The sequence below is a fragment of the Pelobates fuscus genome, chromosome 2, assembly GCF_036172605.1.
Source record: "Pelobates fuscus isolate aPelFus1 chromosome 2, aPelFus1.pri, whole genome shotgun sequence".
NCBI classification, from domain to species: Eukaryota; Metazoa; Chordata; class Amphibia; order Anura; family Pelobatidae; genus Pelobates; species Pelobates fuscus.
The window spans coordinates 67,508,493-67,796,850 of record NC_086318.1 but is presented as its reverse complement, the minus strand read 5'-3'; the positions used below and the strand labels follow the sequence as shown (position 1 = coordinate 67,796,850).

Genomic DNA, 288,358 nt, shown 5'->3' with positions numbered 1-288,358 from the left:
TCAGAATTCAGACTCTTTTAGGTGATATGCCAGGAGTGGAGCTGGGGAGCAAGAATTGCACTGTGTCTGTCTCCCCACCACCTGTCCCAATATATCAGAGGAACTGAAATAATGTATACTGCTGCAAATAGCAACTTTGCATTGTTAATTTTTCTTGACGATGACCAATACATTTACGTACTAAAAACACTTTGCTGTTTTTCCATGGATAATGAGATGTTTTCCTGCTCAAGCAGTGTGTATAGTAACTACATCCCCATACATGTAATAGTACTTTCATTTTGAGAACCTATAGAAACCAACATCTATTTCTGTCTTTGTGCAGTGAATAACTGAATTGAGCTAGTTTTAGATGTGAAACCTTAACTTTCCACTACAGAAAGTAGGGTTAATGGTTTGTGGTTTCCACTACCTGTCATGTACTTTTTATGTACTTGTCCACTGCTACAAACACTCATCGACCACCTACATCTATAACGAGGGGCATTATAAAGAGGAGGGACGGTTAGACACTTCAGTCATTGTTTCCAGATACCTTCCTTCAAGAAATTGTTACCTCTCTAACTCAAACCCTATAAAACCAGCTAGAAGCATCTTCCGGTCTTTTATTCTGCTCTCGAACAAGCTCAATGATGCATCATTCACTAATAGCAATGCTTTCATGCCTTGGAATTATTTTATTGGTCACTGCTTGTGAAGGTGAGTTTATATATTCATGACTGCGATTTGGGTTTAGGGTTCGGGGCTACTCACACTCAAGATGCGGTGTTGCCTCTTTTTTTAATATTTCGATAATGACAATCAAGTGAATATGTAATACATTGAATATTAATTAAGCTTAATTTAGTTAATGAAGACTCCTGGTCTGTAATTTGACCTCGATTAACTCACAGGGTTATTATCAGAATTTCAAAGTGAATTCAAAGTTGTAGGACAAAATAGACAAAAAAGAACACAATCAATCTATTTTAAATTCAGTTTGATTTCCTATCTAATAACCAAAATCTGTAGATTATATAAAGCTATTAAAGTTTTTAGATTTTTTTGGAAATATGTAATGCCATATAAAAAATGTTAGACAACTCAATAAATTTGAAATGGTAGAAAACTTTGTATATGTATAAACAAAATTCATAATGACTATTACACCTTGGTCTGCCTGTTAGAGGATTGCACAATAAAAATTTCAAGGTAAATATGTTTCATTAGGCAATTTTTAAATCTGGAAACATTGAATAAAAGGGCTTGAAAGGGACACTCTAGCCTCTAGAGGAAGTTGTTATGGTGCCAGGAGCCCCCCGGGCGCACTCTTACCATAAGGGGTTAAATTCTTTGTGAACGGTTTAACTCCAAAGTTTTCCTCCACCACCAAACTGCAGATCAGCCAGGCGGTATCTGGCTTCTGAATCTCAGGTACAGAAAGCATGGAGTGCCGCTGGGCAGGCAAACTTTGGGGTTATACTGTTCGAGAATGATTTACCCCCTTAAGGTAAGAGTGCGCTCAGGGTCCTCCTGGCACAATAACACATTGATTTAGATTAAGTTGTTCTGGTGATCAGAGTGTTCCTTTAATAAAATAGGGTAGGACAGAATAGCTCAACTGGGGCACAAAGAACCACTTAGAACCTCTTGTAGGGATAGGCTTATTAAACTCTAAAAAGGTCCTAAATGTTATTATTAGAACCGTGTACAGAAACAGAAAGAGAAACTTGCAAAAGGAAGGAACTTACAAAACTCAGGAAAAACCCAAAGCTAAAAAAAAAAAAATCAGTGTCAGGAAGAAAAGTAACTAGTGACTTAACAAATACTGGCCTGTTCCCCTGTCTAAAATACATTTAAAGCAACACTCCAATTAATGTTTAGGCACTGTAATACCTTTAGGGGTTAAACTGTTTTCCAATGATTTACCCCTGACGTTGGTTCCCCAGAGCCTCCTGTGGTATTAAAATAACATGAATAATAAAATATAATCACTCTGGTCCGTCTTCTTGAACAATTATTTATTCAGAGACAGACACCAGGCAGCATGCAAATAAATAGCAAACAAACTAACTCACTTCATTCCTCCCTTGTACGGGTGATAGTTTGTATGGGTGATAGTTTGAGAGCGTTAAAGGAAGCACTCACCCTATCATTTCACACCCATTGAGAGAAACAATAAGTACTATCTCTTTCAAAGGGTAGCCAGGATAGGCTGACAGCGCTAGCTGGTGGGCAACCCTCCAAACCTTTATCATACTTTGGGGTAAACCGTTGGAAAGTGGTTTGATGCCTGAAAGTAAGCCGTCACCTGGACACTCCTGCGATATAGTCCACCACCTGGACGATCTTCCATTGAGACTTCATTTAAGAGAAAAAACTCAGGCTTTAATGAAGCCAATGAGGTCCACACTTATTATGTAATATATTTTTTAACAACTGCCTTCTATTCTTAGATAGAAATACAAATAAATAGGTAAATCAGCCAGCTGGTCTGTTTCATACACCGGTAGCCTCAAAAGATCATCGGCTTGGGATTCGTCCATAGTTTATAGAAAGCAAGTGTGGATTTTATCAGCAACCTATTTCATGGGTGTTTCCAATGGTGTAAAATGATTGATTTCTTAACTAGAATGTAATAAAACAGGGTTATTTATTATAGTGACAATTCAAACTAAATTCAAAGTGAATTTCAAATTTAAGGTCAAAATAAATGAACTGGAAAAATGATCCATATGGGCTACTCTGACCTTAAATTTGAAATTATCTTTGAATTCACTTTAAACTCCCACTTCAGTGTATAACCCTGTAGGTGCATGCTTTTTTAGAAAATGGATGTGGATTTACTCACCATACACGATATTAAAGGGTTACACTAGATCCCTGACCTGTGCCCCCCTACCTTTATTATTAATACAATGGTCACTAGGACACTAGGTCCTACCCCACTAAAATCAGAGTAGACCCCATGGGATGGGTCTTTTCTAGCAGGGGTTCTATTGACCCCCATACGATATAGGATATTGAATCCCTTGGATTATAGCAGCTAGCTAGCAAGTGCTGACCAACCACCATATAATTAACCGTCATGTCACCAAAGTTGTTTTTTTTAACTATTGGAACTATTTGCTCGCTGGCTGCTAGCACTGCCTGCAGGAAAATAGTTCACATTTAAAAAAAAATAATAATAATAATTTGGTTCTGATTTTAGTCATCTGGTGATATTTGGTCCGGTTGAAATCTGGACCAACTTCAGGCAGTTTATGTCTCGAATAACAAATTACAAAATCCGGGTATTGTTGAAGTCCATGAACAATGATTTTGCAGTCCAATCGGCCCCGTACAGCAGTGAATGGTTTTGCGTCATTCGGTACGAGTTCATTTGGATTTTAGTGAATAACCCTGTTAATGTTCAATAGAAATTTGCATATTTATAAATTAATCTAGCTTCACCCCCAGCTGTAAATCTGACAAAGTGTCCTATTACTTCCTGGTTTGGTTAGTTCAGTGGAGCTAAACTCGATTGTCCAAAGCACCTGCCTTGCAAAGACTTCTCATTGAGCTGCATCAGGAATTCTTTTTAGAAATACCCTAATATAAAAACGACATAATTAAATGCATGCATGTTTTCATTGGGGCTGTACCAACTAATCAGTGATTTTATTTTTTTATTTTTATTTTTAATTTGGGCAGTGAGGTAGCCTTTTAATGTAAGTGTCTTTGGACATTTGAAGTAATAACATTTTTTTTTCACAGAAGTATTCATGAAAACAAAGTACTGGTAGTTTAAAAAAAGACTATTTGTGATAATTAAAGATAAGATATTAACTTTTACTCTGTCTAATGAACATAAGTGCATTTATCTATCTATCTATCTATCTATCCATCCACATGTGTAGGTTGGAGGGATTCAATTGCAGTTAAAAACCTAAATATAGTTTGAGGTGTCATTTCATTCTCTAGTTCAATCTTCCATATGACATGATTAATTAGATGTCACAGTAAATAAAAACCAAAGTCATTTGTAAAGTTCCTGCATACTCCGCACACAAGGTGTGGTTACACGCTACTGTTTAATTTATACAGAGAGAGAGAGAGAGTTAATGTTCCATTCTTAGGTTATGTTACACCCACCTAATTTACTCAGCTAAATGAAATCTCTGCACACCAGATTCTACCCAGAAACTCTACACTTAAAATCTTTTTTTTTAATTATTATGGCATCAGCTTAAAAGCAAAAAAAGATTGCCATATTCTAATGAGTCCAAAATTCCCCAAATCAATGCACTAAATATCCTAGGAGAGAGGTTCTCCCCTAGAAGGTAATTAATGATTTAAAAAGACACTCCAAACACTATAACTAGTGCAGCCTGATGTAGTGGTTATGAATCCTGTAATGTATTGTCATGGGCAACTTACCTGAACCCTGGTGCCCTCACAGCAACAATCTTTTACAGCAGGAGAAGTCAGATTGCTCTATAGAGTAAAGAAAGACCATGGAGAACTGTGCACCATGGCTGAGAGTGTCAGCTGACTGTTTTCAGCACATGAGCATGGTCTGGTATTAGCTGGGCTTTGCTTCACAAACACATCTGGATTCTCTAGCTGGAGATGACCGGCTACGGCGCAGGTGTTAGGAGGAACCCAGGTTGATTAGTTATGGTGTTTGGAGTGTTTAGCCAAAAAACACATCTGTAGAGATCTGCTAAATATTTTACAGTTTCTTCTGTGTGACCAGACTAGGTACTGTAAGTAGAAAGAAGCATTATCAATAGTTTCCAAAACTATAGACAATTTGGAAATTAATATAAAACACATGTAAAGTGGTCTTTGCGTCTTTTAGATAGGAGCTAAAATGCTACAAATATTCAGTGGTACCTGTGTAAATTCCAGTTTGTTAAAGAGCTAGTTCCCTTCTCTCATATACTAACCTTTATAAAATCATGCTCCCCAACCCTTGCTTATTTATTTTCCCTTGTATCACTTTCAATTTACAATATTCTTTTATCTCAACAATCTTCAGCTAACCTCTTCTTTCATGATGCACCCCAGTTCCTTTCTATTCTCTTCTTGGCCCCATAATTCTATAGCAAAGTCTAAATGACCCGCTGTATCATCACTTTTCACAAATTCCTGAAAAGTACTTATTCACAAACATCTTTCTTGACCCTCCCAAGTTCAACCCTTACCTGAGTTCATCTGACCCTCTTCTCTACTAGATCTATTCCTCTATTTCTAATAATGTCCTCGTATTATTCTCTTCTCCCAGTCAATGTCCAGCTGTCTCTCTTCTCACTAGTCTCATTTAGTGCATATAATCTCAACTCATAAAATCTCCTCAGTATGTATTCTCTCCACCAATGTCCATCTGGTTGTCTTCTCCATAGTGCTTGTCAGTCCATGCCATCTAACTTCATGCTTCCTTTCAATATTCTCTTCTTTGCACCAATGTACCCATCATCATGACCAGTTCTTCATCTAGATTCCAAAATCATTCTTGTAGTATCAAATTCTAAAATGTAACCTGCTTTTTTGAAAAACCCATAATCTATGTGTTCAATAAATTCTGTTTTTCTACTGACATACATATGTATATATGGTGCTCACAAAATACGTTGTATATACATTGTATAAATTACCCGGAGGAAACCTTTTAACCAAATATTTGTGAATGACAGGTCCATTGCAATTCATTTTCAGCTATGAACTTAGAGATATGAGGTTACTCTTAGTAAAAGGAACAATTCAAATCAAGTGGAACTTGTTGAGATAAAGTGACATGCTAGTAAGCCAGTCCTCTCCAGTGTTCCACATCTAATGAATCAGAATTTCAGAATTAGGGGGTATAAATATTACAGGGTAACTTACCACCTGCCACCCCCCCCCCCCCCCTTCCTCCTTTAGCACTTGAAAGGTTAATCATATTTTATATTTTCCATATAATCATATATTAAATTTGTACATTTTGACAAAGCCACAACTTTGCTTTAATTCTTGTGTAGGCTGAAAACTTCAGCAATATGTGGTCTATGCAACTTTAGCAAAGCTATGGAGAGCCCACCTTGTCATATCTACGACGTATCTGAAGAAGGAGGGAACACGTAGTCCTCGCACACACATTTATGAAATGAATACTAAAAACCACCCAAATGTCAAAAAAACTTAAACTGTAGGTCTGGGTCTAGCCACATTTTTACTCTAAAATAGTTCTTTACATCTAGTTGTGGTTAGTGCATAGCTCCAGTGTTGCTTGTTGCACCCTGGGCTCTTATAGTGTGAAACCTGTAGGAGAAAGTGCAACATGCACACAGTGTATATACACATTTATGGTATTTTTTTTTTTACTAAAGGTCAGGATTTCACTTAACAGTAATATGAGATTCATCAAATCACATCACTTTTAACTAGAATAATAATTAATTAATTACGATCAACATTTTCCTTCTCTGGAAACTCACCATAAACATATGGCACACCGTCACCAGACACAAAGCTCTCAAGAAAGATAAAATATGTGAGGTTATTATAGAGAAGGGTGATGACCATGGACACTAACATAATACACTTACAAATCGACCTACTATTTTATTTTGCTCCAGAATGCCACTCTGCATCACACAGTTGGGATGGAGGGATCTGACCTTTCATGTTCTATCTATCTATCTATCTATCTATCTATCTATCTATCTATCTATCTATCTATCTATCTATCTATCTATCTATCTGTCTATCTATCTGTCTATCTATCTGTCTATCTATCTGTCTATCTATCTGTCTATCTATCTATCTATCTATCTATCTATATCTCTGTCTATCTATCTATCTATCTCTCTGTCTATCTATCTATCTATCTATCTATCATGATTGATGCACTGTTTGGCAAAACTGACTCGCAAAACTGACTCTTAATCTACCCTCGATTGGTTAGAATATAACAATTTTAGAGCTGCATTATTACTTGTGAAAAATGTATGCTTTGTGAATGAAAAAAGTAGGAGAAAGGATATTAAAGTTTACATTATATTTATTATTTTTATTTCAGTATCAGCATATCGTGGTCAAATTCTTGAACCCAAACAGTGTACAAAAGTAAAACCAGCACGAAGATTACCTGACAAACAGATAAAGGAATACTTCAGGCAAATCACTCCAATTAAAGCAATCTTGTAAGTACGGATATAAAATGTATAAATTTATGAATTCGGAAAAAATACCTCTGTGCTTGTGCTTAAAATATATACTACCAGACTAGAAAACGATGGAAACGTCAAGAAACTGCATGACAAATAGACGTATACCAATACACTTTTTCTTAATTCCAGAAACTTTTTGAAACTTTACAATTAAGATATGTTCACTGTTCTAAAACATTAGAGAACAGTCTAAGCACCAAAACAATTTCATCTTAAAGAACATTATGGTATTATGAATAAAAACCTGAATTTCTAATGCTATGGTGTTCCTGTCCCTAGTTCTATATAGGTTCCTACCCACTATGTACAACAATACTTAATTAAATTAACCCCTTAAGGACCAAACTTCTGGAATAAAATGGAATTATGACGTGTCAGACATGTCATGTGTCCTTAAGGGGTTAAAGTTTTAACCACACAGAGCACTGTGATTGGATGGATTTCAAGCCATTTTGGTTTGGATGATTGGATGGATTTCAAGGCTTTATAAGCCTTCCCCTGCCCTGCAGAGCTCAGTCTGCGCGGAGCCCTCCATGGGTGAACATGGAATTTTTTATTTTTATTTTTTTAATTGCGTCGGTTATTATGTTTTTTTTATTTGGCCTTTTTTGGGGCTGAAAAAAGAAGATTGTAGAAGAAAGAAAACATCGAATGGTAAGTTGTTTTTATCTAAGGTTTTTTTTTACAGGTTTTTAGTTAAAGGTCCCCCCCTCATTATTTTTAGGGTGAGGGGGGTAGGTAGGGAGATAATTTTTTTGGGGGGGGAGGGGTGACTAGGGTGCCCCCTTTGTATTTAGGGCCCCCACCCACCGCTCAGGGGTGGAGGCTGGGGGGACAATAGGTCCCCCCCTTATTGTTATTTTTAGGGCCCCCACCCACCGCTCAGGGGTGGAGGCCGGATGGGGGACAGTAGGTCCTCCCCTTATTGTTATTTTTAGGGCCCCCACCCACTGCTCAGGGGTGGGGGACGGGGGGGACAATAGGTCCCCCCTTATTGTTAATTTTAGGGCCCCCACCCACCGCTCAGAGGTGGGGGCCAGGGGGGGGACAATAGGTCCGCCCCTTATTGTTATTTTTAGGGGCCCCACCCACCGCTCAGGGGTGGGGGACGGGGGGGGGGACCAGTATTGCGAGTAGGGGCACAATTTACTAATACTAAGTAATTTTTACTTAGTATTAGTAAATTTGGCCACAAAACCAAAAAAATAGGGGGGCGGACCGAACATCGCATATGTTCGCCGTCTGTGGCGAACGCGAACACGCTATGTTCGCCAGGAACTATTCGTCAGTGAACCGTTCGGGACATCACTACTAGTCACAAACATAATTTGCAAAGATGGATGTTAATAATCATTTGATGAGATATTTCAAATTGGCACATAAGTGCTAGAAGGCACCTAGATGGCATACCGGGTGGAGACTTACAGTATGGAAAGTCAGTTACCTTAACTAATCCAGTCCAATGAAATTCTTCGACCGACACTTTTTTAACTTCTTCGCCCACAAAGTTACAGGTGGCAAAAGAAGAAAATACTGCATCTCATACATAATCTTAAAAGGTCATTCACTAAAGTAAAATTCCAAAGGCAATTTAAAAGGAATTTACAATTTAAGGCCAAAATAGCCAAACTGTAAGCATTGCTGGCTCTCGTTTTACAAAGTTTACCTTCACTTTAAATTATCTGTTTGGTGAATAAGACTGATAGTGATTAAGTGTGAGATGCTCGCATGCAATATGTGAGAGATGCTCGCATGCAATATGTGAGATGGAAATGTTTCTGCCTTTGCTCATTTCAACTTTGCGGTTGCATTTCGAAGAAGTAATTCTTATTTTGTTATTTATAAAGCCCCAACAAGTTCCGTAGCGCTGTACAATGGGTGGACTAACAGACACGTATTTGTTACCAGACAAGTTTGACGCACAGGAACAGAGGGATTGAGGGCCCTGCTCAATGAGCTTACATGCTAGAGGGAGTCGGTTAAAGTGACACAAAATGTAAGTGTAGGGATAGAAAAGTAGGTGGCTAGAATAGTATTCACTGAAGGCTTAGTGTTTTGTTTTGATGACAGTTACAGGAGAGGAATCAGGGTGCTGGGAGGGAAAGCTGTTCACAGTTTAATTGATATGCTTTCATAAAGAAGTAAGTTTTCAAAGATTTTTTAAAGGAGTGGAGAGTGGGTGAAAGTCTAATAGAGAGGGGACGGGCGTTCCATAGGAACGGTGCAGCCCTAGAGAAGTCTTTAAGGTGAGCGTCAGAGGTAGGAGTACGAACAGAGGTTAGACGGAGGTATCGGGCAGAGCATAGGGGCCTAGACGAGACATATTTGTGTACTAATTAACGGTGAAAATGCACCTAAATTAGTAAAATTGCCCTTGACATTGTTATTCAACTCAGAAAACACATACTGCGCAGCCCTGGTAAAGAATGTTTGTAAAATGACAATTTTTTTTTTCCTTATCTGAACAGGTTCACCACGTTTAAAAACATAACCATCTGTGCGGATCCCAACCAAAAATGGGTTAAAAAGGCTATTGAAACACTGGACAAGAGAGCCGAGCCACAAACTGCAAAGAAAGTGGAAACTGGAAAGAAAAAGAAGAAAAACAAGCCAAATAATTAAATAAATATTCATTATTATATTCATTATAAATATTCATTACTTTTGTAAAGATCTTAGTAATGATATGGTCTTTGGCAATTTTGAGATCCTGCAAAATCTCCCAGAAAATGTATTTTGTACCATATTCGTACAAACATTCACTAAAGGGAGAATTGAAAGTGATTTCAAAGTAAATTCCAAATTTAAGGTTAAAAATTACTGAATTGGAAAATCTTTCAGTTCAGCAACTTTTGCCTTAAATTTAAAATGTACTTTGAATACACTTTAAATTCTCACTTTAGTTAATAACCCTTAAAGAATGTATAGGCCGCTGTACACTTCATCTATCACCTGTTAAACTTTATCTACTTGCTGTAGGCTTTGCTGATGGTGTTGCTGCCCCCTAGTGCTTGATTCAGTGATAAGCAGTTGGTTTTCTACAGACCAGCATTTTAAATTTAGAATGACTTTGGACTGGCAGGGGTGGCCAAAAGGTAGATCCCCTGCTGTTGCAGAACAGTTCCAATATTGCTTTACCAGTCAAAGCAAATCATCATAGGGCTTTTACTTTTACTACACTGCTTCCTGATTCCCCTGTTCTAGACAAATTAGTATTTTTATACAAACTTTTATACAACTTTTCAGTTTCATTTAAAAACGTGTTCTTTTGTTTCAAATTGAAAATTGAACTAACTTTTTTTCAGTTCCAGATTAAAATGTGTTCTTTTGCTGCAAATAGTCATTGTAATGTGCAATACATTCAATCCAGTTACAAAGTTAAAACATTGTTAAATCACATAAATCCTGGTACTTTCAATGTATAGGATAAATAAATGTAAAACAAGTATTATGGAATACAATACAATTAAGGGGATCCAGAAACACCATAATAAACGCCAAGATCAAAGATCGAGTGTTTTCAGGATGTCTTCAGAACTCTTAAACCTTCAGTTTTATGTATTATTTATATTACTTGATTTTTTTTTTACAGTCATGGTTAGTGGTAGGATTCTTATAAGCTCAGGACATCACCAGAACAATCTTGTCTCAGTCTGCCTACGTTTAATGGGAGTTATACTCCCAGGAGGCAGCAGCTGCTATTGGGTACCAGTATATTTTGATTAATGTTTAATAGTATAGATAAAGTTATATAATCTTAATATTAACCAAATAAAAGCTATACATAGTGATAGTGTTATGATGTGAAATGAGACTATTCTTTTTGTAGCCAAATTAAAAGACTATAAATAATAGTTCATTTTAAATTGGTATTTGGCGAGGTTAGGTTTTTAATGGGCACAGAGTGTTAAGCGATTTATGTAGAATGTTAGAAGATAATTATTGTACATCTTTATAAATGTGACCTCCTATAGAGTTGAGAATGAAATATAAACACAACCTTACATAGGATAGTTCTGTTTCTATCTTCAAGTAAAATAGACGTAACTGTCCACACGCTGTGTTGCGTAATAAACTGTGATTTCATACTTCCAAAGAAATATGAAAACTTTGATTAATGCATTGTTTTAAATGTGTTTTTATTTATTAACTTTATTTCCTTATAATAAACAGACCTGGAAATTGTTATAATAAATAATTTGCTAATATAAAAATCAATATATTTTGTTATTTTTCTTTTATGCTGGAATAAATGTCAAGAAATGCATAAAAATTATTGAGCATGAACGTGTTCGACAGAAAAAGCTATTTATTCTCTCTCCATAATTCTTAAAAAAGGCTGTGATTCTTGATCATTAATAATATTTGTGGGTGGCACCTAAAGTCAATTTCTAATTTAACTGCATGGGAAATAATTAGATCTCATCTGGCCTTATCTTATCTGCCCTGACTCATAGTCCTGCCTTTATATACTGACACTGATCTGAAAGATTAGTTTAGAACAGCGGTTTCTAAACTGTGTGACGGGCATACAGGGGCGCTGTGAATGGTTTCCCTGATGCTTTGATCATATGATCATTGCACTGGGAACCGTTTCTCACCCTGCCCTGCCAACTCTGCAGGACTGGAGAGGAGATCAGGGATCTACCTCACCAGCCCACTAGCATTGTAATGCTGGCAGCCGGCAGCCGGCAGCCGGCAGCCGGCAGCCGGCAGCCGGCAGGGGAGGGAGGAAGAGAGGACCCGGGTGAGTTCTAACCTGCAGCTCCGCCGGGTTCTCCACTTGCAAGCTCGGAGCATTGCCGTGATTACCACGGCAACGCTCCAAATCTTGCGAGAGTGAACTCTAGCCTGAGCTGAAGGTTAGAGTTTATTCTCACCACTAGGACCACCAGGGCTTCCCACCGGACCCCCAGGGATTGCCTTGTACTGTGCCCCCTCCCAGGCAAAGGTAAGCTGGGAGGGGGGATATGAAAATTATAGTTTTTTTTGTTTTAATAAATACAAATATATATGTATTAATCTGTCCTCCCACCCTTCATAACTACCCCCATACATAACAAAAGAAGAGGAAGAGACTTAGAATGTAAAATGAATCACATCTAAGTTTCAGCGAGGTTACGGGGAGTAGTAGGGGCTTAACCCCGGTTAGACAAAAATTTGGGCAAAAGGAAAGAAAATGGGAAAAAGGAGAACCACCCATTAAAGATTATGACTCTTCTGACCCTGACTCCAACAATATACCGTCGAACTCACAACCCCCGACTCAAACCCCCTCTAACCCTGCCACCCCCCGTAGCATTCTAAAAAACAAAGGGGTGGATTTTTTAGAAATAAGCCAACAGGAAGATTTTCCCAACTATCAAACACGGTTCCAAACCAGAAACAGGGACAGAGGGAGAGACAGAGAGGGGAGGAGAGGGGGAAGAAGAAGACGGTATTAAGACCTGACCCTGTACCTAAAACCACCTATACTCCAAAATTGCAAGTAATTAACCTATCATCGTGTCAACTAGATAAATTTCAGCTTAATATCTTGGAAAAAGGCCTTTCATTTGTCCCCACTCCAGCTTTCGATAGATTCATATGGATTAAAGATTTACATCTATTCGTACGGAAGCTGGCACTTCACAAATTTCACGAATTAAACAAAGAGAAGAAAGCTAAATCTCTAGGTCTTTCTGGTAGGGACATTGAATGTCTAAACACTCTAGTCTCCCTCCTTGACGAGAATGATATACAACCATCATTTAAACACACTGAATTAAAACCTAAAAGTCACTTTACTCCCAACTTTTCATCTTTCAGAAATATTGATTTATTCCTTGAGGCTGTCAAGAGCGAGATTGAGGGTATACAATATAACAACCTCCACTCCTTTCCTCACGACAATCTGTCCAAAAAAGAACAGACGGCCCTTAAATCACTTAAAGATAACAATGATGTGATCATTAAACAGGCAGACAAGGGGGGCAATGTTGTAGTCATGGACACATCTAACTATGAGAAAATGGTGAAGAAGGTTCTGAATAATGAAGATACCTACAGGATCATCCCTTCTGACCCTACCAATACTTTTCTCCAGAGTTACAAAGCAATTTTGGACGATGGCCGCAGTGGAGGGTTGCTATCGGATGGGGAATATCACTTTATCCTCAACCGTCAACCAAGGATAGCAACCTTCTACTGCCTGCCGAAAATCCACAAATGTTTGGAGGATCCACCAGGCCGCCCAATAGTTTCTGGGATCAACAATCTCACCCAGAACGGCAGCCTTTATATTGACCAGATCCTCAGACCTTTTGTCGAACGTTTACCCTCATACATCAGGGATACAAAACAGGCTCTATCTTTACTTCTTAATCAAAAGATAGAACCAACTGCAAACCTTTGTAGCCTCGATGTTGAGGCACTTTATTCCTCCATCCCTCACCAAAGAGGGATCCAACATGTCAAACACTTTTTGGACAGAAGAGGCCCTGAATATCAAGCACACACTACTTTTACCCTAAAACTTCTCAACTTCATTCTATCCCATAACTACTTCTTGTTCCACAATAAGTACTACCACCAGGTGAGAGGTACGGTGATGGGCACGGCTTGTGCTCCATCTTATGCCAACCTCCACCTGGGCTGGTGGGAAGAACAGTTGAGGGCATCCGACAGTCTCTCCCCCTTTATATCCAAGATTATTTCTTGGCACAGGTATATTGACGATGTCATTATAGTGTGGCAGGGCACCAGGGAGGAATTCGACAATTTCGTGTCCCTCCTAAACATCAACGAAGATAACCTTAGATTTACTGCAGAATTTGGGGGCTCAACTTTAAATTTTCTCGACCTAACTATTTCGGTCTGTAATGACGGTTCCCTAAATACCACCTTATTCAAGAAACCATCTGCATCCAACTCCCTTTTGAAATGGGACAGTTTTCATCCTAGCCCCTTAAAGCAGGGTATTCCCACAGGACAATATCTCAGGCTGCGGCGCAATTGCACAGATATATCGGACTTCCAATTGAAAGCCAAAGCTCTGAGACAACAGTTCAAGGAGAAGGGGTACCCGAATAGGTGCCTCAAGAGGGCCTATAAAAGGGCACTGTTAACTGACAGGGAGGACTTATTGATAGAATCACCCTACCCTGACAACATTAATAAGAAAACAATCAGGATGATAGGGACTTTCGATACCGGCTGGAACGAGGTCAAACATTCCATTCAGAAGTTTTGGCCCATTCTCCTTAAAGACACCCATCTTAAGGATGTACTGAGCCCTCAAGCCTCCATAACAGCCCGGAGAGGTAAGAACCTCAGAGACATTCTTGTCCCCAGCCATTTTTCAACTAGACAAAACACAAACCCCACATGGCTGGGACGCAAGATCCCAACAGGCTCATATGCCTGTGGCAGATGTGTGGCTTGCAGATTTATCCTTAGAGATTCCAAAAGCGTAAGCGACAGTGAAGGCAAACAAACCTTCCAAATTCCCAATTTTTTCAACTGCAACTCAATGGGGGTAGTATACCTGCTCACTTGTAGTTGCAAGATGATGTATGTGGGGAAAACATTCCGGGCTCTCAAGGAACGTATTAAGGAACACGTCAGGTCCCCAAAAAACCATCTAGACACTCCAATCTCTAGACACCTCAAGGAATGCCACGATGGGTCCTCTAAAGATATACGATTCTGTGGCCTTGAACTCGTAAAACGCGAACAGAGACGAGGTGACTATGACAAGATCCTACGTCAAAGAGAGTGTAGGTGGATCTACAAATTGAACACCCTAAACCCTAAAGGCCTAAATGAGGGGTTTTCTTTCTCTCCATTTATTTGATTCATCAGGCACCAGTCAAAACTGAGGTGCTCATAGTATATATATTTTCCTTTTTTCTTTCTTGATATTATATTTTTCTAAATGTTAATCTACTGGCAACTAATATACAGTGTGTGGATTAATAGTGACTATTATATGTACACATTTCATGGTAATACTAACAATTTTTACAAGACCACCATATCGCTACTTGTCCACAGGTGACTAACCTATGTCTAATCGACTTAATAAGGTACACTTCTGGAATGAGGTGCCCCAGTGGGGACCTTTGTACACTGGTTCAACACCTACACTACTAAAATCCAGACTACTGTCGTCACAGCGGGGATGACTACCTCGACACAAAAGTAAGAGGTCCGCTGCACTAGGAGACACTTTGTATCCAGGCCATACTGCCGGTGAGTCACTCAGCTCCCTATAATGGAGCGATTACACCCCCTGCCTGACGATATAACAGACTTTATACTTCTGTCTCAATGATCCCCGTTGATTTTGACTGACTCTGTACCCATTTACTGAGTCATAGACATGATTTATGCACTATGGACACTGTGCAACACTTTGTGTTTTCACAGTTTAAACCATTGGTAATCATTCCCCTTTAGGGATATAAGGGCCCTGCACCAGTTTAGCAGTGATGCCCCCCCTTTTTTCCAAACACGCCCACCGACCCCTCCAGGATTGGCCTGGAGAGGGAGTGGGTGGCGAAATCCACTTAAACGCAAGTAAGTACGGATTGGATGATTACCAAGGAGGGGAGGGGTTAGACCCCCCTTATAAACAGGTCCGGGAACTCACACTGAGTAGCTCTTGAGAAAGGCGTCCAGTAACGCCGAAACGCGCGTCGAGCTTGCGGGCTTGCTCTTTGCTGATGCATTCACTCTGAAGTCTTGACCCACCTGGGCTCCCACTATGTCTATGCCGACTCTAGCATATTATTTTGAGGGATACCATTAGGCTGCCTCGAAGCAGCAGTTGAGTTTGCTACAAGGTAGTCAGTTAGTTCAGGGCGTATTTATAGGCAGTTCACTTTGTATCCGTTGGGATCTTCATTCTCCTATACGTCCATACTAGTAACAACTGTACTTACCTCTCCGCTACTCTCTATCTGCCGCTAGCCGCTGGTCCCACTATTCAAGCATATTATTTTGAGGGATACCATTAGGCTGCCTCGAAGCAGCAGTTGAGTTTGCTACAAGGTAGTCAGTTAGTTCAGGGCGTATTTATAGGCAGTTCACTTTGTATCCGCTGGGATCTTTATTCTCCTATACGTCCATACTAGTAACAACTGTACTCACCTCTCCGCTACTCTCTATCTGCCGCTAGCCGCTGGTCCCACTATTCAAGTTTTGAGGGATAGCAAGAGGCTGCCTTGAAGCAGCAGCTGTTGTGGATGTGAGCTGGATATTTGGTTAAGGACATTGAAACAGAGGTATTTCTCACTAAGTGTATGCTGGTAGGACTGTTCACTCCCCCATGGTGTTACTCATCACACGGAGGAATAGTTGAACAGATCCGAGACATATTAACAGCTAAACAGAACGTGAGAAAGATTTGTTCACATTTTTCTGTACATTTATGTTAAGTAAATACGTTAAGTACCAGTTCCTTATACCTTTACCGCCGCTTTCGCAGCATTTATCCGCTCTCCATTACTTTTACTGCTCTGTATTGCTAGAATCTGACTATTAGCTCTACCCGATATAGGGGAGGTGTATGCTGGTTATTCTGATCCTTTTTTCAGGTCTCTGTACTCCTACCCATCCCTGTCCCCTATAACATATATGGGTACCTACATGGGAACATTTCCAGGCTTTTAATAGATGTTTTTGCATCTTCCACCTTAAAACACTTTTGTTAGGGTGTGTTCAATATTATTTATTATCTTTATATTTTTTTCGGGTGAATTTGTTCACCAATCACTTTAACACTTCTGCTAGGGTATATCTATTATCCTTTTTAAACATTAAAATTAAAGTTCAATATGTATTTTTGTTAGGTAAACCTGTTTACCCATTACTAGAAATAAAGATTTATTACCATATTTTTGTGACCCTATACTTAAGGGAGTAGTTAGAAGTGGGAATGGACTCCACCCATCTTTAATGGGTGGTTCTCCTTTTTCCCATTTTCTTTCCTTTTGCCCAAATACCCCCATACATAGATATTGCCCCTCCATACACACACACATTGCACCCCCCATGCACACACACACACAGCACTCAGCACTTCCATACCCACACACTGTAACCCTCACACACAGTGCCCCCAACCAACACTCTGCAGTTATAAAACATGTATATATGTGTGGGCCTGTGTGTCTATATATATGTGTAAAAAAACTATAACATTTGTATCTTGTAATAACTTTTTTAGTGGACTAATATGGCTACAATCTCTCTACTTGAACACTATATATATATATATATATATATATATATATATATATATATATATATATATATATACACACATACACACATACATAGGGCTCGACAAATCCCTGGTGCCAGTTGCCCTTGCGTCTGGGATTTGTCAGCCCTTTGCTAAGACACGCAGGAAACATTGAAGCTAGTCGCCGCAGGGAGTGAACAAGCTCACTGACACACACAAGCTCACTACAGACAAGCTCACTGATACACACACATGCTCACTACAGACAAGCTTACTGATACACACACATGCTCACTACAGACAAGCTCACAGACACCACAGGCTCACTACAGACAAGCTCACTTACACACACAAGCTCACTACATACAAGCTCACTACAAACAAGCTCACTACAGACAAGCTCACTACAAACAAGCTCACTACAAACAAGCTCACTAACACACATGCTCACTACAGACAAGCTCACTTACACGCATGCTCACTACAGACAAGCTCACTAGCACACATGCTCACTACAGACAAGCTAACTGACACACATGCTCACTACAGACAAGCTTACTGGCACACATGCTCACTAAAGGCAAGCTAACTGACACACATGTTGACTACAGACAAACTAACTGACACACTCAAGCTCACTACAGATAAGCTCCCTGAAACACACACACACACACACATGCTCACTACAGACAAGTTCACTGAAACACACACAAGCTCACTACAGACAAGCTCACTGACACACACAAGCTTACTCACTAGCAGGCACATACACATACAAGATCACTCTGTCATGCTAAGTATTGGAAGCCTATCTGGCACTGGAGGTTGTGGCTGTGGCAGAACTGGGAGGCCATTTTCAGGCCTCTTTCTGCAGCAAGGTCCTCAGCTGGAGAGTGGGGGCGGAGCTCCATGTGGGGGCGGAGTTTGTGTACAGGGAGGCAAACTTTCATGCAGGGGCAGAGCTTGTGTGCGCACACAGACTGACCGCCCCACACACAGACTGGCCCCCCTACATACACACAGACTGACCCATACACACAGACTGAGCCCTACACACATACACAGACTAACCCACACACACATACACAGACTGACACATGCACACACAGACTCTTATACCTGGAATCAGGGCCACCACCAGAAATTTTGGGGCCCCTAACTCAGCACAGGGTCTGGGCCCCCGGGGGCCTGCCTCCAAGCCCGCCCACAGGGACCGCCTCCAAAGCCCACCCACAGGAATACACACACAGACACAAACACACACACTGATACAAAAGGACACAGATACATACACTCAGATACATACTAACAGACACACATACTGAAACAGACATACACGCATATTGGCATACATATTGACACACACATACTGAGACATACACACATATACAGACACACAGGCATACATAGTGACAGACAGACACATACTAACATACATACAGACACACATGCATTAGGACATACAGACATACATACATACTGACATACATACAGACACCGACATGCATAGACACATACATACAGACATACATACAGACACCAACATACATACACGCATGCATACATACAGACATACATTCAAACTGGCATACATACATATATATATACTGACAGACATACATACATGCATACAGACACTGACATCCATACACACATTCATAATGACATACAGTCATACATTCATACTGACATACATTAATACTGGCATACATACATATATACATACATACAGACATACATTCATACATACAGACATACATGCGTACTTACACATGCATACAGACACTGACATCCATACACACATACACACAGACATACATTCATAATGACATGCAGACATACATGCAGACATACATTCATACTGACATACTGACATACAGACATACTGACATACATACACTGACATCCATACACATACACACATTCATACTGACATACAGTCATACACATATACATACATACAGACATACATTCATGCATACTGACATACATGCATAGAGACATGCATACTGACATACATATATACATCATAAAAATAAGTGTCAGCACTATATATGATAACCTTATAAAAGGCAATCAATTACATGTGCAAAATCAGTAACTTATCACTGTGAATTAGTAGTAGTATGTTTTTCTCTATATATCACAATAAGTTAATTGATACACATAAAATGTTGAAAACTTGATTAAAAGTTCAAAAGTTCTGGGTAAAAGTCTTTAGGGGGTTAATCTTGTGTTGCAGCAGAATTGTAGCATCCGTGGATACACTGTAGCTCAAAGTAGCTAGTACCTTAAAAGGATACAAAAAAACTTTCCATAGTGTAAAACTGCTTTATTCATATAAAAAGTAGACATGTGCAATTCGTTTCGGTCCAAATATGAATTCGAACGAATTTCGGACAATTCGGACATTCGGGTTTTCTCATATATGTATATATTTAGGAGTCTAGCCAGCTCCTTGGTTTTGCACCCCTCCCTGTTACAGGTGCCTCATCTCAGGACCCTATTTAAGCCTTGTACTGCAGAGAACTCGAGATGGAAGGATTTCCCCAAGTGAGTAGCTCATTTAGCAGACAGAGTAGGACCTGCCAAAGATGGGGTACATTGACGTTTGTGGCAGGCTTATGCAATGTATGATCATATAATGTAACTAAACCCCCATTATTTTTTGCCTAGATTAGGTGTTTTTAATAAAACTAACAAAATTGTTCAACACTATAATAACTGTTTAGTAGACAAGTGAGTGCACTGGATTTTCATTTTTACTTCCAAATGTCCGAATAGCCGAAGTTCCGAATTGCCGAGGTCCCGAAGTTCCGAAATTACCGAATTTCCGAAGTGTCGAAGTGCCGAAGTTCCAAAGTGCCGAAGTGCCGAAGTTGCCGAAGTTCCGAAGTGTCGAAGTGCCAAAGCACAGTATTCCCTAAGAACTAATATACTTACCCAGTGAAAGAATGAAGAATGTTACACTGTATACACTTTTAAATAAAAACTATACAAACATAGCCAGGATTCAGCGCTGTGGCTGTGTAATAGTGCGACCGGGCACCTTTAAAAAAAATAAATAAAAATGCAGCCGCAACGCAACTGCTGCTGGGAGGAAGTGGTCACTTCCTCCCAGCTCACTCCGTGCGGGAGGGAAGAGAGGCACAGCCAGGCAGCGAGGAGAGAGAGCCGCACCAACTCCCATCATCCCCAGCCACCCTCCTGCAAAGAAAAGGCAAGAAACAGGAGGGTGGCTGAAAAATGAGCTCTGTGTGTGTGTATGTTAGTATGTCAGTGTGTATGTATGTCAGTATATACAGTATGTTTGTCAGTATGTATGTGTGTATGTCTGTCGGCACTCAGTATACAGAGGTCTGACGATGACAGCCGGATCTACTTGGACCACACACCAAGGTCTCCAGTCTACACGATTTACTCCACCTTATCAGCGCTGAGATTGGGCAGAAGTTTGTACTGCAGGGACCAGTGGACGGTAAACGGCTGTTATAAACTCTGACTTTGCTTAACCCCTTCAGGACGGAGTCAATAGTGCACATTCTGATCAAAACAAAACGTAAACAAAAACTGGAATTTACGCTTAATGTCTGTTCAACCGTAATTCACCGCTGTCACATTAAGTGCACCCACACTTATTATATATCATTTTCTTCAGGAGAAACAGGGCTTTAATTTACCAATAACTATTCATATATGGAACATAATTTATTATGAATAAAATTTAAAAAAATGTGAGAAAATAAGATTTGTTTTTAAATTTGTATTTCCGTCTTCCATTTTAGCTGTGAATGTCATAATACGGTTTTACTGCAAAAAAAATTGCACATATTTGTAATCAGCGATGTCTCACGAGTACAAAAGTACCCCCCATTAACAGGTTTTATGGTGTTTTGGAAAGTTACAGGGTCAAATATAGAACGTTCCATTTTCAAATTGAAATTTGCCAGATTAGTAATGTTACCTTTGAGACGGTGTGGTAGCCCAGGAATGAGAATTACCCCCATAATTGCATACCATTTGAAAAAGTAGACAAGCCAAGGTATTGAAAGTGGGGTATGTTTAGTCTTTTTTAGTAGCCACTTAGTCACAAACACTGGCCGAAGTTAGCGTTCATATTTGTTTTTATGTGAAAAAAGCAAAAAACGAATATTTGGCCAGTGTTTGTGACTAAGTGGCTACTAAGAAAGACTGGACATACCCCACTTGCAATACCTCGGGTTGTCTACTTTTGCAAATGGTATACCATCATGAGGGTAATTCTCATTCCTGAACTACCATACGCTCTCAAAGGCAACATAACTAATCTGGCAAATTTCAATGTGAAAAAAAATGAAATGCAAGCCTTATATGTGACTCTCTAACTTTCCAAAACACCATAAAACCTGTACATGGGGGGTACTGTTATTCTCGGGAGACTTCACTAAACACAAATATTAGTGTTTTAAAACAGTAAAACATATTACAACAATAATATAGTCCATAAAACTGCTGTTTGTTTGTAAAAAATGCAAAAAACGTCACTTTTACATAAAATATCATCATTGTAATACAATTTACCAGTTTGAAACACTAATATTTGAGTTCAGCAAAGTCTCCCGAGTAAAACAGTACCCCCTATGTACAGGTTTTATGGTGTCTTGGAGAGTTACAGGGTCAAATATAGTGCTTGCGAATTAAATTCTCTGCACTTTCTCCCTGTGTTGTCAGGCATGTCAATCAAGTTTTAATTAATCAAATCACATAATTATGTTAAAATATTACTTAAATATACATGTAGAATTTTAATATATATACATATATATGTATTTAAATTCTACGTGTATACTAATGTAATCTGCTATGTAATTATATGTATTTATCTGTATATATATATATTTGCGGTTATTTGTATTTTATATATAGATAGATATATATAGAATGTCATTCTAAGTTTATTTTGTTACCAATATATATATATATATATATATATATATATATATACATATATATTAATAACAAAATACAGTTCGAATGAAATTACATATGTATATATAATTTATATTTAATTTTGTTTCAATATTTTATTTATTAATTATATTATTTTTTTCTTTATTTATTATTGTAATTATATATATATATATATATATACATATAATATATGTGTATATATCTATTATATATATAATATATACATATTATATATATGTAACGTCATTCTAAGTGTATTTTAATATTAATATATATACTAATATTAATATTAAAATACCCTTTGTATGATGTTACATATATATAATGTATTGTATATATATATATATATATATAAATACTTTTAATTTAATTTTACACATGTTTAATAATTGTTTTTTTTATTCTTCCTACCAGCAGGGGGACTGTCTGATATTTCAGACAGTCCCCCTGCTGGCAGATCCACAGCCAGCTATAGGGGGCCATGTGATCGCTCTTTGAGAGCGATCACATGGCCCCCGGGGGCCTCATTTGCCATGGGGGGGCTGCCTGGGCTGTCAGGCAGCCCTCCAGAAGAGGATCTGAGTACCTCTTGGCTCCTGGGGCAGAAAGCCGTTACGGCGTTCCATGCCGCCACAACGGCTTTAAAGCCCATTTAAAGCACGACGGCATAGAACGCCGTAACGGCGTTAAGGGGTTAATGTGTTTGTGGTATCTTGGAGACGAGTACCATCACTTGCTAATGTAAGGGTTTCTATTTGGGGGAATAGGGAATCTTTTTATATGAAGAAAGCAGTTTTACACTATGGAAAGCTTTTTTGTATCCTTTTAAGGTACAAACTACTTTGAGCTACAGTGTATCCACGGATGCTACAATTTTGCTGCAACACAAGATTCACCCCCTAAAGACTTTTACCCAGCACTTTTGGACTTTTAAGCAAGTTTTCAACATTTTATGTGTATCAATTAACTTATTGTGATATATAGAGGAAAACATACTAGTACTAATTCACAGTGATAAGTTGCTGATTTTGCACATTTAATTGATTGCCTATTATAAGGTTATCATATATAGCACTGACACTTATTTTTACGAACCATATTTAGATAAAAACTTTTCAGGAACTCTATTTGTGTATAGCTGCTAGATTATAATATTATTATAGCTAGGAATTTTACGCTACTACGTTTGCGCTCTCCTGTTCCATTTTATTTATACATACAGTCAGGTCTATAAATATTGGGACATCAACAGAATTCTAATCTTTTTGGCTCTATACACCAACACAATGGGTTTGAAATGAAACAACAAGATGTGCTTTAACTGCAGACTTTCAGCTTTAATTTGAGGGTATTTACATCCAAATCAGGTGAACGGTGTAGGAATTACAACTTTGTATATGTGCCTCACACTTTTTAAGGGACCAAAAGTAATGGGACATATTAACAGTCATAAATCAAACTTTCACTTTTTAATACTTGGTTTCAAATCCAAGCATTTGGCTGAATATGAGCCCCTAATATTGCCCGAAACACTTCAGAATTCATCCTGCTGCTTTTGTCAGCAGTCACATCATCAAAAAAATACAAGAGAACCAGTTCCATTGGCAGCCATACATGCCCACGCCATGACACTACCACCACCATGCTTCACTGATGAGGTGGTATGCTTTGGATCATGAGCAGTTCCTTTTCTTCTCCATACTCTTCTCTTCCCATCACTCTGGTACAAGTTGATCTTGGTCTCATCTGTCCGTAGGATGTTGTTCCAGAACTGTGAAGGCTTTTTTAGATGTTGTTATGCAAACTCTAATCTGGCCTTCCTGTTTTTGAGGCTCACCAATGGTTTACATCTTGTGGTGACCCCTCTGTATTCACTCTGGTGAAGTCTTCTCTTGATTGTGGACTTTGACTTACATACACCTACCTCCTGGAGAGTGTTCTTGATCTGGCCAACTGTTGTCAAGGGTGTTTTCTTCACCAGGGAAATAATTCTTCGGTCATCCACCACAGTTGTTTTCCGTGGTCTTCTGGGTCTTTTGGTGTTGCTGAGCTCACCAGTGCGTTCTTTCTTTTTAAGGATCTTCCAAACAGTTGATTTGGCCACACCTAATGTTTTTGCTATCTCTCTGATGGGTTTGTTTTGTTTTTTCAGCCTAATGATGGCTTGCTTCACTGATAGTGACAGCTCTTTGGATCTCATATTGAGAGTTGACAGCAACAGATTCCAAATGCAAATAGCACACTTGAAATGAACTGTGGACCTTTTATCTGCTCCTTGAAATGGGATAATGAGGGAATAACACACACTTGGCCATGGAACAGCTGAGCAGCCAATTGTCCCATTACTTTTAGTCCCTTGAAAAGTGGGAGGCACATATACAAACTGTTGTAATTCCTACACCGTTCACCTGATTTGGATGTAAATACCCTCAAATTAAAGCTGAATATTTATGGATCTGACTGTATATACATACATACAGACATACATTCATGCATACTGACATACATACTGCCATACATACATACTGACATACATACATACACACACACACGCAGACATACATTCATAATGACATACATTGATACTGGCATACATACATACATATATACCTACATACTGACAGACATACATGCATGCATACAGACATACACACATACATACTGACATACATACTGTATATACTGACAGACATACACACTGACATACTAACATACACACACACAGAGCTAATTTTTCAGCCACCCTCCTGTTTCTTGCCTTTTCTTTGCTGGAGGGTGGCTGGGCTGATGGGAGTCGTCGGGGCTCTCCCTCCTCGCGGCCTGGCTGTGCCTCTCTTCCCTCCCGTGCGGAGTGAGCTGGGAGGAAGTTACCACTTCCTCCCAGCAGCAGTTGCGTTGCGGCTGCATTTTTTATTTTTTTTAAAGGTGCCCGGTCACGCTATTACACGGCCACAGCGCTGACCGGGCCCCTGAAAATATAGGGCCCATCGGGTGGCCCTAAGTGCGTGGGCCACTTGACAGGCCCCATCAGCGTGCGGGCCCGGTGCAACCATCAAGGTTGTCACCCCCTGATGGCGGCCCTGCCTGGAATGTCAGACACTGCCCTCTCACTTCCCTCTCCCTTTAACTAGTGGCTCCACCCCTGTGATGACTCACAGGTCAGAGAGCATGGCAGCCATCTTGAGTCAGTGAGTGTGATACAGTGCTGCACAGAAGATGTTTTACTCCTGTGTTCATGTTAGTTATAATAAGACTGATTATACAGTAAATGTTCAGCAATAAAGCAAGGGTGTATGAAACTACTGGTCTCATATGTGAAGCAGTCAGGACCATAACACAGGCTGACCCATACACACTCAGACTGAACCCCCCACACACACAGACTGAACTGAACCACACACACACAGACTGACCCCTCCCCCCCACACACACACAGACTGGCCATCCCAAACACACAGGCAGACACCCTCCCCTCCCCACACATACACAGACTGACACCCCCCCACACACACACACACAGAGACTGACCCATACACACACAGACTGACCAATACACACACATAGACTGACCCATACACACAAACAGACTGACCCATACACACACAGACTGACCCATACACACACAGACTGACCCATACACACTGGTGCTGGTGTTTGAATGTAAGTATGCATTTATGTGTAGCGTTGGTTTTCAAATGCAGAAGTGTATTAATATTGATATTTACTTTTGGTGTAAAATACAGAATTGTGTTTGTATGTAGTGTTGATGTTTCAAAGCAGGAGTGTGTTTATATGTAGTGTTGAAGTTTGAATGTAGGGGTGTATTTGTGTGTAGTGTTGGCATTTAAATGTTGAGATCTATGCACATACCCTGCAACACACACACTGTGATACCCGTATACACACACACACACACACACAGAATTATACGTAATCATATGCAGATACACAGATATACACACTGACACACATGCAGATACAGACACACAGACTGATGCAGATGCAGACACATCAATACACATACCGAAAAACAGATACACAACCTGACACACATGCAGATACACACACAGGTAGAAACACTGACACACAAGCAGTTACTCAAACACACAGTTACACATACTGACAACATACAAATACACAGATACACACAATGGCAACATACAGATACACAGACACATATACTGTCAGACATATTGACACACAGACACATATACTGACAGACATACTGACATACACAGACACATATACTGTCAGACATATTAACACAGACACACATACTGACATACACATACACTGACAGATATACTAACGCAGAAAGGCACACACACTGGCAGACGTAGTGACATACACACACAAACACATACACTGGCAGATATACTGACATACACTGGCAGACTTGCTGACACAGACAGACACACCTGATTTGGATGTAAATACCCTCAGACATAGTGACACACACACCACTGACAGACATACTGACACACACATAAAAATTCACTGACAGACATACTGACATACACACATACACTGGCAGACATACTGACACACACACTGACAGACATACTGACCCACACACGAATACACTGACAGACATCCAGACAGACACATACAGTGACAGACATACTGACCCACACACGCATACACAGACACATATACTGACAGACATACTGACCCACACAGACACATACACTGACAGACATACTGACACACAGACACATACACTGACAGACATACTAATACAGACAGACATGTACACTGGCAGACACACTGACACACACACAGAGACACTTACATAGACATACTGACACAAACTTGCACTTTTAAACCCACCCTCCAGTTTCATATCGTGGAGGCTGGCTTTCACACTGGTGGCTGATGCTGTTGCTGTTGGGAGTTGGGGTTTGGCTCTTTCGGCACAGCACCACTCCTCCCTTTCTCCCGTGCGGCTTCTCTTCTCCTTTGTGGAAGGAAGTGACTTGTTAAAGGGCCACAGGGTGACCAGGCCCTTGCTGTTTACAAATGTCCACCGGGTGGCCCTTAGTGCATAGGCCACTCTGTGGGCCTCCTTAGGGTGCAGCCGCCCAGTTGCATCAGTGGGCCCATGGGGAAGATAAATTAAAAGTGAAGGGCAGCGGGGCCCACAGGGCAGCTGCTCAGGGGCACCCCAGAAGTAACTGGGTCCGTGGCCGCTGCAACATTTGCCCCACATAAAGAGGCCCTGGTTCATTCAATAAACACCAAACTGATGTGAATTGAATAATAACCTGCAAAATCGAGACTGTAACTACTACAATTTTCCAGCAAGTTTTTGAATTCATTATAATTTGATGAATAAACCCCATTTTTAGAGACCAAATCCAAAGGTCTGTTATTATATGGATTTATGAATTAACTAAATAATAATCTATGCATAGTAACTAGACATATTTGACAAAACCAAATATATATCACGTCCAAGAGTGCATTGTTTCTAACTTTACTTTGTTAGTGTTTTAAAATATATATTTGTACCTGATCTCCATTTTCCTCTTTTCAAGTTAAAATTCCTTTTCCTATCTTTTTACATTTGCAGTTTTTACGTTACAATATTACAACAAATCCCAGCTTAAACACTTCCAAAGGCAGCCTGGAAGTGATCCCTGTATTACAATTAAAGTAAAAGCAAAATCTGATGGGAAATAAACTTGGCCGGTTCTTCTGGTCTCTAGATCATTATGCAACAGTTTCTGTCAGAGTCAGGATCTGATCCCGAATTGTAGCTGTCAAGACGCTCGGATTTGTTTAACAGTTTGGAATAGTTCCTGAATGGTATGCACTGTGAGCCGAGGTTAATCCCGAGTAATGGAGCCCACTAATACATATGAAAACACTTCAGTGTCGAGAATCTAACTGGACTGACATCTGTTGTCCAAAATGTGAAACACACTTGCCATGTTAGAGTGATGGGCTGCATTTGCAAGACATTACATATGCTATTATAGAATAAATGTCATTTAGATGGATTCCATTAGGCTGTAAGTTTATTACAAAATGGAATGAAAAGCGAACACTGGTGACGTACAGACAAAATCTCTTTGTGTTTTTTAATTTTTCTGATCTGCTCAATACTATAGTGTGTCAGTTTTTATATATCTGATAAATGACATTAATGCTTCAAGTTAAAAATAAATTTCATCATGTCGCTCGCAGAGAGTTGGGTCATCTAGCAGACACGCCACCACAACACCCACTATTCACAGACATCTTGTAACAGGAGATTGTGACTGATAACACTTAGCCAACAAATGAGAGAATAAGGACTTATTCACTATATTAAGGTTTGTTTTATTGGTAAACAACGCCAAAACATAAGAAGAAGATGATGGCGTAAAGTCTTATGTGTTCCATTCGCAAAATACACTGACAGACATGTTAAAAGGGCTCAAAGACAGGTTTGAACCAGTAGGAAATTCAATTCACTGCCCTCTTCTTTTATTGCATGAGAGGGTCTTGAGCTAGACTATGAAATTGCAAGCCCCATGTTCTCTATGTACATTCCCCTTCAAATACAAAACTGGCAATCAACAGGTCTTTGCTAATAAGAGGGCTGCACAATCGAAGTTCTATGTAATGTCTCCGAACATCGCTTGCCACGAGACCAAAATAAGTATCCATTGGGGAATAAAGATATATAAAGAATGGGGAATGTGGAATAGTGACGGGAGAGGTACCCGAGGAGAGTTTAGAAATATCCAGGTTAAAGGGGCTAACAAGGCTGAATGTGATCCATTATAAAGACAATGCATTAAAACTATGTTCTAAACAATAAATTAAAATGATATATAAAAAAAGATATCTGTAAGTCCCGACAATTATTGCATTACCAAAGAGTGTTCCGTTTAACCTCAACCTAGAACAGGAAATGAAGCATATATATATATTTACATTTATTGCAAAACCTAGGTTGGTGCAGTTACTGCAATGAGTTCACACATGAAGCCATTCAATTGCATAGTTCTCCGTAAGCCGTACTGTGTATTGGACATTACAACTGTGTCTGGTGCTGTAGTTCAACTGTTGGCTTTCTTATATAGAACAGCGGGACTGCAGCTCCCAGAAACACAAGACAATACGTCATGTACAACATTATTTTTGAATGAAAAAGGGAAACACTGCAGTTTGTAAATGGGGTGTTTAAAGTGTCACTTTAACCTTCTATAGCACTGTTTATTAAGTAATAACTAGTTTTTTTTAAGCGAGGAGCAATGGTTTCTGGGTGTTGTCAGTTTTCGGTTTTCTCGAGTGCTCCTTTAAAATGATCTATAAATGGCGAAGGGCATCATACAATGAAAATGATAAATGGAAAGATAGGCACACAAAATGGTTTACAAAACCAAGCAGAATAAATGTACTGAAGCTCTGTTTGTTGTATTACCAGTGGTTACTCAATGGCGTAAATGAACGGAAATCCTCCTCACACACAGAAAAGGAAGTCAAAGGAGTTGATGTAATTTAGTTCCAAATATAATGCTGCAATTCTAACTGCAGTTAGCACGCATGTTAAAAGTGTGCTTTCATTTTTATTTTAATTTCAGATATACTTAAAGGCACACTCCAGACCCCTAAAGCATTTGAGCTGGCTGAAAAGCGTTGTGTGAATAATGTGTCCTCTTCTTTTCATTTTACAAAAAGTGCAGAATTCAATAGGAATTTACACTTTTATCAATTAACCTGGTTACACCCCCTGGCTTTCAAGCTTACAACAGATCATGTTACTTCCTGGTTTGGTTAGCTATTGTGGACTACATCTTCTACAATGCTCTTAAAGCCACCATGATGGCAAAGCATTAGGGGAAATGTAGTATAAAGAATTTGGAGTGCTGAAGGTTGCCTACCCTGTCCTAGGCAGTATAGTAGTGGTAGTGGCTGAGGTTTAGTATTGACTAGCTCTGTTGCTGCAGCAATTTCTTTGCCCCTTACTTCCATTGAAACACTCTTATTCACCTCACCTGTTTCTGACGAATGAGAAAATGACTGCCTTTTGAGAAACAGATACCATATTGTTTACACTTGTGGGTTTGTTTAAGTGACAGATTTACAAAACTTCCAACATTTCAAATGGACAAAGAGGGACACTTTAATTTTAGGATTGTAGGTGGGGGAGTAGACAGGGGCAGGGCTGTTCTTAGACATTTTAGGTTACTTACTAATAACAATTAATGCAACTAAAATGTAACTTAGAACAAGAACAATGCATCTTATTTACACAGACTGATTTCCAAACACATTTATTGTAGTTTAAAGACACATTCCTGGGCGCATTATTGCTGTGGAGCTCTGTTATACACTCAGCTACACCAACAACATGGAGCTCCTAGAAAAGGACATTAGGATAAAAAAGAGGGACAGTCCCTTTAAATAGTGACCCTTGGCTGGTATGAATGTATATTCTATCCTATCACAAGGCCATTTCCTGTACATTACTAATGCACAGAATGCCCTCATATAATGCCCTATTTATACATGACAAAACCTTACTGGCTTTAGCAACTGCAGATTGACATTGCATATTGCTGCCTAATTTGTTGTCTATAACAATTCCCAAATCCTTCTCGTGTGTGGTTATCCCTAATTCACTACCATTTAGGGTGTAAATTGCTTGTGCATTCTTAACCCCGAAGTGCATAACTTTGCATTTCTCTACGTTAAATGTCATCTGCCATTTTAGAGCCCAGTCCCCCAATCTTTTCAAATCCCTCTGCAGCAAAGCAATATCCTGCTCACATTTTATTATTTTACAAAGTTTTGTGACATCTGCAAACACCGATACATGGCTTTCAATGCCCATTTCAAGATCATTTATAAATATGTTAAATAGAAGGGGTCCCAAAACAGAACCCTGAGGGACACCACTTACCACTTTTGTCCAGCCTGAAAATTTACCATTTATTACAACTTGTTGTACTCTATCCTTAAGCCAATGTTCTACCTAAGAACAAGAATATTCATCTAGACCAATTTCTTTTAGTTTGAAGACTAACCTATTGTGAGGAACCGTATCAAATGCCTTGGCAAAATCCAAGCAGACCACATCCACTGCAACATCCTGATCTATACTTTTACTTACTTCTTCGTAGAATGTAATTAGGTTAGTTTGACATGACCTATGTTTCATAATACCATGCTGATTATTGCTAATAACAAAGTTCTTCCCAATTAATTCCTGAATATTATCCCTTATGTTTATTGGGGGAAAGTGCATGTATGAATACACATGTGAATACTGTATATAAAGTGTGATATGTATGTCAGTAATGTAGCACAATCTTTTCTACTTATTTGGAATGTTCCCATAATGTTCCCTGTCACTCCAGAGGGCCCAGCCACAGGTGGATCCCTGTGACTGAGGGCCAGTCGGGAGGTACAGCCACTTCACTTGTAAGGGGCCCAGACTACCTGAGGGCCCCTTGAGCCTTGCCCCATTACAAGCACACACACACTCGGTCAGGGAGATCTTTTGATCTCCCTCCCTGGGTCTTTGCAGAGTTTACCCAGCAGGAAGGGGAGGAGTATTTCTGCATTCACTTCCGCACTGAGTCTCGGCTTCCCAAGTGTTTTACACACACATACACACACAGTGCATCCGTACATAAACACATACTATGCATCCCTACACACACACACACACACACTGCATCCCTACACACACACAATGCTTCCCTACAAACACACACTCACACACACACACAATGCATCCCTTACACACAGAGAAACAGACACTACTTTAAAAGATGCTGCCCGCTCCCTGGATGCAAGTAGGACACAGCGAGGGGGAGATATATTTAATAAAAAAATTTTTTAATTACATTAACATAATTTAAAAAAGATGGTCCCTTTTTAGCCCCCACAACCCCTCTCCTACCCAGCAAACATTCACACACACACAGTGCGCATCTGTAGACACACACAGACAGTGGATCCCAACACACACACACAGTACATCCCTACAAACACACACACACAATGCATCCCTACACACGCACACACACTGGCATCCCTACACACACACACACTGGCATCCCTACACACACAATGCATCCTTACACACACATATACTGCATCCCTACACACACACAATGCATCCCTACACACACAATGCGTCTCTACACACACACACACACACAGTGCATCCCTACATACACACATACGATGCATCCCTACACACACACACACACACACAGTTTCAGGCAGTCAAACACAGTTATAGGCATACACACACACACACACACACACGTACGTACAGGCAGTCATAAACAGGTTTGTAGGTCTGCCCCACTTCCTATTTAGCTTCGTATTTAGTGTCCTGTGTTCTCTGCAAGACTCGGGTGGATAATGTCAATAGTTAACTCTGCTGTCTATAGAACATACATTGTATTGTTAATTTAATATTACACTTCAGAATTCCAAAGAATGTAATAACTCCAATAAACATCATAATTAGCATTCTACTCACTGTAGTAAACACCCCATATAGGGGGAGATTTACCAGTGCTAAAACATGTGTTGTTCTGGGGCAAATAGTGAGATAAGGAACAATTGCCATGGAAAACCAATAGAATGTCTATCAATATTTACTTGCACCCAAAATAGTACCTGTTTAACTTTGATAAAAGTCCCCATGGCCTTCGTTTGACTCTGATAAAGATCATAAAGCAATTTAATCAAATGATTAAAGTGTTTTCCCATGTCCATGCACTGTTCAGTCAGGAAGGGCAATGCACCCTGTCATCCATATGTTAATGCTAAACATGGTAAGTTGGTACACGTACCCTTTCCTCATCTTCTATCATAGTACGTAATGAGTACATGACTTTCTATCAGCAATCAAGAGCCTGCGCCTTTCTACCCATAATTCAATATCTGTGTCTATCTTTTTTATTTTATTTTTATTTTTAGTGAATATTACATGAGACAAAGCATAAGACAAAGCATATACAACATAAGGAAATAGGTATTAGATTAGTACAGGCATAGGTACATTTTTTCCCATTACACGCAGGTTATCATATACATGTTACATTGGGCATTCAACCTATATATATATATATATATACACTTTAGTTTTACCCCACTCAAGTAGCACAGCGATCTATGAAATTAATTCAGTAATGGGCTAGACGGGTTATATCGTTCAGCTCCCTCTTTTTTATATTGGACAGAGGGTTTCCCTGTGTTGTATAAGTGAGTTGAATGCATGAGAGACATTATTCTGGATGCCGCTGTCCAGTGTGGAGTACGATCCTGATACCTTTACTTCTAGCCTTATAGTCCCTTATCTGGCATTTGAATTTTGGTCAAATGTCATTTCAAAAAAGTAAAATTTCAGCACCAAAAACCAGGTTCAGGAACTAATCCGACTAACCAAAAGGACACGAAAATAAGTCAATTATTGTAATGTAAAATATATTATTATATACCTATTATACTGAAGCTTTAGGATATAAATTATAACCGGATGTCATAACCTATTAATGACCATTATTTAGAACCATTACATAATATGCCATTTGCCAGAGTTGGTTTTGAAGGCAGGATTTAAGCGGGAAGAGTGTGGATACGTTATGTAAGGAGAGTCTTACCTTTTTATTTTTATTCATGTGTTACAAACTGCCATTTGTAACTGGCCCTTTAAATGACAAATTGCCCTGTTTCCCTGGGTTGTGGAGAAGCCTATTTGCCAGCCTCCTTCCGCATGACTATGGCCCTGGGAGACTGGGCCCTTTAAAAACAGTATTCAGCCATACCAGAGAGTTTGTCACTACTTCTGGCCCTTTAAATACTATGGGGAAGGATTGGTACTTTTTATATGGCACTTCAGATGCAGCAGAAGTGCCGAAGTCGTCGAAGTGGCCGCCATTCGACAAAGGAACACGTGGCGGTGGCCATTTTAATTTAGTCGAACGCGGTCAGCGGTGTATGCTAAGAAATCCATGGAACTAAAATCGGCTACCCAAATACACGAACACCGCTGACCCTTACCGTCTCCTCCATTTCGACGCTTCAGTTAAAGTCGAAGTGTGTTCGGGGCCCGTCTAACTTTTGATTTACTGGAGGGATTTGTATGATTTTTGGTTATGTCTATATGTAAAGGTTGCTGATTCCAATATGGAGATTCCAATATGGAGATTGGATGTATGGTTTTAAAGTTACAGTGTATGTGTAAAAAAACTGTATTTTTACTGTCTGTGATAATTATGTTAACCCATTGTGTAACAATTATATCACAGGCAGAGAGGAGTATTTTGTGTGTAATTGCTGTGAGTGTTTTTTGTAATGTACGTATGTTATTGGTTGTTTTGTAAAACCCTGTGGGTGGCCCTATCTAAGGGAAACCTGCATAAAAGAAGGTTTTTTTGGTGCCAATAAAACAGAATGACTTGTCCCTCTAACTTGCAGCCTTGACTCATGTTTGTAGGGGACAGCTATAATCACTACAGGGATTGCTATGCTCTTCATACTCCCTTAGCTACTAAGCTCTTGTTCCCGATCCTGCTTCACTCTACAGAAGGAAGAGGTTCACCTACTGGAACCTGGAGCCTGGTCGTAGGTCCAGGGCGCAGAGCAGACGGCGAGATACCAGCCCAGCAGCAGTGGTTCGTGGAGTCTGCAGTACTTATGGTGGCTATGCAGTAGTTATGGTGTCTACTATGCTAATGGTCCTTTGGTGAGCGCTAGGAGCATCCTTTCTACGGTCCAACTTCCAGCCAGCCTGGAGGCAACCGTAACATCATGTTTATTAATATTAAGCTTTTTAAGTTTTATAATGTTGACTAATTTTCCACCTTACAAGGAAACACCACAAATCTCTTATGACTGTAGGAGTACATCTAGGCACTTACACATTCACAGCACATAGATAAATTCTCATACACAAGCAGAACAATATAGATCCTGGCATTTACAGATTTAATACATACAAAGACTCTATATCTATGTACTTTCTCACACATTTGCCCTTTTACAGGTTCAAATATGATATGGACACAGCTGTCGGAGTGGAGTACTCATTCTCGATTTGAAAGATTCCTATGTGATAATAGTGCTTGAATAGTGTGGATCATGACAGATTACCAAGGCTCTAAGTTTTAGAAGCTGCTTTGCTGCCACCACTCTGAGTGTTGCTCTGTAGTGAGTTTTCCCACTTGTCCCATGCCACTGCCCAAAACTTTGTTTGAGAGGACATCTTTTGTGCCATGGACTGCATTTTGTTTACATTTAGTTTGTAGTAGCATAGGTTGTATTGGTGTAGGACTTGCTGCAGACGCAGCAGGGAGGTTTCTGGGCTAGTTAGTGATACCATCACGTCATCTGCGAGCAATGTTACCTTATATTCCCTGTCCCCCACAAATAAATAACTATATATAACTTATATTAATGACTTCATAACATAAAGCCTGGAGCACGTGTGTTAAGCACTCTCTAATAGAACTTGTGTCAACCAAATTGAGCAAATAACAATATAAAGATAAGTTCCTATGGTATGGATCTATCAACAAGTTTGGTCGTGTATATGTTCAGAATACTTGCTTAAGCCCTCAAGAGTCCTTCGGATGTCCCATTTTTTCGAGGTTGCAGTCCAGTCTGTGCTGAGTTTCCCCCTCATCTGGATCTCTTGCTCCATGGGCGGTGGCGGGATTCCCCAGGCTTTACATTTTTGCAGGCCGTCTTCAGGCGTAAGTATGGTTTTCATGCCGCCATCATTTGGTGATCAGAAGTTTTGTGGGAAATCCCCATCTGTACTGCAGGCCGGGTGCTCGTATGGCTTCCACGATGAAGGAGAAATCTTTTCACCAGTGTAGGGTGGCTGCTGACAGATCATTGAAGATTCTCATATTTCGTGCGGCTTCACCTTATTCCTACTGGCTCGTAGGATGTGTTCCTTCATGTGGAAATAATGCGTGAGGAGCAGGACGTCTCTCGGCGGGAGTCCAGGAAGTGCTTTGGTATGCAATTAATTCTGTCGAACAATAGCATATCCGCTGGAACCACCGGTGCATATGCATGTAGTAGGTTTCTTGCGTATGCTGGTAGGTCTGCCATGGTAACGGTCTCTGGGACTTCCTGCAGCCTAATATTATTCCTTCTCGCCCTGTCCTCTAAATCCGCCATCTTGGATTCCATGTGCTCTAATTTTGCTGCCATTTGTTCCACATTAGTTGCGAGATCATTATGAGCTGTAGCAAATTAATCACACTTAGCCTCCATGTGAGACGTTCTTTTCCCCAACTCTTGTATATTTTTACGCAGCGAATTTGCTGTATTTTGCCATGTGGAGATCAATTTATTTGATAGTGTATCAAGTGCTTCTTTTAGATCCATTTTAGTGACTTGGTCAGGTTTAGCTCTGGTTTCCAGATTGGGCATATAATTGCTGTCTTCCGATTCCTCTCCGCCATTGGTAGTTGAGGTCTGCGTAGCCAGGGTTGCAGACGGCTGTTTCTGGACCAAAAAATTAAGTTTTTCTGCCTTGGTTGTTTTTTTAGACAGCAATGAGGCTTTTTATGCTAAGATTGGAGTGGATTGTAAGCCCATGCGCCAGAGCAAAGTTTTAGACGTCCATCTTGCTCGGCGGTTAGCCACTCCCCCCAAAAATCTATATTTATATGAGGAGAATTGGATTAGACTTTTAAAAGATTTGGCATGAGGTCCCTGGAGGCAGGTCAAGGGGCTGCAGGAACTGGATCTCGGTGCTGGATGAAGGAGTAAAGCTTTTTTTCCAAACTTTTATTTAGATGTAGGAGTGCCCTGAATCTAACTAAAGAAGAAAAAACTATAGCTTTAGGAATACAGTTTTGCATCCCTAATGCTATATTGTTCCTTTACGAGCTCATTCACGAGTGCTTTTCAATGACTCAGTGTGACACAGCTATCACTCTGAGTGCCAGGATTGTGAGGGAGCTCTTAAAGTGATCTATGCAGGATAGAGGTACAGAGCACACAGCTCCCCCACCAGACCACTAGGGCTCCTGCTCACAATGCACTCTACTGGACAACAAGGGATAACATAACCCTTTTGCTAAAAGGTAAGTGTCACACCAAGGGTACATAATCCATTGTTGCACTATAGAATATTGCTATTTAATGTAACTTGTGTTGTGCATACATGAATTGGCCGCTTGGTAGAGAACAGATGTCATAAAGGGTTAATGTAAATTATATAGGAATGTGATAGATGTCAGATGGTTTACAACAGGAATTACTCTTTTGATCAATCAAGGCTCTGCAAGTTGTGAAATTTTACACTGGAGCTGCCTGTTTGTCTAGTTTTAATGTAAACTAATGACTTCGACCATATGTCCTGTAACTCTTAGATAGTGGATTTGATATGTTAATTACCAAATAAAAGGACCCTTGTGTTCCAGTGTCATACCCAAAAGAAACATGAATAGTAGTTCACAGATTAATAATTAAGACTCATTTTTATTATATTTAGAATGAGCCAATCTTCTAAACAAGCATAAACATGATTAGCATAACGTAAGTCGTTTGGAAGAAACCATAAAGTCTGCTATATTTGGTCACAAGTAAAAAATGGTAACAAATTCATAGATGCAATTATTATTTCTGTGGCAAGCACAAAAGAGGAGATAAAACCAAAAAGTTATTTTAGAAATTATGTTGGTCTGAAACACAAGGGGGTGATCATTTGAGTGAGTCACCATTTTTCCTTGCCAGAAACCCTCTGGGCAGAAGTTTTACTTTTGAAAACTAAGTGAGTAAGTAATCAGGACTTCTGTTAATTTATCCTTTTTGTTTTTATCTGTTGTTGGTGTAACTAATTTGTTGTCATCTATTTTTTGTATGCACTGTGACTATTTTTGTTCATTATAAATATTCATTTTTTAAGCTCTGCATTTGTCTGGTAAAGAATCACGTTACCTGAAGAGACCAATTAATTAGAGTTTTGCAATTGCATAGGTATTGTGCTAAATTGTATTTGGTGGGTTTTTATTTTTAAGTTACCTCAGGGACCAAGGCACCCCATTTATAAATTGTCTTGATGGTGGCAGCTTTAAAATAGTAATATATATTATTATGGTTAAGTGTGGGTGGTGTTAATGTTTTTTTTTTTTTTTTTTCATTATTTCTGGTCTAGTGCAGCTAAATAGTGAACTTTAATGCTTTCACTTCCAGAAGAAGTCACACACTCTTGGAGTAGGATGTGTTCATGACAGTAAACATGAAGGGGGCAAATGAAAATCCACACTTATCCACACAGTCTCAATTTCCTTCCCCAACACATTCAGATACAACACACATAACACTTAGCTGCACAAACTTTTCCAAACACAAAATTCAGCCACCACACAGTCACAACACTCAGCCTTCTCCACACACGCACACACACAACACTTAGCCACTACACAGACTCAACTACCCACACATCCTCCCATTCACAGAACAGAGCCAAGGGCTTTAGGAGGGGGCCCAATTTGGCATTTTGGACAGTCTCAACAAATGGTAATTATTTGCTAATTTCTAGCTTTGACATTAGCCTTATGGCATGTGATTTTAAGTGACAGATTGATCTCAGAGATCATGATATTCCCTTAGTATTAGTTTTTAACAAAACTAAGGTCACTCCCAAAACTACACCATGCAGGTAACTATTCATTAGCAAACTACTGCTAATAGCAAGTCAAAATGAAATCTTAACCCTTTGCTAGATAAAATCAGGATCAAAAAAGTGGTGCCACTGGTTGTTTAAATGTAGAGGAGAACCAGAGACACATAAAATAGACGCCACCATTAAAAATCTGCCAACAATTTCTGTGCTGTTTTTATTATGAAACAGAGCAGACAGTGGAGCTGGTGAGGAAGAACTGAATATGATTGATGAATGGAGGAGGTTGGAGCCTTTGTAAACAGAGTTATTCAGGTTATTATTTCAGATAAGTAAAAAAAACACACAGGAAACTGAGACATGCATACAGGCAGACATACAGACAGACATACTAACATACATACATACAGACATGCATGCATACAGGCAGACGTACAGACAGACATACTAACTTACATACATACAGACAGAGTACATACTAACTTACATACATACAGACATGCATACAAACAGGCAGACATACATACTAACTTACATACATACAGACAGAGTACATACTAACTTACATACATACAGACATACATACTAACTTACAGACAGGCAGACATGCATACATACAGGCAGACATACAGACAGACATACATACTAACTTACATACATACAGACAGAGTACATACTAACTTACATACATACAGACATACATACTAACTTACATACAGACAGGCAGACATGCATACATACAGGCAGACATACAGGTAGACATACTAACTTACATACAGACAGGCAGACATGCATACAGACAGGCAGACATACTAACTTATAGACATACAGACATACATACTGACAAGCAGACAGACAGACATACTGACATACATACATACATACTGACACACACATGCATCTCATTTTTTTCAGCAACCTTCCTGTTTCTTACTTTTTCGTTGCAGGAGGGTGGCTGGGGCTGATGGGAGTCGGTGTGCCTCTCCCTTTTCACGGCCTCCACGCTGTCTTTCCTTTCTCCCGCGCAGAGTGAGTTGGGAGGAAATGACCGGCCGACACTTTTTCCCAGCAGCACTTGCATTTTTTTTTTTAAAAGGGAACCGGTTGCGCTATTACACGGCCGCAACACTGACCTGGCCCTGAAGATATAGGGCCCATCGGGTGGCCCTAAATGTTTGGGCCACCCGATGGGCCCCATCAGCGTGCGGGACCAGGTGCAGCTGCACTGGCGGCTGGCCCCCCAGGCTGCCGGGCCCGTGACAACCATCACGGTTGTTAGAGAAAAGGCAGTGTTTACATTGCCTACTAGGGATACCCACAAAAGTGGTCACTCCTCAGAAGGCTACTGGAGGTGCTTCCTGGGGCAGTGCTGCACAGTAGGTAGCACTACCTTTCAGAGTCTCCACGCTCTGCATTTAATACATCTCTATGAGGAGGTGCTGATTGGCTAAATAGTGTTTGACCCTGCCCCCATACCGCCTCCTTGCTGATTTCAGCAAATCCAATGCTTTCTACATGGGGTTCGGGGGTGGGGCCAGCATCGGCGGACCTGCGGTGTGCTGGAATTAAGGTGAGTTTTAACCCCTTCTAAGGGAGCTAAGGGTGGCAAGCCACTTTAATGGTGGGTTAAGCACTATAGGGTCAAGAATACATGTTTGTGCTCCTGACCCTATTTGTCAATACAAATTGATATGTACTCATGATTTAGGTATCTGGATTAATGTGCTCATGAGGTCGACATTTGACTTGCTTTTTTCCTGACCAGCCTTACCTCTCCTCTGCCTCACATCCTTCTCTACCTTGGAAACTCTTCCTGACTTTTTCTTAAAGACAAGCTTATTTTTACGCGTTTTGTTTTATAAATGTCACATTTGATAACTTTTCATGTTATCTGTTTTACTTGTACAATGTCTTTCATGAATAAAGTTTGGGTATGCAAAAACAAGTCTTCATTTGATATTAAGAACCTACTAGGCATTTAATAAAAGAAACTAAAATGCATAGAAGCCTATAAAGGGAAAACTGGCGTTGAACAAGTGCTGAACTATTTTTAGTTAATCATTAACGGGTTCTTCAATAAAACGAGAATTTTGGGAACTCAAAGTGAATTCGACTTGAATTTCAAATGTAAAGACCAAAATAGCCAAACTGGAACAAATCTCCAAAAACAAGATATGCTTCCAGTTTGGATACTTTGGCCTTAAATTTTACATTTAGTTTGAATTCACTTTGAATTCTTAACAATTCTAACTTTAGTGGATACCCCTGTGTGATTAAGCCTTTCCTGCTTTATTCCATGTGAACTGTTTTGTTACCTATTGGAATGGAATGGAATGAATATGTATGTTATGCTTACTGGTGAGTTCCACCTATTACTGAGCTCGAAGTGTAGGAGAATTCATTCCAAATATATTTAATTGATATGCTTTAAAACCAGTTCTGTCCAGTCTTATTTAAATAACTTACGCACATAATGGCACCCTTAGCAAGCTCGAGGTTTGGTAAAAAAATATGGTTCCATTATTTTTCTTAGTCAAAACTAATGCCTAGAGCCCTAGACCAAGGATAGGCAACCTTCAGCACTCTAGATATTGTGGACAAATGGCAAAGCATCATGGGAGGTGCAGTCCAAAACATCTGGAGTGCCAAAGGTTGCCTATGCCTGGCCTAAATGTTTAGGTGATTTTTAGTTATCGTGACAGCTCTGCAGTTGTTCAGCATAAAGAACAATATATATTAAACCCAGTAGATGGCAGTAGAGAGCTGAGAAACAGCTTTGCTTCATAAGATCTTGCTTGAAAGTAATAACAAATATGTACCTTTATATTTTCTTTATCTTTCTTATATAAATTTCTTTTTTTATATATACTACTTTGACTCAGGTTAGTCCCTTTTCTCCTGTGTCATGTTATTTTTGATGATTTGTTTTCAATCCCATTTTTCATGGTTCAATATCCTTAGTTCTCTGCATATTGCAAGTCCTGGCTCACAATCTTTACACCATGTGCACCTGGGACCAAGATCTGTGAGCTACATTAAAGTGTTGTTATGACTATCGAAGCTCCCCTTGAAATGGTATTGCTGTAATTTCTCAAGCTATATAAATCTCCCTTATATAGTATCCTTCAATATATTGCTACTATCAGTGGAGGTTTTATTGCAGTATGGTATAAATATATAAATAAATCTCGAAAAAAATCAGAGGTTTTACTGAAACATTGACACATATTGTTTATTACTACTGAAAAATAAAGCAGAATAATAATTCACATCGAGACGTTTGAGTGCATGCGTTCTTGGATTCTGTATTTTGCCGAGGCAATTACAAGACTGGAATATACTTGTAGTGCGGGGTCAGTAATACGCACACACACCACATATGTAAATATATATATATATATATATATATATATCTTTTTACTATATAGTCAAAACATTGTTAAACACAGATCTGCACACAGGAGTCAATCCACAAGACTTGCTTTTCCCACAGAAATCTCACATTTGCAGTGCTGTTACTAGTGCAAGGGATTCTGGGTGGGCATATGCAAATGAGTTCAACATAGAACCACCTTTTATACAAATATACCTACAGGCAGTTATCTTTAAATATCCCCATTGTGTTTCTAAATCATCTTAGGGAAATATTCTGCCTCTGTCCTCCTGAGCTGCCCCTTCCTTTCTCTCTGCTATTCTATGACTTTTTTTGTGAGTTTTCTCTTTTGTTTTACATTATAACTGTGAAAATGAACATACTAAACTAGTAAACACAATTTAATACAAATTATAATAATTGTAATTATACAAAACAAACAGCGTGGATATGTATCTACAATGATTAACTATCGTGACTGCAACTCTGTATGAGACTATGCGATCTTCACTTTTTCTCTTTTGTACCCCTTCCCACTGTTGTTATATTTTTTTGAAAAATTCAATAAAACCATTTGAAAAAAACAATATGGTCTGTGTGGAGTGCGATAGCATTTGCTTGTGTAAGTTTATATGGGCTGAGTGTAGCTGGATTCGACCATATCTACTCTACAAGAGACTGCTTGGGTCTTGAAAACTGCATATACTGTGAGACTACAAGACTATACAATGCTGCAAGGACTGTTCAAGACAGCATAGAAATGAAACTCTACATGTTGGGGTCAAACTGGGAAAAAACTGGCACAGATATTTTTTAATCACAGTGGCCAAATAAGAATGGGCAGGGCCAGAGAGGGGGTTGTTTAGTCATCACCAATTACAAGCATGCTCCCCTCAAAGTCAGCATGTTAGTTCAATGCTCATCCATGGCAGCCCATGCACAGTGCCCTGCTGAAGAGCTCTCACATGTGAAAAATGGCCCTGTATTTGTTCTGCGCAGAACAAGCAAATTTAAGGACACGTTTGCACTGTGTTTGCTTGTGACTTGTCTCTGTTATCTCCACAAGTGTGATACCAGAGACAAAAAGGCCAGGGAAGTGTATTGTGCATGAGTTTGGAGGATGCTTGTGGGATTGTGAGTGTGTGTGTGTAGAGTGAGCTGAATGTGGTGCAGTGTTTAGGGAAAATAACGTGTGCATAGGGGATCCAGAGTTTGTTTGTCAGGAGTGCAGTGTGTGAGGGGTGCAGTGTGTGTGTCATGGGTGCAGTGCGTGTGAGAGGTGTAGTGTGTGTGCCATATGTGGCAGCGGTGAACTTAGAGTCCAATATTATTTGTATTGCATTTGTGCAATGTTTGAGTGCAGTGTGTGAGTCTTTGAGTGATGCAATGTGTGTGTGAGGGGAGCAATGTGTGGGAGGGGTGCAGTGTGTGCCATGTGTGGGAGGGGTGTGATGTTTGAGTGTAAGGGGTACAGTGTGTGGGAGGGGTGCAGTGTGTGGGAGGGGTGCAGTGTGTGTGCCATGTGTAGCAGCGGTGAACTTAGAGTCCAATATTATTTGTAAATGCAATGTGGTAAATAAGTAGTTTTACAAGAGGAGCAATTCACCAGAGCTTTTTAGGTTTACCTTTAGGGCTAAAAAGAGCTACACAGTGTCTCCAACTAAGAACATTTTAAAGGGACATTATAGTCACCAGAACAACAACAGTTTATTGTAATTGTTCTGGTGAGTAGAATAATTCCCTTCAGGATTTTTGCTGTAAGACAGTGTGTCTTTTCAGAGTAAATGCAGTCTTTATTTACATTACAGCCTAGTGATAATTCCACTGGCCACTGGGGCAGTGTTGCACAGTGTGCAGCACTGCCTTTCAGTGTTTCTTACCCTCAGCATGCAGACACTGAACTGTCCTCATAGAGATGCATTGATTCAATTCATCTCTATGAGGAGATGCTGATTGGCCAGGGCTGTGTTTGACTTGTGCTGGCTCTGACCCTGATCTACCTCCTTGGCAGTCTCAGCCAATCCTATGGGGAAGCATTGTGATTGGCTCAGACCACCACTTCTGATGATGTCAGTAGACAGAGGCAGGCCTAAGGCTAACAGGGGCAGAGCCAGGAGCTGGAGACTTGAATACAAGTAGGATTTTCACTATATTTAGGTAGGCATGAGGAGGCCAGAGGGGCTAGATGGTGGTTTTAACACTATAGGGTCAGGAATACATGTTAAAAAAAAAAAACGAGCATACCTTGGGCCAGGGAGGTATGGGAAAGTATCTGGAGCCTGCAGTCAATGAAGTTGGCTTGCCTCTCCTGATAATGTCAGGAGGAGGGCTTGTGACTGTAACGGACCGTTTTGCACACAAAAGGTTAAAAACCGTTTAGGTGATATTCCCCTTTCAGATGCACAGGCAGCTACTGCAATCCCCAATCTCCCGAACTGCAAACACACAAATTCTCCAACTCCCGAACTGGAAACACATGAATGCTGTTAAACAGCCAAACAGGAAAAACCATACGAACAGCTTACACTCCTGGCAGTCGCACTGTAACAGCAGACAATCAAATCCCCCCAAGAACGAGACAACACTTCATTTGAGGATCAAGCAGAACTGATTTACTGGGGCTACCTGCCCGGCTTTTATGCAGGTCTCCCACCTGGTGGACACTCCCCTAGGGAACCAGATGGAAGACTGGGATACAAAGGGTAAAATGACCAATCAGAAGCCTGCACATTTAAACAAATCCCACAATGCATTGCAATCCCTCCTCTCTGTCCTGAAGATAATTGGGAAGTAATCCAATTATCTCCAAGGACAGAGGCAAACTCCATTAAGCACATGTTACCAAAAAGACAGAAAAATATACAATGTTGCAAATATTACACAAAACATATACATTCAACATATCCCCAGATAGCTTAGATCTCAGCGCACATTATTACCGAATGGTGCTCAGATCATATACCCATAGTTCAATCGCCATGGAGCCAAAGTCTTTCATACAGTCTTTCAGTATACGAATGGGCTCCATGGCATAACTATCTGGGGTAACATTGTTCACATAATGAAAGTCCCGAATGAACCGGTGTTTGTTTCTTTGCAGGAGAAGGAAAGTCGTCAGCTCAGCGGTGTTCGTGCAGGTAAGTGTCCGTTTTAAGTTCCATAGATTTAGAGCTGAACACTGCTGGCCGTTCGGGAGTTTAAAATGGCCGCTGCCACGTGTTGGGCAAATGAACAAAGGCCACCCAGCATTCGTCGATTAAGCTGCGGTTAATTGATGGCACACTCCAGTTCCCAGGGGGTCGACCGGTCGCTAGTTTCTTCGGTAGATTCAATCTACCGAACGCCCAGGCAGAAAGGCACGAATAAGCCTTTCTGCAGGGAAAATAAAGGGTTTTTAGCATGGGGCCATAGTCCAGTGGCAGGAGGCGGGTGACCAGGCTCCTCCAGTAGCCAGTGGCGAGGTTGATTGCGCCACAATGACTTACACTGCTATTCTCCCAGACTCCCCAGCTGTCCTGGGAGTAGAGCAGTGGAAGTCACGCCTCATCCTCCTGAAATCATTAGGAGAGGCCGGCCGACTTCACTGGCTGCAGGCTGCAGGGAGAGACAGGTAATTAGAAAAATCTGAGTAACCAGCCAGAGACAGGGGATTCGGATTTTCGCACCTGCCTGCTCTGGACCCCATAAGACCACAGCTTGTGCCGATATATGGACGCGCCGGCCCTGATACTAACTATGCTTATCATATTTCATTTAAATGCTGTGCTGATTTTTTTTTAAACAAAAATAAATCGATAATCACGGCAATACATTGACTAAACAAGCTGACAGCAGCAAGCCAAGCTACTCAGGCAGTTATTCTACTGAACCATTTATGTCTTGATTTCAAGATCAGAAATGTAAAGATCAAGGATGGGAGAAAGGATTCTGGGCCCATCGAATAACTGAAAGGAGTACACCCAGTGTATCGATAGGCCTGAATATGCCATGGTGCTTCTAGCTACAGAGAAATCCTGCACGTAGAAGGCATCATGGATTTGAGAATCTCCATCTCAATATATGTTACAAACATGCATGCACAGATCAAAGCCTGTATCGCATTGCTGATCTCAGGCATCAAAATGGCAGTCCTAGGAGGGAGACACATGCGCACCCAATATTCAAGAGGGATAAACAATAAAGGATCTCTTGTCGTCCGACAGTCGTCACACACTCCCAAAAGTCAATTTTCATCAGTAACCTTCACCAACAATGTCCAAGGTCTATAACACTGTGAAATCAGTGACAAAACACGAAGGGAAATAAACAGGAAAAAAAAAATCAATTAAATGGGGGAGGACGGATAGAGACAGCTAGGGTACTGTTGATGCTTAGTTATAAACTCATAGATTCTCTTCACATAATATTTTATGCGAACACACACAAACACACACACACACACACACACACACACATATATATATATATATATATATACACACACACACAAATCTACAAACACACACCAGCCCCAGTCATTATTATTGCTGTTATTATTATAAGCAGGCCTGGGTTGCTAACTAGAAGTTTTCGATATGTTTAATCTTACTTTTGCACAAAAATATAGGTTACGACATCCTGTCATGCTAGAGACAGGCTGATAAGCTGATGGAGTTCAATTACGCATAAAAGGTACTTTCCTAATAATACAGAAATAGGTTTATTGGGTGACTGTCATTCAATCATCAAAGCGACCATTGACTTCACCCCCAATCAGCCCCTACTTCCTTCTTGAAAAGTACCAGTCATTCCAAATATAACTTCGTTCTTCTCAATCTACACAATTGCTTTGCGGTATTAAGACACTTGTTCCTCTTACTTTGTGTTAAAAATGTTGGCTCTTTGACACAAATGAAATTCAAGTGTAAAGTAAGTCACACACAGTAACAAAAACAAAATCCTCTATATTTGAGATGGATGTTAAAGTTACTACTAATTCAGTTAGCACATCTACCCAAACGCAGTTTATTGTATGCCGAGGCACTGCACGGATAACAAGATGCTGACTATATTGGAGGTAATCAGTTGATTTCCTTTTTGATGACAGTGATAAAGTCTGTAATTATCTGAACTGTCCTTATGAGGATTAGGATCAATCACACAGGGTGACTTTTACTGATTTAAGCCACACATTTAAAATTAAAACTGAAATTCTGGAGAAATTCCAAGGGGAACTGAAATCCTGAGCCATTTTAACTAAACTGAGAAATCCTACATATGAACAATTTTTACAGTCCATCTGTTTGTCCTAAAAGTTGCAATTTCATTGAAATATTATGATAACCCCTGAGCAAACAAACAAACAAAAACAAAACAAAAAACACAAGAATGGTGAATAGTACAATACTTAGATTACTTTACCGTGTAAGTGAGGTTATCCTCTGAACATAGAATAATGAGGGGTAGTCTTCTTTAAAGAAATCTAAATATTTTTATTATTATTTTTATTATGAAGAAGAAGTAGAACATTTATGTAGTGCCAACATTTTCGCTTTGCAATTATAAAATGGAGATATTTTACAAGAAGAAACTGGCATACAAATTAATATTTACTGAGAGCCCTGCTCAAATGAGCTTACAATCTAGGAGGAAACAAAGAAAAAAAAAGTCCACAATATACATTACACATGTTCTTGCATTTTAAGAAAAAAAATATATATAAGAAAAAAGTGATATGTATATATATTTTTTTTAATCGCTAAATAAAAAAACAATAATTTATTCTCATCCTGAAATTTGTTACCCGAGATGTCCATTTTGGCGTCACTGCCTTCGCTCAGCAAATTGTTGTAGCCTTGCTCTTGGCAGGACACATCAAGGTTTTCATCCTTTAATATATACAGGGTTAGATCGTATTTGCTTCCCTTCTTACCTTACTGTCAAGGGTCTAGATTGTCTAGAAGACAATGTAAGAGAGATATATCACCTATATAAAATCCAAGGGGCGCATACCATGTACCACATACACAATCTCAGCCATAATTAATCCAGGTCATGCCAGAGGACCTGTATTGGTACTTTTTCTTGACAGTCCTATATCCTAACTGAGCTTTGGAGATAAAGAATAAATAGAATTACAAGATTCTTTGCAATCTTTAACCCCTTAAGGACACATGACGTGTGTGACATGTGTCATGATTCCCTTTTATTCCAGAAGTTTGGTCCTTAAGGGGTTAACCAGGCCCTGTCTCATTACTGAGCTAATTAGAAAGTGTATTGACTATCACTGATAGATCTGCAGAATACCAACAGATCAATGTAGTAGAGACCTACTTTTTTTTAGCAGTGGAATAAAGCTGTCGAAAATCCCATTTACTAACTAGTATAGTTTTGCTGCAATGCCCAATTACTAAAACAGTTACAGTCGGAGCATGAAAACTGCATAGGAAGCCATAGAAATCGCAATGCAATTTACTGAAAGACCTTGAGATTTCACAGACTCAAAAAAAGCCAAGAAAATCTAAAAAAAAAAAAAAAGCCACAATACTGGTGTAAATGTTTGGCTTTGTGAGGCCTAATTAACCCTTTCAGTGCCATAGGGGAAAGCAGTGCACAGTAAATTAAAAAGTGAGTACATTTTGGGGTCAGTAAAGTCAGAGCTTGCAATTAGAAAGAGAGTGATAATCAGCTTCCTCACACAGAGAGAACACATCAGTTCTATTACAATTAATAATTACCGTATTCAGAAACTGGGCATCTTCTGGAACCAATGAGGGGCCCCAACATAAAAACACAGGGTCAATCATCAGGTGCTTCACCTTATACTCTTTATTCATATTATTTAATTTTAATATAGAGTTGATTTGCTCTGTCACATTTTTTTGCTCTTTTTACACACTTTTTATCGATGCCAATTCTTTCAATGCATTGTTAAATAAAACACTTTTTCTCAACATCAAAATGTTTACTGGAGGGGGGGGCGGGGCCGGACCGCCGAGCTGGACGGTCACAGGAATGATCAGCTCCTGCAATCTTTTAAATATTAAGCCTCTAAAACTAAGAATATCGACCTAAAAGCAGACCGACAGCAATGGTCCTTGGTGCAAAGGGGGCACTGGATCCAGGGAGAGGCTGGCTCCTTGAGCTTCAGTGCCCTGGAGGAGGAATCTTTGATGCCCCAGTTGGGGCCTACTCCGGCGGTGAGTGGGGCGGACGGCCGCTGCTCCACTATCCTGCCTAACAGTGCCTGACCTGAGGCCCAAACCTGAGTGGAACTGGCCCTGTTCCCCCCCACCTTTGGACCGGTGGGGGTGATCCCGGTCCTCACCCTGGGTCCCCGACCGCTGCAACACAACCAAGGCCCAGCAACGATACCACCCTGATCGGCGGCCTGGGCACCTTGTCCAAGATGGCGGATGTCATGTGCGCTGAAGGTAGAGGGAAGGAAAGTTTTCTCCCCGCGCACAAGACTGACAGCAAAGTTACCAGGTACCAGCTGGCCAGAAAAATCAACAGCAGCTAGCCACCTGCACGCATTATAGCGCCTTAGCAGGCCAGAAGACAGCGAAATGAAGGAGGCACAGCAAGCCACCACTCGCTCCGCAGTAAAGGCATGCAACACTCTGCAGACAAATTCCTACCTTTCAGCCGAGACAGGGAAATGGTCCCCAACGTAAAGAGCTGCACACCCCTACCGGACTGCTTGACAACTCTCTCCAGCCAGCCCTGACAGAGCCGCGACGCACACCTGACAGCCGGCTTGCAGCAGGATCATGTGAAGCACACAGAGGAAACTGGCTGAATAGAGACTCATGTGGACGTTTTGCCTAGGTGCCCCGCCGAGACAAGCCCGCACAATATGGGTAATACACAGGCGAGATCCAGCTCCCACGATAAGCCACCCTTGTTGCGCGTGCTTGAGCTTGGCCACAAGGGCCTCCAGGGTGAATATTTTATTTTATCTCCCACAGCTAAGCTACAGTTCTATCCCTAAATCTTCTACTTTTATCAGTAACCAGACATGATAGAGCTCTGTTCTTATGTACAATGGTGCAATCTGCAAAAAGTTAGGCACCTGCAGAATATTGTTAAATCCTTACTGCGAAAACCAATCTATTCATGTTATATCACTGCACCAATGTATTTTATTTTTCTATACAATTATATGACCAGCACTAGTACTGAATATCTTCAGCTTGTATAACTAAACACTGTACCTAACATGCTTCATGCCTTTAGCTTGTTTAAAAATATAAAATTGTGCATCTATCTTCGATAACCCCAAATGTTGAGCGGAACTTCAATGATCCCACGCAGGCAAACAAAGTCTTACTTAATGTACCTGTATGGCTGATGCTCTCTGTTGTACCATCCACCAGGGCTACTAATTTACCTACGATACCTACTATGTTTATGTTTTTCAGCCACATTATTTTAATCTACTCAGGTCGCCTATATCTAAAATGACTGCTTGGTCTACTCGTAATTGCTATGTTCTGTTTAACTGCTTCACTAGCTACAATATCTTAAATATAAAAATTCGTGCTAATCCCTCAAATGATGCAAAGTAATGTCTTTAACAGTTTTCAATGCTACTCAACATGTATCATTAAATGTACTGCAACCCTTGCATTCGCTGTTGTGGCGATGCAGGATCCACTGTAACTTTATGCACGAGCAAAAATAAAGAATAAAAAAAAAATTAAATAAAAAAGTTTTATTTGGCACTCTGCGATGTGGGGTGCTTCACTCAACAAAAATAAGGGAGGTGCACTCACAAACTATATGTTACAGCTAAAACGGACATGCTATGTTTGTATATCTTATATGAACCTCTTGTCCTACAACCCCCATGTATCTGTGACAGTATGCTGTCCTCATAGTATCTCCCTTGCTGGCATCTCCACCTATACCCTTTCGTTAGCCAATGAGGTACCTCAAAACTCCCTATTGTGCTTTTACTCTTTTTAGAACATACATACTTTATCTACAAATAAATGATGAATTTGGTGACTCAGTTCCACTTGCTTGATCTCCTCCCAGACCGTTCCTTCTCCGTAACTCATGTCAACAAGTGGCTGTCTAAAAATCTGACAAATGGCTTTTGTAGGCTGTTATATAAAGCTCAACATCAATCAACAACATCATGTAATATATCTCTCACTGCAAAGAACTTGGCAATAATGCTGACACTCCAGGCCTACTGATTCAGCATTATACTTCACATTATGATATTATTAATCCCCCTAATTTAAATCAATAAATATAATTTGTATACCATGAAACACGTGTCTATGAAACATGCGCAAGTCACTCAATAAACCCTCAATTTACCAGCCATCATGTGCGTCAAGTATTAGATTTTACTGATCAATGGATCCCCTTATATGTGGCACTACCATTTCTGAACATTCTATCATAACCATACATCTCACTTATTATATCTCTTTCACTTCTGTAATATCTAAACTTTTTCTCAAAATAGCCGTGAATGAGATTGAAATTACAGTCGTCCTTTTGTTCTTCTGCTTATCTACATCTGAAAGGAACCAGCCATTATCTTCATCTGGATAAAGAAGTTGTGTGCTTGCTGAGTACATTATAATGAACAGACATAGCTACCAGCATGTTGTTACAAGAAAGAACTTGCACATTTTACAATAAATGTTGTTAGTGAATTGCTTTCTGTCTGAAGGACTGAAAATGCTTTTGACTATATACTTGGCAACAATGTGCAATGCCAGTCAGCAAGTGCTTGAACCAGTAAGGAATTCTCATGTTTAAAATAGAGGAAAATACAGAACTGGAATAAGTGCAGAGGTTGCTATAAACACAAGCAGTGAGCACATTCTATTTTTGAAGAATGACTAGAAAATTAGAGTTAACTTGAACTAAAAAATGTTCTAGAGCAGTGGTTTCCAAACCAGTCATCAAGGCTTCCCTTTAGAGTCCAGGATTTAGGGGTTACCCGGTTGTGTCTAAGATGGTTTTAGAAAAATGGAAACAAAACATTTTAGACACAACTTGGTAATCCCTAAATCCTGGACTGGTAGGGGGCATGAGGACTGGTTTGGGAACCACTGTTCTAGAGGTTATATGGTACAGATACCAACAAGGCCGATAGAAATCCTTATCTGGTGACCTTTTCACGAGCAGTACTGTACAAAGAGCAAGAGGTCTATACATGGACACTGGGGAAAAAATACATTTTATTTTTAGTTGCAGAAATCGGTTTTCAAATACAGGAATTGCTGCTTATCAGGAAAATGCAAAAATACATTATCAGTCAACTCTGGGGTATTACATAGCGTTATAGAAACAATAGAAATAAAGTGCTATGTTGCCAAAGCTACACATAGATTTAAACCCATGCAGGCTTAATATATTAGCAAATGCAGTTGTTCTTAGACTTGTCAATCAATACATGGATGGAACTTAAATATAGTTCATGTGAGCGACTAGCAGAAAGAAGGGGTTTCTTCAATATGCTGATTATGGCATTGCCTGTCATTATGCAGCTTTTAGAATTATGTCATGATTGAAAATAGATCCAGGGTTATATGAGAGTGCAACACTGCTAGCAACTAACTCATAAGATTTTATTAATAAAATAATTAATCAATTATAATAAAATGCCTATCCAAGAGTTACTCTGCAATAATAATTTGATAATACCAAATTGTAATAAATATGTTACATAAATGAATATATATTACAAAGCTAGACTATTAGTCAATCGGTAGTAAAAATTAAATAAATATGAATATATATATATATATATATATATATATATATATATATATATATATATATATGTAGTGTACAATGGATTAGATTGGACAATTGCTTCAGGAAGAGATGAAAGCTCTCGAAAGCTTGTCTTTATGTTAGTCCAATAAAAAAGGTATCATTGCATTCTGCAATACTTTTTGGCATTATATATATATAAATATATTTTAAATCTGCATTATATATATATATATATATATATATATATATATATATATATATATATATATATAAATAAAAGGGTAGATAATGTTTTCTATTCCCATAATGAACGGATGGTGACATCATGATTGAACCATAATGCATGGATCACCTCTGTACAGCCTGGGGACCCTAAACCTGTGCAGAAATGGTACATACATAATATGCTCAAAGTTAGTGGGAGTAACACTCCTGACTACTACCGGACACTATTTTAATGATGACAGCTAAAATAGCTGCTGCTTTGGTTCGTAACTCCCACTAATCTCAGTTAGAGCTGGAACACGTCCCGGTGTTGTCCCTTCAATATAATCTTCCCTCTAATCCTTACATTACCCGAACACCGAACACTAAACTTTAAACCCTTAATTTTCTCCTACATTACGCTAACACACTATATTACACATTAACCACAATATTAACCCCTACATTACTCTATCATACTACACTACATATTAACCCATACGCTATACCAACATTAACCCATACAGTACATAACACTAACCATTAACCCTTAATAATAAATTAGGATATCTTCTTTTAATATTCAGAAATGTCATAATAATTAAAACAGAGGGGAATAAAAATGTAGAAGATGCTATAATAGGCATCGGATCAAAGTATTGCACTTGACAATTTGGTCTTTAAATACTGCACTCATACCACAATATAAAGTACAAGAATCACTGGTCTGTGAAAGTTTGCTGAACTGTTCTTTATTCCATACAGACAGGATACAGAAATAACGAGACTGACACCACACTTCTCTTAGGGACTTTCATGAATACAATAAATACACACATTATCAAAGTTTAGTCAACTAAGTACCAAAACGTAGCCCAGAACAGACGCTACAACAATGCAGCCATTAGTCAAATAGAAACAGTGAAAATGAAGAATATGAATTAAAGAGTGAGTGGTTGGCAATCCAAAGATAAAGCAATGTGAATATCAAATGTTGGCCAAAATAGGACAATTGCAATATTCTCGATGTGGGCTCTTATTTCATTTTGGCTAATTTTTAACTAAAATTTTAAATACGAATTTTGGAATTTTGGCAACTTTGAATTTGGAATAATTAGAACTTTACTGAGATAACCTTTCAAGTTAGAAATGAATGTCCTTTGTTAACAGTCCACTGTATCCTATTTCCTTGAAGGCACTAGTTCCTCCACATTTAATAAATAACCCACTCCTGCTGGCCACGGAAGAGGACAGATTGGTGGACAGTGATATGTTCACCCCCTGTTTTTTTTTTTAAGTTGTGCTCAATGTCCTCCCACGCCCCGTTCTAATGATTGGGAAGCAATGACTGCCCAGCCTCTAATTTCTGTTACTGTTAGTAGTCACATGCTGCTCACTGCATGTTTGAAACCTCCCTTGTAGTTATATTATGATCATACTAACCCCCATAGGCTTATTCTTTATATATATTATGTTGAGACTGACTAGCAAGCACTGACCAGCTGCCACATGGTTAACCCATTGGGAACTACCAGTGGGCAACTAGGTTTAAATATTTAAAATGTTTTGAAACTATCTGGATCCCGATATTAGCCATCTATCATTGTTTGGTTCTGTTGAAATCCAGATCATGTTCAGGGCCATTCGCAGCATTCTCTGCAAAATCTGAACATTGTTAAATACCGGCGATGGATGGTTTTGCCCCATTCGGTATGGGGCCATTTGGAGTTCAGTGTATTATGCTGCCAAAGTAGAACTTTTGGTAGGTTTTTACTTTTAAAATTAAACATTTTCTAAAGTTTAATTATGATACAATCATTCATTTGATGCAAGTTTTCAATATATGAAATTAAATTACTTGATGTCAGCGAAAGGGCACAGATCATTTGAATCTGGGAAGATTTTAAATGATGACACAAATAACAGATTCATAAGTGAAATGTAAACCGTAATTAGGATAATAAATTAAAAACAAATTAAAGCCCACAAATAAAATTAAACATACGTTACAAACACGGCTTGTATTAAAGTGCAAAAACCTTAATGTCCAAAGAGTAAAATGATTTGATCTTCCAAGTCCTGTTATAGAATAACTCATGATGTGAAAATGTGTGGTGATCTCATATAATTATTAATGTTGTATTTTTTTCAGTTCCTATCTTACTTGTAACCAGTGCACTGTGATCAACTTACATGTACACAAAACAAAATGCACTCTTTGCATCCTATCCAACCAAGAGAGGTACAGGGGATTAAGGTCCCTTTGACAAAAGTGAGATATTGTCCTTCAAACCATTCATGTTCAATGGTTATCTAGCACAACCCTCACCCTATTATAAGGTGAATCCTATATAACAAAATGTTTACATACCTTCCAACATCTTGTTTGATAGAAAATAGAAAAAATGTAAAGACTGCAACACAACTAATGTAATACAAAAACACATTCAGAAAGAAATTTACAAAAACCTTGTTATATTTGCCTGAGTATTGAATAGATCTATTTTCCGCTTAAATTGGTAAGTTTTCAATGTCAACCAATCACTGTATATCTACAGGCAAGACGCAATCATTAGACACATATCATCAGGCAACTCTTTCAGGATTGAGAATGTTGCATGCCAACAAATCAAGGTGCAGAATAGGGCTGCCAGCATGTCATATTATATAAAGGTGTTCCTATGACAAGTCACAGGAGGAAGAGAAGGAAAAAATCAAGGGACAAATGTGTCTGAAGAGCAAGGGTTACTACTCACCCTTAGTTATAGGGTATAATATACTGCTCCCCTCCCTTCCCCCCATTTTATTTCAGATTTCCCATGCCATTTTATCATCTACCAAACACCTATATTTCAGAAGCTTAAAGGGATGCTGTAGGCACTGTAACTGCTTCATCTCATTGAGGTGGTTATAGTTTTTTTTCTCTTCAGTGCTAAATCATTTTTAACGTTTTAATACTGTATTATTATTATTAATATTAACATTTATAGAGCACCAACAAATTCCACAGCAGTTTATCAGCCCTGTGCTGTCCAGGCAAATGAGGAAGCAGTGGGCGTCTATGGTTGGCTGAGAATTTCAGCCGACTGGTTTCTACTTATCACAGCACCCATTCAGGTATGACTCAGTATGGCTGGAACGAAGTGTGTAATCTCTGCCTTAGCTACACCTTTAGTGGCGGTGTGGCTATGGCAAACCAGGGTCCGTCAAAAGGGACAGTGTCAGGGAACTCCAGGAACTATTACCAATTCAATTAGATGAAATGGTAATAGTGTCCCTTTAAATTTTCACTAAAGTTGTAAATAAGCGAGATGAGCAATGTGAAACAGACAAATATTTAGGCAATTACAGAGTCTTTGTAAATCTACCCATATAAATGCTAAATGAAGTATAGTGTCCCTCTACCTCTTGCATCTATAAATGTGAGTCTACACTCTTGTATTTTCAAGTAATCTGGTAGAATACGACAGTGAGATAATGCTTCTGATGTAACTGTCCATGTGTAACCAGTAGGACATAACAATGTACCGGAAGGCCGTTACTGTTGGGTACATGGTCGTTTTAATGCCCAAACATGGGTGAGCTGGGCCAAATAATCACAGTAACATGGTTATTCAGCAAAGTGAAAATTCTAAATTAATGCAAAGTGAATTTTAAATGGAAGACCAGAATTGCTAGCTTAGAGAATATTTCCTGTTCGGCTATTATAACCTTAAATTTGAAATTCACTTGAATTCACATTGAATCCTCATATTAGTAAATAACCCTGTTAATATAATAATAATAGTTATTATTATTATTATATTATAATTATTATTAAAGTACTTTTCTAAACAGACTGCATTCTGATAACATCTGGTTGTACTGTAATTTGAAATCGCATGGTTCAATAAATGAGTTTCTCCTACACGCTGATACAGGAAGCTCTCTTGCATCACATGTATAAAATCTTTTCCGAGTTGCATTATTGCATGTTTCATTTTTCTATTCAGGATCTGGATTATCCAAAGATGGCAAGTTTGCCTAATCAAGCACCGCTTTTTTTTGGCGTTGTTCAAACGTACCTTTTTCTGTTGGTTTCTAGCATAGTGAATGCAATGTTTCTTATAAATAAAATATAAAAATACCTAAACTATGTGTACTACAATAGTTCTAACATGCACAGAGTGCCTTTTCATTTTTGTTGGTACACACTGTGCTCTGTATATGGCTGACTCTAAAGGAAATGTTTTTTTTTTTTACTTTAGCCTGAAAATGATGTGTAAAGAATTGCAGTTCATATCACTTTGTGAGACTTTGCTCTGTTTAGGCCCTGGGGAGATAGCGCAGCTAAGCGGACAAGGGCCCATGTAGGAGTGTGGGGATAGATGCGTGGGAGTGTCTTTGGAAGTGTGTATGTGTGTGGGTGGGGTTAGGGCTATGTGAGCTAGTAGGGGGGAGGTCTTACCTCAGTGCCACTTGGGATTCGGGCCAGCAAACAGCTTCCCACCCGCCCACCCCGTGTAGGATTAGTCAGTCACAGCGAGCCGGGGGTATGTCCTTACCAATTAAGTTTGAGTGGTTCTGTTTAAGGATGGAGTAAGTTCATTATGTTTGCAGGTCTCAACCTCCCCTGCTTCAAAGGTTTAACATTAGGTTTCCTGAGGTCTCGTGCCCATCGAGCGTGGATAAGGTCGGCTGATGGCGGGCATTGGAAGGATATGTTTTTATGACGAGGGGGGAGGTGAGAGTAGGTGGTGTTTAGGAACCACTGTATGTTTATTGGCAAGGACGGTTGGGTCTCTGTATAACACTGTATGTTGAGTTATATATGTATATATGTTATTTTATGATTATTTATTTCTAACAATTTTGTTACAGAAAAGAAGAGTTTAATAAATGAAGTTATGGATGTGTTATACAGTAATTTATGTATGTTATAATAAATGCTGTGGCCTGTTCATCCATACTACGTTGTCTGTCGTTATTGGGGGGTTGAATGGGGTTAGTTATGTTTATGTGGCATCGTAATTCCCCACTACGTACATACATGTTGCCAATCAACAGTTACTGAAACAGTAAAAATCTGACTACCGGTGTTTATGAGGATCCAATACTTCCTTTGGACTGAGAGAATGGAGCTTGCTAACAGACACAGTACTAGATAATAAAAAATAATAAAAAATAAATAAATAAATAAAGTCTGGTTAGTAGGGGGCCCGAGCATCTTACGTTGATGGTATATACTTATTTATATTTATATTTATGTATACTTTGACTGTGTTTATTCATATATTAGTTTGTTAATTCGGTAAATGTTCAGGAGAAATCTTGAATATTTTATCATTATTATTTTCAACGTTTTTATTTGTAACTATAATTCAGTGTGATATTACATAAGGTCAGTGAATGGTAGAACATTAAAAACTAAACTTCAAAATCCAAGGTAACAAGGTGATTTTGTTTTCGATTTTCTTTTTAGCGAATATACCTAACTTGTGCTTTATTTCCCAGAGCAACTGAATGGAATTGACAAAATGGTATTTTGCTTTGATTGGATGTATCTGTGATTTCCTTCAATCAATGCCCCATTAAATACATTTTATATATATACACATACATACTCACCTGAACTCACCGTACATTATACGATTCCTTCTGGGGCCAATTAATACAACAAGATACACTGCACTCACTCACTAAACATCAACTTCAAAGCTCACAGAATGTAAATAGATTCTTTAAAAAACAACAAACAAATAAAAAACACCTGCCTTAGGCCAAAAGTAATGGGGATTTACAGTATATGATCATACATATCATAATCCTGCCACAATGGACCTGCCACAAATGGGGTAAATTGGCATTGTGGCAGGATTATGCAAGGCAGGATTAGTGTATCTGAATCCCCATCCCCAGGTGTTTTTTTTCTTTTTTTTTTAAATATTACATTTTGTGAGCTTTGAAGTTGGTGTTTAGTTGATGAGTAATTTGGATCTTGTATGTTTTACATGTATATATATATATGGATGTTTTGAACATTATACACTTTATTTTACATAGTTTACATTTTTAGAAACAATTTACATGCTTGTGCAGCCATATAGTTCCATTTGTTATGTAACTAGATTAAATCTCATCAAAGGACTCCCACATTTTGCTTCCTCAGTAGCAACCGCATCCAGATAGTGATTAGTGTGATTCGTGGAACAACTCATAGCGTGTCCTAGAAGATTATAGTGATTTACTCCTTAAAGGGGTCACTCCACTGTCATAATAAAAATTAAAATCACTGTTTAGTAGATATACCCCAAATGAAAAAAACCATGCATGCATTTAATTCTGTATTATTTTATTAAAGGGACACTATAGTCACCTGAACAACTTTAGCTTAATGATGCAGTTTTGGTGTATAGAACATGCCCCTGCAGCCTCACTGCTCAATCCTCTGCCATTTAGGAGTTAAATCCCTTTGTTTATGAACCCTAGTCACACCTCCCTGCATGTGACTTGCACAGCCTTCCATAAACACTTCCTGTAAAGAGAGCCCTATTTAGGCTTTCTTTATTGCAAGCTCTGTTTAATTAAGATTTTCTTATCCCCTGCTATGTTAATAGCTTGCTGGACCCTGCAAGAGCCTCCTGTATGTGATTAAAGTTAAATTTAGAGATTGAGATACAATTATTTAAGGTAAATTACATCTGTTTGAAAGTGAAAACAGTTTTTTTTTCATGCAGGCTCTGTCAATCATAGCCAGGGGAGGTGTGGCTAGGGCTGCATAAACAGAAACAAAGTGATTTAACTCCTAAATGACAGTAAATTGAGCAGTGACATTGCAGGGGAATGATCTATACACTAAAACTGCTTTATTTAGCTAAAGTAATTTAGGTGACTATAGTGTTCCTTTAAGGCATATCTTAAACAGCTTGCAAAATCAGCAGATCTCTTGTCTGCTGCCTTTAACCCCTTAAGGACACATGACGTGTGTGACACGTCATGATTCCATTTTATTCCAGAAGTTTGGTCCTTAAGGGGTTAAAAGCCCTCCTTTTCTAATGCAGCTTTGCAAGACAGGTGCTCTGCGACATTGTTGCCTCTTGAGTTTAGCTCTACTGAGCTAACCGAACCAGGATGTATTAGTAGCAGTTGTCTGATTGATAACCAGGGAAGTGTGACAAGGTTAATTTATAAAAGTGCCAATTTCTTAAAAATCTGCACTGTTTCTAAAATGATAAAAAGATGACACACTCTTCACACATAAAGCACATCAGCAAGTTAAAATGCTTTTGGGGTTTGGAGTGTCCCTTTAATGATCTTCAGTGACACTGAGGACACCAACATATCGAGACCCAAAAGAATTAGACAATATTTTTATTAAAGCACATACAAAGAGTTATAGAGAAAGAAAATGAGAATTGAATCCATGCCACAGAGTAAAAGTGATTAGTATAAGTACTCTCAAAGTGTATATGAGGCAGGCAGATATTGGCTCCGTAATTGAGACTCTGTTGTTTGACATGCTTTAGCGATAGGCATAATAAGCTCTTCCTGTTATACATAATAGTCTCCTGTTATCTTGTTATCCATCAATTATTCCAGCAAGATCAATGAGTTTGATCTGTTATTACCAGAAACTCCCATCAATATTGATGCGGGTATAACTGGCACAGCCTGATACTCCAGGGAAGAGAATTGATGCAATATACAATCGCAGGATTGGGTGCGTTTTACTCATCATGTTCAATTCCAAACATGGAGGCATTTGTGTGGTCCAAAAAAACAAAACAAAGTGGCAGGAACTGGAGTACCCTCAGAGCTGATTTCAAATCACAATCAGGGCCAGACTGGCCCACCGGAATCCCGGGAAGTTTCCCGGTGGGCCGCGGCACCTGGGGGGCTGGAGATGGAGAGGGAGCCCTGCTCCCTATATTTTAATAATATCGCGGCCGCCGGCCGCATGTCGGTGCCGCCGGGTGGCCGGTCCGGTGGCACACTCTGAGGTGATTACTCACCTTGCGGCTGGCGGCCCCATCTCCTGTGCTGACAGCTATGCTGCTGTCAATATCAGCGAGTGTGCCGGGTGGCCGCCTAACCGGTCCGGCGGCACACTCACTGATAATGACAGCCGTGCAGCTGTCAGCACAGGAGGACTGAGGGAGGGGGCGGAGCTAACTACCATGCTCCCTCGCGGTTCCCATAATTCCCAGCATCTACACATCATAGAGTAGGGATTACTCTATTATGTGTAGATGCTGGGAATTATGGGAACCGCGAGGGAGCATGGTAGTTAGCTCCGCCCCCTCCCTCAGTCCTCCTGTAAAAAGGTCAGAAGGGACACAGAAGGTGAAGGGGGGGACAAATAGAGGAGAAGGGGGGGCAAATTTAGGGGAATGGGGGGACAAATAGAGGGGAAGGGGGGCAAATAGAAGGGAAGGGGGGAGGCAAATAGAGGGGAAGGGGGGGACAAATAGAGGGGTAAGGGGGGCAAATAGAGGGGAAGCGGGGCAAATAGAGGGAAAGGGGGGAGGCAAATAGAGGGGGAGGGGGGAGACAAATAGAGGGGAAGGGGGGAGAGACAAATAGAGGGGAAGGGGGGAGACAAATAGAGGGGAAGGGGGGCAAATAGAGGGGAAGGGGGAGACAAATAGAGGGAAATGGGGGCAAATAGAGGGGAAGGGGGAGAGAAATACAGAGGCTGGAGAAGGGTAAAAAGAAACACACAGGGACTGGGATGAAGTAAAAGATGCACAAGGGTTGCTGGAAGAGGAAAAAAAAGGAGACAATTGGAGACAAGATACACTAAACAAGGTAAAGGTAATAGACGTAAATTGATGTGATCCTGACAGTAATACACCCATATATGCATGAATATTGATGTGTGTATTAGTAACATATAATTATGCCTATAATATTTACACATATAGTAATATACATTTATATATGCATAATACACACATAAATGTCATATATATATATATATATATATATATATATATATATATATATGTGTGTGTGTGTGTGTGTAATGAGCACGTATTGGCCCTGTCTTGTTGCTAGTTGCATACTCATGCACAATAACATATTCAAAGTGAAGAGCGCACCCATAGAACCTCAAAATTAACCAGATCACTTCATTTTTTTTAGTTGTGCAACTGCAGACATTCAGCATTTCAGTACCGTTACTAAAATGTCCTTAATAGGCCAAAGTAGTTGTACTGAAACATTGATTACACGCAAATGTACGTCTACTTAAAATAAAGGCGCTCTTTTGATTAATTTGAAGCCCTATATGCGTTCCTTCGTTAGAGTTTTCAATTTCAAGTTATTTTTTCACCCTCTATATCAGCACACTATGCTGGCGCGACGCATTATTGGGCTGGTATAGAATTTTTTTCCAGGGCAGATTTTAGTTCCCAGTCCGGCCCTGATCACAGTATGGTTTCTCAAACTTTCAGGCTCCCAGTAGAGCCCTTGGCAGTTTCTTCTGTAGACTACTTAGTAGTATTTTCACTTTTCAGTGTTGCAATGAACTAGCCACCAAAAAACAGCAAACACTTCCTTCCTCCTAGTCAGACCTAGTGCAATAAACTTGAACTACTATTGTCCAGAGAATAGCAAATTACATGCATGGTCACAGGTACTGCCGGGTAAAATGCCCAGTAGCTACTTACATAAAACATGGGGTATACATCAGTTTTGTTGCAAGATCTGTCATTAATTAAAGAACACAAGGTTCCAGCTTTCTTGGGAAAAAAACACAAGTCAGGCCCAAGGTCGTTTGAAGGGTTCAATAACCCTCAGTACAAACATTGTCCATTAGTTTTTTACATGCTAGAGTTTATTGCCTTAGGCATTGAAAGGGCCTTTTGGAGATGATTCCATGTTCAGTAGGCTTGTATAGACATTGAGCTGGTATTGAGATCTTGGGGACATCACTAAAGTTTGTCTCCTGATGCTGATATGTGCTCAGTGCTACATCCCAGGGGCCAATGAGGAATAGGGCATGGTAAATAACTTCAGTTAAGTAGATGAATCAATACAAGTAAGCTGAACCACCTGATGCAAGTGGTGCCAAATAGGTAGTTCAGGAGACATGCTGTAAATCGAAAAATCACTATAAAGTGTATATGCAGAACAAAACACTGAAACTGGTCATTCTTTTTGTTGGAGCAGGATAAATCTATGATGTTGGAAGCAGGATAAACTCTTATTTGAATATAAAATAAATGTCACCACATCCTGTGAGTAGTGACATCACACCTATGTCATTTCATCTTGTCCCCAACATCGGATGATGAAAACACTGACGTTCTGTGACGTCCACTTGGTTTTGCTGTCCAGGGAATTCATTTTTCCAGGTAGTAAATACCCCTTATATCAACACACAACGTCGCCATGTGAGTACTATAAATATATTGCCATGTATGAATTATTAAGACTGGATTTGCGTACAGCACATTTCCCCACTCCTTGTGTATGGACCACATGGGCACCCTTTGTCAGTTATATCTGGATAATACGCTTTATGTGTTCTATCAGCTATTTTGAATTCTCCTCTACCTGTACCATACATTTCTTACAATTTGCAAGCACGTTTTTTACATTCTCTGCCCATTTCCAAACACAGAGACAGACTGGCAGTTGTGGAGTGTTGAAGAAAGACATGATGCAATACAATCACTGTATGTATGAATTAGTGTAGTTGTGTTAGTAAAGACACACAGTGTGTATGAGATCCATTCAAGGATTCTTCATGCTGGCTCTCTGCTCATCTGTAAAATACAAGCAGCCACTATACAATAGCAGCATAATACACAGGGAGGGGTTATGGGAACAGTATTCCCATCCAAGCTGTGTTGTGCAGTCTGCTCTCCCTCCTCCCTCCCTCTCTCTCTCTCTCTCTCTCTTCTCCTCTCTTGCTCTCAATAGCTCTGTAAGTTTGCTGTTTCTGCACATTGCTTCGATATGTCTTTCTGGTGGATTTGTCCTGCTCTTCTCACTTTTTGCACCATATTTAATACCCAGGCTCTGAGGACATACCCATCCAATGAAGGTAGGTGGCTCATGGGGAGATGGGTGCAACCTGAACTTAACATCTTCATTGCCATGTGTTGACATATCAGGCAATGAAGGGGTTAAAGCTAAAACCTCCTAATTCCAGGTATAAATGATTTTTTAATTGATGTATTTATTTTTGTGTGTAGTTGCTGTGTGAGGTATAACAGTTGTCTTGGTGTATATCTGGAGCATTACTAGCAACGTTCCATTTGATGTACGTGGGATTCTAACTCTGATACAGTTCTCACTCCCCATCAAGAGCCCAAGCGAACTAACAGCAGTGCTGGTGTAAATGGGTTAACTTGCCAGGAGTAGTACTCGCATTATTTGTGGTCCCACTGAGTTCTGAAAGAACATAATGCTTTTTGTGTTATGCGAGTAGGTGGCTTTTTCTAATAGATAAAACCTTAGTTTGAGAAGATAGGTCACCACTTCCCTGTGTCAGTGTAAGTAGCATGTCACAGCTGAATGCAGGGAGCTGTCAATCTAGGGCTCTTCATCTCCATTAGACAGCTGGATTGAAAACCCCTTTATATTCTGGAGAAGTCACAGGAGAGAGACAACCGATGATAGAAGAAGGGACAAATAACAGGGGGAAGTGAAATGGCTCTGAATGTCTCATCCGAATTATTAGTCAGATAATGACACTTACAACCTAGCTTGGAGGTTCTTTCATTTCACAGCTGTTATATAAACAGGGCCATGGTATTCCATGAAATATACTATTAACCCTTTAAGGACCACTGACATCCCATAATATCTAATATCGAGAGGAATTACATAATATGAATAAATCAAACAAATGACAAAAATTATATATATATATATATATATATCATCTCTCTCTCTCTCTCTCTCTCTCTCTCTCTCTCTATGTATATTACAAATCTCATTATGGGCACACATGTTGTATATGGTGGTGATTAACTATATGAACAACTTGCTCACCAAACATAGACTTTGATATAACTGGTACTCTCCTTGTAGTGGGTATAGATTAGACTTTAATACACAGGATATAGTGATATGTACAATGTATACAGTAGCCTGTCTATACTTATTAGTGATATGAAAGTTATGTGCCTAGTATTTATTGCTCTGTATATAGGCAAGCTCACCATCCCAATATACATGCATGTATATAAGCTCACCATCCCAATATACATGTTTTTTACTGGGTGCATTTATAGTGGTGATCAGTTGCAATCTATCCATATGAGTTCTGTAGAAACCAATAACTGTGTTCTAAAATTAATTAAAATAATGTATGTGTAGATCTATAACATGTACACGTCAAAGATGATCAAACAGTGTGTTATCTGTATGTGTTTAATATGTGTATATGTATATCAGTATATCTGTATCTCCATTGAGATTCCCCTTTTGAATCTACATGTGTATTTTATTATTACTGTATATGTATCACTGGCTTAAAGAAACAGATCATTCTATGGGGACGATAGGAAGGGAGTCTATTGATGTCCCCATGCCTAATTTATTATTGATAAGGACAGTTTGTGACCGGCTGGAAATTTAGTGCTGATAGATATTAGTGCTAATACTAGCGTTTAGGTCCAGTCTATCTCGGAGAATATAAAATAGTCAGTGAATGAATTAAGAGAGCACCTAATGAGCTTCTTCTATAAGACTATGTGCTTTTCAGTAGCACAGGATGTGTGGGTTATATATCCATCTGGTAGGATATGCACTTATTGTATGAGGGTACTATTTATGTTTAATGCATTTATTTCCTCTGGGTTATGTTGTTAAGATAAATTATTAAATGTCGGTCAATGTTTATTTATACAGACTTGTTTAGCCATAAATAAAGAAAAATACTATTTTCCTCAATTTTCAATAAAACATTTTTTTTAAAGGAAATATGACATGGGAATACATGTACAGACTGATTGATATAAGTAGATTGGGTTTTATAGTTGATATAGTAGTTTAGGGTATGTAAAATGAAAAAGCATATTTAGAGATATTACATTTTGATGTTCTGGCCCACAGAGCTTTCAATCTGTATTTTCTTGATAAGTGTTGCCTACTAAGTGTAGCTATGGCTTACAGTACATCCTTCTTTATCAAGTAAAAAGGAATCCAATTCTAATCAATAAGGGCTTCTTATCAGAAAGATCTAACAAACGCCAAACACCGGACACTCTATATTGCTGCATCTATAGCTTTGATTTTAAATTTAATTGACGTTAAGATGTTATCAGGATGGGACAGTTTATGTAACTCCATGAATAATAAATTTAGATATATATAAAATGCATACCAGCGTTTCAGTAAAATATTGGATGAATGTCTTCGCCTCCGCCCCCCCCCATCCACATTTGTGATTTCCCCTTAAAGATGACTCTATGCTTTATAATAATTTAAATGTCATACACAAAATGTTATTACCGCTGATTATATGAGTAAATAATATGCATCATTGCAGTGACTTTCAAAAGTCTGGCACGTGGCATTTCTTGGTGTATATCCGAGTGGTATACAAAAAATCCTACATTTTAAAGTAGTATTTCAAAGTAGGGTCAATGTTTTTCAGTGTAGTGGGATGGAGAGGGTTAATGAACTATCTCATGTTTCGAGTTATTGATTTATAATATCAACTCCACACACCAATATGTAAATGTTGAAAACGATTTCCTAACACACATTTTGAATGACTGGTACAAACAGATTTTAGATGTATACATCACTATAGATAGACGTTGAATTCCATCTGGTCACCTGTTATACACTATAAAGATCCACCAAGTTACACATTCATTTATATCTAGGAATGCAATGATGTACACACAGACCGACAGGCACACATGGGCACAAACTCAAATACACAGATACATAGAAATATAGTGATAATGTGGATGTAGAATTATACACACATTATAAAAACAGCAAGAAACAGAGATTTGAAACACACAGATACACACGCACATACATTGGTACTACTAGGAACATTGATGCTTACATACATGGATACAATTATAAAGGCATGTGTAAATAGGCCGACTAATAATGATAGACAAGTATATTAATAGGCTGATGCACATAGATAAGGGAGTTACAGATTCTCAAGTGCACATACACGCTACACTCCATGCAATCATGATATGTACATGACGCACACAAATACAATAAGGGTCATATTGACATATACATGAATACAAACATACACTGATGAACTGACATAGACACAATCAGACACACAGGATTAATTACGAAAGTGAGAATTGATGGGCAAGCTATGCTCACACTTTGTCTATTTTGGTGAAAAAAAAATAAGTTCACTGTGAATTCACTTTGAATTCCTGACAATTACACATTAGTAAATAACCCTGACAGAGTGGCATCAAAAGATATTATGCATTAATGCAATTGGAGACACATTGATACACGGAGACATGGATAGATTTGGAGGCACACTCATATTCAGTTAACGATACGCACAAACATAAACTAGTCTAAACAAAACATGCACATACTAACAAAAGTATTCACACACTGAAAGACACCCTGATACACAGAATATTAAATGGATAAAATACAGATACCCGTTCACACACAGAGTCTTTTAGAATTATTTTACATTTACTATTTCTAAAAAGTGTAGTACACTCTAAAATCAATGTGTTTACTGTACCCATTCACTTATACACACCACCATGTGATTCCAGAGTACACAGATAGCACACCTGGTTCAGACACTGACAATTTAAGAAACCAACTGATACACTATAACAAAAAAACATAAATAAATACACTGACATAAGACAAATATAGAAATAAAATGTGTTCTCACACAGAAATCAACACTGACAAAACATGTTCATAAATGTAACAATACACTGTTTCGTACCCGACTGAGGCATTTTAAACTTTGTTTCATATATGTAAAAATACATGATTACTTAGGTCTATGGCCTTTCCCCTTCCCAACAATCGCCCCACCAACAAACACACAGAGACTAATTTTGGGCTCTGGAATTGGCCTCAGCTCTTACTGACCAGAAAACTCTGAAATTAAACCGCTAAATATAGACACTCCGTGTCTTCAAAAACATAACAAGTTAACCCAAACTCATTGAAAAGTGCCCATATAAACATAGTTAGGGGATAGGGAGAACAAATTGTCCCTGGGTTAGGGTACAGCTTTTGGACATGTTGACTTTTGTAAATACAGCTGAATTGCCGAATCAATAATATTTGACCATATTGGCTAGCAGACATAGCCTTATAGTCCCGAACCCCTTTCCTAATTACCCCAGGGGTTCCTTACACACACAGCACTAATAAAACCAGGGTTGTGAAGTACTGACCGACATAAGGCACTCACACAGTGTCTTATTGACACACACATTCAGGAACTCATTGACTGAGAAAATGACACACTGATCTCACGGCTACTCTACAACGAGTATAGCAGTTAGACTTCTCCAATGACATTAAATCATCATGTATGATGACTGGAAACTAGGAGATATAAGAAGATAAGGTTTAAGCTGCTGTTATAAGGCAGCATATTCTTCACATGAACTTACATTCTACACACTGTAAACATTCTTTCAGCTTGCAAAATTCTTCTATTAAATGTACATATTTAAATTATATGTAGTACATCTTTAGATTGGCCTCTTACTCATTTTGAAATCAACAAATTAACACATTTTTACATTTGAGCAGCAGTGTGGTCAAGTATGCAGTATGGGGTGCAGTACATTTGCAGTTAGCATATATGACACAAGAAAGGCCTATGACCCAGTGCTATCTTAACAATTTGGCATTGGAGTTTAGTCATACAACTAACTAATACGTAGTTTGCTCTGCTTTAATCATAATTGAGCATTGCTATTGTTATTTTATGCTGACTGGAACCAGCTATTAAAACCAATTAAACCAATTCCCATTTTAATAACTGGTATGGTTATCCCTTGTCCAAAAGTGAAGAGCTATTAAAAGATGAATATGTTCATGGTTTACCATGTCCAATGAGTTAAAAGCAAAAATAAACTATACTTTACACTAAATGGATTGCTGAGAACCATGGGTAACTAGTAAACAATTGCAAATCTTGTGTAGCCATCTCCAGCATCTACAATTGATGATAGAACACTGATGGAAAACAGCTCCTAAACAGCATCCCAGATATCTGTATTACGATGTGTTACTTTAAGGGCAGTCTCTAGAAAAGGGAATCTGGAAACTTCTGAGGTCTTAATCACTCTAACAAGCCTGTGGCCATCTTTGTTGTCCACTGACCTCTCCAAAGTGTATGAAAGCGATACTGTGGGATGTATGTCATCGCATGGCATAGTGGAGCCTTTACACAAAGTATAAAACCTCTGACTTACCTGGGGTGTTCACCACCTTAAATCGCACTCTAGCACTGGACTGACTCCACACTGGATACCCACTCTCGGATAAACAATCTCTTTGCCTTTCAAACCCTTTTTTGACCCTTCTAGCTTTCTTTCCTATATTCTCTGTAAGATTCTTATTGCACTTCGTATAAGTTCAATTTAAACAGATTTATATTAACATTGTTAAGTATTGGATATGTTTGTTCTGAATAAAAATCTTAAATGGACACTATAGTCACCAGAACAACTACAGCTTAATGTAGTGGTTCTGGTGTCTAAAGCCTATCCCCAAAGGCATTTTAAAGTAAACACTGCCTTTTAGAATACCTAAGTTGTGTTATTACAGTTATAGTATTCCTGTCACTATAGTGTTTCTTCAGTGTACTATAATTCTAAAAAAAAAAAAATTAGTAGCCAGGCAACATATATTATTATTAATATTATTATTGTGCCATCATATTCTGGATAGCTGTACATTGTGTGCAAGTTATTGCAACAAACCAACTTACATACAGGAACTAGACATAACATGAGTTTATAATCTATTATATTTTATCCATTGCATTTTATCTTAATCTGCACTACAAGTGATTTTTTTTTAAGATTCATAAGGACCTAATTAAAATTAATTAGGCTCTTGCTATCATACCGTAATATTGGGGCTGTTTTCCTGTGTAGGTGTAATCTAATACAATACATGAATTAAGAAAACACAAAAATTCTGAAATCGGTTCCTTAGGTTCCTAAGTGAAATGAAGAAACAGACCAGAAACAAATATGGTTTTACAACAGGTATGGAAAGGGCAGCCTGGGTGGGCCATAAATATATTAACCGGAGCTCTCTGAATTGTTGAATTCTCTCTCTCTCTTTCGCTTGGCTGGGATCTGTAATGCAGTTTCGAGCATAATATAGTTTTACAGTATTGATCAATTGCTATGAAATGACTTGGAGAACATGGGGACGGGGGATGAGTGGAGGGGGTGCTGGATTCAGATGTGTGAGGTGTAGTGTATAGAGGGCTGAAATGGATTAATGAGGTCTTAAGTCTAGACTTGGATGGCTGCAAGGCATAACCGACATATAACCAAATTTATCCAAATGTAATTATTTCTTGCATTTTATCAGCATGTTTCCATATTTTAAATATTGATTTGCATTAAACATATTAAAAAACACTGAGACACAGAAACCCATCCAAGTAATAGTAGTGAGAGTCTTTGTTTGTGTATATAGGGCTGGGGGGGGGGGGGGGGTCAAATTGTGGCCTCCTTGGACATTGTTGGACTGCAACTTCCATAAATCCCTGGCTGTAGGGTAGCAAATAATGATGGGTTTGTAGGTCAGCAATAATGGTTCCAACTTATATTGTATACAGTCCAGTATGTTTAGATTATAGATCACTGGAAAACACTGCAAGGACAACAGAGACAAACTGACACAACATATTGTTTGTTTCATTCATAGGAAATGCTGTACATGCTGAATGCTCCTGTTTGCCTGTGTGAGGAGGAGTGCATTGTGTATACGCTGCAGCTACTCGTTTGCGTCACTATGATTGCATTGGTTATACACCAGTTAGAGAAGAAACGTGTTCGCTGTTTATTCTTTGCTCTGAGAACTCTGCGTTCAGCAGTGAGGCTGAGTGAACTATACATTGTTATTCTGTACATTGTTTTAATATTGTTTAATGCTGCATTGATTAAACAGACCCATAGACTTGAGGTTTATATCAAACTTGACCTTTGAGCTGAAATCAATGTCTGGAGAGACTGGGATAGTCAGATCAATCCATAGGGTAAAATTGTCTCTGGAAATGTGTCAAGGTTACTTAGCCGTGGGTCATTACCCAAAGTCGTCACACAGAACGTTCCAAACAAGGGGAAACACTGTATCGCTATGTGTACAAAAGGCTCCAGCTAGTATTGTATAACTCATATATTCTGAAACATGTGTCTTCTTCTACGGGTCAAATGCACGGATAACACACCGTATTTAATGCAAACATGGCCCACCTTTCTTTCTTCACATGGGTATAAAAAATGCATAATGTCAGTCTGTGCTGACAACTGTCTATTTTCTATATACTTATTTGAAGACTGTATTCGGTATTAGATCTTCTGGATCCTTTGTTCAGGCACTGAGGATTGTACTGTCACTGTATAGCAGGTGTTCTGCCATGTATATAATGTAAAATCATTGTAAGATTCCCATGGGCAACCCAATATCTTCATGCATCATTTTACTTTCGGTAAACGTGGTAGCTATATCAATCTTTCATCATGTTGAATATTTTTGTGTTTCATGAGATTAGGAGCAGCAGCTGGTATTTGGTAGAATGTCCTTAGTGTATCATCCACAGGATGTGAACAAGGCGTGACGCAGGTGTCCAAATGAATAGTTGTCTCCCAAAGGTATTTTAACATTGTTGGTGGTCTACAGTCACTTTCTCCCTGCTTTGAAGATATAGGGAAACAGGAACAACATGCTCAGAAATTGCCTCCATCCACGTTCCCAAGTTGTTTTTCCAGAAGAAGACAACCATAAAATTTTTATCTGATAAGATATAACTTAGTATCTGTCTAATCTTATTTAAGGGGTTAATCTGTTTCACTGAACGTGTAGCAAAAATTAACTAGATTAATAGTACAACCTATTCAGTGTGACACTATTGATCATGGACAGTAGCTGATGTCCAAGTGTATGATGTCTACTAGACTTTGGAAGGTACAATATTATTGGTTTAAAGGGTTACTCCAACCATCATAATCACTACTACCAGCTGTAGTACCTTTGCACCAGTTCCCGGTAATGGGGCAGACTGTTTTACAACTCTCTCAGCCAATGAGTTAGAATCTGTGCATTGAAATTTGCACAGAACTGATTTTAACCAGTCCAAAACTCTAGTTCCAGGCTGGCTAATGACATCCCAATGACGTTGCCACATATGGAGTTACACCTCTGGCAACAGAAGGGTTAAAATCATTATGTGCAGTGTTACAAAGTTAAACCGTGGACATACAGACTCCAGGCACCATGATCACTGCAAATCACTGCCTGGATTAACCCATTTCGCAAAGAAAATGTTTGAGTAAGCGAGTGAGAAGGACGTTAAGGGTGAAAGAACTAGGGATGGTGCGTTTAACTGACAGAAGGAGATAGACAAGTTCGTTTAACACAACTTCGGATACTACTGTCAGATTTTCTTCATAAGTAAATGCATTTTATATAGATTACAAATCTCCATGAACAACCTGGCTCTCTTTTAAATCACATTCCCTCCCCTCTTGATGCTCCCAATGCCAAGCCTCCCAAAACATCTTATATAACCTATGCACAGGCTTTGTAAATATCAGCGATAAAGAACAGACGGGAACAAATCGTATGGCAGCAATGCCCCTCTTACACCATTAACATGGTTATCCAGTAGAGACCATGAACTTTTTTAGGATGACATAACTCCCACCAATCCCTAGTTAAATTCATAACAATTCATTGTTTAGTGCATAACCCATAGTGCTTATGTTTTAAATACGCATCATAGTGTCTTAGAATTAAATATAAGTTGAAGGATTTACTTCTTTGTGCCAAGTTGCAAACATGCAAATGTTGTAATAGACAAAAAAAAATTAAAAATAGTTAATGTTTTTCGCTTATATTGGTTAATAACAAGTGTCATCTCATTATTGTCCTTCCATATATTGCATATGTTCACTGTCACAACTTGACTTTTGTATTACCCAGGGATGGACATGAAAGGTTTGTAACCATAGGAAAACAGAGTTAAGTAAATAGGAGAGTTATATAAAGAAAATGGGCGTAGAGTTATTTTGCTGTAGAATCTCAATATACATGTATAGTTACAGTGATAGTTCTAAAAGTGGAGAAGACGATTTTAACATTCCCTCCATTTCAGGGAGATTGTTCAATAAGTAGTAATGAAGACAATGCTCACTTTAAAGGAACACTATAGGAATACAAACATGTATCCCTAACACTGTAGTGCTGGTGTGGCTGTTTAGGTCCCTAGCCTCCCTGTCTGTGGAGTCTACTTACCTTTTTTTCCGCCGCCGCTGCACCATTCTAGCCGTGGCCGGCCTGGCGTATCCTGCCTTTATGGCTGAGATAAGTCTTGATGATCTGTGCCAATCCAATGCTTGCCCATAGGACAGCATTGGGAGGATATAGCGCATGCGTGGCAAAAACTGTGCTGCGCCAATTAGCATCCCCTTATAGTGATGTATTGAATGAGTACCTCCAAGCAGAGTGTGGTGACGCTAAATGAAGGTGCTGCACACTATGCAGCACTGACACAGGAAGCACCTCCACAGGCTCTCCGAGTGACTGCTACTAGAGGTGTAACAGGCCAGCAGTATAAACAATGCGTTTTCTCTGAAAATTTAGTGTTTATAGTGCTAAGACTGCAGGGACAGGCTATAGACATTATAGACATTAAGCAGTAGTGGTTCTGGTGTCCCTTTAAGTAAGTATTTGTTCTCTGCCATTGGTTAGACGCTCTCTGTTTTGCTGTTTGACATCTGTCAACATGGTAGATGCTGTGTCTGTGTTCAACTGGAAAAGCTGTCCCTTAGTGTAGGTCAATACTAGATGACAAAGCAGAATCTAATAATCAAAATGAAAGTTTAAGAATTCCCAAAACTCAACTTCTAAAGTTAGCAAAATGTTAAAGCAGACATGTCATAAATTAGGTTTTGCTTTTTTCTTTTAAATTTTGTAACAGTTTTCATTTATAATTCTTCATCATGAACCAACACTGTCCCCCGCCCCCAGTTAATATGCTACAATGTATGACTGGAGTGAAAGAATGAGGAACTGTCATTTTTATAGAAGTAATAGCTTTGCTTTAGTGTGAGATTTCAAAGACACTGCTTTGTTCTCAAAGTCCATTTGAACCCTTGACCAAATTAGGTACTTTATTAGATCTAAATCCTGCCCTCCTGGCCGAATCACCCTACTGTTTCACTGTTTCTGCATATAAAATTCCGTCATGCTGGAACCCCCCACCACTCGTGATATCACATCTGTGGTCTATGCTTGTTTTAAGATAAGAAACATTTTGGACTTAACAGAAATCCAATGATCTATTCTGCCTCCAGTTCATAGTATTAATGTAAGCCTCACTTCTTCCAGTATCTTAGCGTAGGTAGCTGTATCTGTTAGCAAATGCTGAATGTTACCTATCATTGTGAGGTGACACAGTATATGTCTTTTTACAAGATATTGAATCATTATTAACACTGACGGTTATTTCACAAGAATCCCTCCGTAATGGTTGGTACTGAAAGAGTGGCCAAGGGAGGCCTGCTGTGTATGTTCAATTTCATCATATTAGAAGTCTCCATTATGTGTTTCCATTCCATGTTTAGACTACGTCAACCTCACCCTGATACCAACTACGGAGACAAATTAGTATCCACGTGTATCGTCTAATTGCAAGGACAGAGGTTCTCTTGGGATGTGTAGACGAATTATAAAAAGCACAGTGATTGCAGTCTGCATGTTTAATGCCCACGTTGCCTTTACTGTTTTGCTGATGAACTGGCTGTATAACCCCTTGCTCCATGTGTTTGTTTATAGTATGTCCCTAAGTAATACGGTGTTGAAGAATATAACTCATTGCAAAAGTATTAGAGGCCAAAAAGGGCTACAACTTTGGGAGATATTGAGCTTTGTGAGTGGTCGTGGACTGAGGGACGTCTTTTCCCATCGGCACGCTGGTCAGTTGCCCGGGGGCCCCATGGGCATGGGGGCCCCACCACGCTGCCCAGCATGCCCAGGCCGACAGGGGAGATCCTTTGATCGCTCCCGCCGGCCCATGGAGAGCTGGCCCTGTTTTCTTCTGGTGGGCCTACTTGGGCCGGTGGGGAGATCTCCCATTTGCTCAATGCACCCCTTACACTCTGCAACACACATACCACTCATCCCTCACATACATCACCTCTCTCTCTCATACACACACACACACCATTCACCCATCACGTACAGCACCTCTCTCATACACACCACCTCTCACACACAGCACCTAACACACACACTGACCCCTTTACACACACAGAACCCTTTACACACACAGCACCCCTCACCAACAGCAGCCCTCACACACAGCACCTCTCACACACAGCACCTCTCACACACACAGCACCTCTCACACACACACAGAACCCCTCGCACACACACAGAACCCCTCACACACACATCATCTCTCACACACATGAACAGCATCCCTCACATACAGCACCTCTCACACACATCACCCTTCACACACACAGCACCCCTCACACACATAGCACCATCCATGTGTGTGTGTATTCAGCAGTCTGTCTGTGTGTGTATTCAGCAGTCTGTGTGTATTCAGCAGTCTGTCTGTGTGTGTATTCAGCAGTCTGTGTGTGTATTCAGCAGTCTATGTGTGTGTGTGTTTATGTGTGTGTATTCAGCTGACTGTGTATGTATGCTGCAGTCTGCGCGCGTGTATTCAGCAGTTGGTGTACATGTATTCAGCAGTTTGTGTGTGCATGTGTTCAGCAGTCTGTGACTGTATTCAGCAGTCTGTTAAGATGGCACTGCATGGACTGTGAGTACAATTGATGTAGTTTGTTCAATTGCCTTTTTGGCTGTAAAAGTTGAGAACTTTGATCTAGCCAAAAAGTCCCCAATATTCACTTAGGGGTGGAACTACGCAAATATTATAATGAAAGGAGAGCCAGACTGCAAAATTAGGGCCAAACACCAACAGATCCAATTATTAGTGTGCACGTAGCATAAGGAAGACAATGGCTCTGTTACTCTGGTGCCTGGAATCACTAATTTTTAAAGATCTATCTATCTATCTATCTTCCATCCATAGGGGCACTTGAAACAGTGCACCATAAGTTTTTATGTGTGGAAAAATGTATTTGCAGTAGTTTAGAAGCACTAACATTCTTTTTCTGGAGGGGAGGGTGATAAGCCAAAACATATGGGACAAATAGTGTCTCTTTAATTATGTAATAGGTTTCAGAGGTAAGAAGACATTTTGGCAGCAGCACAGGGACAGCACAACAGCAGCTACTCCTGGCCACTGCCAAAATGTAAATATATAATATTATCATTTTTTTCTGCCCCAGCAGCCCCAGTGACGGTCTGAGGGCTAATAAGCCTAGGAATTTACTCAAATATATATTTAATAGATATAAAGCCAGGGAAGCCCAGGGTTGAATAGTGCAAGGAGTCATTTCTGACACTGTGCTGCCTATCAGTAATAGGTTTAATAACTCCTACTGCACATGCCCACCATCTTCTTTAAAGTGTTCTGTCACTCTGAAACGTTGTGAAGCTTCAAACTGCAGGACTGAGGCTGTGACTCTGAGGACTGATCAGATTATTATTCAATCTGTTTTAATCTGTAGTGATTGTTGCTTCTGTTAAAAATGTCAACTATTTCTTGGCTCCATATTACCAGCTGGCTGCAGATAAATTATACTGCCAGCAGCAAAGGTAGTGAATATATCAGTATCCTGCGGCTTTAACACTGTGTACTGAGAGCTAATAGTGAGTCAGGAGTAGCTGACATGTTTAGATTCTATCTGTATCTTGATGCTTTAACCGTGTGCACACTGTGTGCTGAGACATAATGGAGCAGCTGACGTTTTATAACTGCAGCAATATTTAATAGAAAGCTAAAGTTATTATAGCAGGAGCGTTACTGAAGATGAGATCATGTAAGGGAGATCTGAGAGAGGGCTAGGAAGATAGACAGAGAGAGAGAGAGAGAGCTGAAGCATTATACAGCGACACATACTACGTGGGTATCTGTGTATTGCAGCTCTGTGTAATCCATTACAGTGATCCTGGCTGTGTGGGATAGTGTTAAGTATCTCCTTATTGTGCCCAGCTCTGTGTGTTATGTCTCTGTATTTTACTCAGCTCTACCTGTTGCATGGTTATCTCTGTAGTCTACCCAGTTCTGCCTACTGTTTAGGTATCTATGTGTTATGCCCAGATCTTTGTATTCTATCTCTATTTTTCTCAGCTCTAATTGCGGTATAGTTATCTCTGTACAATGCTCAGTTCTCTGTTTTGTGTGAGTATCTATGTACAGTACAGGGAGGAGTAATATTCTGGGGTAAGAGTCTGGTGCCCCACCATCTTAAAACTTCACCAACCACCATCTATCTATCTATCTATCTATCTATCTATCCCAGTTAGTAAATACCAATTTTAGCATATATTTGCGACAACGTAAAAAAAAAAGCATTCAGACCATAACAAAACAAGTAGATGTTTCACTCATTTTGCCAATTAACACCATAATTTTGTCACAAAATGTTGCGCAAGATTTACCTTGTTTGAGAATAAATCCGAGACACAGAGCTGTTGGTCATATGCCGCTGTATAGTGATAACAATAGTAATATAATAATATTGGATCTGTTATTGTACTCACTCATTTAGTACAGACACACATTTGGCTTCACGTTTGTCCTAAATTATTTTAAGATTAACAGTTCTATTTTATTCTTATTAAATATTACATTTTGTATTATATTTGAAAAATGTGTTTTTCTAGCAAAATAAGTCTCCAATTTTCCTCTGGATTATTCATAAATTACTATTCGTAAATAAACAGGAAATAGCCCATCTTCTGCGTAGACTGCTTTCTGTGTGATTATCTTAATAGTTTTTCCTATTTCTGTAGAATATGCCAACCTTTTTTCTTTAACTCCTGAACACTACTTTGAATTTATTCATGTTCTTGGTATAGGGTAGACGCTGTGCCGTTTAGCCTTTGTGTAAAAATCTTCTGTTAATGAAAAAGAAATGACACCAAGTCCTGGCAATTATGCTTCTGTTCTGTAGTACTAATACGTTAACATCTGAAATTAGATTACAGTATTAGCCAGACTCCCTGCTTGTTTACACAGAAGTAGTTCAATGCCGTAGTGTGCTCTGGTTCATCCTATCACAGGAACATACTGATCTGACAGTCCCATTGAATGTCTTATTTAGGATTATATATGCTTCATCGCCGTAATGTCTTGCTTTGCTTGTATGCCAGACCAAGTACTTCTCTTTTTGGTTGATGTCTTAGCATAACACGCCATATTTTTCCTTGCCAAGTGTTGGTGTAGCAAAACACTAGGAAAAATGACAGAAATCATATTACATTTCTACCTTTTTCCACTGACCCAACAGCCATCGGCGAGTGAAATTTCAGACAGACAAGTGCCTTCAAAGTTTCAAAGCAGCAGCTTATTAACAAAGTTGTACAGCTGATGTCTGTGGCTATCAAGAATGGCATTACGCAAAATAGTTGGACATCAGCAGCTTAAATAGAAATTAAGTTCTAAGAGAGAAAACAGAACCATCTGTTCTGCTCATACATATAGATGCGCAGAAACACTTTATTTAAAAAAGAAAGAAGTGTTGAATCACATGTAAATTAATAATGTATTGGTCTCCTAACTTCACAGTGATTGATGTTTAAATTAGAGGTTATGTTACAAAAGGGCTGTTGTGTGCACTGTTCCCCTGAGACCACTTAATAGAAGGAGTTTTGCGGTGGTAAGTAACTTTTCGACCTGCTTGGTATAATGGGACTTGAAATTTTGAGCCCTTGATATTTCCCTCTCTCTTATGTATGACTGTGAATATGTGTATCTGTGTGCTTATGTGTTTGTTATATGTGGTATGTTTGTCTGTGTGCTTATGTGTTTGTTATAGTGATTCTGTGAGTGTGCCTGCATTATTGCATGATTGCGTGTGTGTGTCTATGACTGCGAGGATATGTGACTGTGAGTGTTTCTGTGAATGTAAGTCTCTTTGCGACAAAGTGATGTGTCTGTATGAGTGTGTTTATCTGTGAGTGTGTTTCTGTATGACTATGAGTGTGTCACTGTTCATGTGTAGGGCAAAAGGTTGGGATGTAAATATTTGGACTTGGAGAGAGTTAATTGACAAGAACATCAGTGGCTCTAGTTTGTGGAGGAGTACTATGGGGATCTAGTTCCCATGAAATTAAGTCAATCTTTGGTTACAGACTATAGTTCATAAATAACTGCTGTGTAGAGGCTAACCATAACATGCATACAAAACATGACTGAGCCTCGAGTTGGTGGAGGAATAGACTTGTCTGTGCTACGACTAGATCGATCCCATGGAGGCCCAGCAATGACCACCCCATTGGCATGCCACCAATCCAACCTTATTATGTCATATGAGCAATATATATTTATAAAGTCCGTGCACAAATGACTCAAAGAGTATTAGAATTAGTCATGATTCCCTTCTATTCCAGAAGTTTGGTCCTTAAGGGGTTAAAAGTATTTTATTGTGAAAATTGTAAATGAAAATTATTTGCATCCATTTATCTTCCACACTCCCTCCCTACCACTCCACATGTCCATCCATCCACCCATCCATAAATGCATCTATCCATCCATCTACCCATCTGTCCATCCAATGTAATTACACAGAGATTCCCTCTTGCATTGTTGATGCGTACTGGTGGCTGGCTTTTTGAGGATGACACTGAAATGGTTACTCAATGCAGTCATATTGCTATAAGCAGCTGAGCACAGAATGACGTGAAATGGAAACATGTCATGGGACGTGGGACTTCCAGTCTGAAGGGAATAGCACGCATACTCTGTATGAAGCATAGGAACCATTTAACATGTTCAATGCTAAACTCTTTGTTGATAAGCAATAGTTCTCTGCATGCATGGTTGAGACAATTCATGAATTACCAAGCTGACCCAAGTAAATTTCATATCAATATTCAAATTATTCATCTGTTTTGGTTCTAAACTTGTCACGATGGGTGAATATTCACATTAAACCTCATGATGTACAAAGACCTAAGGTTATTCATGTAAAAAACAAAACAATTCTTTCAGATTTAATGTTTACACAAGAAATAACCACAGTTATATTTTTACAGCATTTTGTATCACTTTGAAATTAAGCACATTGCGTGTTGACTAATTTTTAGAACCCAACCTTCAGTGAGATTAAGGTTGAATTTTCCCCAAAAGCCATGCCTCTTTTCTATTAAGTGGGTACTTAATTCAACAAGTTTATAACAGGATAATAAACTAACTGTTAGTCATTGTCAGGTTGGGTTCTTTTTGGCCCAAGTTTCGCTACGCACCCAATTTTGCATGTCTACATCTCCATTCAAAATAAATTGATTCCGATTTGATCCTAATTTCATTGGGCATTGGCTATATATCTAAAGGTATGGTTAAGATGCCAAGCACTGATTTTATGATGATAGAAGATAGCTTAGTTAAGTTTAAAATAAAAATAATTTCGAAGTCTGATGGTGTAGTGAGAGAGATGGGAGCAACATGACAGATTTTAATTAGTCTACCGGTAATAAAAGTGGTTGCCTGTGTGTGGTCATCAAGTAAACAGGAAACCTCATGGTTCTTCAGCTTCTCTAACATAAGACTTTAAAACACGAAGATCTCACAGTGATAGTTTGGGGAGTGCTGCAGAATGGAATCTCGATAGTTGAGGTCTATTTTCCAGAAGCTCAGTGATGTGTTTTGAACATCGTTACTACATGGAGATGTACACAGAAGACAGATATACTTGAAGATAAAAAAAATTCAAACGTTACATTAGTAACTCAAGATAAACACAGTTTGTCGTCCAAAACATTAAATGTAAAACTGACCCTTTTACCCTATCCTCGGAAGATCTTACAGTAGCAATAGAGGTCACTCCATTTGAGCACATATTAAATGAACATACTCTCTGTCTGCCACTATACAGATCCTATCATTCTTCTCTCAATCAGATGTACATAACCTCCTCTCGGGGAATGTTCTGAGCGGTGGGAATTGAACTAAAGCTGCCACTGACGTAAAGTGGAGCTGGCTTCAGGCAGATAATTCAAAGAGTCTCTGAGGGACATGCTCAGCACAGCTCATTAACCCATTCTCCCCTTGCCTTCCTACATGGCTTATGTCCATCCACTTGCAAATAGGCTACCGCAGTTATTGTGTAAGTGGGGTGTAAGCCTGTTAGACTGCTTCAGTTGTTTAAGAGGGAGTCTAAATGACTCGAGTTATTCCATAATGCAAGGTCTTTTAAATCAAGTCACAGCATTAGAAAACTAGCAGCGATAACTACACACCCACCACATCTACACTGTGAAATGCAGGAACTTCTAGATAATTTATTAGAAAAAAAAACGCACAATGCAGCATGTGAAAGAGGAATTGGATAATATTTGGTGTGGGTGAATTAGTAAACACAAAACCTTTCAAGTCTTCCCCCAGCCTAAAGTCCTTTAAGAGATCCCTCTCTACATACCTCAAAACAGAATGCACGTATCATGGTTGATTATATATTTCCTACCTGTTCTAGGTTACATTTTGTATATATTGTGTATTAATATTGTTTTTGTATTTTATTGTACCCTATTGTATCAACGCAATGTTTTGTGGACCCAGGACATACTTGAAAACGAGAGCATTCTCAATGTATCTTTCCTGGTAAAATATTTTTTGAATAAATACATAATAAATATACACAGCACCTAGAAAACCACATTTACTTACATTTGCCCCATTTTTATAGTGTTGACTGTGCCTCCAGATTCAGGGCATTTGGGAGATATGTCTATTAAGAAGAGTGAATTATGCAAATGTGGCACAACTGTATTACACTTTCATATTGCTTTATTAAATAGTTTTAGGGGGAAAAAAATTATTTATATTTATGACTTGTCTTAGAGATGCCCCCAGCCCCCACACACCTTCTTAGACTAAGAATCTAGAGCAGTCTCTGCAGGGACTGCTAAACATTTACTTTGTCTACAACTTGTTCAGTCATTTTGGATGACTATGCATGAATTTGCAGCTTAACCCTTTAAGGACACATGACATGTGTGACATGTCATGATTCCCTTTTATTCCAGAGGTTTGCTCCTTAAGGGGTTAAAGGAATGCTATAGTGTCAGGAACACAAACATGTATTCCTGACACTATAGTGGTAAAATCATTATTTAGCCTCCATTGTCTGCCTTTAAAGAGGTGATTTTGCTTGCTCCACCTCTGTGGCTAAGAATATCGGTTTTGATGTTCTCAGCAAATCCAATGCTTTCCCACAGGGTAGCATTAGGAAGCTATTGTGCATGCACAGCAAAATTCCATGCTGCGCCAGTAAGCATCTCCTCATAGAGATGCATTGAATCAATACATCTCAATGGGGAGTGTTCAGCACCTCCATGCAGAGTGTTGAGACACTGAATGAAGGACCCATGAAGCACCTCTGAATTACTGCCATTAGAAGCAGGGCCGGCGCTACCATTAGGCAAGACAGGCACTTGCCTTGTGCTCCAGCCTCTGGGGGCGCCATTCAAGGCTGTGTGTAGGAAGAGACAATTTCTCTCACCAAAGTCTGCTGACAGTGAAGATCCACTGCCCTGCCCTGTGTCAGCCACAGACAAAAAAATTGAGACGCAAGCACCGCAGGGGCCTCACTGCTGCTTCCTGAAATCAACAGTAAATAGAAAGTAGGAGGTGGTAACTGTAAGTGCTCAGATCTGGCACTAGGAGAGGGACCCCAGTCAGCACCATTAGAATACTACTACATAACTATAATATGTGAACTATGTACCTGCTGTATGCATGTGTGCATTGAACCTATTGTTTAATGAGTGTATTCCAATGCAGCTCAATGAGAAGTCTTTGCAAGGCAGGTACATATATGTTCCCTTGCCTGTACTATGTATACGTTTTTTTTTTTAAATGCTAATCATTTTCCATATCCATGGATATCCCGGGTTTGTAGCATATGTGGTACAGTAGTCTGTGGTGGTGCAGCATCTATTACTTTAGCAATAGTCCCATTTGAGGTGTTCTTTCTTTATTTTTTGTTAATTTTTTTTTTCTTTGTAATGAATCTTGCCAACCCTGGCAGCTGCACAGCTCTAACCAATTAATTAAAATCTCTGACGAAGGCTACTAAAGGAGGTGAGGATTTGTTTGACTTGCATAGCAATACACTATTGAAGCAGGTGAGATAAACATTGCCATGATTTATGCATATTGCTCCAGCATCTCAGCTTAGGTAGACCATGACGAGATGGGACCTCATTCACCCTAACCTTTGCAAACGCTATAAGTTCATTATCATGGTGGTTGATGTGTCCCTTTTATTGTGGAAGGGGCAACAAAGTAGATTTTTGCCTAGGGTGTCAAAAATCCTTGCACCGGCCCTAATTAGAAGTGTTTCTAGGCAGCAATGTAAACGCTGACATTACTCTGGACATCGTAGTTTACATTTAAAGCCTCCAGGGACAGGCTATAGACACCAGAACCACTTAAGTAAGCTGTAGTTGTTCTAGTAACTGTAGTGTCCATTTAAGTTCTACATAACCATCTCAGCTGTACACTTTAATGAACACAATGTGGTATACTTGTTGAGAAAATGGGTTGGAGACCATTGTTGAGGATGACTGCTTTGTTTCAATTCTTTAGTCTGTGGAAAAGCCATCCACCAACCATGGGTCTCTCTCAATCTTACTCTCCCTCACTTTACTCACATTAAATAAGCCACATTCTTTATTCTATCTAATTTTCACATGCATTGACTGCACTCCATAAATAAATAAATACACTAAAACATGTTTTTGCAGGTTGGTCACACCTGAGCCCCCACATACTGAGGGACTTCGTCCTAACAGCTTTCCACATTCCAACATACAGATTGGCACTCACTGGGACTCTCACTAATCAAAATAACTCTTTCAAAAATATGTCTGCCCCGATACAATTTTTCCCTTCTAGACCCTGATGCATGACTCCTGGATGAATGTAGGACATACAAAACAATATACCAGCTATATTAATGTTTACAGTATTAACCAAAAGCCTGAATAGGTTACCAGTTGCAAGTTTGGGGGCCAACTACAATATCTACAAGATCTATCTAAGATCAGTGTCATTTATGTGAGGATGATTCATGATCAATGATGTACTTATATTGCTAAGCAGCTGTCTGAATTATCTCATCATGTTTATTATATGTTGTAATAATGCCATCTCCTGTCTTCAAACAAAAACATATTTTTAAAAATGATGGAGCTGCTAGCTCCAAATGTCCAATGGGTAATAAAAGAAAAGTAAATTGCTATCTCTTCCAACAGAACAGCCATCCCGTTGATTCCCTCATTACCGATTTATTTTTAATTCAATGATTTTATTTAAGCGTATGTTTAGCATAACAAAAAAACAACATTACAATAGTAGTTATAGCAGGTACGTATATACTTAATTTTTACAATCCTTTGCCATTCTGTCCTGTCCCAAAGCTGGCCTGAATTAGTTAGTTAATCCCGCTCAAATGACGTACTAACTCGTTAGTTTCGGTATCTGATTTCGATCGATTCAGCATTTTACTTATTAATTTATGATAATGGTAAATATAATGATTTTTTATTTTTTTATTTGATCCATGAATATTTGTTTTTCAAAATTTGTGTCTTTAAATTTGGAGCTTAGTAGATAACTCCTATGTGAGTTTTTTTTCCCCCCAGTAGTGTTATTTATTTAAATTAAATAGTGTTGAAATGGAACTAAGGTATTTTTAAAATGTTGCCACCTGACCGCGAACCACATAATGCAGCCTGAATACCTCTGTGAAATATAATGGGCATTTCTACTGCAAATTATGGTTATTACGTGGAAATGGCCAAGATTGTTTCTGAACAACAGCCACCAGCGGGGTTTAATACACTCTGTCCCTTCCCTGCCTATTAGTGCCGCTTTACATGTTCTCCGTTTGTTCAAATGGAAATTTATGTAATTCAAATAGAGAATAGAGGTAACTCAGTTAAGACGTCTTTAAAGTCTGAGCTTTTTTTTTACTTATATATTGTAAAAAATATTGATTAATTTCACTGTTGGGTTTTGGGACCTCTTTCAAGTCTCTCCCAGGGTGCGCCAAGCACTGCCATGGGTGAATGTTCATGTTGACAAGACATAGGGGTAGAAAGCAGGAAGCTGGCAAGTAGTTATTGCAACTCGCCAATTACTTCTTAAGGATTAGGGAGCTGTAGTTCAAGAATAGCTTTCTACTGCAGGATTAGTCACATGCAAGACCTATTCCATCTAAAACCATTGCCAAAAACCATGTATATGTGTTAATAGGTGTCTTTTACTTCCTTGTATTCCACCCAGCTGTCCCAGATCTGGCTTCATAGTCCTGATTTGTGAAATGTATCCCATCATCACAGGTTTTTTTTGTTTTTTTGTTTTTGGGGGTGGGGGTTGTTGTCTTTTTGGTTCACCAAAGAATGTTGTGAAAAAGAGCAACACAGCAACAAAGGCAGTGAAGGGCGATCCCATGTTATAGTGCGCTCTGAATACTTTGGGTAGTCCTGGTGGGCTGATTTGTCTACGTTTACACTACTATATATCAACAGTATTGTGCATTGAATCACTGATATGGCACTATTTTGGCTACACACCCTCTGTCTTATTTTCAAAGCGCTCAATACGACTAAATTTTATTTGCACACAACTGTGTTTTTTTTAATTTTTTATAATGTTTAAATTCCACCTGCACGGTGTAAGTTTTTTTACTGCGCAGTGTCACTGACTGGCAAAGGTTTATGGGAGATGTTGTCCACAGCATTGGTCTGCCAGGGTTATATTCACTCAAACATAAATTGCTGTGAAATGACATTCCATTGGCAAATTAGACACGCTTTAATAATAGCCAATTTTGTTATCTCTATGTCTAAATCATGCACTTTTTACAATTTACCACAATTATATAAAGATTGATAAACATCTTCGGGTCACATATTTAGCAGATCACGTTTACAATTATGAAGATGTCATATTTAATTTTTTAGCTTGTTCTCAATTGAGTGGAAGATCTGGCACTTTAATCGATCAGTATATTTTTAGCTCAGCATGAGGTAATATTTAGATTGCTGTACTACTAAAAACAAACCACAAGGTGACACTATGCAGCACAGGCGATCCTCTCAATAAACTGCAATATTATGTTTATTATTTTACTGTTTGACTGCGTGTGTGTTTGTTTGTGTGTTTAGAAGTAATGTCACAATCAGTATGACACTGTTTATATACTATATACTTCCTCAGGCAGATACATATCTGTATACGTACTAGTTTATACATTACTATCCACACATTATTATAATTTTATTATAATGTACACTATGTGTATGTATGTGTTTTAATAATATAGCACTGTGACCATAGACTATTTTAAATAATAAAATTAAAGAAAATAACATTAATAAAAGCTATATTGTTGCACTGGTAAGCATTTTGAGATATATCACTCCGGGGGAGATTGTTAATTCACATTTATTAAATGTAAACTATCTGTGTCACAATATCGTTCAAGAATGATAGCAATATCTTTTCAATGTTAGAACAAAACTATCATCCTAGCTGTATGTCAATTATTGTTTCCTTATTGATTTGTACATATTGATAAATAATGGTACTGATATTTTTATGGGTTAAATCATAGTCAGAGAATAAGCATTTATTTGGTAATTATCAGGCAAATACTCAATAATTCCCTTCTAGAAAAAATGGGAGAGATCTCAGTCATGTCTTGGTAAAAAAAAAAAACATCCTACCAGTAAAGGATGAATCAAAATCTAGGAATATTCAGCAGTTATGAGCATCTTTTTCAGAATAGGTTTTAGACTAGAGCATTGTTTAAATTATAGGTTGGGGGTACTGGGGCTAAACTGTTAATACAGTGCCTTCCACTAACATTGCCACGCATATATTAAGAAAGATTTTTATTTTTAATTTTTTTATTAACCTGTGTTGTGTTTGCAGCTGTTTGATATGCATGAGAGCAGAGTATTTAGTGTATTTTTTGAACAAAAGATCATAGGGTTAAACAATAAAGACCATTTTTCGCACCCCTCCTTGCTCATATTTAGTAAGGGTGCCAATATTAGTGAAGACCACTCTTTTTAAAGCAGAGCTGGGGAAAAATTACTTTCAAACTTTTTAGGAAAATACATTAATCTTGCCTTTCTATCACATCATTTACTGGGATAACATACTTCACAAATAAAGTAAAATCATAAAATATCATTGGCTGTAACCTTTTCAATTTAAAGGCATGTTTACATAGTGTTTAGAGGAATCAGTACATTGGAAACTTCTCTGTGGTGTTTAGAGGAATGTGATCATTGGAAACTCTCTGCAACACTGTTTTTTTTCCGAGACAGAATAGCATGGGACTATCTGCGATAAATATATTCTAATTCCCTGTCCCGATGTTCTATAGAGACAGCCACTGGAGGATCTAATTCTAGTGTTTGCGTTTAAATATCTGTAATTATAAGACATATTACATGTGGGAAATATGACGCATTTATGTTACAACTGTACAGAGGAATTTGAGTATTTTAAAACTCCCTGAGATGCTGTTTGTTTGGAATCAGAATAGAATGGAATTGTTATCTGCTATATATATCAAAACTCTAATTCCCTGTCCTAATGTTGTATAGAGGAAGCCACTAGAGGAATTGTTGCTGGTGTTTTCCGAACCAGTCACGTGCGGTTGCAAGCTTTGCCGTGATTCACACTTTGTTGAACAAATGATTTGTTCCACAATTAGCCTCTAGCTGGGGAGCTTATTAATCCAAAAGACCTCCTGGGATCTGAGGCTTAAGGTCAAGGAGAAAGTGTACATTACCATCGCTGGTGGGTACGAAATGCTACAGCTGAGTACTAGAAATGTACATATGCGGAGAGAAAGAGTCAATAGTAGTCTGTTATTTAAGCAAACACAAACTGTGCCAGGCAGTAATCTGTTAATACTTGTAACCTTTAGCTAGGCTGACAGAGGATGGGCTCCAGGACCCCATCATGTGATGCATTTATGGTAGCAGCTGGCTTTCTAAAAGGAATTGGATGAATAAAGGAAATGTAGTCTGTGTGGCTTGTTCACTAAGCAGTCTATTGTAGTGAAATGGAAAAAATAAATGTAACAGTTAATGGATATATTGGGAAAATCAAGTACAGCTCTTTTTGTCAGATTAGCTATTTTGTATTAATATTAAAATGTGGCCTTGTCACCACAATTCACTGTTTAGTAATGAGCCCCATGGTTGGCTTTATAGAATCAGTTTGCTTTTTACATTATGAACTCTAGCCTAGCTGCACAGGCAATACTTTTCATAACAGTTATCAGAAGGACAATCCAGGGCTAAAAGGTTACTCCAAGCACTGTAACAACCTATATTCAACAAGAGTATGGTGGAAGAAGGCCCTCTGCCCTTATAATTATAACTGTAATAATTTGCAAACGTTACTGCTGCTATAAGTCTGCCTCTCAGCCCTCTGACATCATGGGTGAGTTATACTTCCTTCATTCACTGTACAAATACTTGTACGGAGTGCACATGTTGCATAGGTGAGAGTGATGAAAGACCTTACCTCCCCTCTCCAGTTCTTTAAGTTAAAATATGATTGTGTTCACCTTCAGTTGATGTCCCAGGGAATTATGTGACATTGTCCTATTCAAAGTTTTCTTAATAGGCTAATAGCAACGGTGGATAAACCCAGATATTACCCCAAATTGATAATGCTGTTACACTAAAACCAATTTGGACAACAGGAGAAAACTGGAGGGTTGGTGCAAAGGACTGGCGTATTTGCACAGTAAATTCACAATTTTGGATGTTTTATTTTAAAGCTGTGCAAACAAAATATGGGTGTGCAAGATTAAGTGATCAGCTATCCCTACAATGCCCATCATTATTACCTGTACAGCACGACTGAGCACCCACAGAGATCTGGGCATGCCTAAATAAACCAAATTCTGCTTTCCGTAGATCTAGTTAATCTCAACTCGATTACTCATCCTGAAACCTCCACACCATACATACAATACCCTATTATGGCAGCACAGTAAGCCTCGGATACTGCAGTGTCCCAGGAAATACACCAGTGAGCTAGTCCTAGCTTGGAGAGAATTTAGATTGTGAGCCCCCAACCCAAACACAAACCCACACAGCGTTGTGCTAGCAAACACACTATGCAGATTTTGCCTGCTGCTTCACTCTTCACTCAAACAGACATCCTGACACAACTCCAGTTACTTTCAATCAGCAGGGGAACAGTGCTGTGAGGAATTTGACCACCTTGCCAGCCCCTGCCGGCTTACCATGTTAGAGAGAGTAACCACTCTGGACTAGTCCAGAGTGATATGTGCTAAGTGAAATAAGTTGCCCGAATTTCAATTTACTGAAGTTTGGACATAAAGTAAATACAGAATTGACATTCAGTCACCTGACTTTTTTCATTTAAATTGGAATCAGATAATTGGCTGTCACAACTGCATCCCCTCACCTGCCATACATACATGGGTTAAGGATTAGTGCAGACTAGTAAGGAGGTCAACCCTAGGTGTTTTTTTTATGCTATACTGTCTACACCCACCCCATCCGGACCAAGGAAGGGAAGAGAGAGTGTTATATACTGCCAATCATGGTTTGAGTAAGTGGGGACCATGTTAACTAGAATCACTCCTGGTTCTTGGTTATTTATAATGTTTTATTACTGCCAACCATGGTGTGAGTGAGTAAGAGGGGGACCATTTTAATGTATTTATAATGTTTTATTACGGACCAGCATGTCGGATTGAAGTTAGTAAAAAGTATAGTAACGGTTTGGGAATCTATTCCCGAGCTATATTGGATGGACTCTTTTAGATAGGTTAAGATGGCCACTAAGTCGGAAATCCTTTGAACCAATTCAGAAGTGGGTTGGCAGATTTAGGAGAACATTGCGAACATTTTTGTGAACTACCTCCAAAACGGTACCTACAAGCTGGTCTAAAAAGCACAAAAGTTAATTATCCCTGTATTACAAGCTTCTATAATGTATTACATTACGGTAGTAACATCACTGCAGATTTGTGATTTCTGTGGGAAAAGCAAGTCTTATGACTTGACTGGTGTGCAGATTTTTGTTTAACATTGTATTAACTCTAATATATATATATATATATATATATATATATTCTGACCCATTTAAGAGGACAAAAAGTAGGTACATTAAACGTGTACAATCAACTACAGTGCCATAGTATTCCGAGTGGACATCCTCCTACATCAGCATAGTGATGTGCATTAAAAATCTCAATATGTTTTATGATGTTTTAACTCAATGTTGAGTCCCGGATGCATTGCTCACTTGTGTGCCAACTATGGTTAAGTAAATTTTAAGTACATTTTCCTGTTAACTGTTAGAAGTCCGGTATTGGTTTGTACAAGTAAATACCTTAAATAAGAATGGAGTATTTTCCCTACAGATTGTTTAGATCTCTACCTATCCATGATATATACAATCAGCACATATATGCATATGAAAGTGTATGAATATTGTATTTATTAAATTAAATTTACCCATAATTAGCAAAAATAATGTGAAGCTGAGAATTACTACACAATTAGGTCAGCTGCACATTTTGCTTATTTGGAAATGCTAACAGGCGTCTTTGTTTTAGTGGCCCGGCAAATGACATGCTTTTGTTTTTCAGTATTGGCTTATGACGCTCTGCATCCCTGTGTTCTAACATCATGTTCAGGTGAGAGACATGTGTGGTAATCATCTGTGTAACTAACATCACACCCATTAACCCAGTCTCAGCGGCTTAAGTATGTGTGCGCTGGTAATCGTCATGTTTTGTCACGTACATCACCTTGTAGAACTGTCCACGTCTGTTCATCTGTTTACCAGATTTTAGCCACTAATATGGAAGTACTATAATATGCTGTGTACTTGTATTAAGTAATAATTATATTACATACCATGAAGCATTAATAAATATTTCAATGATGACACATATTCTGCTAGGGAATATAAAGTCGAACATGTCATTTTCTATGTGTAATAGTGAAGTTGATGTAAGTCATATGTGCGTGTTGAAACGTTAAGAATATTTAAAGGCTGCCTTATGTGATACAAAAAAGGAAACAAAAGCAGGATGAGCCTCCACATATTTCGCACAGACTCAACGAAGATCCATCAGGACTCTCTTTCACAGTAATAGAAACTCTACTTAGACACTAAAGTGGGAAAAAACACCTTTCAGAGACAAATGGGCTTTCTATTTGAAAACCCTATCTCCAGCAGGCTTCAATATTGAATTCGACCTGAACAATTCCTTATAACCTTAACGTCACACAGTCACAGTGTTTAACCATAATTTCAGCTAACTATTTCCCATCTCATGACTCTAATACATAGTGCCTAGCTGTCCTATTTTCTCCCTAGGTGATATTACATCTACTTTGTTCTTCCCAATATAGCAAGGATGAGAATACAGTTAAAACTGCATTATTAAAGTTGTGACTATAGTTTATACAGCATATGTAGAAATGTAAGCCTAAATGATCTTTACTCATTATATATATATATATATATATATATATATATATATATATATATATATATAAAAAAAAATATATATATATATATATATATTTGTGGTCGGTAAAATAAAGGCCGTGAAATACCTTGAGGTTGGAGCAAGTCGGTGTGGATGTGCCGAAACCGACGTAAGGGTAGGCCTGTAATAAAGAGGGCCCCCTGGTAGGATTGATTCAGTAAAAAAGGGGTGAGGTGGGTGGGGTGAACTGATCGCCACGGAAACGGTAAACAGGGGGGAATAGTGTTTTATAGGAACGCTAACTCTTACCACAAATATTGGCCTTTGGCTTTTAAACTTGTGGCTGTGAAATACCTTGAGGTTGGAACAAGTCGGTGTGGATGTGCCGAAACCGATGTTAAGGTAGGCCTGTAATAAAGAGGGCAAAAAGGAATGCAGAGACACACTTTATTGCTTTACACTTATGACACAAGATTCTTAAATGCTTTCCTTCATTCTTTCTCTGGTTCTGGTATGTATCTATTGTATACAGTGGATTCCCAACGTCCTAATCTTTTAATGATGTGAACGGGTGTATTGATACTGGATGCAGCTGAAGCTGCCCCAATTCTAAGTGTGCAGAGTAAGAGGTTGGCCCCCAACCTAATCTAGTGCACAGAGTTCTTATATAGAACATGAACTTAGAGGTAGTGAGAAGACCGCCTAGCAGTGTGAATAGTGGTGAGTTTAACGATGTGTCACTAACGTGGTGTAAATAAGTGTCCAAAACTTTAACCGGGCATGGGTGATTCTCGGTAGGGTAGAAGGCGCACTTCCAGTGGATGGCCGTACTGCTTAGTTTTAGACTGACTTAGTGATAAGATATAGTGATCATGCACCTTTTTAAATCCTTTTTAGTGAGACACAAATGTTTGTCTGATTGCGTTACTATTGTGAACTCCTTAGTTCTCAAAAACCCATAGAATGCAATATACCGTATTTTTCGCTCCATAAGACGCACTTTTTTTCCCCTCAAAAGTGAGGGGAAATGTCTGTGCGTCTTATGGAGCGAATATGAAATTTTACTTACCTGTCTTGTAGCGTTTCTCGGCAGCACAGGGCGCACCGCGGTACTGGAACTTGAATTTCATGTTCCGGTTTCCGGCGGGACTGAAAGGAAGTGCGCACTCAGCTCAGTGTGCGCACTTCCTTTCAGTCCCGCCGGAAACCGGAACATGAAATTCAAGTTCCAGTACCGCGGTGCGCCCTGTGCTGCCGAGAAACGCTACAAGACAGGTAAGTAATTATGGGACAAGGGGAGGGGGACAGTATGGGAGAGAAGAGAAGACTATGGGGAGGGGAGGGGGGATGAAGACTATGGGGAGGGGAGGGGAGGGGAGGGGGGATGAAGACTATGGGGAGGGGAGGGATGAAGACTATGGGGAGGGGAGGGTGGATGAAGACTATGGGGAGGAGAGGGGAGGGGGGATGAAGACTATGGGGAGGGGAGGGGAGGGGGGATGAAGACTATGGGGAGGGGAGGGGAGGGATGAAGACTATGGGGAGGGGAGGGTGGATGAAGACTATGGGGAGGAGAGGGGAGGGGGGATGAAGACTATGGGGAGGGGAGGGGAGGGGGGATGAAGACTATGGGGAGGGGAGGGGAGGGGGGATGAAGACTATGTGGAGGGTGGGGAGGGGGGATGAAGACTATGGGGAGGGGAGGGGAGGGGGGATGAAGACTATGGGGAGGGGAGGGGAGGGGGGATGAAGACTATGGGGAGGGGGGATGAAGACTATGGGGAGGGGGGATGAAGACTATGGGGAGGGGGGATGAAGACTATGGGGAGGGGAGGGGAGGGGAGGGGAGGGGGGGATGAAGACTTTGGGGAGGGGAGGGGGGATGAAGACTATGGGGAGGGAAGGAGAGGGGGGATGAAGACTATGGGGAGGTGAGGGGAGGGGGGATGAAGACTATGGGGAGGGGAGGGGAGGGGGGATGAAGACTATGGGGAGGGGAGGGGAGGGGGATGAAGACTATGGGGAGGGGAGGGGGGATGTAGACTATGGGGAGGGGAGGGGGGATGAAGACTATGGGGAGGGGGTGGGAGAAGACTATGGGGAGGGGGTGGGAGAAGACTATGGGAGGGGGGACACTATGGGACAGGAGAGAAAAAAAATATTCTGAACAAACTGTCCCATAGTAAGAAACACGATGGGACAGTTTGTTCAGAATATATTGTTTTCTGGGTTTCTTCCTCTAAAAACTAGGTGCGTCTTATGGTGAGGTGCGTCTTATGGAGCGAAAAATACGGTAAATAGCGGTTTTCAGGACCATATTAGCGTGTGGGTCGAAAGATTGTGTATCCAGCGTATCTGATAAGGCCCAGAATTTCTTACCATCTATTGGAAGACGTTTCTGGGTAGTGTGGTGGTCTGTTTTATTGATGCCTTTCAGTATGTTCTTGATAGGGAAAGAAGATAGAAAAGGAGCATGGTTTGGCGATGTGGTCATAATGTGATGTTGAACTAGTGTTCAATAGAGTTTGATTGTGTTGTAGCAAAGACTACCATGGTTCGGATTGAACAATTGTGAATGTTAAACTCTAAAGTGAACCGCTTGAAAATGACCATAGTTCTATCACAGGTTTTCCTTGTGTTTATTAATAAGGCTGCTTGTGCCAGTTCCCTGCCGTGAGCAAATATTAGTTGAATTCCGGGGTTTGAGTTGGGTACTTGTTGCTAGTCAGGTGAAGATTGAAGAATTCCTGAAATTTGCAACGTGATAAGGCATCAGCGGCTGTATTACTGTAGCCTGGTATATGTTCGCAAGTGAGAAAAAACTGATGTGTTGCTGCCAACCAGGTTAGCCTGCGCACTAACCTCATAATGGTCAATGAAAATGACCCTTATAAATAATTTCACAGGCTTCCATGTTGTCAGAATAACATCTAACTGCAGTGACTGACCATGATTTTCCCCATGTGAATGCTGCCGCTACTATCAGGTAGATTTCAAATAAGGCGGACGTTTCTCGAAAATAGGGCAATTTGAACGATTCTTTAGGCCAGCAATCTCTCAACCATTGGTTTTTGTAAATTGCCGCGGACCCGGTGTGTTTATTTTTGTTTATTTGTGTAATTATTGCCTCGTCATGGTGACACTGTAATTTGCAGACATTTTGTGGGTGTGTTTATGGGAGTGTCCTGGGCGTGTTTGCTGTGTCTCTGTAATGTATAAAAGTGGGCCATTGAGCCCTGATTAAACAGATTCGTTTTACCCTTCATCAAGTCTAGGCTGATGTTTGGGAACTTGGGCTATAATCATTATTTCCCTTGGGACTTGGGAACTTCTTAACGGATATACTCAGCTGGAGTATAGGGGATCCGTTATATATATAAGAATAAGAGCAACAAAGGTTTATATTTCCATACTATGTACAGTACTATTATAGTGAAGTACTGCAGGCAGCATATTTATTAAGGAAATAAGTGGTCCAGCACACTTTCTTTGTAATAGTCCTTTTATTGCGTCTTAACACCAGATATTCATCACATAGGATAGTATTTACAGACTTTCAAATGAGACCTTGTTAATGTATAGATGATTGTATATGTGGAAATATTTCATTAAATGTGTGTGTGTGTGTGTGTGTGTGTTTGTGTTTGTGTCTGTGACTGTGTGTGTGCTAAGAGTTAAGTGGAACTTTATTCACTAAAGAAAATCCTTCAATGTAAATCAATATATTGTATGTGGTTTAGGATACGCATTAATTTAAAGGGACACTATAGTCACCCAGACCACTTCAGCTCAATGAAGTGGTCTGGGTGACAGGTCCCTCAGGTTTTAACCCTTCAGATGCAAACATAGCAGTTTCAGAGAAACTGCTATGTTTACATTTGGGTTTAAGCCAGCCTCTAGTGGCTGCTTTCCTGACAGCCACTAGAGGCACATCTGTGACAGTGGAGGCATATGATGCCTCCATCGCGCAGAGCACCCACAGGAAAGCATTGAGCATGCGTATTCGGCTTCGCTGACGTCGGACGGGGAGCTTACGTCGGCGGGGGAGGAGAGGTCACCAGCGCCGAGGGAGCCCGGCGCTGGAATAAGGTAAGCTGCTGAAGGGGTTTTATCCCCTTCAGCGCCATGGGAGGGGGACCCTGAGGGTGGGGGCAACCTCAGGGCACTATAGTGTCAGGAAAACCGCTTTGTTTTCCTGACACTATAGTGATCCTTTAATTTGTCAGAATCTATACATACCTTTTATTTCTATGATTCAACAGTTACCCTGATTTAGAGAGAATGGAAGCAGGTTTTAGAACGCAATAACATGGTTTACTATTTAGGTGATATATAGTTTCTGAATATATTGAAATGGATGATGAGTGTATCTGATATGAAAGCTCATTTGGTGTATGCACCAACCATTATATAGTTTAACTGATCAGGGTTACATGTTCTATTCCTAGCAGGGTCAAATAAGCCTTTCAAACTATTGAGAGTGATAATTTAAGAACAAATGAAATAAGTAATAACTAGTGATGTACCGAACTGTCCGCCGGCGAACAGTTCCCGGCGAACTTAGCGTGTTCGCGTTCGCCGCGGCGGGCGGACACATGCGCAGTTCGATCCGCCCCCTATTCGTCATCATTGGGCAAACTTTGACCCTGTGCCTCTCGGTCAGCAGACACATTCCAGCCAATCTGCAGCACTCCCTCCCTTCCACACCCTCCAACCTCCCTCCCAGCATCCATTTTCGATTCATTCTGAAGCTGCATGCTTAGTGAGAGGAGGGAAAGTTTAGCTGCTGCTGATTAGATAGGGAAATTGATAGCTAGGCTAGGGTATTCAGTGTCCACTACAATCCTGAAGGACTCATCTGATCTCTGCTGTAAGGACAGCACCCCAAAAAGCCCTTTTTAGAGCTAGAACATCAGGCTGCATTTTTTTTCCTGTGCAATGTAATTGCAGGTGCCTGCCTGCCAGCTTCTGTGTGAGGTTCACATTGGATACTGTGCCTACTTGCCCAGTGCCACCACTCATGTCTGTTTTTACAATAGGTTAAGCTTTACATTCAAAAGAAATAATTTTTTTTCACTGTAATAGAAGAGCAGTTGCCTGCCTGCCAGCTTCTGTGTCAGGTTGGATGCCTTGCCCATTTGCACAGTCAGTGCCAACACTCATATCTGTTTTAACAATAGGTTAAGCTTTACATTTAAAATAAATAATTTTTTTTCACTGTAATAGAAGAGCAGTTGCCTGCCTGCCAGCTTCTGTGTCAGGTTGGATGCCTTGCCCATTTGCACAGTCAGTGCCACCACTCATATCTGTTTTAACAATAGGTTAAGCTTTACATTTAAAAGAAATAATTTTTTTTCACTGTAATAGAAGAGCAGTTGCCTGCCTGCCAGCTTCTGTGTCAGGTTGGATGCCTTGCCCATTTGCACAGTCAGTGCCACCACTCATATCTGTTTTAACAATAGGTTAAGCTTTACATTTAAAAGAAATAATGTTTTTTCACTGTAATAGAAGAGCAGTTGCCTGCCTGCCAGCTTCTGTGTCAGGTTGGATGCCTTGCCCATTTGCACAGTCAGTGCCACCACTCATATCTGTTTTAACAATAGGTTAAGCTTTACATTTAAAAGAAATATTTTTTTTCCCACTGTAATAGAGGAGCAGTTGCCTGCCTGCCAGCTTCTGTGTCAGGTTGGATGCCTTGCCCATTTGCACAGTCAGTGCCACCACTCATATCTGTTTTAACAATAGGTTAAGCTTTACATTTAAAATAAATAATTTTTTTCACTGTAATAGAAGAGCAGTTGCCTGCCTGCCAGCTTCTGTGTCAGGTTGGATGCCTTGCCCATTTGCACAGTCAGTGCCTCCATTCATATCTGTTTTAACAATAGGTTAAGCTTTACATTTAAAAGAAATAATTTTTTTTCACTGTAATAGAAGAGCAGTTGCCTGCCTGCCAGCTTCTGTGTCAGGTTGGATGCCTTGCCCATTTGCACAGTCAGTGCCACCACTCATATCTGTTTTAACAATAGGTTAAGCTTTACATTTAAAAGAAATACTTTTTTTTTCACTGTAATAGAAGAGCAGTTGCCTGCCTGCCAGCTTCTGTGTCAGGTTGGATGCCTTGCCCATTTGCACAGTCAGTGCCACCACTCATATCTGTTTTTACAATAGGTTAAGCTTTACATTTAAAATAAATAATTTTTTTTCACTGTAATAGAAGAGCAGTTGCCTGCCTGCCAGCTTCTGTGTCAGGTTGTCTGCAAGCGTCTGGGTGTCAGGCCTACTTCAGCGTGTGCTCTGCAGACCTGTGCCAGCGTGCTTTGACAGTTGCCAATCATATCTGGTGTCTCTTTAGCGTGCTTTTACAAAGAAAAAAGGTTTCCAGTGTAAGCTAATAGCAGCCAGTCAGTGTCCTTCAAGCGGCTCTGTCATGCCTTCCTTCAGCGTGTGCCCTGCACAACCCTGCCAGCGTACTTTGACAGTTGCCACTCATATCTGGTGTCTCTATAGCGTGCTTTTACAAAGAAAAAAGGTTTCTAGTGTAAGCTAATAGCAGCCAGTCAGTGTCCTTCAAGCGGCTCTGTCAGTCCTTCCTTCAGCGTGTGCTCTGCAGACCTGTGCCAGCGTGCTTTGACAGTTGCCAATCATATCTGGTGTCTCTATAGCGTGCTTTTACAAAGAAAAAAGGTTTCTAGTGTAAGCTAATAGCAGCCACTCAGTGTGCTTCAAGCGGCTCTGTCAGTCCTTCCTTCAGCGTGTGCTCTGCAGAACCTTTCCAGTGCATATTGCCAATCATATCTGGTGTCTCTATAGCGTGCTTTTAAAAACAATTTTTTTTGTTCACTGTTATAGATTGAATAGCAGTTACTTGTCTTCAAGCGGGTGTGTCAGGCCTACAGTGTGTGCTCTGCAGAACTGTTCAAGTGCACATTGCCAATCATATCTGGTGTCTCTATAGCGTGCTTTTACAAAGAAAAAAGGTTTCCAGTGTAAGCTAATAGCAGCCAGTCAGTGTCCTTCAAGCGGCTCTGTCAGTCCTTCCTTCAGCGTGTGCTCTGCAGACCTGTGCCAGCGTGCTTTGACAGTTGCCAATCATATCTGGTGTCTCTATAGCGTGCTTTTACAAAGAAAAAAGGTTTCTAGTGTAAGCTAATAGCAGCCAGTCAGTGTCCTTCAAGCGGCTCTGTCAGTCCTTCCTTCAGCGTGTGCTCTGCAGAACTGTTCCAGTGCACATTGCCAATCATATCTGGTGTCTCTATAGCGTGCTTTTAAAAACAAAATTTTTTTTTCACTGTTATAGATTGAATAGCAGTTACTTGTCTTCAAGCGGGTGTGTCAGGCCTACAGTGTGTGCTCTGCAGAACTGTTCAAGTGCACATTGCCAATCATATCTGGTGTCTCTATAGCGTGCTTTTACAAAGAAAAAAGGTTTCTAGTGTAATCTAATAGCAGCCAGTCAGTGTCCTTCAAGCGGCTCTGTCAGTCCTTCCTTCAGCGTGTGCTCTGCAGAACTGTTCCAGTGCACATTGGCAATCATATCTGGTGTCTCTATAGTGTGCTTTTAAAAACAAATTTTTTTTTTCACTGTTATAGATTGAATAGCAGTTACTTGTCTTCAAGCGGGTGTGTCAGGCCTACAGTGTGTGCTCTGCAGAACTGTTCAAGTGCACATTGCCAATCATATCTGGTGTCTCTATAGCGTGCTTTTAAAAACAATTTTTTTTTTCACTGTTATAGATTGAATAGCAGTTACTTGTCTTCAAGCGGGTGTGTCAGGCCTACAGTGTGTGCTCTGCAGAACTGTTCAAGTGCACATTGCCAATCATATCTGGTGTCTCTATAGCGTGCTTTTACAAAGAAAATTTGTTTTTCACTGTTATAGATTGAATAGCAGTTACTTGTCTTCAAGCGGGTGTGTCAGGCCTACAGTGTGTGCTCTGCAGAACTGTTACAGTTCACATTGCCAATCATATCTGGTCTCACAGTAGCTTGCACGCATAGTACCACTAATCCCCAAAAAAATGACAGGCAGAGGCAGGCCACCCCGCAGGGGCCGTCGTGGTCGTGGTGCTGTGATTCCCTTTTGCCCTTGAATAATGCCCAGTTTTCAGAAGCCACGTACCCTGAACTTGAAAAGTTCTGAGGACATAGTTGACTGGCTAACACAGGACACCCAATCATGTACAGCCTCCGCTCGGAACCTTGACGCACCATCCTCCTCCAGCTTAGCTTCAGGCACCTCTCAAGATACCACTCACCCGCCTGCCGCCACCACAAAACTAGCACCACAGCCGCTTTACTTGGTATGTCAGAGGAGTTATTCACACACCCGTTTGAAGAAATGAGTGATGCGCAACCAATATTGCTAGAGGATGTAGATAACAGGGATATGTCTCAGGCAGGCAGCATTAAACACATGGAGGTACGGTGTGATGATGATGATGTTGTACCCACTGCTGCTTCCTTTTCTGAGTTGTCAGATACAAGCGAAGCAGTTGATGATGACGATGCGTCCATGGATGTCACGTGGGTGCCCGCTCGGCAAGAAGAAGAACAGGGCGAAAGTTCAGATGGGGAGACAGAGAGGAGGAGGAGACGAGTTGGAAGCGGGGGGGGGGTCGTCGCAAGGAGCTAGTGGCACAGTCAGACAGCATGCATTGGCACCCGGGGTCAGCCCGACAGCACGCCAATCAACGCATGCTGTGTCCACCACCAGAATGCCGTCATTGCAGAGCTCAGCAGTGTGGCATTTTTTTTGTGTGTCTGCCTCGGACAACAGCGATGCCATTTGCAACCTGTGCCAAAGGAAACTGAGTCGTGGGAGGTCCAACACCCACCTAGGTACAACTGCTTTGCATAGGCACATGATCTCACATCACAAACGCCTATGGGATCAACACATGAGTACAAGCAGCACGCCTACTCTAAGTCGCCATCCTCCTCCTGGTCTAGCATCTTCAGCCACGTCAACCACTGCTGTCCTTCTTGCCCCCTCTCAACCATCCGCCACTCCGTCTCTTGCCTTGAGCAGTTCCCGCTCATCTGCCCACAGTCATGTGTCTGTCAAGGACATGTTTGAGCGTAAGAAGCCAATGTCACCAAGTCACCCCCTTGCCCAGCGTCTGACAGCTGGCTTGTCCGAACTATTAGCCCGCAGCTTTTACCATACAATCTGGTTAAGTCTGAGGCGTTCAAAAAATTTGTAGCTATTGGGACATCGCAGTGGAAGGTACCCGGCCGGAATTTCTTTTCACAAAAGGCAATCTCCAACTTGTACTCGATTGTGCAAAAGGAAGTCATGGAATGTCTGGCACACAGTGTTGGGGCAAGGGTCCATCTGACCACTGATACCTGGTCTGCAAAGCATGGTCAGGGCAGGTATATCACCTACACTGTGCATTGGGTAAACCTGCTGACGGCTGACAAGCAAGGAATGCGTGGCATTGCAGAGGAGTTGGTGACACCGCCACGAATTGCAGGCAGTCCTGCTGCCACCTCCTCTACTCCTCCTACTCCATCCTCTTCCATAACCTCCTCGGCTGAGTCCTCTTGTGCTGCTGCGTCTTGCTCCACATCAACGGCACCCCCCCAGCTCCTATTCCACATCCCGGATACGGCAGTGTCACGCCGTCTTGGGTTTGATTTGCTTGAAAGCAGAGAGTCACACCGGACAAGCACTCCTGTCCGCCCTGAACGCACAGGTGGAAAAGTGGCTGACTCCGCAGCAACTGGATATCGGCAAAGTGGTGTGTGACAACGGAAAAAATTTGATAGCGGCATTGAAGTTGGGCAAGTTGACACATGTGCCGTGCATGGCACATGTGTGTAATCTGATCTACAACGCTTTGTGCATAAGTACACAGGCTTACAGGACGTCCTGAAGCAGGCCAGGAAGGTGTGTGGCCATTTCAGGCGTTCCTACACGGCCATGGCTCACTTTGTCGATATCCAGCGGCGAAACAACATGCCAGTGAGGCGCTTGATTTGCGACAGCCCTACACGTTGGAATTCAACACTCCTAATGTTCGACCGCCTGCTCCAACAAGAAAAAGCTGTTAATGAATATTTGTATGACCGGGGTGCTAGGACAGCCTCTGGGGAGCTGGGATTTTTTTTGCCACGTTACTGGACGCTCATGCGCAATGCCTGTAGGCTCATGCGTCCTTTTGAGGAGGTGACAAACCTAGTCAGTTGCAACGAAGGCACCATCAGCGACATCATACCATTTGTTTTCTTCCTGGAGCGTGCCCTGCGAAGAGTGCTGGATCAGGCTGTAGATGAGCGTGAAGAGGAAGAGGAAGAGTTGTGGTCACCATCACCACCAGAAACAGCCTTATCAGCATCGCTTGCTGGACCTGCGGCAACGCTGGAAGAGGATTGTGAGGAAGAGGAGTCAGAGGAGGATTGTAGCTTTGAGGAGGAGGAGGAGGCGCAAGACAAAACACAACAGGCATCCCAGGGTGCTCGTTGTCACCTATCTGGTACCCGTGGTGTTGTACGTGGCTGGGGGGAAGAACATACCTTCAATGACATCAGTGAGGAGGAGGAACGGGAAATGAGTAGCTCGGCATCCAACCTTGTGCAAATGGGGTCTTTCATGCTGTCCTGCCTGTTGAGGGACCCTCGTATAAAAAGGCTGAAGGAGAACGACCTGTACTGGGTGTCCACGCTACTAGACCCCCGGTATAAGCAGAAAGTGGCGGAAATGTTACCGAATTACAACAAGTCGGAAAGGATGCAGCATTTGCAAAATAAATTAAAAAGTATGGTTTACACAGCGTATAAGGGTGATGTCACAGCACAACGGGAATCTAACAGGGGGAGAGGTGGAAGTCATCCTCCTCCTCCTCCTCCCACGACCACGCCGGCAAGGACAGGACGCTTTAAAGACGTGTTGTTGTTGGAGGACATGCGGACCTTTTTAAGTCGCCACAGCCCTTCGGGATCCACCCTCAGAGAGCGACTCGACCGACAGGTAGCAGACTACCTCGCCTTAATTGCAGATATCGACACTCTGAGGAGCGATGAACCCCTTGACTACTGGGTGTGCAGGCTTGACCTGTGGCCTGAGCTATCCCAATTTGCGATAGAACTTCTGGCCTGCCCCGCTTCAAGTGTCCTGTCAGAAAGGACCTTCAGTGCAGCAAGAGGTATTGTCACTGAGAAGAGAAGTCGCCTAGGTCAAAAAAGTCTAGATTACCTCACCTTTATTAAGATGAATGAGGGATGGATCCCGAAGGGACTGACACTGGGCGATACATTCGATTAAAAAAGGCCTGATGAGATGAGCTGCCTTGGGCTAAAAATGGTCCACACGCTGCTGTATTTTAGCTCTGAATGACGTTTGACTTGCGTGACTTATCCGCCACCAACTAGGGTTCAAGCCGCCATGTTTTAGGGCACTTTCTGCCTGTGAAACAAACATCAATTTTTCTGGCCGCTGCTATAGCAGCGGCTGCAACAATACCAAATTTTTCAGGCATATGTACATGACTAATTTTTAGGCCCACTGGTGCAGCACTGTGGCTTCAAAAACCAAACCAAAAAAAATCCTCCAAGATGGCACCAATATACCAGTGGTCTAAGCATCTTCCCACCTTGGCCTAAAAAGGGGAGGTGATTCAACAATTAAAAATCTCTGCCATTTACACGTCCACTGATAGGAGACGCGGAAGGTATTAAACTGATATGAACAATACTCCACTCCTATCAGTAGGTCCGTCCCATTGTGATTTATGCCCCCCACCCACCGCACAGGGATGGGGGCCGGGGGGGAGGAAAGTAGGCCCCCCCATTGTGATTTATCGCCCCCACCGCGCAGGGGTGGGGGCCGAGGGGGGGAGGACAGTAGGTCCCCCCATTGTGATTTATGGCCCCCACCCACCGCGCAGGGGTTGGGGAGGACAGTAGCTCCCCCCAGTGTGTATCAGGGGCTTTGAGGACAGGTGTCAATCCATACCTGCCAAGTGACCCTATGTAGGGGTAACAGTCCCTAATCTGCTCTGTGTCAGTGTGTATCATGGTCTCTGTGGACGGGGAACAGTCTCTATTCTGCTCTGTGTCAGTGTGTATCATGGTCTCTGTGGACGGTGAACAGTCTCTATTCTGCTCTGTGTCAGTGTGTATCATGGTCTCTGTGGACAGGGAACAGTCTCTATTCTGCTCTGTGTCAGTGTGTATCAGGGGTTTTGAGGACAGGTGTCAATCCATATCTGCCAAGTGACCCTATGTAGGGGGAACAGTCCCTATTCTGCTCTGTGTCAGTGTGTATCAGGGGTTTTGAGGACAGGTGTCAATCCATATCTGCCAAGTGACCCTATGTAGGAGGAACAGTCCCTATTCTGCTCTGTGTCAGTGTGTATCAGGGGTTTTGAGGACAGGTGTCAATCCATATCTGCCAAGTGACCCTATGTAGGGGGAACAGTCCCTATTCTGCTCTGTGTCAGTGTGTATCAGGGGTTTTGAGGACAGGTGTCAATCCATATCTGCCAAGTGACCCTATGTAGGGGGAACAGTCTCTATTCTGCTCTGTGTCAGTGTGTATCAGGGATCATTAGGATAGGTGTCAATCCATATCTGCCAAGTGACCCTATGTAGGGGGAACAGTCCCTATTCTGCTCTGTGTCAGTGTGTATCAGGGATTTGACTATCTCTATTCAGATTCAAAAATTACAATTCCAGGAAAAATTTAACAAACATTTACAAGAACATGTTATGCACATCATAGAAACAACGTAAACCTCTTTAAAGCCACAAACTTAAGACAAAAAATACGTACACACAATGTGTAAGGGTTTGAAAGAATATTCTGAATCCTTACATGTTTACTTTATCGTTTGTTTGATTTTTGTGAACCATATATAAACTACAAGCAGCGTGAAAACTATAAAAAACTCAAGTGGCCATGCTGATCAAATTAAATAGTATGCTTTACACAGCGTATAAGGGTGATGTCACAGCACAACGGGAATGTAACAGGGGAAGAGGTGAAAGTCATCCTCACCCTCCCACGACCCCGCCATATCTGCCAAGTGACCCTATGTAGGGGTAACAGTCTCTATTCTGCTCTGTGTCAGTGTGTATCATGGTCTCTGAGGACGGGGAACAGTCTCTATTCTGCTCTGTGTCAGTGTGTATCAGGGGCTTTGAGGACAGGTGTCAATGTTAGGTGATTTCTGCCCTTTATGGATTAAAAGCAGACTCTGCATCAACTGTGCAATTTTCCATGGGAGTTTTGCCATGGATCCCCCTCCGGCATGCCACAGTCCAGTTGTTAGTCCCCTTGAAACAACTTTTCCATCACTTTTGTGGCCAGAAAGAGTCCCTGTTGTTTTTAAAATTCGCCTGCCCATTGAAGTCAATGGCGGTTCGCGCGGTTCGCCGGTTCGTGAACATTTACGGAAGTTCGCGTTCGCCGTTCGCGAACCGAAAATTTCGGGTTCGCGACAACACTAGTAATAACATTTATAACTCAAAACATAAGAGAAAATATGAATTATTATGTATGCCATAATTTATTATTCCTGGTAATATACGTTGATCATGATATTTCTCCATAAGTACTTATGAAAACACTTGTGTAGCAATTCAGGAATGGTGCATTTGGAAAGCCACTTATAATGTTACAATATCTTTGCTTTAAAAGGATTTTCTTTTTGCGGTTAACCTATAGGGATATTTGCAATGGAATCTGGAAGCAAAGGAGCATTGTTGATGAGAATAATTTGTGATTAATGTACATTGTTTACCAGAAAATATGGTTTAATAAGTTATAAGAAATTTGATGTCACCTGGGCTACATTTCTTGACGTACTCAAACCGACTGATTAACTGTGCATGATCGTTTTGGAAGCTGAAAAAAGTGCTTGTGATGCTATATGATGTCTTAAGCATTCCCCATTGAATCTCAGCTTATTTGAATACAATCAGTATAACATCTGTTTTTAATATTGCGTGAAACTTTGTTGAAGAAAATAGATAATTTGAATCATTTGGATAAAACTCTATTGTAATTCAGTTTTACTTGCCATGTATCTTTCTAATGCCACAATAAAAAAAGAAATTGACAAAAAAAAACACTTTTGTTTTTACGCAACTATATGAAATATATTATTTTTCTTAGAAAAGTCCAATTGTTTAGGGTCTCTTCACTGAACATAAATAAGACTACAGTCAACGGTGAAAGTTGTTCCCATTTGGTGCACTGACTTCATGGGATTAAAATGATGATATTAGTGTATTATAAAGACAAAAAAAGATTTGACCTATTCCCTTTTCCATGCATTCTATACATTTTACATTCAACAATGTACAAAACCAATAGAATTTCTAAATAATGTTTGAAAAAAAAGTACTCAGGTTTGATGGTTTTGATTTTTCCACAAGATGACAAAATTTTTTATTTTGTACAAAGTAAACGTAGTTCATCCAATTTGAATAATTACAAATTATTTACTGTACTTGGTTAATATTTTTGTCAGAATGGACACATTATCAAAACCAGAGAAAAGTAAGGGAGCTTAAACTATTTATCACTTTCAATAATATGCCTGAAACTCCGGAATGTAGCGTTGTGTGTTGTGTAACATGCAAAACTCCTGAAAGTGCAAAGGACTTTAGACAACAACAGAAACTGAATTCACAAACCAGTTGTGCACCTCACACTGGTGCTTTGGGGTTAGAAAGGTGCTGTTTCCATGCAGTTATGATATTATTTGCTGCGGTATGTAAATTATATGTTTTTTCTTTGTTTTCCAGTAAAATATATATAAAAAAATAAACATTTAATACATATATAACATTTAATAATACATATATAAACATTTAATAATACATATATAAACATTTAATACAAGCTCTCATCCCCAACATTTAAATCTTACTCGCACCTTCTCTTCCTTTCCATCCTACTACTCCTAGCAGCAGGTGATGTCTCTCCAAACCCTGGTCCCTCCACTACTCAGCCACCTGGTTCAAACACCAGAAACCACTACAACCTAATACCCATTCCATGTAATTCTCACTATAATTCCTCTTTTAAAGCTGCCCTCTGGAATGCACGCTCTGTGTGCAGCACCTTTAAATCTACTTCCATCCATGACCTATTTATCTCACACTCCCTAAACCTACTTGCACTAACAGAAACATGGCTCTCTCCCTCGGATACTGCTACCCCTGCCTCACTGTCCTTTGGTGGTCTTCACTTTACCCACAATCCAAGTCAAGCGGAGATTAAAGGTGGCGGTGTAGGTTTTCTTCTCTCACCCCACTGCTCCTTTAAAACCCTGCCCACCCCCCCTTCCCTCTCTTTCCCATCATTCGAAATTCATTCAATTCGCCTTTTCAAACCCTTCTCTGCTAACATTGCCATCATCTATCGTCCCCCTGGTTCCCCTCTCCTCTTCCTTGACCACTTTGCTGCCTGGCTACCCTACTTCCTCTCTTCCAACATTCCATCCCTAATTCTTGGAGACTTCAATATTCCCATTAACCCACCTTTAACCCCAGCAGCCTCTAAACTACTTTCAATTACTTCCTCCCTTGGACTATTGCAGTGGGCTAATTCTCCCACTCATGTAGCTGGCAATACCCTCGACCTTATTTTCTCCTATTCATGTACATTATCTAATATCTGCAATACTCCATTTCCTCTCTCTGATCACCACCTCTTATCGTTTGCTCTCAATTGCCCCCTCACCCAACAACCTCAGCCTAACCCCCCTCAGCTCAGGAGGAACCTTAACTCTATTGACCTCCAGCAGCTGTCGGCTGACATTGATTCACAACTGCTATCCATCCCTTCCCTCTCCTGTCCCTCACTGGCCATCTCCACATATAACACTACCCTCACATCTGCCTTGAACACTGCACCCCCACTCCAAACATGCACCACGAGGAGAACACGACCCCAACCTTGGCATAATAAATCAACACGCTATCTGCAGAGTTGCTCCCGCTGTGCTGAACGCTCCTGGAGGAAGTCCCGCAACCAGGCAGACTATCTTCATTATAGATTCATGTTGCTTTCGTACAGCGCAGCCCTTGCCCTCGCCAAACAGTCCTACTTTTCCTCTCTCATTAGTTCATGCTCCCGTAATCCCAGATGTCTCTTTGACACTTTTAATTCCCTTCTCCGCCCTGCTGTGGCCACCCCCCAAACTAACCGTACAGCTGATAGCTTTGCATATTACTTTACTGACAAGATTGAACAGCTAAGGAAACAATTCTCCCCTCCTTGCCGTTCTCTTTCTCAACCACACATAAATCATGCTTTCCCTACCCTTCAGACTTTCTCCCCAGCTACTGAACAAGAGGTGGCTGCACTTCTCCATTCCTCTCGCCCCACCACTTGCCCACTTGATCCTGTCCCATCTCACCTCATCAGATCTCTCTCCCCTTGTCTTGTGCCTATCCTAACACACATCTTTAACTGCTCTCTCTCTTCTGGCACTGTTCCTGCTGACCTTAAACATGCCACTGTAATACCTATCCTGAAAAAAACATCTCTTGACCCGTCCTCCCCCTCTAACTATCGTCCCATATCCCTGCTCCCTTACTCATCAAAGCTTTTGGAAAGACTTGTCTTTACCCGTGTGTCTCACTTCCTTAATTCCAACTCTCTCCTTGACCCTCTTCAGTCTGGCTTCCGCCCTCTCCACTCTACTGAGACCGCTCTTATCAAAGTGACTAATGACCTAATCTCCGCTAAATCCAAAGGTCACTACTCCATATTAATTCTCCTTGACCTCTCTGCTGCCTTTGACACAGTTGATCATGCTCTCCTCCTTCAAACTCTTCAATCACTCGGTCTCTGTGACTCTGTCCTCTCTTGGTTTTCCTCCTATCTCTCCCAACGCTCATTTAGTGTCTCCTTTTCCAAGGATACCTCCTCCCCTCGCCCTGTCTCGGTTGGAGTTCCCCAAGGCTCTGTCCATGGTCCCCTTCTATTTTCTCTTTATACTGCCTCTCTTGGAAAACTTATTGCCTCTTTTGGATTCAACTACCACCTGTACGCTGATGACACTCAGATATACCTCTCCTCACCGGACCTCTCCCCGGCCGTCCTGCAACGTGTCACTGCTTGCCTCTCTTCCATCTCTGACTGGATGTCGTCACGCTTTCTCAAACTTAACCTCTCTAAAACTGAACTCCTTGTCTTTCCTCCTCCTAATACTGATCCTCCTCTCTCACTCTCCCTTCAAGTCAGTGATATCCACATGAGTCCATCCCTACAAGCGCGCTGTCTTGGCGTCATACTTGACTCTGGTCTCACCTTTGAGTCTCACATCCAGTTTGTTGCCAAGTCCTGTAGGTTCCAACTCAAAAACATAGCCCGCATCCGCCCCTTTCTTACGCAAGATGCTACCAAGGAGCTTGTCCATGCTCTAGTAATTTCCCGCATGGATTACTGTAACCCTCTCCTGATTGGTCTCCCCAAAAGCCGTACTGCCCCGCTACAGTCCGTAATGAATGCTGCAGCTAGACTGATTTTCCTATCCAGTCGGTCCTCTCACACCTCGCCCCTCTGCCAGTCCTTACATTGGCTCCCTGTATCCTATAGGAGTCAATTCAAAGTGCTAACCCATACATTTAAAGCACTGAACAATTCCAGCCCCTCTTATATCTCTTCACTGATCAAGAGGTATGCCCCTCCTCGTACCCTCCGCTCTGCCCGCGACCACCTCCTGACCGCTGCTCACACCCGTACTGCCAACTCACGCTTGCAGGACCTCTCACGGGCGGCTCCTCTCCTATGGAATAACTTGCCTACCGCCATCAGACTCTCCCCTAGTCTTCAATCATTTAAGAAGGGCCTTAAAACCCATCTCTTCAGGAAAGCGTATGGCCTCCCAGAGTAATCTCTCCCTTACATACCTGTCTCTTGCTCTCCTATGGGATAGTGCTTTGCTCTCTCCTCCAGCTCTGCTTCACTCCTACTTGATATTTCCTATCCTAATGTTTCTAATACCCCACCTCCTATAGACTGTAAGCTCATTTGAGCAGGGTCCTCTTCAACCTATTATTCCTGTAAGTTTTCTTGTAATTGTCTTATTTATTGTTACATCCCCCCCTCTCAAAATATTGTAAAGCGCTACGGAATCTGTTGGCGCTATATAAATGGCAATAATAATAATAATAATAATAATAATATATAAAAAAACATTAAAATAACAAAATGTCTGAATGACCCTTACACATGATCTGCTATTTCTGTAGTAACATGAGGTGGCTAATATATTTAAGCAAATACTGGTACACTCACATTGTTCTTGCATAGATGTCAGCTTTCTATTGAGAGCTGCCTAGAAAATGGTGAGCATTGCTTCCTTCATGAAAATCATAAATTCAACTATATAAGCAAGTTAAAAGGTCACTCTAAGTATCAAACCATGAGAGCTTGCCGAAATAGAAATGGAACAAGTACTGTTTATGTGCAGGCTACCCTTTCAAAGCTGAATATCTACTTAGCTAATGATCTTTGGTTTGGAGCATGTAGCTCCACCTCGAGCTGTCAGCTAGAAAGACTCATAATTTGTCTTCCTGGTTAGAAAGATCTATTGTTCAAAGTATGTGTTGCATGCTGATCTCTACACATTGACCAGTTCAACATAGAATGTAAACTGCCATTGTGTTATGAGTAGAACTGCTCATGGGGCATCAATTTTTTATCTTGTAAACCCTGAGGTTCCTGAGGAACAGGAGATTAAGATCAACCTTAGAGACCAGAGAGATTTGAGATTTCAACACCTAATGTTAGAAAGAATATAACAGACTTATCAAACTGCATAGTTCATTTTATAGTTACAGGACTAGATATATCTTTAAAAATATGCAAAATGCTTGTGTTATGCATTCATTGGTATATGTTTCTATGTACATATGTCTATATGTCAGGTTAAGTAAACCATATTATTGAAAACTCTGTAAAAATATTAACATTATTTTTCCTTTTGTTCTAGTAACGTTGCTCGACTCTATGTCTGCACTTGGAGACCTGGGATGGGTGGCATACCCACCAGAAGGGGTTAGTAAATATGTTGAATAATTCCTATTTATTGTATACTCTGTATACCAGCACTTGGGTTAGCAAAACATTGATTGTTGAGGTTCTTCCAGAAACATGCAGGAAAATATTATATCTATTTCAGAGAGCATCCCGGAGAACCAATTTAGAATTTAGAATTTTTTTAGATTTTAGATTTCTTTTTCAGATGCTGGTTTTAGTAACATCTCCAATGGTTCAAAATTATGTAGTCCCTAAATTCTACACTATTATTGGTCCTTTGTGTCCTTTACAGATTTGTTAATATGTGGCAAGGGGAGCAACCTCCAGCTGTTTTGGTCTACATCTGCCTTGATGCTTTTACCAGTATTATGGCTGTAAGGAATTTTGTAAGATGTAATGAATTTTGGAAGATGTAGTCCGCAACACCTGGACTGCCGAAGTTTGCCTACCCCTTGGTCTATGGCTTGATTCAGAAGTAGTCAGAGCTTATATTATATTAAAATAAATACATTAAATCTTTGTATCTTTAAAATATGGCATCCCATGCAAAGCCTATTGACATATTAACTGGAAGCAATATTATGAGCAGATCAGCATCCAGCAGATTTATATTGCATTACCTGATATTCAGATTTGGCAAGTACACAATACATGGGTTAACTATTGGCAGATTTTTTGACTCATTTTGTAAGGGTTTTCATGTTATTGATAATGTTTCTTTTGCCATTGACAGTGGGAAGAAATAAGTGTAATGGATGAAAGGAACACTCCAATGAGAACTTACCAGGTTTGCAATGTTCTGGAGGTCAGCCAAAATAACTGGCTGAGAACCAGTTGGATTCCAAGAGGAGGTGCTCAGCGTGTCTACATTGAGATAAAGTTTACCCTACGAGATTGCAACAGTCTCCCTGGAGTATCAGGCACATGTAAGGAGACCTTTAATATGTATTATTATGAATCCAACAATAGCAACCTGTGGTTCATTAAGGAGAACCAGTACATCAAGATTGACACCATAGCAGCAGATGAAAGCTTCACTCAAGTTGATGTTGGCGACAGAGTCATGAAACTGAACACAGAAGTCCGAGACATCAGTAACTTGTACAAGAAAGGCTTCTACTTGGCTTTTCAAGATGTTGGAGCATGTATTGCTTTGGTTTCCGTTAGGGTCTTCTACAAGAAATGTCCCATGACAATTCGCAACCTAGCTCAATTCCCGGATACTGTTACTGGAGGAGACTCGGCTCTGGTGGAGGTAAAGGGATCTTGTGTGAATAATTCAGTGGAGTTTGATGTTCCCAAGATGTACTGCAGTGCAGATGGAGGATGGCTGGTACCTATTGGCCGTTGTGCTTGCAAGCCAGGCTACGAAGAGAAAAAGGATTCGTGTCATTGTGAGTAAACTGATATTATAAATTGTTTATTTTTATAAAAAAAAAAATCCATTTTTCTTGTAGTCTGTTTAACGTCGACTTTTTTTTTTTTTTTTTAAATGTATAAATGCAGAATATTGCCATATAAAATATATATACAAAACTGAACCGTGCTAATCTTAAAATGGTAATACAAATTAAAATAAAAATATAATATATCTTATGCAGGATAGAAAGTCGTAATGTTAAAATAAATAAAATGTGTAACACCGAAACATAAATTGCTGTATAGAATGAAAGAAAGTAAATTAAAGGAAATCATGCGGACATTTAAAAACATAAGCAAACTAGTCCACCTTAAAAAAGTATCAAGGTTCAAAATGTTCAAAACATTTAAAACAGTCCAGCTGTGGTAAAGCACATGCTGCCTCCTGGAGTTCACCCTGTAATTTGGCTTGCGATCTCCTAGGAACTCACAGTGGGCATCGAGGATAGAAAAAACCCCAGCCGAAGCAGTCTGCCACAATTCCAATGATTAGAGCATCTTCCGAGTAGCCTTGCTCGGCTCCTTGTTTCAACTACTTTCATTTGAGTTTTGTTGACAAGTGACCAGACACGTTTTGTCTAACAAGAGACTTTCCCAATGGTCTGCTGGGTTTCTACACCATGCAATAGATATGCATTTGAACACTGTGACAATAAAGGCATTGTTTCATTCTTCTAGCAACGTTTTATTACTAAAACCGATATAAGAGGGTTTTTGCAAAGTCGCTAAAGTCCACAGACGGTGACAGTGTCACTTTAAACATCCTGTACTGTTGAAGTCAGAGTGTAAGCTGAAATTTTCAGCAACTTTATATTCCTTATACCAGTGACTAGAGGCTTCTGGCACAGAAATCCGTTCTTCTACAGGCTTGTAATAATAACTAAAGTATAATCAAGGGTTAGTGAGTGAGGCTTTATGGACTTGATTTTATACATCAAAAAACATGAAAACAAATACTATTAATACTCGTTTTTGTTATTGAAGGGGTTAAGACCCGGATGTCTGCATTTGTCATTAGGGCATGCATGTTAGTCTATATTCCTATACTATACTAAAGTCTAAAGTTTTTAAAGATATTTTTAATAATGAATGTGTACTAATTTTTTCCTGTCTCTTGTTCTAAGAGAATATGTCCCATCATGCATCTGGCCTCCACTTACTCTGCTCCCAATAATCCATAATGATTACTCCACAACACCATAAAGTTCTTACGGACCATTTATTCCGCCATCCAAAATGGATCTGGAGACATTTTTATTTTCTGTGATTTATCGTTTTATGTTTTTTCTGCTCATTCATTAGTATAATTATTCAAAGCAAACACATTTTAAAAGGAATACAACAAACCTGAGTTTACTATTCTTTTTGTTTAAATGGACCTTCAAATTATGATAACCACTCTAACCATACTGTCAGTGGTGGATAAACTGTCACAAAGAACTTTGTGGTGTTTTTGTGGAGCTCTGTTATACACTCAGACACACCAACAAGATGGAGCTCCTAGAAAAAGATGGAATCTAGGATAGAAATGATAGACAAAGGGATTTGGACACAAAATAGGGATGCCCCTATTAAATATTGACACTTGGGAGGCATGTTTTTTCATAATTCCAGTTTGCTGGAGAGGTTTAAGGAATGTCATCAGAATTTGAAGACCTTTTCATGCTCTGTTGATAAATGAATTTAACTGCTTAGATGGGAAGGTCCTCTGCCGTTTTTAAACAAAACATTCCTTTATTTTAGAATGTTAATGCCTTAGAATTTGTATTAAATATATCTTGCCAATAACCATCTTTTGTTCATTGGTACATATAAAAAGATGGTCTGAAGGAAAAACAAAAAGTGGAATTCAATAATTCATTTGCTTTAGATTTTAACACTAGTTACATGCTTGGATAAACAAAAGCAAACAAACAGTGTCTCAGAATCCCTACAGTACAAGAGCCGTTTCTTTTTTTTTTTTTCTCAGTAAGCTTAGAGTGTCCCCATGTTCAGAAATACCATGTGCGTACCATCATATATTGTTTTAAAATCTATTCAGTTTATTAAATAAAAAAAAAATAATTATTCCCAGAAAATATTGGACATGTTGGCATGTCATGGATTGTAGGGATGTATTGCCTGTTTCCTGCAAAGTGCGAACTGTGAACTACGCTACATATCGCTTATTCTGATTGATTAGTTATATAATATATTCGCTGCAGTCAAGTTTTTATAGTAAATGTTAATGAGGGTTTGACAATTATAATTCAGTTACCTAATTGGCACCTCCGAACTGAAAAACTGTCAAAAATGCAAGTGGCAATTCTGGCTTAATTTACAATAGCATGGATAGTTAGCAAGCTATTGTAAAAATTCAATTAATCTACTTGCAATGTTGTTTTGAAATGAGAATCCATTTTTAAGTAGAATTGTTTTAATTATCCTTTCACTTTATGAAGGCCTCATCTAGCAAAATAGTGAACAGTCAGTCAAGTGAGTTAATAGTTCTCAGCCTGTACCTTGTAGAGAACTATACTTAGTGCTCCAACGTTTGGAGAAAATACCATATACCAGGGAGTGCAGAATTATTAGGCAAGTTGTATTTTTGAGGATTAATTTTATTATTGAACAACAACCATGTTCTCGATGAACCAAAAAAACTCATTAATATCAAAGCTGAATATTTTTGGAAGTAGTTTTTAGTTTGTTTTTAGTTATAGCTATTTTAGGGGGATATCTGTGTGTGCAGGTGACTATTACTGTGCATAATTATTAGGCAACTTAACAAAAAACAAATATATACCCATTTCAATTATTTATTTTTACCAGTGAAACCAATATAACATCTCAACATTCACAAATATACATTTCTGACATTCAAAAACATAACAAAAACAAATCAGTGACCAATATAGCCACCTTTCTTTGCAAGGACACTCAAAAGCCTGCCATCCATGGATTCTGTCAGTGTTTTGATCTGTTCACCATCAACATTGCGTGCAGCAGCAACCACAGCCTCCCAGACACTGTTCAGAGAGGTGTACTGTTTTCCCTTCTTGTAAATCTCACATTTGATGGTGGACCACAGGTTCTCAATGGGGTTCAGATCAGGTGAACAAGGAGGCCATGTCATTAGATTTTCTTCTTTTATAACCTTTCTTGCCAGCCACGCTGTGGAGTACTTGGACGCGTGTGATGGAGCATTGTCCTGCATGAAAATCATGTTTTTCTTGAAGGATGCAGACTTCTTCCTGTACCACTGCTTGAAGAAGGTGTCTTCCAGAAACTGGCAGTAGGACTGGGAGTTGAGCTTGACTCCATCCTCAACCCGAAAAGGCCCCACAAGCTCATCTTTGATGATACCAGCCCAAACCAGTACTCCACCTCCACCCTGCTGGCGTCTGAGTCGGACTGGAGCTCTCTGCCCTTTACCAATCCATCCATCTGGCCCATCAAGACTCACTCTCATTTCATCAGTCCATAAAACCTTAGAAAAATCAGTCTTGAGATATTTCTTGGCCCAGTCTTGACGTTTCAGCTTGTGTGTCTTGTTCAGTGGTGGTCATCTTTCAGCCTTCCTTACCTTGGCCATGTCTCTGAGTATTGCACACCTTGTGCTTTTGGGCACTCCAGTGATGTTGCAGCTCTGAAATATGGCCAAACTGGTGGCAAGTGGCATCTTGACAGCTGCACGCTTGACTTTTCTCAGTTCATGGGCAGTTATTTTGCACCTTGGTTTCTCCACACGCTTCTTGCGACCCTGTTGACTATTTTGAATGAAACGCTTGATTGTTCGATGATCACGCTTCAGAAGCTTTGCAATTTTAAGAGTGCTGCATCCCTCTGCAAGATATCTCACTATTTTTGACTTTTCTGAGCCTGTCAAGTCCTTCTTTTGACCCATTTTGCCAAAGGAAAGGAAGTTGACTAATAATTATGCACACCTGATATAGGGTGTTGATGTCATTAGACCACACCCCTTCTCATTACAGAGATGCACATCGCCTAATATGCTTAATTGGTAGTAGGCTTTCGAGCCTATACAGCTTGGAGTAAGACAACATGCATAAAGAGGATGATGTGGTCAAAATACTCATTTGCCTAATAATTCTGCACTCCCTGTAATTGAAACAATGAGTGATAAACTGGGTATGTGTAAGGGCTGCTAAAGGACTGAACATTAAAAATAGATTACTTAAAAATAGATTTTCACTTCAAGACGACATTGCAAGCAGATTAATTGAATTTAGTCACCAAAACAACTGAAGCAGTATTTTTTTTTTATATGTAGCTCATGCCTGTAAAGCTTCTCTGCTCAAATCACTTGTATTTAGGAGTTAAATCACTTTTGTTTCTATTAATGCAGCCCTAGCCACATCTTATCTGCCTGTGACTGACACAGTTTGCATGAAACAAAATGGTTTCATTTTTAATCAGATGTAACTTACTTTAAAGGGACACTGTGGGCATCCAGACCACTTCAGCTAATTTAAGTTTTCTGGGTGTTGTGTCCCTTTTGCACCTAGTGCTGCAATGTAAAACATTGTTTACATTGCAGCACTAAGTCTGTCCTCTGTGGCTGTCTAACAGACAACCACTGGGGGCGCTTCCGTATTCGTCTGTTATCTGACGCTGGACGTCCTCACGCACCTCCAGCGTCAGATTTTCACCATAGTAAAGCATTGAAAAATCTTTTCCTATGGGGAGGTCTAATGCGCGTGCAGCCATAGCCGTGCATGTGCATTAGGTCTCCCCCGTCGGCTGACATCGGCAGGAGCATGGGAGGAGCCTGACCCAGCGCCGAGGGAAATAGGCGATGTGTTCAGGTAAGTAGCTGAAGGGGTTTTAACCCCCTTCACCGACATGCGATGGGGGGCTGGAGGGAGGGGTGCGCTCCATGATTCTCTAGTGCCAGGGAAACGGGTTTGTTTTCCTGGCTCTGGAGAATCCCTTTAAAGGTTTGTATCTCCTGCTCTGTAACTTGGACGTTAATAACACACAGTAGGCTCCTGTAGAGTCTAGCGAGCTATTAATAGAGTAGGACAGTGACGGCGAACATTTTTGAGCCTGAGTGCCTAAACCGCAATACAAACCAGCTTTGTTTCCTCGAAGTGCCAAGACGGCAATACACTGTGTGTATAGGGCCAGTGTGTGTATGAGGGTGTAGTGGGGCAGTGTGTGTTTGGGAGTGCAGTGGGGACAGTGTGAGTTTGGTGGAGAAGTGTGTGTATTGGGATACAGTGGGTGCAGTGTGTGTGGGGGCAGTGTGTGTAAGGTGGAGAAGTGTGTGTATGGGGCAAAGTGGGGGCAGTGTGTGTATGGGGGTGCAGTATGTGTATGGGGGTACAGTGGGGGCAGTGTGTGTATGGGTGTGCAGTTGGGGCAGTATGTGTGGTGGGGAAATGTGTTTGGTGGCGGTACAGTGGTGGCAGTGTGTGTATGGGGGAGAAGTGTTTGTATGGGGGTACAGTGGGGGGCAGTATGCGTATGGGGGTTCAGTGGGGGCAGTGTGTGTATGGGGGTACAGTGGGGGCAGTGTGTGTATGGGGGAGAAGTGTGTGTATGGTGGTACAGTGGGGGCAGTGTGTGCAGTGGGGGCAGTGTGTGTGTGGGGATGCAGCGGGGGCAGTATGTAGTTGGTGGCTGATTAAAACAAATAATTTAGGAAGTGTTTAGGAAGGCTGTGCAAGTCACATGCAGGGAGGTGTGACTAGGGTTCATAAACAAAGGGATTTAACTCCTAAATGGCAGAGGATTGAGCAGTGAGACTGCAGTGGCATGATCTATACACCAAAACTGCTTACTAAGCTAAAGTTCTTTTGGTGACTATAATGTCCCTTTAAAGAAGAGAGAGGCAGCTGGAGTAAGAATATTGCATAGTGCACAGACATGGACTCCACTAATATTCGGCCCTCATTTGCAAACATGGGTCTTACTACTATGCACAGACCATGGAACATGAATTCTGCTAGTAAAAATGTGGCACACTAATATTTATCATCATCTTCTTTTAAATATGGACCCTGTTAGGAAGCACGGACCTGACAACTGACTCAATACTAAATATCAAACCCACTAATATATATGGATCTCGTCTCCACAAAAAGGACCCCTAATATACATGGCTGTCTCTAGTAAAGAAGGACATCTTTAGTAAATGTTGACCTCACTAGTAAACGTGTATCCTATTAGTAAACAGAAACACAACTAATATACTTGTACCTCATTAGTGAGCATACGAGCATAAACTTCATACATGATTAAAGATCACATTAGTGATAATGAGCGAGCCCCACTTATATCTATTACTACCTCATTTAAACATGGAACCCACTGTAATATATCTCCCAAATGACCTGGGCTCCCTGAGGCCATCCTAAATTTGGAGTTGTGGCCCATCAGCTTGTTCCCTGATAGCCCACATCTGATGATACTATGGAACTACCCTGTAGTTAGTGCAGTGCATGCATGTGATTAGCACTTTGAACATAGACTATACTGAATGTGGCAGACAGTCTGTCAGTCAGCCTGAAGTGCATGCAGGAAAAGCTGTCACGAAGGGCCATCCACTTGGTAGACAAGTCCATCCATTGGTCTGCCCATACACCTGTCATTAGTCCATATCTCTTATTGTTTTGAAGTATGTTGTAAGTATACTAATCCACTACTAAACACTGAACTAATTAATATACATGGATCTCTCATGTAAACATTGACTCCTAAACTTTTATTTTTTTCATTGAAGACACCTATTAGTAAATGTGGGTCTCCCTTCAAACATGGACCCTACTAGTACATCACCATAGTATCAATGGACCCCACTAGTACATATTGATCACAGTAGTAACAATGAAGTCCAGTCCTCCTAAATTACAGTAGTTTTCACGTTCATTCCATATATCAGGGGCTTCTACACTGTGGCCCTCCAGATGTTGCTGAACTACAACTCCCATGAATCTTTGAGTTAAATAAATAGCCAGAGAATGATGGGAGTCATTGTTTAGCAACATTTGGAGGGCCAGAGTTTGGAGAACCCTGCCATAAATGATTAAGTGTGTCTAGAGGTGTGACGTGTACAGATCCCATTTATTCAATATTTAGCAGCTGTAAATTAAGAAGAAATGAGCTAATTCTGACAAAATATACACAATTTAAACAATTAGCCTTAGGCACTTTTTTTTTCTCAGAATTATTCCCAGAGAGAATTATTTCCCAAGAAATGAATTGAAATCGGTAAATAATTGCACAAAGTAAAATCAAAGTTAGGTTAAAAAGAGAAAGAGCAATTGATACCTGCCAGGAAAAGCACTCGGAACAATTGATTTATTTGACTTAACCCCTTAAGGACACATGACATGTGTGACATGTCATGATTCCCTTTTATTCCAGAAGTTTGGTCCTTAAGGGGTTAAATGTAGCTGTGCTCTCATATCCATTACTGCAGATTATAATGTGCACGTGCCGGGAGATCACCGTTTCAAAGTTAAAATGCCAACTATTCTAGCAGTTTGACATTTTAATGTGTCAAAAAGATGCTTTACTGGTTTATACAAACATATCTGTCATCTTCTTGCATCCACCTCAACATGGTTTTCAATTCTTAGCGATTTGGATAAACAATAAGTATGTAAAGGCTTTGCACAAAATGTATTAAAATTTTAAATAATAGCATTTCAAAAATAATAACACTAGAATTTTGAAATACATTTATTTTTCCTTTTTAACAAAACTAAAAAGCCTGTAGTTGCTGTCAGTCAGGTTAATTACACAGGGAAGTTCCGGTTTGTTTTCAATTGTCACTTTTTTCACTGGGGTTGTGTTCACACATTTTGTTTGTATAATCATATCTAAGGAATGGAATTGCTGACAAGTGCTGAATTCCAAGTCCCATGAACCTTCCCTGGGCACACATTTATGGGATATTCTCAGCTGCTATTGAAAATAATGGGACTAACAGGACTGGCTGAACCACTATCTGGTTTGAGTTGACTGTAGAAGTTGCAAAAGCTAGAGAGTTGCAGCAATTGCAGGTTTTCAATAGTTAGTATTAGCTTAATGGTTTTAAGGACCATTCCAAGCACCATAACTACTAAATAGCGCTGTGGTCCACTCCCACAACTACTTCATTCAAGAGAGAACCGGAAGCTCTTTGTATGAGCTTAGCCAGGCTTATCAAAATAGCAGAGAGCAATCAGCTTACAATCGTAGACAATTAACTAGTCATGCAGGGCTTAGCTCGAAGCTCCTATGCTTAAAGTCAAAAGAGTGCTGCACACAAGTACACCTCTGTGGAAGGTGGTCCTGCAGCCCACCTGGAACAAGTAAAATAGCTGTCCACAGAAATCACAATGTAGGGTGAAAGTAAAGAAATGTATTTATTGGAGATCAAAAAGGGCACAAAAATACAGTTTCGGGCCTAGAGGCCTTAGTTAAATGTTATGTTTGGGCCTCTATTTTTAATGGGAGCTCCTAAGCTAACAATTATGACTTTCCGTCGGATGTAGTGGGGAAACAGAGTGTTGCTTGATGGATCTCAGATAAGAAGTCGGACGATTCTAAAACAGTTTGACTACTTATAATGGTGGTGGGAAGAGGGGGGGGGAGTCACTTGTCGCATCATAACCACTAAATATAAGTGGTTGTGGTGTTTCGAGTGTTCCTTGATTTTTTTTCATCTTATTTTAATCAACATACTGTGTCCCTTTAGTAAGCTAAGTAATTCACTGAAAGGTTTATTGGTTTGTTAACACCATACAGAGTCAACAATACTTGTAAGACGCTTAATGCTGCATAATGATGAGATTAATGGAAAATGAAGCTTCTTAATTATCTTAAGACGACGAGATGACAATGAAATTAATCCAGTATTAAAGGATTTATTTTTTTCTATTTATTTTGTGATGCAATGAAAACCAGATTTCAAATTATAGATTAAAAATATCAAAGCTGCTGCTGGGTTGGCTAATTGTGGCCAGAATTGTGCAATGTGGGTCTCATTCCACCTTAATTCACTTTTGTTTTAATTAAATTTCTATGTTTCTTACAGGTTTACAACTTTTTAGATGACATCTATATAGTGACACAAGACATTACTTTGAGCTCAGCAGTGCAACTATTTGCATTGTATGCTTGCTTTTTGTAGCGTTAGCAAAACATAATTGTTTACTTTCCATTGACATTACGAAAACGGATTGAGAATTCTGCCAGCATTAAAGGACCACTATAGGCACCCAGACCACTACAGCTCAATGACGTGGTCCGGGTGCCAGGTCCCTCTAGTTTTAACCCTGCAGCTGAAAACATAGCAGTTTCAGAGAAACTGCTATGTTTCACTGAGGGTTAATCCAGCCTCTAGTGGCTGTCTCACTGAAAATCACAGTGAGAAGACGCTGGACGTCCATAGGAAAGCATTGAGTAATGCTTTTATATGGGCTGTTTGAATGCGCGCGGGCAGGGGGTGGAGGATCTGACGTCGGCAGGTGGTGGAGAGTTCCCCAGCACACAGAGAGCCTGGCGCTGGAGAAAGGTAAGTAGCTGAAGAGGTTTTAACCCATTCAGCCCAGCGAGAGGGGAGCCCTGAGGGAGGGGGGACCTAATGACCCTACTATAGTGCTCCTTTAACGTGGAGGTCAATCTTTAATATGAGAAAAATCCAAAAAAGAGAAAAAGAATCTTAATATTTCAAAATATTACATTTTTGTGTTAAATAGCCAAAATACTAAATTGTTCCATCTGCCAACCAAGTGGAATGTGAAAGTATTTCATATCTGCTAGGATGTCAGTGACAGGGATGTCAGTTGAGAAATGGGGTGCCAGAAGGTTGGGCATTTCTGGCTGCCACAAATGTATAAAATGGTCACATCTCCTAAGTGTCCCTATTTAGGAGGGACAGTTCATCATTTGGGCCCAAATCCTTCTGGCTCTCTTTTCTACCCTTAGGTCCCTCTTTTGAAGGAGCTCTGTAGTGTTGGTGTATCTAAGTGTATTACAGAGCTCCGCAGCAACAATACTCATATTAACATGTCTTTAAACTACAATAAATTTATTTATAATCCAGTCTGTGTATATAAGATACATTGTTCTTGTTCTAAATTACATTGTAGTTACATAAATGGTTATTAGTAAGTCATAAAAAGCTTCACAGAACAGCCCGCCCCTGGTCCCCCCCTCCCCCCCCCCCCCCCACTCACACCCCTGAAATGAAAGTGTCCTTTACATATTCAAATTGTTGCTAGGTATGATACTGACTAATTGCCTTCCAGGTTGGTCAGTCCATGCACAGATCACTGCTAAAAGTGTTCTGTGCATGTATGTGACCAAGGCTAGATTTCCTAGTAGGCAGTGACTTCAGACACCTGTCCTCTAGGGGGAACCTATTTACAAGACTTACAATGAGCGTTATTGGAGTTTGTGAGGACTGGTGAGAAGAAATACGTAAGAGGAGCCTAAACAAGAGTCCTCTGTGGTCAGTTTGATAGCAGGGCTGCAGGAACAGTTGTATAGTGTGTAAAACTCAATGCTGTCCCAACGCCTCCAGTACTGCCGTACGTTCACTAACAGCCTCTTACATTGGAAATTCATTGCAGCAGGAGGGGGGGGGGGGGGGGCAGCGTTGAGTGATTCACACTGTATAGCAGCTTCTGCAGTTCTGCTATCAATCATACAAGGGTGGGTGCTTAGCAAGTAACCCTTCAAACTCCACATGCCTGAAACTTAAACATAGCTTTTCCCTAAACCTAAATTTAACATTTCCAAAAACCTAAACACATACTTTCCTAAAACCCAGATATAAGCTTTAACCCCTTAAGGACACATGACATGTGTGACATGTCATAATTCCCTTTTATTCCAGAAGTTTTGTCCTTAAGGGGTTAAAGGCTAAAACTGAAAAACTAATGGAGAGCAAAAAAACGGGGTGCGAGAGTATACTGAGAACTAAATATCTGAAAAAAAATTGAAAAACTAAATATCTACCTTAACCCTAGGTCTAACTCCTCTTAAAAATGAGTCACACCTCTTGTCCAAATAAAACATTTAACCCACCTCTAACCCTAAACCAAATCATTTTAAACACCCCTTATACCACCACTTTAAATTCTCTCAAGCTTTTACTTTTAATCCTCTTACCACTAAACACCCAATATAATCTAACGGTAACATTAACCCCTCTCTAACCCACTCACTTCTAACATGAGTTTTAACCTTCAATGCAATTCCACGGCTGCGAACACTCACTATACTCACAAATTCAAACACACTACATTACAGTTAGAAATATGCACATACATACATATAAAGTTTTCAAATTTGAATATGGTTTTCAATTTCTTTTAACTTGCGATTTCCAGTTAATAAAGACATGAAACTAATTTTATCTTATTTATTTTTCGGGGGGGGGGGGGGGGGGGGAGGGTGGGGAGGGAGGGCATGGTGCCAGCCCTGGTTCTGATACCTTTCGGTATGTTTAATGATGCACTATTACCTCTCTAAATGTTGAATAAATGTGGGGACAGGTGCCCACAATTGGTATGTTCTGCCGAAATGTATACTATGGTGAGGCATGGAATAACTGTAGAACCTCCCGTTGCCTAGAATACAATAAACTTTTCTAGACTAAGGACACAAGCTGTCTACCTGTCTCTTTGTTTGCCAATTATTAGTGGATCAGTCTATCTGGCTGTCTGTTAGTCTGTCTATATAAAATTTACATCTGGCTCTGTGTCTCTGCTTTCGCCGTTTTATTTTCGCAGGCCAGCGGCCATTTAATATTTACCGTACTGTTACCCTATGCCAGTATTGTGATACCAGTTACATCCTGTACTTAATGCTGCTGAATTAGTTTGAGCTTTGAAAGAAATATTAAAATGACAATTATTATATTTGTGGGAAACCTGTTGGAATAAGGTTGCTGGAAGGATGTGAATCAAATTCAAATCCCAGCAATCTGAGGTGAGCTGAAAACATTTCTAATGGTCTCTGTCTGGGAACTTGGCTTTATTTATGCAAATAATTATTTTATGAAGGTCTCGCTCAAGTTGTGGTTTACAGATATTTCCAGTTTTTTTTCAATTAACTGTACATTATATGTTGTTCCAAAAGCTTTGACCTATATATACTGTCTTGGCTTTGGTGAAGAAGTCCCTAATTCGGACTAAAAGATAAACTAACTCGTAATTTTTGTGTTAATATGTGAAATTCAAGGGTTACTCCAGCTGAAAACCAGTGTTTTAAAAAAAACAAACCAAACAAAAACCCACCGGTTTTGGTTAGAGTAGCCCTTGGTGTGCTGAGTACCCCATTGGCTGTCTGTCACCAGCATGCTGTGTGTGTTGATGACATACACTAAATTTGCACAGAATTCACATTAGCCAACCCAGAACACTTTTCCAAGTCTAATGAAGCCCCAATGACACTGTCAAAGGGTTAAATTCTTAATGTGCAGCTTTCACTGCAAAATACTGCACAGTCTTCAGGCAGCAGGGCAACTTCAAATCACTAAAGTGGTCATGATAAGTATTTAAACAGGAAAGGTACATTCAGTTTACTCTGGTTTTCAAGTTCGTCCTGGGGATGTTACCTTAGCCCAACATCCAGGGGTTACTAAAGCTTGGAGTAACACTTTAACTTATATTAAAAAAAAAAAAAGCACAACAATATTGTATCTTGATTTTCTCAATTATCACTCTTAATAGTAATTGCAGAAAAGTAGTAATTATTAGTTGACAACTATTTTTGCACATTTCATTAGCACATGCTAAGATATATTACTTAAAACATTTTTTTTTTCAAAACATTATTCCTTATAGTTTGTTTTAGATAAAACAACAGTAAAACAAAGCATTTGGAATGGGTTAAGTTGGGACGTGTTTTATAAGATCTATTTTCTTTTTTATTCTTGTTCAGAAGTTGCACACATTAGTGTAATGCTCCAGGCTGATCAGTTACTTATTTTTACAGTGAAAAGTGTTATGCTTTTGTTTTAAGAACTTGTGACCTCACTACCCTGTCCTGGTTCCATCTAATATGAGTGTCCTTAAAAGGACATTCCACTGCCCAAAAGACAAAAAAAAATAAACCTTTTAGTAGATATACCCCGATGAAAACATTCATGCAATTAATTATGCTTCTTTTTTTTTTTTTTTTTTTTTTTTACTGTGAGTATATCTAAAAACAGCCTGCAAAAACTACAGATCTCTTGTCTACAGTCCTGCAAGTCCCCTCTTCCCCCCCTTCTTCCCTAGCCTAGAGTTGCTGTGGCTGTCCAATCACAAACTTAACTCAATGAGAAAATCAAGGTACGTGCTCTCAGTAATTGCTGCCTCTTGAGTTTAGCAACACTGAGCAACACAGTAACACTGCAACACTGAGCTAACCAAACCAGGAAGTAACAGGACTTGTTGTCTGATTGACAGCCAGGGGGTGTAACAAGGTTAATTTATAAAAGTGTAAATTTCTATTGCCATCTGCAATTTTTTCTAAAGTGAAAAAAAAAGTTGTATTTCTTTATTTTCATTTTGAGCCTTATGCAAAGCAAAATACATTTAGTGATGTTGAAACGTTCCACATGTCTGGTTGCTACAGCCTAATAAAATCTTACAGAATTATTCACTAAAGTGAGAATTGTCCGGAATTTGAATTGAACTACACTGGGAAAGTCAGCTATGCCTCCAGTTTGGCTATTTGGACTTGACTTGGAGTTCACTCTAAATCCCCAACAATTCTCACCTTAGTAACAAGCCTTGTTAGTGAACATAAAATTGACACTTGTAATCGAAGACAGATCCTCTTGAAAATGCAGGTATTTATAAAACCTAGTGGTACTTGAAAGCTCTCTATCTCTCTTTATCTCTCGAATCAAGGAAAATCATTAATTTCTTATCTGACCACATTGTTAAAAAAATACTAAAAGCCTGGTTCTAATCAATAACATTTCTATAAGCGTTTATTCACTAAAAGCCAAATTGCTAAATCGTGACAAAAATAGACAAGTTATGAATATTGTTGATTTGAAATATTTTGCAAGTCAGCAATTTTTTTTATTAAAATTCTTTTTTTTGTTAAGCAAATAAACCCCTATAGTGTTATATTATTATTATTATTATTATTATTATTATTATTTCATCTTTTTTTCCACAAAACACAATGTCTATTACAGTGAGCTGGAATGGAAGGTGAATTCAAAAAATGTAATTTATGCTATCCCACTGAATGTATATAGGTTCTATGGTGCATAATTAAAGCAGTCCATAACATTTCCTACAAGTTCCAAATCACTTGCAATATCCTCTTTAGGGAATTATTTATCCAGTCTTGCATTAGGATTATAGATGGCCTTAGTTTTACGGAGTTATGTATTCGCCTGTGAATACTTTAATACATATTTGCCTGGAATACCTTAACTCATAGCTAGAATTCCATTTCATGGTTCTTAATACATAACCAGCCATGTATGTTGGAACAGAGAGGCTGGGTGCTGACGTCCTCCCCTTACAGTAAGAGAAATAATCTATCAGCTGCCAGCGACGCAGCCCTCCTCTGCCCCGATTCGAAAGCATGAATAATTTAGTGAGATTGCAAACCTAAGCTGAGCTCGTAGAATCCTCTCTGGGATTCGCTACCTTCAAGCTTGAAGTGGTGACCTTACAGCTAAAAGCAGCTGATATTAACCCTGCCTCGCTGCACTATAACTGCAGGAATGAACATAAAAAGTAGGACATTGTCCTACAAGCTACTAGCAGTTACATAGAGTTCTGTTTCTACGTAGACTGGATCTATACTGCAGTGATCTCAGTTATTCAGGCAAAACACCACCTATTTTAAAGGGAAAACCCTTGTTTTAATATTTCATTCTGTAAAAGGTTGTCTCTTCTCCTTGTGGACGAGACCTCATTCCAGAGGTACAGTTCCACCAACGTCTCTTTGGGACTGTTTGCTTTACAACAAAACAGCCATTAGACACAAATGGTATGTCTTAAGAAGGGAACAATTAAACAAAAGAGTGCAGCAAAAGAAATAGTAGGTTGTATATGATCAAAAAAAATAAATAAAAAAAAAAAAAGAGCATAATGCTGGCATGCAGCTAAATGAAAAATAGTGCTGCTCTAGGCAGATGGCCAAACTCTCTGGTCCAGTGAGCTTCAAAAAGAGGTTGATGACGGGTTAATTACTATGAGCGATGCAATGCAATGACTGACACTATAAAGCCAATCAAACAATAAGCATTAGTATGTAGTGCAAGTGTATGTCTACAGCAACAGAACATGATATTCACTGGTTAAATCTGAAGTACTCAAGAACCGAGCATTCTGGCACAAATGGAGTATGCTAATGATGAACACACTTAAACAGCATCAAAACTTAAAGACAAACAGCTGTTTAATGTGTAAAATTAAAAAGCATATCATGCTAAGCCAAAAAGCAACAAATAGAAGTAATAGCAATGTAACAATTTATATTGTTAGAAACTCCTAGAGTGTTTCATGCTTAGGGGACTATGCCTTTTTGAGCTACCCAAGGTAACAATATGGAGAGATTGCCCACTGTTTTCAAAGTTTGAGAAATCACCATGGAAACCAGTGGAATGCGCAGAGAAATTTAATTGGTGATTATTACACCTTTACTACTTTGCTCCACTTTTCTGTTTTCAACATTCTGGAACACAACACTATGTGGAGTGATGAGATGAAAGATTCACGCAGTACACTTTCATGATTTGGAACTTAATATTAAAACTGAACTGGATTGAAAACAAGTAAAATAAGAAAACCAGAACGGATTAAAATACAAAGGCATTGATTCACCCCGGAGGGCATTAAAATCTAAATGTGTTTAAAAATCCACTCCGCTGAGTGTAAATTACATAGAGCAGAAAAAAAATACAGTAAATAAAGTCTACACGTTTTGCTCCCAAATGTATCCAAAGCAATAAGTGCAGGTTAAGTAGATCCACGGATTCCATAACATCTTAACCCTTTCAACAACCCATTAGTAATAACTATTGATTAGAATTTCTAGACACCAGATAAGTGAGTACTCTATACATATGAACTGTTATTGGATTAATCATTAAGCAGTAAACCTGCCATGTATTAGGCTACGTGTGAGAGGACTGCTTAGTGAGTTTTATGTTAAAAAAATTATTAATAAAAATTTAAGATTTTGCTTTAAAGTATATGCAGAAAAATACATTTAAAATAGTAAAAATTTGAAAAAAGAATTTTGAAGTTCTTGCTGTAGTTCTCTATTTTTTGCTGAGGCTACAGTGATCTCTTTTCAAATTAGGAAGTAACAAGTTACTGACAGCTAAGATTTGAACTACAGCTCCCAGAATCAATTAAACCATAGAAATCATAGCAAATATTAATAGTAAACCCTAAATCTAACCTACACATTTTGTGAGTGCTACAATGACAATTTTGGCAGCATTTATAGAAAAAAGTCACTGTGTGTGCATGAGAGGGTTTTATAGGATAACTGTCCCTTGATGTTGATATGTAGTCACGGATATGTTAGAAATCCAAGACAGAGCTCAGTTCTGATCCATGTGGTAAATATATTGCTGATTTGTTCAGCCACATCTCTAAGTAAATTAGAATAAACTCGTAATTTATTAAAATCTCCCCTGATGGTTTAACAATTAGTAGGCCAATGGTGCCAAATGTTGGCCCTACAGCTGCTTTTTTTTGACTGCACTGATTATAAAGAACAGCTGGAGGGCCACAATTACATACCTCATAATTACACTGAACAAAACTATAAACGCAACACTTTTGTTTTTGCCCCCATTTTTCATGAGCTGAACTTAAAGATCTAAGACTTTTTCTATGTACACAAAAGGCCTATTTCTCTCAAATATTGTTCATCAATCTGTCTAAATCTGTGTTAGTGAGCACTTCTCCTTTGCCGAGATAATCCATCCACCTCACAGGTGTGGCATATCAGGATGCTGATTAGACAGCATGATTATTGCACAGGTGTGCCACTCTAAAATTTGCAGTTTTATCACACCGCACAATGTCACAGATGTTGCAAGTTTTGAGGGAGCGTGCAATTGGCATGCTGACTGCAGGGTTGGCCACCAGAGCTGTTGCCTGTTGAATTGAATGTTCATTTCTCTACCATAAGCCATCTCCTAAGGCGTTTCAGAGAATTTGGCAGTACATCCAACCAGCCTTACAACCACAGACCACGTGTAACAACACCAGCCCAGGACTTCCACATCCAGCATCTTCACCTCCAAGATCGTCTGAGACCAACCACTCGGACAGCTGCTGCAACAATCGGTTTGCATAACCAAAGAGATTCTGCAGTCAGAAACTGTCTCAGAGAAGCTCATCTGCATGCTTGTCGTCCTCATCGGGGTCTCGACCTGACTGCAGTTTGTTAACGTAGCCGACTTGAGTGGGCAAATGCTCACATTTGATGGCATCTGGCACTTTGGAGAGCTGTTCTCTTCATGGATGAATCCAATTTTTCACTGTACAGGGCAGATGGCAGACAGCATGTATGGCGTTGTGTGGATGAGCGGTTTGCTGATGTCAACGTTGTGGGTCGAGTGGCCCGTGTTGGCTGTGGGATTATGGTATGGGTAGGTGTATGTAATGGACAATGAACACAGGTGCATTTTAATAATGGCATTTTGAATGCACAGAGATACCGTGATGAGATCCTGAGGCCCATTGTTGTACCATCCATCCACGACCATCACCTCATGTTGCAGCATGATAATGCACAGCCCCATGTTGCAAGGATCTGTACACAATTCCTGGAAGCTGAAAATATCCCAGTTCTTGCATGGCCAGCATACTCACCGGACATGTTACCCATTGAGCATGTTTGGGATGCTCTGGATCGGTGTATACAACAGCGTTTTCCAGGTCCTGCCAATATCCAGCAACTTTGCACAGCCATTGAAGAGGAGTGGACCAACGTTCCACAGGCCACAATCAAGCTGATCAACTTGATGCCAAGGAGATGTGTTGCACTGCGTAAGGCAAATGGTGGTCACACCAGATACTGACTGGTTTTCAGACCCCCCAAACTCCCCCAATACAGTAAAACTGCACATTTTAGAGTGGCCTTTTATTGTGGCCAGCCTAAGGCACACTTGTGCAATAATCATGCTGTCTAATCAGCATCTTGAGATGCTACACCTGTGAGGTAGATGGATTATCTCGGCAAAGAAGACATGCTCACTAACACAGATTTAGACAGATTTGTGAACAATATTTAAGAAAAATAGGCCTTTTGTGTACATTATTATTATTATTATTGCCATTTATATAGCACCAACAGATTCCGTAGCGCTTTACAATATGATGAGAGGGGATTTAACAAAATATAGGACAATTACAAATAAACTTACGGGAACAATAGGTTGCAGAGGACCCTGCTCAATCGAGCTTACATTCTATAGGAGGTGGGGTGTAAAACAAATTAGAAAAAGTCTTAGATCTTTGAGTTCAGCTCATGAAAAATGGGGGCAAAAACAAAAGTGTTGCGTTTATAGTTTTGGTCAGTGTAGAAGGAACAGGATAAATTAGAGCTGTGTTATATTTTGTGATAAAACTATAAGCATTTTATGGGGCTGTTCATTTTAATGGATGGCAAAAGGGATAACAATGAATCAACGGAAATTAAAATTGAGTTCTTTCTTTCATTCTTATGGGTTTTGGAAAATTAAGGAGAATGGAGGGGGATCATATAGTGTGTAGCCCGAACCTTAAATTGGGTTTACAGCTCCTCTAGGGCCGGAGCTAAATGAGGGGATTGTCTGTATTATCAGCTCTCAAAGGCATTCTGTAGCCCATGGAATCTCGTCTGATCTGTCCAATACCCATTACAAACATTAGGGAGAGTAGGATATGAACTTCCAGGGGGTACAGAGCCCTCTCAGCACTGCCTTTATAGTAACAGTGGCATAGGTTGGTTACATCAATCTGCAATGTTGACAGTCTGATATAAATGGATGCACAGGACAGTAGACAGAGTAGAAAGTGATCTGAATCCACTATATATCCAGACTATATGCCCCACACACCTAACTATCAGGGATCGTGCTGCCTAAAGATAAACAGTAAGGAGGGGGTGCTAACATTTTAATTAAAAAAAAGACATGACAAAGACAGGTTGAAAGTAGAAATGTGGGGAAAATCTACTCTGTAATGTTATGCCCATTACAAATCTGTGCCCCTTGCTCTCAAATCCTCAATCACACTTTTAGCTCCACTACACAACTCCCAGCCTGAAATAGGGGCCATCACATATATGCAAATCTCTAACTCTCATAACACACAAGTAGGTAACAGACATACATCTGTCCACACACGCATGCATCCCCCCACATACTGTTCCTACCACAAACCCTTCAACTTCTTTCGTAAACAAGTAACCCCTGACTCCGATTGTATCCACACTGTATTTCCATCTCTCCGAGTTCAGCTGCACACATGCACTTCCAACCTCAAACGTGTTTTCTTACATAACAACTTTTATCATAGACATGTGCTGCACATGCACATGCAACTGACATTACACACACATACATCGTCCAGTTTCAACATATACGCACAGCTCCCACTAGACAGACAAACTAGTTATGGTGATTAGTTACTGAGACCCTCCAGTGTAATTAGTCTTGTCGTTAATGATATGCTGCTTAAACCTGTATGCTCAGATGGGCTTCCAGCTCACACTATGTCTCTAGGCATTGTGATAAGATAAGATAATGTGCAGATGGTGCTTGTTAATTTAATAAGACTTACTGTCCCTCCAGCAATTGCAGGTATCACTTTGCACATGTATTGCATATCCCTCTGTTTAAACATGTTACAGTTATAAGTACAAAATGGTTCATGGCACATTCTATGCTGGGAAGCTGTTACAATTCTGTCCCTGGCACACTCCTAGAACCATTTTCCTTTTAAACTTAATAATTGGGTGATAACGGAAAAGTGGTGGTGGGCAAGTTCATTCTGCCTCTTGTTCCGTGAAGAGTTTGTTACTCGCTTGGCTGTCTAGCATTGCATATGTGTCATTGACTGAATCCTCTGTGACACGTAGTAAGCAGACCAATTAGTGAGACTATCGACCTTGGGAATATCTGGTTGGTACTATGCAATAATGGCTATGTCCGTTCTGGGCTGCTAAATACAGATGTTACTTATTGATTAAAATTCACCAGTCACCATTAAAATATGATGTTCAGCAAGTTACTGATCGTTTTACAGTATTTGGCTAAGAGTGGGAAAACCCAATTGCAGCTCTCGTCTTCCTTAGTAATTCTTAGTTGACGTTTAGAGGCAATTCAGAAGCACATTTTTTATAAAATGTCTCAAATGTGCAAATTCAGTCCGAAGCCCGTTGTGTCTGCTAACAAATAAGAATGGAAATTAGCATACGTCTAAGCTAAGTGTTATCATGCACCACATTATGGATGATTTGTACAGGGCAAATTTTATAGAGGGATTTGTGATTTATCTGTTCTTTTTCTTTGGTGTTTTGGATGCATTTACAACAAGATTTCAGCGTGGATACATCACACAATAGACTTGCTGAGAGAGATATATACATAGAATGGATGCAAAGTTCTAAAAGTGGAGCTGTTAGAGATGACTTTTCGCAAATATAAATGCATTGGTCTGATATGTGTGCCTTGTTCTGTTGAGATGATGTGACTTGATGACTTTTTGCATCGTATAAGTGTCGTTGACTGAATCTCAGGTGACAAATTGGAAGCAGACCAATTAGCAAAAGCATTGATCTGTGCAATATCTGGCTTGTAATTTATAATAATGGCATGGCCCATCCCAGGTTCATGGATACAGCTGCCTCTCATTGATTATAATGCTTATGACATTTTGAACATGTGTTTCAATCAAGAGAGGGATCTATAAATGTCTACAGAAAAGGTGAACGCTGCATTAAATCCAAAATTAAAAAGTCGATGACTTTATATCATTTGATAAAAATTCTGTAACATACGATATGGATATAAAGATTGTACATTTATAAATAACCCAACATGCACAATTATAATGATTCTGATTATGTAAGCTGCCATCACTAGACTGCCAACAATCTTGGTCAGATAGGCTGCCTGATAGGGGTTTATTTATTTACTAGAACAATTTTTTTGTGATAAGTATAGAGAAACTCAGTAGCTTGCCCTTTGGTTAGTCCCCGTTCAGGTCTCAAAAATATTTTTACTCACTTGTTACAGTGAGTAACAAGTACATTACAAAGGGAACCTATACCATTACAAAGATAACCTATGCTATTTGCATATCAGACTGATCCTACCCAAAAGGGCAGTCCAGAACTGAAATGCTGATGAGTCTTTCTGCACGAGAGATTGTTTTGGCTTTCTCTGGGCCTCATCAGCAAGATTTAGCTGATACCCTTGTAGGCACAGTGAACATAAGGTCCACATATGGATTACCCTATAAGCTACGGTAGAGTGTTGCAACAAAAATAAAGAATACGAGAATGGGCAAAAGCTTAGAAAAGCTCTGTGTGATCAAACCGATCAGACTGATCCCATCCATATGGGTAACCCAGATGTGGACCCCATGCTCACTGTGCCTAGTGGGACATCGGCTACACCATGCTGGGGAACATAAGAAAGAGCAAAAATAAACATGTAACTGTTTAGTTGCACTAATTTGCATACTTACATTATGTAAATTGGCACATTTCCATTTAGTCAACAGGAGAGTTGTCACAATTATATATTTATGAAACTACTGTTTTATTGTCCCTCTTTTTTTCCCCTCTATTGATCACATTTCACTTGATCTGTGAAAAAAAACCTCTACATTTTTAGGTATCCGTGCAATATTGCAGCATATAGGCAAGTGTTTCTAGTCTAATTGGACTTTAGATACATATGTTTCTATGTTTCTGTTGATTCTACTAGTCATTTATAGTTACAGTATATTTTCTATGTATTTGTTTGGTTTTTTTTCTTTGTATTTTTGTGCTACAGTGCATTCTAAGTGACCTAAGATTTATTACATTGTATCTCCTTAGTCTGACTCTCTGTAGTTGTTCTAATGGATTTGTTTTAATGGATTTGTTCCACATACTAAAATATTGTAAATGATAATTTCCTCATCAGTTATATTTAACATTTGTATTTTTAATAAAGAGACATAGAATACAGAATTTAGCTTTTATTTAATTTTTTCATATTTTTTTTTATGATATTTATATATATATATAATATATTTTTTTTTGGGAGGGAGGAACTCTGTTTAACCATTCATTAAGGTTTATTTTTAATTTTATGGTTTTGTCTATTTTTTTAACCTACGTTTATTATAGGTTTTTGAATAGTAGACTTGTGCACAAATCCCTTTCAGGTTCACCAAACAAATGAAATGCTTGTCAATCTATAGACGAACTAGTCCAATTGTTAGGCAAATCCAGATGAATCAATTCATTTGTCCATAGATTGACAGGCATTTAATTCATTCGGGATACCTGAAAGGCATTCGTGATCAAGTGTATTGACAAGTTCCATATTCCAAAATTGTCTGTTAAATGTTTGAATTTTACTGGGACTTTTTCTCCACTAAACCCAAACAGCACAATGTCTCTGCTACCCAGACACAATTCATGGAATCAAAGATTAAGGGGACAATATAGGCACCCAGACCACTTCAGCATATTGAAGTATTCTTGGTCCAGTGACCCTTTCCCTTTAACCCTGTAATATTAATAATTACAGTTTATGAGAAACTGGGATAATTAAATTTCAAGGTTAAGACTGCCTCTAGTGGCTGCCAATCATTAGGACATCCAGCATCAGAGAAAACCCCACAGGAAAGCATTGCCGCAGAGAGAAGTATAGTGCTAAGAATGCACATTTGTATTCTTAGCACTATAGTACCCCTTTAAACATAACTATTGGAGCAAGTCACAGAAATCCTAACTTAACTGAAAATATCAAATAGAAGTAAATGTTATATATGGTAAAACACAGTGGGTATTAAACAAAACAGTGAGTTATACAAGTTAATAGCACAGCTGAACTCAAGATGTTGTCTAAATACATCCTCAAAGCGATTAGCTGCTGCTGAGTAAACGTTACACATAGTACATAGATTTTGTCAGAAGAGGTTTCTGTAGTCCATGTTCTAAATTGTACAATCATCAAGATAAGTACATAAGAATACCAGGAAAGTTATATTGAGTTCAATTCTACCAGAAAATATATTTGGGGCTAAAGATGTATGTTAGCGACCTTGCAAGACTAAAAGACAGGAGACCTGTAACTCTGTGGAACTCCATGTGGAATAGTATCTACTAAGTTATCTCATCAGCAGTCAGACAACACAACATCTGAAACAGGGGATCATCTTAAACGGACACAAGATATTATGTTGAGAACAAGGGAAGCAGTTCTGTCTGAATCTGTCATACTTGGATTCAGAGAGCAAAAAAAAGAAAAATACTACTTAAAAACAAAAACAAACAAAAACTTTAGATGATACAAGTAGAAAGACTGATCTAAGTTTACTTTGGTTTATGCAAACATTGTTCCTAGTGTTTGAAGTTCATAAAAAAAATTTGAATGTAATGCTATCTTGTTTGTTGTGATGTATGGTACCCATCATATTCAAACCACTATGAGAATTTCCCAGAGTTCCTCTGTGATTTTGTATTCCCACTTTCAGTGAGAATTCTCAAGGATGCTTTAAGTATTGTATCTATAGAGCAGAGACTGCTGACTTTTCCCTGATCGTAATGTTGGTTGACAGCAGAGGTTGCTCCCGCAGTCCCTTTGTAGTTGCTCGAGCCTTGATATTGTAGAAAAAGGACTCAAATAAAACACTGATAATAGCGAGGATATGAAATGCATAATGTAACCAATACATTAACATATATTTAATCATATTTATACATATATTTATACATGCCATAAAAAGTGAAAATTAAAACAGCGGAAGAATATGTAAAAGTGTTATGTGAAAACAGTGTGTTCTTTTGTCTTTGCCAGTAAAACATTAATTTATTCTGATTCGGATTAACTATTTATTTACCTATACTTCATGTGTTAAGCAGCCCTAGATACAGTAACATCTAGTCATACCTCTATCCACTTTACATGCAGGTGTGTATGTGTAACGTATTCCTCCTCACCTTGCGGCATTTGCGCCCAGCGGCCGTGCGTCTGTGTGACTGACTCTTGCAGCAAGTTGATGGATGCCGGACGCTGCGGATCCACGCCAAATTATACCCCCCACGTCCACCCATTTTAGTAACGACGTCAGCGTGCACGTGACGTCACATGGGAGATGTGCGTGCACGTTTTGGGATCAAAGGCCGTTTTGGGCCAATAAGAAATGTAAAGCACTTTAAGCTCGAATTTACTTTTCCTCATTGCCCTGTCATGGTTTCCTTAGTGGTTGTCCGAGAGTGTGTTCCTGAGTGTTTATTTCTGTTTTTTGAGTTTGGCTTTGTTTGACTTCCCTGTATTCTGGTATCCCTGACTTCTGGCTTTCTCTTATCATTGTGTCCCATTCTGTGACCCCCTGACTATTCTTTGGTACGTTGGGCCCGGCCATTCTAAGGCCCGGTAACATGTCATCTTTTAGACCTAGGTGTAACACAATTCTACGTGCTGGATCAATCAGTAATCCTGACAGTATGTAATGTGTGTGAATGCGTGCAAATGTATGAATGCATGTTTGTGTGTATAAATACACATGGAACCCTGAAAAGTTTATTTTGAGCTTGATTGAACCGGGCTCTAACTACCTCTTATTCATGTAAATCAAACATGTGAGTTCCATTGAATTCTATGTCTCATGAAGTTGTTGTTTAGCTTTGAGCAACATGTTGGTGCTTTCTAAATAAAGAGAATAATGTTGACATTGGGGCATTTCAGTAGGAATGGTGGGTCAGATGGTTTCTACTGTTTGTAAGTAGACCATGCAGTGTGGATTTTATTATTCAGCTAAATTATATAATGACCTTGAAGGATGAATGACCTGCACTGTGTTGTGATTCCTTCGACAGGTGACAAAGTTGGTCTATTGGTATGCAGTGTGTACATGAATGTGTATGTAATGCGCATGATTGCATCTGTGTGTAAATGAATGTGTACATCCATCCAACTGTAATTACATATGTGTCATTTGTGTGCATATCTATGTAATGCCTATTAATATGTCATATGTATATGTATTCACAAATATGTGGATTTTATTAGAATATGTATAAATGTGTGTGAATGATTTGTGTATGCATTTATATGTAATGTATCTGGCTAGTGTTTCAATGCACGAGATGTGTATGTTAGTGAATGTTTTGACTCCTGTTATTACCTCGTGTTATTTAACTACAAATTTGTTTATTTTTTTTTCATTATGGCTACAAATCATCATATTAAACATTTCATAGATGGATGGATAGAAAGACATATGGAAACTTTAAATCAGTAAAGTAAATAAGGAACCAGGCATACTGAAACTTAATTTATGTCCCCTAATGCAAATGTATTTATCCACGTAAAAGTGGATTCTACTGGGAATGCGTGCTCTTATTAATATGTCACAAAATGCGTGGTTCCTTTTTTACTTTTCCGTGTCTGCATACTAACTCGTGGAATGTTGGCACCATAGCCCAAAACATACTGAGTGTCAGCAACATTTGGCTTTATGAAAATTGCTTCTCCGAGATTTGTGATTTCAGATCGTTTGCAGGTGATCAATGTATCTATTCACTGTGTTTGTATTTTCCTAAAATACTTCCTTATATGTCCTTGTCTCGTCAGAATCTAGTTAAAGTTCCAACCAAACAAATTTAGAAAAATGCCTGCACAAGAAGCAGTCAGCAGGTTATCATCATGTTGCTGTGAGTCTTTGTCTTCTCCTGCCTCTGCTTATTGAGTTGTCATGATATCTTGACAAGCTCCTATTATTCTCTTCTCTGCGGGGACGTGGAAAGTCTAATCGAGGCAGCGAATTGTGTTTGGAAATCTGAAGGCTGGTTATTCATGTGTTATGGAGAGCGCAGAACGTGCCTGGGATCTGTGGGGAGAGATTGTGTTTTAATATAAAAGAGACAGCGCTTTGTGATGTGACATGCTTGGCGGCCATCCACACACCTTGAGGATCTAGGCTTTTGACAACAGACTGCGCAAGGTTTATTACTTTCTTTGTGTTCCTAAATAGTGTGGCGTTGAGAATGCACTGATGCACAAGGAATTTCCATATATATTTAATCATTTTACATTTTTGAAATCTCCAAGACTCATATGGTTAATACACACATAAATAACAATGTGATTAAAAAAAGACAAAATACCCATTGCTGGTAATTTGAAGGACATTGCGTCTAAGACAAATAGTCATGGATTTGTTTCACCTTACTGTAGTCATTAAAACTTGATTTTCATTTTCTTTAATTTTCTTGAAAAGAAAGATGCATAAACACTATTAAAGAGCAAGCACACTAAATCTGTGAACATATAATTGATAAATAGTTATCTTAGACACTCCCACAAGAACCAGGATTCTACCTGGAATAGAACACGTTTAGCGCTTGATTTATCACGTATCAAGTTAAATGTTTTTCATGAACTGTGATGTTATACAATTTTTTGACAAAATGTATCATCACACTTCCAGTTGTAGCAAGGACTCACTAACCCTCACAGCACTGTTTCCAAAGGTACAGTAAAGAAAAAGTATCAGTAATCACAGCGTTCGTTTGCCTTGTTTAAAACCAGTCACTTGATTCCACATTTTGTTAAAACATTATTCAAATATGTAAAAAAGAAAGAAAGAAAAAAAATACAGGTACTCCTCACTTACCGACCGGGTTCCGTTCTTACGACCCGGTCATAGAACGAATTGGTCGGTAAGTCAGGAGTTGAGGGATTCTCTGCTCTGGTGCGCTTGTTTATGTTTGGCGAAATTTCCCGAACATAGATTAGAGGGATTCCCTGCTCTGGTGAATTCGTCTATGTTCAGGGAAAGTTCCCCAAACATAAACGAACGCAGCTGAGCAGGGAATCCGTCTAATCCCCATGACGGCTCACACTTACCCCCATGCTATAGAGCTGGTCGTTGGTGTGAGCCATCGTAAAACAGGTAGGTCGTAAAATGAGGACCACCTGTAAAGCATATATAATTCACAGAGTGAATATATTTGCACCTTTCAAAAATGTAAACGTGGTTATTTTTTAAGCAGGCAATTGAGTGGTCATTAAGTGACTTCAGATGCTATTTTTACATTACTTCAGGGCAAAGTATATGGGAATCTAGAGATGGAACCACATATGTTGTAGAACTACATATCCAGTGATGCTTTTCCAATACTGAAAGTTGTATTTCTAAAACAGCTAGTGTTTTACTGTTAGCTATCTCCGATTTAGTGATAAACACTTTTTATTGAGGCATTGGTATTTGACAATATAAATGCTGTTACATTTGAAACACAGCCTTAATTGAAACCACAATGTTTAAGGGAACACTATAGGCACCAAAACAACTTTTGCTTAATGAAGTGATTTTGGTGTATAGATCATGCCCCTGCAATCTCACTGCTCAACTTTCTGCTGTTTAGGAGTTAAATCACTTCTCCCCCCACATCCCTGCATGTGTTTTACACAGCTTTCCTAAACACCTCCTGTAAAGAGAGATCTAATGTCCAGATTTCCTTTATTGCACATTCTGATTCAAATGTCTTCATCTCCTGCTCTGGAGCCTCCTGTGTGTGATTAAAGTTCAATTTACAGAGCAGGAGATAAAAGCTTCTAAAGCAAGTTAACATCTGATTGAAAATTAAACAATTTTTTTTCATGTAGGCTGTGCCAGTCACCTCCAGGGGAGGTGTGGCCAGGGCTGCCTAAACAGAAATAAAAGTGATTTAAATCCTAAATGACAGTGAACTGAGCAGTGAGACTGCAGGGGCATGATCTATACACCAAAACCGCTTCATTAAAGTAAAGTTGTTTTGATGCTTGCAGTGTCACTTTAACTCAGGAAGCATTCATTAGTCTCCATTTATTTATTTTCACAGTAACTTTTTTATTTCAGTAACTTTTCTAACCCTTTTCCATTCTATTCATTTCTTACCAACTTTGTTCATTCACTTCTCACTTTCTTTGTCACACTTCTGTGGGTTCATTTTGGACTTTGTTGTCATAGTGAATTAGGGGAAATGCTGCTGAAGCTAACCTTCTAAATTGGTGCAGTGAAGTGAAACATCCAATTTGGAATCCAATCTCTTTAAACTTTTGTAAATCTGCCCGAGATTTTGAAAGTGAAAATTAGAATTTATTTTTCTAAATGTGAAAAATGTTACAAAATCGTGTGTCCTTTTCATAATATGGATACTGATATCATGTATCAACAACATTCACTGTCATTATTTCCTGCCTGTTACATCGTATTGAGCCGTTAATAATATATGTGTATTTTGGCTTCCTGCAGTTTTCTGACAAATAACTCCGGTTCTAATAATACCAAATTGACTTTATATTGACAAAATTATATAAATGTATTGATCTCTAAGCAAACAAATGGAAATGACCTCACATAATTTGTATTATGAGATTAAAAAGACACCTTGGCGTGGAAGTGAGCACTCTTTTGAATGTTGTCATAGATAGGGTAGATATAATTAATACTGATGATTATAGCATCTATACTTCCTCTCCAATCAACTTTACGGACGTGTTTGTTCACAGCCTTGAGAGTGATATCAGATACAATTGTGCACATGTGTAACCAGAACTGGTACAGTTATAGGTATTTGGATGTAGAGCGACAGGGATAGGGGTCTGTTATATTTTCAGTGTGGTCACGATTCTAACATTCATTGTTGTGAATTTGCCTTGTAACTCGGTAACTATCTCCAAATATCACTGAGACTCTGAAACATGGATTTATTCAGCCTCCGGCACACATTGCCTCACTAGCAGATTCCTCAGTAACTGCTCAAAAAGGAGCATTGGATTGGACCGTTATCTTGGAGTTAGGATGACGTAACTAGAAGAGGAGGTTGCGTCAGCGCAGAGGGTGGCTCTGCATTGGAGAAAAGGTATCCTTTTTGGGGTTTTTTCTCCTCTTTTTTTGACACATGGGGGCCTAAATAACTAGGGACATCAGGACTGCAGAGTTAGGAATACAGATTTGTATTCTTAATACTACAGTGTTCCTTCAATGGGCAAATAAAAGAATGGAGTTGGCTGAAATAAGTAGTGGAAAACCCTCTTAACTGTAACAGTGAGATATTTTGGTGTCTATGAGAATCTACATTTTGCAGCAGATAGGTCATCATATATGACTGTAAGACTATGCAGCCTCAGTGTAGGATCTGCATCTGTGCCGTACTAACGAGTATTTTAGTATACCTTTCCATTCAATGATTTCTCTATTGGAGATTATAATGACCATTCCAATTCCATACCAGTCGAGGTTACATTCCTATTCAAGTTGGGCCTATCATGGACTACCTCTTTCTTTTTGTTTTCTGTTCTAGGAAATTAGAGCTTACTAATGGAAAATAATGAAATCTGCTAACTTTCAGGCCTAGTCAGAACATTGATAAAGACAGATCTGCCAGTCAAGCAGTCAAGACTTTCCCACATAAATCTCACATTTGCAGTGTTGTTACTATTGCAAAGGATTCTGGGTGGGCATATGTAGATGAGTTCAACAAAGAATCCCCTTTTTGCCTCATTATTCCATTCTAAACATGAATTCCTGGAAGCGTATGTCTGCTGTATACAACAACTCAGGAAGAGGTGCAAAACGTTCAGGCTTGTTGTTGTAATGGCTCCTTTTCTATGCGTTCAATATTCTTTTAGTGGTTTCAATAAGAAGACCATATTAAGGAAACCATTATTCCATGTTTGCATATAAGTTGGATGTCCTTAGATATACTCCTGCGATTATGAGTGCAATTAATGTCTGCTAATAATAATACTTATAATATTTTACTAAATAAAAATAATCTTTTAAAGCATGTTATCACTTAGAACAGGAGTACTGCATCACTTTTGAGTAATTTGAGTTGTGTGGGCAAGGTACACTATGGTACACTACTATTATTGACTAATGCAACCGGTAAAACAGTCTAAGAAAATTAAAAATGGTCTGTAACGGAAGAGGCGTCACTCAGAGGAATGGGTAATCTGGAGGTTAGAATATGCTTAATTAAGTACTGTATACACTTGGGATCAGGTGAACATCAATTTCATAGGCAGCAGCTGGCTCCGTCATTTAACAAATGAGTACCGTAAATTATTTTTGTCAGCAGTACGCCTCTATGTAGTATATATACATGACTGCAGCATCCAGTAATCACGACTGGGTTCCTTTGCATACACTAAATTGCTATCATTTTAAAATATGTAAATTAAAGTACCACAGTATAAAATAAAATTCAAAATGATTAATATTAGTCTCCTATAAACAAGCTATAGTAAGCTGAATTTGCCACTTGGAGATCTCATAGCTTGTCACTGTTGAAGGTTGTTATTGTAGAAGCTGAAGTGCTTTGGGGGTCTAGAGTGTCCCTTTAAAGGGATACTATAGCGTTAGGAATACAAATTTGTATTCCTAACACTATAGAGCCTTCTGTTCCCCCATTTCTTGAGCCCCCCAGCATGCAAAAGGTTATTAAGACCCTATATTTACTTACTCGATTCCAGCACCGATGTCCCTCGGCACTGGGTCGCTACTCCGCCTCCTGCAATGTCATCCAATGGGGGGTCCTAATGCACGTGTACAGTGAGCGTCACAAGCACATTAGGCCCTCCCCATAGGAAAACATTGACTCAGTACTTTCCTAAGGGGGTTTTACTGATCCTGAATGTCTTAATGTAGAGCGTGAGGACGTCCAATGTCAGTTAGGCGACCTATAGTTCGTTAAAATCCTGGAGTTGCCTCTTGTGGCTGTCTACAGCCACTACAGCCTGTATATAATTACTATGATTTAAATTGCAGGAATAAGAAGAACAGGGACATTGCACCCAAACCACTTCAATGAGTTGAAGTGATCTGGGTGCCTATAGTGTCCCTTTAAGTACAGTAAATCATACAGAAAGGCAGTATAGTGGATATTACTCTATACGCTAGATATGCTGTATATGGAGAGTCCACTGACAGGCATGCTGACAAATATTTTGCAATTCTGTTCAAAAGAATTGAGACCCTGGTCATTTCTTTCATATTACTAAAATAGAAGTGATCCGTTGAAATTTAGTTCTGTGTGACATTTTTAACACTCTGAAACTCAAAATGAGTTATTTTAAGGTGACATTGGTTTTATGTTGGAGCAAAATATAATGTGTTGCTTGCCAGTCAGCCCCCGTGCTGTGCAGTTTACACAGATGAAAGAAATTGCCTTAACAAGGACACAATTACCTTACCATCGGCCTGTAATTGTGAACCATTGAAGTAGCTGTCACTTATTCGAGATGAAAAAAACACACAGTTCAAGGATCATTGGTCAACTGTCAGACTGAAGGGAAAAAAATCAAAGAGCTACTGAAGTTAGAAATGAAGTAATACAAATGCATAGATTAAGAAACTGCACAAAGTCATATCTGAGTGTTCGCATACACCAAAGTGATCAATAATCATGAAGCGTATTATAAAGCTCCTGCGCTTTGCCAGGAAAAAAGGTGCCTAGAAAAATACTCGCTAAGTGTTTAAACAAGAGGGAGTCTGGTGAGAGGGTAACGAAGCACCAAACAGAAGCCAGACTTGTAATACCCTGTGAAAAATTCCAGAATATTTCCTGAAATTACAATTTGGATATTTTCAAATGGCAATTTGGATCAAATTAATCTAAAAATATGCAGGAAAGTTACCTAAATTCGTTATAGAGCTTGGTAATCTGATTTTGATAAGACACTGATAAATTAAGGAAAACATCAAGCACCATAACCACTACAAAATGATGTAGTTGTTATGGTACCATGAGAACCCTCCCTTTCAACAGTTTCACTTCTGACCTATGGTCCGCTGGGTGCCACTCCCTGCCTCCACTACCATTGTCAGAGTTTTGAAGTTCACAAGTAGGAACTTCTGTTAGCAATACCTGAATTACAGGAATCAGCTCATCGGCTGAGCGCGTCAGCTGATCACTGTCAGACAATGAGCTAAGCTGAGCTAAGTGAACTACCCCAGTAATTTTTCCTGATTTTCTCTGAATTCACCTTGACAAATTTAATAATTCACAAAAAAAGTAAGTGATTAGTGAAAAACTAAAACAACGACGAGAAATGTAGTGTAGAGAGATTGATCTTCATAGACAGATTAATAGAGCTTAATTTGTATATTGATTAAATTCCATAGTATAGATGAAACCTTAAGGGACCAGAAAACAGGGAGGACAAAACCCTACCCTATTACCGTCTCTTAGGTAAGGGATGGTCACCTAGACTGGGTAGAAAGGGGGTAACCCTAGGGTAATGAAACAAAAATTCCATAGTAATACTTTAAATGCATTATTATGTTCCATATCCAGAAAGAGAAATCGGTAACACAAGAAAGCACTAGCTGTACATGAAAAACGCATTCCTGTTTTTTGACAGATAGAAAAAATACATTGAAAAATAACTTGTCATGTAAAATGCGTTAACCGTTATATGTATTTTAAACAGGTATTTATTGGACATAAATGGGATGGATGGATCAGCACTGTAGATATCTGACTAGAGGGAGTGAAAGAGCAAACCCCAAGAGTAGGGATCCCTCTTTTCCTACTAATGGAAATAAAACAGAAAAAAAGTCACATTTGGACTTTTAACTATATATTTGTTTATCTATTATATAATACATACTGTATATATCACTGTACATATCAAAATTGTGGCGCTACCCCTAGCTCTTTCTTTTTCTGTGATTTAATGGACATAATTGTGTTTGTCAATTTGCAAAATACCACCATGCTCACCACCCCTTTTTCTGGAACCTAAGAGGTTAATGAAAGAGTTGGAATTGCTGAGCTGATGATATGGAAAGCTAATAAGACCTAAGATTCAGGGTTCAATAAGAAGACAATTAAAGGACCACTCTAGGCACCCAGACCACTTCAGCTTAATGTTTATACAGCCGTAGTCACAGTTCCATGCGATTTCCAGAGCCTTCCTAAAGACTTCCTGTAAATTGAGATATAACGTTTAAACTTGCTTTATTAAACAAATTGTTTAATTTGGAATATTGTATCTCCTGTATTGTTAACAGCCTGCTAGACCTTGCAGGAGCCTCCTGCGTGTGAATAAAGTTAGTTAAATTCACAGAGCAGGAAATAAAAATGTTTAAAGCAAGTTAACATCTGTTTGAAAATGAAACCATTTTATTCATGCAGGCTGTGTGAGTCACAGCCAGGGGAGGTGTGGCTCAGGCTGAATAAAGAGAAAAAAAAATGATAAGTGATTTAACTCCTAAATGACAATGAATTGAGCAGTGAGACTGCAGGGGCATGTTCTATACACCAAAATTGCTTCAATAAGCTAAAGTTGTTTTGTTGAGTATAGTGTCCCTTTAACTATCAATGTACATGTGTTCATGTTTACATGTTAAGGTGCTATTGTAATAAAGATTGTATACAAAGTATGAGGGATCTATTCACTTAATTCTAAAGCAATTTCATGCTTGGAAAAATAAGCAAAGACAACAGGAATTAAGTATGACAATGGATTTCATGCTTGCACACAATTTTTTACGTGTAAAATTATTACTCCACCTTTACACAAAAGTGACATTAATGTCTGGCTTTTCTGTAATGTGTCAGTGCCACTTTAATTCCCTCTTTATTATTGCTCCCTTTTTTTCCTGATGCTTTTACCATGATTACATAAGACAAATATGTGATATTATTAGGAAAAAAATATACACTTTCAGTTTGAAGGATTATAACACAAAGAAAAATCAACAAACCTTTTCACTAACGTGAGAATTCAAAGTGAATTCACAATGGAGTTAAAATGTTAGGCCAAGGTAGCCAAACTGAATGCATAGCTGACTTATAATTTTTTTCCAGTTTTGCCTTAAGAGGACATGTATAACTTGAGAATTATTTTTTTAAAACCATCAAGCAAACATGCTTAAACAAATATACAAACCAAAATCAAGTAACAACTTTGAAAAGTATGTGATAACAGTTAAAGGGACACTCCAGGCACCCAGACCACTTCTGCCCATTAGAATGGTCTGGGTGTCAACTCCCACTACCCTTAACCCTGCAGCTGTAAATATTGCAGTTTTCATAAACTGCAATAATGACATTGCAGAGCTAACTCCTCCTCTAGTGGCTGTATACTAGACAGCCACTAGAGGGCACTTCCTGGTTTCTAGCACAGGTTTTCTGTGCTAGAACATCGCTGGACGTCCTCACGCTGTGTGAGAACCTCCAGTGTCGCTCAATTCCCCATAGGAAAGCATTGAAAGCATTTACACATGCGCGATCGGTCTCCCCCACCGGATGAAGTCGTCGGGGAGGAGCGTGGGTGGACCCGAAACCACCGCCGAGGGACATCGGTGGGGGTTTCAGGTAAGTCACTGAGGGGTTTTCACCCCTTCAGCAACATGGGATGGGTGATGGGAGGGAGAGGGTACTTGCAGTGCCGGGAAAATAGTTTGTTTTCCTGGCACTGGAGTGTCCTTTTAATAAACTTGGTCAGATTGCATTGTATGGCACACCTGTCAATTAGGGGAGTTTTTTCGGCATCCCCTTTTACCCACCCATTTCAGTTTCAGACCAGTCCAGAAAAGGACAAAAACAGGTCATTATTGGGTAGCAGCAGGAGAGAATAACCTGAAATTGAAGCCTAATCTGCATAAGTCACATTGATCAGAATCTCACTCTTCTCCCCCTGTCAGGATGTTGCAAGGTGAAGATATCTCCCAACTACATGTGTAAACCTGTCCTTAGAGCCCAATGCACTTTTTCAGCATTCCTAAGGATAGGACACTGATTGGCTAAACCTGTGTCCGCCCTAGAGTGGGTATGGAAAGCATAAGAAAAAAGAAGTAGTTAAATATGAAAAAAACTTATTCACCTGTTTTTGTAGCCTGCAGAGTGAGGCAACTGTCTCATTCAATGCTGAAGCTACAGCTTTGAACGAGACAGATGTCTCAAAGTGATGCTTGTCTCTTTAAATTTGAAACACACTTTGAACTTCCACTTTAGTAAATAACCCTGTGTTAAAGTATAAAACCAACCACTCTGAATCTCTTTTGGGATCAACCCAAATTGAACAGGAAATTAAAGTGCTACAGTAAGGAATATGTGTTCAACGTCTTCAAGGATGCACAACACGTCTTTATGTTGCTGACCTGCAGTGTGTAGTAATCAATATTTGCACATCCTTAATGATAACTTTTTTCATTTATCTCCAACAGCGTTTGAATTCTATATACAGCAGGAAACATGATATACTGAGATAAAGTAGGGGTTACTTTGTCTCAGTATTTCTCCTACGCTTAACAAACCTTGACAAAAGATGGAGTTACCTTTTGCCAGGCTTGTCAAGCACAGAGCTGTCACCAAGGATGACTGTAGGGGAATACGCTATATCTATGGAGGATCCCACAGTCTTGTGAGATCCTCCATAGACCTAAATGCTGTACTCTCGCATATGTGTCCACTTAAGGCTTTGCGTGCTTAAATGTGTGACTAATGATTAGGTCTTTACGGCATGTGTATTTTAAAGGCATATTTGTAAGGAACTAATTCTTCTTTGTCTTCTATAGTCCTGATAGCCTATTATGATTAATAACAGAGTTTCATGATGAACATGCAATATCCATACTGAACTGTGGTCCATATACTGTGGTCCATACATTCAGGGCCGGCCTTAGGCCTTTAGACGCCCTGTGCGAAAAATCTTCACAACGCCCCCCCCCCCCCCCCCCTTCATCCATGTATGATGTAATGTTTCGGTTGTCTGTGTGTGATATGTATGCTATGTGTGATATTTGTAATGGGTGTATTAACAGTGTGTGATATGCGTGTATTGGTTGTATGTGATACACGCATAAGACAGTAATACACACAGACACACACAGAGGCAGACACACAGACACACACACAGTCATACACACAGACACAGAGGCAGACAGTAATACACACAGACACACACAGAGGCAGACACACACACAGTCATACACACAGACACACACACACACAGGCAGACAGTCACACTCACACTGACAATCACACAGTTACCTGTGGAGTTCATTGTGGAGGCAGTGCAGCTCCTAAAGACTGTTTGTTGTGAAAGCAGGGACTCCTTCCTGCTTCCCCTGCAGCAGTTTTCCGGTGCTTTTAGCCCCACCCATGCTGCACGGTAAGCTCCGCCCCACTGCATGGTAAGCTCCGCCCCCACCGCAAATTTTTTTTATTTTAATTCCATCCGGCCATGTGTGAGTTGTGTCGCCCGCAAGGCGCTCCCTGCTCCATGGCGCCCTGTGCGGCCGCACAGCTCGCACACCCCTAAGGCCGGCCCTGCATACATTTCTCCAATGGCTCAGAGCACATTAGCCTGCTCTCTGAACACTGGGACCACGTGGTCCACCACTGGATCACCAAGGATCCTGTAATATCCCTACTGGATCACCAGGGAATTAAAACACAAAACAAAAAAACACGGTCACAACAATCCCACCACACACTCTCTCACAAAACACAGAAAGAGAACCCTAGCTCTAGCTGGGCTAATGTGGCTTTCTGCCTAGGGCACAAAATAAACTCTCCATCTCAACTGTTTTTCAGGCTGTATATTTTGGCCTAGACTTGACAATTAATTTGTCTATTCTCCGTAATTTTCAGTTTGGTGAATAAGAAGATGATGAAACTTTATTTATCTTATTTTTATTAATTCAACAATTTTAATGACATTCTTGTCCCATTTTATTTTTGTGCGTTCCTTATTTGTCTTCTATTTTCTCCTGTCTATGTAATTACAATATTTCTTTGTAAAACACAGAGACATACACTGCATAATTTCAATATATTGTCTGAGGTAGCTATACTAGTTGCATAGACGCATGTTTTTCATGCGGTTGCCTCTTGCTCCCAATATGTCACTTGCAATCAGGTATTCAGCACAATATAGAAGCTGCTCATATTTCATTGCAAATGGGCTTATTTACTAAACTGTGAATTCTGAAGAATCATTAGGGAAATTGCTAATTTTAGGATAAGGTAGCCATGTAGGTAATAGCATAGCTGAAAAAAAATCCAATTTAGCTGTTTTAGGATAAAATTTGCAATTCCCTCATCAATTGGCCCCAAATCCCAGTTAATGAATAAACCATGTTATTTTTTTTTTATATAAGGGCCGGCACCAATTGAATCCCTAAGTCCCTATGTATTTATATTAAACATCCAGCACTTCTGACCATCAGCAGTTATTTCATACATTGCATAAAGATGTATTTTACTTGTTAAATGCATTCACTAGTCTGCTTTCCTTTCCCTGTTATCTAATCTCAATAAATGATTTATCAGCAGAAGGTCTCAGAATATAACCATGGCGTCTTTAAATCTGCTTTGCTGTGAATTTTCGACTGTCACATAAACCCAGAAAGTACATGGTTATAAAACAGAGGAGTCTGGACCTTCAATTCTGTTCGTCATATTACATTAATGAGGCAGACTGTCAGGATGATGATTTACATAACATTTACAATTAATTCTCGTCCTCTCGAGTAGAAATCCGTTGCACAAACCAATCTCAGATCAATTGCAGAGTCAATGGCGGTGATTGAACATTTATAATTAATTAAGGTGTGAGTGCCTATTATATGTATGTGTATATTCATTGCGTTTATATATATGTATATATATTATTTTTTTTTTATTATTTTTTTTTTATATATATTTCAAAATGACCAATGTTTTATTTCAAGTATGCAATAAAAGAATAATTTTAGAGACACATTTTGATTTCTCTTTGCTGTTAATTTGATTTGGGTTTTAGATTAGTATGTATAAAATTCAGATGTTTCAAAACTTCAGTTATTAAATAGATGCACAAATTAGTTTAGTTTGTTTATAGTTTGTTTATAGTTTGTTTATAGACGCACAGAAATTGCTCAGGAAATTAACAGTAGAGAGACGGTTCCTGAAAAACTGTAAGAAAGATACATGAAAAAAGTTGACGCTGTGGTGACAATTAAAGTGGAAGATTTGAGAAATCTGGGTTTTATGCATACTATTCTAAAACATAAATCATTTTTCTTTTCCCAGCATGAGATAAATGTGACCATGTTCAAGTATTTAAAGATATGTAAATTTCAGAATTTGAATTATTGGCTAATGAGAATAAAATTAATTCCAATTTATCCTTTTATAAGAAGAAATCTTGCCTAAAATTACAGGAAGACCATGATAGTTATAACGGATAAGGTAAATTACGTTGATGAATTAAATAGAATTTGGGGTGATAAACTAAGATGTATAAAATTGTATACAAATCCGGTAAATTAATTTAAGAAATTAAAAAATAGCATCATTAATAAAGAACAGTTTAATTACTGTAACTGTACCAAAACAGTTGTATTTTGCCAAAAATACATAAGAATCCCCAAAATCCTCCAGGCAAACCCATTAGAAGTGGAATTAAGTTATTAACATGTAATAAAAATATGCAAAACCTGTATTGTCATACACTAAACACTCAACTCAAATTAGCAAGAAATTGGAGAAAATGCCCTGGAAAAAGTCAAAATATATTTACATTTCAAGGCCGTTCGCATATTTGGTTGACACAATAACCATTCGGGTTTTTAAGCACACATAGGGGCGATGCTTCTGATAGCAGGGTGCATGCATGCATGCTCTCACTAATAAACACAATTGGGTGCCATTATTTCAGTTTATATGTTTGGGGAGAGTGGGTGGGTACACCATGTTTATGTTTAAAGGTATACATGCACAGTTATTTTATACACTTTGTCCTGATAAAAGATTATATTTTAGTCTGAAATGTTGACACATCAATAAAAGTTGTTTTATGTTTTTTGTGTGTGCTATCCATTCCTTCTTTTTATGTTGGTAACAATGGATGTGTCTTCCTGAAAAACTGTAAGAAAGATACATGAAAAAAGTTGACACTCTGGTGACAACTTAAGTGGAAGATTTTAACAATCTGGGTTTTCAACTGTGTGTGCTAACCATTCCTTCTTTTTATGTGGGTAACAATGGATGTGTCTTCCTTATATAATGTGATAAATCATGAAAAAGGAATTGAATCTATACAGAAAATCTTAGCACAGAAGTATATGCCTTCTTAACAAGCCACTTTACTGTACTGTTTACTGTATCAGATTTATTCTGACACGTAACTATTTTTGGATTCACAATAAATATTTAGTTACAATTTAAGGGAATGACTATGGGCACCAGGTTTGCCCCAAGTTATGCAAACATTATTGTTTCAGATTGGGAGTCCTCTAGCATATGAGGTAATAACCCATTTGATGCAAACCTGGTGTTCTGGAGAAGGTATATAGATGCCATCCTGTTTATATGGGATGGAAGTTAGGTGTTTATGGTTCTTTAGAATGATATTAAAATAGACTTCTTAAATATAATTTATTTGTATCAGAAGATCATATTTGTACTAAGACTTTCTTTAAGCCTACATCTGGAAACAGTTATATTTACCAAATTGGCTACAAAATGGGACAAAAAGCCAATCTATGCGTATTGTTGATGAATTTAAAAAACACATCAGATGTGATTGAGCGAAGATTTAAAGTATCCCAGAGATCTTCTAGAAAGAACGACAAAAACAGAAGTAAGCCCCAGATGTTTCTGGAACCTAGCAATATCCCTGGCCTGGTCTAGCAAAATACAATCCAGATATTGTTCTCAAGATTTATATATGTCTTGAATTTGTAACCTAGCCTCTGAATTCCGTGAACAATTAAGTGAACAAAATTTAGCAGATATCTATAGGTTTCCCTGTCAAAAGCAGGTTACATTTATTTAGCAAATTTGCTTGTTTCCAGATTTGTTTAGAGTGATTCTGTTTGAAATTATGTGTTTGATAGATATGCAGATTCTATATTTTCTATAAGATTTTCACCAGACACCAGATCCCCATTAGTATACAGGGTTTGCAAATCTGGTTGAAATTCTGTGATTTTAACCAAATTTCCATCTGGATCAGAGATTATGATGAGTAATGATGATTGTATTAATTAAGACTGGAGCGCTAATCATAGATATTTTCAATATGGGTAAATGCAGGGCTTCCATTAGGTTGGTACACCTGTAAGGGAATAAGTATATATACAGTATATGCACACTGCATCACACACACACACACACACACACACACACACACACATTATATCCCTTAATCACACACTGCAAGAATTACTTATTAGTGGTTATTTTTAAAATTTACTTTTACACAACCTCTGTGAACCTTACGATTTTGCTCATTCCCTTCACTTTTCATTCTGAAAACTCTCTATAGGTGTGGAACAAGTTTTAGCACAGTAGACCGACAATAAACAATAAACGTACTGTATGCAATACAAGAACCATGTGAAAACCCAATACTCCATCTAACTCTATTTACTTACTTGGCCAGTGCACACCAGAGCACATTTTTTGCATGTTTGTGGTCAGTTTATGGGTAAAAAGAATCTTTAAAAAGGAGCCTATGGGTTTAGATGCACAATTTTAAAACATGACAGTCAGTTCAATGCTAAGTAGCCTGTACAAAGAGAGCTGGTTGTGTTTTAGTGTATAGTAGTCACATACATTTACAATATTGGGATCATGACTTTAGCATGTATTCTACTTGTGTCTTTATCTTATTCCTTTGAACTTCACCCTGATGTCCGTTGCCCTACTAATTGCTTGATTCATGGACACAGTTTAACCTCTTAAGGACACATGACATCTGTGACATGTCATGATTCCCTTTTATTCCAGAAGTTTGGTCCTTAAGGGGTTAATATATCAATCCCTAGTGGCTACTCACGAGGGGACACAAACACTGGAAGAGCATATGGAAGGTGCCTATGCCAGTTATCTACAGCATGGTCATCATAACTTTCGGTGCAGGGTGGCCCCGCAGAGTGTTCCAAGACAGGTTATCCTCTGTAATAACTGCAGTGATTCCATGACTGCTCAAGTAACACTGTTACTAGCACATAGTTTACATAAATGGCTTACCTAAGATCAATGTCATTTGAAGACTTTTGAAATTGACATGTTTAGATGCAAATTCTCCTTACCTATACAAAGTCTCAACATTGAGATGAATACAAATATATTATAATTTTATTAAAGACACGGAGGCTCATATTATGCATAACTCTTTCTTTATTTCCTCAGCAGCAAAGATAGAGGCATATAAATATTGTCAAAATGAAAGAAAAAACTGTATAGGCATAACGGGTAGCCGATCACATGGTAGAGGAAGTAGCTATATAAGTCCTGTGTCTCCCACAATCCCCCTCTTTCTTTGCTGCTTCCTCAGACAGATAAGTGTTACTTGTTTGCTCTTGATTCTGATTTTTCAGTTTGGTGTTTTACATGTATTTGTATTCATCTTGTATTTATTTATTCTGTTTGCCTTATTGTGCACTCTATTCTGCCTTGACCTGTACCGTCAGTGCCTCGGACTCCTTGGGGGTTCTACCCTTCTAGCCGGAGGTTTTCCACCCTTCCCCTCCCTCCCCTATTCTCCCGCTTTCCCGCGCGGGACCCGGCTCTGCCTCGCTGCCGCGACCGTCTCCTGCCCTCGGCCGCGGCTGAGTGCTCTCCTCTCCCTTCTCACCGGCTGCCCGCGCGGCTCAGGTGCACGCGCCCCTTCCCCCGCCGGGCACCCGGTCGCGAGCGCCTCCCTCACGTGCGGCGGCCATTTTGGGCAGACTCCGTTCTGCTCACAGTGCTGCCGTGCGGTCGGTCGCCTCGTTTTGTCCTCTGGGTCCCCTGGCACTCTGACGGTCTGGTCCTTCTTTGTTTCTCCCTGCTATTTCTGTGGGTTACTCAACCCTTTTTCTCCCATAGTATAATTTGTCAGTTTTTCTTCCCTTAAGCTCACTGTGGTTTTGCAAATATGCAGGATAGGAAGGATGGCCCTGTAGGCCCCCCTGGGGACTTTCACTCAGATAATCCTGAGGGTAATATGGCCTCTCAAGAGTTTCAGGCCATGCTGGAGGCCACTATGGCTTCTTCAATCCAGAAGGCTATTGCCTCAGCCATGGGGGCTGTTTCCTCCTCATTCTCACAGTCCCTGCATTCTGTGGTTTTACCTAATATGGTCCCTACTACCCCCCTAGGTGTGGGTTCCCCTTCCCCTGCCCAGACTGTGCCTGGTGCCCGTAAGGCAAGGACTAAGTCTAAGAATGTCGGCTCCCACTCCTCTATGCAGGTGCTTCCTGCCATGACTGACACGCTGGAGGCAGTCACAGATAGCGCGCACCCCACGCGCAAAAGAGCCCCTGGCCGGGCTAAAAAGGCTAGATTATGGAAACGGGCTAGAGCCCTTGATGATGGGTCGGATACCGACCGGAGTGTGGAGGATGAATCCGACCTTATGGAGTACGACTCCTTTGATGATAATGACTCTGGCGAGGATTTGCCCCCTACGGGCGTCACCCCCTCGGGGTCCTCCGCCATGGACCGGGGCCAGTTGTTAGGCCCCTCTGGGGACGCCAAGGCGATCCTTGACCCACAGGGTAACCCCCTGTTCGACCCTGACGATTTGCGCCACCCCCGGTCCGCTGAATGGGTCCCCCCGGATCATATTGCCCAATATGTGGCTAAACGCATCCGCACGCCCCTTTCTAGGGAAGGCCGCAATAAGCTGCGCGCCGAATGCCCACGACCCTCCCTCCCGGGCTCTGCATGCAAGACCCCTGACATTGATCCGCAGATTGCCCAGTTTTTGAATAAGTCGGGGTGGAAATCTAAGAAGGGCCTTGACCACTCCCTAAAGGGTTGCCAGGACAAGATCCTGGATACGCTGGGACCCCTGTCGAAGCTCTATGAGCTCCTCGACTCTGCTAGAGCGGGAGACTCTGTTGTTGATGTGGATGTGGCCATAGGTTGGGTCCAACGGGCGATATGCCTACTGGGGAACGCCAATACGGCGATGTCCACTGAGAGGCGTAAAGCGATCCTCTTGAAGATAGACCCTAAACTGGCCACTATGACTGTGGCGGAGCCTGATCCGACCGATGAGGGTTTGCTGTTTGGCACCTCTTTTGTTAAAGATATGGGGTCTTTTGTCAAGACCTTCACTGCCATTGACAAGGCACAGGCGAATATGAAGCGCGTGTTCGCGCCTAAGGTTTTCGGAGGGGCCGGGCGTAGCAGGAACCGTCCACCCGGCCGTGGTTTCCGAGGCGCATTCCGCGCAACCAGAGGTTCCTTTTTTCCCTCCCGGGGATTTCAGGACCAGAGAACCCCTCCCTTCTTCCCGGCCAGAGGTCGGACTTGGGGCTCCAGGTATTCCCGCGGTGGTAACCCCGGCAGACGTCCTTATGGTAAGTACCCTTTCTTCCCCTGCCATTCAAGTAGCGGGGAGGTTGGCCCTATTTTACCGAGAGTGGGAAAATATCACCTCGGATGCTTGGGTTCTGCAGTGCGTAAGGGGGTATCACCTAGAATTCGTTTCCATGCCTGTCCAGTTTTATTCCCCCAGAGAACTATCTCTTCCACCAGATCAGGACGAGATGATCTCCGCAGAGGTCACAGAAATGTTGTCCAAGGGCGCTATAGAGGAACTGCCGTTCACCGCCAAGGGCTTTACGAGCAATCTGTTCCTGGTGCCCAAGAAAGGGGGCGGAGTTCGCCCTGTGATAAATCTTCGTCCCCTCAACGCCTTCCTGCGTTACCAACACTTCCAGATGGAAGGTATACACTGCCTCAGAGACCTTCTACGCCAGTCGGACTGGCTGGCCAAACTGGACCTGAAGGACGCTTACTTCACGGTCCCTATTGCTCCGGAGTTCAGAGACTATCTCCACTTCACATGGCATGGGCGTCGCTGGCGCTTCAGCTGCCTGCCTTTCGGTCTCTCCTCGGCTCCCTGGTGTTTCACCAAACTCTTGAAGCCGGTAGTGGCGTTCCTTCGAACCCGCGGGGTTCGTCTCATTATCTACCTGGACGACATTCTAATTTTGTCCCAATCAAAGGAGGATCTCCTTCTTCACCTAGAGTGGACTACCAACCTGTTACAGAGGTTAGGTTTTCTGATCAACTGGGACAAGTCGGTCCTGGATCCCGCCCAGTCCATAGAATTTCTGGGCTTCAGAGTGGACTCCGTCCGACAGTTTCTGTTTCTACCGGGCCCCAAGGTGAAAGCCATCCAGAAGGAAATTCGCAGGGCTCTTCGCGTCCCAGATTTGTACGTCAGGCAACTGGCGAGGATAATTGGCCTTCTCGCGGCCTCTATTCAAGCGATCTTCCCAGGTCCACTACATTACCGAGCCCTCCAACGGCTCAAAGGGGCACACCTTCGGTCAGGTCACTCCTACGAATCTCGGATACGCCTGGATGCGGAGTCCAGAGACGAATTGGTGTGGTGGCTGGCACACATGGAGGCGTGGAACGGGAGGGCCATTTTCGGCTCCATCCCGGACGTAGTGATCGAGTCCGATGCCGGCTTACACGGCTGGGGTGCTCGTTGTGGAGACGTTTCCACAGGAGGCAGATGGTCAGACATGGAGAAGTCGTTGCACATCAACTGCTTGGAGCTCCTGGCAGGGGCGTTCGCGATCCGCAGCCTTACCCCAGGGCGGGCGAATTGCTGCGTTCTCCTCAAGATGGACAACGTGTCGGCGGTCCGTTACATAAATCACCTGGGAGGTACGAAGTCCAAAATGTTAGCGATGCTTGCAAAAGATTTCTGGCAGTTCTGCCTATACAACAACGTCTCGGTGACAGCGGAACACATTCCGGGTCTGGACAATTCGGGAGCGGATTGGAATTCCAGACACTTAAGAGACTCTGGCGATTGGCGTTTGCACGCTTCGGTGTTCCAGGGCCTGGAAATGTTATGGGGAAAATTCCAGATGGATCTGTTCGCATCACGGCTGAACACACAACTGCCGAAGTTCTACAGTTGGAGGCCGGACCCGGCAGCGGTGGCGACGGATGCCTTCCTCCAAGACTGGCCACAGGGTCACCTGTACGCTTTTCCCCCGTTCAACATGATCGCACGCACGATCTCGAAACTGGTTCACCACGACTGTCGTGTGGCGCTGGTCACTCCTCTCTGGAGATCTCGGCCATGGTTCCCTCGCTTGATGGAGTTGTCCATAGATTTCCCTCGGTTGATCCCAATCTTCCAGGACCTCCTTCTGGATCCGGATGGGAACTCGCACGAACTGGTGTTGCAACACCAGCTGCCCCTGATAGCATGGTTCCTTTCAGGGGACCTTGGGTTGTCTCAGACGTTCCGCAGACAACTCTCCTACTCCTCGATAACGCCTGGGCCCCAGGCACACGAACAGCTTATCGAGCTTCATGGAGATCGTGGTCTGGTTGGTGCATGGAACGGGCAGTGGATCCCGTATCTGCCCCTCTACATTTGATCCTGGAGTTCCTCACGTTCCTGTTTGATTCAGGTAAGGCTTACCGCACGATCAACCTATCCCGCTCGGCTATTTCGGCCGGACACAAGGGTTTGGATGGTTCCCCTATCGGCAGACATCCTTTTGTATGTCGCCTTCTCAAAGGTATTCGACTCGCCCGTCCTCCTCGGCCTCGTTTCTCTGCCTTTTGGGACGTCAACGTGATGTTGCAGTTCCTCTCATCATGGTACCCTAACCAAGAATTGACTTTAAAGCGATTGTCATCCAAACTGGTGATGTTACTCTGTTTGGTCTCTTGCAAGAGGGTCTCTGATGTCAGGGCCCTGGATTGGGACGCCGTTGCATTCACCCCGGAAGGCGTTACTTTTGACATATCCAGGAGGACGAAATCTGCATCCAAGTCCTTTACATACCCTAGGTTTTCTGGTTGTCCGGCGCTTTGCCCAGTGGTTTGCGTCAAAGTTTATCTGGATGCTACACGTTCCCTCCGCTCCGCTGATCTACATGATTTGTTCTTATCTTTTAAGCCACCTCACCGGCCAGTTTCGACACCTACTCTAGCACGTTGGGTGCGTTGGTTATTATCTTCTGCAGGTATAGACACCTCTGTTTTTACGCCTCATTCTGTACGGGGCGCGATGGCTTCAAAAGCCTCCTCAGTCGGATGTCGTCTGGAGGATATTATGCGGGCGGCAGATTGGTCCAGAGAATCGACCTTTAGGGACTTCTATTTCAGACCTATTGAACACATCACATCTCGAGTGGTTGCACAGCTTTGAACTTGCATAATATGAGCCTCCGTGTCTTTAATAAAATTCCCAGATTTTACTAGTAACATGACGTAAAGTCATGATTTTATTAAAGACACGGAGGCGAGTATTATTCCCTCCCACCCTCCCGGTGTGGATTTGGGATACGAGATGCTTGAGACTCTACGGGTTTTTGCTGTTCTGTTAGGTATGTATTTATTTATATGTATTTATTTATATATATTTATTTATATGATTGGATGATATTGTACGTCTCATTATGTTTTTACTAATTATTTATATTTTGTATTTCAGAATCCAGTTTGTTGTTTGTGACTCCTCACAGTGATGTTTGGTAAGTCTGCAGTTTTGAGTCTGGAAATTACCATATTTCTCCGTCTTTTTTAGCTTGAAGTTATCGTATTGTTCCTGTCTCCTGTGTTGATCAAGTGGGACATCGTTCTTCTTACCTGGTCTTCGGTTTTCGCAAGAAAGAGGGGGATTGTGGGAGACACAGGACTTATATAGCTACTTCCTCTACCATGTGATCGGCTACCCGTTATGCCTATACAGTTTTTTCTTTCATTTTGACAATATTTATATTCCTCTATCTTTGCTGCTGAGGAAATAAAGAAAGAGTTATGCATAATACTCGCCTCCGTGTCTTTAATAAAATCATGACTTTACGTCATGTTACTAGTAAAATCTGGGAATTATTATTTTTTAAGAAGTCCTGTGATTTTTTTTTGATGCCCATATGACCTCATATTCTGCCATTGAAAATCTATAACCTTTAAATATACAGAAATCTTCAAAGTTGTTAAAAAAAACCAACTTTAGAAACTTTAATCTCCCGTATCTCACGCACAGTAAAGCTGACATATCAGTCCATAATGTAGATACAAAATAATGCAGTATTGCAGTTTCCTGTAAAATGCATCTTATTAGACTGACAAAAAATGCTTTAGACTTGATGTGGTAAGGAAGTCTCGAAAGCTCATCAATATAACTTTTTGTTAGTCCATTAAATAGGTACTAAAATAATGCAGTACTTTATAATGTTGCACTGTATAGTAGAGGGAATACACCAAGCAGGATTCCCTATGGTAGGACAGAGCAAAAACACACTCTTGGGGGTTAATCATTGTGAATAGGTGAGCCAGTGGACGAAGGGTACACATTTTCTTTGCTTGTTAAAAAAAAATATCTTTAGAATAATTTTTGTGTAGTTCAAAACTTAGATCACCATGGTTTGTAGACCATTTAGCACAATTAAAAAAAAAAAAGACATTGAATTAACTGCCGTACCTCATTTTCAGTCCATTATAAGCTTCAATATTCCTACATTAGTCCGCTCGCAGAAGAAGACCTAGCTCCCTCATGTGTATTTATAGGATGGCTCCTTTTATCAAGTCTGTTCCAAGAAGAGACAGTGCAGTAACCACCAAACCACGTGTTCTAGAATCATTTAGCACCCGGCCACTGAATTATTTATTAATATTCTATTGATTACTTAGCCTTTCATCATTAACTACATTAAGTCCTGCATCAGACAATCTGTATTCTTTGAAATGGCTCCCAAACATTATTCATACACTTAAAATGGTCTCAAGATATATATAAGCAAGTTGGTGTGTCGTTTTACATCTCATTGTCATTGCTATGGTGTGTTCAACCTGCTGATTATATGGATTTGTATCACCACGATTTGGATCGATTACACAGAAATCCTGAGTCACTGTGGACAAGTAGATTGTTATGTGTTTAAGATTTGAAGTCCTCTGCTACTAGTCAGACCGTAAAAGTTGCTTGCCACTGAAAGTCATATTATAACATCCAAGAGTGAATTTCTACTCGCCAGGACTAACTTTTCACTCGCAAATGGAGAGTGGAAATGTTGATGCTTGCTATATATATATATATAAAAAAATTGCAAAGTATCCTTGCACACAAGCTCAAAAATTAAAAGCCCAAAAAGACAGGGTTAATGTAGAGAGTATATAAATGGAAAGGCTTGCACTCACGGTTAAGTCTCACCCACTGTCTTGACCATGACACAATTTCAGGGAGGGAAATGACATACTTAGCTCAAACTGGACTATGGAATGATAGCTAGGATGCTGGATTCATTGTAGCAAGCAAATTCAAAAAGTCACAAGAGTCAGTGCATGAGAACTGATGATGCTCTGATATCGATGTACCTGCTTACACATGGTGCACACAAGATATACACACAAGTACATCAATTTATTTATTTGGCCAAGCTCCTTACCAGAGTATTGCCTTCACTCCCATAATGGTGGCACCATGTGTAAGCAGGTACATAGATATCAGAGCATCATCAGTTCTCATGCACTGACTCTTGTGACTCTTTGAATTTGCTCGCTACAATGAATCCAGCATCCATAGTCCAGTTTGAGCTAAGTATGTCATTTCCCTCCCTGAAATTGTGTCATGGTCAAGGCAGTGGGTGAGACTTAACCATCAATAAAACAGCAACTCACCTACTATATATATACTAAATAATCATATATTGGAACTATTCTCGTATTTAGCTATAGTTGTAGGTTGACCTTTTCAGCCTTTTCTTTTTTTTGCAATGCAGTATTCAGTCCACTGCAATTCAGACTTGATTGAATAAACTGTGCTGTCTGCCTATCATCGGTATTGTTAATGATGCCTTGCATGTGTACCAGTGTGTGGATATGTTCAGAAAACACCAGATGTAGATAATAGGTATAGAGGACAGAAAATGCTGTTTTTTTTAAAAAATATATATTTGGTCCTTTTAGACTGGCTCCATAATGCAGTAAAGTAGCTCTTATTCTCCATCATTATTTCAAACCACTGTTTATGTCTCTCACCATCTTCTCTTGCCCTGGAAGGGACAGATTTCTAAATTCCAGCTCGCTGTTTTCACAGACTTCCTACCACGTGTGTATTCCCTGACTCCGTGTCCGGGAGCATTAAATCTAAGAGCTATTGATTCTACAGAGCGTATCTGAGTCAGTGAGTCTTCAATATTTAATAGGGTGGCTGATTTGTGCAGTCGGTGGTACCCAGAGCATCCAAATTATTTGTTTATATTCCTTGTTACAATTTATTTGCTTATCCCTAGGTAGAGATGGGCACATAATAAAGTAGCACAAAACAACAGATTCACAGTATTTTTCAGCAGGCTGATGTTAATGTGATAAATCAAATGATGGTTTACACTTTCCGTGTCCCAGATTTAGCTTCCTATCTGCTGTAAAGAATTGTGTTTATGCGAGGGGATGTTACATTCCCTATCAATTTTAAAATCTTTGAGTTTTCTGCATACATGAGACGTGCCAGTGATGGTTAAAACTGGCACTGAAAAACATACACACAAACCAAAGAAATAATAACCACATAATCATACCGTGCAATAAAATGGGAAGTAGCCTAAATCCTGGTTCACAACTTTAAATATGAGGCAGTGGCCATCAGTAACTTCCTTCCGCTACTTGTTAGATTTTGCAGTCAGTAATCAGACACTATTCGCTAACAACAATGATGGGCATTATAGCGAAGGATAGCTTACAGTAAAAAGCAGAAACAACATGGAAATGAGACTGTAGCGGAGCTCCCTGTACCCCGCATAGAGCTAGTTCCCCTACCCGGTCCCCTGGTTCCAGCAAGGAAGCAACCCCTCTGGCGGGTACCTCCGCCAGAGGGGTTGCTTCCTTGCTGGAACCAGGGGACCGGGTAGGGGAACTAGCTCTATGCGATCCCAGGAAGGGACGGCACTCAGTCCTGGAAGTTCTTAGTCCTTACAAGGACTTTCCCTGTTGCACCCCCTGCAAGCTGAAACAGCAGACACAGGGGTTAAATCTTCCCTCCATCCAGTAACCGGACAAGACACAGTTCTGGAGGTTAAAACACTGACAATCTTTATTGAGAACACACAGTTTTTTATGCAAAGGGTCTCCATTCAGTTCAACACAATCCCAGGCAGGAGGGGTTTGGGTTAGAGATAGCAATCTCCCGCACTGGGTCCCCGACTGGGGGACCTGAAACTGTGCAGCAGGCCTGTTCGGGAAACAAATGCTTTTCCTGATTGGTGTTTGGTTATACGAACTGACGGCCACCCAGGGGATTCCCTTGCGGTTTGTGGTTTTCACACCTCGTTCTATATTAACATTCTAACTGAGGTATCGGGGTGGTCCCCGTTCAGGAGACGAACAGTTTCTGTTCATATGAGCTCTCCCGAACAGGTAGCAGGTAAAACACACAGATACAAGGGGAAATCGTGGGAATAAGCATTGGGGACCCAAATTACAAGGGAAAAACATATGAATATTCAGTGAGCATGGCACTTAGTGGTGGTAGCCCGCTAGAAAGACCTGAGTGGAAGTATTTAAAAGCTTGTATTTCATGTCTATAGGGCTTTGTAGATGTAGAGTTGGCAGATTTATATCGGATTTAGAATTGGTAGTAAACTCCATACAGAAGTAATATGCACTCTAAGGTGTATTTTGCTGAGTGGTATTTTTTTTTGTACAATGTTTGTGCCTTCCCAGTGAGAAATCAGTGGGGGAGGGGGTTGTTAATGAGTGATACAAAGTGCCACAGCAGGATTGCTAACCAAAAAGTGAAAAATCTTCCATGTGACACCCATCATTGCAAGCTATGCTGGTTTGCAATTAAATGGTTTATATCATTTGACACTGGCATCCTGCCTTCAAAGCACTGCGTGATCAGGGACCCTGCTATTTTAAAGTTTGCCATGAAGGCGTAGTGGTTGTCTTTTTCCTTCTGTTGTCTCTCTTTCTTTCATACAAATCTCCGAAAACGTTTCTCTTTGGCTTTCATTGTACATCTCTCATTGCTCCCCCGTCTGTGGACGTTTTGCCTTGTTATACAACAACTTCATACCTAGCACTTTTTGTTTTTTTCTGACTTCATGTGATGTACATTTTCCTGTATATAAAACTAACTTATTGTATTCTACATCTTCTATCAATGGTCGGCCTTTTCCTTTCTCTCTCTGCACCCTCATGGCTTACTTCATTCCCATCTCTCTTCTCACAGTCCATCTCTCTCTCTCTAGTCCTCCGTAAAAGCCAAGCCGAGCTTTTCAGTACAAACTTGTCCTTGATTTCGAGTGAATTGAAGCAGAATGAGACAATGTTTTATTGATGCAGTTTCTCTGTATCCAAGGAGCCTTGTGTCAGGGCTGCAATATAGGCCACATCAATCGGTTTCCAACTTCTGATAATGGAAATCTGTTTGTGTATACAATTATAGACAATTATATAAATTCAATGCAGTATATGAATACAAAAGTAACATAGCACCCCTTCCACTGTACAGGCTCACCATACAGACATTATCACCGTGCATAAATACATCATATGGCTTTATCCTTGGCATTTTTTTAAAGATCTACAGTATAAAAGTATCATTCAATTGCTCAGACATAATGACTGCATAATGACAGCTCTATAAATGGGAAAGAAATCACGTGTTTTTAGCTCGTGATAAGTTTCAAGATCATTTTTTCTAGGATTGGATAAGATATCCAGGTTATTAAATGTGAACAGTGAATTTAGCCAAAGCTTCAGTAGTTTGCAAATTACATTTTAACATATGTCCAATTTATTTTACCCTCCGAATATTCTCTCCAATTCTTTCTGATAGACGGAAAAATGATCCTAAATCGAGGCACGGTGCCCTATACGTTACACCACACTGAATACAGTAAGACTGACAGACTTCTTCTACAGTCCATTAAATATTAATATATGCTGACAGTTTGTTTTGGCTACAAACCAAGGCAGTTTTGTAATGTATATCTGATCCCTCCCTTTCCTGTGATGTCCCAACTATGCCCCAACTTATTATATACGTAATAGACAAATAGCAAAAAAGCGAATGGCTGAATGTGCATTGGACCATCATTCAAGGATGTATACCCTCATCACAGTGAAAGCGTATCTGTTAAAGTCATCCTTCAATCAGCTATTCACATTCACTATGCATGCTTCTGCTACCCACACATTGACTAAATAGGCTGTGGATATTTAAACATTGATTATGAAGATTAATTGTAAATGGAGGGATGATCGAATGTATACAGACATCCACTATATACAAATCCAATATGCACACGTTGGCTATGGTTTCTGTTATATACACAGCCATTGTGGAGATTCCCATTATGCAAGCTTTGACTATGAAATCTTATATAGTACACATATTTATTTACTACAAAATGTACAGAGGCTTCTGCTATACAAAAATTAATTATATATTATACACACAGTGAATATAAAGGCTTCTCTGCTACATATTCTTACTATAAAAATAGCCATTCGGCTCACACAGGTTGCACACTTTTTAAATAACCCCTGTCTAAAATTCAGTGAAGACTAAGTGACTAATTATTCAATCAGAGGTTCCTTGATTCATTCATTCAGATACCTGAATTAATCAAGGCTCGATTACAGGTGGACAATCGATATTCCCTTTTAATTAGTTAGATTTGTCGCAAGTTGCACAGACCATGTTACAAGTATCAACATGTCTCAGACACCAAAGGGGAGATTTTCCAAAGTGTAACAGTCACTTTTACATCAGATGTTTGGCACAGTTTATTAAATGTCCCTATTGGCCATTTTTTAATATGCACCTTAGCGGCATAATTAATTTATTAATCTTTCTACCACCTTTTCAGACTGAAACGTTTTTTTGTTTCAAATCTATTTTTTTCCATGAAGCTAAATGGGGTGGCCTTCTGGAATAATACTGGTGCAACGGACAGAATTTACTGTAAAGAAAACCATCAATTTTTAGATCACTTTTACAAAAATTTAACAACAACAACAACTAAAATAATGACTGAATTGAACCGTATTACCTTATTTGTAGGAGTGAATTCATTTCCTGTAACGGTAATTCTCCTCACTTTATTTATATAGGTATTCATTATAAATGCTTTTGCTGTACATAAAGTAAACATTTATTCTACACATAAAATGCATTTAAACTGTCTACACACACATTGACTTAAAAAGACTTCTGTTATTCACATAGGCAATGTAAATGCCCAGCTATGCACACCTTTACTATAGAGTAATACAGCTTTCGTGTTCTATACATAGGTAATCTCCTATGTCCCTTTGTTTTAGCCAAAATAACAAACCCTATAACACCTTCCCTAACCCAACATTCCCTTTGAAATAAATAACACAGACACCATGCTGGGAGGTAAAGCCATCACAGGCCACATTCATTGAATACACCACCATGTCATCATGTGAGAAAAAAACATTCAAACAGAATGGCCGTAAAAGAGGAATAGTAACCAAATGTAGCTAGGGTGGTGGCCCTGAGAGCGTAACTCCTCAGCCCACAAAAGGATGCGGCTCAACCTAATCCAGCAGTGGAGCACACATTGCCTCTGCCCAAACAGAGGCATAAGGACTGCATGGGAGAATCTTCGGTATGGCCACCTTGAACGCAAACTGCATGCCGGTGCCCCAGCCGGGCCACTGCCCAAGAGGGGGAAAAGCCCAGCCTACTTGCCGCCGTCACTTCTGCCCTCTCTCTCTGCACCACACCCTTTTGCGGTAGAGGGAACAGGAACATCCAACCCAGGAACATCCAAGGAACCTTCTGGCTGTCAGAACCGAAGGTATCCGAGGGGAGAGACTAAAGTTAACAGCCAGGGACTCAAAAGGCGAGTTCGACTAAGCAGGCCCCGCCGGTGGCACATCGTTATGCCAATCCGCGCAGAGCGGAAACAAACCCAATGCCGCACACAGGATAACAGGTACACACAAAGGGGAGGGAGGAAGAGCTTCAGAAGACAGCAGGAACCGAAGAGAAGTGACAGGAAACAGAGGGGCCTCTTAAAAAGTAAAGGGAGGCCCGTCCCATCATACAGCAACAGTTTCATGACTAAAGTCCCAGGAGAAGATCCCCTTAATTATGTTTCAGGACCACTAGGAGGCCCTACACCCCCACAATGACAAAGGAATTATTTTTATAAAACAGAAAGAATAACTGTAAAAGCGTTTTCTACATACAAATTGAATGTGCATGTTTTCACCATCTAGTCTAGTGAATGGTCTACACACAATACATTCAATAAACGAGTCAGGGAGAAAGACTGAGAGAGATGCAAGAACTATACAAACATTGTCCACACAATACAAATACTATAAATTCACAAACACATACATTTTCCCCTTAATCAAATACACATCCTTTGTCTCTCTGCAGAAGTACACACCCACTGTGCCTCCATACACAAACATTCCAGAGAATGACAGACACCGGAGAGCAGGATAGATTCAAATAAATCAGATTTCAAGAAATACATGCTGTTTGTCTGTCTATACAAATACTGTCAGCACTAGGATTTGTTGGCATTACTTGCATTACTAGTCAAAAATGAACATTTGTTCTGCTCAAGCATATGTTCTGCCCAAACTCATGCACATTATTTTTTCAACGTGTGTGAATATTCCTATCTCTGACCCTCACTGCAAAATGATTACAACAGTAACACATGTAGATATATAGATAGATGATAAAGAGAGATAGATATATGATAGATAGATAGATAGATAGAACATCACATTCTGTAATTAAGAGACGTTGTTGTATTACAAATTGATATATAGAATACATGTCGGTGATGTCAGTTTCGATTCTGCCACTTGTGTATGTTGTTATGGTTCTGCAATGACCCTTTGACTTCTTCGTTTTTTCCAGCTTGCCGCCCGGGGTATTACAAGGCTTTACTGACTGATACCTACTGTGCCAAGTGCCCTCCACACAGCTTCTCCTTACAGGATAGCGCTGCCGAATGTACCTGCGAGAAAGGATTCCACCGGGCAGAATCTGACCCCAAATCTATGCCGTGCACAAGTAAGTTCACAAGTTAATGCTTAGTTAGTTGGTAGATAGTCTTTGTTCAATCACATTAAAAGTTTGGTACATAAAAATGATAGAAATTATTTTATTTTTTTAAATGATGGACTTTTTTTTGCATAAGAATCTAAATTAGTCACGCATACTTCCTATAAGCACTCTCTAGGTTATGCTTCAAAAAACTGCAATCACATCATCATTTTCCTCCTTTTTCCTCCTGATGTACGTATAGTAAATGATTTTCACTTACAAAAGCCTCATTTAACCTATTCCTAGATGTGTCACATGACTAGTCACCTGATTTGCTGCTAGTGAGCTTCACATGATTCTATGGCAATTCATTGCACATCGTTTTGTCATATGATAACTTGTACCTGATACTTAATGATACTTGAAGAAAAGTTCCAGCACTAGGCTTGACAAAGACCTTCAGTGGTCACAAAATTGACAGATTCATCCCTGATGCCAGAATTGGCAGTCAACATATTTATCATTTTGTTCATGTTCCTATAAGTTTTCAATATTTTTTAACTCTCATTATGAACACACTCAGAAATGTATTTTTGCTTCTGTAAACTCAATCCACATAATGCATCTCTGGTTGTTTGCATAAAGCTGTGCAAGCAGTATGGTGATAATGGCTCTCATGATACTTTATTTTCAGTGCCATTTAAAAATTGAGTACCGTGGACTATAACTTTGCGTAAGACCTGCTATTCCTGAAACATGTTGTGGATGGATGCTAATCAAATGGCAAGCAAAGGGAACAATCACGCACAATTAATAAAACGTCTGTTCATCTTAATGGATGGATAGCGTGCTCTTGTTAAGCTGTGAGTTGTATATTCAAGACGCAATGATGCTTTGTGTTTTGAAGGTATGGTCTTGTAGTGTTTTTGTTTAATGGCATCAATCAATCAGTGTAAGCCCAGGATATTCCATCTGCTTCGCCTTTTGCTTAGTAATACAAAAAAGGAAAATAGCTTGCCAGCGTATCATAAAGAACAAGTTAAAAGTGATATAAATGCATGTACATTCTCTTTAATTCACTTTAATGCTCAGCAGCTGTTCTTAATGCACATCTATATAAAACAAAGGGTGTAATGATTCCCTAGTGATGCAGAAATGGGAGTTTACTACTTGGTGGATTTATTATCGGATAACATTTTATGAAAAAATTAGCTGCTGGTTTTTGGGTGTTTTCAAATCTCACGAGAATGATATGAGTCTGGCCCCATTTGACCTTTGTAGTCTACATGAAGATCGCCTTGCGTTTTAGGATATTGTCGTGGTCCCCTTTACAGTATTATTGACATTTCATACACACACACACACAAAAAAAACATACGGTATACACTGTAAGGTTTCACATTACAGGATTTTTGATACAGTATTATGAGTCTTAGAAAGGGCAATTCTTGGTCAAAGTTCTAAATGCGGAACAATCACCATGCATGGAAATCAATGTAATGCAAGAGATTGTTCAAAGTGTTGTGTTCTAAAAAGTGGTGCAAAGATGCAAATGAGGAATGGTTACCAATGGAAAGTGTCCTCATTGTCCGTTTGTTTCCATGGTGATTTGTCCACTTTTAGTACTTTGCACATTTATTTCAAAACACAACACTTTAGTATATCTCCACCAACATTTCTGCTGATTACCCCACTTTTAGATTTTTTTTTCCCTATAATTGCTCTGACAATTAGATGGTGCCATAGCATTTGAGGACAACAGTGGCTCACATATCTAGATTAATTTGGTAATTTTTGAATTGTAAATAACTAGCACCTGTTACGTATGCAGAGCTACAGTTTAAAAGCTAGATTGGAGGGTTTTTACCTATTGTAGTCATGCTTTAATTATATGAATCTAACATATATTATGTTATTCAGTGGTCACAGTTAACCTCCAGTAGGATGCCCATTAAATTGTCCTTAGGCTGTTGTTCGCAAACTAATGGTTCGTTGTGTCATAGGGAAACTGTGTCCGTAAAATGGCCATAGGGCCTATTCATATGCCTTTTGGAGAGAAGAATGTGCCTATTTCAGGGAAGTAAAAAATGTGCCTAAACTGAACTTGTCTGAGGCTTGTAGGAAATACTGGACAAGATGGTGGGAGCTCAAGTGATTTGATTCATTTGTTGTAATAAATACTCAAAGTTCATGGGTGGAATATTTCTAAACGTATTAGGGTTACATGTTGAGAGAAGAAAGGTCATGAAGGTGAAGTTGTACTCCACATTATTCTCTGCATAAACACTGATGTCACTTGGGCATCTGCAATATGTATCTTGACAGACATCATGAAATTTGGCCTTGGCTCTAATGAATAGTTCATCCTCTTGCACTAGAATGTAAAATGTTCCTGTGCATCAAGTGGCGTCACATTTATGCACTGATTATTAAGTACATCCCTTCTTGATCATGCAGCCCTTGTAAGCAGTACTTATGGAAGGCCCTGCCTTGTACTGTCAGTACTGTCAGGTTCACCTAGTCTCTCATTCTTTATGAATTATCATAAAATGTACCTAAGCAGCTTATCATCTTCCTAGGTGTTTTTTCAGTTTTCACCAATACTCTTCTCTCCCCTCACACAACTAGTGTTTTCAGATTACATATCTTCCCTATTTTCACTCTACAATAGCGCCCGACATGTCTTTTTATCACAAGTGCAATTACATAACGGTATCATACCTGTCTACTCCACCCCTCAACAGGTTTTATCCCACTTTCACCTAGACTGTAGGCATGTTTAAGAAGGCCCACTCTTATTTCTGTTCACTTTTATTTGTTTGTCAATTATTTGTTAATTTTTATCTGTCCTGAAAAAAATTTAATACCCTGCAGAATATGTTGCCACTTCTGGCATTGTCCCTGCTGACCTTAAACATGCCACTGAAGTATCTATCCTGAAAAATACATCTCTCGACCCGCCCTGCCCCTCTAACTATCGTCCAATATCCCTGCTGCATTTTTCTCTGTGAATTCGTCCACTCGTGGTTTTCCTCTTATCTCTCCCAACGCTTATTTAGTGTCTCCTTTTCAAGTGATACCTCTTCCCTTCGTCCTGTCTCGATTGGAGTCCCCTAAGGCTCTACCTTCAAGTTAGTGGTATCCACATCAGTTCATCCTAGCAAGCGTGCTGTCTTGGTGTCATACTTGATTCTGGCCTCACTTTTGAGCTTCACATCCAGCATGTTACCAAGTCCTGCAGATGCCATCTTAAAAACATAGCCTGCATCCGCCCCTTTCTAACGCAAGATGCTACAAAGGAGCTTGCCCATGCTCTAGTAATTTGCCGCATGGATTATTTTAACCCTCTCCTAATTGGTCTTCCCAAAAAACATATTGCCCCGCTACAGTCTGTAATGAATGCTGATTGATTTTCCTCTCTAGTCAGTCCTCTCACATGTCACCCATCTGTCAGTCCTTACATTGGCTTCCTGTATTGTATAGGAGTCAATTCAAAGTGCTAACCAATACCTATAAACCATTGACCAATTCTAGCCCCTCTTATATCTCTTCACAGATCCATAGGTGTGGCCCTTCTCGGTCTCTCCGCTCTGCCCATTACCTTCTCGTGTCCGCAGCTCGCATGTGTACGTCCAACTCACGCTTGCAGGACTTCTAGTGACTCCCTTCCTATGGAATAGCCTGCCTACCATCATCAGACTCTCTCCTAGTCTTCAATCATTTAAGAAGTGCCTTAAAACCCATCTCTTTATTAAAGCTTATGGCCCCCCAGAGTAACCTCTACCTCACAAACCTGTCTCTTGCCCTCTCCTAAAGGGCAGTACTCTACTCTCTCCTCCAGCTCAGCTTCACTCCCACCTTATTTGATTGCTATCTCCTGTCCTATTGTGTTTTACACCCCACCTCCTATAGACTATAAGCTCTTTTGTGCAGGGTCCTCTTCAACCTATCATTCCTGTAAGTTTTCTTGTAATTGTCCTATTTATAGTTAAATCTCCACTCTTATAATATTGTAAAGCACTACAGATTCTGTTATCTATATAAATGATAATAATAATAATAATAATAAATTATTATAAAAAACAAAACAAAACAAAAAAGATTTATAGATTACAATGATATTTTTTACAATATAGAAGTATTTAAAACTGTGAGAGGTATAAGTGCATACATGTTGCTTGTATTGATGTAATAAGGAGTTTCCTTTCTTCATCAGATAACAGATCCTTTTCGTTTACTTTTCTGACAGGAAGATGAATGATGAAAAATGTACATAATACTAGGATAAATGGAATAAAGGTTGAGCTTCCCAGCAGCAGCTGTCATAAAATTTGTATTTCTATCAGTGAATGATTAATAGTGTCCTGCTAAAAGCCCTATCATGATGAATAGCTCTTGTCTTCAGAAGGTCATCTATTATGGTGTCATTGGTGATGCCTGGACAGGTGTTGTATCCTTCTGACTTACTTTTACTCATTATCTGACACCCTCCTTATTCTATTTTTTTCCAGAACCACCATCTGCTCCAGATAATCCAATTTCCACCGTGAATGAGACATCAGTCATCATGGAATGGAGTCCTCCTGAAGACACTGGGGGCAGATCAGATGTCACATACAATATACACTGTAGAAGGTGCCAAGCAGAGACACAGAAATGCAGCGCGTGTGGAAGCGGAATCCACTATATACCTCGACAGTTTGGTCTGTCCCAGCCTCGAGTCCTTATCACGGATCTACTTCCCTATACCAACTACACATTTGACATTGAGGCTTTGAATGGTGTATCTGACCTGAGCGCCAGCCCAAAGCAGTTCATTTCTGTGAATGTTACCACAAGTCAAGTAGGTGAGGCCTCTTTCATTGACCAAGTCCAAAACTAGGCATAGATGTTCCATGATATCAAGATTAAGATCTATGGTTTTGGTTCCTCATATACTACTTTTATTAAAAGGTTTCGAGTACATGGGCAGATGGGACATTGAAGGTACATCTCTAATTAGACTAGGCATTATAGCACTCCAGCTGTAGTGATACTATGTTATACTATATCCATCCAAATTTAGCAAGACGTCATTGAGTATTATAGCTAGAGAACATCTTGGTCCCTAACCTTGGGTTAAAATTATATTGGACCTTATTTAATGTAGGATATGCACCAGTGCCTATGAGAAGGTCCAATTTGATACATTTAATGGCTATCACTTATGGGTGATTTGAGTGTTTTGCTCATATTATGAGCTAAACCGTCTGAATTCTCTACATATATAGACAGAAATGTCTATTGTGCCAAAATGTGTTCCCTTTGATATTTAATACATTGACTAATCAGCACTATGCCACAGGGCACCTGTCAGACCTTAAATTCTATCTTGAAGACGTCAATTAAATAAGCCATGGTATATCTTCCAGGATATTTTGTCGTATTTAGCAAGTTACAGATTATACTTTGCCTATTTACCAGTCTTTTGATATTCAACAAAAGGTGCTTTCAAGGTTATTAGTTAATTACTATTAGTTAATTAAATATTTTACCTTAGAGAATAAAATGAAGACCTAATTTCCAAGAATATGCTGAAAACATAACAGGTAAGCAGAAAACAATGTAAAGTAGCACAATTATTATTAATATTCCATTTGGAATTACACAGGGTGTAAACAAAATATCAATTTGGAATATTGAGTTTTAGATTTCAGAAAAGACAAAATTATACTTAATTGTTGTTTCCAACAGACACACAGTGGGGTATCAAATATTATTTTATTAGACATCATTTATTTAACTACCATTTTACCATTTAACAGTTATTGTAATGTATACTTGATTATTCACTTTATACATTTCACACATCAGTAAAATTATTGCCATTTTACTCCTTTTTTCAACAGTATTATTATTATGGTAATTAAACTAAAAATAAGTGTTAGTAACACAAACATGAATTCCTAACTATATACTTTTAATCTACCTATTTTGGTTTCCATTGACCCCTGTGAAGGTTTAAAAGGCGAGATTTACTTAAGTATACTTCCTTCGCCATGTTGGTCTCACTGCGCCCACTCCGCTTTCTTGGCGGAAATCATCAAGGTTGACGATTCCACAGGGTGAAACGTTGGTTGGTTAGTACACATGTGCTGCGAATTGCTACACTGCAGCAATCAAATAGCCTAGGAGCAGCATTTGATTGAGAACTGAGCCTGACTTAGTTCTCCCAGGAGTAGTGCCTCTAGTGGCTGTCTCAAAGACAGCCACTACGGGTGTGTTTAACACTGCAATGGAAACATTACAGTATCTTCAAAACTACAAAGTTTTACATTGAAAACTACAGTGTTACTGTAACCAAATCACTTAATTGTGACTAAGTGCTCTTTCTGCCTTCAGTGTTCCATTAATAACCTTAGGAGGTAGGGCACTGAGCATGTGGCCAACTGTGCTCAGTAAGAATTTGCAGAGATCTTCACCATATATAATAATACAAAAAAATAATTTTTTTAAATATAATAAAATGATGTAACAAATTATTGTGCATGCAATGTTGTACTGTTAAAAAAGTACATGCAAAATGAAATTAGTCTAGGCACAGAATAAGTCAAAACAAAATAATGATTTTAAACATATCTTTTTTTTAAAGACAGAAACCAATATAAATGACATTAGAAACCTATCTTATCTAATTATTTGTTTTTAAATAAAAAAAAGGTTTTTACAATTAATTTCAATTTTGGGACTGGTGTTATAACTTAGTTTGAAATAAATAGGTTTTCCTTGATTAATAAAAATATTCTCTGATATGCAAACGGTGTAGGCTCTCTCTGTAATGGCACATGAGCAAAAACAAAGAAGACCTGAGAATGGACAATCAGGCGGTAATGCTATCGGGGCAGGGGCGTATTAGCCACGAGGCAAACAAGGCATTTGCCTTGGGCGGCATTTTCCAGGGGGCGGCAAAAAACGCCGCCCCCAAATGCCAAGGGCAAATGCCTTGTTAGCCTTGCGGCTAACTGACATGCCGTCTGGGCGGGCGGTCTGTTGGGTGGCGCTGGCGGGCGGCCGGCGAGGGAGCACTTCCTCTGAGCTGTCTGCTCAGCTTCCTCGCGCGCCGCAGAGTGAGGCTGGGAGCCGGAATATGACGTCATATTCCGGCTCCGCCTCCCAGCCTCACTGTGCGGCGCGCGAGGGAGCTGAGCAGACAGCTCAGCGGAAGTGCTCCCTCGCTGGCCGCCAGGCAGCGCCGCCCAGCAGCCACTGGACCACCAGGGAGAAATAGGACCCCCCCCCCAGCATTCCCAAAGGTAAGGAGGCTGGGGGGGGGGGGGGAGGGGATTAAAAAAATAAAACAAAAAAATGTGTTAAATATGTGAGTGAGTGAGTATGTGTGTATGTCTGTTAGTGTGTGTGTGTGTGTGTGTGAATGTCTGTGTATGTGTATGTCTGTTAGTGTTTCTGTCTGTCTGTTAGTGTGTGTGTGTCTGTCTGTTAGTGTGTGTGTATGTCTGTTAGTGTGTGTGTGTATGTCTGTTAGTGTGTGTGTCAATGTCTGTTAGTGTGTCTGTGTATGTCAGTGCATGTGTCTGTTAGTGTGTGTGTGTGTATGTCTGTTAGTGTGTGTGTGTGAATGTCTGTTAGTGTGTGTGTGTGTGTGTGTGTGTGAATGTCTGTTAGTGTATGTCTGTTAGTGTGTCTGTGTATGTCTGTTAGTGTGTGTGTGTGTGTGTATGTCAGTGTGTGTCTGTTAGAGTGTGTGTGTGTATGTATGTCTGTTAGTGTGTATGTCTGTTAGTGTGTGTGTATGTATGTATGTTAGTGTGTGTCTGTTAGTGCGTGTGTGTGTGTCTGTTAGTGTGAGTGTGTGTATCTGCTAGTGAGTGTGTGTCTGTTAGTGTGTGTGTGTGTTTCTGTTAGCGAGTGTGTGTTTCTGTTAGCTAGTGTATGCGTATCTGTAAGTGAATGTGTGTGTGTGTATTTGGAAGGCGGGGCGGGGGAAGGGTGGGGGTGGTGCGGGCGGGGGGAAGGGTTGGATGGGGGTGGCGCAGGCGGGAGGGGGGCGCCTGAGTTTTGTCCTGCCTAGGGCAGCACAAAACCAGGATACACCACTGTATCGGGGTCTCTCTGGTCTTCTCATATTCCCAGTTTTTGCATAAAAATATATAGGCAATACAAATCATTAGCTCTGGGCTTTTTTTTTTTTTTTTTTTAATTAAGTAACCTGAATAGTTTGTGTCAATGGAAATGAATTACATCTATCTAATTTTTACATGCTGTATTTATTATATTAGATTGTTTTGTGTCTGCATTTTACAATTTCTGAGTTAATATGATGCAGGTACTTTTTGATGTGAACTTGTTAAGGAAGTATTGAAGTACAAAAATGAAAGGGGAAATGTAAGCACCATAACCACTACAGCTCAGTGTAGAATTGCTGAGGCAATAAGCAGGCTCTAGGCAACATGCCAGTTTTTGTTAAACCTTTGTCACCAGTTTGAAAGAACCGGTTTACTGGGTCCCATAGTCTTTTCTCTCCATACATGTTGGTAATGCAGAATGTACCCTCCCACATTCCTAGTATAATTTCTATCCAACCTGGATGAAAGTGAAAGAGCTCCCACCTATCTCTGCATGTCATCATCAATCAGGTTCATCAAAACTAACAACGTGTGTAAATATCACCTGATCAATCTTAATGATGAGCGAGCAGTCTCTGGGCGCAAACTGTAATTGAGAACTTTCATTACAGAAATGAAATATAAAATAAAGTGTTTATTGTTTATGAGGGTTGCTGACAGCTGGTGCAGCATAAAACACATGCAATCATGTTCTTCATTCCCAAGGAAACCCTTATCTGACTTCACAACTAACTTGGGTAAAGCTTCTTTGCTACCCAACAGCTAAATCCATAGCTGAGGTCTAATAAGCCTCCTCATATTGCTCACTTTACAGCAAGCATGTCAAACACAAAGGCTAACACGGGCCAAATAAACAAGGTTTAAGTTTATGTAGGCCGCAAAAAAAACAAAAACGTATAAAAACTTAGGTTTATTTAGAAAAGTAAAGAATAAAGAAAGTTGCCTAACTGACACTGGATGCATTCATTCTCGTAGGGCTTCAAAGTAAACAAATGAGCAAATTTATTTTAAGGAGAAGTGCATTTGCATGTAACCAATGTTTCTGTCCATCTGCCTTGACATATTAAGAAAAGGTTGTTAATGGGACTGAAAGGGTGAATGTATGCTGTTGCGCAGCTGTAAAAACAAATTATGTTATCTTGTTGATTTTGAAGTCCTATGAGTGTGTTCTTCACTTTGGCTGAGATCATCAAACTTGATGATCCCAGCCAATCCAATGCTTTCCCTTAGGATAGCATTGGGAGGCTATTGTACATGTGTAGCAAACAAATGCACGGCCAATCAGCATCTCCATGGGGCCTCCATGCAGACTCAATCTAATACACTGCCCCCTCCCCCCATTCTAATACGCTGCCCACAGATCCAATACATTTTCCCAAATCCAATCTAATACACTGCCCCCACTTTAACCACTCTAATTAAATACACTGCCCTCCTTCCCCCCAATTTAATGCACTCCCCCCATAATTTAATACACTGCCTTCCCCTCAGTTTAACACAGAGCCCCCCCTATCACCACTCTAATTTGATACACTGCCCTCTGTCCTCCCAATTTAATACACTGCCCCCTCCCTCAACTAACTTAATACTCTGCCCTCACCCCACCACTCTAATACACTGCCCCTCCCCAATTTAAAACACTGCCCCCCTCCCACCACTCTAATATAGTGCCCCATCACGACTCTAATAAGCTGTCCCATCCCTCCCCAAATTGATACACTGCCCTCCCCCTAATTTAACACACTACCCCCTCCCACCACTCTAATACACAGCTAAACTCCCTCCCCCAATTAAATACACTGGCCCCCTCCCTCCCTCAAATTAATATACTACTTTCTTGCTGCAATTTAATATACCAGCACCCACCCTCCCCCAAATTAATACAGTACCCCCTCCCTTCCTCAAATTAATACACTGCCCCTTCCCTCCCCAAATTAATACAGTGCCCACTCCCTCCCCCAATTTATTACACTGCCGCCTCCCCAAATTAATACAGTGCCCACTCACTCACCCAATTTAATACACTGGCCCCAACCCTTCCCAAATGAATATTCTGCCCCACCCCTCAAATTAATACACTGCCCCTCCTCCCCAGTGTAACACACTACACACGAAGGTCCCTCAAGCCCCTCTCCTCCTACCTTAAGATGAGCTGCCCGTCCCCCAGTTCCAACCCTACTCTGCTCAAACAGGTCAGATGCCCAAAGGGATCAAAACATGGCTGTATCTGTCCTGTTTTTCCAATAAATCTGCTGACGTATGAAAACCTTGAGTGCCTGGACTACTTTGCTGTTACTGAGGAACACCTTTGTCATTTGACAATCGTTCAATAGAATCTATGCTTTATCAAGCCATGTGAACTACCACTGTTACACACTGCCCCAAGTGGTTATCTTTAGCAAAGTAATGGGATTCTATAAATTGACATCCCTTCGCTACTTCATACTTTCTTTCTCCTCTGACCAGTTTTCTTTCTTTTCTATCCTCTCTCAGTAAATGTGATCCTGAAGGAAAGGAAGAGTAAGGATAGTGTCACTTTGGCTTTTCAAGGACCAGAAAAGTCTAATGACATCGTGGTGGAATATGAAGTCATTTATTATGAAAAGGTCAGTATCCAAGTTTAGTCATAGTACTTTGAACACAAGCTTTATGCACTTGACTTGCCTATTTTTGCCAGTTTTGGTAGTATAGATACTGTATAATGTGGTTTTAACTGATGTTCTATCAAAATATTCAAAATCATTAAAAAAGTAATTTGACAAAGGGTGAGGACATTAACGGTTGTTGTAAGAATGTACAGGATTAATTTTTTGTTTGTTTTATTTTAAATTGTTTTTGTTATTTTATACAATTTTTCAATCTCTTAGGGTACAATGCAAGTTTTGATTCATTCATAACATTTTACACTTTCATCACATCATATTACTCATCGATAAAAATAATCTCATTCGTGTGTAACATTCATAATATCCCTAGATAAATTACAATATGATATAATAAGATATAATATAAATGTACATGATTAGGCTGTATCTTATGTTAAATATATGTTTCCTTATACATTTTATATAAAAAGAACATGTTTTAAATAAAAAATGTGCATGTGAAAATTGTTTCCATTCTCTCATTTACAGCTGTAGCTTAACCAAGCTTCCTAATTATAGCCCCCAGCTTTCTGAAATTAGGCCTCCTACTTTGACAATGGCCATGGGCCATTGTCTTTGCCTCTTACTGGCCAAATCTGGGTACGTTATAAAGTGGAAAAGTTCACATAGCAATGTGTTTCATTCTAAATGACATTTTATTGGCAGAAAGATGTAAATCTTCCAGTGCCAAATGCGATTTGTTGCAGTCATGAATTGCCAAATATGGCTTTACAAATATATAGCATGGTGATAGCAAAATAAAAAATAAAAATCAGAAACGGCAGATAGTGGGACATAGAACTGAATACAAACCAGTTGGTATTCATACAGTGTTCAGGGAAGAAATTATTCTTTATTTTTTATGTTCTGGGTGAAAAAGAAAATATTGCTAATTGAATATTGCTAATTGAAAGCTGTAGGCTCTGTGCTAGTTCTAGAACACGAAACAGTTGTACAGTCTATTTTAACTATCTGAACACTTTTTGTTTCTAACAGAATCAAAAGGAACAGAATTACACTGTATTAAAAACACGATCTAATTTTATGACGGTGGATGGCCTGAAACCAGGAACTACTTATGTCTTCAGAGTCAGAGCTCATACAGTTGGAGGTCAAGGAATTTACGGTGGAGAAATTGAGTTGGAGACCAGCACAGAAGGTAATTCATTTTTTTAGATTTAATAAGTAAATACGTTTTCAGACCGCAAGAACGTCTGGCAACAATGAACTTTACAGATTTGTGATGAAATTAAATGATAATGGTCTGCCAACAAACATTGAATAATGAAGACATGTTCAAAACAAGACGATTACTCACATTTGTAGCACTGGTAACACAGATAGGACTCTTAAAGTCAAAATCTGTTTTTGTTTGTATTGCATATTTGTTTGTATTTTTTTTTGTTCTTGCAGTACATTTATACCTGTCTGCTAACATCATAACATGTAGTTATAGTTACCTACAACTGTAATAATCAAACAGCTCTGATACACTCCATTTTTTTTTTCTTTATCTTTTCTAAAGAGTATCTAGAGACATTAATAGTAGATAAAAACCTCTGGATGATAGACATAGTGAGACTATAAAAGAACACAGAAAAGGAAACTATAGAAACGACGAGAACTATATACAGGAAGGGGACTTGGGAATACTGAACAGAAAATGAGCTTATAACAGAGACAATGGGCATCAGAATTGTTTTTGAGATAGTGAGGATGTATCAACAAATTAAAACGTTTAAAGGAAATCTAATAACACTGGGTTGTGGTGATTATACTGTGAAACCTGTCAAAACGCGTTTTGATTTGGCAATGTTTAGAGGTAAATTTTCGAGGTACTTCATTGTAAAAAAAAAAAAAGTAATTTTGTTTTACTTGTCCAAACTCAAAAACTGATTCTGTTTATTTGACCCCTTAAGGACCAAGCTTCTGGAATAAAAGGGAATCATGACATGTCACACATGTCATAAATAATAATAATAATAATAATAATGTGTCATTAAGGGGTTAAAGATAGAGAGAAATAGCTCCAAAGGAGAAAAATAGAACAGTAAGCTTCCAAATGTATCCGTAAAAAATAAAAAATAAATAAAATATGGGTTTTTAAAACAATGGCATTCATGATTGAGCTAACTTTTTTTCTAAAAAAGAGAAAAAAAGCCAAAGCCCTATTTCTTTCCTGGAAAATTAGTAATAAGTTAGTAATAACTACTACTCACAATACTAGGAGACAATAGAAGCATTGATTCGATGAGTAGCATGAAAAAAGATCATTATCGGCCACTAGTGGGTAAGATGTCCCCGTAACATGTGTTTGTTCTTGAAGGCTTTTTTGGAAGGATATTAAAAAAAGTGTAATGTATGTACTATCAGAAGAGACCTTGAAATGTATGTCAGTGACAAGGTCTGTGAGCAATAACATGGAGCAGGAGAAATTAAATTAAACTCTTTACCTAAAAACAAGAAAAAATATAATGAGTTCTCTTTTGTCTTCTCAAAACTTGTTCTTCTCACCAGTTAATCGATGTCTCAAAACTTTCAAAGCACTGCCTTGCCATCAGTTGGACATGTAAAAATACAGACAGTAGCAAATCTCATATATTTAACATGTTTCTAGTATTCCTACTTAACCAGTCTTTGGAGGACTTACTTTTGTACCTGGATTAGGTTACAATGGTCAACTCATATCATGAATAGAATAATGCAGGCTGGGTGGAGTAGGTTAGACAGATGGCAAATGCAGAATGCTCTGTACATCATTGGGGTCCAGTGGATCTTGAGGTTAAGTTATTGTCCAGAATTGTGGTAGCACTATTGTTACGTTCAGAGTTGATTAGCAGAAATATACCTGGGTACAGTGGATGTGCATATCTGTCTTAAACAATCCCTGTATAGTTAAATATATTTAAAATGTCAACACAGTTTCTACTTATTATAAAAAGTCTTAAATTTAGTCCGAAATTCTTTTATCCTATGCTTGCATTGATTTTAATTTCTAAAAGTGCCCAATAAATACTTTAGTCGAAATATGTACATTCTATATTCTGCTATTGTCCAGAGATAAAAAAAAAACCTGGAATTTATGTTTCCTTGAGCAAAAGGTTATTTCTCTTGAGAACAAAGCATCTTGCTGCAATAGGTAATTGATTCCAGATTAAATGGCACAAGGATGGAATTTCTCGAGTAATGCAATGTGCTGTGTGTATCTCAACAAAGATGAACCACTACGAGAGATACAAATGTGTCCTTCTAGCTATCTTTAAACACATACAAATAAAGTTATACATATCTATATATTGATATAGACATAGAAGGTCAATGTAGAACTTAGTAAAGTCAGGTCAAGAAGCCAGTAGAACCATAACAAAATACACAAGTGGCTGTGCAACAAAGAACCATAAGATAAGTATCTATTTGTAGTATAACAACTTCTCTTACTGTTACTCACAGAATGTAGTTTCTTATCAATCTGTCCATCCATTTATCATCGACTCACCCATCGATCCACCCACCCATCTGTACATCGATCCACCTATCCATCCACCCATCCATCTATCTTGAAGCTGTACATGAAAGCAGTTTTTCATTAGGTTTTGCTGAAATTCTGAGAAAATAGGCTGGGATACACATGTGGGGTTAATCCACTAAACTAGAAATTTCAGAGGAATTGAAAATCTTGGCAATAATAGATAAGCTGGAAGACTGTCTGAGTTGGAGAATCTTCCCAATTTGGCAATTTCTGCCCAACATGTTCAATTCTCTTGACAACTCTCCCCAATCCCAAATTTAGCAGATAAAACACGCTAATGGAAATCATTCTGTAGAAACCATTCTGGTTGAAAACACATTTCTATATAATGGCATCCGAACTTGGGAGATATATTGTATATTGCTTTGGTGCATTGGAACCCTGTAGATTTTATTGAATACGTGCTGCACAGTGATTGTGTCTCTTACTCCCTCTGATAATTCATGTTTATTCATTGCTCTAGCAGCTGTGCAGTTACTTATTATTCAATGAATTCCAGTTAAACCCTTTAGTTTGGCAGAGTGTGCTGTGTGGTGCATTGCAGAAAGATTAGTCTTCCCAATGGGTCCTTCCATAATCCATAATATCGGGCATATGTAATCCTAAATTCAGCATTATTTCATTGTTGGTTGAGTGCATCAATCTATTCCCAATAGTCCTTGTATAATAATAATAATCATAATAAAAAAATGGAATCCCTTTACACTGTGCTATCATTTTATTTAAAATTGGTAAATTCCAGTTCCCTCTACCATGCACATACACAGAGTTACCATATTCTATAGGTGGCAGAAACATGACCTTCATTATTGACATAAATGGTTTACAAAGTTTTCTAAAAACTGACTTATTATGTTTATGTTAATATTGTGCATTAACTTTAAATAGAATGTGATGGCAGATAAGAACCATTTGGCCCATCTAGTCTGTCCAATTTTCTAAATACTTTCATTAGTCTCTGGCCTTATCTAAAGTTTAGGATAGCCTTATGCCTATTCAATGCACACTTAAACTGTGTTAACCTCTACCACTTCAGCTGGAAGGCTATTCCATGCGTCTACTACCCTCTCTGTAAAGTAATACTTCCTGAAATTATTTTTAAACCGGTGCCCCTCTAATTTAAGACTATACCACATACACTGACACACACTAATACACATGCAGGTAAACAGACACACACAGTGACACACATGTAGATGCACAGACACACAGATATACGCAATGCCCCTTATACAGAAACAAACCCTGACAAACATACAGATACACAGAGGCACACTTTGACATACAAGTACATATATAGACAAACCGATACACATTCAGACACAGATAACACACACAGAGAACACATGCACACAGATAACACACACACAGACAGTTAACACATATATGACACATACACACTGATAACACAGACACACAGACACACTCACACACAAGCAGATCACACACACAGAAATAACATATACACACACACAGATCACATTACATAATTTTAGCCACCCCCTTCTCCCCCCCACCCCCCCTGCTTTCATAACTTTTTGGTGCAGGAGTGTGGCTTGCCTGGGGTCCAGTGGCATGTGGCTGGTGATGGGAGTCTGGTCCAGGCTCTCCCTTTCCTAAGCTGTCCTGGCTCTCAGTATTAGATTCAGACAGTGTGTATTTTTTGTATATTTGCCTTCCTACGGCTGGAAAGGACTTAACTAAACAGCAAAGTTTGGCTCTCAGCCTGTCGTTGTCATCCAGATTTGGATAGCAAATGATGAATTTTACCCTGTTTGGGTCTTTACTTAAAGCACCAGAAGAGCCAAAGAGGTGGTGGCTAAAGAATCTTTGTACCACAGCTTCTGCAATGAGTACAATTGAGTACAATGCGTACCCACTTAGTCTTCTCTATTGTGTTCCCCGCTCTCCCTCGTGGCTCGTTGGTATGCTGGAAGCAAGTGACTTGTACTCACTTCCTCCCAGCACCGCCGCATGATACAGAGTAAGGGGCTGGTTGCGCTGTTAAAGGGCTGAAGTGTGTGACCGGGCCTCTGATGATCGATGTCCATTGGGTGGCCCTAAGTGTATGGGCCACCCTGTGGGCCCCCTAAGCTTGTGGGCTTCAGCTGCACTGGCAGTAGTTCCACCACTGCACTGATCGGACAAGTGTTCTTGCTGTTGCAGGATTTCAGAAAATCACTGTAGTGCAGTGTATATCACTATCAAGGATAACAGAGGTCAGGAAGGTTAATAAATTACCTCGGCGAAATTCACAGGAAATCAATGAGAGGGAAATTATGCTTATCTGAGAGTCTAAGGTATAAATACTCTCAGAATTTGGTGGAAATTAGGCATAAGTTTGAGTGGTTTCAAAAATGCAAGAACCCATGTATTTAGATTCAGTAGCTACAAAAGACTTATAAAGTGGGGCAGTGTCAGTGAGTGTAGTGGGACGTCGAAGTGGTGAAGTGAGGAGTCTGGAACACAGGGTGAGTATTTCAGACACTCAGATTTAATGTACAGTTGTATTAATGCTGCATTACCAAAAAAGGGAAGCAGTTATTGACCCATGCTTGTTACAACAACATTAAGAAGAAAGAGCACTCAAGATACTGTTACTGATTATTCCATTATTCCACCTCAGGTGGACCTGACTACGTGTCATCAAAAACTTTAATAAGCACTACATTGTGTAAAATTGGACCTAAGGTGGTATCCTGGTATCTGCACTTTTGCACATGAGTCCTGGCATCTTCATCCCCTTGCTTCTTCGTTCCTAATTTTGCTTGTGACAGATTCAGTAATTAAAGTTATATTTTAATTTGCATTCTGTTTATACATGTGGTATCAACTTTAATGAGGATAAGACTTAGTTGTTTCCTTGTTTTGTTTATTTAATGATGAAGTGTGAGTTGCTACCTAGCAAGCGTTGATACTGTTGATTGAACTTGATCCTTGTTAATGGCAATTATTTATAAAACCGTAGAGTACATTTTTTGTAATGGGTTGGGCGGGATCACTTGGGTGTGAAGTGCAGCTGAACCATAGCAATTTGTAATGAACAAGAACGTTCACTGTAACTTTCTTGGTAATTAGCTAGAAGCCAAATACTAATTAGGTTGTTGTACGTTGCATATTCTCTAGAACATTCATAAGAGAAAACAAACAATTTACAATCTAAAAGTTACTCATAGCTTAACAAAGTGTTAAATGGTGCTTCTATATCTTTCAGACTTAATGTTCCCCACAAAAGGACATTTCCAGATCCTTATTAGATTCAGACAGTGTGTCTTTTTTGTATATTTGCCTTCCTACGGCTGGAAAGGACTTGTGTGTATAACCCTAATATTTTTTTTATCATGCCATGTGTTGCACCCAGGTGCCCTTGGAATTAAAAGTAACTAAACAGCAAAGATTGGCTCCAGAGAGGAACTTACACAATCATACTCGATTGTACAAATTCCTCCCAGGCTATGGGCTCAGCTCTGCTTACTTCCTTGATCGACAGAAAATTATGATGCTCACACCCTTTTGACTTATTAATTAATTTATGTATTTGACTTGTTATGTTCCATCTAGAGATAACTTTCTCAATTGAAAACCTCTGCACGTAAATCCTCAATAATTTCAAGCACATAAAAACAATACAGAAAGGAATAAAAGATTGCTTGTTGGCAGTGGAAACAATGACACATTTCAACCAGTGTCCATTCTCTGTGTCTTGTGACTACATGTGTGATGGACACTGTGGCCAGTATACACGTCACTTCTACTGTACAGGCAGGTATATCCAAAAGAAAACAAAAAAAATATTTTATGAAATTCTGAAATGTGCTGTACTTAAACTCTATTTATTGCATAAATACAGTAGGCTTCAAAACAAAAATGCATTTCATTCCTGCCCTTTTCATCAAAGAAGTGCGTTGCCCTTTCTTTGTATCTTCTCTTCAAAACATGAAAGATTCTAGAATGATTAAGTATCTGCTTGTGATTGTCAGTCTTCAGTTCAAGATTCAAAAGGCTCCATTCTACCATTTTTCCTTTTTCTGGATGTTTGAGTGGTTTTCTCTTTTTGATCTTTCAGATATTATCGCCATCGTTGACCCAAACCAAATTACTATATTGGCCATCTCGGTGGCAGGAGGAATTGTTTTGCTGATTTTCCTGGTGACCTGCTTCTTTGTCAGTGGAAGGTAAATTTTCACACGGCACAGTATGCTTGCTAATATCATTGCCATCTCACTTCTTCTGTTTCCCGCATACAGTAGATTTAATCCAACCATTATGTTTGTATCGTAGACCAGTCCAAATTACTGCTAGGCCTATCACAGTAAATTAAATTCTACTGTCAGCATGTTTCTATCTCCCTACTGAGATAGTAATAAACAGTTCACACGTAGCGGTCACAGGTTGACTTACTGACATGGTGCTCAGTCTATTAAAGTGTAGGAGAATAATCAACACATCTGTTTAATCCATAGTGTTTTGTTTTGTTTTTTTAGATTTTTTCTTTTCTTTATTTGCCTGTTTATAACAAAATCTGTTTTATATTGGTGACTAGAGTGATGGAAATGTATTTATGTAACTTAGTATTTTATGCAAGTTTCATTGTTTTGGTGTCTATTTATATCTCTGATCAGAGTATCTTTTTTGGTACTCGTTGTCAAGTTAAGTCAGTGTGAGCGCTCCGTGAAAGGTGTCTGTTATAATTAATATAAAAAAAAAAGCTTTTCCATCAGTAATCCTTAGATTTTTTTTGTAATTATGTGCAGCTTGGTGGCACATTCTATTATAAAATTAGAACTTGGACACATTTTCAAGTGTAACATAAATAACAACAAAATGCATGTTGCAAAACACTAGAATTATCAAAGTGATCACTGAAAACAATACTTCTACGATGAGCAATTTATTGTAGACACTTATCCTTGGTGCTACACATGCTGTTTGTTCTCATTATGTGACTTCATGCCAGGCTGACTCAAAGAAAAATATTGCAAGCAAGGCACAATTCCGAACCTCAGTAAATGGTGTCATCAATGTGGCTCGTGTAGGAAGTATCCCTGTGGGTTTCACAATTTTACTATGTAGACTTTGTGGAATTTCTACAAGATACACCCTACCACCTGTTGTAAACGTTTCCTGAAGAAACAGTCTGCAGAAATTATTTCCTGATATGCTTATGACATAGAGGCAAAAGCTAGAGTGTCCATTACCAGGACAAGTAGCTGTCTGTAATGGGAAATAGGCCAGCGCTTAAAATATCGTATTATGATGCTTACATCCCTTTTACTTATTCATTTATTTATTTGACGTGTTATGTCCCATCTAGCAGCTGTGCTTTAATTAAAGTCTTAGATTAGCGACTTCTGAGTGTTTGCTACTCTGTTCACATGGTACGTCTTGGCTCTGATGCAAAACCGTTCTATTATCGGCAATACATTGTAAACCTAGTGTTTCATTTACTGCAACCACAATGTGCTTTTCCTCCCTGTCTCCAGCAGTATCTGAGTCAAGGTAACCTTGCCCAAAGTATTTATTCCCACTGATTACATTATTGATTACAGCACACAGTCTAATGATTGCTGCTTCTTGTTCTGAAAAGTCTTTTCTAGACTTTCTTCATTAGGTATTATTGCTAGTTCAGCTTGTTACCCCAAGTGCTTTTGATTCACTCTTAGTTATAAAAAAAACCTGTGGTTTTCATGTTAACCCTTTGGATGGAAGAGGGATAAGCAATGCATTGCCTTACACAGTTGCCACTCAGCAAACTGTTTGAATGGGAGAAGCGCAGTGCAATTCTCATCTATATGCACAGAATACTTTAACCCCTTAAGGACACATGACATGTGTGACATGTCATGATTCCCTTTTATTCCAGAAGTTTGGTCCTTAAGGGGTTAAAGGGACAATGTAGACACTGTAACCGTGTCATCTCATTGAAGTGGTTATAGTGATTGGCATCTTCTGGAGTTCTTCCTTTCAACATTACACTGTTTAATGTTTTAATGTTTTTATTTGTAAGCAGACAAGTTGGACGCACAGGAACAGAGGGATTGAGAGCCCTGCTCAATGAGCTTGCATGCTAGAGGGAGTGGGGTATAGTGACACAAAGGGTAAGGGTAGGGTAGAAAAGTAGATTGCTAGGATAGTATTGATGGCTTAGTGTTTTGTTTCAATGGCAGTTGCAGGGAAGGAATCAGGATTAGGGGAGGGAAAGCTGCTCACAGTTTAATTTATATGATTTCCTAAATAAGTAATTTTTTTAAAGATTTTTAGGGGTGGAGACTGGGTAAAAGTTTAATAGAGAGGGGAAGGGCGTTCCATAGGAATGATGCAGCCCTAGAGAAATCTTTAAGGTAAGCATCAGAGGTAGGAGTACGAACAGAGGTTAGACATAGGTCTCCGGCAGAGCGTAAGGCCTAGATGGGACATATTTGTGTATTAGTGAGGATAAGTAGGTCAGAGCAGCATTGTGAAGATATTTGTAAGCAAGTATCAGGACCTTAAATCGAGTCCTATATCTTACGGGAAGCCAATGTAGGGACTAACAAAGGGGGAGGCATGGGAGGTGCGGGCGGACAGGAAGATGAGCCGAGCCTCCGCATTCATTATAGACTGTAAGGGGGCAAGTTGGGAACACGTAGGACCACTGAGAAGCAGATTACAGTTGTCAAGGCGAGAGAGGGCAGCGGCATGGAAGAGCACCTTTGCCGTATCAGACGCTGAATAGGGTCGGATGCGTGCTATGTTTTTGGAGATTGACTTTTGAGGGACACAGACAAGGTAGTAGCAACACTTGAGGGAGGGAAGACCAGAAGTTCTGTTTTGGACAGGTTCAGCTTAAGGAAATGAGCAGCCATCCAATTAGAAATAGCAGAGAGGCAGTCAGAGACACGAGTTAAGAGGGGTGGTGAGAAATCATGGGAGGACACTTGTTGACGCTTAATAAATAATATTAATAATAATAATGAGGACGCAGTAGCATGAGCAGTGATAGGTGAAAGTGATTGGCTGTGAGTGTCAGCTGGCCACTTTCAGTCTTCCACAGCCCCCATTGCTGGTATAAATCAGTATAGCTAGAAGAAAGAGTGTAATCTCTTACTAAGCAATACCTCCAGTAGGGACTGGGCTGTGGGTGGCCAAGGACCCTAATTCAGTATTAAATTGCTCAAAAATTGTTTAACACTGCATGGAGGGACAGCGTCATGGAACTCCAGGCACAATAACCAATTAAATTAGATAAAATTATTACTGTGCCAATAGTGGCTTATTGACTAAATTGAAAATCCTCTGTAATTCAAAGGGAATTTTAACTTTAAAGCAAACATAGCAAAACTGGACAAATTCTCCAAGTCAGATATGCATCCACTTCGCCTACATTGCTTTTAATTTGCAATTCACTTTGAATTAACTTTACATTCTCCTCAATTCTCACCTTACTGAATAACTCTGGTTTAGTGCAAATAATTTTGTTTCTGGTTTCATATCTGATTTTTTTGTGAACGTCCCTTGTTTCAATCACCTGTATTCCTATTATACAGAGTTTCAAAAATACAAGTCCTATTATTATAGAGCCTAAAATACAGGTATACAATATGTAGTTGCACAGTGATGGTCAATGTGTCGAAGGAATGAACTTGCTGGGTGCAAAGTACAATGGTCCATATGGAGACCCCAACATTGCTATCTGACCAATAAAACCTTCACTTGGAAGCTGCTGCTCTGGGAGGGTTCCTGGATACTTATTAAAATGTGGTAGGCACAGAGAATATTATTATTTCATTGTTTAGTATACAAACGTACATTAATTTATTAGTGTTACTATGTTGACAAAGGGAAACATTTTAATTTGTTCATGTATATTTTCTGCCCGTAGATCGATGTTGTGCTGCACATAGTGCTTATACTAGTTTTTATTTCTTTAATTGTATCTCATTAATACATACTTACCTTAAATTGGTATTCATATTAAATGGAGTATTATTTTTTTCAGAGTGGAGGTTGTGATTAGGCCACTGAAAGACCTACTATCTGTGTTTTTTAACGCACAACGGTAAACCACCATGCTTATCTACTCTTGAACTGTTTTGTATTTTCAAGGCTTTTTTTTTTTTTTCTTTAAAGAGGAAAGCGGTCTGCAATTAGGGTCAATTTTAACAAACCGTCCAGAAACTAAAAAAAATCTCATCCTACATCATTTTTTCAGAATTTGATAAATCTACCCTTAGGTGAAAGCATTTTTAAATGTTTCTTGGAAAGTTCAAGACAGAATGGACTTAGCAGACTGGTTTTCTCTCCGTGGCATCGCTTCTCAAATATTTGCAAACTAGCAATAATTTTGGATATCTATATGTCTTCCTATTTCTATGTTCCCCTGAAAACTGTGTCTAAGAACCATCGAGATTTACTCAATATTACTACTAGAACAGCACGTAAACCCGAGATGGTGGTGACCCATTAATACTTATTAAAGACTAGATTGAGTGCAAAAATGATCAGATATATATTATATATGTTTATGTTTGTGGATTTATTTTCTATCCATATTCCATATTCTTTCCATACCTATTACTTTGTATCCAGAAGAGAAGGAAAACGTACGATAGAAAAGTACTCCCATCTACTTCATCACAGTCAGCAACAAATTGAGGAGCTAGACGTTACTCAGCTACGTATTAGACTGAGATACGGATATTATTACATGGATATTAAATCTCTGGATTGGAATACGGCTGAAGCAATGTTTAAACCAATTTAATGAGAATTGTAAACATGTCCAAAGGTGTGAACAAGTCATGGACCAGGGCACGTGAAACACCCTGCAGTTATTTTTTGACGTGTGAAGTTGGTGTCACAGCAGTGGACCTGTGTGGGTCAATTATCACATCTTGAAAATTCCTAAATTAATTTACATTTTCCATGCATGCTGCTTTTTTTACCCTCAATGTGTCCCTGCTAGGTTAAATAGCATCATATGGTGCTCATTGATGATCAATTGTGTACATTGTATTCTAGAAAAAAAAACACTGCACTTTTTATACTTGCTAACATTTCAAAATTCCAGTGACACTTTGGAGGAAATTTATCACAGTCTTGCCGATGCTTATACATCTAATTTTCATTGAATATTGGAACAGTTTATTAAATCTGTCAGGTTTTTTTCCCATCTATTGCTTCTTTTGAGCACAACAGATTTATCAATCTTTCCGACACTTCTCTTTTTTTCTCCTACTCTAAATTTAGCAGTCGCCTGTAATGGAAATTTCTGTGAAAATTGGGGGATTTTACTATGAAGAAAACTGTCATTTTTTGACCACTTTAATAAATATGATCAAAATAATGAAATGTAATTGTCTCTCTCCCCTCATTCATTCTTCCCTCCTCGCTGTGTTAGAAGTAATTTGAAGTAATTCTGCCGTGCAATAATTTTTTTTGCCCCAGCTAAAAAATAAGTAAATGAGCAACATAGATTATCTCTCCTTATAAATGTATACTTGTATGTTCCTTTGTTTTTTTTCTCTGATATGTCATACAAAAAATAGTCACACACACACACACACACACACACAAGCACGCACGCACACACACTTGTTCACCTCTTCCCTTTAGTTGAATGTCTCTTAAATCCCATTGAAGAATGTAGATGCCCCATCTTTATGCAAACATCTGCCCTTATCCCTGTCCATGACAAAACATCTGATTTGATTTTTGGTATTTTTCTATACCACACTCCTATTTCATATTTTTGATATGTTGTTGGGAAAAAAGAAGCCTCTCTGTTAGGAATTTAAGTCCCATCGATCAGAGTGTAAGATGCTGCTTGCCCATACTGGAACTAACTCCTATCAAGCTCAGTGAGATTCTGTCTGAGGCTGGTTGGAGCTAAATATACATTTGATGTAATTGACTTAGTAAGACATCCAATTGCTTAACAGTAGACTTAACAGCAAAAAAAATGTGGTTTGGCTAAATCGATTGATAAAAAAATAAAAATTAATAATTAGTTCAGGTGGTCTGAAATTCATTGATGTGACATTCCGGCTTGGATTCATTTCTTTCATGCAAACAATGTTTCAGATGAACCAAATGGGCTTCAAAATAGGTCAATCGGTGTCCTGCAAAATATAAATATTATAATATATACCTATATAATACAAATATAGATTTTTTTTTTATGCTTCTTCTTTTTTTCCCTCCGTTGTTTACTTCTCGCTTGATCTATAAAGAAAATTAACATTCTTAATAAGTATTAACCATCTTTTTTTTTCATCAATCATCCTTTCTTTTGGTTCCACGATGGAGCTCCGAATTATTAAAACAAACAAAACTGTTTGTCTGTTGGGTTTGATTTGTTTCATGATTCACCCGTATGCCATTTAGGAGTTACAAAATTCGAACGACTCACTGATGGCCCAAAATTCGGATCAATTGCCAGCCATCTTGAACCAAATGCATACATCTACTTAACAGCCTATGAGTACATGAACGCCATTTTTTCTTTTTTTTAAGTGATGGAAATCTGTTGTGAAACGTGCCAGTTAATGTGTCCATTACATAGTTAACATATGTTCATTTTTCTTTCCACCATCCAGTGGAAATAGTTTTATCATGTTGTGTTGCATAGGTCAAGGTGATTTCCTGCCGGTAGAGAGCTACTGCAAGTAGCAGAATGTTGTGCTAGTGGTTGAGGTGTTATGCTGTATATACTGTCCTACAGGTCTTAGATTGTTCTATTGTTGGGGGTGAGGTCCTGGGCCGCAGAAAGTAAGGTGATATACCTCAGTGGACTTTTTGCTGTGCAGAGAGTGGATGTGTTTGTGCTCTAGGGAGTTATATCTTGTGGTGTAGGTATACAGGTGTTGTGCTGCCGGGAGAGAACTATGAAGCCATTGGTCGCTTACTAATCTATTCACACAATTAATGTATCTGCTGAATACAGCTCAGTTGAGTCCCAATTGACTTGACTCATTGTTGGTGCATTTCTTACAAGGGTATTGTGAGATAATGACTGGTATAAAGCAACACGTCTTACGAAACAGCCTAGAAGCAAGAAAACAAAACAAAACAATTCTTCACTACAGATGAGTTTCATTAACTTGTGAAAAGAACTGATTAACACCTCTGGGCTGCAGACACACTTCAACACATACATATTAGGATGTGTAGACTTGTACAGAAATACTGACTGGCATTTTTCACACATCCAGTGCTTTCATCAACCATATTGCAATAAACAGATGTGAAGCAGGAACTGGATAATATAACTTGAAAATTTTAATCTCAGCAATACGAACACAGTATTCACCCTATCGCTCTGTAGCAAAAGGTGTAATAATGCAAGCATCACTCATTGTTTGAGACTTTCACTTGACACAATGTCGCACACTACTAGCAGCTCTGCTGTCCATTCACCTTTGTGTTCGGTGGTTTAAAGATAAACAAGAGATCTGGAATAGCTTGCACATTGTCTGACGCATTGCTGATCACTGACAATGAGACGGTGACAGGGAATGACTGGGAGAGAGGGAATCCTGGATTTTTTGCTTCTTCCTTAGACACCACATGGGTTAGAGGGACAGCTCACCTCCTAAAAGACAGATATTCAATGGAGGTAGAGAGTAGAGAGGAAGGATTCTATCATCCAAATAACAGAGGTAGTAATACAGAGGTAACAGAGATGAAGTTGTTTTGGTGCTCGGAGAGTCCCTTTCCCACTTTAAAGGGAATGCAGCTCTCTGGAGTTTATTCAGTACCAAATTGTAATTAACTGAAAAATAGCAAAATTGAGGCTATAAGAGGCAAGATGAGACCATAGATGCTTTGGCAATTTTTTTTCAAATAGGCTATTGTTGCCAAATTTCTCTGTGTTGTGAACAAGCACCTCTAGGTTCTCTGCACAACATGATCAGGTAAAGATAAGTTCAAGAGACACATATGCATATCCTGTGTCTACAAACCTAAAACAATATGAATTGTTGCAGTGCTATACTTCTGTGGGTGAGTAAAGAAAAAAAGTAGGCCATTGTAAAGTAATAAACATGTATAAGGGTATAGCTCTCCATATCCATTGATACCAAACATGGTGAAATCAGAAGATATGAGGCAGCACTTACTAGTAAAGCAAATATAGGACAGTGCTGACATTTTTATTGGTGAATGATTATGTGACAGAGAACAGGAGTCAAGGTTGAACACGTGTCCCTCAGGTGTCCACAGTCCTTCTGTGATATCAATAAAGTGAAGTTCCCATTCAGCTCTAGCAATATGAGTTTTCTCTCTATTAGGAATTAATTGATTCCCTAACAGTATCAGCAGACACCAATGAATGATGTCCAGAGTTGGAGAAAACTCCTATTGCTAAAGTGGAATGGGAACTTCATGGAAGACCTGCATTGTCTAGCCTTTCAAAAACGCTCAGTGATTGTGATGATATGTAGAGTGTCCTTTTAAAGGGGAACTGCCAAATCCCAGAATTTTTTATGTTATGTTTACTTATTCCTATGTTTAACCCCAGGGACGGCGCGTCCATAAGGCAGCACAGGCGGCCGCCTTAGGGCGCACCGGCTCTGGGGGCGCCAGATTTCAGTGACCGGCAGGAGGGAAGCGCTCCCTCCTGCCAGGTCACCTTCTGGACCCCCGGCAGGCGGCAGCGTTCTAATGAGAGGCGGCGAGGGAGCTCTAACCTGTCTGCTCTGCTCCCTTGCGCGCCGTTTGCTGATTCTGCGGGAGCCGGATTATGACATCATATTCCGGCTCCCGGCATCAGCAGACAGCCCGCGAGAGAGCAGAGCAGACAGGTTAGAGCTCCCTCGCCGCCTCTCATTAGAACGCTGCCGCCCGCCGCACTGAAGCCCCACTGGACCCCAGGGACACATCCACACCAGCTCTCCAGGTAGGGAGATTGGGTGGATATTATTATTAATTTCTGTGTGTCTGAAAGTGTATATGTGAGTGTGTGTGTGTGTCTGTGAGTGTGTGTCTGAAAGTGTGTGTGTCTGAAAGTGTATGTGTGTGTCTGTCTCTGTCTGAAAGTGTATGTGTGTGTCTGTGAGTGTGTGTGTCTGAAAGTGTGTGTCTGAAAGTGTATGTGTGTGTGTGTGTCTGTGAGTGTGTGTGTGAGTGTGTGTTTGTCTAAATGTGTGTGTGTCTGTGTATGTGTTTGTCTGTGAGTGTGTGTCTGAAAGTGTATGTGTAAGTGTGTGTTTGTCTGTGAGTATGTGTCTGTGAGTGTCTGTCAGTGTGTATGTGTTTGTCTTTGTGTGTTTATGTGTTTTTCTGTGAGTGTGTGTCTGTATGTGTTTGTCTGTGAGTGTGTGTCTGTGTATGTGTGAGTGTGTGTATGTGTCTGTGTGTGTATGTGTTTGTGAGTGTGTGTATGTGTATGTGTTTGTCTGTGAGTGTGTCTGTGTGTGTGTGTCTGCGTATGTGTTTGTCTGTGAGTGTGTGTGTCTGTGTATGTGAGTGTGTGTATGTGTCTGTGTGTGTCTGTGAATGATTGTATGAATGTGTGTGTCTGTGAGTGTGTGTGTGTGTGTTTGTGAGTGTCTGTCAAATCAGTGAGAGTATGTTTGTGATTGAGTGTGTGTCTGTCAATGAATGAATGAGTGTGTGTCAGATCAGTGAGTCTGTGTCTGTCAGTGACGTCTGTGTGTTTGTCATTGAGTGTGTGTGGCTGTTAGTGTGTATACACCACTGAGTGTAGCGTGGCGGAGCGGAGCGCAGTACAGGAGCTTCTGTTTCCTGTACCCGGCCAGACTGAGAGGAGGTGCTCACTGAGAGAGCACTTCCTGTCAGTCCAGCCAGGTACAGAAAACTGAAGCTCCTGTAGAGGGTCTGCTCCGCAACACTACAAGACAGGTAGGAGGCACACCAGGAAGGGAAGTGTGACCGCTAAGAGGGTGGGGGGTGCACCAAGGGACAGAGAGGGGAGAGGAGAGAAAAACCAAGGGACAGGGAAAAGAGGGGGGAGGGGAGAGGAACACTAAGGGACGGGGAATAGGGAGGGGCTGGTTAGGAGGCACATAGGTGAAGATGTTAATTTTAGGGGGGGGGCGGAAAAATTCATCTTCGCCTATGTACCCAAATATCCTTGCACCGGCCCTGTTTAACCCCTTAAGGACTGAGCCAAATGTACAAGTTGTGAACAAAACAAAATGTAAACAAAACCTGGCATTTGCTTTATATGTCTGTCCAACCGTAATTCACCTCTTTCATATTAAATGCACCCACACTTATTATATATAATTGTATTCAGGGGAAACAGGGCTTTCATTTAATATCAAATATTTAATATCAAAACAGTAAAACGTATTGCAGCAATAATATCGTCCGTGTAAGTGCTGTTTGTGCGTGAAAAATGCCAAAAACTTCACTTTTACTGGCGATATCATCGTTGTAATACATTTTACTGTTTTGAAACACTAATATTTGTGTTCAGCGAAGTCTCCCGAGTAAAACAGTACCCCCCATGTACAGGTTTTATGGTGTCTTGGAAAGTTATAGGGTTAAATATAGTGCTAGCAAATTAAATTCCCTATACTTTCGGCATGGGTTGTCAGGCAGGTCCCGCTAATTGTAATTAATTAGGTTACCTAATTATGTAAAAATATTACATAAATATATGTGTAGAATTAATATATGTATATATATATACATTTGTGTTAGGTGCTTATGATACGACGATGAGGTAGGCCTGAGAAAGAAGAGGGCCTATCCAGGAAAATAAATAGAAAGGAAAAACATGTTAAAATGTGGTGTGGTGGGAGGGTCATTCAACTCTGACCTCGAATGGTAAGGAGCAAGGTAAGGGAAGTGCCTTAAGTAGGCTAGAGGTAGCAAACCAGCCCCTCCCACAAATCCAGGCAAATTGCCTTAATACTTGTGTTAGGTGCTTATGATAGTACAGTGTGAAATACCATAGATAAATGTAGGATAATAAAAAGAGCAAGTCGGTTGTGGTGTGCCGGAACCGACGATGAGGTAAGCCTGAGAAAGAAGAGGGCAAAAATTAAGTAATCAAATTTATTACAGACAACCAATACATATACATTTTATCAACCAGATATGTTTTTGAAAGCATCCCTTAATTCTTGTACTGGGTTAGGTATGTACCGTGAGTAAGTGGATGACTTCCAGCGCCCCAGTGTTTTGATAACATGAGTTGAGATGTTTACACTGGAGGCTGTGGATGCGGATCCTATACGAAAGGAGTGCCCTGAGTAGTTGGCTGCGTTGAGGCCCAGTTGTGTGAGCAAAGACCTGACGTAGGTCATGAAGGTTGTAGTGGTGAGTACTGAACCTTGCAGCTGTAGTAATGGTTGTGAGGGTAGTAAGTTATGATGCTGTATGTAGGCATCAAGAACCCCGACTGGACCCCATCTGTTGTGCGTGGGATAGTACAGAATGTTTACGGGTATGTGCTGACTGGTTTTGGAGTGAGGTAAAGTCAGGATGTAATGATCCATATGTTTTTCTCAAGTGGGAATAGAGGAGGAAAGGAGTAGTTTGGGTCGTGGAGGTTGTAGTGAATTATCTCGGTCTTAGAAATCCATAGAAATCTATGTATACTGCTGTTTTGATGATAGAGTTTGTATTGGTGTCAAACGGTTTTAAGTCAAGCAGGTTAGATAATGCTTTAAATATATGGTTATCTATGGGTAGCTTCTGGGCTGTATGTGTGGGTTCTGATTTCTGAATACCTCTGAGTATGGTCTTAATTTGGTGAGAGGCCATGAAACTGTTGTTATTTGGGTGTAAGATTAGCATGTGGTGTTGAATGCCAGTGAGATAGAGTTTGATGGTGTTATATGACATTTTAAGTTTAAGGTGGCAAAAGGAAGCAAACCCCAAAAAAGATGTCATAACAAATGGTTGCATGATGTTATGTTCCAGAAGGAATCTTTTGAATAGTGTGAAAGCTCTGTTGTATGTTTTGTGTGTATTGTTTGAAAGTGCCAATTGGGACAATGTCCTGCTATGCTGCATGATGGTTTCTAGTCCAGTATGAGTTGTTGAAATGTTGGAGTGATGGTGGCTGTGGGCGCCGCTGACAGGAGTGCTTGATGAAACGCCTGAAATTTAAAGCGAGACAAATTGTCAGCAGCTGTGTTACATACACCTGGAACATGGAAACAACATAGGAAAAATTTATGACTGCCAACCAAGTGAGTTTCCTCAGAAATCTTATGATCGTAAGGGATTTGGAACGACCTTTGTTGATGATGTGACAGGTTGCCTGGTTATCTGAGTAGCAACGAACTGGCATGTTTGCCCATAAATGACCCCATGCTACGGCAGCCGCCACGATGGGATAGATCTCAAAAAGAGCTGAGGTATTGGAAAAACCTTCCAAATCCTGAACTGCTGAAGGCCAGCTGCCCCAAAGCCATTCGTTCCCAAAAATTGCTGCAAAACCAGTGGTAGATGCCACATCTGACCAAATGGTGGGAGATGAGTCAGTCAATTGAGGGAGGAACATACTTTTACCATTCCAAGTGGATAAAAATCTCTTCCACATGTTTAGATCTGCCGTAGCTTGGGTATCTAAGGACAACCTGTGCGTGTCATGTAGGAAAAGTGGAAAAAGATGCAATAGTCGTGATATAAAGGAGCGGCCTTGAGGTATGATGCGCATAGCAAAATTTAGTGATCCCAGCAGAGACTGTAGCTCTTTGCGGTTGCAAGTACCGAGCTGAAGGTATCTGTTTATGTAAGTGAGAATATTCACTATCTTATCGTGTGGTAGGCTCGCTTGCATTGTGGCGGAGTCTAATTGGATACCCAGAAAAGTGATAACCGTGTCTGGCCCCTCTGTTTTCTTAGGGGAGATAGGTACACCTAGTTGCTCAAATAGCTTAGTGGTAGCTTTGAGACTAGTAGGAGGGGAAGTGTTCTCCTCGACCAGTAGGAAATCGTCCAGGTAATGTAATACCGTATAGTAACCAGCATAATGCTTCGGCAAATGTGTCAAAAAAAGCTGGACTACTTTTGGACCCAAAGGTTAACCGGGAGAAAAAATAGTAGTTCCCGGACCACTTGATGCCATGCAGGTGCCACAGTGTGGGGTGGATTGGTAGTAATTTAAAGGCGTTGGTAATGTCGGTCTTACTGAGCCAGGCTCCAGCCCCTGCTTGTATGATAGCGGTAACGGCGTGATCTATGGTGGTGTGTTGCAGGGAGAATTCCTCAGAGGGGATGAGGGAATTAAGACTGGGGTTGGCCGATGAGTGGGGTGCCGATAAGTCAATGATGAGTCTCTGTTTTTGGGAAGATTTCCCTGTGACAATACCAATGGGGTTAGTGCGCCATTCTGTGAATGGGGGAGTTTTGAAAGGCCCCAATACGAAGCCTTCAGCCACTTCTTGAGCTATGAGGGTGTCAACCGCTGTGGGGTTGTGTTGGGCGGATTGTAGATTAGGGCATTCCAGAGTTCTGACTGGTAAGTGTAGGATACCTGTATGGAAGCCTTCTGTTAAACCAGAGATAAGAAAGTCTATTAGGTGTCTAGATGGGTGCTGAGACATAAATGCAGTGAATACTGGCATATTAATGGACGGTAAGGCTTGGAATAAATTTTATTTGGACACATGGTCTTTGCATGTGCCCTAAAACATTTTGAACAGACATGCAATAGTCTACATCCACTGTAATTACAAGACCCAACATTAAAATTATTATATCTGGGACTTGCCCAGAAACTTGATTGGGCGTCCCAGTTTGTCTCGTGACAACTTCGCTGGAACCCCAGAGGAACTAGCTCCTTGCGTGGAGGCATGTTCGTCCGCCATGTTGGGACAAATGTTTGTAGTATGGGCTGTGGAGGAGCAGTATGCACAAGCCTGTTCTTAGACCTGCAAAGTGTCTGCAAAAAATTACGGTATCAATCCTTCCCCAGTTGGATCGTGTTCTATACTGGGAGAAGGCTCCAGACACTTTTGCAGAAAAAGACCTATGGTAGTCATAGAAGGCTGAACCACCATATTTGTTGCCCAGGTCTACCAGCTTGTGCATATAGAGATCAAACTCCTCTCTTCTGTTGGGATAGACCGCACAGATGACAACCCTGTAAATACCAAAAGCTAGTACAAATTCAGGGATAGTCAGTTTCCTGTTTAGGCGGGCATCCCTAGACCTGACAACAACAGATACATCATCATAAGCATACGTTTTATTCTCAACAATATCCTGGGAGGCAATCAACAGGGAAGCCAGGTTGACTTCTTTACCTTCCAGGATATCCCTTTTTATATGCTCAGGTGTCATATGAGCCAGGCTAACTTCCTGGTCATCCAGGGTGATGGTTGGAGCAACTAATGGCAAGTCAGCTGGTGCTTGAGAAGCAGCAGCGGGTGGCCCTGCTAGAGTAAGGGCCGTGGTGACCGACTCAAGTTTTTCCAGCCTGGAGTTGACCTTGCTCATGGACACCATGAGTGAGGATAACATGGCATGTATATCTCCTGGGTTGGACTGGCTAGGTCCTTCCCCGGCATCCATGTTATTTGTAGATGTGCGTGGCAGTTTGAAAAGTTCTGCTTTCTTTGCTGTAGCGGGGTAGGGGATTTGTCGTCTCCTCAATTCTGTGGTTATACGTGGGATCGTCCAGGATCTGATCGATGCTGGACTGGCTAGCTCTCCTCCTTGTGTGGGAGTGACAGCTCTAGCCGGGGTGCTAGGCAGGGAGAAATCCTCTACCCCTTCCTGAGACATACTATAAACAAAACAATTAATTAGTATAGGAAACCACCAAATTGTACTGGCAGGCTAGCTAGGCCGGATGGCGAAAACATTATACTTGTTTGGTGACAGATGAGGCCCTGCTAATTGCCAAGCGGCTTGAGAGGCTCTATCTATGCGTTGGCGCGATGTGTTATTGAGGCCACTCGTCGTAGTGGCAGGAGTTTTAGGCCTCTCGGTGACTGTAAGACAGAAAACAGGGGAAGGGAGTGACAGGTGATGCCCTCTCTATGCAACATGCGAGGCGGCTAGCTAACGTGTGGCCCGATGGGTGTTTGCCACTGAAACGTTTGAGGCGGGGTGTTGGCTTTGCGGGACCACTAACTGATGGCGATTGCCAAGAAGGGGTAAATACCTATTGGGATGCCTGTGACCCTATTGCCAGCACTCTAACCTAGGGGGATGAAATTAAATGTATGGTAGAAATACCATATGAGCAGGTGTACGTACCTGGTAGTATGACAAATTCACAGGAAAAACTCGTGTGGAGCAAATATATATAAGCTTGACAGCCTGAAATGGGTAAAAGAAAGTAGTATGATGAGTGTGGATTGTTGGAAAGAAAACAGACTTCTAGCCTGTAGCAGCAATGTTTTAAGGTTTGCTTGTGTATGATTGCAAATAAAATGTTGATACTATGCAATAGATATGTGTTACTCAGAAATGTTGGCATGGCTTTAATAAGATATCTGAGGGATGCCGTGGCCTATGTACCAACAACATATGTGTTATATAATAATGGTGAGTAAGGGGAACATAAAATGTAAGTTATATATATATGTATATTACTGTGCAGGAAACGTATGATTGGTTGGATCAGTACGTGTGATTCAACCCGAGTATGCATGAAAAGGAATTAAATCCTTATGTGTCATGGTTAACAACAAAGAAATGAGGCCTGTAACGTAGGCTGATTTAATTGTAATGAAATGGATAATTTATATAAAAAAAAAAAAAACTCCAGTAAGCGTGGGAGTCCAATGGTCTATACAGAAATGTTAGCTGGTTTCATACCCTTGATGTAATAAGTGATACCTTAAAAATAGCATGAAAATGGTCTGTCTATTTAACCAAGCAACTTTTTAACCAAATGTAAATACATGAAATGATGAAATGTAACTCACGAAAAAGATCTATGTGAATACATAGCAGAATAACCGAATCTTAGTATGAAGGGAAATAGAAGTTAGCATGAATAGCTTAACCGTATGCATTTTAATGCGAACAGCAATCGTGCATAGAATATACTATGAATAAGTGCCGACCAGAAAACACAAACCGAAATGACAATCGTTTAAATGAAGCAAGGGAAAAACAGTTTGTGCGAATTGATCGCTTCTCTAATACGCATAATTTAGCCGAACAATTTGTAAGAAATGAAGCCGCGAAAAAGGCTTTGAAATGCGACTGTGCAGAGAAAAGCGTAAAGCGAGGACCCGTGCTGTACCGTGCACCGTGGGAACCGATCCTGGCGTGACAGGTAGGTCTGACTTACGGTTTAGGAGTCCCTGGGACGCGATCTACGACGAAGACCCGGGTAAGAAGCTGGACGGACGGGAAAGGCCTGCAAGAGGATTCCTGGACACAGCTTGCTGCAGAAAAACTTGTGGGTAAGAAAACCAAGATGGCGTCTGAGAGAACCCAGAAGTGGATCCTCATTCAACTCTGACCTCGAATGGTAAGGAGCAAGGTAAGGGGAGTGCCTTAAGTAGGCTAGAGGTAGCAAACCAGCCCCTCCCACAAATCCAGGCAAATTGCCTTAATACATGTGTATATATACGTATATATATATATAATTTTTTTTTTAATTTTTATTTAAATATAGGTATATATATAGTGATATATACGTATATATTTATGTATATAGATATATATATTATTTCGTTCTACGTGTATTTTGATATAAATATATATATATATATTAATATCACAATACAGTTAGAACAAAATAACACACATCTATATATTTTTTAATTATTTATTTTTAATTATTTTCTTAATTTTATTTTTTTACGTATTCACATATTTTTTTATATTATATATAAATATATATATAACAATAATTATATATATATTTAATCAGTATCAGTCTACATGTAATTTGATATTAATATATATATATATATATATATATAATTATATATATATATATATTAATAGTAAAATACACCTAGACAGTGTATGTGTGTGTATGTATATGTGTATATATATATACTTAGATCATATATATATATATATATATATATATATATGATCTAAGTGTATAATTTTTTTTTACACTTATTTTAATTTATTTTATTTTATTTCCAGCCAGCAGAGGGGACTAACTGTCATTACAGTTAGTCCCCCTGCTGGCATTGCTGCAGCCAGCTATACTGGCCATGTGATTTTGAGGTCCTCGCAAGGACCTCACTCTCACATGGCCCGGGGGGGGCTGAAGAGGGCGGACGTGCCGCGGGGGGCTCCCTGGGAGTCCCCCCAACCGCGATCGCCGGCGACCGGGTAAGTAAAAAAAACCTGGAGGGCGTACAATTACGCCCGGCGGCGTTTAGAGCCGCTTAAAAAAGGACGTAATTGTACGCCCTCCGGTCTTAAGGGGTTAAAAGTATGTGTTTGTTATTTAGGAAAAAAAAATATTTACATCTGGAAATCCACACCTCATTATCCTGCAGACAGTGCATCCATCTTAGCTCCTTTCAGTAATTGTTATAAATCTTATATTTTGCAACGGACAGTCAGCATAGAGAGAGCATACAGAGAAAAGGAGAAATGAAACAGTGTCTGTATTCCTCATCCTTATCTTTGTGTGAACAGGACTATGATGTCATTTGAAAAACCTTTATTAGAAATGTAAAAGAGAATGATGCACACAAGGTACATTTTTAATGTTTTACTTGTCGATGTAAATTCCGGGGAAGTGACAATTCTCCTTTAAATCAATAACCCTGTACATGTTTCAAATATTATACAATATTGTCCAATTTTAATGTTTAAACATATTTGAAGGGACACTATAGTCACCAGAACAACTACAGCTTATTGAATTTGTTCTGCCTAAAATGCATCCAAACAATCAGTATCTCCTCCCTCTGCATGCAGACACTGAACTTTCCTCATAGAGATACATTGATTCAATTCATCTCTATGAGGAGATGCTGATGGGGAAGCATTGTGATTGGATCAGGCCACCACTTCTAATGATGTCAGCAGACTGCTTGTTTTTCTGAGTCTGACAGCATGCAGAGTTACAGCTTCAGGCTCGAATACAGTAAGATTGTGCTATATTTATGGAGGCATAGATGGGCTAGATGGTGGTGTTAACACTATAGGGTCAGGAATACATGTTTGTGTTCCTGACCCTATAGTGATCCTTTAAATACAACTTTGCCAATTATCTTCCAGATCAGAGACTACATTAGCAGTGTTTACGGTGAATCATTGTCATATTGTAACATTAGTGACTGAAAATCATAGAGATTTTCAATCACCAAAAATGTATCTGATGTCCTTTTCAGCCTGTTTGTGACTTACAGTGACATATATTTGATGCTGGAATTCAACCAAATTATAAATGAAAATACTCTGCGATTCTTGTTTTTGCTTTGCTGTATTTGCACGTTGCTGATTAATACACAGCTAAACGTTTGAGTGCCAGAAGTGAGCTCAGCGTATTGCTGTGCAGTTTGTTAGGCATACCATGACACCCGGTGAGTTAAAGATGAGAGAAAGCACTTAAAGGGTTAAGAACATCAGTGTGAAAAAGCAACCGTAAATTCAAAATAAAAGAATCTACAAAAAAAAATAGAAAACATATACATAATTTACATATTACTACTAATAATAATATGTTATATTTCTCTTTCCTTATTTGAGTGCATCTCCTAGCAAGACTGAAAAACTATGGTTGTATAACACAAGAGGGTTTCTGAGATCGTCTGAGTGCAATTTAAAGGCATAACCAATGGCTCACGTTTACAGTACTACCTTATATTACTATATATTTTTTAATTTCTGTCTTCTGTAGATTCACTTATTTTGTATTTATGGTTATAGAAGGTTAAGAGGAATTTTGCGACAAGTACAGTATATGTGTAATAAAGGGTAAATCCTATTTGTGTCTCCACTGATATTATATTAGAGGTGTTGAATATTTGCATATAGTTGTTTTTGGGAAATAACAACAGTGCCCACTGTCTGTTAGAGAGGAGCAGCGAGTAACATAAAGCTGGCACCTCAGCACAAACATTTTGTATCTGAGAGCCTTTGACGCTGGCTGAAATAACAGGAATATGCTGGACGGGTGTTCAGAGATGCATTTCAGCAGAGGTCACGATAGGGAGGGAGGCAGAACCTTTAAATGGCTTGATAATGCAGCATGGCCACCTCATAGATTGCCTCTCTACAGGGTTACCTCCTTGCTGTCTGGTTCCGCTCTCTTTGCCATCTCTGGAGTCTTGCAGATGATATTTGTGCAGTGAAGCAGCAGGGAGTTACACACTTCTCATTGCAATCATCTGCTACCTGTTTCCAATAGAGATGGACAGATGCACACAGTTCGTTAGCACCAAGGGCACGATAATAGACCACTGCTGGATACGTAGCACTAGAATAACCCTGGGCACTCTCACTTCCAGCTTCTGCAATTAAGGACACTTACAAACCAGTTTCGCTTTTTTCTATTATTGCACAATGTGAAAGTAGACAAAATTGGAGCAACAGTAGCAAATGATTTACCTGCTTCCATCTCAGCTCCCCTTGCCAACTCAATTCCAGCTTCTCCCTCTATTTACATAACACGTCTCCTCTCTAATCCTCATGAGTAAGTGATTTTGTCCATTTTGCGCCACTTGTCTTCAGTTTGTCTCTGCGTTCCTTTTTCTCCTGCAGTTGTGGTAGGATTTCCACTCCGATCACAAGACCTATTCCTTTCCTCCTGCTGGACTGAAGCAATAGTTTATTTTCCCAACCCTTTATCTGCACAACATAGAATAATGCCCTGTTGGCATCATTATATTGGTCCCCCCTTAAAAAAAAATTAAATAAGATTCTACTTACCTTTATTCAGCACTGGGCAAAGATTCTGATATCACGGGAGCCACACAGAGGTCCAGTTAAAAGCTTCTCTAGGGGAAGTCTTTGAATGGCTAATTTTACTGACTCAGGGCATTGTGCACGCTCTGAACAGGTGAAGGGAGGGTGATGGAAGGGTAGGAGGGAGTGCAGGGAATTAAAAAATATTATTGATAGATACAAGTAAAAGTTTCACTCAGTGTTTGTAGGTGCTCTGCCTGCAAAGGAGAAACAATTACATCTGTTCGCTGACGACAGATGTAAAATATGCACAGAATTGACATTAGACACCTAACTACTCTGGATATGCAGAGTTTCAGGCATAAAACTGCACCTACAGACTCCTTCCACCATAAGAACTTCAAAAAGCAGAAGTGGTAATTTTTGTTGGTGTAACCCTCAAGTTTTTTTATTGTGTAGTGACTATACGCTAATTCAGGGCTGGTGCAACTATAAGGTGGCTGGGGAGAAAGAGATACACAAAGGGGCTCAGTGGACCGTAAGAGACACACAAAGGGGGAAATTGTAATAGACACACAATGGGGGCTAAGAGACACTAGGGGTAAGACATTTACAGAGAGTATAAGAAACACAAAAGGTCATAAGAAATTGATGAGGGGGGTTAAGGGACACAGGTTAAGATGTATTTGGGGGGGGGGGCAAAATGTATTTTCATCTGTGTAAAAATACCTTGCACCGGCCCTGCTTTATTCATACCAAAGCAGTTGTGTCCAAACAGGAACCTAGTCCAACTCATCCCAGGTATTTATTTACCCTAATTCAAATTCATAATTGGTCAATGTTACTATTTACCAACTTAAAAGGGACTCATTTTAAAAATCTGGCACAGTGCGAGTTTGGGATTTTTTTGTCTTCTTTATTTATAAGTTTATACGTTCTAACCTTGTTTTGAGTTAAGCAGTTCAGATTTCTGTCTCTGGAATCCTTATCATGCAACAATCCGTAATAATATAAAATAAATCTATATTCCAGGGGCAATTACCTGGTATATTTGGAGATAGGCATAATAAGATAAGGCCATATGAAACAGGTCACTGTATTATTTAAAGGTTATTCCAGGTGAGCGAAGTGGGAGACAGGCCAGCCAATAGAGAAATTAACGCCTCAAAATAAGTTTTTCCAGCATATTAAGATAACTACACACACCTTTTCATCTGCTAATATTCAGAATTATTCAGCAAATTAAAGATGGGACCATATTAAAAGATGATCCCTGTGCATTAATCCAACAAAGACTTGCAAAAATTGGATTTGAAAGCTCTGTATTCTGGTAAGTACAGTATTTTAAGAATATAATAGACACTTTCATTCCAATATAATACTATGCAGCACATTTTTATGGACTGTGTATAGAGATCGTTCTTTTCATTTGCATTTATTTTTGGGTTTTATGTAAAAAAAAAAAAACACAGGTAGAAATCAGTGCTGTTTATGTGCATTGTTAAATAACATTTTATGTAAGAAGGATCGGAATCAGAAATATTAGCAGCATATTAGTGGGTAATAACATTGGCGGTGTAACCTTTTTCTTGTAGTTGATTTGCTCTGATTGGTGTGTAGATGGTCTTCCCATGTGCTACCTCTTTCTCGTTCTTCATTATTAGCAGATAATGATGAATATTCTTGTTCAATTATGTTTGGGGCAATGTGAGTCTATTTCAAGCAATACAGTATATGGCTTCACTATGAAGATCAGGGGCAAAGGTTAATTGCTTAAAAACTAAGTGCCATTTGAGATCTCTAAGAGAAGGCTTTTTGGGTAATCACCTACTGGGATTTATTTTGGTTTGGGGTGAACTGGTTTAGAGAGTATACTATGTGACTACCTCGATTGTTATTTTTATTGTAATTTCATGGATAACAGATAAAACCTGAAGATATCAAGTATGTGTGAATCTGGAGCAATGACACAGCTATTTCAAAGTAGGAAATAAATATAATAAAAAAAGAAGAAATCCGAGGAAACCAGACAAAAATACAAAGCCTAATTCCAGCCACATTGTGCCTGAAATGTAGCATTTACAATGTATTGAAATAACACAGTTGAGAGAAAAGCATACACAATGAGGCATATTTGAATACAAAGAAGAACAGCAGCAGGTTGTAGATGTAGCAGATTTATTGAAGTATTGACGTACCCTGGAGGTGTAACTGCAGATCAGCTCCGATAAAGTACTGTGTAAAAACAAATGTGTTAAAGTGATCCTCAGGAGGGAACAATCTTCTGGTTCCGTTATGTCGTTACAGCTCTTCCATTTATAAGTAACCTGATCTTGCGAAGTAAAATGACAGCCCTTGTACTGGTGTATATGTCACAGGGGTTAGTAGCATCTTGGGACACTCAACACAAAAAAATCCAAGATGCTTGGCAATTAAGCCAGCATTTCAGTACTATGGAGTCAATTTATGTTTTTAGACTGGATAGGGTTTTAATTGAACTATTGGGAGCCATTGAGAAGGTATGAAGCTAGTTTGAACATTAGCATATTGTTGATGGGCACTTTTGTACGTCGAGCTATGTTTAAACACAAATCAGTGTTTATGAGTGATTCGTGATTCTGTAACTGTTACGTAAAACTGCTTGGCCTTATGTTTGACTTTGTTCGGGGAATGGGCAAGTGGTAGTGATTTGGAAACCAATAAATCTTGCAGTGATGTCATCAGCAATTCAACAAGAATATTATTTTACCCTTTATGAACAGACTGCATCATGTATTATGTATAGGTTTATAGATGATGGCATTTTGCAGGTCTCTTGAGTGGAATATAGAGTAATAGTAATAATGATGGTAGGACTAATGATAATAACAGCGTTTTTGTCATTTATGTCATTGGCACTTTTTCATACAGAGTCATGTTTCTAATTCTATAGAACCGGTTAATAACGTGATGTTTATATTAACAATACCAGTGAAAATCAGATGAAGACACACGACTGGGCCAGTTAAAGATAGTTTCTATTTTTTTTGTTTTTGTATTTTTTCTTACTTGATTCACTAAAATCTAACATTGTTATTACCGTATTTTTGGGCATTTAAAGTGAATTCTTAATAGCTATATAGCTATAGTTGACTTGGAGATTATTGTCAGTTCAGCTATTTTGATTGAAATCTTTAAATTCATGTAAAAATTCATTGTGAATTCCGGACAATTAAGTCTATAGGAAATAACTCATTAAGTCTCCATTAAAAAGTGTCTGATGACTAGTCTAAGCCAGAGTATTTAAATACAGCACCCGAATATTGTTTAAATACAACACCTATAAACCTCTGCTAGAGAATGGCTGTCAGAAGAATTCTGTAAATTGTAGTTCAGATACATGGAGCGAGGATTAGCAGTTTGATATTCCTGGTTTGAGCTCTGGTCCTATGTCTTAGTCACTTTAATATGAACAATGAGAAAACCTCAGTACCTTTTAACCATGTCACAGAAGCAATGCATTCATTCTGCACGTCTATCATGGTGTGCAAATTGCAGGAAGAATAATTTGCATCGTATTTAGTGGAGACAATTACAGCGCCATCAGTCACATGTGATTTCTGGAGGATCATTACCCCAATAATTAACATCGAGATTAGACAATGTTTTAAAAATGATTGCCAGATAGGTAGATATGTGTTAGCATAACAAAAGGCACGTGTTTTACTGACATAAAATTGTACTATATAGTACTTTTAGTTAACCCTGTACTATTACAATGTAACACGATTTTGTGTCAGTTTATTTGGATGTGAAATAAATATTAATTATATCGGGATTAAATCCCTTCAAGATAGAACCTCATGCCAATAATGTAAGAATGATGTGTGGTTATATGTGGATATAGACTATGCATCACGCCAGGGCCGGATTAACATAGGGGCTGATGGAGCTGCAGCTCCAGGCCCAGGCCCATGGAATAGGCCCATTGATTTAAAAAAAAATAAATAAATTGTTTACATTTTTTTTTTACACACTACGCATAGGGTTGACAGGTATTTCTCATGTATTTCTTAGGGTTGCCAGGTATTTCTCAGAAGTATTTCTCAGGTATTTGAGGCTGCCTAGCCGGTGCCGGTATTGCAGTAATACCGGCAATACAAATGTCTGTCTCAGTATAAACAGAGATTATTCTGCAGTACCAGCGCCGGCCAGTAGGGGTCGCTGTTTGTGTGGATAGAGGCAGTGATAAGAAGTTACGGCATCTCCCTCCCTGCCTCTCTCTGCTCACTGATCCACAGGGGAGCAGCTCTGCACAGAGAGTCCAGACAGCAGCTCCAAGACATGGGGATGCTGAGACATTGGGACACTGGGGAACATGGAGACCCTGAGACACTAGGGACACAGTGGCCCCATGTCTCGCAGTGGCCACTAGTCTGTGTCCCCATGTCTCCCAGCCACTGTCCCTAGTGTCTCAGTGGCCCCATGTCTGCCAGTGTTACCATGTGTCCCCATGTCTCTAAGTGTCCCCTAGTGTCCTAGTGACATTGGGAGACATGGGGACACAGACTCTAAGGGACACTGGAAGACATGGAGATACAAACATTAGGGGACACTGGGTGACATGGGGACACAGACACTAGGGGACAATGAGAGACATGGAAACACTGGGGGACACAGGGAGACATGGGGACACTGGGCGACTTTGAGACCTAGGAGACATGGGGCACTCCCAGTGTCCCCACATCTCCCAGCCAGTGTCCCTAGTATCTCAGTATCCCCATGTGTCCCTGGTGTCTCTCAGTGTCTGTAGTGTGCCAGTGTCCCTAGTGTTTCCTAGTCTCCCAAAGTCCCCTAGTCCCCCAGTGTCCCCATGTCTCCTAGGGTCTCAGTGTCCCCTAGTATAAAATAAAAAATCTCAGGCACTCACTGTAATAGATTTAGGCAGGTTTATTGGACACCGCAATGTTTCGACCTTTACCCAGGTCTTTATCAAGTCTCCAATGTCCCCTAGGTATCAGTGTCCCCTAAGTATCAGAGTGTCTCAGTGCCCCAATGTCTCTCAGTGCCTGATGTCTCTCAGTGCCCGTAGTGTCTCAGTGTCCCCTAGTATAAAATAAAAAAATCTCAGGCACTCACTGTGATAGCTTTAGGCAGGTGAATTGGACACTGCAACATTTTGACCTGTACCCAGGTCTTTATCAAGTCTCCAGTGCCCCCTACATATATCACAGTGTCTCAGTGCCCCATGTCTCCCAGTGTCCCCTCGTGTCTATCACCCTGTGTCCCCATGTCTCCCAGTGTCCCCAAGAGTCTCAGTGTCCCCAGGTCTCCCAGTGTTCCCTAGTATCTGTGTCCCCATGTCTCCCAGTGTCCCAATGTCTCTCAATGTCCCCTAGTGTCCTAGTGACATGGGGACACTGGGAGACATGGGGACACAGACACTAAGGGACTGGGAGACATGGGGACACAGACATGCACCCTTTTTGTGTATGTTCGCCCTTTCGGACGTTCTGGTTATGTGATTTGTGTCAGTGGCCCACCCTTTTACCGCATCCATAGACTTCCTGCTTTACTGGACACTGCTGTTAGGGGGTATGGGTTTACTTGAAAGATGAAAGCGTGAGATTAGCAAAGGGTTTGTGTTTTCTCATAGTTGCATCCTATGAGTTTCCCTCCAGCATCATCTCCATCAGATACATGACGCTTAGGAGGTAGGACTGTTTTAGTGTTTTTGGTCAATAAGATTTTGTAATTAGGCCCATCATAATTATCAGCACCAGGCCCACTGGGCTCTTAATCCAGCCCTGCATCACGCCATATGTATAATACTACACATCTCTAGTATGTACTCATGTATGTTTACATTCCTTTGTTGGTGAGTTCTAAAACATATTGCTTCTTTGAAGCCACTTTAAACCTGTCACACAGACCCTCAAAGACAAGAGTCATCACTTAGTAACAATGAATAAACAAATATTTTTTTTTACGCGAATTGATGAAATGGAGTACAATAATTGATGTACAATAAGTACAATAATTGATGAGTATAGAATTGTTCCAGCCTCTCTGTTCATCTGTATAACCTTTCATGTACTGTAAGGGGCAACAATCAGCACCTCTGAAAAATTTAATATTGAATAAAAAGCAGACACATGGTGTTAACCATTCTTTATGTGAAACTCCTTTTGTGTAGCTTCATTAAATATCTGGCAAATGACATCATAATCCAGCTAAGACCAGGCACAGCAAGGGCACACGTTGCAAATGAGGAGGGGAAATAGAAACATTGTTTAATTTCTCCTCTATTCTTTATGTTTTCTCTATGCGGACTAGACTGCCAGGTGACAGACATGACATAATATGTATATTTTTTGCATTTTGCAGACACTGTGGTTATATCAAAGCAAAGCAGGACCCAGATGAAGACAAGATGCATTTTCAGCACGGGAGAGGTAAGATATATTAACCAACTGAGAATGAAGACTCTGCATTGTTTTAATGAAGTCACGTGACTGGATTTACAATGACTTGAATGATATTACACCTGGAAAAGCCATGGTAATCGCTAATGGCTCCTGACGACATCTTCCTGTTGTCCTATCATTCATTTTTTTAATTTTGGGATTGGGAAGGGGAAGAGAATTATTTGAAGATATAGAGTTGGTAGAACTTGTAATGTTTGGTTTGTGAAAACATTTGGTCTGACTATTTCTGTTTTTGAGACCTTGCAAATCCTTAGACTGAACTGGTTAAGACTCTCAAAGAGCAGTTTGAATGTTCGGTCATCGCTACGTTTTCATGTGATCAGTATAATGGAAAACAAAACGAAAAGCCGAATGTTAAACTTATTAGCAACTATGTAGACACGAGATTGTGGAAATCTATCCATTGTGCCTGGACTAAAATATATCTCAATATTCAATGTTGCATTCACAATGAGACATTCTATAGGAAAAGGTGGAATCTTACATGGAAGAACTTGCTACATCATACCCTTCTCGAATGTAGCCAGGCATGGGAAAAACTTATTCGACCATCTACTTGTTCTTAATAACGCTTTTCATCTAAGTCTTTGACAATGAATAATTTCTGTCTTAGTTTGTATATTACAATTGTCTTTTATACGTGCTTGGATTTATGTTATCATGTTTACTGTTAGATTTGAGATTGTGTCATCTTACTTCATAATCATGATTAATTGTATGTAAACCATCAAATCTTGTTAATTTTGTGCCAAAAGATCTTGAAAATAATGTTTGCTGAATTTTGAACTTGTGAAAGGGCCTCTGAGGTTTACAATATTATTGTGGTTGTTTAATGCGCTCACCCTCATAGTAATAGTGTACAGTACTTGTGGGTAACACATTAAAGCAGACGGTTAATGAGCAAGGAGTACTGAAATTTCTTCATAAGATCTTATGGGACAAGGTGTTTGAAAGTATCAAGTAATTGATAATATTAAAGCAACAAGTGTACCGTGTGAAGGAAGTAACTAAGCAAGCCAACCTCGCCATGTCATGGAGTCTTTTTTGCCACCAACACAACCTGTATGTTTGAGTTTTCTGCCAATGGTAACAGAGCACTACCAACTTGCTTAGACCTCCAACAGAAAATAAATAAAATCCAGTTCCTAGAGTTTGGGGTCAGAAAATGGTCAGAACTGGATGGAATCTGAACAAAACTAGTGGAGATGGCATTTAACCTTGCCCAATTGGAACCCGCACACACCACTCTGACTCCATCATATCAAACACTTTTTGTGTAGATTTAGCGTTTTTGGTGAATACACTTTTGTAGGGGCTTATGTCGTCCAAAAAGTATTCCAAATTACTTGCTCTATAAAAGCTAAGAATGTTTTACTCATGTTACACCAAAATATATCCTTAGGGATGGTAATGATGTCTAAAAATAAATAAGCTAACGTTAATCAGAAATTGTATATTGTAATCAGAAAAGGGTTTACATTTGTTAGTAGCTTATTGACATTACTGAGTTCATGTAAGTTTGAACTAAACAATTCTGTTTTAAGGCATTAAATCCTTATCTAATAAAATTAGTTGCGTATACCGAGTGAGTGGCCAGTGACATGCAATGGTACACTATTCTGCGTTTACAGTGTGCTAAGGTTAAAAATGTGTTCTGCTTTGTCAATTAAATATATGTGGCAGATGTGGCCATTAAGCACAGTTGTGTTAATGAAGCCACCTGATTGGACAATGAGAATTACTTCCTCTTTTATGTTTCCCTTTTCAACTAACACTAGCAGGTACATGTATGTCGTAAATGGGATTTGGGATGTTAGTAAGTGGCCTTTAATGCATCCATTCATTTGTGCAGCCTTGGTTCTGCCATGTGTAAGCAAATAAGGGCTTATTGGGTCATTTTGCATCATTTTGGGGGCTGATGTTGCTGTTCCATTGCTCTTATATTCCCTTCAGGATCCATGTTCACATGCATTGACAATAACTAATTTTCAGTTTTAGAGTTGCTAGATATAAAATATTCATAATTTTACTTTTTTTGTTTTGAGATGATTTAAATTTGAGACAGGGTCTCTCTACAATTCACATGGCCTTCAAAGCTCTTTGTATACTTAGTATGCACCGTGTTGCTAGGTTGTTGTCCGCCACAATGTAAATAGGTAGCTTGCTTAGACCTGATTTAAAGAATTGTTTACAAAACCTACAATGCAAGGTAAATACTAAAAATGTCCAGTGCCAATCTTGATTTTGTATTATAATACACGTAATGGAGCACACCATAATCTATTGTTTGATAATTATTGACATGTTAAAGGCTGCTGATGTACCAGTAGCAATGCTGAGCCAATCACAACCTCACAGTCACAAAACTTTTGTCATCATCGTTTTAAACAACACTGTTGCCTATACCGTACATTAAACAGTAAGGATTAAGTGATCACATTCCTGTCGAAGAAAATGTACTGACACATTAATGGAACCACTGAGCATTTAGCAAATCCATCATTAAAAAAGACTTGATAAACCACAGAAAGCACTTTTGGTTTTGGATTAACCAGTACCCTGAGAGTTTGCAAAGTGCACATGAGCAGAATTAACACCACAAATGATGGTGTTAACAAGCAACGTCATCAAACCTATACTAGTAACTCCTAATTAATTATAGTAAAAAAGGACAAATAAGGACAGTAACAAAAATGTTGATTTGGACATACGTAACGAAACAGAGAGGTATAGCAATGTTGATATGGAAGGCATCAGGATAATAACATGCAAGCCATCTATTGTAATCACCACTGCACTATAAATGAGGTCAATCATCTTTCCAAGATAAATCCATTTTATTTGTCATTAACCTGACAGTCTTGGAGTATCAAACTTGATATTGTGTGATTTATGATAACGACTAACGCTAAGTCCGGTTTTAAGGCTATAAGTAGTTATAAGTCCGGTTTTAAGGCTATAAGTAGTTATAAGTTCGTTGGCGCTACCGGCATAAAAAGTCGGGACATTTTTGCATTGTGATCACATTGAGAACACTCACGTGATATGGGCAAAGTAATAACATGTTAATAGTTGGATACTGGCTTTGCATTGCAATTTACCTCACTATAATTTTTAAATAAAGTATTCTTAGCATAAATATTGATATTGGCTCTTTAGCTCTCAGTTATGTCTAAGAATGTGTTTGGATTTTAAAGTCTGTTGTACTTTTTGTTTTTTATTAATCTCAAATCTCAATCTTTCACCCACATTTGTTGTAACAGCAGATACATTTGCTGATATGGATCAGAATACATTAGCTGTTTCTTGCAACTAGAGAGTTGATTCAAGAGTAGGACGGCCTGCAAAAGCACTCTGCAATATATACATACATTTTTCGATATACCTAAAAAAGCAATGCATATGCTGTATTATATTTTGACTGTAAATTAATTCCAGGTTTAAGATATTACATTATTTATTTCTTTTAACATCTGGTACTGAGCCATTTAAAGAGAATACTCGTACATTCTCGATATCCGGAAAAAATCTTTACTTAAAATGATCTTTATATGAAAACACCCAATTCCACCCAAAGTGAGTTAGACATTTTTACTAATGCACATGCTATGGGCTGAACAAATATCTTAAAACGCTTTTTATTAAACCTGAACATAGTCATTTTTTACTAGGCAAACAAATGCAATTTGTGTAGTCTTTCGTCCTTAACTGAATCTGTTCATTCTCCATATTTATTTCTGCTGCTGGACCATATCCAGCATTGTAATGTCCTTCTTCGAGTTGATTTCGAAATTCTGTGCCATGTGCATGGTGCAATATAGCCACATTTTTGTAGAAAAGTAAAATTAGATTTTCAGTCTTTACATCAATATACTCAATCAAGGTAACTGAGCTACATTTTTCCATCGTAAGTGTTTGAAGTGTCCGTCCACTATAAGTGAATTTTAAATATAAGATCGAAATGGAAAAATTCTCTTAAGTCATCTATGCTTTCAGTTTGGCTTCTCTGGCCTTAAATTTTAAATTCACTTTGACTTTACTTTAAATTCTCACTTTAGTAAATAACTCTGTTAGTCAGATCTACTGCTTTGCTTTTTGCATGCTGAAAGTGGTCTCCCAACTATTGTTCTTCTTCAAAATGGTAATTGTATCTTATTGGCCTTCTTTCTGAATGGTAAGGAACAATCATCCTATTTCTTTAGAGGTTCTCCTATTTTATATCATAATTATATGCAACTTGATTGTTCGCTGGCTTCTAGGTCATTCCTATCAATCAAATTATATATGGTGAACCCAAGTAGCAGAATATAAAAGAGAGAGAGGGAAAAAATATGTTCTTTATAATTCACCTTGTAGTATATGAAGGTTTGTTTGCCCATTTCTAACATACGTCTCGGGACCTAAAATGAACATGGTAAATGAAGGTTTGACCTTAAATATTGGCTTGTAAAACTCTACCAGAGGCAGAATAAAGGTGTCTGATGACTGGACTCTTAGGAGCATGCAACATGCCAAATCCACCTAAAACAAAGTTACATTAAATGTACAAATATATAAGGGCCACATGGACATAATTAAAAACAGAGCAATCTAGAACAGTCCTCATCAATATACACTTCGAAGAACAGGTGGAAGCTACTATAGATTGCGCTGAGGATCTGTCTCAAAACCAGAATAATAATCTAATACTGCAAATAAAAAGGTTTGCAAAAAATCCATTTGCTACCCGAGTTGACATTCTGACAAAATATATGTTTAACCCCTTAAGGACCAAACTTCTGGAATAAAAGGGAATCATGACATGTCACACATGCCATGTGTCCTTAAGAGGTAAAGGGCCATTCTAGACCCCTAAAGCTTGCTGAAATACTTTATGTGTGAAGAGTGATTCCTCTTTTTTTTTAATTTTACAAAAATTGAAAATTTCAATAGAAAAATTATCCCTGTTACACCCCTGGCTGTCAATCAGACAGCTAGTTTTTTTATTTCCTTGTAGTCTAGCTCAGTGGAGCTAAACTTCCCAGAGAACCTGCCTTGCAAAGACTTCTCTTTAAGTTGCAGACAAACACGCACACAGTTGCGGACACACATACAGACACACACACACACAAACACTGTAAAACAGTCAGACATGTATAAACACGCAGATATAGATGCACACACACTGTCAGACACACAAACACAGACACACATTGTCAAACATACACTGTCAGACACACACACATTCAGATACATATATACAAAGATTCCAACGTCTTTCCTCCACAGGAACCAGCTAAAAATGTCCCATACCCCTACCTTCCTCTTCCCACTCTCTGTAGTTGTACTCCTACCTCAGATACTGCATAGGTGGCTAGAACCTTATAAGATTATATGCTGTGTTGTTCCCTTTTCACAGCAGGACAGCAATCAATCTGGTAAGGGGAGAATTATCTATTTCCTCAACCATACCACTAAGCACTACAAGTCGACATGCTGGCTCCTGTGTTGTACCAGTCCCCTTACAAGGATGGCTGTTGGCAGCCCTGCGTTCAGAGATCAAAAACAAGAACCAATTTATGTTTTTCTTTATCAGGGAGTTAGAGAGTTCAGTTGCCTGAAAGCTGGGGAACAGGAACATTGACACTTTGTGTATAACACATACGTCAATGGACAGCCTGTCCAAGGTGTCTAGGGTTAATATAGTGTGTTTGTGTTTGTATTAACTATTGCAAATGTTACACAAAACTGATCTAGTTTTTCTAGTTTAACCTATTTTTTTCTAGTTTAATCCAAGCTACAGATAGAATAGACTATCTGGCTGATAAACATCTTGAGGAGACAACCCTATACACTGAGGTAAAGATATATATCTCAGTAATTAAATATTTGTTTTTAAAATGGAAAGCTGTAGAGACAGGGACTTTGCACCATAACCACTTCAGTAAGATGATGTTGTTATGGTGTTTATAGGAGCTACTTAACTTTGTACTGTATCTTTTTCTTTCACCTTTTTTACTGTATGCTGGGAAATATCCAACACTGGATCATTTTACCCCTAACTAATTGTATATTACAGCATAGTTTGTATTTCCTAAGCACATTTTATTACTGCCCAAGGTGTTTTGGTTATCTGAGTCTTATTGGGAAGCATTGCTTATGGTTAATATGGTCTCTTTTTATTGAGACATTTGCCTTTTCATTAACACCTTATATATGGTTATATCATTCTACACCAAGCAACAATTTAAAAGGAACTTAAAGTGTTCTTTTAACAAATGTCTTTTTTTTTGTTTGTTTTTTTAACTGTAACGAAGCAGCAGTGCTTTTATCTAATGTTTCCATATATTGCATATAGAAATAATATATCTAAACACACATATCAATTTTAGTTTGGTCAACTCTTTCATTGTAAAAGTTAAAATATTAAATTTACATATCGCTTAAAAAGGTAAACTGCTGGAAGTAATAGAAATTCAAGAATTCTTACTACAATATATAATTATCGAGTGTCATTCTTTGTTTTGCAATTGGGTAGCCATTATGTTTGATAAATATATTATTTTACAATCTATACTTCTATTAAATAGTATTAAAAGAGGACTGATAATTGGGCAATGGTTTATTTGTGATGGCGTGTAGTCCTGATGGAACGATCTAAAGCACATTTGTTTACATTATACTTGCAATTTCATACATAACCCCTGGAGGGTATTGGGACCGACCACAATCATGCCTTTAGTTAGCGGTCCCACCATAACTAGATCATGTTTGTGCTTATGCTATGTGCTTTGTGATCACTCACCTCTGATAAGTGCTTGTTAGATCAGGGCCTGTCTACTGCAGCTGGGTACAAAACCATTTTGGTAATGATTTGGCAGTAATAGCATGATAACTGCCTCCGTACTCCTATAATACCTGGACTGGGAAAAGGAATGGGTGAGGCTAAATCATCAGCAGTAATATCAAGTTACATTTTGGCATCTATGCTGGTACTTGGCGTTAGAGGAAATCTAAACTCACTATTATAATGTCATATTAGTCAGTGTTCTGTATGTGAGCCTTGAACCTGTGAAGGGAGCAGCATTGTCCTTTCATGTACACTCATTTTTGACCTGACTCCGGTCAGTTTAGATTTAATATATTATGTTTTTTATTTATCTATCTATCATTATGGCATGTTTATCTGTGTCTTGTCTTTGTGTGCATGCTAAATCTATATGCATACAGTATGGTACATGTGTGTGCTCATAACCATTACTGTATGTGTGTGCTTCTCTCTGGAGATATATATATATTTATATATATATTTATATATATGTATTTGCATATGAAATCTGTTTCATTATAAAGTTAATGCTATTTTATATTATATTCTAATCATTGTGAAAATGCATGTTTTTGTTTTGCTAGTGAAGCTACCGGGCAGTAGAACCTACATCCACCCGCACACTTACGAAGACCCCAACCAGGCTGTGCGAGACTTTGCCAAAGAAATTGATGCTTCCTCTATTCGGATTGAGCGGGTCATAGGTGCAGGTAAAAGTTCAATGGCTTTATAAACGTCTGACCACTAGGTGAGCAGCAACACAATAATCAGCTTGAGTTTTTCTAAGCAAGGTCATTTCAGATTCCATCTCATCACTTAGTGAATGAAAAGCCGAAAGGGCAAAGGCCAAATGAGTGTTACTTGAATACTAGAACTTTACAGTCTATGCAGTTATTTAAACATCATGAAAAAATAAAATAGAAACAAGGCAACACACTGTAAGTGTAGGGAATATCTTATCTTTCTTTCTCTCTATCCTTTACCCTCTCTCTCGCCCTCTCCTTGACCTTCTCTCTCTCTCTCTCTCCATCTCTTCAAGTACATAGCGCATAATAGACATTCCTGGTTTGGTATTGTGGATTTCATGGCTTTTGATCTCCAAATCTCTGTTCCCATTACAGACCCTTTTATTCAGTGCTGTTCTCCTCCACATCATCAGTGGGCTTTTGATCTGCAACATCCCCAATCACATTAGTTCCTTGTTCCCATAGAAAGGTCTTAAGTACTTCTGTAGAGTGAGCAGACCTGATTACTGCTGCTCCGTCCATTACCCATTCATTGCCAAGATGTTGCCTCTCATTGAAATGGGAAAAGAACAAGTCCCAACTCCGTGACTTTGATACTAAAAGCTCCCTAATAACATTTTAATGGTTCGGCTTCTAAAATCTAAGCAGAAATACACAGGAACAGCTAAAAGCAAGAGACTTGCCCTCTTGAATGCAGTGTGCTGTATGATATATCAGTCTCTATACTGAGAGTATACATCATTTTAACAGAACAAAAATGTAACTCTGAGAAAAACACAGAGATTGAGTCTTGAGAATACAGAGTTTTTAGTGACATTGTGAATGTAATTTTGTTGTTAAAATACAGCTCAGTCTGCATCCAAGCTTTTTAATAATGTGCCTGTTATTACCTGAATAGGAAATAGTATTTAACAGCTTATGTGATATGTAGCGCTGTCACGCAAAGTACATTGCTTGTCAGGTTAAACTATGCACACATATGGTGGAGATAAAAAGTGTGTTTCCAGAAATATAGGTAGACAGACATGGATCAATGGATGCAGGGATAGATAGATAGATAGATAGATAGATGGATAGATGGATGGATGGATAGATGGATAGATAGACTTAGCATCTGTAATTAATTAAGCTGGAATCGTTCTGGTACATTTTCTTTATTAGTGTTTTGACCATCAAAAATCCAAACACGTAACTGTGCTAGTGTGATAAATAATGAATAAAAATGTGCACGCACAGTAAATATCACTTACATAAAATATTGTGTTAAAAGCATCTGTTAAAGATGGTCCATAACAGTAACTGATAACAGATCTTGGGAGTTGCAGTTTATCAACAGCTGGAGGTCCGTAGTTGTTGCTCATGTCTAAGGTTGGCTGAGCATTGTGAGTGCAGTACCAAGGGTATCCACTGGCACTCCACAAGATTACTGAATTTCCGTGAAATCCAATTTTGGTTTGGTAACCTCAGGTGCAGCAGCAAGCTAATGCTCCTATTGACTACAACTTCCCATCACGGCAAGCCAGATGCTATCTATAATATTACTGAAATTATTTGCTCTCAATAAAAATGGCTTGATTAGAAGCAGTACAATAAAGGACTTTAAACATGCTCCAAGTAAAACTTCTTGCAAAACCTCAGAGGTAATCTACATTGATCTTCGTTCTACTGCAACAGCACTTCTTGCTTTTTGGTTGACGCAACATACATTGAGGAATACAGTATCGAAACCCTGCAGATATGGGCCGATGTATTATAAAGGGAGCATTACATGGAAACATTATTTCCCCGCAGCTCTGAGTCTATTCCGGTTTTATAGAAAAAAAAAAAACTGGTCTAGATTATAAAGCTATTAGTGTATCTTGATGATCTGAGTTTTGTGATGGATTTGGCCTATTTCGTGTCTGTATAACATTATACATGCACGCAATTGTTTTAAATCTGTATGTTTACACATGAGCCCGCAGAGTAGGGGCACAGGCAGCTAATCCCTGGGGCACAGCTCTGCTTCTCTGTTCTTTGCATTGCATTGTATATAATTTATGTGCTGTACAGTCATTTGTGCAGAATAACCATATTTTTCTTTATGCTTATAAGGAACACAACAAGGGGGTGATTAAACTTTGATTAACAGCCTAGCTATTCGTTTTTTAGGAGGAAAAAAATTACGATAAAGATACCACACAGTCAAGGTTTTTTTTTTGTTTTTTTTAATGTTCAATTTTTTTTTTTTATTGTGGCCCTCTATGTAAAAAGGCAATAGAAAAATATATCTTACTAAGTGTTTTCTTTTGAACAGGTGAATTTGGAGAGGTATGCAGTGGTCGGCTTAAGTTACCCAGCAAGAGGGAAATTTATGTAGCTATAAAGAGTCTGAAGGCTGGATATACAGAAAAACAGAGAAGAGATTTTTTGGGAGAAGCCAGCATCATGGGGCAATTTGATCACCCAAACATTATCCGACTGGAGGGTGTTGTCACCAAATGTAAGAACCTACCTTTGACAATAATTTATAAAAGTCAGTTCTGGTGGAATTAAAAATCGAAATATGTCAATCTAATGCTTCTTAACTTTTGGAGCAAAAAAATTTTTTTATGCCAGTAATTGCCATATTGCGTCTATGATCTATGACAGTGGTAGGCAACCTTTGGTACTTTAGATGTTGTGGACTACATCTTCCATAATACTCTTACAGCAGTAATGCTTGCAAAGCATCACAGAATTTGTAGTCCATAACATCTGGGGTGTCGAAGTTTGCATACCACTGATCTATAACTTGAGTCCATCAATCTGTAGCTCCACAACTATATTCTCTGAGTTCATCTCTCATCATCTTTAGCCAATGAGAATTGTAGATTTTATTGTCTACCATCAGGTGGAAAGATACAGGATGCTATGAAATCATAGAAGGATGACTGTAAATAGCGCTTGTAAGAGAGAGAGAGAAAATGGAGGGTTATAAATCTGAAACCTACTGGTTCATACGAAAGTGAATCAAATTACTATCAGAGTTTTTCACTAAAGTGAAAATTCAAGGTGAATTCAAAATTTAAGGTTTAATATGGGTGATCTGGAAAAACGATCTGTCAGCTATGCTTTGACTACTCTGGCCTTAAATTTAAAATTCACTTTGAATCCCCATGTTATTAAATAATCCTGTATATCTTGGGAAACAAAAAGTCTACTCAAATATGATTGGTAATGCACTCATTCCTTCCCCAAAGTTTTATAATTGTTATTGAAATAAAAATGTTTTAGAGGGATGAAAGGGAGAGACACTTATGGTGTACTTACTCCCATTACAGTAATTGCCAACGAATTTGACTTTTTCTAGACCAGCCTTCCAGCTTTTACTTGTCCTGCCAAGGTAAGAACGAACCTAGTCAGCCAGCCAGCTTCATTCTTATCTAATCAATCAGAGGAGAGCTCTTGCAGTGCACTATTTAATCTTCCTCAGACTTAGGCTATTTTCATGCCACTTAACCCGCGAGACCTCGAGATACATTTATATCAAAGACTTACATCGATTTGTCACTGATATTTATGAGAGAAATGTCCAGACTCGTCTACGGCATTTTCATGCATTTTCTGTAAAATTGCTTACTTTTAATTAGTGGCCTCTCTTTCATAAATGTCCAAATCTCCTCGTACTGCCAGCGCCAAGAAAGATAGATCTCTGAACATGGACTTCGAAGCTTTGTTTAAATGCACAGCCCACACCTTTCCTTTACAACGTTGGCATTGTGCCAGCCACTTACAAAGTGTATTATAAAATCAATAGTCAATTGACACTGGGGTTACAGCACAAATTCTGCTAAAAAAAATAAAATAAGAGGACAGGTTTAACTGTTCATCTCACAAGGGACAAGGCTGCTAAATTAGTCTCCCATGGAGAAGATGTACTTTTACGAAAATACTCAACAATTCTGTTAGTTGTTGAAAGGACTCATGTGTTTACACTCTGATTTATAGAGGTCTCCCACGAACATCACCCAAGCTATCCATTAGTCTTTCGTTCTTCACCCCTGAGTAATCAAAGGTGAGGAGCTGAAGACTAACTGGGATTTAAATGTTCTCCAACTGTTAGGGGATTCTTTTATGGAACATGATGGATCGATATGTAGCGTCCATTTTGTAGTCAACTAAGCCAATATATGATGGATTCCATTGTTCACAGACAGAACAGCCCACTTGTAGCTGTCAATCTTTTCTCGGAATACAAACACCTGCTGGCTTAGGAGGTGATTAAGAGTTATAATTCAATAAATGTAAAAAAGATTTCACTGTTTGGTTTTCTTTTTAACCCCTTAAGGACACATGACATGTGTGACATGTCATGATTCCCTTTTATTCCAGAAGTTTGGTCCTTAAGGGGTTAAATTGTTCCATGTTAGTGCTTTATTAGCATAATATGCTAAGGGTCCTATATAAATTAAAAGATGCAAAATATAAAAAGTTATAAATAGAAAATGTATTCCTTTTAAAGATGACCCCCAAGCTGTATAAGGTGACCTTAAGCACTAGTTTTAATCAGAAATAGACAATAAACATATATCTTGTTTCTCGTGACCCTCAAGCTACACACACGTTTTCTGGGGAATGTAACTCAGAAGTTGGAGAAATAATTTTGAATAGCGATTGTAAATATATATAATAATCCTATTGAATGACTCTCGTCATAAAATTGAATATATATATATATATATATATATATATATATATTATTGTTTTTTTTACTGAGAGTAGAATAAATTGTGAAGAAGTGCGAATGTCAAGTGTTCTAGAACAAGTGTGGGGTAATTTTATTTAAGGCCATGATAATACTGTATTTGTATGGGTTTGCAGTGATGTCTAGTGTGCAGGATCACTATATTACACATTTTACTAGGAAGCTTTTTGGGCAGCTGTACTATACGGTTACCTTAATATTATATCTGCTCTGAAACCTGTATCTTATATAAGCAATACAGGCTTAATCCGGTCACCCTCGCCTTTTCTCATTGCTGTTTTCTTTTTCAATTTTCATTCACTAAGACGTTAAATCTGGTGCTTTGCGAGGAAAACCATTTATCACAACTGACAGGTCTCTTTTTTTTATCGAGGAGGATAAATCCCAGACTAATCTGCCAATACAAATGGAGCTATAACACAGCCCCGTCCACCCGCCGCCTTTTAAATCACAGTAGAGACCCAGATACGAGTGGCAGAAGATGTGTTTCTTGATCAAGACAGCCCAAGCCTTGATTTGCTATTGTAAACAGCATTGTTAAGAAATACGTTTTGTGTGAGAGTGTAGGATAAATGCCAGTGGGATATTCTGTTTGAAATGATTACCCCGTCCTAGAAACAATGCAAACTGACATTTGTAAGGAGTGATTTTCTCCTGAGACCAAGAGATGGGACGATGTTTAGACATCAGTTCTCTTTGACCACTCAAATGATGGAACTCACATTCTCCTGTTAACGAGCTCTGGTCTATGGTTTGAATAACTCTTAAAACACAATGTTAAGCACTCTAGTCCTTTGAAACTATTCCACTATGACTGCACCCCAGGAGCCAGCACTTTGTTTGACTTAAATGATCTCAATCGAAAAGTGTAATTTCATTTTAGAATGTTCATCTGCCTTACAGAGCTGTTTTGTTGATGCAGTCAAAATCATGCAAAATATTACTAAAAGACTTTGGCTTTGTATGATGTCACTCATAAAAAAACACAAGACAATATTAAAGGACCACTATAGACACCCAGACCCCTTCAGCTCAATGAAGTGGATTGGGTGCCAGGTCCCCCAGGTTTTAACCCTGCAGCTGTAAACATAGCAGTTTCAGAGAAACTGCTATGTTTTCATTGAGGGTAAATCCACGGAGATGATGCTGACATCCAAAGGAAAGCATTGAGTAATGCTTTCCTATGGGCTGTTTGAAAGCGCACGTGTCCTTTGCAGCGCATGCGCATTTGGCGCTGATGTTGGCGGGGGAGGAGAGGTCACCAGTGCTGAGGGTGCCCGCCGCTGGATTACGGTAAGTGGCTGAAGGGGTTTTAACCCATTCAGCCCAGCGGGAAGGGGTCCACGAGAGTTGGGGGGACCTAATAATCCTTTAGTGCCAGGAGAACTAGTTTATTTTCCTGACACTATAGTGCTCCTTTACGTCTACATTATATTTGACAAACAGTTACAGAATCAAAATAAAAATTCACAACTATGTCCCCATCTGTTTGCATGGTTAAAGTTCATTTAGAAATCTTCATAAACACTGTATAGTGCAGAGGTAAAAAACAAGATTGTGGGTAATCTACAATTTATTTATGACTTTTCTGATTCCAAGAAACATAAAATTAATAGATGACCAGTAATAGATAATACTTACTTACTTACAGTTAGACAACAATTTTAAAATTGTAGGTAGATGGTTCCATCCCTGTCTTCAGGTGGTGGTACAGAGGGAGTGTCTGCCCTGGTGTATTTTTGCATGGCTGTAGTCTTAGTACATTGCACAGGAACCAGGGCTGGATTAACATCACAGGTGGAGGATGGCACAGAATTCTCACGCACAACCAAAAACCTCACACTAATAAACAAAAAGAAGCTTGACAGTTTAAATATGATAAAAGGTGATATAAATACACACTAATATGGAAAAAAACTGTGTTTATGTGGGTGTATATGTATATATATATATATATATATATATATATATATATATATATATATATATATATATATATATATATATATATATAGTGTGAGTGTGCATGTGTAGTAGTGTGTGTATGTGTATGTGTTTCTGTGTATGTGTGTGTCAGTTGGTTTTTGTGTTTGTTACAGTGGATATTAGTATGTGTATTAGTGTGTGTAGCAGTGTTTTTCTACAGAGTTGATAGCAGTATGTGTGTGTTTGTGTGTGTTTAACCGTGTGGGTAGCATTTGAAGTAATGTGTGGCTAGTATCAGTATGTACAGCAGTGTATAGAAGTGTGTGTAGACAGTGTGGGCAGCAAGAACCGTTGATACAAATGTCATACCATAACATCATATAACAGTGTATATGTATATAGCAATCACTGTGGATAAATAGAAACACTCACATGTTTTAGAGACCCATAAGGTCGGCTCAAAACACAACATAAGGTAATCTTCTTCCTAAAATGCCCAAACAAAAACATGCAGGTGGTAGAAATGCACAAAATAAAATAAAACAAAGAGAAAATTCATTTTCCATAACGCGATTCTCTGAGTTTCATCTTCCTCCGGTGAAGACATCAAACATAAGCCCATCCACCCTATATAAATACCCCTGAAATTAGTCCAATTAAGTTCTGATTGTCACTGTTTTACCAAAGAACTCTGCTCAATAAGTGGTTGTTGTTTATGACCAGCTACCTTTCTGTATGCAATTTTACTACGGGTGTCTCATGTGGTTGCTAATGCATTACATGCACCTACTGGATCCTTTCTGCTTGTTTCTAGATGTTACATCTGAATCCGTCCCAATCGGTGCATGTAATGCTCCTGTGCAACACATCTAGCTTCTAAGAGCAGCTTGTCTGAATTATGCACTGGCGGATATCTTTTCAGAGTCCAAATTTGAAAATGTGTCTGCAGATTTTCAGTTTATTGTTTTGAAGGATAAGAGGAATCTCAATATAAAACACAACATTACCAAATACTTAAAGAGACACTGTAGTCACCAAAATAACATTTAGGAGTTAAATTCCTTTTGTTTCCATTTATGCAGCCCTAGCCACACCTCCCTGACTGTCACTCACACAGCTTGCAAAAAAAAAAAGATTTCATTTTCAATCAGATGTTTACTTATTTTAAAGGTTTGTATTTCCTGCTCTGTATGTTAAACTTTAATTGCATACAGGAGGCCCCTGCAGGGTCTAGCATTATAGCAGAGCAGGAGATAAGAAATTCTAAATTATACATACTTTGCAATAAAGGAAGTGTAAACATTAGATTACTCTTTCCAGGAAGTGTTTAGGAAGTCGGTGTAAGACACATACAGGCAGGTGTGACTAGGTCTGCATAAACAAAGTGATTTAACTCCTAAATGGCAGAGAATTAAGCAGTGAGACTGCAGGCATATGATCTATACATCAAAACTGCTCCATTAAGCTAAATTATGGCGACTATAGTGTCCCTTTAAGGCTCTTAAGAGTTTACATCAAGTAATACATCTTTATTAACATATACAGTGGTATGCAATACGATTTTTATTTTCTGCTGAGAATTTGCATTCATTTATTGGAGAAGAAGTTGGGCTACCTTTATTGGTCTAAATGCATGCTGTGTTTGAGTCAAGTGTTTCTCCTGTCTATCTAAAATATGTGAGTTTCTCCTTGTCGTACATCTATCTCCAATATTCTTTGTACTTATTACACTATGATTCATATATGTTATCTCTTTAGTGATGATTAAGTGTATTTTCTATATTATCAATATTGCAAGATAAGTACAAGTTATATTTTATGACATGTTTTTGGAAAATAGTGTCCGCTTTAATTTTTGTAAATGGCTAATTTGCTGTTTATTTTAAAGGGTAATACACATGTGGTTCAGGCTCTTTTCACCCTGTCCACTCATTCATTTGTATATATATCGTTGGAAAAACTCTGAACAGAATTAAGTTTGTCTTCTCAGTGGACCAGCTTACAGAATTCTGCTATGCTTCTATCCAATTTAGAACCCCAAGAGACAATATTTTACATATTGCTGGGAAGAGAAAGTCAGACAGTTAGTTATACACCCGTGCTGATATTCCCCATGCAATACTATATTTTATTTGGACACTGTTTATATAGTACTAGACAATTTCCAAGTCATAGAAAAAAAATAATTTCATGTAATTCTCTTACAATACTCAACATGATATCCTTACAAAATAAGGGAAATAAGTAGGTAGTTCTGCATTTTGCCATATTGCCACCTTGCTCAATTAACCCTTTCAGCAGTCCTGTTTATTTCATTCTATTCAGCAACTTAAAGATAAATATGACACTGCATTCTTTGACTATTTGATTTAATTTTTAAATACCGCTTCGGACCCATACAGCTCCTCTTGATGTCCGATGCTTAACCCTATGTGTATTGTGCATCTCGCTTGGAGCTCTTTAGACATTGATTCGCCCTTTGAGCATATTTGCATAATGTGCCTCAAACTGTGCTTCAAATAGCTGTGTAACTAGGACTCATTTTACAGCATGTTATTCAGAATCACACTTGATATAAAACAAGTTTTCTTGCTCCACTTTTTCTCAAAAAATCCATTTGCTCTGCTTGATAGGACACAAATTGGCTAAAGAGAAATATGTAGTTATAATTTTAAAGTAGGTGTATTATCACGGTGGAGAATAGAGGGGTTAAATCAATTACACAGTTGCATGAAGATACATTCAATTGTTACCTTACCTTTTTCTAATGTGACCTATTAATCTACATTGTAAAACAATACCTGTTCTTTTTAAGTGACCCAATAAGGAATACCCTAATAATTTAACCACATTGTACACACGCTAATTGCCGATTATACATTCCCCATGATTCATTGCCAGGTGCTGAGCATTATGGGAAATTTATTTCACAACCATCTGCAGTGGCAAGGCTAGCCATCGAGATGACATACCATACCATTGGTTGTTATGCTCTTCGCAACACCTATAACTATATTACAAAAACATAAATATACAGAATATAGTGCAACCTGTATACAACAATTGAAGCAAAAAAAAGTAGATTGCAAATTGCTAAACTCACACTTTTCTGAGCTAAAACACTAGCTCAGGTATATGCGCCTAGTGTTTTAGCTCAGAAAAGTGTGAGTTAGCAATTTGCACATCTACCTTTTTTTTGCTTCAATTGTTGTATACAGGTTGCACTATATTCTGTATATTTATGTTTCCTATTTAAGGTTCATTTTAAAGTGTTGGGACTACATAGAAGTGTACACGATTCCTTAAAGTATATCCTATTTTAAATTATACACTATCATATCCACTATAACTAATTAGAGTGCTACACCTGAAACTCCTTCTCTCCACAATTTCTGATAGAAAGATAACCACGGTGTAATAGCAGCTCACTGAAATTTGGTAAACATAAGGATATAAGGATATTGATTATTTAAATAAGCGCTTGTACTCTCCATTTTTTATATTACAAAAACAAAATATCCCAGGCAAAGTCAGTTAGACAAAATGATGCAAATACCGTATATACTCGAGTATAAGCCGAGTTTTTCAGCACATTTTTTTGTGCTGAAAAAACCCAACTCGGCTTATACTCGAGTCACTGTCTGTATTATGGCAATTTACATTGCCATAATACAGACAATGGGGCTGTGTGCGGTTACTTACCTCTACTGCAGCTCCTGTCAGCTCCCTCCTCCTCCGCGCCGGACCGTTCAGCACCTCGGTCAGCTCCCAGTGTAAGTCTCGCGAGAGCCGCGGGGTCATAGTGCAGCCGAGACTTACACTGTGAGCTGACAGGAGCTGACAGGAGCTGCAGGAGAGGTAAGTAAACTCTCAGCCAGCCCCCCTCCTCCCCCCACTGAACTACCAATGCCACTGGACCACCAGGCAAGGAGAGCCCCCTCCCTGCCATGTATCAAGCAGGGAGGGGGGACGAAAAAAATAAATATATAAATAATAATAAAATATTAATAAAAAAAAAATAATAATAATTAAATAAAATAAAAAATAATAAAAACTAATTATTAAAATAATTAAAAAATAATAATAATAAAATTGCCCACCCCCCACGAAGGCTCTGCAACACACACACACACACACACACACTGCATTCACACACACACACTGCACTCATACACACACACTGCATTCATACACGCACTGCACTCATACACACACACTGCACTCATACACACACTGCACTCATATACACACACTGCACTCATATACACACACATTGTAATCATACACACACTGCATTCATACACACACTGCATTCATACACACACTGCACTCATACACACACTGCACTCATACACACACTGCACTCATACACGCACGCTGCACTCTTCAAGTCTATGGCGGTTCGCCCGGTTTGCCCGTTCGCGAACATTTGCGGAAGTTCACGTTCGCCATTCGCAAACGGAAAATTTTATGTTCGCGACATCACTATTTGCTGGGTCTATGTTGCCTTTGGTATGGGCAAGCCCTATATTACAGGGTCAATATAGGGCTTGCCCATAAAAGTTTGCCAGATTGGTTTGCTGGGTCTATGTTGCCTTTGGTAGCCCAGGAATGTGAATTAACTCCATAATGGCATATCGTTTGCAAATGTAGACAACCCAGGGTATTCAAAATGGGGTATATGTCCAGTCTTTTCTAGTAGACACTTAGTCACGAACTTTGGCCAAAGGTATATATATATATATATATATATATATATATATATATATATATATACATACATATATATATATATATATTATATATATATATACATACATACAATCTACATATATATTTAACTATTAATTATACATAATTATTTGATTTTATTAATTATAACGTAAAGGGACCTGCCTGACAACCCAGGCAGACAGTCCAGAGAATTTAATTGGCAAGCCCTATATTTAACCCTGTAACTTTCCAAAACACCATAACACCTGTACATGGGATATTGATATATTCGGGAGACTTTGCTGAACACAAATATGAGTTTTTCAAAACAGTAAAACTTATCACGAAGATGATATCACCAATAAAAGTGCAGTTTTTGTTTAAAAAAATGCAAAAAATAAATAAAAATGCTACCTTTGGCCAGCGTTCGTGACTAAGTGTCTACTAGAAAAGACTGGACATATACCCCATTTTGAATACCCTGGGTTGTCTACATTTGCAAACGATATGCCATTATGGAGTTAATTCACATTCCTGGGCTACCAAAGGCAACATAGACCCAGCAAACCAATCTGGCAAACTTTTATGGGCAAGCCCTTTATTGACCCTGTAATATAGGGCTTGCCCATACCAAAGGCAACATAGACCCAGCAAATAGTGATGTCGCGAACATAAAATTTTCCGTTTGCGAATGGCGAACGTGAACTTCCGCAAATGTTCGTGAACGGGCAAACCGGGCGAACCGCCATAGACTTGAATAGGCAGGCGAATTTTAAAACCCACAGGGACTCTTTCTGGCCACAATAGTGATGGAAAAGTTGTTTCAAGGGGACTAACACCTGGACTGTGGCATGCCAGAGGGGGATCCATTACAAAACTCACATGGAAAATGACATAGTTGATGCAGAGTCTGGTTTTAATCCACAAAGGGCATAAATCACCTAACATTCCTAAATTGTTTGGAATAACGTGCTTTAAAACATCAGGTATGATGTTGTATCGATCAGGTAGTGTAAGGGTTACGTCCGCTTCACAGTGACAGACCAAACTCCCCGTTTAACGCACCGCAAACAGTCCATTTGCACAACCACAAACTCCCCATTTGCACAAGGTTGGATACCAAGCTAGCCATGTCCCGTTCCTTGTCCTCACTGATGTCATTGAAGGTCTCTTCCTCCACCCAGCCACGTACAACACCAAGGGTCCCCGAAAGGTGACAACAAGTCCCCTGTATTTCTTTTTTTAAATGTACACTACTGTTACACCAGATATGAGTTGCACTGGTGTGACACTGTGCCCTGGCAGGCCCTGATACGCACACGTGTGAAGGAAACTGACTGCTATTATTTCACAGTCAAAAAAGTTTTTTGTTTTTTTTTAAATGCAAGCTATTGTGACACCAGATATGAGTGGTGGCACTGGGCAAGTGGGCACAGTATATGCTGTGAGCCTGATACACACGCTGGCAGGCAGGCAACTGCAATTAAATTACACAGGAAAAAAAAAAACAGGCTTATGTTCTAGCCCTAAAAATGGCTTTTTGGGGTGCTGTCCTTACAGCAGAGATCAGATGAGTCCTTCAGGACTGTAGTGGACACTAAATACACTAGCCTCACTATCGATTTCCCTATTAAATCAGCAGCAGCTACACTTTCCCTCCTCTCACTAAGAATGCAGCTTCCGGCGGGCGGGGCCTAGCTGTCATGGAGGAAAGACGCACTTGGTGTGAGCTCCCTCAATATCTCACATATCTCACAGCTATCAACAAGCTCCATTACCCCCCCCCCCTTGGACCAGTGGGGGTTATCCCGGTCCACCCCCGAGAGGCTGTCTGGAGCTAATGGACGCACAGAGCACAGCCGCCCAGGCTGACATACTCATCTGCGACTCTACTAATATGGCGGCAGCTGTGTGTCCTCCTGGTACCAGCAAAGCATGACAGGATATTGAGTCTAAGCTGGACAGACTCTTTAATCAATTTTGGAAGCAAATAACAAGCAGGAAGCCCCAACAAGCTCCACCACAGCCCCAACAAGCTCCACCACAGCTAAGCGAAGCAGCCCCCATTAAAATCCACCCACGCAAAAGGCGTTGAAGACGGCACCGGAGGCACAAACAGAAATGCAGAGCCTGCCCCACGTCAAGCACTCGCCTCCACCTTAAGCCATCACAATCCCGCACCAAACGTGAAGCACCACCGGGATAGATCCGACCACCCGACAAAACAAGCTTCCACCACCTCAAGCCGCGAACCCGGCACTCAGCCAGAGACTTGCCTTTGTTGTTCCAGGTATCAGGGTCTCCCAGGGTCTGCACCTGGCGCCCAGAAGAGATCGGATGAGCACAAGCAGTAAACAGCAGCCTACCAAGCATGTCCCACTATAGCTGATCCTCCACACCATGCCTTTGATCACATGAACTGCTCTCTGCACATTAACTAATCGTAAAGTAGCAAGCGTTTAAACATGTCCTTATTTCACCTCCTAAAGAGTTTGTCGTAGTTCCTTACATGCCTTTACCTTAACCGTTCATGTATTATGTTATTCACTACTCTCATCTCATGGGGCAACTCACACTTGATTTATAACTAGGGGTGGAGTTGCTGATATAAATACACAGTTGATAATGTGCAAGCTACACCCTAAACATGACAGCCATCTTTCACACAATGTACTGCTATATACTCATACCCTCAGTGCAACTAGCCATGGTATACGCACGTTCAGCCTAGCATGCTCAAATTTAACACACTTCTGTCTAAAAAAAAAAAGAATGCAGCTTCAGAATTAATTTAAATGTTATGCTGTCTAGGAGGTGGGAAGGTCTGGGAGGGAGGGTCTGCTGCTGATTGGCTGGAATGTGTCTGCTGACTGTGAGGTACAGGGTCAAAAGTTTACTCAATGATGACGAATAGGGGGCCGACCGAACATCACATATGTTCGCCATCCGTGGCGAACGCGAACAAGCTATGTTCGCCAGGAACTATTCGCCAGCGAACCGTTCAGGACATCACTACCAGCAAACCAATCTGGCAAACTTTTATGGGCAAGCCCTATATTGACCCTGTAACTTTCCAAAATACCATAAAACCTGTACATGGGGGGGTATTGTTATACTCGGGAGACTTCACTGAACACAAATATGAGTTTTTCAAAACAGTAAAACATGTCACAGCGATAATATTGTCAGTGAAAGTGAATTTTTTTCTTTTTCACACACAAATTGCACTTTCACTGATGATATCATTGTTGTGATATGTTTTCCTGTTTTTAAACACCAATATTGGTGTTCTGCGAAGTCACCCGAGTATAACAGTGCTCCCCCCCAACCATGTACAGGTTTTATAATGTTTTTGAAAGTTACAGAGTCAAATATAAGGCTTGATTTTCAGTTGTTTCACATTTAAATTTGCCAGATTGGTTATGTTGCCTTTGAGAGCTTATCGTAGCCTAGGAATGAGAATTACCCCCATGATGGCATACCATTTGCAAAAGAAGACAAAACAAGGTAGTCTTTTTTAGTAGCCACTTAGTCACAAACACTGGCCAAAGTTAGCGTTCAAAATAGTTTTTTGCATTTTTAACTCACAAACAAATATAAATGCTAACTTTGGCCAGTGTTTGTGACTAAGTGGCTACTAAAAAAGACTGGACATACCCCATATTGAATACCCCGGGTAGTCTACTTCAAAAAATTATGTACGTGTGAGGTGTGATTCAGAGATTTATGACAGATATTATGACATATTTTGACACAGCAATGTCCTACTTGTACTTATAGCCCTATAACTTGCAAAAAAAAAAAGCTAAGGACATGTTAACATTGGGTATTTCTAAGCTCAGGAAACTATTTAGCATGGGTGTTTTTTGGCGGTTGTAGATGCGTAACAGATTTTGGGGGTCAAAGTTAGAAAAGGTTTTTTAATCAAATTTTATAAAAAAAATTTATAGTAAGTTATATGATATGATGAAAATAATGATAAAGTATCTTTAGAAAAAACATTTAATGGTTTGAAAACAGTAATATGTGTGGGTACAGTAAATGAGAAAGAGGAAAACTACAGCTAAACACAAACACCGCAGAAATGTAAAAACAGCCCTGTTCCTTAAAGGGAAACTCCAGTGCCAGAAAAACGAACCGTTTTTCTGGCACTGGAGGGTACCTCTCCCTCCCACCCACCAATCCCCAGTTACTGAAGGGGTGAAAACCCCTTCAGTGACTTACCTGGGACAGCGGCGATGTCCCTCGCCGCTGTCTCCGCCTCCGCGACGCTCCTCCTAGTGATTACGTCGGCCGGTGGGCGAGACTAATCTCGCTCACCGGCCGAGGAGACCTAATGCGCATGCGCGGAAATTCCGCGCATGCGCATTACGTCTCCCCATAGGAAAGCATTGAAAAATCATTTCAATGCTTTCCTATGGGGTTTTGAGCGACGCTGGAGGTCCTCACACAGCGTGAGGACGTCCAGCGACGCTCTAGCACAGGAAACCTGTGCTAGAACCCAGGAAGTGACCTCTAGTGGCTGTCTAATAGACAGCCACTAGAGGTGGAGTTAACCCTGCAATGTAAATATTGCAGTTTATGAAAAACTGCAATAATTACACTTGCAGGGTTAAGGGTAGTGGGAGTTGGCACCCAGACCACTCCAATGAGCAGAAGTGGTCTGGGTGCCTGGAGTGTCCTTTTAATGGTAAGAACATTGAAAAACTGGTCACTGAGGGGTCAAGTTATAAAGTCACTTGTACATCAGCTTTGTATGTGTTTACAGAGCCATAATTTTGTTAACTCCACTTTGCTCTCCCTGTATTAGCCCAGTTTAGATGCTCTGTCCAAGATGACAGGATTTTAAACAGGCTTTTTTGAACAAATTCAAAACATTTCAGTTTTGTCTGATTTTGGGACAATCAGATGATTGTCCAAATTCCTAAACTCTAAGACAAAATATGGCTAAATCCTGAACCGATTGAATTGTGCAGTGGCCGAGGATGTTTGTTTGAATTCTGATTTGGAATTCCTTGTTGGTAACAAAAATAAGATAGTTCATCTTCCATATGGATGACATCCGGTCGCCCCAATTTGTAAAATAAAATTGTACGAAATGGCCGAAATATTGGTTTTCACCATGCCCAAGTTTAATCCATTCTGCTTGTAACATGTACAGGGTATATAGTTACATTGGTGTGGAACACAGCTATCTTCCAAAATCTGTGTGGTCTTTATTCAATAAGGAACACAGCAAATTCTGAACACTATTGTTTGATATTCATTATGATTGAAATATGCCATTTAAACATTGTAGAAAGAGAAAAAAAAAAACAAGTGATTGAAAAAGAACAGAGAGATATCTTTAGATTGAACAAAAAAGAATATGCAAATCTGAATGTTTCTTACGGGGTCTTAACAGTAGGCTGAGGGTTAGTTAATTGGTTATGTAAATGACCAAATATCATGCTCTGCTCAAGCACCAACTAATGAGTGCATCTAGCTCTTTATCCATTTGACAATTACTAGGGGGATCTATATTCTGTGATTGTCCTAATCTAATGCAGGTAATTAGAGCTTCTGCTTGGTAAGAATCATTAAAAGAACTATCTCAATGCCTGCTGGTGTCTTTACTAAATTGCTAAGTGTTACTCAAACTGAGCACATTATCATTAGCTGTCTGTCCATCTGTATTGGTGGCTGTTGGGAAAATGGGTCATCAATTAGGAGGTAACGCTAATTTTGTATTCTATCCTAATAACACTAAGCAGAAGCTTAGGAATATCAGATTGACTCTTCTATGTTAAATTACTTTTTTACCTATGCAAATGAATATTTCTACTGAATGAACCAAATTAAGTCATTAAACCTAATTAGACGATAAACCTGTGATATAGTGTATGTATAAGATACAATAAGTTGTTCAACATTCTGATAACAGTTAATGGAAATTATTCTTCTAAAAAAATAAAACAAAATTGCAATCAAGAAACTCATTAACTGCATAGTAATAAACTCATTGTATAAAATATGTATCATGAAGTCTTTTAGCAAGGAGCCCTTATTTTGTAGCATAATAAAATAGTCTAGACAATAAAATCATATTATAAACTAAATATGCTATGGTACACTATCAGAGTTTTTGATGTTGTAGGTTTGAACATCAATCAGATATCAGATATTTGCGGATTTCACTTCCACATAGACAGAAACCCAAGGTTAAGCTGTATATCCTCTCCCACACTTGTTGACTTAAGCCCCTTCCAAACATTTCCCTCTACCATATACTGTGTCCAACCAAAACGAATGACTTCATCGTCACCACGAAAAAAAAAAAACAATAAAAAGCAAAAATTCATATTAGAATTAGAATTTAACATATAATCTCAGCTATACACATCACAATGAAAATGATTCCAAGTTCCTATTAGGTTCTAGATAGATTTGACTATCTTTCTCCCAAGAAACAGGTGCACAATTATTTATTATTCAAGTCCTTTCAAGGTATGAGTCTAAACTCTTTGGCTAGTGATATGTTTACTCTTTGTAGTCCATGGGGAATTTTGAAAAAGCTATTCACTCAACCACATGAAGAAAAATATAGGAGAAATCTGGTCTTAGAAGCCAGCCCCTCGTGTCTAACATGTATATCCAGAACAAATATTAATGCTTTATTGATATTAACCAATATTTCTCTGTATTTCAGGCAAACCAGTGATGATTATAACCGAATTTATGGAAAATGGTTCTTTGGATTTGTTTCTTAAGGTAAGTCCCAACATAAAAGCATTTTGGATCGCAATGTGATAAAGTAAGATGAAACACATAGTTTTTTGGAAGGTATATTGCAGAGGACAATATTTGATGAGCTCATGGTTGTGAACTGAATTAGCAAGATAAATACCACAGAGGGTTATCCGTTAAAACAGTAATTTTTCGTATGTTGAAAACTGAGGTGCCTGTTGCTGCTATTTTGGTTGAAACTCCATAACTACATACTCGTGATAATTTATTGTTTGGGGACTAAATCTTTTTCAGCTGAAGATTTATCTTATAGGAATAGCTCTAAAGCAATAAATTAAATATTAACTTGGGCAGAGGGTTGGAAGTATGGTTGTAATCCTACACATTTACCGTGCAAGACTCAATCTTCCACGAGGCACAGAGAAATCTCGTTTCACACCCTGCTACCTTTTTTCAGAACCAAGAATTGATTTCAAGTTTAAATACCTCAAGATGTCAATTGGGTTCATGAAAAAGCTACACTAGTAGAAAAACTCAATTCAATTTAGCATCAGTTGATGACATTCTGGTTGAACAGAACAGACAATGAAAATTCTTTACTACCAGACCTATTCAGATTCTAAACATTGGGATAAATGAATAATATTGTAGCAAAAAGGTGAAAAAGATAGTAAATGATTCATAGATTGCTGTAACATGTAGACGTTCTGTTTTTATTATTTCATGAATCATATCTTGTAATATTACCAGTTGTCTGAATGTAGGCTGTGTCTATTTATAGTACACTGTTAAGAATATGTAATGTTTATAAAGGCGGTGAAAGAAAATAAAATGTTACTGAACCTTTTATTCTTGCATTAGTCCATGGAATAGAAAGCTACCCTGTGATTGACAAAAGTTCTTCTGCATCAATAGTTTGCAGTTGAACTAAAGGTATAGTTTTGGTTAACTTCAAAGTTTAGGGTTTTTTATGGTGACTAGTGTAATATTTGTGGCACCTGCGTATATGTCTTACCCATGGTGGATGTCAGAAAATAGACTTAGATCTAGTCAAGTACCCAGTAAGTGTAGGTTGTGAACAGCAAGAGATACCTTAAAAAAAATTGAGCAAGATATATCGCTGTACCGAGTCCAATCATGTTACAAAATGAGGATGGTTAAATATATTTTTATGAATGTAACAGAGTATACTCCATGCCATCACCCATTATTTAGGTGACTCCTCTGCAACACCTGTTGCCATGCCTTGTCATCCTCATGGCTACTAGACCAGAACAATGGTCTAGATTTGTTCCACCTGTGCAGAAATATCCTACTCCTTCACTCTACATTCCTGAGAATGGAATTAAGCTCTCTTCAGGCCCCCAAATTCAGGAAATACCTACAATACATTGAGGGGGTATGGAGCCCAATTCTGTGGCTCCCTTGCCCCTATATACCGTTGCACATGTCTTTGCATTGATTAAACTTACCTGGTGCTTCTTTGTATGCTAGTACTGTATATATACACATCTTACATATGTTGTTGCAGTTTTCCTGTGGAGTGGTTTCGATTTGGTTCAGGTTTTTTTTTTGCTACACCAGTAAGTAAATAGTATTTTGGCATAATGTAGCAGCATTTCCGAACAAAAAGAAACCTGCATTGGTCTCGAGATAATTCATCTGTTAAAATGTGTAAATAGAATATAAGCACGTCAGTGCACATTATACCACACCAAATATACAATTGAATGGAGTATATACTTATACAGGAATGTTTCCAACTCTGTTCACAATCTCCAAATACAAGAACCATAAAAGAGAGAAAACTCTCATAGAGTAGTATGTAATTTACCATTATAAGTTATTTAAGTAAATAGGAAACCCACTCACATACTATAGAGCCACACATAGCACGCTCAAACTTCAATCACTTGTTAAATTTAGTCCAGTGTTGCAAAGCCTTCACCTCCATGTTCTCCTTGATATTGCAGCTTTGCAATAGCTGTAAATAATAGAGGGATCTCGAGTGGTGGTAGTAAGTAAGTTTCACTTTAATGTAAATGTGGTTTAAAATCCATGAAATAAAGCCAGCACAATTTGCATGGGGACAAATCAATGAAGTCCACATCATAATACAGCGCATTTTGACTGTTACCATCTTCTTCCTGGTGCATCCTTGTTCACAATAATGTTCTTCCTTATAACGCCGGAATTCAGGAACTTGAAATTGGTGCCACTTGACTGAACACATCTTCCGGTGTTTATGTGTTTCTATCCCCCTTTGCCCATGCTGGTGTTGTTGCATTATCACTCAGTGATGCTAGCATTAGCATTCTTGCATCATCCCGTGATCAGGATCTCATGTGATCTGGACATCATGTGACGACAAGGAATCCAAAACATCCATATTTATAAGTCTGTATTTGCAGATTGAGCTCAGATTTGGAAACATACCTGTATAGGTATATACTCCATTCACTTGTGTATTTGATTTGGTATAATGTGTGCAGTCACCCTTATATTCTATTAACGGGATATTATAGCTGTATTCCTGGCACTATCGCTCCCCCTGCCTCCCTACTGCCTTGCGTCCCCACCTCCCCAGTGAATAAAGAGTTAAAAAGCCTTTATTTACTTACCTGATGCCAGTGCCTATGTCCCTCGGCGCTAGGTCGCAGCTCCGCCTCCACCTTCCACGACCATCGGGCTCTAAAACCGTGCACGCATTAGACCTCTCTATACGAAAGTATTGAATCAATGCTTTCCTATGATGAAAAATCTGACCCTGGAGATCCTCATGCAGAGCGTGAGGATGTCCAGCACAGTAGTGTATTTAGGATTTGTGCTGCCCAAGGCAGTATGTGCTCGGGCACCCCAGCCCTAATTAAAATTTTCCCAACCCCTTCCTGTCAAGGCTGCACTTTGACTGACAGATGCTCACTCATTGACAGATGCACACTCACTGACAGACGCACACACTCACTGATAGATGCATACACTCATTGACACAATGACATACACACACACTCTCATATACACTGACAAACAATGACATACACACACACTCACTAGTTTGACACACTGATACACAGACACACACTATTACTCAGACACACACTGACTGACTCACTGGCAGACGCACACTCGCACTGACAGAGACGCACGCACTGACAGACGCACACACTCACTGACCGACACATACTCACTCACTGACCATCACACCCACACATTCACTGACCAACACACACACACACATTCACTGACAGACACACACACACATTCACTTAGACACACACACAAATTCACTTAGACACACACACTCACAACCACACACGCACACACATTTCCACCAACACTCACAAATTATAATTTTTTAGATTTTATTTTAAATCCACCCAGCCTCCCTGGGAGAACTGGAGTGGATTGCTTATCTGCGGTGCAGTGGGGCTGCTGGTCGTGCAGACAGGGGGCAGACAGGCTGAGTAGGTGGCGAGGGAGATTTAATCTCCCTGCTCAGCTCCCTCGCGTGTCACTTAGTGATGCCGGGAGCCGGAGTGACGTCATATTCTGACTCCCGGCTTCATTAAGCAGTGCGCAAGGGAGCTGAGCAGGAAGAGCCAGGTGAGCATGCTCCCTTGCTGCCCGCCATCTGCCGCCCGCCTCAATGGGTCTCAAAGTGGCCATCTGGCCAGGTCTTGAGCCCCCCCAGGACACGAGGCAAACAAGGGATCTGCCTGGGCATTTGGGGGCGGCCGCGCTTGCCTTATGACTATGGCCCGGGAAGATGTGGCCCTTTAATTACAAGATTTGGGCATAATGGATTTTTGGTGTGCTGCTGCGGGCCCTTTAACTCCCAGAGAAAGGGTTTGTACTTTTAAATTGGCACTTCGAATGCCGTCGAAGTGCCGAAGTAGTCGAAGTGGCCGCTATTCGAAAAACTAACACATGGCGGCGGCCATCTTGGTTCATTCCATGCGGTCAGCGGTATGTGTAGCCAAATTCATGGAACTAAAATCGGCTACACAGTTCCGCGAACACCGCTGAGCCTTACCTTCTCCCACGGTGATTTTGCCGCTCGTTCGAATGGGACTAAGTCAATTTTTCAGCCTGAAATAGACCGACCGCACAGCCCAAATCTATGGAACTGTTTTAGGCATGAAAATGTGCTTGCGGTCGGTCATAAAGGACTTCCATCTAACTTTTTAACCCCTTAACCGATTGCCCTGATTTTTGAGTATGTGTTTATTTCCCGCATGCTGATTATGAAAATTTATGTTTTATGTTTGTGACATGTATATTTTAGAAGTTATAAATATTGTGTAAAAACTGTATTCCTCTGCCTGTGATGATGAGATTACCCATTGTGTTCAGTAATCATATCACAGGCAGAGGGGAGCATTTTGTGTGGGAGTGTCTGTGTGTATTGTATGGATTGATTGGTTGTTCTGTAAAACCCTGTCGGCTGTACTATGTTTGTTGATTGGGAATAAAAGAGACTGTATGTGCCAGTACAGTCAGATTCTGCATAACCCTCAAAACGAAGTGTCGTCTCGTTCTTGGGGGGAATTGGATTGTATGCTGACTGCCAGGAGTGTAACCCTTTCGCATGGTTTTCCTGTTCGGCTGTTTCCCAGATATTTCCAGGGTTCCTGTGTTTTCAGTTCGGGAGATTGGTGCTTACAGTAGCTGTCGGTGTATCTGGAAAGGGAATATCGCCTAAACGGTTTTTAACCTCTGGTGAGCAAAACGGTCCGTTACACCGCCCAAGGCAGATGCCTTGTTTTCCCCAAGGAAGATACATCCTTGGTCCAGCGTCAGATACTGGACCAAAGGTCTGTTTTTAAACCAGGGTCCCCTCTAGTGGCTGTCTGGGAGACAGCTTCTGGAGGCAGAACTCTGGAATATTTAACATTGCAGCACTAAGGGCAATAGGGACACTGTACCCAGACCACTTTAATGAGCTGAAGTGGTCTGGGTGCCTTCAGTGTCCCTTTAACATGTTTCAATTATCTATGTCTTATCAGTAACCTAGACACTGGGAAATAACAGCACTTGTATCACTACTATTGCCAATCATACCCATATATATACTGTGTGTATATAATTTCTTCACCTGTTAAAGGTAGTCATCATACTTAATCATGAGATTTGAAATCAGACCTCATTCAAAATTATGTCATTCAAGGGCAGACCCTTCCTTAATCACCTGCTTCAGGGACTATAAACTATGTGAAGGACGTAGAATACTGAACTGCAATTTTCATAATTTCTCATCAGCTGAATCAGCACATGCAGACACGGCTTCTTTTATATTGTTATTATGGTAGAAAGGTATGGCTAAAATGGGCGTTTAATTAGCCACTTAGACCTTTAGATATCTGTTTTATGTTAGAGTTAATTAGCATTTGAAATGGTAGGTGACTTCTTTCCATTTTTAAGTTGTGTCCCTGGGGATGCTTGATAACATTGGCATCAAATTTGAAAAGGCTCTAAAATTGTATTCAACATCAAAGTATAATATTGTTATAATATTATATATTAACCACTTCTGTTTGTTCACACTTTTTCCAAAGGAATTGTTACTCTATCTGAGCAGATTCCGGCCAGCAGAACAGTATCATAAGTTTTACATTTTATTTATTTTTCCTTTTTTGTGTTTTATATTGATGGCTCAGCTGTCTGAAACCACCATTTGAAAAAGCTTAATATACTCTTATCAAAGTAATTATAGAATAGGAAGAGCAACGAACGGTTTTAGTAAAATTGATGTAGTGGGAGTATGATGTGATAGTTAACATGAACCTATTATCCACAAATTGTGTGAATGGTAAGGTCACCTTCAGGTAGGTTTATCTATATTCATTGTGCTGGCAAAACAGCCATCAATGTATACTTAAAGGAACAGTCCAATCATCTTAAGCACTATTGCCACCATAGTAGTTATGGTACCAGGTGTGTCCTGGCTCAGACCCAGGGTAAGTAGTCAAACCATTTAAGAACCCCGTGGATGAAAACAGGTAAAACCTGCCTAATAGGTTCAGTGATCATCTCAAAAGTAATAGGGCTGAGTCCAAAATGGGTGAAATATTTCACATTTTAAAAGCCTAACAAATGTGTTAACTATCTAAAAAATAATAACAATATAAATAATGTGTTTGTTTAAAATGTTTGAATGAAATGTTTACATGTGATAATTGATAGACAGAAAAATGCCCATTTCCCAAAATATGTCATTTAATGTAAAATCCTGATCATAAAATACATCAGTACCGAACGTGAAGAATTATAGTCCCATTGACTTTATATAAACATATTAGCCATTTTCTTCTTGTAGAAAGGAAGAAAGACTAATCATAGAGACGTCTCCATTTATAAACAAAAGCTTTTGCTGCCATTGCATACATTTAAAACCTTTTAATATATAAATTTTATGTACAGTATTATCTAGTATAGTCAGAATTGTTGGGTTTTCAATGTGAATTTCACATTTTAGGCCAAACTTCTGAATTCAAAATTTCTCCATTTAAGCTACTTTCCCCTAAAATTTGAAATACAGTTTGAATTTATTGTTAATATATAACAAACCATACTTGGGAAAAAAAACAACCCTGTAGAATTTAATTAAATTAATTGCTTTACATGTTAAACAAACATTTACAAATGATAATATACAAATGGTAATATACAAATGGCAATATACAAATGGTAATATACAAATGGTAATATACAAATGATATATCCTGAGCTAGTTCTATCTACACCATTACAATGGTGTAGATAGAACTCTTTCTCAAAGCAAAATCCTAAACATATCTTTTTTCTAGAATCTTTCAAACTGTAGGGAAAGATGATAAAATGAAGACACTTTGCTGTTGAAGGCTTACAGGTGCATTTAAGGTTAGGAGTGTTCTCCATCCCCAGCTGAGAAAAAATATATGTATATTAAGTCAGGAGTGAAGAAGCAACTGAGAGGTCAAATGATTCAGTACTTCTTTGCTCTGTTGGGATGTACGCCAAGTATGACTCTCTCATCTGCTGTCAGATTGTGAGGAGCAAAACAAAAAGGGAAATTAGCCCCTGTCCTGATGGTAGAGGGGTAGAGTTCATTAACGTCTTCTGACAAAACCAGTCCAGGAAGGCTATCAATACCCCATGAGTCAAGCGTCCACATTTTTACAAAGCCTACTCTATAATACCACAAGGTTCCAAAGCACTAGACAAACTCCTAGTAGCATAGGCTACTGTTAGTAACATCATTGCCAACCAAGTAAGTGATACTCCACCACATGGGGGCTCCAATGGATTCTGCTGGGTCTCAGTGGGATCATTTGGATGTGAGCAGCTCTCTTGTTTGAGTAGATAGTACCCCAGTGGGCATTGTGCACATTGATAATTCTATTGCTGAACTGTTACATTACATATAATGTAATACATTTAAGAAAGTTTAGAACCATCACATTACAGTATTTATAGTGAAGCAGCAATGGAGCCTAGATAAGCATATTTATTGTTCCTATAGCATTTTATTAATGGCTAAGTGAATGTTACTTGTTTACGGTGTTCTGTGTGTAACTAACTGTGGGTGAGTTTGTTTCAGTGTGATATGGTTTCTGGTTAAACAGTTATCAGTTCTGTTAATGGGGCAAATCTGCCCCGTGACACTATGTAGGTTTCAGACACCTAGTTCCATTACTACAGATAACAGTTACTACCGGCACATCATCAAATTACCAGTAATAGGTAAAGATATGGGTTATACTGCATAACACACATAAGTGAAGATATCCTGCAAAATGTAAGTGATGCGTTTATTTTTAACCCCAGGGGGGGCAGCAGTGATGCTGACGATTTAAACCAATAAGATTGTGGGTGTGCACATTTACAATCAGAACTGCATCTGTGAACTTTGTTTATTTTTTTTATTGGGGTGGAGTACCATTTAGAAGTGTGTGCTTTTTTTATTAACCTATTAAAGATATACTACTTTTTTATTGTGTTACTTTTGAATTGCAATATTTAAAAAAAAAAAATTATTAACTGTGTTCAGGTTGAAAACAGCTGAATAGACCATGAACAAATATATTCATTTAACATTATACTGTGCCTTTGCATGAAAACGCAGATATTTCTGAGTGTTGATTCTATATTACATGCCCACTTTTTGTTTCCTTTCTTAGATTTAGCAAGCGTAGTTAATCCTGTGTTTCATCTCCTTCTGCTTTTAATTGTGTAGCTGTAATAACATTTGATTTGTCCCTTCTCATCCTCCTCTGGCAAAGCATGGAATCCAGGTTAATGCTAAAATCAATTTCTAGTAATTAGTTCACCGTTCGCTCATGTCCTCCGTTTAAATATCCTTCAGAGGAAACAGTGGGTTTTTGTAAAACCCCTTGTGCTATCATAAGGAGGGTTAAGATGTAGCGATATCAGGATAATGTAATAGTTTGCTACAGGTGGTGAATCAGATACAAATAAAGCAGAATACATCGAGTCCTTTCTAGTTTTTATCTTTGCTGCGATTTAAACTTGTTATATATATATATATATATATATATATGTGTGTGTGTGTGTGTAAAATGTAATTTATATTTATCCAAAGATCCTAATTTATCAATTATTCTGTTTGCATTATTCCTTTAATCAAATCTAATGTAATATTAAAAATCAGTGTACACATTGTGGCAACACGTGTCACAATACCAGTAAGATCTGCTTGTATTTCTCACATATTATTTAAATCTTCGAGGTTTATTACCCTTTTGTCTGCGAGGAGAACTATCCAGTTCTATTACTAATCTAGAATAAATTATCCAAATTTACCCTCCCCTTCCTAACTGAAAATGTGGGCGGAACACCAGTGATGGTGAAAATACATAGTTGGGTATCAACCTGTATTTAAAAATCTGTAAAAATCTAAGCATGAGTGAGATTGGCATAAGGCTATCCTAGATATAAGATAAGGCCAGAGACTAATGAAAGTATTTTGGGCAGACTAGATGGACCGATTGTTTCTTATCTGCTGTCACATTCTATGTTTCTATGCATTCCTTTGCAGTGTTTATTAGGGTGCAACATGTACCTGACATTGTTTTTATATCATGAATGCAGCCATTTTGAATTATGAGCAGCTGATATGAATTATGCTTTTAACCAATATGATGAGAAAAAAACCCAGGATGCATTTCAGTACAAACTATAAAATTGCATCGATGCATACTTTGATTTTTCTGAATGATTGTTTTATTATAGACATAAAATTGTTGCTAATAAGTTTTTAATTTAGCGTTTAATTTTCTCATAAAATCGCAGGAGACGAAATTTCACGGGAGACAGTGTTTCTTAGAAAAGAAAACATATTTCTGTTGTTTTGTTTGTCTTTCCTTTTTTTATTATTTTATTTTAGATTTCACAGTGATGAGAGCTGAGAATGCTGATTTTCCTAATCGTTTTGACTCGAGATTTACTGCTGCTGCTGGTGCCTTTTCATTGATTTGCTTTGTTATAATTTGTAAAACTTATATGACAGACTCATGGTGTGTTCTATAAGTTGCTGAAAACGTTTGCATGAACCACTATATTTTGTTTATTTTTTTTTCAATAGTTTTAATGTAACATAGAAATATTCTTTTGTGCACCAAATATGTGTGTACTGACATATTTATTTCATTTAAAAGCAAACATTAAGAAACAGGCAGTTTTCAAGTAGCATTGAAAACTATAATCTAAGCACCAAAACAATTTTAGCTAAATGAAGCAATATTAGTGAATAAAATGACTAGGGCAATGGATAAGCATGTTTGTTTGCACGGGATTCGAAGTTCTGAAAAAAGAGATGATTGATAGTAGAGTAGTGAGAAGTGACCAACAGAGGGGGAAACAAAAATGCAAAAATTATATTTATATATAGGATATTAGGGCACTAGAAAAAGTGCAGAGGCGGGCTACAAAATTAACAAAAGGAATCGAAAATATCAGCTATGAAGAAAGGTTAACAAATTTAAACCTATTTAGTTTAGAAAAACGTCGCCTGAGAGGGGATATGATAACATTATACAAATATATTCGGGGCCAATAGAAACCATTGTGTGGAAATCTATTCACAAACCGGACTTTACATAGGACACGAGGCCATGCGTTTAGACTGGAAGAAAATTTCGTCAAAGGCAAAGGAAAGGTTTTTTTTACTGTAAGAACAATAAGGATGTGGAATTCTCTGCCTGAAGAAGTGGTTTTATCAGAGTCCATACAGATGTTCAAACAGCTACTAGATGACGCATGGAGGATAGCAACATCCATGAACCTCTAAAGAGTCAGACAGGTCCTGAAGTCCCAGCTCAATGGCAGAACTAAGATCCACGCAATCAACACATATGTCATACCAGTCATCAGGTACCCAATTTGAATAATAACCTGACCAAGAGAAGACCTGGTCACTATGGATGTCAAAACCCAGAAACTGCTCACTACGAATGGAAGGATTCCACCGGAAATCCAGCACCCAGAGACTGTACACAAGCCGGAAGAAAGGAGGTCGGGACCTGATGAGTGTCAAGGCCACAGTCCTGGATGAAACACAGAGTATCCACAAGTACATCATGAAATTGTTCCCAAAGATGAACTGCTAAGGAAATGCCTGAGACAACAACAGATAGAGGATGCAGAAAAAGAGGAGGTTCCATGGTAAGACAAACCTCTCCAAGGGGGGTACCACTCGCAGATAGTGAATGTGGCTCACATGACAAAATCCTACCAGTGGTTGGAAAAGGCAGGGCTGAAAGACAGCACTAATCCTAGCACTAATCCTAGCAGCACAGGAACAGGAACTCAGCACCAGATCAATAGAAGCGAGAGTCTACCACACCAGGCAACACACAAAGTGTAAACTGTGCAAAGAGGCCTCTGAGACAGTCAAGCACCGAGTCTCCGGATGCAAGATGTTAGCAGGAACAGCATACACGGAGAGACACAACCAAGTTGCTGGGATTGTGTACCGAAACATCTGCACAGAATATGGATTTGACCTGCCAGATGTCCACATGGGAGATACCACAAAGGGTAGTTGAGAATGACAGGGCTAAGATCCTGTGGGACTTCAAGATCCAGACAGAAAAGCAAGTGCTGGCCAACCAACCAGACATCGTGGTGGTAGACAAGGAATGGAAGACTGCCGTCATGGTCAATGTGGCAATACCCAGTGACTATAACATCATGAAAAAGGAGCATTGGAAGGTGGACAAATGCCAAGGACTGAAATAAGAACTAGAACGGCTGGGGAAAGTAAAGGCAGTAGAAGTCCCAGTTGTGATAGGAGCACTCGGGGCTGTGACTCCCAAGTTGGGAGTCCCACCTGGAATCTGATGTCTTCAGCAGATTTCAGGTGGGACATGAGAGATCGCTATCCAGAACAGTGCAGTATTAGGAACAGCTAAGATACTTAGAACCCGCAGACTCCAAGGTATCTGGTAGAGGACCAGAGAATGAGGAATAAACTTACCATCCAGGAGGGGTGAGAATATATATATATTATATTGATAAAGTCTGTGGGTTCAAATACATCACTTTAAATTTATATTTGTCTATTTGCTGATGTTGTTTATGAAAAGGACGTCTGAATAAAATTATCCTTACTTAGATTTATATTTTTTCTATTGCTCTCCTGATTGATGTACATCTGTCTGCTTTTCTGTCTGTCCATCAATTTGCCCACCATCCTTCAGTCTATGCTTTTCTCTGTCTGTCGATTTGAGTGTGTCTGTATTAGTTATGGGAAAAGCATGAAGCTTTTATTATGCCTCAAATGTATATACAATGTAACACTAATATGTTCTATGTTATAAACAACAGCGATCCGTTCACTTTAGATCTTGTTTTATTTTCCTTTTGGAACACACTTATATCAGTTAATATACACTTAAGAATCCATAAAAGGCAGTCAAGAGGAAACTGGCTTATAGCTCACTGTATGGTGAATGGTTTCTAATTCATTGAATTCCTTTCATTGATTGTGTAAAAAGGTTCTTAAGGGAAAAAATGAATAGTATCTATCTATCTGTCTGTCTGTCTATCTGTCTATATAAACAAAACAAAAAGATTATTTGTATAAAATGTTTGGTGTAAATTATTGGGGGGAGGATATATACCCAATACCCCTATGATTTCCCATTCACCCTCTTCCAGAGGCAGATAGTTTTGAAATATTAATCACTTGGATGATAAAGGGCTTCAACAGGAGAAGGATGGCAAGAACTTTAGTTATTGGTGGAAAGCAGAGCAGGGCTCACATCATCCATTTCCAGAGGTTTTCCAGGAAAAGCTGGAATACTGCTAGTCAATAGCTTTCAAATAATGGTCGGCCTGATAATATTTCAGAAAGCAGGGCAGGATCGTTTCATTCTAGGGTGCTTGCTTTTTGAGATTTATTGAAATAGAGAGGTTTTAAGGGAGGTGGAGAATGGAATTGTGTGGTATTAGTGTCATTTTTATTATGTTAAGAATAATTTATATTGTATTTATGCCCCAAGCCATGAGATATAGATTCTTTTGAATCTACATTTTTCTAAAATATGAGGAGGACATCTATGTTATAGAATGGGTCAGGATCATCAGAAACCCATAAACTTCTTTAAATGGGTATGGCACACAAGAAGGGAAAAGTGTGTCAATGTACAAATCCACCACCTCAGCAGAGGCATGACTTCCTTTAGCCTGGAGGTGACAGAAAATAGAAGATAATAACATTGTCACAATATATCCGGTCAAGACTAAAGCCATGGGTCAACCATCCACAATCTTTATTATTAATATAGAAACTGAGAATTCACTTGATCTTTCTTAGGAAGTTAGATGATCAGGGGAAATGATAATCCTGGTAGGTGGTGAAACAATTTTTACAAATGTTGCTGGATTTACAACAACAACAAAAATTGGATTAACAACAAGTTCAATAACAGCATCAAAGAAAATGTGTCAGGGTACCTGAAGTCTCTACCTCTTAGAGAGGTAGAGACTTAGAAGTTTATCCGTCCAGAAGGTCTGTTTCCTCTTCCTTTTGTAACACGACGCCCAGCAGTCGACGTCATGACGCCAACCCGGACCGACCCGTCACTCAACTGTCTGGAGACTAATCAGGACTCGTCGGAGGCGTGTCTACTCTCTTGAGCCAGGGTATTTAACAGTGCTTCTTCCATTTGCTCATTGCCCTGTCGTGGTTCTAGCCTGTCTAGTCTCGCAGTGCTCTTGTATTCCAGTTATCCTTTTGGTTCCGACCCGGCTTGTTTGTTTTACTCTGCTTATCTCTGTTACCCTTTTGACTCGGCTTGTCCCTCGCTTACCTGTCTTCTCGTTCCCTCGACCTCGGCTTGCCTTTGACCATTCTCTCTATCTCCGTACGTTAGTCCGGCCATTCTAAGGTCCGGTATACGTACCTTTCTACTGTCTGTACTCTGCGTGTTGGATCCCTGTCCCGATCCTGACAAAATGTTACCATGTCCTGGGTTTAACCTTTATTGTGGTTTTTAGCCTCTGCCTTTCCTCCCATGTTTCCCAACAAAGTCAGCAGCTTTTACCTGCATGCCTTCACTTTCTCGATAACCTTGTGAAAATTTTCTGTTTATTATTATTATTATTATTATTATTATTATTATTGCCATTTATATAGCACCAACAGATTCTGTAGCACTTTACAATATTATGAGAGGGGGGTTTAACTATAAATAGGACAATTACAAGAAAACTTACAGGAATGATAGATTACAGAGGACCCGGCTCAAAGTAGCTTATAGGCTATAGGAGGTGGGGTATAAAACACAATAGGACAGGAAATAGCAATCAAATAAGGTGGGAGTGAAGCAGAGCTGGAGGAGAGAGTAGAGTGCTGCCCTTTATGAGAGGGCAAGGGACAGGTATGTGAGGTAGAGGTTACTCTGGGAGGCCATAAGCTTTCCTAAAGAGATGGGTTTTAAGGCACTTCTTAACCCCTTAAGGACACATGACATGTGTGACATGTCATGATTCCCTTTTATTCCAGAAGTTTGGTCCTTAAGGGGTTAAATGACTGAAGACTAGGGGAGAGTCTGATGGCGGTAGGCAGGCTATTCCATAGCAAGGGAGCCACCCACAAGAAGTCCTGCAAGTGTGAGTTGGTCGTACGGGTGCGAGCAATGGACAGGAGAAGGTCACAGGCAGAGCGGAGAGACCGAGAAGGGGCATACCTATTGTTCTGTGAAGAGATATAAGAGGGGCTAGAATTGGTCAATTCTTTATAGGTATGGATTAGTACTTTGAGTTGACTTCTATAGGATACAGGAAGCCAATGAAAGAAATTACAGAGGTGTGAGGTGTGAGAGGACCGACTAGAGAGGAAAATTAATCTGGCGGCAGCATTCATTACAGACTGTAGCAGGGCAATTAGACCAATTAGGAGAGGGTTACAATAATCCATGCGGGAAATTACTAGAGCTTGGACAAGCTCCTTAGTAGCATCTTGCGTGAGAAAGGGGTGGATGCATGTTTTTAAGATGGAATCTGCAAGATTTGGTAACATGCTGGATGTGAGGCTCAAAGGTGAGACCAGAATCAAGTATGACACCAAGACAGTGCGCTAGCAAGGATGGACTGATGAGGATACCACTAACTTGAAGGGAGAGTGAAAGATCAGTATTAGGAGGTGGAAAGACAAGGAAAGACAGGACACGGAAGGAGGTATCATAAGAAAAGGAGACACTGAATTTAATATGAGTTTAATATTATTCTCTATATATATTATGGAAATCTATATTTCCATTAAAAGCAATGAGGTGTTTTGAATTATTAAAAATACAAAAAAATATTTTATACAGAATTTACTTGGTTTTATTGTTTAAAGGGACATTATAGGCACCCAGACCACTTCATCTCAATGTTTTGTTCATTTTGCTGCGCTTGCACACCAGCCTTCCAAGCTTTCCTATTGGAATCTCAATGATCTCAGCTCAGGAGGCCAACCAAGAAGCACAGAGGCCAGCACTGTAGGGGAGATAAGGTAAATACAACTGTTTTTGTCCCCCTACAGGTGAAGCCCTGGGCACATAAACGTCCACTGGGGCACTACAGTGTTAGGAATACACATTTGTATTCCTATTTGTATAGTGTTCTTGTAAGATTCTCTAAATAAAATAGTAGGAATCGGTAAAACAATGTCAGTTTCTTTTGTGTCAGTGTTAAGCACTTTATTAATTTTTTCTGTAAAGGTTTTTTGAATAAAAGTGTGTACTGTGCTTTATCTAATGTTTGCACGTGTACATATGCCAGTATATATGTTTAATTTCACATATTCAGTGTCATGCATGATGTAGCTGGAATTAAATGAGCAACAATGTACACCTGTGCATCAGTCCATATGTCGGCTGAATATATGCTACATATTTATGTCTACTTTGTAGTCAAAGGGTGCAGAAAGATTGATGATTAGAAATCGATTAAGATGTTTTTCTATTATATTTAATTGAGAAATTCTGGCATTTTGTTTTTCAGTTGCACCATCCACCTGCCTTTAAAAAATAAAATGTATTTTTTTTGCAGAGAAATATTAATATTCTAAAAAAAAAATACAGTATAGTACCTAATGTTGCCTTTCTTTAACCCCTTCCAGAGAAATCCAAAAAGATCTAACATTCTGACAAGTCTTACATAGTATTCATCATCTGAAATTAACCTAGATTTTATTCTCAATGCAAGAAACATGATTCTCTTTAATTCAAATCATTCATTCAAATAATTGAAACTATTTCTCTAAACTAATTCACTGTTTTGAACAATGAAAACCAAAATGTTTTGAATGTAACTGAGATGGAGATGAGTTTAGCTATTTGGAATAAATTTGTTTTGTTAAATACAATAAGCTCTTCAAGAAATCTCCCATTGGATATCAAATTAAGCATCAATGTTAATGCAAGAAACATTAGTAATAGCATTCATAATCTTGCATCGTATTAAATTAGAAATCAAAAAATGTTTCTGCTTTCGAATAGGCAATTGCCTTTTTTCTTTCAGCACAGTACTTTCATTTGTGCTTTTAATTAGGGAATTGCTAAAAACAAATCAATGCTGGTTGTTTGCTAAATCCTGATTTGATGCTTCAGGGCAGTTAATGCATTTTGCATTTTCTAAGCAACTGTATTGTGTTCAGTTCTTCTCTTTGCATAGGTAAAAATAGGACATGCAAGGTTCACCTCTTGTATCAGTCATTATTATGTATCAACATTATTAAATGCTTAATTCAGAGGCTTATAGGAAATCTAATTATAATTAAGCCTAAATTAATTACTAATATGGATAAATCTAAAAAGATATTGAATATTCCGGCAGCTTGTAAAAATACAGTTCAAATAAAGATAATAAATCCTAATCTAAAATGTCTTATCGTTTTACAGTATAACATAAGTAAATCTTCTGGAGGGTTGATATACTTGAAACTGTATCCAATAGTCACTGCCATTTTTTCTCTCCTGCTCCTGGTTCTCCTCGAGCCGTGTCAGTGCACATGTGTAAGAGTACGACACTGGTGTCTATGGAGGATTCCATGAAACCATGGAAGCCACCTTAGATCAACTCTCGCTATGAGAGAGACAATGCCTGGTTTGCACAGCCATCACTGGTGGTGACACTAATTGATGATACATGACCATAGATGGTCTATCTTTTGTCAAGTTTTTTGTTTTTTTTAAGGAAGGCATTACCATAAGATAATTTAGCCCCTATCTTGTCTTATAATATCTTTTGACTGTTGGAATTTCACTAACATTCCAACACAGTCAACATAAGTATTTCATAAATATTTTATATTGAAAATCTTGAAATGCACATATACAAATATTTTGTGAATTAATCTCTTTAAAATAATTGAAATGGTATTCATTTAGATTTGATCATTTTCTATTGACATGGTTCTTCCGGGTATTGCATTCTCGGATCTCTCTCAGCAATCCTGGCAAGCAATTTAATTTGTCCCATCCATCTCTAGTAGACCAGACACGTGACGTGTTATGATAAGCCCCTGTTTTACCACTTGGTATGGCATGAAATCATTTAAAATTCCTGGAGAGCCCATGTGGGTGTAGGCAATGGTATGGTTTCAGTTGGAGTATAATTCAGGAAAGATGTTTATTGAATGAGAAAAGAAAATAATAAGAATAATCAGGGTGGATTGAAAGAGCAATCTTGGTAAAAAATAAGAAGTTATTGCTTTTGTCTGCCTTGGGTAATTTATTAAATTGAGTGGCAGATGCACGTTTGTTCATTTTGAGTTTGATGTGGATTCCCGTTTTAGTTCAGCACAATTACATGCATTATATAAGATTTTTCTTTGTCATGAGAACACAATTGAAGCAACAGAAACTCCCTACTCAAAAAGTGTAATTGAAGATCACAATTGCTACTATTTGTAGAATGTCTTCTCGTTGAGCTATTGAGCTGATTGCCAACACTGAATTTTTTTGCAATTACTTAGTTGAAGAGTGGGGAATACACAGAGCACTGGGAAAATAGGATTGGTGTAATCGGGATTAACTGTTACATCTATTTATTTATAATGAATATATAAAATAGATGTTAAGATATATAATATGAATTCCTCATAGAATAATCATGCTGGCCACATGTCAAACTGTTAAAATCTAAACTCTGCATATTTAGGATACAGGTGGTATTTTGTTTTTCTAATATTTGGAGAAGTTCCAGGGTGAAGAAATACTCAGAAAATGTGGCCTTTGATTTTCAGTCCAAGTATGGCCTCAATTTAATAAGCTTTCCAAATGATTTACTAATGTTAAGAAAACGTTCCACATGATCTATCTATAGAAGTGACTATTAAAGCCTACGAATTTTTGTAGATTAATAATTTAAATACGTTTTCTAACCGTAAATTTGGAAAGCTTATTAAATCGAGGCCAATGTGAGAGAAACATGTTCATAGCTGATTTATACTGATTTACAATGCATGAATTAAATAGTTAAAACTCTGGAAAGCACTGGGAGACTTTTGTGCATGCGCAGCAAAACGCTGTGCTACGCCAAACGGCACTGAATCAATGCATCTCTATGGAGAAGTTCAGCTTAGGAAGCTTACTAGGAAGCGCCTCTAGTGGCTGTCTGAGTGACTGCAACTAGAGATGGCAGACACTCTCTGAAAGGGCAGTGCTTATATTGAAAATCTTCCAGGGACAGTCTTTAGACACAAGAACCACTACATTAAGCTGTAGAAGTACGGGTGACTAAAATGTCCCTTTAACAGGTGATGTACCGAGAAACTGCTTTATGGATTTTACCCTGTGACTGTACTTCTTTGATGTTATTTTAAAAATGATGTTTTAATGTAGATAGTGCTTCAATCTTCATATTGGTATACTTAAGCAGTTCTAAGCAGTGCTTTCTATGTACTAATAATACAATGTCTGAGCAGCAACTGCATAAAATAATATTATCATAATTATATAACTAAGATAATGTTATCTTTAAAGCTCTTAATGTCACATATCCATATTTTATATATTGTGTATTGTATTTTTTTATATATCTAAATGTTTCCTTAGAAGGGGGCCCTCTATAATCTCGGTTAGCCATTTAACCTCTGCAGCTCCTAACATTTTGCAGACGCAGAAGAGTGTCTTAGCATCCAAAGAAAAGAGAGTGAAGGGGATTTTACCACCTAAGGGGAAGGCAGGAATATTCATTAGATGTAGCAGTGGGATAGGAGTTTTGTAGAGAACATTGGTCTCCCTAGCTGTGTGACAAGTTTTCATCATTGCCCCTATATAGGACGGTGAAAGACTGTTCAAAATTAAAGTTGTTTTTAACACAGTTTTACCTTTGTTTTCTCTATACTTTGTTTTATTGCTTTTATCTGCATTTATTTATGTATATTTTAAATGTAAAATGTTCTTTAAATATGTATTTGGATCCTTGTGTTACTATATGCATTTTATATACTTCATATTTTAGAGGCTCTCTTTTTCTTCTTCCTCTTTGTTTTGTTAAGGCTTTATCTCTCTTTTTTTAACAAATACTTTTTATATACTTCATCCTTATTTTTTTGCCAGTGCTTCTCTAGACCTTTCCTCGTGATTTATTCTACTTCTTTTCATATTCAAGCATCCGTGTGTCTGGTCCTCGTTATGTGCTTCTTTTACTTATACTACAATACTATGTATATTTTATGTTCCGCCATCCCGAGATTCCAACAGGAGAGCTACATTTAGAAAGTGGTAGCCTTATGAGTAGTCAATTCAGTTTCATATATGTATGTGTTATGTACTATTGTTATTTTTCTTATACACTTCCGTATTTGCTCCTTTCTCACCAACACGATTGCTCTTTATCTTCCAGAAACATGATGGCCAATTCACTGTGATTCAGTTATTGGGAATGCTCAGAGGCATTGCATCTGGAATGAAATATTTATCTGACATGAACTATGTCCACCGAGACCTAGCTGCTCGAAATATTCTAGTCAACAGCAACTTGGTTTGCAAAGTCTCCGACTTTGGCCTTTCTCGAGTATTGGAAGACGACCCTGAAGCAGCATATACCACTAGGGTGAGTCTTCACTAAGAGCAAAACACCATAAATTATTTGAAACCCATGTATTTATGGTTGAATTTTACATGTGCGATGAGTTATCCAAAATAAAAAAGTAAAGTATTTTCCAAATATTTAATTAATTGTCCAATTAAAAGTTATTTTGTATTTAATATTTAACTAGTTTCACGCTAAGTATTTAAAATTAAATTTAATATTACTTATAGATGTGAAAGAATCGATTAATATATTTCAAATTCAAATCTGTTTTTTAAGCTTCATTACAACAATTTATTATTTAAGAATATGTAAATTATTAAAATCTGTTTAATTTTACTTATGTTATATAGCATAAATTAACTCATACTGGGTTTACTTCAAATTCTTTTAAACAAATGTAGCACACTAAAAATTTAGGGTTTATTTGAATAGTACATACTATTAATATCCATTTTTTACATCTCATATAAACTGCAATTTACATCTATGTAACTTCTATAATGACTACCATCTATGCTAATCACCCTAACTTCTACCCAAGTATGAGAAATGTATTACATTATATATATATATATATATATATATATATATATATATATATATATATATATGTATATATATATATATATATATATATATATATATATATATATATAATGTAAGAAGTGTGAATGGCACTCACCCTTGCTGGTACTTTAAAGTTGAAAATTATGCCCTGGTGCACTTCCACGCTGATTGTATATAGAGTAAGTGAACAAAGGTAGCACTCTTGGGTCTTTCAAGTAATAGACAAAAGTATTTATTCCATCAAAAGGTATACAGTAAGTTGACCGACGTTTCGGCCCATTCGGGTCTTCCTCAAGGTCAGGTTGAGGAAGACCCGAATGGGTCGAAACGTTGGTCAACTTACTGTATACCTTTTGATGGAATAAATACTTTTGTCTATTACTTGAAAGACCCAAGAGTGCTACCTTTGTTCACTTACTCTCTCTCTCTCTCTCTCTCTCTCTCTCTATATATATATATATATATATATAATGTAATACATTTCTCATACTTGGGTAGAAGTGAGGGTGATTGGCATAGGTGGTAGTCATTATAGAAGTTACATAGATGTAAATTGCAGTTTATATGAGATGTAAAAAATGGATATTAATAGTATGTACTATTCAAAAAAAACTAATTTTTTAGTGTGCTACATTTGTTTAAAAGAATTTGAAGTAAATCCAGTATGAGTTAATTCATGGTATATATAGAGTTAATTTATGGTATATAACATAAGTAAAATCAAACAGATTTTAATAATTTACATATTCTTAAATAATAAATTGTTGTAATGAAGCTTAAAAAACAGTGTCGTTTTTGTATTTTTTTGTTTACTACTACTTAAAAAGGGATCATAGTAATCAAGTTGATATTGATTGTTATCAGTTGCTCCTGAGTGCCTTGTAGGCCCCATTAAATAGGTATTTATTTATAAGGAGTTTTTTAGCTCTGAATGGTAGAGACTTAAAAAGAGTTAAATAATTAGGGAGCATAATAAAACCATTATTGAAGCTAAATATAAATGCAGTTTTGTGGCTGAGGATAATTTAAATTGGCAATAGACTACCATGTGGTCCATGAAGATTTGAATCTTCCATTTGGTTCAGATATATAAAAGCATACCAGTTTATGTAATAATGTTAATATAACGATAAGATTTTGTGCATTTATTAATAACTTAACATTTATTATGTACATATTTGTTGATTTTAGGCATGCTGATTTTTTTTTATTCCAGTATAAGTTTTTTTCTGTAAAACTCATATATATATCATTTTTGTTTACAAGGGAGGCAAAATTCCCATTCGATGGACGGCTCCAGAAGCGATAGCATACAGAAAGTTCACATCAGCAAGTGATGTATGGAGTTACGGGATAGTTATGTGGGAGATCATTTCATATGGCGAGAGACCATACTGGGAAATGTCCAACCAGGATGTGAGTCACATATGTATTGAGATGTTCCTTCAAATGAAGCTTCTTTGATAAATCAATGTTTCTTAGTTTCTTGACATGTACCTGTAATGTAAAAATTAACATATCATGATATCAAAATATATGACATTCTATAACTTGTATTTTTTATGCTTAAATTGGAGCCAGATTTATAAATTTAAAAAAATGAAAAGTTAAAAAATATGCAGCATGCATTGTGTGGTGTTGACCAACAAGTCGACAAACATGTAAACGAAAATCAAGGGAAAAAAAATATCTGTTTTCCAGAACAATATAGGGACTTTACTGTACGAGTGTAAGAAAGCTGTCCAGGTTTAATGCGTGTACCTCTATCTTCTCATAAAGAAGATAAAAATGCATGTGAAATATGGAAAACATAATTGTAAATTTGTAACATATAATTGCATATTTTAGGGTAAGAAATATAAATAGATTAGGTGATCAAATTTATCATGGGGCAATTAAAAAGTTCTAAAGTGTTTTATTTCATCAAGTATTTTTCTTATTTTAATACATGAGTGCTAAATCCTTCTCTTTTCCTTAATTTCTTTTATTTAACTTTATTTTTTGATCATAAGCCTCTTAGGGTTGGCCACTACAAAGCAGTGGTTTCAAATTTTGTGGATTTTCAATGGAATCCCAATCCAAAAATGTCACAACCAGTCAATGAGTTGTAAAAGTACCATAAGCTGATTAAAATTGGCATTTCATAAAAATATATGTTTTTGTATACCTCATTGTCATTTGCTTTTTTGAGCTTATTTCAAAGCATACCATATTGTGATCATTATTTCCGAAGTGCTCCCCAATTAGAATGTTGGTCAGAAGATCAACAGTGTTTTTTTTATAACCAGGTCCATGAAGGGTAAATGATTTCCCTTCTTTTGCCCCAAGCTTCAACATTTTCCTCATCGCATTCCACTTGTTTAATATTTGCCTTTAACTCATGGTTGACATACGGACATACCCCACCACCTTTCCTGTTTTTTTTTCCTATCATTCTGAAACAATGTGTAACCATTTAAGTTAACGTCCCAGTCATCAGCTGTTAATATGTTGATAATTTCATAATTATCTAATTGTAGATCATCATCAAGGCTATAGTGTGAAATAGCACAATCACATATTTTAGTCTATTTCAGCAACATGCAATGGCGATTTGCTCTCATTAAATGAAAAGTAAGAATAATTCTGTTGTGTAATGCTATATTTTTATATTGAATCTTAGGTCATAAAAGCAATAGACGAGGGCTATCGTCTTCCCCCTCCGATGGACTGCCCAGTTGTATTACATCAACTCATGCTGGACTGTTGGCAGAAATGTAGAAGTGACCGTCCGAAGTTTGGTCAAATTGTCAATATACTCGACAAATTCATTCGAACCCCAAGTAGTCTGAATGAACTTGCCAACAGCTCTGAGTGGTAAGAGAATATTATTTAAAGGATATTTTTTTTTATTTTTTATTTTGACAATCTCGTTTTCACTAAAGATTTTGTCATACAAACAAAAAATAAGAAGAAAAAAATAGAAGTGTTGTACAATCTAGTGAATTTCCAACATTTCCCAAACTATGATGTGGGTACCCTCTGCTAGTTGGCTTTACAAGAAGACAATGTAGTCAGCTCGTATATGTTTAAAGGATAATTAAACATAAAAGTGATGCAATAAAAACTCTATTTTAATGTAAGTGACCTTGAAAGATTTTAAAAGTCTCCACCATTGCTGTTATATAGCTTTCTAATGTGTATTAGAGACAAAAAGAAACAAATAATACAAGCAACCTGCCGCAACATTCCTTGATAGTGTTCCACAATCCACTGCTTTTCAACAAAGGTCGAATATTATGAGCAGTTGCTAAGATTGCTTGATGAATCCAGACACTTTGTATCTTCACAGGCAGGATCCAAGTATGCTGGACTCATACACAGTGACTACTATTGAACAGTGGCTAGAAGTAATCAAGTTGAGCCAGTACATCGAGCACTTCACAATGGCAGGTTACGTGACTCTAGACTCAGTGATGTACCTTAACAGCAGGTAAGAAACAGGTTTCTCGTGTTCTTTTTGGAGGTATTTTTGGGTTAATCCACAATTAACTACTTGTTGAGTACTTTGTTATACAGGGTGTGCACCTTTTCACTTCTATAGTTAGAAATCTAAGAGGGACATGTAATAAAATTAGGCTATTTGCCAATCTAGAAAAGAAAAACTAGACAAGTAGGCAATTCACTGTATTGTAGCTAAACCACTTGCTTTCTCATTTGATCAAGTTAAGCAAAGGTTTTACAATTCACAGCGTGTTGTAATCAGCAGGGTACTCTTAAATCCTAAACCACGCTGTCTACTAACTCTAAGCCCCATAAACTTTAGTTTCCTAATGTCACTGCAAGGACTTGGACCTACGGCAGTATACCATGAGCTTTATTGATGCATGCCATTATGAATGGGAATATAATGACACTGTGCTCTTTGCAATGTTAGGTCATGCTAGCATTACTATAATGATGAATGCCCTTTAAAATTTAGCATTTTAAAGTAAAGTGAATTGCTTTCTATATTATTTTCTTTCGCTTTCTCTACATTCCTCCACCAGCTTTGTGTATTGTATAACCTTTATTCCTCTCTTCCTCACTATTGTTTTGCCCTTCTCCAGTTATCATCTCCTTTATTATCATCAATATGACCTTCCCTACCTGCATCGTCCATCTCCTAGTTCTCTCTATCATACATGACTATCACAGCTTTATATCTCTACTGACACATACCTGCTGATACTGTACTTACTGTGCACCTTGTTGCCTGTGTGAGAGATTTCCCGAGATACTTGGTGATGTTGTGACCAAACTATACACTTATAAAATACAATCAGTGTCAGCTATATATCATATTTAAGATTCACACTTTCTGTATTGATTTGTTGTATACCATACGTCTCCCTGACCGTCTCTCTTAAATAAAGAAATTTATAGAATTAAAAAAAAAAATTCAGGTCTCGGGAGTGCCCCCTATCCTTTCTCTGTTTATACTATATTTGGTGTCCCGACCAGATTCCTTAGGGGTTAAGCACCCCGCCCAGGCCCCCCCAGCTTCAGAGTCTCCTTTAGAGGTGGCCACAGGTGTGTATATTAAGGAGGAGTTTGTCATTAGTCAAGTCACTTTTATTATTTTTTCCAGTGAACACAGTCATCTGCATTAGTGAGTATACTCATTTTCAGCACTAACACATTAATTATCTAGTTTTAACACTGCTTTTAATTGCTTTCATCACTTTTGTTTGTATACTCACTATGCTCTTACTAGTATTTAACACTATTTTATTTATGACACTATTACTATTTATTTGTCTCCCACATTGTAGTGTAGGACCCACCGATAATGGGGTACTTTGAAAGTAGTGGTGGGCTTAACAACATATGGCCATATGGTGGAACCAAATCCCCATATTTGTACTTAGTTAGGCATTTTTAGTAGCCTTCTTTGTTTTTTGTATTTTTGTAGTCTGAGTGCGCTGCACTATTTTCTCATACTTGGTGATGTTGTGACCAAACTATACACTTATAAAATACAATCAGTGTCAGCTATATATCATATTTAAGATTCACACTTTCTGTATTGATTTGTTGTATACCATACGTCTCCCTGACTGTCTCTCTTAAATAAAGAAATTTATAGAATTAAAAAAAAAAATACAAACTTCCTGGGCAAAACAACAAAACTACTTTTAACGAGCTGAAAATTAGCCAAAGCATGTAACTGCTGATTATAATATAAAAACAAAGTCTGAAAGTGTTTCACTTGTGATTTGTGAATACCCGAATTATTTATGTAATGTGTCTTCATAGAATAGAGCAAAATAAAATAGAACAATAACAAAGAGTGGAATAGAATAAATAAAACACAGTGGAACATTTTGTACGTAAACACATATAAAAATCTTGCAATAAACTAATAGGATTTTATTTCTTTTTTTAGTGAACTCAGCAGAATTGGAATCACACTTGCCGGCCACCAGAAAAAGATATTATCAAGCATACAAAACCTTCAGGCACTGGGGACGCATTTGCAAATATAAGTCCAAGGTATTCCTAATTCCCAATGTTCCTGATACTCAGAGGGATCTTCTCTGCCTGCCAGAGGCCATATACTCAGAGATGAAAACTAAGATCCTGTTCACCTTCCAATAACAAGTGTACAACAGGGATGCTGAATTTAATGTCCCGTGTTTTATAAAGGGTGATTAAACATGCCAATAGTCTGAACTTATGACTAAGTGTGCCTTTGGGAGGTGTTTTTGGATTCCAAAAAAATCCACAAAAAGCTAAAAACAACTTGAGAAAGTATGAAATCATTTTCAGTACTGGACAGAAAACTGTATCAATGACAAATAAATATTTGACGTGACACCGCATGAGAGGTCGGACATTGAACTGATCGATGTTCGGGACCTCAACTATTCCATGTGTTGGACAATCCTGAGAAAGGTGGGTCTCACCTGCCTGGGACGATGGTGATACCAGGTCATATGCCCATGTTCCACCACAGATGGCCAAGTAAATGTAGCTGCTGCAGACTTGTGTTAACGAAAGACCCTCAAACATTGCCAGGATGGTGTTGGAATCCTTGACGGACATTAACCTTCCAGCGTTACATCATCATGTGCGTTTGTTTGTTCCAACAACTCAACCTCTGATGGCAAATGCGTTTTAATGCATTATATGTGTGTGTATTTATGAATAAACAATATGTATATTTTGATTTTCATATCCCAGATCTGTTGCCATCGCACTTCTGATTGCTCACAATGCATTGTCATCAAACTCAATAAAGTCCGTGTAGCATTTGTAATGCTTTGACAGCAGTGTCTTTCAATAAATTAAGGTCCTATATCACATGTGAAACAGGGGCTCGAGTTCACTGTAGATGCATGTTTTTTTTTTTTCAGCTTATAAAACACAAGAATTTTATTCTTTATGAATATTCTGTGCCAAATTGTCTCCAGTTTTACATAAACACCTTACTTACAAATATTACACTGGGAAAACTAGCTTTGCTTCAGCTGTTATGTAATGCATTGCTAATTAATGAAAACAAAAAATTCTAAATTTTTTTTAATCTATTCAGTGTAACTAGAAAAGTTTGGAATTTTGTGAAGAATTGCAAGTAAAATGAGTCATGGTCACACAATGTTAATAAGCCTACGCATAAAGTGGTTCGTATTTGTAAACATAACCCACTTAAATTCTTTCCTTCGCATGTTATTGTCCTTGAACGTGCAAGAATGAAGGGAATAGAAAATGTGATAAAGAAGACATCAAAGTTTCTTCTGGCACTGGAAAAATTGTGTGTATTATCAAATGGCACTAAAATAATATTTTTTATGTACCTTTTCTGAATATTTTCATTATAATTATTTTGTACTATGTTAATTGTAGATAGTAATATGCAACCATTGTGTCTGATGGGATGTTATAGTTGACAGCAAGTGGAGTCACAGCTGTTAAAACTGTTGTAAAGTTTGCAATGTTATGGTAACTGTAGAAACACATTAAAATAGTTACCCATACCACCAACACCACTTCAGTGATTTGAACTGGACATGGTGGTAGGAACCTGGATGTGCAGTGTTTCTGCTTTAAACACTATACACTCAGAGATATATGACCTTTTGTGCTGGGCTAGTTATACTCCCAGCACACGTGACTTTGCAGACTGGAGCTCTTCTCTGGACTGCCTCATGTCAATTTTGTGCATATTTTATGTCTGTCGTCAGCGCACAAAGTACATTGGCAGCAGATGTAAAAGTCTTCATTCTTGCAGGCACACTTGGAAAAGGAATCTTCCTATCCCTTCCCTTCCTCTGTGCGATCCCTCCCGTCTCCCTCTTTTAAATATATATGTATATATGTTTTAATGTAAAATGTCCCTCCTCTGACATGCATACTCCAGCGAAATGGCTAAACGGTCCAATCAGAGTCCTCTCTCTGTGTAAGTGCAGATGTAAGGTAAGTTAAAAACATATTTACAGGTTTTAAGGAGTAAAGGACCTATTAGTAACATTTCATAGGCCATTGCATTTTTAAAAAGTTTTGGAGTAACCCTATTACAAAGAATGTTACAGCTCCAATTCTTGTGAGCTTGAGTAATACAAAACACATAGTTCAATGTTAAACACAGGAACTGGTTAATATCATGTTGATGAGAAGAACCCTTTAATTGAGGTGTAAGTTTTGCCTTTAAATACTGCATTGAACATCTTGCTATCTGATATAGTTATCGTTCATGTTGTTATTGCTATTACTGGGAGTATATTGTTAAGAGGTATGAGCAGTAGCTGAAGATGTTATATTAGAGGTAGTGGTTTCCACAAAGGTAATTGTAACTTTGATATTTAAAAGGAATTCATATGCAACAATGTATGAATGTATGAAAAGACCAAAGTCATTTTTGGAAAACGTGCAAAGCTTTAACAGTGTTTTTTTTTTTTTTTCTGCAAAGTTACCATGTCTTCTTTTAATGGGAAAAGACAGAAGGATCTACATTTGCTGTAAAAAATTTTTATTAAAATATGTTACCATTTACTTATGTGATTATCTACCCATAGACGCATTGAAGTTGGTAGTGTGTTAATGTGTTGGCTGATTCCCAGCATCAGTGAGTTTTAAGTTCTGTTGTCTGATGGTACTACCGGCTTTCCTTCTAGAATATAAAAAGGCAACCACAGACCTATTACTATGTATTTGAAAGCAGGTAAGTTGGGTCTAAGTGTTTTGCAAACAAGATAACTTGCAAACATTTGCCTTATTTTTAATTTTCTGCAATCACCTTTTCACATATGTATTATACGTTCCAGTTTGGCTATTTTAACTTAGATTTTGTGATTAAAATTCCTAATAGTCATACAGTTTGGCTTTAGTAAATAACCCTATTTATTCTGTCAAAACGCAGGAAGTACAATATTTTATCTAGAACCCTCAAATCACTCTTAAAGTGGGTCTGTCACCATCTGGGTCTTTGCATAACTTGCAAAGACACCCTAAAGGTGACATCACTTGGGTCCAGTGGAAGGTGGGGCAGAGAAAGGTGATATATACTTCATGAACCATCCTTTTCCTGACATGCATGCACAAGAGTACAACCTCAATGTCTATGGAGGATCCTGCAGGATCCTCCATAGAAAGTGCTAATTTGCCTACAGCTATCACTGGTGACGGCTGGGGAAATAACAAGGCTTGACGGAGGTACTTCAACCTAGTGTCAAGTTTTGTCAAGCAGAAGAAAAATACTGAGACAAAGTAGTCCTTAATTAGTGTCGGTATATCTTTTGGCTGGGTTGGAATTTAAGTGAAATTCTAACACAATCAATATGAGCATTTTATAAAGAGTCTATCTTTCTCCCAATCCTCAGATTGTTCAAACAAGTATTGTCAAGCAAGCTTTGTGCTTCCAAGAGACAGAGGAGTGCAACTGTTACAGTGTGTTCTTCTAAATTCTGACATAATCAAAGGGCTGCATTTCCTGCTGATACACGTGAAGGGAGCATGGCATTCTGGGAGTGTGAGGGTGGCAAGGGAATTTGTGCTCTGATTAGCTAATGTGTTTTTGATGTCATGCCTTTCATTTACTGCATTTTGGGAGGTTGGGAGGAAAACTGTTTTCGAAAAGCAGCGCATATCTGAGCTTTGTCATGAATTCTCATTGCAAGTAACCGCTGCATGTATCAATTGTCAAATTAACTATTGTGAGATGATGCTACTTTCAAGAAGAATTACAGAATTACGTTTAATTAATAACTGTGTTTTATACTATTCTGGTTGCTATGGAAAGAACATACCACAGTTCTGTTTCAAATTAAAGTTACAGACATTTAGTCATAAAACACTTCTTTATTATAATTATGTACATAATCTTTACAGTGAAAACTAATTCAATATCATGTCCAGCTATTTCATATGTATTTCTATTTAATAGCTGTTCAGTAACTCTGTTGTGTAGTGTTTAAATTGTAGATGCAGTCCAAACAGGCAGCATCAAAGTGTTAAATTATAACAAGATAATAGGACGTCAATTCAACTCTGTTCACTCGTCTCTAATGAATGGTATACTCTGCATGTTGTGTTGGGGAGTAGAGAGTGCCTGGGAGCCCATAGGCCTCACATTGTGGCAATCAGGGCCGACCCATCCATTGGCCCCAGTGGGGCCATGGCTCCAGGTGGCACTTTTACAGGGGCGACAAGTACCTGCTGTGTTGCCTGCTCCGCCTATGCATATATACATAGCGATTGCCGCTATATATATATACACTACCTTGTCCTGTGGAGTAGGGGCCCAGAAGTCTGATGTTTCCCTCCTGCAGCTTCATATCTGCTCCTCTCGCAAACCGCAAGAGCTTTGCCGCGTGTTGCCATGGCAACACTCAGGCTTGCATTACGTTCCATGCGGAGCGTTGCCATAGCAACTCGTGGCAACGCTCACTTGGCTCGTGAGAAGAGGAGACATGAAGCTGCAGGAGGGAAACATCAGACTTCTGGGCCTCCTCTTCACTGCACGGCAATTGCTATGTATATATGCATAGGCGGAGCAGGCAACACAGCAGGTACTTGCCGCCCCTGTAAAAGTGCCACCTGGAGCCGTGGCCCCACTGGGGCCAATGGATGGGTCGGCCCTGATTGCCACAATGTGAGGCCTATATGTGGGGCCCAGAAGCGCATATATATATATATATGTATATATATATATGCGCTTCTGGGCCCTAGCCCAGAAGCGCATATATATATATATATATGTATATATGCGCTTCTGGGCCCCACACTACCTTGTCCTGTGGAGAAGGGGCCCAGAAGTCTGATGTTTCCCTCCTGCAGCTTCATATCTGCTCCTCTCGCAAACCGCAAGAGCTTTGCCACGTGTTGCCATGGCAACACTCAGGCTTGCGTTACGTTACGTGCGGAGCGTTGCCATAGCAACTCGCAGCAACGCTCACTTGGCTCGTGAGAAGAGGAGACATAAAGCTGCAGGAGGGAAACATCAGACTTCTGGGCCTCATCTCCACTGCAAACAGCAAAATGTGCCAATGGACCACCATGGAAACGTGTGTCCCCTTCCCTGACCACAGGTAAGAAGGAGGAAGGGGGAAACACACTTAATCATACATTTTTAAAAACTGATCACCCATCACAAGACTCTGCATCCACACATACACACTCTGTATCCACTATACACATGCATGCAATGCATTCACTATACACACTGCATCTCCTGGATGTGCACAAGGTTTGGGGGGGTGGGGTTGGGGTGCAGCATTATATCCTTCGATCCAGGCAGCACAATGTCTTGGGCCGGCCCTGGTCGTAGTTGGTCCTTCCTCCTCAAGCTGATTTGCCATCAGTATTTGGAAGCATTATCATGTGCAAGATATTTAAGTATTATATTCCATTGGGCTTCAGATATTACCAGAATATGTCAATGTTGACTGTTGACCCATAGACTTCCACCTTGTGTCAAAGAAAGTCAGGTGAAGGAGAAATACAGAGACAGAGTAGTATCTACTTTCTCTCTGTATATCTCTTGACTGGGCTGGAATTCAATGAAATACCAAAACAGTCAAAATTAGTATTTCATAAAGATTCTATTAAATAAAATTGCTTGTGCAGCACAGAACAAATACAGGGCCTTGTTCTCATGCGAGAGCTCTTCAGCAGGACTCTGTGCATTGAACCAACATGCTGACTTTCAGAGGGGTGCGCACTTGACATTGGTAATGACAATACCCCCTCCTAAGTGGGCTGCTGTGCTAAAAAAAAAAATCCAGTCCATCCCTAAATGTACGTTTAACTGTTGAACTTTTTTATGGCTATAGATCTTTATCCCACATCATATTAGTTAAGAATTATGTTTTTAAAACAAATTCTGGTCATTATAATCATGTGACATAGACTGTATTCACAAACTCTAGACTGTCAGGTAACTCTAGTGACTGTCAAGTCACTACCAACAAGCCACACAATTATTGCAATCTCTCACTGCTGTTTTCAGCAGATTATGTCATATAACAGTGGCTACTATATTCACCAGCTGCTTTAAAGGGACACTCCAGACCAGACACTCCAGAGCAGGCCCTCTTTTTTTTATTTTACAAAAAGTGCAGATTTCAGTAGAAATTGGCACTTTTATAAATTAGCTTTGTTACACTACCCTGAATGTCAATCAGACAACCGGTTCTGTTACTTCCTGGTTTGGGTAGCTCAGTGGAGCTAAATTTAAAAGCCAGAGCACCTGCCTTGCAAATATTTTGCTCTGCATTGGGAAGTATGTGATTGGACAGGCACAGAAAGTATGAACTGGAGAACCGCAGCTTTTGCAAACAGTTTTTTTCATATACCTCAATGAAAAAATGATTGACTAAATGCATGAATGTTTTCATTTGGGGTATATCTACTAAATAGTGATGTTTTAAATGTTTCATTTGTTTATTTGGGCAGTAGAGTGTCCCTTTAACAGTGATGGGTCATTGCCAATCTTTTGACAGAAGTTACTAACAACAATGGTGGGTCCCCATTATGTGACAGAGCCTGCTATATTCACCAATCCCCATTCACACTGCCTGCTCACTAACCATCATGTACACACATAACATTCACAGACGAATGTCACTTAGCCTTATGTGACAAATGCTACAACATTTTCTATCTGCCATTTACAACAGCCAGATGCTAACCACGACGTGTATTAGGCTACCACATTAAAATCAAAGAAAGTAGGGACCAACTCAATTATTTCCAATATCCTTGGCTGGTGCACTCACAAATAGGAGTTGTCAAAAACTCCAATGAGTCCAGTTATATTAAACTGCATTTGGGCGCACAACTGCTTACTTCGTGCAGCTTTTATTAGATCATAGAACAAACGCTGCTTCGGTTTTGCAACGAGGCCTTTGTCAAGTTAAACAAACTGTGCAGAATAACTATAGATGTAGTGAAACAAATGAGTCATTCATTATACACCTCAACTGAATCCCAAGAAACACTGTGATACAGAGAGCGGAAGTGATGCAACCAGTTCACATCACATGACCCCAATAGATTTGCGGATGTACATGGCCCGTTCAACTACTCGCATTTCCATGGAAAAAACATCTCTCAGGAGATCAGGAGAAGGAAAAAAGAGAAGGAAAAAAAAGACATTCATCATAAGCGCAAATTTAAATAAGAAGTAAAATGGTTTATCAAAAAGACATTAACCAGTTATATGTCCTCCATGACATACTACTCCATCTCCATAGGATTGCTTATTTGTTATGTAGGTCCTATAACTGGTTAATGTTTTTTTATGAGCTTCCCTATTTTACTACATGGTGTGACTAACTTGACAAAGGCCTCGTTGTGAGACGAGGCGTTGTTTGTTCTATGATCCAATGAAAGCTGCAAGAATCCAGTGGTTGAGATGCTATTGCATTGACAGATCCCTTGCCATCATCTCTAATTCATCTTAATTCTAACGTTCATTATTTTCATTTTAACCTAAACCCACGTATCCTTTATGTAAATCTGCACAGAGAAGATCATTATGTAAGAAATATAAAAAATAAAATTAAAATTAAATAAAAAAATCACGTCACTTAAATAAACTGACCTTTTATGGTGCAGTTGCTATGTTTAAATTAACCAGTCATGCTATAAAAAAAACACATTATCGATGATAGATTGTCAAACTGAGACTCATCCACAATAAAGTCGCCTGTATTATTTCTACTTCTACTTTAAATTGCATAATTTAAGGAATTCTAAAATTTCGATAGATCTTACGGTTCTAAGACATATCATTCAGAGGAAATCATGAGAGATTCATTTAATTGGTGAAAGAACATGACATGTTTCTTACAGTTGTAACAATTAATATATTTCCCTCTAGGTATTCCGTGCATCAAAGAAGTTGAAAGTCTACTGAGTATAAAAAGGATATGTAGAGAGAATCAAATTCTCTCAGTAAGTCTGCCAGAGTAATTACTGCTTGAAGATGAATGAAAACTGAACTTGGGACAAAATACATTAAATCGGAATCACAAAAGATTTCACGGGTAGGACGGACATAAAGATTTCAGATGAGTAGGCACAAAATAAGTATGCAATGAATTCAAAACAACTGAAACCTTAAGAAAAAGAAGATGTTTAAATATTGTTAGCTTGCAATACAATACAATCTACAAAGAGTAATTAGGAAATACATAGACAGTACACAATGAAAGAATTATGAAAATAACATTTTTAGATATTGAAAATGTAGCAGTATGGAAGTATAGAAGATGTTCACTTTCATTCTGAAGGTTTTCAGTAGGATCGGAGATTTTGGCTCTGTTCGGGTCAGTTCTTCCACAATTACCCGAACAAATAGATTGTTGCACAGACCTTGTCATGCTGAAAAAGGAGTAAAAAATGAAATAATGTAGGCACACTACAATATTAAATATAAACTAGCCCCAAATGGAGATTCTATAGAAATAAGAAATTGGGTGCTCACTAACAAAAGGCTCTATCCCCAAAAGCCCAAATATATACAAATACAAATATAGTAAGGAGCACAACCATAAGTATATATATATATATACAAAAAAAAATTTATTCAGTGGGTACACAATACTGGAATATCTCATTACATGGGAAACCAAGATATAAAGTCATATCATATTATAAAGTAACACCTAGAACAATTCTGGGTGTATCTATAAACGCCAAACGCGTAATGTAAAAGTAGCAAAATATCAGTACAATAAGTAGTTCAGTGAGATACCAATACAATACAATCCCACAAATATAAGTACATATAGAAAAAATACATAAAGCATACCAGACCTAGTGAGAAGCAGGGACGGAGTCAGTCACCAAAGCACCCCCAACGTTTCAGCAAGAATGCCTTTATCAAGCGAGCCTGATAAGCCATAATCATCACACTTATGACAAATCACGGCTTGAACTATCTTGCTTTGCATGTAATGCGTCTATCTCATATATTAGTTCGCCCTTTTGTGTTGCATTACTGAAATAAATGAACTTTTGCACGATATTCAAATTTTTCGAGTATCACCTGTATAAGCCACCCCCTAACAAATGTTATGAAGAATAGAAAAGGCACATTACCAGACTTTAGATGGCCGGGCTTGGCACTTACAATTGGAAATTAGAAGTAGCAGAACTAGACTATTATAACTAGGTCAGAATAACCAGATTACCAAAATTTAGGAGGTCAGAAATACAAAAAAATATCCACAAATAAAACAAAAATATCCAACAAAATAAAGCACTTGCTGTACTACACATGGGCATTGAACCTTACACTGTGCAAATATATATGGGCCAAGTCCTATAACTGAAATTACTTCTTAAAGGAGACTAGGCATCTGCAAGACCTAATGAAATTTGATTTCAAATTTGTCAATTTTTTTGACATTCACAAAGGAATGGAATGGAAGAACTCTCAAGAATTATTTTCCAGACAGCCACCAATCTGGGATAGGTGCCTTGCTTTACTGAAACCTATTACAGAATAAACAGATACTTTTTTATTTTGTCACACATGGGCAGAAACTGAAATATATTAATCTACTCCCCCCCCCCCTTTTTTTTTCTTACCTCCTTCACCCAGAAAAGGAAAACCTAGTAATCCTAAACTCCCGCCCATATTTTTTTTTCTTAAAAAAGACGAGCCTCTACTGGAATTGTCTGAAATGTGTTTAAAAGTTAATATGTGGAACGGGGCCTAGCTGCCAAGCTGACTGGTCGTACTAAGCATGAACCCACTAGTAAGCTGCCTTACCAATGTGTATTCCGACAAATCACTGATTTTAGTGCCGGAGAGTATTGGTGTTACCCCGAGTCCCAACCGGTGGAGTTTTCGTGCTCTGCAGGGCAAGCTGCACCCGATGACAAATTGCAGCCTACTAGTGGGTGCGAGCTTGAGAGAGGCCGATCTCCCTGCTGGCTGTCAAACTAGATAACCCCTGTTTCCTCCCCGTTGCCGGTGGGGTTTATCTTGGAACAAACATACAGGCTTGACTTCTAGGCAGTGAAAGGAACCGCGCAACTTACCCGCTCATGGTGCTCAAACTTTGCCACGATGCCGAACCCAAGATGGCTGCAGCTGAAACTGCTACAGTAGCAAGAGGCCTTCTGGAAAACTTTGAGATATGGCTGGATGCTCTCTTCAGTGAATTTTGGCAGAAGCTGTGTTGCAAATTGGCAAAGGCTGCGAGAGAGCAGCAGAAGGATGACAACTTACCTTCTGACCCTTCATACCTCATGGCTGACAAGCATCAGAAACTGACAACACTTGAAGGTATTACTCATGACCCAAGCTGTCCAAAACCCGCTATTGCCTTACTGGGCCAAGGGTCCAAAGAAGGGGAGATCCTAGTGCCTAACCAACCTTCTCGGAAGGAGCAGCATCAACCTAAAGCAGTTTCCACAACTTCACGAGACCTTGCTCCCGGTAGCAGGAGAGACTAAAGCAGTGGGCCCTACACATGGGCTCCTAAAGTGGCCTGGGGCAGGCGGAGTAGCCAGTCTTGGATTGCCGGGACACTGTTCCTATACGTGACTCAGATAGCCAGAACGGGTATCGGGTGAAAGCTAACAGCATCGGGGTGGGAGGGGGAAGCTATGGATCAGGCTAAATATAGCTAATTATTTCCTTCTTTTTCTTTTTTTTATTTGAGATGTATCACTGTGGTTCCCTTAGCTTATAGATTTTAACCATCTTGTAGAAGCATGTTATGTTCTAAGTTAGTTTAGCACATTTATTTCACTCATATTGGCAACTTATGTCAGTCTAAACACTCAGTTATGTTAGAGCATATGTATCACTACTCCACTGACATATTACACATACCAGTTCAAACCTGAGAATAGTTAGACCACGCTACTTCATTTACATAAAAAAGAAGCAGTCACTCATGGGAGATTGTATCGCTGTCATTGTATACAGCTTATGAGACATGTAATTGCAGATATATTTTCTCTCTGTAATGTACTCATGTTGCTTCAACAAAACAAAGATTGACAATTTTTTTTATATTTTTGGATCACAGTTTACATCAGTGGCAGAACTACAGTGGTCAAGGAGGTCATGAGTGTGAAAAAGCCCCCTCTATTTCACCTGTCACAGTGGACCCATGTGTTGTTTGGTTGACCACCTTAAACCCCTCCCCCGAGGTGGGTGGATATCCACTAATGCAGAGTAGGTACCTGCTCAGCTGGACTGCAGATGCCTATTCTGCCAAAATATACCATGTACTGGGGTGCCTGTGCATTGATGGCAAGAGAGTCACAATGTTCTTGCTCTTCCAGCTCTGAGGTGATGTCAGGAACCATGATATGATGTGAGTGTGTCATTGAGAGTGTCAGTGAGTGTGTGTTTGACAGTGTGTCAATGAGTGTGTGTGTCAAATCAGTGATTGTGTGTCTGTTAGTGAGTGTGCGTGTCAAATCAGTGAGATTGTGTGTCTGCCAGTGTGTGTTTCTGTTAGTGTGTCTGTGTGTCAGTGAATGTATGTGTCAAATCAGTGTGTGTGTGTGCCTGTAATTGTTTGTGTATCAGCATGTGGGTGTCAGCATGTGTGTGTGTCTTTCAGTGAGTGTGTGTGTCTGTTAGTGTGTGTCAAATAAATAAGAGTGCGTGTATGTCAGTGTGTATCTTTCAGTGAATGTGTGTGTCTGTCAGTGTAGGTAAAATCATTGAGAGTGTATGTGTCAGTGAGTGTGTGTCTGTAAGTGTGTGTCAAATAAATGAGAGTGTGTGTGTCTGTTTATTAGTGTCTGTTTGTCAGTGAGTGTGTGTGTCTTTCAGTGTGTGTAAAGTTGGTGATAGTGTGTATATGTTAGTGGGTCTCAAGTCAGTGAGAGTGTATGTCACTGGGCGTGTGTGTGTGTGTGTGCCTGTTAGTGAGTGTGTATATCAGTGTATGTGTATCTGAGTGTGTGTGTCTGTTAGTAAGCATTACTGTCAGTGACTGTATGTCAGTATGTGTCTGTCAGTGAGAATGTGTGTGTCTGTCAGTGAAGGTCTATTGGTTAAACAGTTTGTGTGCCAATTATTTTATGTCTGTCTGTGAGTATATGTTAGTGCATGTGTATCAGTGAGATCATGTGTCTGTTATGTAAAGTGTGTTTTGGTTAAACAGTGTGTGTGTGCCAGTGAGTGTGTGTGTCAACGAGTGTATGTCAATATATGTGTATCAGTGCTGGATTACCTTTAGGGGTTAAGTCATAAAATTGGCTTGAGAAAAATACATATTTTTCTCAAGCCATTTTGTGAACTGGAGCTGACCGCTCTAAGCCAATCAGCTTAGAGATCAATATATTCAGCAAGTGCATGTTGGAGGGGGCAGAGTGATCCAGAGCTGGAGAGGAGACTTTAATAATAAACAGTTCATAAACGGTTTAACCACTTAAAGTAAGCCACCTTACTTTACAACAAAAGCAAGACAAAGTACAGTATGATATTTGTGTGTCCTTTGTTTAACTAAAATCACTGTATCTCTTAGTTGTAGGCAAACTTAAGCAAAAATAAAAAATATACTTCAGGCTTCCCAAAAATAATTTTATTGCTATCCATACTCAATCTGGGGACACTTCACAAGAAGAAAGCTTTTTACTCTTTTTTTTTTTTTTTGGTCTCAACAATGACCTACTGTAATTAAATGAGATATATATAAAAAAATGACCTATTGAGTTATATAAAAAAAGGATGACTAGTGATATATTCGTGAACAGATTTGCAAACCACTGTACTCTGTATCCTTCAGCCGGGAACACTTTTTAAAATTACATTTGCCAGATACATTCCTTGGCACTTATTTTTTGTTTTTTTGTTTATTATGAGCGGTGCATTAAAAGAGTTCTTCTGTGGAATTTATCATTTGTGTTTAGCAATAAGGAAATCGGTTAATTAATCCAGGCAATTCCTTCAGCATCTCTCCATAGCTGATTAGTTAGTTTTCCTCCTGTGGTATGTGCATTGCAATGCAGCAATTTTTGTGCGCTGTCCAACAGCAAGAAGAATTGATATGTATCCAGGGATACATGGTCCTCACTTGAAATAATTAAATCCATAGTTCTGGCAGATGATTCCTTGCTTTACAGATGACAGTGCTTCCACAAAAAAACATATTTTATGGTGTAAATGTAGCTACAGTAATTCTATTTTCAAAGAATAGTGCATTGTGGTGAACGGTCATTCAAATTTCTAATTTTAGGGAAAAAAAAATATTTTTTTTTTTTCGTCTGAAATATATTGTAGCCTTATTTTGTGTCATTGATTCTGGCCTTCTATTTTGCAATCTGATTGTCAATTCACTACAGTTTCTTACTCTGATTAAAAAAACAGACAAGTGACCTTCTCATATAGTGCGTCCCTCCTATAGAATGTTGCACGTCTCTAGTGGAATGTCTATCGTCGTGCTTTTCGCAGTCTCCACACTGTACGCCAGAGATTTTATATCCAGACAGATTTCTGGCAAACGGTTTTCTTCACTAGGTGTACAGATGTTTGGGGGATGTGCACGAATTCTGATGGGAACGTGTTATACATAGAGCAGTGCATCCTGGGACATATGCTGTGTATATCTCAGAAAATCTGTCTAAATTGATTGTGAATTAAATTACATGTAACAGGTAGCTGCCATTGCACGATACATCAAACATCATTTGAGATTCATGCTGCTCCGTCACACTCTACAAAACATTTAAACACTCTCACGCTGAGTCAGGTTGTGATAGAAACCATGTGTTACCAATCCTCTTGATTGATTTAAACAGCATTTCATTTTCCTGTTACTTTTGTATTGTTTTGCAGCAGTGGGGTTTAAATCATGCTTTTGTTTGCTCTTAAAAACCATTGTACTTAATTAAAAGTAACAGCAAGGCCACAAGGTCACTTTCTGCAGGACAGTTAGGCAAAAAGGGTGACACGGCTCATAGATCATAACAAGACTGAACCGAGGGACGGCTGATTAATAGCTATTTAAATCTTTGAACTCACTGCATATTGTTTTTTTATATATAAATCTCAGCATAGCACGTCGTCTCCACTTTACCAACATAATGAGCGGATTTGGAAGGAGCTGTTTCATTTATTTTCCTTTGATTACGTTCATTGAAAGTTCTAGTTAAACTGATGGGCAGCTCAGTCCTTTTCAGCTTTTAAGAATATTGATGTTTCCGTACTGTTCTGTATATTAACCCTCTGACATCACAGTTATATTCTGTAATATTCAGAGGATATTTTTATTTTCGTAGCCGATTTTGTGTTTGTGTTTCTGAATTGGTGCGTATGTGTGTATGAATCTGGCTGTTTATCACTTCATTATTCATTATATGATAAGTTGAGATGCCCACAGCGATGTAGATTACAGCCTAGGTATTGTCAGCCTTAAACTCCCTCCATGTCCATTTATTCCAATTCATGGAGGGCATCGCAGGCATACTGTAGAATTGTCAATACAACTTTATTTCACAAAAAACAACAACCAACAAGCCTTGATAAAGACTTAGGAGGTCTGAAACATTGCCAGTTGGTTGTGTTGGCGACATAAAGATTTTCCAAAAATATGTATTGTGGCCTGATGAAAGACCGATAGGGTTATTCAATAAAGTAAAGATTCAAAGTGAATTTCAAATTTAAAACCAAAGTAGCTGAACTAGAAGTAGGAGTGTAACTAGGAAACACAGGACCCTGGTGCAAGTATCAAATAAGCCCCCCTTATGTCACTTCCTAAGTAATATCCCTGAGTGGGATGTGCTTGGTGGCTGAGTGGGATTGTTTGATGGTTGGCTGAGGGTGATTCAATATGTGGCAGATTGGCTGAGTGCAATTATGTGTGCAGGTTGAGTGTGATTGTGTGTATTTGTGTGGCTAGCTAAATGTGATTGTGAGGAGTTGTCTGAGTTTAATTGTATATAAGGTTTGGCTGTGTGTCAACGTAGGGTGATTAGCCCTGCTTGGGTACACTAACAGTCCCCCCATGCTAATGCTAAGTTGCTTGTGTTACTGACAGCCAGTGGTGTATTTTTTGTGCTGCCCTAGGCATGACGGAAGTCACACACCCCCTAATTTAAATTTGCCCCACTCCTTCATGTCAAGGCCACACCTCTTCCTGTTAAAGACTAACACACACTTTGACTGACAGACACACACTCTTAGATACACTGACATACACACACACTCACTGATTTGACACAATCTGACAGAAACACAATCACTGACTCACTCACAGACACACACACACTCACTGACATACACACACTCACTCACTCACTCACTCACAGACACACACACTGACATACACACAACTACTGACAAACACAGACACTCACTCACAGACACACACCGACATACACAATGATTTAGACACACACATTCACTGACACCCACCCACCCACATTCACTGACAGACACACACTCACTCAATCACAGACACACACACATTCACTGACAGACACATTCACTGACAGTCACACAAAATCACTCAGACACATACTGACAGATAAACACACACTTACAGACACACCCTGACAGACATATACACATTCACTGACAGACATACACACTAATAGATATACACTCACTTACTGACAGACAGACACACACACTGACAGACAAACATACACACTGTCACACACACACACGCAATGATTTAGACACACACACACAAACACTCACTGACAGACACCCTTAAAATGAGGCTAACGAGGCATTATCCTGGGCATTTGGAGGCAGCGTTTTTTTACCACCCCCTGGAAAGTGCCGCCCAAGGCAAATGCCTTGTTTGTCTCTCGGCAAATACATTGCTGCTGACAGCCCATATATGGCAGTGCATCCCATAGTGCCATACTCTGTGAGTAACAGCCTGTCACTCAAACTGCCAGAGTCTAATGTTGAGGAACCATATTTTTAAAGAGCTTTAAATTAAAATCTATACATTTGCTAACATTTCTGCCAGCACAATGTACAGATGGAATTTACACTCTTTAATATACACATATTTCATAAACACTTTAATATAACACACATTTATTAATAGTACATGCACGTGTATATATACATGCATATTTCTACAAATCACATTCATTGAGTGCAATTTAGTAAAACATGTTAATCCTTTTAAGCACACACATCTCACTGACCCACACACATACTCTTTGGCACACACTGTTTAACAAACACACACTATTACTGACAGACACAGACCTCACTGCCCACCTCTGTACCACTTTACAATATACATTTTGGCAGAGTAGGCACTTGCCATGCAGGTAAGCAGGTGCCTACTCTGCCACAGCACATAGACGCCCACCCTATGTGGGGCTCCTTAAAGTGGCCAGCTGGCCAGCTCTTGGGACCATTGTGACAGGCAGAACACAGAGGGTCCAGTCGTACTTGCAACCTTAGCCTCACCACAGTCTGGAAACACAGGAGACATATGTTCCCAGTTTGTCCATAGTTAACCATGAACTGTATACCTTTGTATCCCTTTTTAATAGAATTTTGATAAAATGTTGTTTTTTATCATTCATATTAAAGTGTATGTTTAAACCTCATAAGAAACCTATTTGGATAGGGCATTTCTCTAAATTTAGTTAACCATAGATTTTAAATTCACTTTGAATTCTCACTATTGTTAAAAACCCTGTGAACGAATATACAATTCTAGAAAAAGAAACATAAAAAATACTTCACCCTTTAAAATAAATGCAGAAACTATAAAAAGAATCAACATAAAAATGTTTCTATAAGAGATTGGACAGACAGTGCATAATTTCTTTCAGGTACTTTACATTTTTCATTTGTAATAAAATTATTATAAAGACAATGATTTTACAGCAGAGTGCTCTCAACATTCTCAAAGTATTTTTAAAAAATGCACTGGAGAGTAGAGGGGCGATTTGCGTTGATTAGTAGTCTGGTGATATGTTTAATACGGATATCTAGGCTGTGTGTATGTGTGTGTGTGTGTGTGTGAGAGACAGTGTGAGAGAGAGAGAAAAAATAGATGTTACAAATGCTGGAAAATGTCAGTGATAAATCTAAACATTGCTTGTTAGTCTAGTATCTCAGTAAAATGGAGTGCCTCGTTCACTTCTGAAGTGTGCTTTGTGATCTGGGGTTCTCTGCCTGCTAGGAATCTTAAAAATCCCAAAATGTCAAAAAACAATGATATACTGCTTTCTGTGAGCAGTAACTTGAAAAACATAAATACATCCTGTGTGTCTGAGACTTTCCCCTTATAAGGGCAGATTAGTTTATTAGTTGTAACACCAGTTGTGTTACAATTAATAAAAGTAAATATTTGTAAAAAATATATATATTTTTTTTTTATACAAACTATTACGAATGCCAGATCTTTCAGCAAAGTATATATCTGTTCCTCACCAAAGTATATAGTAAGAAAGTTAATAAAGGTGTACTACCTGACCACAGAGTGGCAGAGCCTAAAAGGATACCATAGGCATCAAAACAACGTTTAGCTTAATGAAGCAGTTTTGGTGTATAGGCTATGCCCCTGTAGTCTCACTGCTCATTAGTCTTGCCTATAGAAATTAAAACACATTTGCTTATGTCTATGCAGCACCTCACCTGGCTGAGGTGAAATTTTATTTGTAATTTTTATTTAGAAGACAATTTGCTTTTTATCTCCTGCTCTGTTAAATAAACTGTTATCACACACAGGAGGCTCCAACATGCATTAGTGGGTTATTAACTGCGCATTTGATAAGAAATTCTAAATTAAACAGAATGTACAATAGAGAAAGTTTAAACGTTCTCAAAATCACATGCAGGGAGGTGTGACAAGGCTGTATAAACACTGCCTGTCCGTCTATCTGTCCGTCTATCTATCTGCCTATCTATCTATCTATCTGTCTGTCTGTCTGTCTATCTGTCTATCTATCTATCTATCTAATACCCAGTTATCTATCTATTATATTGCATGAAAGTGAGATTTAGTTATAACCCTGGTACATCTGATAGAGAAGCTTTTAGTATATTACACTCCATGTATGATAAATGGCCTTTCTAACAGATTTATGTCCTCTCTGATTCTCCGGGGTACTTAAATGTAAGTTAAAACTATTTCCCAATGTACTAAGTATTGATTTTATTGTTCTAGCAATGAGCGATACACTTTGTGTAGTATCAGAAATATACAGCATTCTATAGCTGTCATGAGACTGTATTTATAAGCATATCAATTTAATAAGTGTACTTGTAAAAATTAAAGTATTATGTCATAAAGGATTAGCTCCAGTCTACCTAAGCATAGAGATCGATGTCTGGGAATATATCATGAAAAGCTAGAGTAAAATGGTACATGCTGCTGAATTAATTAAACTCGGCTTCTTGCACATAAAAAAAAAAGAGAAATATAAATATTATACAATAATGTTAGTTACACTATATATGCTATATGGATCTAGCAACACCAAGGACATTAAAACACGAATGCCAGACTCAATGTATGATTTAAGATTCCACAAAAAGAAAAAAAATGGGGATGCATAAAAAGCTGCTGCCAGTGTTCGAAACGGGTAGACGCATAAGCATGCGCCTTTGGAATACTTAGAAACACAGCTAAACAGCTAAAACTGATGAGGTGACGATTCACAGCGTCAACCTATAAGCTTGTCTCAACGTTCTATAAAGCCCTGTTTACACTTCTTATGTTCTAGTTCTGTTTTTCCAACATTCAAAGAAACACATATATTCTCAGTTCTGCTGCCTCTACATTTCTGCAGAGAGACTCTATGCAGTAACCCCTTCTCCAACACGCTACAGCAATGTTTGTAGAACAAACTTTGTAGGTGCGTTCTAGCCATCAGATAGCTAGTGAAAAAAAATTTGAGCATACTAAGTACACTACAGGCATTCTTTTCAGGATACCAAAGCCCTGTGTAGTATAGATATATTATTTAACTAAACTTACTAAATGTAATCGTTATGCAAACATACAGACATTATGTGTATATTCTGGGTGCCGTTTTTAGAATGCTCCATTACGGTTAATGACATTTATTATCAATTTTCTTGCAAATACCATAAGCAAGGTATTTGCCCATTTTTTATCCATCTGTTTTTGTCAACTTCACTGTACATGATAAAAAATGACATTTCTGCTTCTTATGGAAATATTTCTGAACATGCCTGAAGTGTTGCCAGATAACATATTATTTATTACCCCAGCATTTCAATGTTTTTATAAAGGATAAACAAATAAATGAAACATTTAAATTGCGTAGGCTATACATCCCACAGCTATGCTCCTTCACAGTCCCTTGTGGGACACAATGAGTCAGAACAAGGAAATATGATGTTACATGTATGTGCTTTTCTTTATTAACGTGGGGGAGGATAGACTCGGAGCATAGTATTCAAATATGGGCTCTGAATGTTTATTGTATGCACCTTCCAAGAATAGGGAAGCAACTTAGCAGATTTAGAGATCAGAAATTATTATAAAAATACTTTATATGCCATCCTTAAAGCTGACCTGCCACCCTTTTTAGTTAAGGGCATACATACAGGTTAAATTTTAAACCACAAATTTGAAAGTAGGAAAAATAGACTATATTTAAAAGGAACACTTTTAAAAGGAACACTTTTAGGAACAAAGGAACACTATAGGGTCAGGAACACAATCAAATATTCTTGACCCTATAGCGTTAAAATCAATATCTAGCCCCACCTACCAACTTACCTCCCCCCCCCTCCCCTCACCCCCACCTCTGGCACAAATATCTGCAGGGTTTGGAAGTACAAAGTGCTGTGCACATCCAGACTCCAAGCACTATGACCACTTAAAATAACTGAAATGGTTATGGTGCTTGTAGTAGCCTTTGACATTTGACATTAATTTTGAATTAAAGGAACACTATAGTCACCTAAATTACTTTAGCTAAATAAAGCAGTTTTAGTGTATAGATCATTCCCCTGCAATTTCACTGCTCAATTCACTGTCATTTAGGAGTTAAATCACTTTGTTTCTGTTTATGCAGCCCTAGCCACACCTCCCCTGGCTATGATTGATAGAGCCTGCATGAAAAAAAAAACTGGTTTCACTTTCAAACAGATGTAATTTACCTTAAATAATTGTATCTCAATCTCTAAATTGAACTTTAATCACATACAGGAGGCTCTTGCAGGGTCTAGCAAGCTATTAACATAGCAGGGGATAAGAAAATCTTAATTAAACAGAACTTGCAATAAAGAAAGCCTAAATAGGGCTCTCTTTACAGGAAGTGTTTATGGAAGGCTGTGCAAGTCACATGCAGGGAGGTGTGACTAGGGTTCATAAACAAAGGGATTTAACTCCTAAATGGCAGAGGATTGAGCAGTGAGGCTGCAGGGGCATGTTCTATACACCAAAACTGCTTCATTAAGCTAAAGTTGTTCAGGTGACTATAGTGTCCCTTTAACTTTAAAATCCACACAATTCTCACTTTAGTGAATAATCCTGTAAGCATTGGCTGTCTATGTTCTACAGGTATAGACTAGCTAAGTGTCATGGGAGTAGTAATCCATTGCAGCTCGAGAAGTGAGAGATTACAAGTCCTGGGCTCAGAATCAGAACTAAATGCCAATAAGTGTAATACAGTTTGAATAATATTAAATCCCCATTTAAAATCCAATACAAATTGGAATGTCAGAAAGTATCAGTAACGGTTTTACTGGAAGGGGTGTGGGATTCAGCTGGATGTCTTTAATAAGAAGTAAGGTTAAAATATAATATATTCTTTAACTGAAACTCACCAGGCTTTTTCTGGGCAGGATCAGCCCATCTTAATTAAATGGTAACATACGACCTTGTATTGTAAATGATACATGTGCATAGAAATACAATTACTTTAATGGCTTGAAACAGGTATTGAAAGGCTGCATTTTTACTGGTATTGTTACTATAGCATCAGATGCCAGATATCCATAAAATATTTTAATCAAGGTACGAAAAGGATGATAGAAATAGCCATATAATACGCTAATGTACCTTTAATGTGCCAACATATTCTGTTATGCTGCATGAGCCAGATTTTAAAGGAAGATTCGAAGCACCCAGCTTGGTCCAAGGTGCCGGTTAGATTAGAGTTAGTTATGCAGGGTCCTGCTGGTTTTAGTCATCTTAAGAAGTTTTTTTTTCTTACTAAATAATAGTTTTACTCTATAAACCTATATATGCCAATCTGGCAAAGTTGGATGGGGATGCATCTGCATGTCCGTAGGCGAACATTAAAATATCCATCAAACTAAATTCTGTAACTTTTCATTATCTAAATTTTGTGGAGGCTTGCAGGTCTACATTTCCTTTGAGCTATTCTGAGTCAAATATATTTGTACATCTATGGGTATAAGTTTGCACTGCAATGCTTTGGGGTACTTGCTGAATCAGAGTTGCCCATTAGTTCTCCTGAGTTTCATAATTCAGGACTTTCAGCACATTCTGAATTGAACACTCCAGAGTCCAATCTTACCAGCGAATTTTAGCATGAAATTAAATGGGGCTTATGACTACATTTTCCTTTCAAATAATTTTTGTTGAATTTTAAAATACATAACAATTTACAGAAATGATTTTTTTTTTGTGCGAAATAGATTACAACATGAGGGAAATAACAATAATGATATGTACATCCATAATATATAGTAAGGATAACAAAATATACACCAATATTATACATATATTTTTAGTTAAAACATAAAAGCTGATATGAAACCACACACGTATACGTATAGAAGATGAAAAAATGTAGAAGAATAATAATAATAACTAAAAACAAATAAAATAAAAACAAATACAGGTTGGTCGACCGGGGGACATCACCTCATATTATATTTCTTTACTATGTCCTCTTCCCACATTGTCCATTCATGATGTAAATTTATATTTTTAATAGGTCTTGCCTAAAAATCAATTCACATTTTGGGTTTTCTATTGTTAAATTTGAAACCTCTTTAATGGATGAGATAGTTGATGATTTCCAATATTTCGGTATTAAAGAATTAGCTGCAATCAATAAATTAATTAGTATAATCAATTTGATTTTGGATAAATTTGGGGGAGGTATTTTGCATAGGCAAATTTCAGTGGTTAGGTTTATAATTGAATCTGTGATTGTATTAATATTTCTATGAATGGAGTTCCAATATTGTTTTATTAATGGGCATGTCCAAATAATATGGCCTTATAACACTTACTTGTCCACAATGCCTCCAACATTTATTTGAATTTGATCGTTTGAATCTCAATAATTTTAAGAGGGTTAAATACCATCTGAATAATAATTTATAATGGGATTCATAATAAGAGACGCACTGTGTAGTACCTTTTTTTTATTATTCTTTATTTTTCTTAGTGCATGGAGTAACATGTTTGCTTGTGATGCCACGACAGCATGACAAACATATTGCAAAATCACAGGTAAATACAGTGTCATGACAAATGAAGAACTACACATTTTTTATGGTTTAAGTAAACAGGCTGAATCATAAGTCTGAGCTTAGGACCTGAGAGACTACAGGAGGAACAATATATATACTGGCACTATACTTGATCTATTGTGGAAGATATTGACATTCTGTCTAGGCATAGACTTATACATTTCTAGTGCAGGCTAACTAAAGGTCCAAGCTTAGATCCTGAGAGGGTGCAAGGGTAAGTGAAAACTTTGCTTGTAATCAGGAGTATCAACTATATGGTAGCTGGTTTTAAGGCTAAACGAAGAGTCAACATGTTAGAGGCATATAACAGGCTATGTGTAAGGTACATCATGCTATGGTGATTCCCCAGGGGGTCCCCTTATCAAGGATGGTAGTGGGACAAGAACATTCACCCTATGCCTCGTTTCGTTCGAGCAATGTCCCCGTCTGTACTGGAGCGTACTGGGTTTAGAGTCCCAGGTTTGAGGCTGTGCTTTTCGGTTGTCAGGAACTTGGGTTTCCATGGCTGGCAAGGTGTGATGCAGGGTTGAGGTCTGCTCCTTGGCGGTTTCCACCTCCGTGCTGCTGATAGCTTAGCTGTGGAGGTCTTGGGTGGGATGCTCTGTGCATGCGTTGGGCTGAGGTGTGAGAAACGTCCTTGCAGGCGTTCATGGGGACCGGTCCCAGTCTCTGAGTGCTACGGCTTGGGCGTCCATTAGATCCGTCAGGTGCTGGTGTAATGAGGACGTCTGGGGATGTATGTGTCTGGAGGCACCTCACTTTAGTGTTCAATCTGCACCCAGAGCAGACCGCGAGGCGGACATTTTATGGTGAGTTTCAGGGTTCCGATGGCATGGGAGGTGCAGTGGGGTCGGTGATCGGTGGTGTCAGATCACTCCAGTGGGGACCAGGATAACCCCCGCCGGCCCATAGGGGGGGGGGATGGGGCCTGTGACGAGTGTCCCAGTGCTGCTATGTGGCTGCCAGAGTTGGAGACAGGACGGCGGCCGTCCATCCCGCTCCCCTCCCGAGTAGGCCGCAGGCCCCAAAGTTTCGCGTAGCCTTCAAGGGCCTCGAAACTCCCGATCTTGGCATCAGCAGTAGGGCCCACAGCTACCTGTTCACTGTGCTGCATTTCGGTCAGGCCCCGCCCCCTGTGTAGTACCTTTTAATGATAAAATAAAACCATTCCAATCGTCCAGACCGAAGGCCACGCCTAAGTCCCTTTCCCAATGTAACATGAAATCTGACTTATTGTTATTATTTTCAAAGGTAGAATAAATAATAGATATAGTATATTTGACAATCTGTTTGCAAAAATGCTTTTCAAATGATTTATCTACAAAAATAAAAAACAGACAAGAAAACAGAGTGTGACCATTTGAAAAGCAGGTCCAAAAGAATTGAAGCCGCACAGTCACGCTGAATTTACCTTTCCCCAATTTTCTCTTCCTCTCTTAGTATCTGTTCTTCTTTTCTTCCTGTCTGATCTAGTTTTCTTAGGGACTACTTTGTCTTATGTACTTTTCCTACGCTTGACTAGCTTTGACCTACTTCCTGTGGTCAAATAAATTTTCCAGCAATACTCACCCTTACCTCCGAGTTCTCCCGATGAATCCTTTCACGCTGAATTTACCTTTCCCCAATCGCTTTCTCTTCCTCTCTTAGTATCTGTTCTTATTTTCTTCCTGTCTGATCTAGTTTGCTTAGGGACTACTTTGTCTTATGTACTTTTCCTACGCTTGACTAGCTTTGACCTACTTCCTGTGTTCAAATAAATTTTCCAGCAATACTCACCCTTACCTCCGAGTTCTCCCGATGAATCCTTTCAGTATTCCCGAACAGAACACCAGTGAAACTACCGAATCAGTATTCCTATAGACAGGACACCAGCGAAACTACCGAATTTCGTCCTAACAGAATGAATATAATTTGTTCATTTGTGTTAGGATGACATTTGTTACTTTTAATTCGGTTTTAAATTTCATTTGAATGAATGAAATTCCGATCCGTGCCACGGCTGCATCTTGCAGCTGCTTAGTAGATAGCCCCCTAATTCCCACAGTATAAGCGAGCTATCTACCAAAAGCTGAAAGACCAAAATTTCTCTTTCAGACAACTTTACTTATACTTAGTAAAAATTACTTAGTATTAGTAAATAAGGGAGACTGCCCCTACTTGCTATGCCGTGAGTAGGGGCCTGTCTACTCAACAGTGAGCAGCCTGTGGTACTGATTGGTTTGTTTAAGCCAGCCAATAAGAGTGCTCTGACAGGTAAATCTTGAGCCTTACAGGTTACCAATCAGGTAAGGCTCACTTTTTACCTATAAGAGCACTCTTATTGGTTGGCTTCAACCAACCAATCAGAGCACTCTGAGTCAAATTGCAGGGTGTAGGAAGACTTTATAAGCCTTTCCCCGCCCTGCGGAGCTCAGTCTGTGTGGTACCCTCGCTGGGTGAAGACGATTTTTCCTTTTTCAGTGTTCAGTTCAGTTTTGTTTTTTTTTGCGCTCGGGCCTTTTTTATTTTATAAGTTCGACGAGCTTTATGGATTTTAATT

At 39.2% G+C, this 288,358-nt stretch overlaps 1 protein-coding gene across 3 annotated transcripts; it reads left to right on the top strand.

Annotated features, from left to right (window-relative positions):
• Positions 1-64,119: 64,119 nt before the first annotated feature.
• LOC134586604 (ephrin type-A receptor 3-like) lies at positions 64,120-264,192 on the top strand. Of its 3 annotated transcripts, XM_063442226.1 has the most exons (18): positions 64,120-64,290; positions 91,235-91,282; positions 111,043-111,107; positions 111,823-112,483; positions 167,527-167,682; positions 172,167-172,502; positions 178,272-178,384; positions 179,420-179,582; positions 186,019-186,127; positions 212,067-212,134; positions 219,560-219,685; positions 222,018-222,203; positions 237,775-237,836; positions 257,154-257,363; positions 259,179-259,328; positions 260,575-260,768; positions 261,244-261,384; positions 263,320-264,192. In XM_063442226.1, the coding sequence occupies exons 1-18, from the start codon at positions 64,203-64,205 to the stop codon at positions 263,417-263,419; spliced, it is 2,976 nt and encodes a 991-aa protein (XP_063298296.1). In that variant the 5' UTR covers positions 64,120-64,202; the 3' UTR covers positions 263,420-264,192. The 3 variants fall into 3 exon arrangements, with proteins under 3 accessions (XP_063298296.1, XP_063298297.1, XP_063298298.1); XM_063442227.1 differs by lacking the exon at positions 91,235-91,282; XM_063442228.1 differs by lacking the exons at positions 212,067-212,134; positions 219,560-219,685; positions 222,018-222,203; ... (4 more) ...; positions 261,244-261,384; positions 263,320-264,192 and adding an exon at positions 189,931-190,031.
• The last annotated feature ends 24,166 nt before the right edge of the window (positions 264,193-288,358 follow it).

Coding starts and splice junctions, on each gene's coding strand:
- LOC134586604 (XM_063442226.1), top strand. CDS start 64,203: ATGTCTTTCTGGTGGATTTGTCCTGCTCTTCTCACTTTTTGCACCATA. Junction 167,683..172,166: donor CAAATCTATGCCGTGCACAA/GTAAGTTCACAA, acceptor ATTTTTTTCCAG/AACCACCATCTGCTCCAGAT. Junction 212,135..219,559: donor GCATTTTCAGCACGGGAGAG/GTAAGATATATT, acceptor TTGTTTTGCTAG/TGAAGCTACCGGGCAGTAGA.